The sequence below is a fragment of the Meles meles genome, chromosome 9 (genome assembly GCF_922984935.1).
Source record: "Meles meles chromosome 9, mMelMel3.1 paternal haplotype, whole genome shotgun sequence".
Lineage (NCBI taxonomy): Eukaryota > Metazoa > Chordata > Mammalia > Carnivora > Mustelidae > Meles > Meles meles.
Genome location: NC_060074.1, coordinates 71,256,620 through 71,522,803, shown reverse-complemented (window position 1 = coordinate 71,522,803; position 266,184 = coordinate 71,256,620). Strand labels below are relative to the sequence as shown.

Here is a 266,184-nt window from a genome sequence, read left to right as displayed (position 1 = left end):
GAAAGGACAATTTCTTTAAGAAATGGTGTTGGGAGAACTGGAAGGTCACAAGCAAGACAATGAAACGACCACTATCTTAAACCATACACTAAAATTAACTCATAAAATTCTTAGAAGAAAATGTAGGCAGTAAGCTCTTCGACATCAGTGTTGATGAGTTTTTGGATTTGACATCAAAGGCAAAGTCAGCAAAAGTGAAAATAAACCAGTGTGCTGGGTTACCTAGGTGGCTCAGTTGGTTGGGCTACAGCCTCTCACTCAGGTCATGATTCTGGAGTCCTGGGATCGAGTCTGCATCAGGTTCCCTGCTCAGCAGGGAGTCTGCTTCTCCCTTTGATCCTCTCCCTTCTCATTCTGTCTCTCTCTCACTCCTTTAAAGAAATAAAATCTTAAAAAAATAAAATAATAAACCAGTGGGACTACATCAAACTGAAAGGTTTCTGCTCAGCAAAGAAAACCATCAACAAAATGAAAAGTCAATCTGTAGAATGGGAAAAAGATATTTGCAAATCAGATGTCTGATCAGGAGAAATACCCAAAATATGTCAGGAACTCATACAAAGTAAGTATAAGAACTCCTACTCAATAGCAAAAACCCAAAATCTGATAGAAAAATGGCAGAGGAACCAACTAGACATTTTTTCAAAGAAGACATAAAGACGGCCAGTATCACAAATCATCAAGGAAATGCAAATTAAAGCCACAATGAGATATCACTTTTGAACGGCTATCATCAGAAGGAAATAATGGGGATAATGTGGAGAAATGTGAGAATGTGGAGAAAAAGGGAACCCTTGTGCACTGTTGGCAATGTACATTGGTGTGGCCATTGTGGAGAACTATATCGGGGTTCCTCAAAAAAAAAAAAAAAATACCATATGATCCACAACTCTACTTCTGGGTATTTATCCAAAGAAAATTAAAACACTGACTTTAAAAAAATAGATGTACCCTTATGTTCATTACAGCATTACTTAGAGTAGCCAGTCTATGGAGATAGCCTCCGTGTTCTTAGATGGATGAATGTGTATACATCCAGTGTGTATATATACACACAATGGAGTACTATGAAAAGTGAAGAAAATCTTGCTATTTGTGACAACATGGATGAACCTTGAGGGCATTATGCTAAATGAAATAAGTCAGACCTAGACAAATACTGAACAATCTCACTTTTATGTGGAATCTTCATAAAATAAAAACATACCCTGAGCTCATAGACACAGAGAACAGATTGATAGTTACCAGACAGAGGGGTGTGGGGAGATGGTCAAAATGGGTGCAAGGGGTCAAAATGTACAAACTTGCAATCCACAATCCAGTGGGGATATAATGTACAGCATGGTGACTATTAGTTAATAATATTGCACTGCATATATGAAAGGTGCTAAGGAAATAAATATTAAAAGTTCTTATCCTAGGGGCGCCTGGATGGCTCAGTGGGTTAAAGCCTCTGCCTTTGGCTCAGGTCATGATCCTAGGGTCCTGGGATCGAGCCCCACATCGGGCTCTCTGCTCAGCAGGGAGCCTGCTTCCCTTCCTCTCTCTCTACCTGCCTCTCTGCCTACTTGTAATCTCTGTCTGTCAAATAAATAAAATCTTAAAAAAAAAAAGTTTTTATCCTAAGAAAAAGATGTGATAACTATGTATGGTGATGGATATTAACTAGACTTACTGTGGTGATCATTTTACAGTATGTACAAATATTAAATCGTTATGTTGTACACTGGAAACTAATTTCATGTTAAATGCCAATGATAACTCAATAAAACAAAAAGCACTGGGTAAAAGATGCATTCCTTTTCTATTTGTACAACAAGTTACCACAAACTTATCACCCTACAACAATACCTATTTATTATCTCGGTTTTTTTAGAAGTCTGGGCATGGCAGCGCTGGCTTCTGCTTTAAGTCTCACAGGCTGAAATCAAGCTGTTGGCTGGGCCTGTAATCCCACTCGAGGCTTCATATCCTCGTCCCAACTCACTGCTATTTACAGAATTCAGTTTCTTAGAGTTGTAGGGCTGAGGTTACTTAATCAGCATGACCAAATTCCTGTCCCCTTATGTTACTTCTCATGAGGCTATTCATAATCTTAAATAATTGCAAATATTTGTAGCAAGAGCAGATTTAGTTGACTACTATTTGAAATAAATGGCCAGGGATTTGATGCTCTAAAATGCCATTGTGGACCGGTTTCTCTAATGTTCATCATGCTTCTGAGATCCACTCTTTCATTTGAGTTAAATATAAATACTCCTTTGGACAGAGGAAAGGTATCAATCTAGCACTACATTGTACTCCTTCAAGACAAACCAAAATAGACCCAATTTAAGCAACTCCTCTCAAAGTATAGAAATTCTTTCTAAAACTTACAAGAATAACTGTTGTATCTTCCTAAATGGAAAGTCTACTACAAAAATTGTATTTAGAAGGAGACTCATAGGAATTTTTTAATAATTTCAAGATCTTAAGATCAGCTCTAACTGTAAATTAGATTATGTTCTACTTGATGGACAACACACAGAAGCTACTAAGAAATTCACTACAAAAGCATTGCCTGGAAACCAAGTGAATATTAAACAAGAATTAAAATCATTATTTATGTTCTGATTATAACCATGTAAAAAGATGCATAGGGTAAGATGAAATAAATATATTTTAAAAGAAAAGAAAACAGGTGCTTTCCCAATTAACTTTTTTTTTTTTTGAATTCTCTGTTTGTTATTGTTGGGGAGAACTTCAGGATAGCAGGTAGAGCTAACGTAGAACGAAACCCTATCTCTTCCCCATATGTAAAAGTGGATACATAATATGTGAATTTTTTTTTTAGAGAGTGTGCATTAGGGGTAAGGGTCAGAGGGAGAGAGAGAATCTCCAGCAGGTTCCACACCCGGCATGAGCCCAACATGGGGCTCAATCTCACAATCCTGAGATCATGACCTGAGCTGAAATCAAGAGTTGGACGCTTAACCGCTTAACCCACTGAGCCACCCAAGCACCCCAATATTTGAAATATTTTAATACCTAGTAGAGTTATAAAGAACAGTGCCATGAATAAAGCAGACTCCCATTCCCACAGCAGAGAGTTGGATTTGAAGTTAGATGTCCTTTGGAGCTCTCCTGACATTATATGGCAGACTTCCAGTATACCTGCCAGTCAGAAGGGCTGGTGTGGGGGAGTGCCCAGCCTGAGAATTCAGCCCTGCACAGCAGGCTGATGTGGCCAGTGACCATCAGAAAGTCCTTGTGGCCTCTTAGCTCTTGCTTTGTCTTGAGCTCTCTTTGGACCCTGTAACCAGATGCCATTGCCATAGGTATTCGGCTGGGCCGGCGTGCTCTGGGTCACCTAACATCACCTGCCATCACCCTCACCAAAGAGGCTCCAGGCCTAGGACCTTCTCACCAGCCCGCCTCCTGCTACAGGAGGAAGCGGCCCAGGCACAGTGTGCACAGCCCGGGTCTGGGGCTTCTCCAATAGACAGATTTTGGTTCGTTGCCCATCTGGGAAGCCAGGGGAGAAAGGTGATGTATTTAATGACTGATTTAGAAGAGCTCTTTCAACTGTGTAAAAGTAGGTTTGGGTACACTGGAGGGAAAGCCCCGTCCACCAAGCTGGAGCTTGGGATAGAGTCCTGGGGTAAACGTGTGGTTCTCAAAAGTCCTCAAAGTTGGTTTGTTTCTTGCCAGTGGCCCCAACCCTGCTCACTCCTCCAGTATCTGCTGTGGGGTCCCAGGGGCATCTTTGTCGGTGAGGTTAGGGGAGGAGTTAGCATAAATGTGGAATATATGGAGTGATTTCAGGACTTTGCTGAGCCTGTTTGTTTCCCCGAGGGTCATAAGATTAGGTGATTTTGTTTCATGGAAGTCTAGAAGGGACGGGGGAAAGCAGACTGAGCTGTCATGGGTGCTCCAATCTGAGAAACAGTAGATGCTGGGGAGTGGGGGAGTTGGATGACATGAGATGACAGAGAATGGGGCTCATTTGAAAGGGGAACAGGCTTTGGGTGGCAGTAAAGATGGCTGGAGTTGGGGGAAGTTATGGGGTCCCTGCCCATGTCACCCCCACTCCTCAGAAAAGTCAAAGAACATCACAAAATGGTGAAAGTGTTGGGAGTTCTTAGGACAATGGAGAAGGGATAGAGCCTCACCTGGGGATCTGATCTGCACCTGAACCAAGCAGAAGGGGGAAAGCAAATGAGAGAGCCTACACAGCTCCTCTATGTTATGTAGCATTTTCAAGCAGAATTATCACTGATTCTAAAAGAAAAAATGTGCTTGTACTTAATATCTGCTATTTATCAAGCATTCTGTACCAAAACCTTCCCAACATTTAAAAAAAAAAAATTTGTTCCCCCTAATGGTCTTGGGAGACAGATATTGGCGTTATGGGCAGAAGAGCCTCAGTTTAAGAGTGGGAGAGGCTTGTCCAAGGTCATGGAGCTGGTAATCAGCAGACTTCAGGTTCCATCCCAGGTTGGACACAGAGGGAAAGGAAGTCTTTGGGTTCTTACATAAAATCTTATTTTGCTATTTCTAATGAGAGAAAATGTATTTATTTTACCTAAATAGTTATTCTAGCTGGGAGTACTTTCATAAGAAATCCATAATGTTGGTTTCTAATAAAGTTAGGGGTTTGTTTGTTTGTTTGTTTTTCTAAGATTTATTTATTCGAGAGAGAGCTTGCACAGAGGTTGTGTGAAGGGGCAGAAAGAGATGGAGAGAGAGAATCCCAAGCAGACTCCATGCTGTGAGGAAAGCCAATGTGGGGCTCCCCCTCAGGGCTCTGAGACCATCACCTGAGCTGAAAGTAGGAGCAGAATGCTTAACTTACTAAGCCACCCAGGTGCCTGGTTTAATTAAGTAATGAATTTGTTGCAGACTTAGTATTACCTTAGTTTACCTTAGGAGTGGTAGGCACTTTTAAATAAGGAGGTTTTTTTTTTTTTTTTAAAGCACTTTTAAATAAGGAGGTAAAAAAAAAAACAGTCAATATTTTTCATTTAAAAGGGAATTTGATTTTTTTTTTTTAATTTTATTTAAGTTGACAGAGCACAAGCAGGGGGAACAGCAGGCAGAGGGAGAGGGAAAAGTAGGCTCCCCACAGATGTAGGACTCGATCCCCGGACTCTGGGATCATGACCTGAGCTGAAGGCAGACGCATAACTGACTAAGCTACTCGGGCACCCCAAAGGGATTTTGATGTTTTAAATATAAAATTTTCATTTTATAAGAAAGGTATAAGCATTGTAAACACAAAGTGGTCTCTCAGGCAACATTCATGCTTCTCTTCCTCAGAGGGCCTGCCTCCTACATCATGCCATTTCCTGGGTCCTTTAGAGGGGAGAAAAAAAGAGAGCTACTACTCATTTCCACTCTATTTAAAGACAGATGGAACAGTGTGCAACAGGGAAAGCACAGTTTTCATTTATACCATCACTAGTCTAGAAAATTGGAGTTAGTTGGAAAGTAAATATTAGGACTGAAATGCAGCTGGTATCATGTTTACTTTTCAGTATATTTTCCTTCTGAAAGGAATCAAGTGAAAATTTTACTTTTGAATTAATTGAACAAAACACCACCTAGTGGTAGATGGATATATTTTGAAAGTCGAGGGAACATCAGTTTCTTGTAGAAAATCTGGGATCCATTCACTCAGTCTGTTGTTGCTTTTTTTTTTTTTTTTAACCAGGTAACTTTAGTTTAATATTAAAACATTAAAGAGCTTATATAATTGGGGTTTGGGGAGGGCTTACGGCTGTAAAAACCTGGGTCAATAAAATCCTGTTGCGCCAAATGTCATGGAACACTCCTGTCTTTATGCATGTGTTCCAATGTAGTGCTTATAGCCAGGGGGATAAATACAGTCTCCACTGTGAAGCCCCCCAAAATATCCTTCCCACACTTCAAGTGTTTCATTTTCAAAGCAGCATGTGATGATAGTTTGCCTTCTCAGATAGATCAGTGAGCCCCGCAGTGCACCTTCTCCGCGGGCACCCAACCACCCGCCCCGTTTCGCCTCCACCCTTCTCCAGCCCTTTGTACACATCCCGTCTCTCTGAGGGAGACGGCCCTGTCTATGACTTCACGGAAGAGAATCCAGCAGCTGGGAATGCAGCCAGCTTCCCGCCACCAGTCTACACACTTACGAACAACCGCACCCACTCTGTCTCCTTCCCTCTTGCTGTCCGAGCTCCAGCCTAATGCTCCCATCTGAATCTGGGCGTCTCTCCTCAGGCCGCCTCAAGATGGTCTCCCCTCTGCCCTCTCTAGTTCCTTCCCCATCGACTCCTCAGACTGCGGCTCTGTGAGGATGGGATGTTTCTCCCACTCTAAGAGCAGACAAACCTCAGACTTACTCAGTGACCACCTCTGTCTTTAGCCTCTTTTCCTTCTTTACAGGCTGTCAGCACTTGTGGCCCCCAATGCTTCACCTGCCTTCACTCCTCAGCCAGGGGGAATGCGGGCCCGGAAGGCCTCTCTGGAGCATTTGCTCAAGGGGTCATTCCTTCCTTACTGGAGGGATCTCGTGCTTTGACTGCTCTGATGTCACACTCCCCTGCCTTCCCTCACCCCGGTCATCTCAAAGGTTACTCTTCGTTTTGCTCCCCCTACGAACACTGCTGTGCCTTGGAGATGGCCTTCAACTCTTCGAGCACATTTTCCTGGGTGTTGAATCCACTCCCATGGCCTAATTGGTGGAGTGAAGGAGTCTGCAACCTGTTAGTACTTGTCACGGAGACAAACCCCTCGTCGTCATTCCACATCTGTAGTATGTCCCCTTCATTGTTCATTGACACTATGCCTTCTGACAAAATGGAACTGAGGGGTAAGTACGTGTGTGTGTGTGTGTGTGTGCACGCACACTACGTGTTACACCAAGCACTTTATTTTTTTTTAAGGTTTTATTTATTTATTTGACAGAGATCACAAGTAGGCAGAAAGGCAGGCAGAGAGAGAGGAAGGGAAGCAGGCTCCCCGCTGAGCAGAGAGCCCGATGCGATGAGGGGCTCAATCCCAGGACCCTGGGATCATGACCTGAGCTGAAGGGAGAGGCTTTAACCCACTGAGCCACCCAGGTGCCCCTACACCGAGCACATTAAATGAATGATCTCATTTCATCCTCACCACAAATTCATGAATAAAGCCCTATTCCTTTTCTCTATATTGCAAATTATAACCAAGTCTCTAGGCAGATAAATAATTTTCCCAAGGTCACACAGTTAGAAAGGAACAGAGCTAGAATTTGGTGATGGGGTAATGTTTAATAATAAATCACATGCTTTTCATTTCTTTCCCCTAGCCCTCTCCCCCAACCGTCAAGCAGCATAGTTTTCTAAGTGCCCTACAGAGGGATGATGGATCCAGTTTAGAGCAAAGAAGTTCTAGCTCAATTTTGACTTCCAAAGAGACATTTTAGAGCCTGATGGAGAAAAGGTAGTAGTGAGAGGCCTGGCTTTCCACTGCAAGAATGAAGCACTTGAATGAGACAGGGATTCTCACGATGCCTCCAAACACTGAGAATTACACAGAGAAAATTAATTATAGAGCGAAGAGCCGCTGAGAAGAGCAACTGCAGGATGGGACATACAGTCATGCTTTCCGGGTTAGGAAGGGGCTTGGAGAGATTTGGGGGCTAGTGAGTACCCAGCACGTGTGAGGGTCTGTTCCTTGACCCCCACTTTGGGGCCAACATTCTGAGGTACAGGAGTGACGACGACCAGCAAATAGAAACTCAGAACACGTGCGCTTGCTTCCTGCTTTCCCAGGCAGGGCAAAGACAGCTGCAACCGTCCTAACGATGGCTGTGTTGAGGACGGTGCCAGAACAACACCATCTCTGGAAACGGCTCAGCAGCGGATGAGAGGACTGTTTGCATGCATGTGCCCTGGGGCAGCGTCACAGGGGCCCAGACCCTCCAGAATAGAACAAGGAATGCAGCGAGAAGGTCTTGGACTCCGAAGAAGGGGCAAAGAGGTGCTGAGAGACTCAAGAGCCTGAAAAAGTGGTTGGGTCAGGACAATGGAAGACAAGACTCACCAATGTCCATGGACACTGGCACAAGGTCAGGGAGCTCCAGCCCACAAGAGAGACAAGACCTCAGGGGATATCAACAAACACAGGATGACAGCTTAGGGACTGGGCCATCCTTCCTCATTGCTGTTATGAAATTTGAGGTTCACCCTGAGCCAAAGTGTCACTTGGGGAGAGCAAGAGGGAGGAAGGCAAATCCCTTGAAAGATGGAACACTCATGCCAAAGAAAACTAGAAACATAGCAGAGACTGGTGCTCAGGAGAGAGGAATTTAGGCGAGAGTGATATAAGAATTCTAGGCAGGGGGGTGCCTGGGTGGCTCCGTGGGTTAAAGCCTCTGCCTTCAGCTCGGGTCATGATCCCAGGGTCCTGGGATCGAGCCCCGCATCGGGCTCTCTGCTCAACAGGGAGCCCGCTTCCTTCCTCTCTCTCTGCCTGCCTCTCTGCCTACTTGTGATCTCTGTCAAATAAATAAATAAAATCTTTAAAAAAAAAAGAATTCTAGGCATGGAACTGTCAAAAGTCCCCCAGGTCACATGTCTTCTGGAGCTGTCTTTGTTCCTTGCAGTGACCATCACAGGAAGGCTGATGGCCAATGATCCTAGACAGTCGCTGGGGTGGGATTCTCAACCACTGCTGCTTGTATTAAATTTGCTTTTTCCTCATTTTATTCTTTGTTTGGAAGATTGGGGGTCAAGAATACTTTTGGGGTATTAAGAAATAAAATTTAAAAGCTAATTAATTTGGAACATGGGTTGTAAGAGTGTGTCTTTGTTGTTTCTGGATATAATCAAACAGCTCATGTGAAGGTCCAAGGAACTAGCTCCTCTTGGTATTCATTGAGTTCTTTCCTGAAGCCCTAAGTCTCTCTTCTAGCCTATGTTCTGGGGTATCCTTACTCAATTTTTCATCAGTGTAAGTAATTGTGTGTGTGTGTGTATGTTCCTCAAGACCCAAGGGAACGTCAGTGAGTAGAACAATACCAAACCCAGCACACTGAGCAAGTCCTAAGTAATAGAGTCTCAGGTAGGACAGCAGACATTATGGACGTCTGCCCACCAGCACGCACCCCTGTTCTCGGTCCATTGAATCCTGCCTTTGCTGGGGAATCAGCCTTCTGTGTGCTTCATGAAACTCTGGTCCCTACCCAAAGCAATCACTGCAATCCCAGGCCCTCTGGCAGTGATTATTTTAGTGATGGCCTCATTTCTGTTCAATAATATGTAAAGCAATGGCTGCTGGGGGACATGGAGGTCCTGGGAGAGTTTGGGGGATTCTGGGGAAAGGAGCCCAAGTCTCACAGAAGGAAGGAGTGTACAGCAAGCACTAAAGTGGCCAGAGGAGACTAGGAAGAGAAACTAGTCCTGACTAGTTAGATGACAAGTTCACACTCGGGCACAGCGCCCTGTTGTCCCAGTCGTCCCCTCATCTCTGCATTTTTGCTGAAGTCGCAGGTGGCAGCATCCGCTTGGCTGAGGCCAGGTCCCCAGCTTCTCATGCCAACTCGCAGGGGACTGGAGGGAGGGGTTCCCTGTCCACTTCAGGTTCTGTAGCGGGAGGGAGCCCATTCCCCACCAACACGTGAGACCACGAAAGAGTCACCCGACACAGAAAGAAAGTTTGGACGCTGGGTAGCCAACGGAACCCACAAGCATCCACCACAGTGAAACCAGAGCAATCGAAGCTTGAGAAACAAAACTGCTTGGGCGCTAGAGCCTGAAGGGCCTCGGCGACCTGCTTCCCAGGCTGAAATGCCCCGCGAAATAAAGGGAATTTAGATGCCACTGACTTTACATTTCTATCTATTTCAACCGGGCAAGGCTGGATTAAAAAATACCTTGTAGGGAGTTCTTGAATGCAAAAAGTTACGTTTGACGCAACTCAAGAGGCTCGGAAACAGATCGCGGGGGCAGAAGGCACGCGGGAGCACGGGCGCTGGCGGGGGTCCCCGGGCCGGCGGGGCGAGGCGCAGGCCGGGGGCCGCGCAGGAGCAGCATCGCTATGAGCAGCATCGCTGGCACTCTGGCTCCACCTGCTGGTGCAGTTTTTCCTCCCGGGTTGTTGTCGCGGGGCGTGCCCGGCGCGAGGCTCGCTCGTCGCAGCAGTGCGGGGATTAGCCCAGGTGCGCCCCCATGCAGCGTGGAGCGAGGATTCCCCGAGTAAGAATGGAGGAGGGGTGGCCAATCGAGAAGGCAGTGCTTGGTGGGACGGGATGGGGGCTGGGAGCAGGGTGTTTCGTTTCCATTTCAGGGCGCACGAGGAACCCAGGGCTGAGGCGGAGGATTTCTGCGGTTCTCGGGGTTCCGGGGGAGGTTGGGGGTGGAGTGCTCTGCGCCTCACTCTTACGGCGTGGACAGAGGGCGGATGCTCCCCTCCTCCTTTCTCAGCCCTTCGAGGGCTGTGCCAGCAGCAGAGGTTGCCTCGGCAGGTCTGTTCTCCTTGCGTGTGTGACTCATGGCCTTGGCTTCTCTCTTGCCCAAGACTTGTGCGTGTGGCCCAGATCCGCTGGGGTTTATCGCTGCTTCCTGGATTTCTCTCCTTTCTCTTCTGCAGCTCGAGGAACCGCTACTCTCCTCCTACCTGCTGCCAGGTGTCACACCAGGGCTTTCTGTGTTTGTGGTTCACGTCTGGGAGGCGGACCCGCTGTGCCACTGAACAAGCTGAGGCCACTGCCTGGGGACTAACTCACCGCTACATGACGTCAGTAACCCCCTGCGGGGCTGCTGCCCACAGACCTCCTTCGCTCCCAGTGCTGTGGAATGGCCCACCATGGCCAAGTTAGGGTACAGGGCCACTGTAGCCGAGGTTCCTGGCTCTGACGACCGCATTCACAGGGACAAGCCCAGCCCTAACCAGCTTTCTTAGAAATACAGTTTGTGGTTTTGTTTTGTTTTTAATTGAGGTTTGATTAAATCAAATAAAATGGATAGATCTTCAGTGTAGAGGTTAGAGAGTTTTTATGGATTATGGTCACCACAACACTGGTCCAGATACACACATGATTGGAGTTGAGTATGTTGAGTCAATTAGAGCAAATTCCTCACCGTGCCGGGACGGGGTGGGGGATGGAAGTGGGGGGCGGAACCTAAGGCCGAGTATCTCAAATGTTATCAGCATCAGAATCACCTGCAGAGCTTGTTAAAACTCAGATTACTGGGCCTCACCCCAGAGTTTCTGATTCAGTAGGTGTGGCGTGGGCTGAGAAGTTGCAGTTCTGACAAGTTCCCAGGTGATGCCAGTGATGCTTTCCTTCGGGGCCACACTTCGAGAACTCCTGGGCTCAGGAATTGCCAATAAAAGTTAGTTAAGCTGCCTGGTATTTATAGCCATACAAAGAAGGAAAGGTCGTTAGCAGAACATCTTTAATTAAAATGTGTCAGCCAGGTATTTGATGATCTTTGGGGGCTGACCTTCTCTTGCCTGCCCTAGAGCTCATTGGTGATCCTGTCCGCTTCTAGGAAAGAGGTCCACAAAGTTTCAAGCATGGATTGGATTGGGTCAGTGCAAACTCAACGAGCTCAAAAGGATCCGTATGCTTTTAAAAACTAGAAGACCCATTTTACCTTTTTAGAGCCAGAGGACTAGTATTTGTAGATTGTTTCGAGATCCTCAGAAGTAGGTTAATCAGTCTGCACCTATTGCTAGGTCATTTTAAACATTTTTAAAAGGAGGACTAATGAGTATATATTTGGTTTTTGTTCCCGGTTTCTGACACACACCTCCTAAAACCCTTAGAATCTCTAAAGAACGGTAAGTGTCTTGTGTATGCTCATGAGATGTCTGCTATGGGGGGTGGGGCGTGGCTAGACAGCTTCAGGATATGTGAAGGTTGAACCAAGACAGAATTCAGGGGTGAGAACGTGTAGCTCCAACAGCCCACCCCCATCCCTGACCTCCTAGAAGGGGAGACGGATTGGAGATTGAGTTCAGTCACTAAAGGCCCATGATTGCATCAATCATGCCTACATACTTAAACCTCCATGAAACTTCCTAAATCATGGGGGTTCAGAGAGCTTTCAGGTTGGTGAACACATCAAGGTGCTGGGAGGGTAGCCTTCCAGAGAAGCCATGGAAGCCCCTGTCCACATATCTTTCCGTGTACATCTCTTCTAGCTGGCTAGCCTTGAAGTGTGTCCTTTATGATAAACCAGTAATAGTAAGCGAAGTGCTTTTCTGAGTTCTGTGAGCCACTCTACCAAATTATTGAAACTGAGGAGGAAGGGATCATGGGAACCCCCAATTTACAGCCGGTTGGTTGGTCAGAAAGTATGGGTGACCATCTCGGACTTTTGGCTGGGCCGTCCTGCAAGGTCCTGCTAACTCCTGGAAGTCCGCGTCAGAGCTGAACTGTAGAACATCTAGATGTTGTCTAGAGAGTTGGAGGACCAATTGATGTGGGAAGAAACATAACACCTTCGGTGTCAGAAGTGTTACGAGTAAAAACAGCTCAGGCGCTTTAATAATTGTAAAATCAACCACCTAAAATGTGCACTTTTAACTTTTATATTCACTTTCTGAATCCAGAAACTTTTTTCATAACTTTCTTTCCAAATATTCTGGATTTTTAAATAAGGATTATATATTACTTTAATCAGAAGAATCAGAAAAAAAAACAAGCACTAAAGCAAAAAAATTTCTAAGAAAAGCAATAATAGAGGTCTGAGAAGTTGAAACTGTTACCTCTATTTGGATAAACAGCTGTGTTTAATTAAGAATTTCTGTATTGCAGGGTGCCCGGGTGGCTCAGTGAGTTAAAGCCTCTGCCTTTGCTCCGGTCATGATCCCGGGGTCTTGGGATCGAGCCCCCGCATTGGGCTCTCTGCTCAGCAGTGAGCCTGCTTCCTCCTCTCTCTCTCTCTCTGCCTGCCTCTCTGCCTACTTGTGATCTCTGTCAAATAAATAAATCTTTTTTAAAAAAAGAATTTCTGTATTGCAAGATACTTGCTTTTCTCTATTTATCTATATCTATCTATCTATCTCAAAGTGTCCGTGGACTATCTCAAAGGACCCAAAGGTTATAATCTTCTTTTACTGACATTATTGTTAGCAGCTCAGTCTAATCTTTGGAAGTTTTATGATAACGTTGCCTTTCACTCGCTCTACGTGAACCAGCAGTCAGCTAACCTGCCACTCCCCGAACTCAGGAGCCTTATTACATGAACTTCTGTTCAACCACCTTATGTTCAATTATTTGAGCCAGAACATGGGTCTTTATATGCGCTTGGCTGTTTCTCACTGCTATTTGGTCAATAATTTACAAGAAGTAGATTCCTTTAAAAAATATATACTTTCAAACAAGAGTTTTAATATACTACCTTCCTTTTTTTTCTTTTTTTAAAAGCCGCATAGAGAGGTTGGACCAGTGTTTGGAGAGGAAGGATAGGAAGGAAGGTTTTTTAAAAGAAAAAGTAAACCACTTTCACTGTGGAGCAAATGGAATAATTCTGGTCCTCCTCAATTTATTTTAATTCCTTTATGTTTACTTAGTGTGGTCTCCACTAGCCAGTGGTTGTTCTGTGAGCAAACATTCTGGAAATTCTTTCTGCGGAAAGGAATGTACTTGCAGACAAGACTTGAACATCAGCCCTGTCTTCTGTGCTTCCAGGGCGGAAAGGGAAGGGACCAAAATGAAAAACTACCATTAGATAGAGTCACAAGGCTTCATCTCAGCATCATATCAGGACAGAACCAGTGTTTGCGCTCTTCCGAGGCCATGGCCACAGGTGAAAGCAATAGTGAAAGTAGGCTCAACTCTAACCCCTTGGGCACAAGCCCAAAGACGGACAGGCAGGGGACAATCTGCCCTGGGGGGAGGGGGAGTGGCAGCCATGGCTCTTCCACTCTGATGGGGCCTTTCAGGCAAAAGCCAATGAATATATGTAGCTGTTGCTACTTTCCAAAAGTGGCAGCTCATTGATCAAGTATTTGATTGACCCCTTTTGAATCTAAAAAAACAAACCCAAAACTCAAAACAGAGTCATGTATCTTTATTTTTTTAATTTTTAAAAAGATTTTATTATTTGTTAGAGAGAGCGCCCACAAGCAGGGGGAACAGCAGGCAGAGGGAGAGGGACTAGCAGGCTCCCTGCTGAACAAGGAGCCTATACAGGACTCGATCCCAGGACCCTGGGATCGTAACCTGAGCCAAAGGCAGCAGCTTAACTGACTGAGCCACCCAGGCATCCCGAGAATCCTATCTTTTCAGAATATGAAATGAAACCGAGAAGTCCTGGGTGATCCATCCTTCCCACAATTTTTTGCTAATGGGTCCCTAAACTCATATTCACCCTGTTCCTCTCGGGGGCCTTGTGGCTTTGAAGGGCAGCCCTCGCCACCACCAGACCGCTCTGCTCTGCGGGCAAAGAGAACATCCTCCTGCTGAGCTGGGGTCTGCCCCCTGCAGCCTTCCACGCTGGGCTTCTGGAGCATGTCAGATGTCCTCCACGGGCTGGTATCTGAAGTATCTGAAGTGTCTGAAGTCTGCAATGTCATCTTCTCTGAGTCTCCTGTCATTCAGAGCAAGCATTCTGAAGGCTCTCATCTGTTCTTCAAATTACAGGTTTGCCATCTTCCTCCCTCTCCCTCTCCAGGAGGCTCTCCAGCCTGACCAAGCGCTAAATATGTGGTCTCTATGGGATGAGCACTGAGCGGAGGACGCAAGGGTTATAATCTTCTTTAATTGACACTATTGCTAGCAACTCAGTCTAATCTTTGGAATTTTATGATAACCTTGCCTTTCTGCTCATGCCACATGAACCAGCAGTCAGCTAACCTGCCACTCCCCGACTCCGGAGCCTTATTACATGAACTTCTGTTAAACCACCTTATGTTCAATTATTTGAGCCAGAACATGGGTCTTTATACACACTTGGCTAAAGAGTGAAAACCTGATTCTCAGGGAAAGTTGGCATTTCGTCAAAGATCCCATGACTAGTAACTAAGGTTTTAGTATATCATTCCTTGATAGCACACATCCAAGTCTTTTTCAGTCTTGACCTTTTTTTTTTTAAAGATTTTATATATTTATTTGACAAAAAGCGAATGAACACAAGCAGGGGGAGTGGGAGAGGAAGAAGCAGGCTTCCCGTTGAGCAGGGAGCCCAATGCGGGGCTCGGTCTCAGGACCCGGGTATCATGACCTAAGTCCAACGCAGATGTTTAACGACTGAGCCACCCAGGCGCCCCTCAGTCTTGACTCTTTCATCCAAAAAAGTATCTGCATCACCAAACAAAACAAAAATTAAAAAAAGAAAAAACTTTTATGTACCAGGCATTATTTAAGTGCTTTTTTTGTAAATTAATTAATCCTCATCACTTTTTGGGCTAGGTCCTATTATCATCTACATCTTAGGGTTTCAGAAGATGACACACAGAGAAATGAATAAATTGCCCAAGGTCACAGAGTGGATAACATGGCAGAGCTGGGATCACACTTCAGCAGTCTGGCTCCAGTCTGCTTACCCATGATGCCTCTCAAAGCAACCTTGCCAGTTTCCTGTTATTTACAGCTTCATAAAAAGTGTCTCTGATTTTAAGATCTGCTCGTTTATTTACTCAGCACTTGCTGATTTCCTCATGGTTGGCTCTGGGTGCCCATGCACAGGACAGACAGGGGACGGTGGGGCACAGGGAGATTTCTGTCTTTTTAAGTGACAGAAACCTGACTCCAAACTAGATTAAGCTTAAAAAGGGAGTTTATTGGCTCATGTATCCAAAATCTAAGAACAATAGATCTTGGTTTGGAGGTAGTAGGATCTAGAGACAGGATCTAGACCCTGTAGTTAGGGCATGGGTGGGGTTTGTTGCCAGAAGACGGTGAAGGAAAGCCTGCCAAGCAGAGCCGCCTGTAGACAAGGAAGACCTTCAGTTACAAGCAACAGAGGCCTGTTCTGGTACCTTGAAAGTACATATATTAGAAGGCATAGGGGTGGCTTTTAGCATCATAAAATCAGCTGAAGATCCAGACTCACCAGGATCAATAAGTAAGGCAGCTTGGGGGGACCCAAGTAGTATGAGATGAACTGACAGGCATCTTTCCAGAAATGAATTCACACCAGTCTTCCACCCCACCCCCATCATGTCTCTTCACTCAAAATTAGTAAGTTACCCAGGCATACCTACTAGAATGGCTAAAATTTAGAAAGACTGATCATATCAAGTGTTGATGAGCATGTGGAGAAATAGGAGCTCTCCTAGGTTGTTGGTTGGAATGTAGAATCGCACAAACTCTTTCCAAAGCAGTTCAGTTATTTCTCAAAAAGCTAAACTTACATTTATCATCCGACCCAATTATTTCCCTAAGAGAAGTGGAAGCATGTATGTATGCTAAGATTTGTACACAAACGTCCATGGCACTTTGTTCATTATAGCCCCCCCAGGGGGAAACAACCCTGATGCCCATCAAAAGGGGAATGGATAGACAAACTGCTATCTCCATGCATTAGAATGCTAGTCAGCAATAAAAAGGAATGAACTGTTGCTGAGCACAAAGGCATGGATGAATCTAAACTAATTCTGCCGAATGAAACAAGCCAGTCAAAAGAGGTTACGTAGTTTGTGATTCAATTTATATAAAATTCTAAAACAATGCAAACTAATCTCTAGTGACAGAAAGGAGATCAGTGGTTTTCTGGGGAGAACAGCTAGAAGAAGAAATTAGAAAGGAGAACAAGAAAACTTTTTGAGGTGATGGATTTCTTTATTATCTTGACCACGATGATTTCGTGGGTATGTACTTAGGTCTCTGTGTCGGCATATAAATATATGCATAGAATTTGTTCTATGTTAGTTATACCTCAAAAAAGCTATTGAAAATGTTCTTTGCAAAGTCTACCCTAAAGATTTAAAGAGAGGTAATAATTCTCCTCTCCCAGTCACCACTATCGGAGAAATTATTAAATGTATACTAATTTCTTTTTTTAAAGATTTTATTTATTTATTTACTTGACAGAGACATACCGAGAGAGGGAACACAAGCTGGGGAGTGGGAGAGGGAGAAGCAGGCTTCCTGATGAGCAGGGAGCCCGATGTGGGGCTCAATCTCAGGACCCTGGGATCAGGACTTGAGCTGAAGGCTGACGCTTAACCGACTGAGCCACCCAGGCACCTGGTGTACACTAATTTAACGTGTCACTGGTAGGTTAGTCTTTGGAGTCTTAGCTCTAGTGAGTGTGGAGTGCCTTGGGGGAAGACGGCATTGAGCTTGTAGTTTCATACAGCCCCACACACTTCTACATAGAAAACTAGGAAATTAGTAAACCAGGATTTTTACATTTGTAGAAACATTAGAAATAATCTCATTCAACTGTGACATTTAATAAGTGAAAAAAATAAGAATCAAAGAAGTAATTTGCTAACATTTGTTTTGCCAGTAAAAGAAAATCATGGTATAATTACTTAATTAAAATATTATCTTCCTGAGCAAATGACAAAATAATTACTAACAACAATCTGGACAGATATTTTTGGTGGGTTGGTTGGTTGGTTTCTGCCTCTTCAGTAATCTCTGTGACTTATCTAGTCTAGAGGCGCTCCTTCCGCATAGGAAAAAGGGCTGGGAAAGAAGTGGAGTCACTTGGCTTGATCACGTCTTTCTGAATTCAGCTATTTCTCCACCAAGGTCTGGACAAAGATTCCTCAAACATGGTGGCCTCGTGGTGGTGCCCATCTTCCTTGTGTCAGTAAGCCATAAAGTAGAGGAATCATGTTTGCTGATTCTATCATTTTTATTTATTTATTATTAACATATAATGAATTATTTGTTTCAGGGGTACAGGTCTGTGAATCATCAGTCTTACACAATTCACGTGCTCACCATGGCACATACCCTCCCCAATGTCCATCCCCCAGCCACCCCATCCCTTCCACCCCACCTTCCAGCAACCCTTAGTTTGTTTCCTGAGATTAAGAGTCTCTTATGGTTTGTCTCCTTCCCTGGTCCCATCTTGTTTCATTTTTCCCTCCCTTGCCCCCCACAACCCCTCCACCCTGCCTCTCAAATTCCTCATATCAGAGAGATCATATAATAATTGTCTTTTTCTGATGGACTTCGCTTAGCATAATACCCTCTAGTTCCAACCATCATTGCAAATGGCAAGATTTTGGGTTTTTTGATGGCTGCAGAGTATCCCATTGTACATGGTACCGCATCTTCTTTATCCATTCATCCATTGATGGACATCTAGGTTCTTTCCATAGTTTGGCTATTGTGGACTTTGCTCCTATAAACATTGGGGTGCAGGTGCCCCTTTGGATACCGACATTTGTATCTTTAGGGTAAATGACCAGTACTGCAATTGCTGCATCGTAGGGTAGCTCTATTTTCAACTTTTTGAGGAACCTCCATACTGTTTTCCAGAGTGGCTTCCCAGCTTGCATTCCCACCAACTGTGTAGGAGGGTTCCCCTTTCTCCACATCCTCACCAACATCTGTTGTTTCCTGACTTGGTAATTTTGGTGTGAGGTGGTATCTCACTGTGGTTTTGATTTGTATTTCCCTGATGCTGAGTGATATGGAACACATTTTCACGTGTCTGTTGGCCATCTGGATGTCTTCTTTGTAGAAACGTCTGTTCAAGTCTTCTGCCTATTTATTGATTGGATTATTTGTGCTTTGAGTTTGGTTGAGTTGAGTTTGGTAAATTCTTTATAGATTTTGGATACTAGCCCTTTATCTGATATGTCGTTTGCAAATATCTTCTCCCATTCTGTCAGTTGTTTTTTGGTTTTGTTGACTGTTTCCTTTGCTGTGCAAAAGCTTTTGATCTTGAAGTCCCAATAGTTCATTTTTGCCCTTGCTTCCCTTGCTTTTGGCAATGTTTCTAGGAAGAAGTTGCTGTGGCTGAGGTCAAAGAGGTTGCTGCCTGTGTTCTCCTCAAGGATCTCAATGGATTCCTGTCTCACATTGAGGTCTTTTACATTTTCTTTATCTGAGTATAGTGGACACACAGTATTACATTAGTTTCAGGTGTACAACATAGTGATTCAACCTCTCTATACATTATGCTACACTTTCTACAGGAGTGGCTACCATCTGTCACCATACAACACCATTACATTATCATTGACATAATTCCCATGCTGTACCCTTTATTCTCCTGACCTATTTATTCCATTACTGGAAGCCTGTGTCTCCTGCTGGCCTTCACTCATTATGCCTACCCCCTACCACTCCTTTCTCTCTGGCAACCATGAGCTTGTCTTCTATATTTATTCAGCTTTTTGTTTGTTTTTTCATTTGTTTTTTTAGATTCCACATTTAAATGGAATCGTATGGTATTTGTCTTTCTCAGTTGGACTTATTTTGCTTTGCATAATACCCGTTAGGGCCATCCATGTTGTCACAAATGGTAAGATCCCATCCTTTCTTATGGCTAATATTCCATTGTATGTGTGTATGTATGTATGATATACAGAGATACAGATATAGGTATAGATATATATCTCACATCTTCTTTATCCATTCATATGTTGACGGACACTAGTTTGCTTCCATATCTTGGTCTTTGTAAATAATGCTGCAATAAACACAAGGATGCATATATCTTTTCAAAATAGTGTTTTCATTTCCTTTGGGTAAATACCTAGTAGTAGAATTATCATAGGGTAACTCTATTTTTAATTTTTTTAGCAACCTCCACGCTGTTTTCCAGAGTGGCTGCACCAGTTTGCATTCCCAACAGTGCACGAGGGTTCCTTTTTCTCTACATCATTGCCAACACTTATTTCTTGTCTTTTGTATTTTAGCTATCTGACAGGAGTGGGATGATATCTCATTGTTATTTGGATTTGTCTTTCCTTGACAATCAGTGATACTGAACATTTTTTCATGTGTCTGCCGTATGCATTTCTTCTTTAGAAAAATGTCTATTCAGGTCCTCTGCCCATTTTTATTTTTATTTTTTAAAAGATTTTATTTATTTGACAGAGAGAGGCACAGTGAGAGAGGAAACACAAGCCGGGTGAGTGGGAGAGGGAGAAGCAGGCTTCCTGCTGATCAGGGAGCTTGATGCGGAGCTCTATCCCAGGACCCTGGGATCATGATGTGAACTGAAGGCAGATGCTTAACGACTGAGCCACCCAGGTGCCTCCTCTGCCCATTTTTAGATCAGACTGTTTAGTGTGTGTGTGTGTGTGTGTGTGTGTGTGTGTGATCCTTTGGCATGTGTTTTAATCAGTAAAGAAGAACAATAACAACAAAACATATACCCAAGAGGCGTTTCCAACAATTAGATCACTATTTAAATAGTGGGACTCCTCAAATACTTTAAACAACCTGAGATATAAGACATCCGATTCATTTCAATAGCAATTTTGGCACAAGTTTGTCTTTTTTTCTATCACATTTTGGGGACAGGTGGCTAACCTTTTGCAATATAAAATAAAAACAAAATGATACTTCTAAAGCATACCTTACACAAAAATTGATTTCAGAAGTATGGAAAATTTAAAGCCCTAGAAGTACTAGAATAAAATATCGATGAATGTGGATTACACTTGTTTTATGGTAAATGCTCAGGGCACATTTCCTATTCCCTTTGAGAACTGCGCTTTCTCCACATGCCCCTCCCCAGATGAGCCCCTTAGAGTTTGTGACTCCAACATTCCCTGGATGCCATTTAAGTATTTGGATTGGAGAGAAGGGCGCAGAATAGGCCAATTTACTGGGTGGACTGTGTGAGTTAGCTTCTCTTTCCCGTGAGTTAAAACTGAGGCAAAGAAATGCCAGTCCGCTCATCACGGTGCCGGAAGTGGGGTGGCCACAGTATGGAGAAAAGAAGAGGGAAGAGTGATGTGAATGCTCAGAGAGAAGCAGAGAGGAGAGGTGAAGAGAGCGAAGCAGGTAAACTCAGAGAAATGGGAAAGACGCTTTGGTTCCAGGTAAGGTTTTTAGTTCAGAATCTGAAGTGGCCACGTTGACTCTCTTACCTCCAGGTTACAGTTTAGATCCCAAGTATTATGATGAATTTCCCTTTAGTTACACCAGCTTCTGCGGCTTGCAAATAAAAAAGCCTAAACGGAAGCAATGGTCTTGTCAAAATCCTAGGTGTGCTATCACAAGCAGAATCCGTAACAGAAAAATTCTTTGAAAAAAATCTGTCCTCATAAAAATTAAAAATTTCTTTATCTAAAAGAGTCACAGGACTAAATTAGAAGAGCACTTGGGGACAGAGGACTACCTAGGTGACTAAGAGCTATGTTCTTACTATCGCTGAAAATCTATAGCGAAAGGTAAATACGTTAATGACAACACAACATCAGCACAGATCTCAAAATAGGCCATTTCCAATAGGAGAAATACAAACAACCGATTTATATGTAAAATGTTCAAGTGCAAAAAAAGAAGAAAAAACTGATAAAATACTATTTTTGGTATATCGGGGTGGGTAGGCAGTCTCCAAAGTGTCCTCCCACTTCCAAGTTTGCCTTCACTATGGTTTTTTTAAGCACAGCTGCCAGGGGGCGCCTCTTGAATCGGAAGTGAGAACAAGTCACGCCTTTATCCTAATTCCGCTTCTGGTTCCGGTCTTGTCTGGAGAAACCCTTCGCCCCCAGGACCCCAGAGCAGCCCCCATTCCCTCACTCACCACACCCACTCTCGCCCTTGCCGCGTGCACTCCGGCGTCCTGCCGGGTTGTTGTTCTTTGAACACAGGAGGGGTGATTCAGCCTCCAGAGCCTCTGTTCCCTCTGACCAAAACGCTCTTCCTCCATCTCCTCACGCCCTGTTCCTTTCTCTCCTTCAGGGCTTTGCTGAAAAGTCACCGTCCCTGCGAGGGGTTCTCTGTCCCCTGTACTTACAGAGGACACCCCTCTCCCCCTGCACTCCCACTCCCTCCCCTGTTTGATATGTCTCTGTAGCGCTTAACCACCTTCTGGTACACAAAGTAACTTACTGTTTCATTAATTGCCTGTCTCTTCCTACCTAGAGCGAAAGCTCCACAAGGGCAGGGATTTACCCCGAGCTCTTAGCACACAGCCAAGCCCATAACAGACGCTCAAAAAGCATTTGCTGAACGAACAAATGAACTTTAAAAGCATAGTATCAGGGTTGTGCCAAGTCTGGGAAGTGGTTACTTTCATACACTATGGATGAGAATGTAAACTAGTGGGGTGTTTCTTTTCTTTCTTTCTTTCTTTCTTTTTTTTTTTTTTTTTAAGATTTTATTTGTTTATTTGACAGAGAGAAAGAGATCACAGATCGGCAGAGAGACAGGCAGAGAGAGAGGGGGCAACAGGCTCCCCGCTGAGCAGAGAGCCCGATGCAGGGCTCGATGCAGGGCTCGATCCCGGTACCCTGAGACCATGACCTGAGCCAAAGGCAGAGGCTTAACCCACTGAGCCACCCAGGTGCCCCTGGTGGGGTGTTTCTGAAGGATAATGTGGCAATAGGGATCAAAATTCTTAAAGCTGTATATCTCTTGTAGAACATTAATTTTACTTCTAGAAAGTTCTCATAAGGAAATAATGTATTAGAGCATTTTTGAGGGGGTCACCAGGGTGGCTCAGTCAGTTAAGTGTCTGTCGTCGGCTCAGGTCATCATCCCAGGGTCCTGGGATGGAGCCCAGCATTGAGCTCCCCATTCAGTGGAAGTCTGCTTCTCCCTCTGCCCCTCACCCCACTCGTGCTCTCTCTTTCTCTCCCAAATAAATAAGTAAAATTAAAAAAAAAAAAAAAAGGACCATTTTGGTTACAAAAAACAAGAAGCTGCTCAGGGTAGTTTAAGTAATAATTGTGAAGTGATTTATTACAAAGGATTTATTACATTATTAGCCATATTACAAAGAAAGAAAGGGAGAATGCATCATGTGACACATTTAGACATCTCTGCCACCCCCACCCGCTTAGGGGAGGCTCCCCAGGAAACAGTCAGAGACTCAGATTTGCATGCAGAAAGCTTAGTGGGCAGTGCTCTTGGAGTCAGTACTTGAAAGCTAGTGAGGAAAGGAGGACTGGGCAGAGGGCAAAACTGAACTGTGATCCATTGTGATCAATGCTGTAGTCAGTGGCACGGGGAGCTCTAGAGTTGTCCCACACTGAGGTAAGGAGCCAGGCTTTTACACCCACATATCAAACAATCTTTGGATGCAGGTTGCCCCTGCAGAGGATATGTGACCGTGGTCCAAGCAACTCCTTCAGCCCAAGGGCAAGGCCTGGGAAGTGACTCAGCTGGGAGCCATCAGCAGCAGACATTCCTGGCATCTGGGAGAACGGCTACCTCCATCCTGGAGGGAGGATCTGGACAGTACCAGTACCCAGCAGCATGTACTCTACCTACAGAACTTAGGGAAAGTTTTCAGTCTTCCAAGCCTTTGAATGACTGGAATCAGACACTTGGATGCCGACAGGGCTCTCTCTCATCTTCATTGTTTTTGATGCATCTCTTTCACTCTGGACTGTTTTCTGTTCCTTATTGAACATGGTCAAAGATTGTTTCCAGCAGCCCCCAATTTAAACATTACAGTTTCATCCTCAGAGAGCGGGCAACTCAGAATGGGCCAGCTGGGGTCGGTGTCCATTCGCTGACCTACCAATGACACAGTGGAGGGGTAAGGCACACGGTACAAACATGTTGTAACCACCTGGACTTGAGGAGGCAGGAAAATGGTCAGCATGTGCCATATCTATAGAGTTGGGGAAAAAGTCTCAAATAATATAAACTAAAATATAAACAGTGGTTACTTTTTAGTGGTGCTGGTGGAATTAACAATGGTTTCCCTTTCCTCCTTTTCTTTTTGCATGGCTATGTTTGTAACTCTTATGTGTAGAGAAATAATATTTTTGTAACTGAAAATAGTTTTGGTGGGTGCCTGGGTGTGTTCAGTCAGTTAAGTGTCTGACTCTTGATTTCGGCTCAGGTCATGAAATCAGGGTCCTGGGACCGAGCCCCACATCAGGCTCCACACTCAGCACAGAGTCTGTTTGTCCCTCTCCCTGTGCTCCGCCATGTTCTCTCTCTCAAATAAACAAATTTTAAAAAAATATTTTTAAAAAAAGGAAATATTTTTTAAAAAGAATAAGTAGGTACCCATCTCTGGTCCTTTGGATAAAAATGGCCACTAGTCATAGGGTATAGAAAGACTATTCATATAAAGCAAGATTTTCTAGGAACTGGGATGAAAAAACAATCTGGCTTGACTTTGCAAAGCTTATTCCACTGAACTGTAAACAAACTGAACATGGAAAAGCCAAATACTCGGCACTTATAATTAACCTTCTTACATCTCCTCACTCCTTAATCGTCCAACACGTAAGCACCAACTTTAAACAAAACACCTTCCATTTGCTTTTGCCAGAATGTAAACCATTGATGAGAATGTTATCAATATCTTAGCATGCTGCCCCCCAGAAGGTCCAGGACACAGAAAGCCGACTTGGAATCACTATATTAGCTTTTATACTTACATGAATGTATTCAGCTATGTTTGCTGAGTATCTGTGTGCAGCAAAATATGAAGAAAAACACAGGGCGCCTGCGTGGCTCTGTTGCTTAAGCGTCCAACTCTTGGTTTCAGCTCAGGTCATGATATCAGGGTCGTGAGATCGCGCCCCACTTTAGTTCCATGTTCAGCACAGTCTACTTGTCTCTCTCTTTTTCATAAATAAAATCCTTGAAAAAGGAAAAACACAACAGAACCCTACTCTTAATCAGCTAAGGATCCAGTAGGTAGAAAGTGTGTGTGTATATGTGTGTGTGTGTGTGTTATTCACAAATATATATGTTATATGTGGGTGTATATACACACTCAGAAAACTATAACAAAATGTAAAATGTATTGAGACCCATAGCTGGACTCAAAGGACAGAGTTTAAAAGGATTGGTTACTTCTGGGAGGGTGGCTTCACGGAGAATTTCAGTTTAAATGATTGTTTGGGGAATTTCAGGTGGACAATATCATTATACCTTTACTTTTTGGACAGTTTTGTTTGTTTTAACCAAGCATCCTTATTAGCGTATCCCTCTACTGACATGGTCTCCACACAAGCTTGAAAACTAAGAAGAGGCCATAAAGAAAAACTAACACTAAATATTTTCAGTTACATGACATTCCTAACTCCAGTTTTAGGGGAGGGAAAAAAGGGTGGGGCCTTAAAGCCCCATATCCCCCGGGTGGGGGAGGGGTCCAGGGATTGGAAAAGACTGCAGAATGTGGATGCTGTCAAGCCTGACTTTCTCACTCTGAGAGATGCCTGGATCTGACCCCGATTACTGGAAGACAGGCAAACGCCAGTTCTTCCCTGAAAGAGACTGTACTATTTAAAAAAAAAAAAAAATGCTGGAGAAATGAATTAGCTGTTTCATTCCATTAAGTAATGGGATAAAAATGCATGCGGAATGGTAGAAAGCCTAATGTTTCCCATCATGGCTGGGGAGGAGGAGGAAAAAAAAAGGCTTTTAAGATTAAAAAGTGACTTTACTTCAATTTGCAGGGAAAAACGAAATGCACAAATACTTCGGGGCTGGAAGGGGTGGGGGAGCAGGCATGGCCATGCTGAGTGAAGACCGGATAGGAGTGTTTTCTCATTCTGGGTGTTTTCTCCTTTTTGTTAGGACACGTGCCCTACTTCACCCCGTCTGTCTCTAGAGGCTATCTTTCTCCACTTGCATTGTTCTTCAGAAGAAACACAGGAAACACAGGAAGACATACCCTAAGACAGCTGGTTTCCCTTCACAGCTCCAGAAGTACTAGGCACTTAGAACATTTTTAAAGCCTAGGAATCGGACTAACCCAGAAAATAAGGAGCATCGATGAGGTCACTCATGGATACAGTAAACACTCAACAGGGAGTTATTTACTCTACCTCAGATTAAAAATTTGAAATCTTACTTGCCAGTTAAATAAATTTCACCCTGACACTCATCTGCTCCTGAACCCATTCTCTTTTGACTGCTTGTATTTCTGGGGTGAGCAACATCTGGGCCTTATGGGGGCCCTTTCCTTCTTCCTCTTCTTCTCTCTGCTGCTGAGCCAGCTGCCTCCCACTGGTCACCATCACCCACAGAGATTTCAGGGCAGGCTAGCCCCCTCCCTGCATTTAAAAAATTTAAACCCCTCCAATTATATGGTGTTTCTTTCATTTGGTCTGTCCAAAACATATATGAAAAATTTCTATCAAAGCCCTTTGCAAAACATTGAGTTCATAATAGGTGTTTCAAATATATGCGTGGTTTGCTTTATTAACTGGACTCTGTCTCTTTGTATATCTGAGCTCCTGGCATGTTATCATCATCAATAAATGAAAACGTGTAATTCCTAAACTGGATTAAAACTGGAACATCAACTCTAAACTCCATTTTTTAAACAGCAAAATATTTGTTTATGGTATTAGGCTAACTTTTATAATAAAGGGTCCTCAAAAAGTCAACTGTACTAATGTATATGAATATGTTAATGATCAAAATGTATCTGTGGCTAGACCTTTTTATAGAGAACGGTGGTATGCTCTAGTTAACCAAGCATCAGAGCTCTGAGGTGGAAATCCTAGACCCTAAGATCCCCCTTTCCCCATAAGGTTGCTGTGAGGTTCAAATGAGAAAATGTATGCAAAGCATTTCACACAGTTAGTTGCCTGCACTGATTTTAAGCTAAATTCTAATGAGTTTTGTCTTGACCATCTTTCTCACCATCTCTTTCTTTCTTTTTTTTTTTTTAAAGATTTTATTTATTTATTTGACAGAGAGAGATCACAAGTAGACAGAGAGGCAGGCAGAGAGAGAGAGAGGGAAGCAGGCTCGCCGCTGAGCAGAGAGCCTGATACGGGACTCGATCCCAGGACCCTGAGATCATGAACTGAGCCAAAGGCAGCGGCTTAACCCACTGAGCCACCCAGGCACCCCACCATCTTTCTTTCTAATGAAAGGCCAGATTTCTCAGCTTTTTTTGGTGTGTGTGTGTGTGTGTGTGTGTGTGTGTGTGTGTGTTTAAGAATCAAGGTAAACGGATAGAGAAAGACTTGCATTGAGAGGCAGGAGGACAGGGAGCAAGATTCTTGCTTGCTGGGCCAGTTCCTGGATCTTCCGAATAATGAGGAATTTAGGTCCCAGGCAAAGGTTAAGGAGAGTAAACAGAAGCAGAGAGACCAGTCTGCCAAAGGGAATAGGGATGGGGGGAATGTAGGGAGGCCCTAGACTGAGGCCTGGGAGACAGTTTCAGAGACTTGAGACAGAGAGTGCTCTGCCCCAAAACAGTTCCAGGGTATGATGAAAAAGAGGAAAGGGGGTTTCAAAAAGTGTTCCTGGGAGGGACAAGGTGGATACCCTATAATGTTCTTTGCGAAATGCGAATAAAGAACTACAGCTCCTTTTTAGTTACTTTGCCAGACAGATTCTTTTTTTTTTTTGAGTTTATTTATTTATTTATTTATTTGACAGACAGAGATCACAAGTAGGCAGAGAGGCAGGCAGAGAGAGAGAGAGAAAGGGAAGCAGGCTCCCCGTTGAGCAGAGAGCCTGATGCGGGGCTTGATCCCAGGACCCTGGGATCACGACCTAAGCTGAAGGCAGAGGCTTTAACCCACTGAGTCACCCAGGCGCCCCTGCCAGACAATTTCTTGCTTGGAATGTAACTGTAGGCCATTTGGGGTCCTGGAGTAGATTCGTCTTATGATTAGCTCTATCGTTTTTAGCCAATTATTAACATAAATGAATACTTACCCACCGCTCAATGTTGTTTCTACAAATATAAGGCCTACTGATTCATCACATATGACCAAACTTGGAATCCCAGTTGAGGCTCAGCTGGAAATGCTAAAACATATAGAAAACAATTTTCCTGATGTTGAATCAATTGTATATTTTGAAAGAGATTTAAATTATTTTAAGGCAGGGAAATTGATGACAAAACAGGTGTTTTGTTTTAATGAAAAAAAAAAAAAAACCCAACAGTTTAGTTGGCACTGTGTAATAGACAAGCACATTTTGCAAAATAATTGATCACAATGTTTTCCCCCCACAGGTTATATCAGTGATGCCACCCAGATAGTGTGGAGAGCAAGTATATATGAGGTTCAAAAGTTGGGCATTGTTTTTAAATGTGGGAGAAGATGGCTTAGGGAGGAGAGGTCTTGTTCGCAGAAGACTCGGGTGCTTTTAGAGAAAATTGGGCTTTTGCTGAATATTGAGGAAGATAATCCTCATAGAGAGAGGAAGAGAAACCATTATTTATTACATGTCCCCTTAGTGCTTTATTTATCCTCAGAATGACCCTAAAAGGCAGACATGTGTGAACCTCCTGCCCAGCCCCTTCTCTCTCCTCCAAGCTCTGTACTGGGTTTTCTTTAAGGGATTCACCTCAGCCATGAGGTTTGGAAGTGTTAATGCACTCAGATTTGGGGTAGCCTGTGATTGGCCTGCACTCACCCCTTCTCCCTGGCCACAGCAATGATTCATGCCTGGGCACTTATTCCAACTCAAGCCAAGGAGAGTGAGAGATTCCAGGACTCTCTTCCCTTGGATGGAGAGGTGGGAATCTGTAATGCCTAGAATCTCTGGAGCCATTTTGCTACCACAGGGGAGATTCTGGGAGATGCCATGAACAGGAGACTCTGCATTATATAAAGACTAGGAATAGAGAGGTTGGGTCTTTGGGGACATTTTTTGCACTGCTGGATCAGTCTTCCCTGAAACTCATCCTGACTCTGGGTTTGTCCATATCAGGGCCAGTAAATTTCCTTCGTTTGTTTAGCCAATTTGAATGAGGTTTTCTGTCAATTGCAATCAAAACATTGCAAACCAAGTGATAGAGCAAGTACCTCTATTTTGCAGAGGGGAAACTGAAGTCCTAAAAGATTTAAAGCTACCTCCGGTCACATAGATACTGAGAGGTGAAGTCAACATTTGAAGCCAGATCTTCCTTTTTTTTTTTTTTTTAAGATTTTTAAAATTTATTTATTTTGGAGAGAGAGAGCATGCAAGCAGGGGGAGGTGGGGGGAGAGAGAGAGAGAGAGAATCCCAAGCCGACTCTGCGCTGACCCAGAGCCTGATGGGGGTTGGATCTCATGGCTCTGATATCAGGACTTGAGCCGAAATCAAGAGTTGGACGTTTAACCAACTGAGCCACCCAGGTGCCCCTGAAGTCAGATCTTTCTGACCAGTGTTTCTCAAGATGCACTGTGGCACTGGAGAAGTCTAGCAGGTAGCAGATAACAACTTTCCACTCTCACCCCCAGGTTCAATCAAATGCAGTGTTTTATAAGCTATGTGTTTTATGGGCTGTTTCCACTCAGTATTAAGAAGAAACAAAATGTTCAGAAAACTCCTTTCATCATGCCTGGTTTCTGAGTTGTAGAACATTCTACTGTAGTGCTCGGCCTTTCTTCTCTTTATGGCTAGTCTTCTTTATTCCTAACTCTCTAAAAGTTGCCTCATTTTCCCCAGGAGTGTTGGGTGACATTTCCTGTAACTATTTAAAGTCTAGGCGCTCTCAAAGTTCAGACCAGAATTCTTAGTCCTTGGGAACAATTGCAATAATAGGTGGGTAGGGCTTGAAGTAAGAGACACTGTGATTGTTTTTCTCCCTTCAACCTCCTACACAAAGATAATCAGATTCACCTTTCAGAAGGTCAGCCCTGACCATACTACTTCACAAGTATTTTCCCCGGTTTCCTGTCCATACCAGCAACCTCCAAAGTAGAGTGTACATACACCCAAGACTTTCATTGTCTTATGGAAAGAAAAAGTAGGACTTCTATGTAGAGTTATTCATTATTTTTATAAGTGAGGAGAAAATTAAGCTTTATTAGTATTTTATGTACAAATTGACAGAGATTTGCTCACTCACTTTGTATGTTGGAAAATCCCTCATCACATACATCATGTAGGAGTTATCCTGGGGGAACAAAGGGAGTTTCACGCTGGGGTGGGGTTGACTGCCATTGACTCATCTCTTCCCATTTGGCTCTTTGCAACTTACTGTAATTTACATGCCCAAGTTAGTTGGACTTATGGGTTATAGTATATGCTTCTTAACTAAACTGAAACTTACCAAATGAAGATATGCCTTTAAAAGATCCTTTCAGGGACCCCTGGGTGGCTCAGTGGGTTAAGTCTCTTCCTCCGGCTCAGGTCATGATCTCAGGGTCCTTGGGATCGAGCCCTGCATCGGGCTCTCTGCTCAGCGGGAAACTGCTTCTCCCTCTCTCTCTGCCTGCTGCTCTGCCTACTTGTGATCTCTCTCTCTGTCAAATAAATAAAAAAAATCTTTTTTAAAAAAAGATCCTTTCAAAGAAATCCTGCATTGAAAATCATACTAATACTACAAAGACAAGTAACTGGAGAAGAAATGGCAGTGACATGACTCCTATACTTGAGGCAAGCTCTTTATCAGTGAGGTTATGAAGTAAAATAATGATGTTATAATAAGTTGTGATTAGAAGTTGACTAAAAATTCAGAAATTATCAGGGAGACTTTAAAATGTGGATTTACATTATTAATGATAAACTTCACCTTAAGTGTATACTGTGCCTTGAGTTATTAGCTCATAACAATAGACCTGTGTGTGTGTGTGTGTGTGTGTGTGTGTGTGTGTGTGTGTATTCATATATTGGTGGGTAGTAAAAAATTTGTTACTGGAAAATCGGGCTCAAAAATTTTGAGACCAGACTTTTGCATAATGAATCCAAATTCCCAGTTACCTCAAGTACTTGTAGAAAACCTGCAGGGTTCAGATAACATAATAAGTTTTGAGGCAATAGGCTGGCCTTCTATATATGTCCCTGACTTATATGTCTAACCTCTCCTCCCGGAAGTCCTAGCCACAGTCAAACTGTCCTACCTGCAATTCTTCTGTCATAATTTCCCACCTCTCTACCCTAGAGTTTTGTCATGTTCTTTTCTCTTACCTAAGCCCTACTTCTCCTTTTCCCTATTCTGTTTGCCTCATTTCTGTCAGTACTTCAAAGCATAGCCTCATCCTTCATGAAACTGCCATCCATTTTATCAGCAGGAAATAATTTTTCTCTGCTCTGAACTTCCACAATATTTAATCTGTACCCCTCTTATGGTCTATCCATTGTCCCATCTATAAGGATTATCTCCAAGGAACTACAAATTTTTAAATATCTGAATACACGTTTGGGTCATCTTTGACTCCTTTGCTAGATTCTAGCATCATGCCTGATATATCATAGGTCCTTAGTAAATATTTGTTGAGTGAATGAAGGAAGGAAGGATGGATTCCAACTGGTGCATTGTCTTAAATGTCTGTTATAAGTTCTATTTCACAAAAGTATACAAAAGAGCTTTATGAAAAATCCATCACAGGAGTAGACAAGATTTGAGCCCAGATTGTGATTTTAATCATGGAAATACACTTCTCTCTTTTTTAGCTCTGTTATTTAATTAGAGATTGTGTAATACTCATTCAGAGTTCATAGCTATTTAGCTGATTTATAACTCACAATGTAATCAACTTGAATAAGTCATCTTATTGTGGACACCCACGTTAACCAGAAGAACCATGGCCATATTAGGGAGATTTGATTTGCAGCCAAAACTCCTTATACCCTCTTGAAAACAAAATCTGGCAGAAATCCAACTGCTCAAGTCAAATAGACATTTAGCTTACACTGTGCGTTAGATATGCCTGGTGACCTCAGAAAAACACACACAAATGGAAATGCTGGCTTAAAGTACTATAATATGATTACAGTTCAGGCAAAAACTTTTACTTGAGGGCTGCCATAATTGCTGTACGTTTAGCTAATGTGCACTTGAAAATGTATTTGCTTTTAAGCCTGTAAAAATTTCCAAAAGATCTGCATACTATTTACCAGGAAATAAGTATTTTCTTAAACATGTATTGAAAACAGACCTCTTATACCCTTTCTTTTCTCTTGGTTACTTCTGACCAGCGGTCATTTTGACATTTCAAGGAAATCTTATCACTAAGTTAAAAAAACTAGGACCTGTGGCATTTTGAAGATTCAAACCTAGAGCTCATAGTAATACTTATGGTCCCATCACCTATTGGACTAAAATTTCCTCTTCAAGCTGAGCATGAACCAGAAATCTATTACCTTAGGTCAGGGATAGAAGACCTCAATGGACTGCTTTTGAATTCCAGCTTCCCTTCTCTTCATACCAACACACACAGACATATACACACCAGCTCTTCTACAAACACTTTATTTTACTTTGGAAGTAATATAATGAGGACTGAACAAACACTGCTCAGTGATTTACAGTTCCCCCGAATCTGTGTCTAGTGAGCCAAAAGCCACCTCCCCTTTTAGCATAATTTTGGTGGGATTATTTTCTGCTACTTCATAAGAAACACTGCAGGGGAACTGAGAAAATTTTCAATTTTTAAGGATTCTTATGTATTTTTCAAATTTTACTTCCTTTCTAAGATCCACAGTTGTTCCCATGGATTTAATTTAGGCACCCTCTGGTGGTCAGTGGAACACAACTAATTCTCCTAAACATTACTTTGAATTATTTAAGCTGAAAGGTCAGATTTATCATTTATGACATAAATTTTTCTTTCTTGAATTGTTTTGTCATCTAAATCTTCACATTCAAAGCCAATACTGCTTCCATTACTTGTATGTATATGCCTTTGCCCTGTGAAAGTGCTATTTATAAGTATGAAATGCCATGCAAATATTAGGTAAGATATTAATTCAGAAGGATAAAGATTACTTTATCTTCAGAAAGATAAAAGTGGAGGACTCATCTGGATTCGGGGAAACACTACTAAAACATTATTAAAAACATTAAGGAAAACATTATTAGGAACATTATTAAACATTAGTATTATTATCATTATTATTAACATTATTATTCAACTTTATTAAAAACAGACCAAATCCACTCTACGCACATTCACACTATGGCAATAAATATTCTGACTGGTAACATAAATATAGGATAGAGAGATTGTCATAGATTGTGATTATTTTAAATAAATAATTTAAACCTTAATCAGTATAACTGAGGAATAAAAAATGTTTCTATCACATTAGCAGAAATATGCTCTGTGAGTTTTTCTTCAACAGCAAACTTCGGCACTATTTTGGGAACAGTGCTAATAGCACTGGTATTCCTAGTGTTTAAAGCTGTGTTGACATGATAAAGTGCTATAATTTCAACTTGTTATGGTGAAGCAGAAACCGCCTCATTAATTTCTACTTCATTCAAAACTGAGGAACAAATCAATGTTTACCAGTGGGAACAAAGCTAAATGAGTAACAAAAAGAAAACCCCAAACACTTGCAATACGTCATTAGTTTAAAATGTAGAAAAGAATTTTAAAGGGCTGCCTAAATTCTGTTTAGTCCACAACACTTACATTAAAATGAGAAACTGTTACAATACATTTGACATGGATTGTTCAGTGCATACCTTTAATTTTAATCCTGTTAAACCTGAGAAAGAGAATATGATAATAATATTAGTAACATACTGCAGATGAAATCACAGTATTGATATATTTTTTAAAAAGATTTTGTTTATTCTTTGAGAGAGAGCATGAGCACAGGCACAAGTGGGGTTGGGGGGTGGGGCAGAGGAAGAGGGAGAAACAGACTCCCCGCTGAGCAGGGAGCTCGACCTGGGGCTCCATCCCAGGACCTGGATATCATGACCTGAACTGAAGGCACATGCTTAACCATCTGAGCCACCCATGCACTCAATACAGTATCAATATTTTAATAAAATATGACTTCTTTACTGTACTTTATGAAAATGTAACCTATGACTCTTATACTTACCAGATATACCAGCATCTTAAATATACTGAACACGTAGATAAATGATATATTGAATATTCAAATAAAAAATATCTTCTGTTTATCCATAATCCAGTTAATTTAAATACTTTAAAATATCGCAGAATGACAGCTAAGCCTAAAAAGGACATTAGATAGAACTTAGCTCCATCCCATCCCTTCATTTTATAAATGAGGAAGAACCAGAAAGAGTTAAACATTCATCTAAAAATCTAATGTAAGTAACAGAGCAAACAAATCCTGCCATTCTAGGTGCTTTTTTATTAAGCACAAAATTAAGTGTTTGAATGAAAACATAAATGTTTTAAAAGCCAACTCATTCTTTGCCCTTTTAAATAAACAATCTAAGATACCACCCCTAATAATCATCCCCAAGTGGTTAACGCCCTTCCTTACATTGAATCTGTGGCTGAAAGTCTATTGCTTTATTTCCAGCTAGGTGAGAAAAGCAACACTCTCTATTCCTCATTAGATAATACAATTAGAAAAACGAGCATTATTTTCAAGACATAGCACTTCAATCAAGTAAATAAAGAAAGCATTTTGTTATTAGGAAGTCAGTTGATTCACTTGTGGAAAGCTATATGTTTAAAAAGGGAAACATAGTAACATTGAGTCGTATTGTTTTAAATAGTACCCTAAAAACCTCTCTTGGAAGGGGTGTGTGTGTGTGTGTGTGTGTGTGTGTGTGTGTGTGTGTGCATGTGGGAGTGCCCAGACTTGTACAGAAAAGAGGAAGGGGAGGAAAGAAATGTCCCCACCTGAGCCTAAGCTGGGTCTATGACTAAGATTCAGCTGTGTGCAGCCACAACTAGCAGTACAAAGCTGGTCTGTTAACCAAAGCTTGGTTGTATAATGGGAGTGTGAGCCGGCCCACAGGATTGTTAATTTCCTTCACAGGCGCAAGATAAGCCCCCAGGGGGGCAGAGAGAATTACCAGCAAACTGAGAGGTACCAGCAAAACCCTGATGCTCTGGTACCTTAGAGAGTTTCACAAAGAGAAGAGAAAAACACTTTTTCTCTCAACCCGATTGGACACATAGTTCTGAATTGAAGAGCATGTGAATAAAGACGGTTTGAGACAAATTCAGCTGCCTGAACTGCGAGAAGACCCAAACATGCAAAATGACTGAGGACAAAATACTCCCCATACCACTCTGCTTCTAATACTAAACCGATTTTTCTTTTTAAATTCAAACCATATATACTCTAAATTGGTGGGGGATGGAGAGTTGAGGAGGTGGTCAGGGAGAACACCAGATGCCTTAGATTTTCCTGTTAATTCTGCCGCTAAAAGGTGTACGCATTTGGGAAAATCTTTTGACCACTGAGCCCTCAATTTCTTTATCTTTAAGTTAGTGGAGCTTGGTACCTTCCTGTTCAAAATTCCATGCTTCCAGGTGAAAGGTGAAAAATTTTAATTTTAAATATAAAACTTTCCAAGATTACAAAAGATCTCTGGGTCCCTGAATAGGCCATAATCCCCCTGGAATTCTGGGAAACAATTTTGGTGAGTGTATATATGCACTTACGCATTTCCCAGGAAGGGGGACAGTATTTTCATCAGAGACCTACAGGGAAATTAAGTTCCAAAAAAAGGTTGAAAATCACTGGTTGAGGCAGCAAATGTTGTCTTTAGTTTCTGATTTATCTGATTGCTGAACAGATCAGCAGCAATCTACATGGTTATAAAATCTGTCCCACAAAGCCTTCTGGAGTATCTCATTTATCTTCATGAGCTGTGTGTTTGTAATTTTTCATGAGCAGAAAGTACGCTCAAAATCAAGAGTCCTTTTCATTAAAGATTTAAAATTGTGGGCATTTCAAGATTCATTTTGTTATTAGTAGCTAAAGGAGAATCATTTTAGTACATTGGACAATTTCAAGCATACAGCATCTTACACATTTGCTTGTTCATGTTGAATTATTCTACTGTTTCTTTTTTCTTGAGTTAACTGACATGAAACAAAAGGCTTGGCTCCTCCTTCCAACTGGCTTTTCTTTTTCTTCTGATGTTATGTCTGATGTGAAATGATGATGAATTAACTGTGGCTCTATTTGTAGTACTAATTTTCATTTTTGTAACGATTTGATCCTCAAGATATAGTAAGTAGAAGATATTTATATAATATTTTAAAAAGAATTAGTTGAAAATTAGAGAGAAGCAGAAAATGCCATTAGGGAATCTGGGGAAATGTAAGAGGAAAGATGCACGAAGGAAGACATGAGAACCGAAGAGAAAATCTACATGATTAGATGCTGCAACAGTATCCAATGCCTAAGGGGAAGAAGAAAAAGGGGGATTTTTTCTTTCTTTCTTTCTTTTTTTTTTTTACAGAGGGAACATGGCAACTAAAGAATACTGAATTTTTGAATATATTAAATGAAAACGACATAAACATCATAACCGAGCTTTTCAAGAACATCTTTTGGCTGATAATCTTGAGGCGTTCTATGGCTTTTCGTTAATTAAGGCAAAGACAGAGGCGAGCAGGGAACATCACAGAAAGAAGGATGTTGCCAGTGATTATCAGATAAATGCAAAAAGCTCAGGGGAGCAATCTTTTGTGGTATAGGAGAAGTGCCAAACAGTGTGAAACGCTGATTTTTCCCGAGACGATATCAAAGAGGTGTAAAGCAAAAGGAAGAAATTAGGTTTAAGCATTGGCCTTGTATCAAATTATTTTAGGTAATCCTAACGACTCCTGATTCCTCAGATATGACAGTCTGATCCGTACTCCCAGCGGCTCCCAAGTCCAAGTGGAAAGGAAGCCAAGAGTCAGGGTCTCTGCTCGACTCCAGGCTCCCTTTCCGAGTCCCGTAGCTTCAGGTCACCGGCTCCAGACTCCGTTAACCCCGAGGGCCCCGGGCGGGAGATTTATCCTCAAACGAACCCCATCCCCGGGTGACCCTGCTTGGGGACTTGGATTCACGGAGCATCCTCCTGTGACTCTTCCTCTTTCGAGTAACAGCTCAGTTTTTCTCCTCTCCGCGCCTCCTCAAATCCCATTCAAGAAAAATCTCAGCGATTTCAGCTAAAACGCACACCAACCCCGCCCCCGCCGGGCTCCGGGAGGCAGTCTCCCGGGCGGCTGGGGCGGCTCCTCCCGGCCGGGGGCAGGAGGGGCGCGCGCCCCCGACCCCCGCGCGCGCCCGTTGCTATGGGAACGCAAGGGGCTCCGGCGCCCGAGGCGGGAGGCACGAGGAAGCGCAGGGGCAGATCCAGTGGGAGACGCTATCGCAAGATGGCGTCTGCGAGGCCGCGGGATGCGGAGTGAGCGCGCCCCGCCGGGGGCCCCGCGAGGCTGCTCCTCTCCCCGCCGCCGCCGCCACCACTGCGGCGCCGCCTCTCCGCCTGCCATTGCGCCGCGGCCAAGCCTCCCGCCTCGCAGGTACCGCCGCCCGCGCGCGCGCTCCGAGTAGTGCGCAGATGGCAGCGACAAGTGCCGGCTCGCCTAGGGCTAGCGGGTCTCCCCCGGTGCGGGTGCGCCTGACAATAACGCATAAATAACTTTTTCTTGCAGCGGCCCCCTGTAGCCCCGGCCTGCAGCCTCCCCGCGCGCCCGCGCCGCACCACGCCCCTCCGACTGCCCGCTCCCTCAGAGGTGAGAGCGCTTCAGGCCGATGCGGTGATCTCCGGCCGGCCTGGGAGGAGCGCGTGGACCGGCGGGCGGCGGCGAGCAGCTGGCGAACGCCTTTACAATGGCCCTGACCCTGTTTGGTAAGTACAGCCCTTTGCCCGCGCCCCTGCAGGTGGGCCGCGCCCCGGGGACCGGAGCCCCGGGCGCCAGGGGAGGGGTCGTAGCGCGCGGTATCGGGCGCGGGCCGGAGCCGGGGAGCTGGGGCGTCTGGGGCGCCGGGCTCGGTCCCTCGCGCCTCTCCCATTGTTTCCTCTCCAGGCAGGGCCGATGGGCGTGTGCTCCCTGGCCAATTCTGGGCTGGGAGTCTGTGAGGTCCGGGGTGTTTTGTAAACGGAGGATTCTTTAAGATGCCAACTTGTGAGCGAAGTTAGCTGGTTGTTTCCAAACCCGTGTTTCTCCAGTCAGTTAATAAAGATCCTGGAAAGTTTATTTATTTTGTACAAGATGTCTGTGCGTCCCCACCTCCCCGGAATTGCCAAATGCATGTGTTGAGTCTTGTTGGATTTTGGGGCGGATTTTTTGGAGACGGTGTATTTCGTTGGAAACAAGAATAAGTGGTGAACTGAATATTTGTTAAAATACAAAATGTTTGCTCTAACAAATACAAGAGCAGACAGAAGAAAGTTGGTTCCTGGAAGATAAGTGATCTCGGGAGAATAACTTTGAGTATTTTAGGAAAGAAATGTTATTTCTGTGATGTAATTACTGCAACACTATTGTTTCAGCCTTTAAGACTCAAGGTTTTGTCCCCCCCCCCCCCCCCCCCCGAGTCTGTAATGACAATAGGTTGGGAAGAAGGGCTGAAAAGATACCGTGTTTCCTATTGCCAAAGCGGACTATAGTACACATGTACCTCCCTTTAAGAAAACTCAGTTTGTGAAAATTTAGATGTTCAAAGTAGTATGGTATGTACTGGTAGGAAACTGATAGCTACAAGGACGCTCTTGGTAAGTTACTCATAATATCAAGTTTCCAGTTACGTTTTAAGTGCATCATTTGATCAAGCAAGTTACAGGCATTACATACCATAAATGCTTTTTCATATAAGTTAGAATGAATTAATTTGGAATCAAAGAGTTACATTTATTTAATCATCTTATTTTATAAATTAAATTCAGATGCAGGGAGGTTATTTTCCAAGGTCACATGGACCCTCTGTGGCCAAACTGAGCCTAGAACACAATTTGCCAGTCTGCAGTCTGGGGTGTGTTTATTTTGCTGGAATACCCACAGTATTAGAAATGACATTTGGTGTTGGTTCTTCATAGGTGCTTTAAAAATGTTTCATCTTTCTCTGAAAGAAATAAAAATCTCATCATTGCTTTTCAGTACCTTATGTTTAATCTGCATCAAGTAGAGCATTTTTTCTTAAGTGTGGACTTTTTTTTGGTACAAAAGTTAAAAATGGTGGAAGACTTAGTTGGTGTTTTCTTGGGAAGAAGCATTTCTTATACTGTAGTAGCTAATACATAGCACTAATATTTCCCCAGAAAAATTTCCCCTTAAACTAGTTTTTTTGTAGTAAGTTCATTTTCCGTTCTAAGGAGAGAGTCTGCATTTCCAGGTTTGTTTTCAAAGGTAAGGTTCATGAATCAGCCACTTCTCGAATGTTGACGTTCTCAGTGAATCAACAGATAAATTGGAGAGAAGCAGAGTAAGGAATAAGATACTTTTAAAAGGATTCCTAAATTATTACATCTTTACTGAAGTAGAGATGAGGAAAGGAAGGGCACGGATTTGACCTCTAGATGAAGATAAAAGAAACCACTCCCTCTGCTCAGAATGAATAAAGTGTCTTTAAAATTTAGGTCAACTTGTGGGGAAATAGAATGTAATTTACAAAATCCAATTTGGTTACAATTTTTAAGAATATTTCCCTGTTATAAAGGAAAGTACACCTGTGTGCAGAGGCTATTTTTCGGTCATGATAGAGCAGTAGCTGTCGTTGAACACCGCCCATCAGTCCTCTTTGTTGAAAATAAATATTCCTTTGCCCCTAGATCCACGGATTCTGCAGTTCTATGCGAAGGGGAATTTAAAGGAATTCCCCTGTGATTCTGTCATCCTCAAGTTTGAGAACCGTTGTATTAAAGATCAATACGAGATTGCTCAAATTTGCCGAATTCAAAATGGCCTTTGTATATATTAAGAGCAGTCCCCAACGGTTAGAAGAAATGGATTTTATTTTAGATGCAACAGTTGACCCATCAACAACATGAGGATTAAGGGTGCTGATCCCCTATGTAGTCCAAAATCTGTGTTAACTTTTCACTCCCCCCAAACCAAATAACCTGCTGTTGATCAGACTTACCAATGGTATAAACAGTTGATTACCATCTATTTTTTATGTTATATGTATTATACACTGTATTCTTACAATAAACTAGTGAAAAATGTTAAGTCATAAGGAAGAGAAAATACATTTATAAGTACTGTACTGGTTTTATTGAGAAAGATCCATGTATAAGTACACCCATGCAGTTCAAATCCGTTTTTTCAAGAGTCAACTATACTACCTTTTTTAAAAAAAAGATTTATTTATTTATTATTTGAGAGAGACCACATGCGCACAACAGGGGAATGAGGGAGCAAAGGGTGAGAGAGAATCTCAAGCAGATTCTCTGCTGAGCATGGAGCCCCACACGGGACTCGATCTCACAACCTTGAGATCATGACCTGAGCGGAAATCAAGAGTCATGCTTAACTGACTGAGCCACCCAGGTGCCCCAACTGTACTACTTTTAACTAGTTTAATCTAATGAGAAGTACCTCATATCCCTTTATATTTCCTCTTAATAACCAACTTAGAGCAGAGGAGCAGTGAGATGATAAAGTTCTGTGAGATGGTAGTGAAGAGAAGATCGGAATATAAGAAACTGGATGAACCTAACTAAACAGTCATCAAAGTCAGAGCTCAATAGAGTTTCTCCCAAAGCCTTCCCAAGGCAACCAGTGCTAGGACCTTGTATATCATGGGTATGTTAGTTGGTAAGGTTAGTGTCTTAAATCTACTTGAACTCCTGTAGTGGAAATACCATAGACTTACACAACAGACATTTATTTCCTGAAGTTTTGAAGACTGGGAATTCTAAGCCAGCAAGCCAGCAGATTCATTTCCTCCTGAAATGACCTCTTTCTGGATTGTGGACATCCATCTTTTTGCTGTATCCTCTGGTGGTGGAGAGATGGGAAACCTAGGTCTTTGGTCTCCTGTACTACCACTGATCTCATCATGAGAACCCCACCCTCACAGTGTCATCTAACCTAATTTCCCTTCAAAGGCCTCATCTCCGCAGATACCATCACGTTGAGGGTTAGGGCTTCAATAAAGGAATTTATTGGAGAACACAGTTCCATGCATAGGAGCCTGCAATAGAGTCTAGGTTTTTAAAAATTTAATTTAATTTAGAGAGAGAGCCCAAGTGTGGGTAGGGGAAGATAAGGGCAGAGAGAGAATCCTAAGCAGGCTCCACGTGCAGTATGGAGGCCAACTCGGGGCTCGATCTCACAACCCTTGAGATCATGACCAGAGCTGCAGTCAAGAAGTGGGTGTTCAACTGAACGAACTACCCAGACACCCCTATGTTCTTTTTCTCCCCCTATATGTTTTACACTTCCATCCAGGCTTTGTTTTTATCATTGTAAAGAATGTTCTTTTTATAGGACATTGGTGAAAGTGAGCTTCATTTAAAAAAAAATGAGCCTCTGAAATTGCTCAGTACAATTTCACATTGATAGACTTTTAACTTTTTGTCAGTTGAGTGTTAACTTTTTGTTTCTTGAGGGTAGCAACTCAAAATATTTGTCGACTTAAGCTGAAGAGTGAAACTCTTATCTCTTATCTTCACCATTATTCACCTTTGCTACTTAAAAAGATATTTTTAATGCAAATTTCTGTTTGTCTGTGACAGAAGAACTAGACCCCAATCCTTCCTGATTTTATAGTCCCATTTGGGAGTTGAAAACGCACATTTTTGAAGCGTCAGGACTCTGCCAGCATTTTTCTCAGCCTTGTAGATGAATATACCTTTCAGTCATCTGCATCAAAATGAATAATTTTTAAATCCTCAAATCCTAAAAATTATCCAAATGTAGTTCATACTCTGCTCACTCACCTTGCTCATCTGTTCAACATACATCTGTAGCAGTGTGCAAGAGACATGGTCCCTGTCTCCTTAGAGCTTATATTCCAGAACATAGTGCAGGTACCTAACTACTTATTTCCAATAGGACTTGTTAGAACTTCCCTGAAAAAGAAGCACATGTTCTCTAATAACTGCTGGGCTAGAAGGAAAGTCTCGAGTCATCTAATTTAGGACTTTTTAGTTCGTGTACCTAACAGAATGCCCTGAGTGGCCATACCAATAAAACCCTATTTGACAGAGCTGGATGAAAAAGCATCCTGCCAGGTTATCCTTTGGCAGAAATGTCTGTCATTTATAGCTAAATGGGGCTGTGGTTTACAGCTCAGACAAATGCTGAGACTGGGAACTCAGTTCCTATCCAGCTGGGCTGGCTGAACCCTGAGTAACTCTCTTCTCTGTCGGGGTAGAACTAGCTCTGGCATGGCCCCTCTCCCTTTTTTGCTTTTTCCTTTCATTTACCGGTCACTATCATCACTGCCATTGATCTGTGATCTCATAGCTAGGATGCCGTGGAAACCTTTTCATTACACCGGCCACCTGATGCACCTGCCTTTGGGCATCTTTATAGAGATCCTTTGGAGCAGTTAAATGGTAATGGTGCATTCTTTGTAATGCAGTTAGGAAAATTTCGGATTTCCTATTACTGTCTTGACATTAAAATTTGTTTTTTTTTCTTTCTTAAGTTATCTCTGTACCCATGATGGTGCTCGAACTCGCAGCTCCGAGATCACGAGTTGCATGCTCTACCGACTGAGTCAGCCAAGTGCCTCTAAATTTTTTTTTTAAGATTTTATTTATTTATTTGACAGACAGAGATCACAAGTAGGCAGAGAGGCAGGCAGAGAGAGAGAGAGGAGGAAGCAGGCTCCTGCGGAGCAGAGAGCCCGATGCAGGGCTCGATCCCAAGATCCTGGGATCATGACCTGAGCTGAAGGCAGAGCCTTAACCCACTGAGCCACCCAGGTGCCCCATAAAATTTGTTTTTAAAAAGACAAATCAGTTGCATTTTCAGTATGACTTATTTGACCAAAAGCCAATTTTATAGGAAACTCCACTTGAATACGGTCTCTGCTCACTTTTTTATCTTTCAGATGTTGCTCATCAAAAAATATGAAAGGGACTTACCTAATAAACAGCAGGTGGTCCAGTGGTGAGAACTCAGCTACTTTTCTTAGAATGTTTCATCTTTTCAGCTTCATTAAAATCACCATCCTTATTTAAATACTTGTGCATATTCTCTCACCTGTATCAAAAACTTATTATTTCAACTTTAAAATTTTTCTTTTTCTTTTTTTTTAATATTTTATTTATTTATTTGACAGATAGAGATCAGGAGTAGGCAGAGAGGCAGGCAGAAAGAGAGAAGGGGAAGCAGGTTCCCTGCTGTGCAGAAAGCAGGATGCTGAGCAGAAAGCAGGATGTGGGGCTCGATCCCAGGACCCTGGGATCATGACCCAAGCCAAAGAGGCTTTAACCCACTGAGCCACCCGGGCGCCCCTAAAATTTTTCTTTTAATGTGTGGAGATTTAGTACTATGTAAGACAGAGAAAAGAATTATAGTTGCTATAACTCTGATAGTTACCATCTGTGTATAGTGGAAAAGATATTGGTGATGCAATCTTTCCAGTGACATCTGTCCCTGCAAGTAACAATCCTACTAGCATCCTAATCTTTGAAGATAGAGTGATATGCATAATTATAAAAATTTGACACATTTGTCATTAAGAGTTTCAGTTTCTTTATGTCTGGATTTGTTTACCTTTTAAAAAAAATCACTCTTCATAAGATTTTTAGGCATTTTTTTTTTTTTAAGATTTTTAAAATTGATTCATTTGAGAGAACAAGACACACACACACACACTTACACATAGAGGATGAATGGGGGTGGGGCAGAGGGAGAGAGGAATCAGACTCCCGGCTGGGAGCCTGTGAGGGTGGGGGGGCTTGATCCCAGGACCTCAGGTCAAGACCTGAGCCAAAGTCAGACGCTTAGCTTAAAGGACTGCATGACACAGGTGCCCCTAGGCATTTTTTCTTTTGTTCTTTTTTTTTTTTTTAAGATTTTATTTATTTATTTGACAGAGACAGAGATCACAAGTAGGCAGAGAGGCAGGCAGAGAGAGAGGGGAAGCAGGCTCTCTGCTGAGCAGAGAGCCGGATGCGGGGCTCCATCCCAGGACCCTGGGATCATGACCTGAGCCCAAGGCAGAGGCTTTAACACATTGAGCCACCCAGGCGCCCCTAGGCATTTTTTTCTCATTTTCCCTGTGAAACTTTAATAACAGATACACCGTCGTTACACGTGTGTCTATCTGCTTTATGCACAAAAAGAGTAAGGTCTTTGACCACCATAAGCTAATTTTTGCTCACTTGAAGGCAATATTACCTTCAATGAGAATACATGTTTTAGACTAATCTAAAACAATCATAAGAAAAATAGGCAGAAAAATACTGTTTGATTATGCTTTGTATGCCATCTAATAGTTATGAAGGAATGGCATTAGTAGAAGTTACACATTTTTCATCAGATTGGATTAACCTAAGAATTAAGTTTACTGTCATCTTGAGCACCATAACAGGGATTTCCTTGCCAGGCTGGGGTTTGTGTAGCTTTTCTCAAAGTGCCTCTAGTAATAATAATATCCTATGATATGGGTAATTGATGTTTTCTCAGTCTTATGTAAAGTATCAGTAACAGCACCTTTAAAAACACTTTATTATTTGTCTGGCATGTATAAACTAAATGAAGTCACTGAACTTTCTGTGCAAATCCAACTCAGGACAAAGCGTTGAGCCCAGCCTTACCAGTCATAAGTCATTCTTACAGAGAAAATGATTCCCATAAGCTTTGATTTTTATTTATTAATGTAATCCTACTATCCTTACACAAAATAAGGAGGGGTGTCTGGGTGGTTTAGCTGTTAAGTGACTGACTCTTGATTTCAGCTCAGGTCATGATCTCAGGGTCGTGGGATTAGCCCTGCATCAGACTCCATGCTGGGTATGGATTCTGCTTAAGAGTCTCTCTTAAAAAAAAAAAAGAAAGAAAGAAAAGAAAAATAGGGAGAAACTAAGAAGCAGAATGGTGTGACTGTATTCTACACTGAAAAGTGGTATTGGGGGAAAAAGTCTCATAAAATAGTTATAAATATACTTTCTTAATTTGTCTCTGTATTTCTAAAAACCATAATGGATACTTTGTGAATATACTAATACCCACCTCCTTGTATATGTTAAAAGGTTGAATTTTATGGTGTGTGAATTCTATCTCAATCAAGTTGTTATTAATTTAAAAATTACTTACTTGGAGTGGGGATGACCAGATTGAATAGAAGAAAGATTTACTTCACTTAAACTGTAAAAAACAGAAATTACTATTTTTAAAGTAATGGTTTTATATCCAGGAATCTTTTAGAACTTTTTACATTTTTAGAAAGTTTTTGTTTCTTTTTGTTCTCCAAGAAACAAAAACAAAATAAAAAATCAATAACTAGAAATGTCCTTGCCTGTTTTGAATAGTTGTTTTAAATTTAGAAAAGTAAGCACTTCTTGGAAAGAATGCAGACAGTTGAATTGGTGGGGGAGAAGGGAAGATGAGTCAGGTACCCCCCCCCCACCCCCCAGTGTGGCCCGCTGCTTAGTAGCCTGGCAGGGGGCCACCTCATTGTGTTTCCTCTAGCTGCACTGAAGGTTGTCCTTACCCTTTCCACTCTGACTTTTTAACCTTCGGATTTCATTGGACCACGTCTATTTCCTGGTGTAAAACAAGTTAGAAGAAAAGATGTAGTCCAAGAAAAGTATCTCTGCATGAATAGATTTTCATGACCCACAGACCTGATGTTTTAAAAACTGAGCTGTTCCTTTTCTTTAAACTGCTAGTCTCTTTTTTTTTTTAAGGCCTGTTTATTTATTAGTGTGTGCTCCTGCATGTGCACACTGGTGTGGTGGGGAGGGACAGAGGGAGCGGGAGAGAGAAACCCAAGCTAACTTGGCACTGAGCACAGAGCCTGCTGTTGGGCTTGAACTCATGTCCCTGAGATCAGGGCCTGAGCCCAGTAGGTAAGTGGTGTAAATATGTAAATATCTGCCTGACTGAAGTATTTCCCCTGCAGACCTTCCACAGTAAATGAATTTAATACTATTATACTATAATTAAAGCATGGATACTTAACATGTTACCTATGAGGAATAACATGGTAAATATAGATATCTTCACATAGCGAGAGAGTGATTTTAATTTATGGACTGAAGATCTTCAAGTAGACAGAGCAAGCCTTTTGACTGAGGGAGCTGCACTGTAAGAGAAAGGAAAGTAGTGTTCTTTTGTTTTTGTTTTTTTAAAGATTTATTTATTTATTTATTTGACAGACAGAGATCACAAGTAGGCAGAGAGGCAGGCAGAGAGAGAGAGAGAAAGGGAAGCAGGCTCCCTGCTGAGCAGAGAGCCTGATGCGGGGCTTGATTCCAGGACCCTGGGATCATGACCTGAGCCGAAGGCAGAGGCTTAACCCACTGAGCCACCCAGGCGCCCCAAAAGTGGCGGTTTTTATGTAGAGCATGAGACATTACTGAGAAGGACCTAAAGGGGGCTGGAGTAATAATAAGAAGAACAGTGTAAAAACCCTGGATATTTGGGATTTGGGCGGGAATGGATAGTACCATAGGGTGAGAGAAGGAAGCAGGAACAGGAGGTGTTTCCTACTTATTCTGAGAATAACTCTGAGGTTTGGGATGGGTGGTCTTCTGTGATTTGTTTACTCATCTGTTCAACGAATTGAGGACCTAAAATGTGCCAGGTATGTCTTAGTTCCTGTCCTCAAGGAACTTATGTTTGCAGTGGAGGGAGACAGACAATAAAACATGTACAGTGTGGGGTGCCTGGGTGGTGCAGTTAGTTAAGCACCCGACTCTTGGTTTTGGCTCAGGTCGTGATCTCGGGGTCATGACCTGGAGCCCTGCATCGACTCATGCTCAGCATGGAGTCTGCTTGAGATTCTCCCTTTCCCTCTCCCTCTGCCCCTCTTGCACGCCCATGCATGCACATGCTCTTTTCCTCTCTCTCTAAAATAAATAAATCTTTTAAAAAATGTATAGTGTGCCCGGTGGCTAGTGCTATGAAGTATAAAGCAGGGTGAGGAGATGGGGCTAGCGAGGTGGCAGCATGGTCAGGGAAGGCTTCAGAGTTGAGATGGATTTTGAGGAGAAACGTGAAGGACATGAGGGAATGAGTCCTGTGAAGTGGGGGCATCGCCTCATGAAACAGGCTGTGAGGTGGGGGTGTGCTTGACAGTTTGGAGGAACAGAAAGAAGGGCAACGTGGCCGGAACAGAGTAAGCCAGGGGAAATGGTGGCAGAGGAGACAGGGAGGTCCCGGGGAATGGAGGAGTGTTGGGGTCACAGATTATGTAGGGCCTTATAAACCATGGAAAGGATTAGATTTTACTCTGTGAGATGGGGAGCTTGTGGAGGACACTTCAAGAGTGTGTAGTATAGAGGAAAGGGCTTAGATTTTGATGTACAAGGGCTATGTTTAATCCTTTCTCTGCCAATCCTTTCTCTGTCTGCTATGTGTCCTAGTCTCATTTTCCTTATATATAAACATGAACTATTAATTCCCTTCTTCCATCTGTGCAGAAATAGATGAGATCATGTGTGCAAGGTTCCTAATGCAGTGGTGAAGATACATAGTAGCTACTATTGTCACTGATACTGTTATTGTTGATATTAACAAAGATCCAAGATAGCAATTGTTTTCTTTCTTTCTTTTTTTTAAAGATTTTATTGTTGGAGAGAGAGAGTGCACGCTCAAGAGAGAGCATGAGTGGGGTGAGGGGCAGAGGGAGAAGCAGGCTTCCCGCTGAGTAGGGAGCCTGATGTGGGGCTCCGTCCCACTGGGATCATGACCAAAGCTGAAGGCAGACGCTTAATCAACTGAACCTCCCAGGCGCCGCAGCAGTTGTTTTCACAAGTCTGTTGACCCACATGAGAAAGTGGTTCTGCAGTATTACTGCTTATGTGTGTGGTTAAATATACGGCACATGCCATTTTAGTATTTGTCTGAGGATGCTCTGGTAGAGACCTAGTTCAGGATTATACATTGAATACCAGATAGACTTTGGGGTCCCTGGGCGGCTCAGTCGGTTGAGTGTCTGCCTTTGGCTCAAGTCATGATCTCAGGGTTGTGGAATCAAGCCCCATGTTGGGCTCCCTGCTCAGTGGGGAGTCTGCTTCTCCCTCTCCTGCCCTTTCCCTTACTTGTGTGCGAGCCCACTTGCATATGTGCTCTTTCTGCTTTCTCTCTCTCTCTCTCTCCCTCCCTCTTAAATAAATAAATAAAATCTTAAAAAAAAAAATACCAGATAGAATTCCAATAGTGCTGGACAATTGATACTTTCTACTGTACTTTGAAATGTGAAATATACTGACCAGTAAACAATGCTTCTTCTTTGGGTGGTAATCCAGACCACAATCAGATCTAGCACCTGCCCTCTTAGTGCTTGAAATATATTAAGGGATGGGGCGCCTGGGTGGCTCAGTGGGTGAAGTGGCTGCCTTCAGCTCAGGTCATGATCCCAGGGTCATGGGATAGAGTCCTGCATCGGGCTCCCTGTTCAGCGGGGAGCTTGCTTCTCCCTCACCCTCTGCCTTGTGTTTGCTCTCTTTCTCTCTCGTGCTCTCTCTCTCAAGTAAACAAATAAAATCTTTAAAAAATATGTACTAAGGCCTGTAAGCTCAATGTTTGTTATGTCATAGGTACTCAGTCCAGGTTTACTGAGCGAATAAGTGAATGAAAGAGGAATAAGTATATAATGATGGCCTTCATCTGTATACTTATCCTGTGAACAACCTTGAATCAGTTTGTTTATTTTTTTAAAAGATTTATTTATTTTTTGGAGGAAGAGGGAAAGAGAATCTTGAGCAGACTCCCTGCTGAGTGCAGAGCCTGATGCGGGGCTTGATCCCATGACCCTGAGATCAGGACCTGAGCTTCAGTGACTCAGCTTAACCAACTGAGCCACCCAGGTACCCCACCTTGAATCAGTTGGAACATTTGCTTTTGTTTATCTTTTTTTCTTCCTTTATTGTTTTGGATTATTCTTAATATGTTAGAGTCTGTACTTGGGGATTTAAACTTGCCTCTTAGAATTTGGTTAGTCTAACAGTTAGACTAGGAGCTTCTTACTCCTCCAGCCCCATCACCATTAAGATTAAGTCCAAATTCCCCAGTTTGCATATAAGGCTTTTAGGATAGGACTCCTGCTTATATCTCTTACTGTCTCCTCCTCAGAGGCTGTGCTTCAGCCGTACTGAACTACTTGATGTTTCCAGAAGGGACTGCACTCAGTGTGCCTTTAGCACAGTCATTTCCCAAGCCCTTCTTTGCGCTCACTCTCCTCTGCACATCTTGCAAAACTCACTAGAATAGTCTCTTCTAAGTAGTCTTCCTTTGTTTTACACCTTTTCTGCGTCCATTGTACCCCAAACACCTGTTTTAGTGGTGATCCTGTGGTTAGTGGATGTCTTCTCTTGTCTTCCCTTTTGGATGAAGTTCCCTCACATGAAAGCGATGGATTTCTTGTTTGTATCCTTAACTGCCACAGTGTCTGATGCAGCCCAGCTACTCAATAAATGCTCAAATGAATGTTGCATATTACAGTAGTCTGCTGTGTGTCTTCAATTTGGGAGTTAATTTTAATGCCTAAATCCATACGATATGCACCCTCTGCTGTTCGTTTCTTTGGGAGTTAATTTTAAGGCCTAAATGCATGTGATACACACCCTCTACTGTTCGTTTCTTTGTTCATTTGCTAAATTTTTTTAACGGTGTAAAAGTGCCATTATGTCATCCTTTGGTTCCATACTCTGGTATGGATTTCCCAAGTGGAAGCTCACAAGGGCTTGAGTAAAATGGAAATCTCTCTGGGAGCAGATTCTTTGAGGTTTAACGATATTATTACTAACCATCGGCAGATGTTTCTGAATTATTTGGCATAATTAGATAACAAATTCCTGTTCATTAAACTATTGTTCCTTTTCATTTCAATAGTACAAAGGAATTGCACATAAATTAGCTTGGTTTGTTCACGTTTTACCCTCACAGTAGGGAACATAATCAAATTGAATAGGAATTCAGTATGAAAATGACTAACTTAACTTTTTAAAAAGGTCTGAAAATGAAAACGTATACTCTTTCTCCCATAAAAATAAATCTGCATCCTACATAAGCATTCCTATTAATTGTCACATGTTTATTAGAAGAGTAGATACAACAGTCCAAACATTCATATTTTTAAATGGATAAAAGGAAAATTTTATTTGTCATTTATGAACACCTCTCATTGTTCCAGAAAGAAATGAGGTGGTTCACAAAAAAGCATAATGCAAGAGGGTTGAAAACAGTAAACATAGGAATTCATTTTTCTCTGTCTTGTCTCATTAGTTTCCTCCTCTCCCCTGTATCAGCTCCCTTACGTTACAACCGTGCTCTCCTAGTCAGTGTGAGGAAGAAGCCTTTCCTCGACTGTGGGACCCAGCACGAGTGTTAGCGCCCCACCCTTTAGCAGAGTGTTATAGAAAGAACATTCTGTATGCCCCACCGCCTCTTCCTGCACGGCTGCTTCCTCCTTAACCCTGTCTGCACCGTCGCTTGTAATAGTTGTAATAGTTCGGTGTTTGGGAATGGCATTCGACCCTGGTGAAAAGAAAGGTGGGCAACTCTGAAGGCACAGCAATTTCTGATGCTTGTTTAAAGAACAAGGAAGACTTAGGACTGTCGTGATAGGTGTCGAGAGATGGGCCTTACCTCTGAATCTGAGAACAGGGGAGGATTTGTAGCCAAGGAGCAGGTTCCAAGGGTGTCAGGGGATGGAAAACGACTAAGAGGAGACAAGGTAGGGGGAATTCTTGCTATACTGACCCAACAGGATTCTCAGGGAGGGCAGACGGGGGTGATGAGATATCAGGGGTCAGGGGCAAGGAATTTGATCAGGTATCAAAGAGACGAGGATTCTCTCTCAACTGAGTTAGCAGATGTCTTGCCCAAATGGCTTTGCAGGGCTGGCGAGGCCTGGGCACAAGGCTGAGGCTAGTCAAGAAGAGGGCTTGGAGGAGCCTGACTCAGGTTTGGTCAAGGAGAGCCTCCTGTCACAGCTGCCGCCTCATGTTCAGCTTCTGTCTGCCCGAAGTGTTTTTATCAGTGAGCAGCCAGTAATCCGTGGCTTCTCCTCAGGCCTCATCTTTGATCTTTCTGAGCTCTTTATGATTTTGACTACCTCTTTCTTCCTGAGAACTTTTTCTGTTGTCCTTCAAGAGACTTTGTTCTCCTGCTACTCCTTTTCTTCCCTTTCACTCTTCCTCAGTTTCCTCTGTTTGCCGCCTGAAATGTCTGCTTTGCAAGAACTGGCCTCCCTTTCTCACTAGGGAGTCTTCAGGCTTCAACCGTGTGCTCTGGGTGCGTGATTCCCAAGTCTCCTGGCACCCCGCCTCCAAATCTCTTGTGCGCTCCAGACGGCACATTCCCGGTGCCAGAGCCTTAGCTTTCCTTCTTCTGTCCTTCCTCCCTCACCTCCATACCCAGTCAGCTGCCAGCTTGTGCCCATTCTGCTTTGCTCTGTCTTCCAAGTCTCTTCCCTTGTCTCTGTTTCCAGTGCTTGCTCTGTCCTTCCTTCAGTACTGCAGTCAGGACCCCCTTCCTGCTGCCACCCATTCCAAAGGAATCCCTGGTCTTCTGAATTCCTCGTCATTTTTTTTAAGATTACATTTATTTATTTGATAGATCACAAGTAGGCAGAGAGGCAGGCAGAGAGAGAGGAGGAAGCAGGCTCCCCACTGAGCAGACAGCCCCATGCGGGGCTTGAGCCCAGGACCCTGAGATCATGACCTGAGCTGAAGGCGGAGGCTTTAACCCACTGAGCCACCCAGGTGCCCCAGGAATTCCTTATCATTTTATCTGCATATCTCCTTTGACATTTGCCAGTGTGTTCCTTTCATAGTAGTTATGTATCCTTCTATCTTTCTAGGCTGCTCATGTCTGTAAGGTAAAATCCATTCTTTCTTACTTTGTACTCACAATGCTTAGCATAGTGCTTCACACGTAGTAGGTGCTCAAGAAATAATTAAGTGAATAAAGTAGTTCTTAAACCATGGTACTTCTGTAGTTTACTTTTAGTTTTTTTTTAGAAGCGTTTATTTTTAAGTTCTCTCTATACCCACCATGGCGCTTGAAACTACCGTCCGGGCAGAGATCAAGAGTCGCCTGTTCTATGGACTGAGCCAGCCAGGCGACCCAGTCCCTCTGGAGTTTAACAATTCCAGAATAGAAACATAGAGCACTCATTAATTTTTCCTATAACTTAACAACATGCCAATCAAGTTAGCCGTAGTAAACATATCTCAAAATCTCTCCTATTGTTTTTGTTGTCTAATTATCTTCAGTCTTTAAAGGAAGAAATATGTGTATATTTCTGCAATATTGTTGCATGTCAACATGCAGGACATATCATTTGCTTAGGGATTGGTTGCTTTTGTCAGCCTAACTTTTTTGAAAAGTTTTGGGAAATTCTGGTTGGACTTATACTGCTTTACATTCTGTAACCCCCCCCCCCAAAAAAAAGTCTCTTCATTCTTCTTCCAACTTTCAAAGCAGAGGAGAAGGAACACCAAACAGGATCTGCAAACACAGGGCTTCTTAATCCAGGTTTGTTGTTCGTCCTTTTAGTGTTGCTGGGTGTCCAGTATCACCTGGAAACCAATCCTCCTCCTGGACAGACCAGACTAAATGTGAGGGGAATGTTGGGTACCTCTGGTTTGATATCTCTTCTCTGTTCATTTAGATATTTTCAGGCTCTTAGCAAGGAAGTGGTGAAGGGATGCCCTTCTTTGTTCCAGCCTCCCTTAGACCTTGGTGGGTTAACCAGGTTCATAGGACATCTGCATATTAGTCCTCTGTTTACAGAATGGCTCATGAAGTGTCTTTAAGTTGCTGGACAGAAGGCACGAAGCAGTGGATTAAAAAAGCTCATGAGAGTGACTGTTTTTTAGAATGTGCTGGAACCCAGAAAGAAAGATGAAGTCAGTGGTCTATGGTACATTTCACATATTGCTAATAATATTTTATTTAATTGTGAAAAAAAAGTGGGCAAAATTGACTTTGCCACTCCCAGAAGTTGTTTTTGGTGATACTACCTATTTAAGGCTTTGGATGGCATTTGTTAATATTCTTAGGTTTGGATGTTGTTAAGGATGCTCATTATATATGTTTGCAAAATATGCAGTTCAACATAAAAGCCACAAAAACAAGTCATTTTTTTTTAGTCCATCACAATATTTAGAAGTTGACTAGACACTTACAGTTATTTCCTTGAATGACAAGTTATTCTCAGCTTGTCCATTCACTCTTTTAGTCAAAATTAAAAGGATAAATTATTTCAAAGGAACAAGGAGGATTAATAATACAGTAATAGAAGGAATCAGAGATTGCTATACAATAGAGAGACTTGAAGAATACTTAGAGGCCTGTCATCCTGCATTTTTCAGACAGATGGCTCTGCAGTTCTCTGGAGGGGCCCAAGCCTCTTTCCTGGGCCGCCTCCTCCCCTGCTGTTCTTGGTCTCTCCAGACAGGGGAGCTCTTGCTCTCCTCTCTCTTTTACGGTCCCTCAATTCCTCCCTCCCTGCCTTCTCTCTCTCTCTCCACGGAAAGGAGGGAGCCGAGACAGCACACAGTTCTTAAGACTTATTCTTTTGGGGCGAAACCTCATTCAGCTCAATTCCACTCTTCTAATCAAACTTCATTCTTTTCATCTTGTTTTTCAAGTATAATAATTGACATTAGGAAAACAGGCATTTCAAAATTAGAAAACAATTTTTAGAAATAATTTTGACTTAATTAAAAGTTAATGAAAGTCTCAATAGAAAATAGCCAATATTTTCAGCTTATAATAAGCTATTTTCTGTTACCAAGGGAAGAAGGGAAATTAAAGTATGTTAAGTATATTAATATAAGAATGTTCCAAGGTAGTTTTTTCACTAGTAAAATTACATTTAAAATAAGCATACAGTTTTAATATGTTGCTTACTGTATATTTTCAGCTGCTATTATTAGATGGCAAGGTATAATTTTTTATAAGTTGACATTTATTTTAAAATTTAAACAGAAGGCTTATGGAAATATAATTAAACTGCATTTAAGTAACAATTCCTAAATTAAGACACTAAGAATTTATAGTAGGTGAGTTTCATCTAAATTTTTTAATTGAGAAAATGCAGCCGCTTTTAATAATAAATACCATCAAGTAGCACTTTTTAAAAACTTTGATTTTAAGGCAGACTTAGAAATGGTAATATAAATTGATGTGAAGGAAGTCTGTCACTTTAAACTCTCATGTTTTATATTTCAAATTTATTTTCTTAGGTTACATCTATCTCAGACTTTTCCTAATTAAAAAAATCTCAAATGTATATTTAACAGTGTATTATCACTTTACATACTTTCTCTTTTCTAAAGAATTCAAACCAAAGAGGAAGTTTAATAAGCTTCACATTTTATTTTCCCGTGCCTTATTATAAAAAGATTCACAGCCCCTGAGAAAGCCTCTATGGAAATATTATCTAGCATATTGCCACAAGGCAACTAAATATATTATGGTGGTTACGTTATAAAAAAAATCACTTGTAAAACTCGAATAAGAAAAAAAATCATTAGCAACACTAGCAAAATGGTATGCTGTGGGCTAATTTTATTAAAGCAGATGTGGGAGGCTGTAAAAATTAAAAATGCTATCAAATCTCAAATCAACCCAGACTTTACCAAAGTAATGTTCTCCCCTATCTTCCCCAAGTATTAAGTCTTTTTCCCCTCCCATAAAGAAAATGTCGAACCATAACACAGATCTCCCTAGTTCTTCCTACCACTAGTAGGCTTGGGTTTCCCTTTGCAAAGCAGAAAACCCTCTCAAAGCTTTGCATCTCAGAGCTTTGTTAAAAAAAAAAATGAGTAGGGGCGCCTAGGTCGCTCAGTGGGTTAAGCCTCCTCCTTCAGCTCAGGTCATGATCTCCAGGTCCTGGGATCGAGCTCCACATTGGGCTCTCTGCTTACCGGCAGGGAGCCTGTTTCCCCCCATCTCTCTGCCTGCCTCTCTGCCTACTTGTGATCTCTTTCTCTGTCAAATAAATAAATAAATAAATAAATCTATCTTTAAAAAAAAAAAAAAAGATGAATAATCTGCAGACCTCCAGGCATTGCTGCCTCATCAACCAACAGCAGAGCTGGAATTAAGCACCTTTCACCTAGAAAACTGGGGGAGAGTCTTTAAGCGGATAGCATTGCTCCATAACATGAGCTTGAATGTCATTATGCACCCCCCCCCAAAAAAAAGAGTACCAGGAAAAATCCTGAAGGAAAAATGAAGGAAGCCAGAAAGAAAAAATATAAATGTAAGAAAAAACGTAAACCAAGGCCTACAACTCAGATACCTCAGTGGGCATAGGTAGCAGACAAGAGGAGATATTGAGGAATTTCCTAATTTTAAATGTTGGTATTTCATTTGGGCCTTAAAAAAAAAAAGCACTGGGAGACAAAAAAAACACATTTGTGGGCTTGTGGTGAGGCAACTCCACACTCCTTGAAAATGTAGAATATTAATATTTCTTCATCAATAATATATAAAATAATAAAATCATACTATTTCTGAAGTCTAAAGAGAATCATGTAAACATGACTTCAGGGGCATTTCCTTTCCTATGTGTCTTATTTATTTATTTATTTATTTTTCATATACTGTGAACCTCAACTCCTTACTTGATTTGTAAACTTTTACTTATAAGGCACACGTACATGCATGCACACACACACACACAGTAGATTTATTAGTTCCACTGAATTTTCAAATTCCTGCTAACTTTTTTGATTTAGCCCTTACTAACAACCAAAGGCCTCTATTTTGTGAGGCACTGTTCTATGACTTGGCTACATTACAAAATGAGAAAACTCATTCTAATGTCTCTATTGCCTAGATGCTTTTATAATTCCTTTGGTGTATAGATTCCCAAGCTTCATTATTGTATAATATATCTCTGTAGCCTTAACTCCTGAGGATGTTGTAAAGATAAAATGTGATGGTTTGGCGTTCAATATATCAAGTGCTTTAGAAGAAAGCACTTACCCAACTCTACAAATACACTTTATTACAGTTAACTGGTATTTGGACCCCAGTTAGTTGGTATTAATACTTTGATTTAAATTAAAGTAACAAAAAATTATTAAATTAAAGTAACATTTTGAATATAGAGAATATTGTATTGAGTAAGTATAAAAATTTGCTTCTGTAACTGAATTGATGAATATAGTAAAAATGTTTCCTAGGAAGTCCACGAGATGGCGCTTGCTAGCCCGTTTCCTCTGTTTTTCCTTAGCTTAAGGAAATTCGGCAGTAATAATAGGAAGGAACATCTAACTATTTAACTGTTAGTTAAACTAATAGTTAGTTAACTAATAGTTAGTTAAATAACTAACTATTAGTTATTTAACTATTTAACTGTTAGAGTTTAGGTTTACAGAAAGCTTGACTCCAAAATTGATGAGCTTCAGTTTAACGTTTTGAAAGGTGTTCATTTATATTACAGCAGTTAAAAGTCTTTGTTGAAGATTTTAAGGCTATTTCGAAAACACTGGGATCTGTGTAATACATAGGACAGTCTTCATTCATTCCATTTGCCTTGGAACACTTATTTTTAAAGAACATACATGATTGGGGTGCCTGGGTGGCTCAGTCGGTTACATGTCTACCTTAGGCTTAGGTCCTAATCCCAGGGTCCTGGGATCAAGCCCTGCCTCAGGTTCCCTGCTCAGCAGAGAGCCTGCTTCTCCCTCTTTCCCTCCTCTCTTGTGCTCTCTCTCTCTCAAATAAATAAAGTCTTCAAAAAAAAAAAAATATATATATATGGTTAATGAGATGTAGTTTTTATGTGTAGCCCCTAAACATTTAAAGTACTGACATTTATAAGGACCTGGCCATTAGTAATTGTTCTAAAATAATTGCTCTGTTGTTTGTTTCAAATCAGGAAGGTATACTTGGAATATAGTTTAGAATTTCTAATCAAGAATGAGATTTAATAAGTAGAACAGTAATGAAGGGCAACAGAAATCCACCCAATCATAATATGGATTACATAAGGCTTCCTTTTTACCCGTGTATATTTAACATTTAGTTAACACTATTTTACATGACTACTGTTCACTTTAACATCGTTGTTCGAGAAGGGAATGATAGTGAAATTATGTTGAGGTTGCTAAGGGAGGTTTTATATGTTTTTATTGTTTTCTGAAATCCTGATCATAATTTCAATGAAAAGTGCTATATTCATAAAAGAATAAGACAGGGAAGTATATCCAGTAAAGTTTAGAGCTAATTAGGTTTAGGACTATAGCATTCCATAGACCTGATATTTCTCAGTCTCATGGTAAAAGTGAGCAAGCAATAGAGTCCAAGGGGTATTATGGAATAAGAACAATAAAAGGAACTTTCTGTTGAAAATGAAGTCATGCTTTTTGAAAATTAAATTGAAACTTAAAGCCAAATATTTTAGATGGTTGTGAAAGTAGTCATTTCTTTCACCATTCTTAGGAAGGTTTGGGAAGAAGGAATCTATTATATATGAAGAAAGAATCACTAAAGTTTTCTTTTTTTAAGCAATTACTGTATGTGCTGGCTGTTCAGCTTGCATAATAAATACATTCCGTGGGTAGGCTGCACACTGAACCTGCTCCTTTGTTAGCTTGCCCTTTTCTGTATCAAGGGTGTAGTGTTCAGTTTCTTATTGCCATCATTTCCATCATGCTGTTTGGCACGGGGTCTGCTTTAAATGGGCTTATAAAACACCATCTCTTTAAAGTCAGTAATTTGCATTGAATTTATGTGAGCATTGAATTTAAGCTCACTTAGTCTCCGAGCAAAGGAACTTCTTGAGAAACATGGGTCAGAGCAATGTAATAGAGAAGCAGATGAACCCCCAGCGCACAGTGCTGATTCATTCATCTGCTGGCATCTCTGAATCCTGAGATCTCAAGATTTTATTTTTAAAGTACTTTGATTTTCCATGGATAAAATGAAAATGGCACTTTCAAATGTGCCCCTTTCCGGTGTTAAGAAAACAAAATTCAGCTGAGTAAGTTTGAAGACCTACTTGGTTTTATTCAAAGATTCATGAATCAGTATCCCATCTAACAAATACAAAGGAGCGCCAAAGGGCTGCAGGAGAGAGAAGATTTTTTAAGGCAGAAAGGGATAGGAAAAGGAAGTTATAAATGGAGAAAAAAAAGAGGATTGTTTTGGGCAAGGTTACCTCTCTGGGGGGCATAGGGGCTCTCAGATGGGTTACCTCACTTGTGCTGACCAGGTTATTCCGGACTGATAACCCATCAAGATATTCTGCGGGAAGGTTGAAACTGCAGTTATGTTAGGCATAAAGCCTCAATTTGGTGACGTGGACTTAGCACAAGCAACTCCATTTTTGGGCCTGTTGGGTTTTTTAAAAAAATCAGATTTTTTAGAATCCCCCTAGAATTCTAAAAAAATTTCTGAAAATGAAAAAAAAAAAAAACCAGTAGAATTCTTTTCTTCTGTCTTTAGAGTCCTAGTACATGTTTGAGAACAGAAGAAATTTAAATAGCTTAAGCTGAAATATGTTCTTTGTGGGTCTTTTCCATCATTTTCAGAAATTGTAGACATGTATGTAATTGTCAAGGATTGGCCTTTTCAGCTGCTCACCTGATTGCCTAGTTTCTTCTGAATGCATGAGTTCTGAAGTTGGATTTAGACTTAGATATATTTTAGTTATTTCTTCTTCTTTCCTTAAACTGTGGAATGCTCAATTTACCTCCCTGCGATTTTTTGGCATATAACAAGCACTATTTGAGATAATTATTGCACCTTCCTCAGACTTGATAATTAGAATTACTGATATTATAGGAAGAACAGTGGCATTGTGAGGAGCCATATTTATTTATTCCTCAAGGAATTTTTTTTCATTTTTAAAGTGTAATATATAGACAGAAAAAGGCAAAATACATAGGCATGTTTAAATAAAATACACAAGTAAACAAAAAAGTGAAATACAGAAGTCCTAAGCTTGATCATTTACCACAAAATGAACACATCCATGTAACTAGTGCTCTGGTCAAGAAATGAACATTACTAAGCATCCTAGGTAGACTCCCCTCCCCACCCTCCAGCTCCTCCCAGTCTGACTTGATTCGTCCTACCTCCCCAGAGTTTATCACTTTCCTGACATCTAACAGTAGAGACTGGCTTTGCCCACATTTTTTTAAGGTGTTTTTTTTTTTTTCCTGCCTCTTTCTGGTGGTGGTGATGAAATGCTTTTTTATATTGAAGTCTTTAGTTGAATGCACTTCAACCAAGGAAAACGCTTCTGAATCTTATGGGAGGGGATGTGTATATGTAAGAGAACATTGTATTCTTAAAATACTTATTTAGTGATAATTTAAGACAATTTTCTGGTATAAAACTATTTTAAACTCTTGAGAGATCGCAGTAACAGGCGAAGTTATGTGCTGTTGCCTACAGGAAAAGTGACGCACAGCAAGGAACATAATCTTACACTTGTTTTCACGCTTGCCACTAAGGGCAGAGGAGAATACATATGTGGGACTAGAGAATGCTGGCGGACATTTCTGTGTCATAAACCGATATAACTGTAAGCATGGTATTTCTTCTAGCTAAATGTTATCTTAAAAATTAGGGACTTTTGGGGGGCGCCTGGGTGGCTCAGTGGGTTAGGCCTCTGCCTTCAGTCATGATCTCAGAGTCCTGGGATTGAGCCCGGCATTGGGCTCTCTGCTCAGCAGGGAGCCTGCTTCCTCCTCTTTCTCTCTGCCTGCCTCTCTGCCTACTTGTGATCTCTCTCTCTGTCAAATAAAAATTAGGGTCTTTTTATGTTTTCCTTAATTTATCCATTTTAAATGTTCTTCCATATTAGAAAAGAAGTATTTACTATTGCTTTCCTTAGTTAATAGACAAAATGCTGATGCATTGTTCCTTTTGGATAACTGCATTGAATGAAAGAGTGTTCAGATTCATATACATGTGTTCAAATGGGATGAATTTTTTATATTTTTATTGCTTTGTATGGGGTGTTCAGGCTATTGCTTTGTATGGGGTGTTTAGGCAGTCCTCGGGAAGGATGCTGACTAGCTTGGGCATTGCTTTTGTCCTTCACTTAGAGTTACAATGATGCATCATCTGAGAAGCTGAACTGCTTTGTTGTATGGAAAACTGAAAGTCATTTATTCATAGGTTAACATCTTTTGTTCTCTCAAAAATAATTGTTAAGGGAATACTTTCCGTGACAAAGATTATGGCTTTGTGTAAGGTACAATGGCTTCTGGGGCGGTGGGTGGCCTTGCTGCTTACAACCGTCCACAGTGTTGTCTGTCCTTTTCAGCCCAATATCTGGATAGATGCCCACAAATTTTTCAGTTGATCTCAAAACTCTTGTTCTGTCATCAAGCACTTTGCAAAATGACATGTCTATGTAGATGTTATTATTATAAGTAAATGAACAAAGACCAAATTATTAAAATTCTTTTCCAGCTTGAAGTTAGAGAGCCAGATGAGCTTCCTCAGTTGGCTGCTTAAGTAGATAGTTGAGCACATTAAAAGATATCATTTGATGAGGGAACCTTTCTCTAATTTGGTTTTTGTCCTTTTGCCAAATGTGGATTCAGCTTTAGCCAAAACAAAATTTGGCCAAATCATTCAATGTGATTCTTACTGACATTTATGGAAACTTTGAGTAGTTTTAAAATTGGCAAATTAGCTTGAGGTCGAGCTTCTTACTTTATTGTTCCTTGCTAAAATGTATTTATTTACTGGTTAGTTGCAAAATATCTTTGTGGTTTTTCCTTCCAAATTTGCATGATTGCAAACCACCTGTTGCATTGCTGTATTTCTTATCCAGATCTTCCTCAACTTAGGATGAGATTATGTTCCCAGTAAACCCATCACAAGTTGAAAATAGCCAAGGTTGACAATTCAATTAGTACACCTCACCTACTTAACCTTAAATGTGCTCAGTACACTTAGATTCCCTTCCAGTGAGGTAGAATCCTCTAACACAAAGCCTGTTTTATGATAAAGCATTGAGTATCTCCTGAACTTCATTGACTCCTGTACGGAAAGTGAGAAACAGAATGGCTGTAAGCACATCGATTTTTTGCCCTTCGTGATCGCTGGCTGGTCAGGAAAAGATCCAAATTCGAAACTGAAAGTATGGTTCTACTGAATGCATATTGCTTTCCCATGACCATAAAGTTGAAAAGTTGTAAGTGGAACCATCTTAAGTCAAGAACTGTCAGTATATAAAAAATATGAAGGTTCAGGTTCATTTGTTCACAATAATGTATCTATTTAAAAAATCATTTTCTTAGTACTTCTTATGCCTTTTAGATGACTGCAAACTCTGGCTGGTTTATTAGATGTGGTTGAGGAAAAACGTAGCTTCCTAATCACCATAAAAACCAGGTGTGTACCTCATCTGAATTTCCTTTGTACTTCCAAATGCACTGGAAGCGTAATTATGCACGGTTTTTTTAAAAAAATCATGCTCCTATTTGAAAACAGTCCTCAAATCATAATAAATACTGTACAGTTTCACCAGCAGAAACAGAGCTTCAGGTATTTTTCTGTTCCAGGAACTCAAACTGCCGGAGAAGTGGGGCTACACGCAGTGTCTGTAAACCTGATCGCATGCAGTAGCAGCAGGACATTGCGCTGATGTTCGTGAGGGTTTCCGTTTGTTTGTTTCAAGTAAATAAGCAAACAAAACAAACATGGATTCCTAGGGTGAAAGCTTTTTTTTCCTTCTAAATCTTGCTGTTGGGTCCTGCTCCCTTGGTGCACTGAACATAGCAGAGGTGGTGTTGGTCAGTGTTACCAGCCTGTCTTTTTCTCAGAGCACTAGCTTTCATGGTTCACTTACACTTGACAGCAAGAATAATATAATAACATAAAAGTGCTGGTGGTCCCAGTTATGTTTTTGTACAAGAAGCATTTCCATTCTTATGTAACCTCCCTTTTCCCCAGAGAACAGGAAGAATCCTCCGGGAATACAAAAATTCCAAAATTATAAACCTTGGCATAAAATTACTTTTTTTTTTTTTTTTTTTTCCCTTTTTATTAATTTTTTCAGCGTAACAGTATTCATTCTTTTTGCACAACACCCAGTGCTCTATGCAAAACGTGCCCTCCCCATCACCCACCACCTGTTCCCCCAACCTCCCACCCCTGACCCTTCAAAACCCTCAGGTTGTTTTTCAGAGTCCATAGTCTCTTATGGTTCGCCTCCCCTCCCCAATGTCCATAGCCCACTCCCCCTCCCCCAATCCCACCTCCCCCCAGCAACCCCCAGTTTGTTTTGTGAGATTAAGAGTCATTTATGGTTTGTCTCCCTCCCAATCCCATCTTGTTTCATTTATTCTTCTCCTATCCCCCTACCCCCCCATGTTGCTTCTCCATGTCCTCATATCAGGGAGATCATATGATAGTTGTCTTTCTCCGATTGACTTATTTCACTAAGCATGATACGCTCTAGTTCCATCCACGTCGTCGCAAATGGCAAGATTTCATTTCTTTTGATGGCTGCATAGTATTCCATTGTGTATATATACCACATCTTCTTTATCCATTCATCTGTTGATGGACATCTAGGTTCTTTCCATAGTCTGGCTATTGTAGACATTGCTGCTATAAACATTCGGGTACACGTGCCCCTTCGGATCACTATGTTTGTATTTTTAGGGTAAATACCCAGTAGTGCAATTGCTGGGTCATAGGGTAGTTCTATTTTCAACATTTTGAGGAACCTCCATGCTGTTTTCCAGAGTGGTTGGACCAGCTTGCATTCCCACCAACAGTGGAGGAGGGTTCCCCTTTCTCCACATCCTCTCCAGCATCTGTCATTTCCTGACTTGTTAATTTTAGCCATTCTGACTGGTGTGAGGTGATATCTCATTGTGGTTTTGATTTGTATTTCCCTGATGCCGAGTGACGTGGAGCACTTTTTCATGTGTCTGTTGGCCATCTGGATGTCTTCTTTGCAGAAATGTCTGTTCATGTCCTCTGCCCATTTCTTGATTGGATTGTTTGTTCTTTGGGTGTTGAGTTTGCTAAGTTCCTTATAGATTTTGGATACTAGCCCTTTATCTGATATGTCGTTTGCAAATATCTTCTCCCATTCTGTCAGCTGTCTTTTGGTTTTGTTAACTGTTTCCTTTGCTGTGCAAAAGCTTTTGATCTTGATGAAATCCCAATAGTTCATTTTCGCCCTTGCTTCCCTTGCCTTTGCCGTTGTTCCTAGGAAGATGTTGCTGCGGCTGAGGTCGAAGAGGTTGCTGCCTGCGTTCTCCTCAAGGATTTTGATGGATTCCTTTCTCACATTGAGGTCCTTCATCCATTTGGAGTCTATTTTCGTGTGTGGTGTAAGGAAGTGGTCCAATTTCATTTTTCTGCATGTGGCTGTCCAATTTTCCCAGCACCATTTATTGAAGAGGCTGTCTTTTTTCCATTGGACATTCTTTCCTGCTTTGTCGAAGATTAGTTGACCATAGAGTTGAGGGTCGATTTCTGGGCTCTCTATTCTGTTCCACTGGTCTATGTGTCTGTTTTTGTGCCAGTACCATGCTGTCTTGATGATGACAGCTTTGTAATAGAGCTTGAAGTCCGGAATTGTGATGCCACCCACTTTGGCTTTCTTTTTCAATATTCCTTTGGCTATTCGAGGTCTTTTCTGGTTCCATATAAATTTTAGGATTATTTGTTCCATTTCTTTGAAAAAAATGGATGGTATTTTGATAGGGATTGCATTAAATGTGTAGATTGCTTTAGGTAGCATAGACATTTTCACAATATTTATTCTTCCAATCCAGGAGCATGGAACATTTTTCCATTTTTTTGTGTCTTCCTCAATTTCTTTCATGAGTACTTTATAATTTTCTGTGTATAGATTCTTAGTCTCTTTGGTTAGGTTTATTCCTAGGTATCTTATAGTTTTGGGTACAATTGTGAATGGGATTGACTCCTTAATTTCTCTTTCTTCAGTCTTGTTGTTGGTGTACAGAAATGCAACTGATTTCTGTGCATTGATTTTATATCCTGACACTTTACTGAATTCCTGGACAAGTTCTAGCAGTTTTGGAGTGGAGTCTTTTGGGTTTTCCACATATAGTATCATATCATCTGCGAAGAGTGATAGTTTGACTTCTTCTTTACCAATTTGGATGCCTTTAATTTCTTTTTGTTGTCTGATTGCTGAGGCTAGGACTTCTAATACTATGTTGAATAGCAGTGGTGATAATGGACATCCCTGCCGTGTTCCTGACCTTAATGGAAAAGCTTTCAGTTTTTCTCCATTGAGAATGATATTTGCGGTGGGTTTTTCATAGATGGCTTTGATGATATTGAGGTATGTGCCCTCTATCCCTACACTTTGAAGAGTTTTGATCAGGAAGGGATGCTGTACTTTGTCAAATGCTTTTTCAGCATCTATTGAGAGTATCATATGGTTCTTGTTCTTTCTTTTATTAATGTGTTCTATCACATTGATTGATTTGCGGATGTTGAACCAACCCTGCAGCCCTGGAATAAATCCCACTTGATCGTGGTGAATAATCCTTTTAATGTACTGTTGAATCCTATTGGCTAGTATTTTGGCGAGAATTTTTGCGTCTGTGTTCATCAAGGATATTGGTCTGTAGTTCTCTTTTTTGGTGGGATCCTTGTCTGGTTTTGGGATCAAGGTGATGCTGGCCTCATAGAATGAGTTTGGAAGTTTTCCTTCCATTTCTATTTTTTGGAACAGTTTCAGGAGAATAGGAATGAGTTCTTCTTTAAATGTTTGGTAGAATTCCCCTGGGAAGCCGTCTGGCCCTGGGCTTTTGTTTGTTTGGAGATTTTTGATGACTGTTTCAATCTCCTTACTGGTTATGGGCCTGTTCAGGTTGTCTATTTCTTCCTGGTTCAGTTGTGGTAGTTTATATGTCTCTAGGAATGCATCCATTTCTTCCAGATTGGCCAATTTGTTGGCGTAGAGTTGCTCATAGTATGTTCTTATAATTGTCTGTATTTCTTTGGTGTTAGTTGTGATCTCTCCTCTTTCATTCATGATTTTATTGATTTGGGTCCTTTCTCTTTTCTTTTTGATGAGTCTGGCCAGGGGTTTATCAATCCTATTGATTCTTTCAAAGAACCAGCTCCTAGTTTCATTGATTTTTTCTATTGTTTTTTTGGTTTCTATTTCGTTGATTTCTGCTCTGATCTTTATGATTTCTCTTCTCCTGCTGGGTTTAGGGTTTCTTTCTTGTTCTTTCTCCAGCTCCTTTACGCGTAGGGTTAGGTTGTGTACTTGAGACCTTTCTTGTTTCTTGAGAAAGGCTTGTACCGCTATATATTTTCCTCTCAGGACTGCCTTTGCTGTGTCCCACAGATTTTGAACTGTTGTGTTTTCATTATCATTTGTTTCCATGAATTTTTTCAATTCTTCTTTAATTTCCTGGTTGACCCATTCATTCTTTAGAAGGATACTGTTTAGTCTCCATGTATTTGGGTTCTTTCCAGCTTTCGTCTTGTGATTGAGTTCTAGCTTCAGAGCATTGTGGTCTGAAAATATGCAGGGAATAATCCTAATCTTTTGATACCGGTTGAGACCTGATTTGTGACCCAGGATGTGATCTATTCTGGAGAAGGTTCCATGTGCACTAGAGAAGAATGTGTATTCTGTTGCTTTGGGATGAAATGTTCTGAATATATCTGTGATGTCCATCTGGTCCAGTGTGTCATTTAAGGCCTTTATTTCCTTGTTGATCTTTTGCTTGGATGATCTGTCCATTTCAGTGAGGGGAGTGTTAAAGTCCCCTACTATTATTGTATTATTATTGATGTGTTTCTTTGATTTTGTTATTAATTGGTTTATATAGTTGGCTGCTCCCACGTTAGGGGCATAGATATTTAAAATTGTTAGATCTTCTTGTTGGACAGACCCTTTGAGTAGGATATAGTGTCCTTTCTCATCTCTTATTATAGTCTTTGGCTTAAAATCTAATTGATCTGATATAAGGATTGCCACCCCAGCTTTCTTCTGATGCCCATTAGCATGGTAAATTGTTTTCCACCCCCTCACTTTAAATCTGGAGGTGTCTTCGCGTCTAAAATGAGTTTCTTGTAGGCAACATACTGATGGGTTCTGTTTTTTTATCCATTCTGATACCCTGTGTCTTTTGATTGGGGCATTTAGCCCATTAACATTCAGGGTAACTATTGAGAGATATGAATTTAGTGCCATTAGTAGCCTGTAAAGTGACTGTTACTGTATATTGTCTCTGTACCTTTCTGATCTACTACTTTTAGGCTCTCTCTTTGCTTAGAGGACCCCTTTCAATATTTCCTGGAGAGCTGGTTTGGTGTTTGCAAATTCTTTCAGTTTTTGTTTGTCCTGGAAGCTTTTGATCTCTCCTTCTATTTTCAATGATAGCCTAGCTGGATAGAGTATTCTTGGCTGCATGTTTTTCTCGTTGAGTGCTCTGAATATATCATGCCAGCTCTTTCTGGCCTGCCAGGTCTCTGTGGATAAGTCTGCCGCCAATCTAATATTTTTACCATTGTATGTTACTGATTTCTTTTCTCGGACTGCTTTCAGGATTTTCTCTTTGTCACTAAGACTTGTAAATTTTACTATTAGGTGACGGGGTGTGGACCTATTCTTGTTGACTTTGAGGGGGGTTCTCTGCATCTCCTGGATTTTAATGCTTGTTCCCTTTGCCATATTAGGGAAATTCTCTCCAATGATTTTCTCCAATAGACCCTCTGCTCCCCTCTCTGTTTCTTCTTCTTCTGGAATCCCAATTATTCTAATGTTGTTTCGTCTTATGGTGTCACTTATCTCTCGAATTCTCCCCTCATGGTCCAGTAGCTGTTTGTCCCTCTTTTGCTCGGCTTCCTTATTCTCTGTCATTTGGTCTTCTATATCACTAATTCTTTCTTCTGCCTCATTGATCCTAGCAGTGAGAGCCTCCATTTTTGATTGCACCTCATTAATAGCTTTTTTGATTTCAACTTGGTTAGACTTTAGTTCTTTAATTTCTCCAGAAAGGGCTTTAATATCTCCAGAGAGGGTTTCTCTAATATCTTCCATGCCTTTTTCGAGCCCGGCTAGAATGTTCAGAATCGTCATTCTGAACTCTTGATCTGACATAGTACCAATGTCTGTGTTGATTAGGTCCCTAGCCTTCGGTACTGTCTCTTGTTCTTTTGTTTGTGGTGATTTTTTCCGCCTTGTCATTTTGTCCAGATAAGAGGATATGAAGGAGCAAATAAACTACTAATAGGGTGGCAAAGACCCCGGAAAAATGCGCTGTAACCAAATCAGAAGAGACCCCAAATTGTGGGGGGGGGGGAAGGGGATAAAAAACAGGTTCTGAAAAAAAAAAGGAAAAAAAAAAAAAAAAGAAAAAAATTTAAGAAATAAAACAAATAAAAAAATATAAAAAAGAAAGAAAAAATATATATATTTAGATGAACTAGTCAAAAAACGTTAAAAAAGAAAAGGGTAAAAGTTTTTAAAAAAATTTAGCAGAAGAAGAAAAAAGAAAAAAGAAAAAAAAATTGAAAAAAGAAAAAAAGAAAAAAAAAATTGAAGTAGCCGCAAGACTAAAGAATCATGGGGAGAAAGCCATGAGTTCTGTGCTTTGCTTTCTCCTCCTCTGGAATTGCTCTGCTGTCTTAGGAATTGAATCTGCTTTCTCCTTGATAGATGAACTTCGTCCTGGCTGGATATTTTGTTGATCTTCTGGGGGAGGGGCCTGTTGTAGTGACTCTCAAGTGTCTTTGCCCGAGGCGGGATTGCACCGCCCTTACCGGCGGCCGGACTAAGTAATCGGCTCGGGTTCGCTTTTGGGAGCTTCTGTTCCCTGAACGCTTTCCGTAGAGTTCCGGAGGACGGGAATGAAAATGGCGGCCTCCTAGTCTCCGGCCCGGAGGAGCCGAGAGCCTGGGGCCCCACTCCTCAGTGCGCCCCCAGAGGACAGCACCCAATCACTCCCGTATCCCCAGCCTCTAGCCGCGCTCCGAGCTCACCCAGCCCGCGACCAGTTCAAGGTAACCCCGAGCTGAGAGTTCAGTCCTCGGCTCTGTCTTTGCAGCCGGTTTCTCCGTTCTAATACCTGCGAGCTCTCCGACACTCCGACACCCCCGATCCTTCTGTGACCCTGCGGGGCCTGGGGCCACGCTGGCCCCGCGTGGGCTTCACCCCGGTTTAGCCCCTGGAGCAATGTCCCTCAGTGGAACAGACTTTTAAAAGTCCTGAATTTGTGCTCCGTTCCTCCGCCGCTTGCCGGGAGCCGGCCCCTCCCCCCGCGGTCTATCTTCCCGTCGTTTTAGATTCACTTCTCCGCCAGTCCTACCTTTCAGAAAGTGGTTGATTTTCTGTTTCTAGAGTTGCTGTTCTTCTTCTCTTCGCTCTCCCGTTGGATTTGTAGGTGTTTGCTATGTTTAGATAAGCTATCGAGCTGATCTCCTGTTACCTGATGTAGTCTCAGGCTGCTACTTCTCCGCCATCTTGACTCCTCTCCCATAAAATTACTTTTTAAAAAAGGTGCCTTTTTAACCCTGTGTACAGCCTAAATATTGCTTCGTACCCCTTAAGGTACAGGTGACCAGAGCCTGCCAGTAGGCATGTTTCCTGGGCTAACTGTAGAGAAAGAAGAATGGAGAAGACTATGATTTTAGCTTGAGTGACATTAGGTTGGTCTAGCTTTCTTTTAAAATACTTAGCCTGTTGTCTAGAACACTTCCTATTGCTCATGAGTATTTCTTCAAATGAAGTAATGACTCTGTGTATCAAGAACAAGTTCTTGGGCCACCTGAGTGCCTCAGTCAGTTAAGCATCTGCCTTTGGCTCAGATGATGGTCCTCAGGGTCCTGGGATCAGGTCCTGTGTCGGTCTCTCTGCTCCGTGGGGAGTCTGCTTCTCCCTCTGCCCCTCCCTTCACTCATTTTCTCTCTCTCCAATAAATAAATAAAATCTTAAAAAAAAAACAAGTTTTTATGGTTGATAATGATAATACCTCTCATTTTTTGTTCCCAAAGCTCTTCCTTTTTCATTATAAGCCCACTGAATTCTCTGAAAAATATACTGAGTGTTCATAACATTTAGTAAATGGCAAAGTCTGGGCTTGAAACTGGCTCTCCTGGTATCCATTAGCAACTCTATGGTAACATTTCTCACACTGCATTGTGATTATATAATATCTTTTTTTCAGCCCTTAACTACAGAATTCTCAAGTATAGGACTGTGTTCTAGTCACCTTCCTTTCTAATTTAGCCCTAGATCTCATCCTTGCTACGTGTTTGATGGGTAGAGGAATGAGATTTTATCTGATTGAAAGTGTTGCAGATTTTCTTCTTTTGAGTCACTAAAGGTTTGGCTATCATTTTGATTTCCAGGGTATTTTGAAACCATTTTATTATATTTTATTATTATATATTATGTTATATTTTATATATGTATAATATATATTATGTTATATATATTATATTATATTTTATGAATTTATTATTATTCCAGTCAGTAGGGAAGGGTAAGAGATAGTATGCTGGGAACAATTTAAAATTAATGACTACATTTCACACTAGCATCATCATTGACTACATTTCACACAAGCTAGAATTTTATCAGCTGTTATTGAAATCTGGAATCCGTTGTTACTGCATTTTGACAAATGCCCGTGTAAGAAAAAGAACCAGAAGTAATGTTAACTAGAACTGATTAGACATGTAGTTGAAGCCTGGAATTAATATTTACAAAATGGCTGTGTCTCCTGATGTGTTGCTGTGGGGAGAGCGAATCACCATCTCTGCAGTAATAGGCTTGCAGAAATGCTTACCCTGGATCCTGGCTGCCCTCGTGGGTGTGGAGGATCTGTGCCGTCGCACGTGGCCCTGCGCTCAGAAGAACTTTGCTTTCAGTTTAATGCCCATCTTGAAATTCTCAATACATTTTGAACAAGGGATTTGGAAATTAGGTAACAGGTCCTGCTCTGAGTCATAGGGAAATAATCACGGAAATACAGACTGTGGACAGTTTACAAGACAAGTGGTATAGCTTTTTTACAAATGTCCTGAAAGGGTCTTTAAAAAGGTAGAGAGCAGGAAATGTTCTTGCCTAAAGAGCGCTGAGAACACATGTCAACCAAGTGCAATGGGTGAACCTTGATTGGATCTTGTATCAAAAAAACAAAAAAAGGACTTTTTTTCCCTCTGTTAATTTTTGAGTTTCTTTTTTGAGAAGATCTAGCTCTTTGCTAGGGGCTTTCTAAAGAACAAAGGAAACTTTACCTTTAAAAAAAAAAAACAGAATAAATCTTGCAATTACCATGTAGGGTTTCTTTATAAATCTCAGATACATTAAGGGATTTTTATGATCTTATTTTTCCTGCATCTTGAAACATGTTGCCACTTTATCATTTTAGGAATTATTTCATCTTTACTTATCAATTGTTCTCAATTATGCTAAAAAAAAAAAAAGACCTAAAATAATAAGAAATCAGAATAGCACTGTGGTTGTGGAATAAATGCTCAGTATTTTATCATTGTCTGGTTTTCTTACTTTGCTGTCCAAATTATTATATCATCTTCTAGGAAGGTACGAAAGAAGCTTGGAGACATTATCTTTGTAGTGGTGTTTTGTTAAAATTTCATTGAATACACCCCAATGACTTTCTCATTTTGTGCCCCCTACAATAAAGAATGGGTAAATCCCCCTAAAAAAACAATTTCATTGAATACACTTCACTGAACACAATTAGAATTTAGAACTTTTTACTTCCTGCCCATAATGACAAAGGAAAATATTTTGACAGAGGAAGACATTTCACAATAGATAAATTGGAAGGAAGATGAACAGGTAACAGTACCCTAAACTGTAATGATAATGGTTAAATTTATCATACAGTAGAAATCTCAGAATATATATTATCAAGTGATGATATTCAGGGTCCAGGGTCAGCAAAGCAGCTTACCATCTGCTTTTATAAGTAAATTTTTATTGGGAAAGCCATGCCCATTTGTTTACATATTGTCTCGGGGTAATTTCCCACTCAGGCAAGGTTACATAGTTGAGACAGAGGTGGTTTGGCTTGCAAAGCTAGAAATATTTGGCTCCTTTCCTGGCTTCTTATAGAAAAAATTGCCAACAATTGGGTAAATTTTTTCAAATTCAAGAATGATGATGAACAGTATGTGTCTGAGGAAAAGGAAATAAGATATTCGTTCAGGTTCAACAGGAAGAATTTCATTGCATCATATTTTGTAGCAAGAATCTGGCCCATCCCATTTTGCTAATAGGACAGTAGACATTATTTTTTCATCTTTCCTGAGGCTTGTTTACCAATATATACCTGATAGAGTTCTTAAGTGGACAAATGCCCAAGGTAGGTGTTGTGCAGAAGTGACAGGAAGGAAATAGATGATGTAGAGATGACAGATTTATTGGCGTGGTCATTTTAATTAGTTTTTATAAATCTAAGTATTGCAATTATTGAGCAAAGTAGATGACTCTCCTCTCTTTGACAAAATTTTAAGCCATCTGAGTTTTCAAAAGTGTTATGTGTTGAAGATAAAAGTGCAAGAAAACCAGAAATAGTTACAAGCTAGAACATTAAGAAGATGTTCTTAGAATACGAAATACTGCATTTTGACAGTGCAAGTGCGAGAAAAAGAACCAGTGCAATGATAAGCCAAATTCTATTAGAGATGTACTTGAGACCAGGTCTCTGTATTTATAACATGGATATGTAGGTTCTTGAATGGCTGTTGGTGAACAGTTAATTGCATTCAACAGTGATGTCTGTTTGAGGTGTGTTCAAAACAGAAAAATATGGAATAAAATTTGGGTTTGTATGATTAAATTTTCATTAAATTTCTCATATGTTGTTTCCGACTATCCTTTTTTTTTTTTAAAGATTTTATTATTTATTTATTTGACAGAGATCACAAGTAGGCAGAGAGGCAGGCAGAGAGAGAGGAGGAAGCAGGCTCCCTGCTGAGCAGAGACGTGGGGCTCCATCCAGGATCCTGGGATCATGACCCAAGTCGAAGGCAGAGGCTTTAACCTTCGGAGCCACCCAGGCGCCTCCATGCTGGACTATTTATGAGTGAAGTTTTACTACTCTGAAATTGTTTTGGGGATATATAGAGAGAAGGGGGAGGAAGTAACAAAAGGGCAAATGGTTAGCAATAAATGAATTTAGATGAAAGATGCACCAAAGAATGTACTATTCTTTCAATTTTTTGTAGGCTTGTATATTTTCAAAGTAAAAAAATTTGAGAAAAAATTCACAGAATTGAAAACGGGTTCTCAAATGTATGAAAAAAGAACCATTTCCTCTGCCTCCCCGCCCTTTTCTTTTAGAGGAAAAACTTGTATTTATACTAGAAACATATATATTTTCAATTATTAATTTAGCTTGCTTCTGATTCTATGAGCATTTTACTGCTGAACAGTAGAGGAATAAAATGGTGAGGTTAATAATATGCTTTTGTTTGCCACCAGGAGTTTTCTTAGAACTTCTTGTGCTTTCAGAAAATACTACATTTACCAGTAAAACGCAGAAATTATCTTCCTTATCTATGATGCAGGTTTGTTAGAATAGTTAATGCCTAGTGCGCATGTTGGCCTCTCTTAATGTGTTACCTGTCATTTTTACCATTTTTTTTTAATGGCCTGTTTACATAGAAAATCAAAGAGAATTTTCCTTAAAATTACAGGCACATTTTTTTATATTGAGAACTCAAATTTTCTGAAATTGTTTGTTTCGTGTGTGTGTGTGTGTGTGTGTAAAATACACATGAAAAAATCTAGCCGCACATGTGTATTAATGATATGAATAAAATTATATTACTTTACCTTTATTTTTAACATTTCATTGTTGAGAAAACATTTACTAATAGCATATTTGTGTTGACTTTCAAAGGTACACCAAATATTTTAGAATTATGAGAAAAGAGAATTTGATTTGTCTTTTGTGAACTATAAAAATTCATTTATTTTGTTATGATATATTACAAGAGTTTTAAGTCTTATTAGAGATAAATAATTTTCCCTTGCAGACTGATAAAGGCACATGAAAATGTTTTTCCACTGCTGTCATTTCTCTGTGCTTGATATTGGTTTGAATCAGATAAGTCTTTTTTCATTTCCCAGTGACAATGACCTTTTCTTTTCCAATTCGTGGTATTCACCATCCTTGAGGGCATTCTAACAGTGTGAGTGCAGTAAAGCCTGCAGAAAGTATTTCAAACAAAATGCTTGTTCACAACCGCATGACATAAATCATGCAGTCTGCTTTTTAAAGTAACAAACAATATTGCTTATTAGAAAGCTGCATCAGGTCTGGGGTTAAATAGAGTAAGACGCTATTTAGATTTATTTATTTATTTATTATTTATTTTTTAAGCAGGGGCGGGATGGGAGAGGGAGAAGCAGGTTTCCCTGCTGAGCATGGAGCCTGATGCGGGGCTGGATCCAGCACCCTGGGATCATGAGCTGAAGGCAGACACTTAACAACTGAGCCATCCAGGCGCCCCTAGGTATTTTTAAAATGAATTATCTAGCTTTTCATTTTAGTAAAGCTATTGGGCTGTAACATTTCATGTATGAAGTGTGTTGGGCATTGGCACAATATTCTTTCTGAGACCTGAGGGAGAAGCGAGGAGAAAAAAACAAGTGATTTTTTAAAATTATTTATTTTTATTAATATATAATGTTTTATTAGCCCCAGGGGTGCAGGTCTGTGAATTGTCAGACTGCCATGTGTCACAGCACTCACCACAGCACATACCCTCCCCAATGTCCATAACCCAACCACCCTCTCCATAACCCCCGCCAAGCAACCCTCAGTTAGTTTGTGAGATTAAGAGTCTCATGGTTTGTCTCCCTTCCAATCCCAACTTGTTTCATTTTTTCCTTCCTATCCCCTACAACCCCCCAATCTGCCTCTCAGATTCCTCATATCAGGGAGATCATATGATAATTGTCTTTCTCTGATTGACTTATTTCTCTCAGCATAATACCCTCTAGTTCCATCCACATTGTTGCAAATGGCAAGATTTCATTTCTTTTGATGGCTGCATAGTATTCCATTGTGTGTGTGTGTGTGTGTGTGTGTGTGTGTGTGTGTGTGTGTACCACATCTTCTTTATCCATTCATCTGTTGATGGACATCTAGGTTCTTTCCATAGTTTGGCTATTGTGGACATTGCTGCTATAAACATTGGGGTCCAGGTGCCCTTTTGGATCTCTACATTTGTATCTTTAGGGTAAATACCCAGTAGTGCGATTGCTGGGTCATAGGGTAGCTCTCTATTCAACTTTCTGAGGAACTTTTACATAAGGACAGTTGAAGTATGGTACCTTGAGAGACTTCCAGGTATTCAGTTTACATCGTCGCAGTCCTCACTTCCCATCAGAGTTTGTAGGAATTCCCTGAGTTCTAGTTGTGTTTGTATAAGGGATCCCCTCGACTGCTTTAACTCATATGTTTCTCTGTACACTTTTAACCTGGTTTTCCACTGTGCCCCATGCTTGATTTTATATACTTGGATATTACCATCATTATATACATGTATATTGGCGTATATGTCGTATATTGTCATGTATATAATTGTCATGTGCACGGGGGTTGAAATCTCACCAGATAAATGTTGGCTGGAACTGAATTAGACAATTTGGACTTCAAGTCAGAGAGTCACTTTATATTAAACTCTTTGCTACTTATGCTACAGAAGATGCTCAGTAGCTTTGGAAATGCTGGTTGCAGAGGGACAGAAAGGAATGCTATTGTGTGGTGGCTTCCGTTACAGCATCTTACACGTTTTTCAAGACCATCTACGAAAGTCTTACTTGTGACATCCACATTTCTTTCCCTAGAAATATCTTTAATGTCGGTTACCTCAGGAATCAGGTTACAAATTTATTGTTAATAATAACAGCTAGTATTCATCCGCCCAGGGTGGGGATCCACAATTTGAAAGTACTAGTAGAAGAGGCAGGTTTCCAAGCACCTAGAGCCCACACTTGTAACCAGTACTGCCAAAGCTAGTAGCACAGTGAGGCAGGTCCTCATTTTTCCTTCTGAAATTTAACACCTGCCTTGCAGATATCATACCAACTCCACTTCTTCCTGATTACCCAAGGGTGAAGAGCGCAGCCATCCTGGTTCTTTAGAATGTTCTAGGTATTTTAGAGGGATATCCTGCAACTTTGTTTCAATCATCAATTTTCCAGACACTGGTGAATATATTGTCAGCTTCTACTCCTGGTTTCTGCTCTTCCTAAGAAAACTGTGTTTTGGGACTCGGCTTTGACAGCCTTGCTGTCATGCAGCAAGACCACATTGCTCTGTGGAATCTAAAATACTAATAACTGTGTTTCATATACATATTTTTTGTTTTATGATCCAGCAAAATGTTGAATCACTACAGTTCTGCATACCATATGTTGAAGCACAGGCTGTGGTAGAAGGAGGCATGATCATTGGACAGCATCCCACTCAACTATGGAAAATACCCGTGAGCATAATCACTGTTTTCCAGTATTCTCTTTCTGACCTTAGACTTTCAGTCTGATGGTCCCACGTATAGGAATTTGTGACTCAGGAACTGAAGGGTTCTAGTGTTAGGATAATCCTAGATCACCCGTGAAGCTGTGGAAGCCCTCTTAATGTTCTTTTTATAGTCACCAAAATAAAATGAAGATAGACTAGAGAGAGAGAATATCAGTTATTATTATACTCTAACATCCTAGGAATGTTTCAGGACCTCCCAAAATGTTGAGAATTTGCTTGCAAGTTCATTTTTTCCCATTGTTGTACATATTGTTCATAGTAAGAGGTTCTCCTTTATGTCAGGTCTTGCATGTGCATAGCCGAGTCAAAATTTTTCAAACCTTCTCTCTGATAGGGCTCCATAGCTTAATTCCCCATGGTCTCAACACTGAACATGTCAACGCATAGATGAACATCCTGACCTGACTTTACAACGTTCCTTGCAATGGAGCGAGGAGAACAGGTCCAAGCTTTCACTCTGTTTTCTTTGTTCTAACTCCCACTATTGGTCTGAATGTTGCATTGCTCAACCATGACTACTGCTATACCACCCCCCACTTCATCTTCTGTTTTCCTGCCCAATCCTAGATCACTCATTTTTTTAATCATCCCTAGCAAAAGTGATTCATGGTTTAAATATTACAGGAAGTATAAATTTCAAACTTGTAGAAAGTATATCTTCATATCCTACTAGAAGTTTTACCTTAGGAAAATTCGAAGCTGGAAAAGAATTACTGTTCTCGACCTTATCAGACACCTCCATAAAACAGACATTAGGTGCCCTTTTTGTCACTAATCCAGTCAAGATAATGGAACTTAGAATATCACCCAACTGTAGGCCTAAGAGGAGGCACTTCTTGGAGTTGACAGATTTAACTTTTTTTTTTCAAAGATTTTATTTTTAATTATCTCCACACCAAACATGGTCTTGAACCTACAACTCTGAGATCAAGAGTCCCAGGCTCCACCTACCGAGCCTGCCAAGAGCCCCAGTTTAACTCTCTTTGATAGATGGAACCCAAAGTTGATAGATGAAAACTCTCTTTGGATGTGGCAACCAAAGAACAACTTTAACATTTCACAGAAGGTTATACTCAAGCTTGAGCTGCAGGGAAACCCGCAGCGTAAAAGGACTTTAATGCGTCGGAAATGAATCTGACCATAAGCGATTTATTACCTTTGGAAGCTGGTCTTGAAGCTAAATAGACATCTCAGCATTTTTATTGTTCATTCCTCAGCTTGTGATAGCTGTTGTGCCCTTGTAGGCTACAATTGAAACATTTGCCTTCTGCCTCTGAGAAATTGTCCTGGCTTTTCTTCTGCCCACAGGAACCTCCTTAGATTGTCTCCCTTCAATCCCCGGTGCATTTCGCTCTTTTTTCCTTTTGGCTCGTGGTCTTGGTATTTTTAAGTGCAGCACCTGGCTTTGCACTGTTGGTTTTTTGTTTTTGTTTTGTTTTGTTTTTTAAACATAGCAGGGGTTTATTATAGTGACAGTAGTGGCTAGGAGTATACGGTCCAGAGTCAGATAATCCCAGCTCAAGTGCTGGCTCTACCACTTGCAACTTTAAGCAAATGCCCTCATCTCTCTCAGGTACTGGTTTTCTTACTATAAAATGGTGATAGTAACAATACTTTATGAAGTTGTTTTTGAGTCATAAGCAAAATAAGTGTCAAAACATTTTAACAGGCGCGGAACACATTGTAAGGGTTCAGTGCAACAAAATTTACATTATCTAGTAGTATGTCTAGGCCAGTGGTTCTCAAGCTTTTTAATCTCAGGGACCATTTACCCTCTTATTATTGAGGAACCTAAAAAGCATTTGTTTATGTGCGTTACATGTATGCTTTTTACTGTATTTGAAAATAAAATTGAGAAAAAAAATCAGTTGATTTAAAACTGATAATAAACCTGTTACACGTTAACATAAATAATGTATTTTATGAAATAGCTTTTTAAAGCAGAAGAGTGGCATTCTTTTACATTTTACAAACTCTTTAATGTCTAACTTAAAAGAGGAAAGCTCATATCTGCACTCATTTGTTGTGATGTATTATTTTGATTGGAGTGTATGGAGAAAATCTAGCTTTATATAAGTGTATAGTTGGAAAAGAGGGAGGTATTTTAGTAATCTTTTAAAATAGTTGTGATTATTCTTTGATACTACACTAAAACTTGACAAGTGGTATTTTTTTTTTTTTTTCAAGTGGTATTTTTTTCAAGGTCAGTTGCAATGCAGACTCTGAAACTGTATCAGTGAACATTTCATGCTATTACATTAAAATCCATTGGTCTACCTTGTACTTTGACTGGATCTTTGACCCATGCACAATTTTGTGTTATAATGCCTTTGTCATTTCAGAAGTATTAGCTCACTGAGTTATACAGATCCTACAGATGTTAGCACATTTCACTGTACAGAGTATTAATAAATTATAGTCTTTAGTATCAGTCTTATCAGAAAGGTCTTTAAATATTAACAAACTGTCAAGCTCATGATAGTGGTTGCAGTTTTCTCCAAATTCTAATGTTCACTCGAAAGCTTGGATTTATGGCTGGCAATAAATATTGTCAGTTATTGTCCTTGAAGTGACAAGGTAACTTTATTTTCAGGAAAATATCTACCAGCTAGCCAAGTCTGAATAGCCATAGTTTGTCAGTCATTCTTCCCAGGGAGACAATGTTTATGAAGATTGCACCTAGTTCAGCTCACGGTTTGAGTGATCGCCCATATTTGTCCCCAAGATAGCATCATACTGTAGATATGCCTTATGCACACTTCCCGTTTTATCACTCAGACTATTAAAAAGACACATACTCAAGGGTCAAGATTTAATAAAGTTAATGCTTTTTAAAACTGCTTCATCAAGGGCATTTTTAAATGAAAGTGCTTTTGTTTTTAAGCCATGAGCATGTGTGGTGGTGAAGAATACAGTGACAACTAGTATAGTTTGGTGGCCCTGTATGGTTGGGGGCTTCAGCCCATACAGGGTTTTACCCACCACAGATTTTGCACTGGTAGTGAGAAAAGCAACTAACTTCTCAGTATAATTATGAAAATAGTTTTGGTCTTGGGCTTCCCTTGAAAGAGTCTGAGTGATCCGTAGGGGTCCACAGACCAACCTGAGAATTGCTGTTCCAAGCAGTGTGAGACAGAGAAGAATCTTGGCCCTCATGAAGCTTACATTTAATGGGAAGAGACGAACAAAACCCAACATAATTTGGTAAAATGCTCGTATTTTGGATAGTGATAGGTATTAAAAGGAAAAACTATGACAACTCAGGAAAACAGAAGAATATGAATTGCCAGGGGATTTTGAACATTTGAGATGCAGTGACAGAGAAGGCCTCATTTGGAAGATGACTTCTGACTAAAGAACTGAAACAGGTGAGGAGCAAGTCAGGAGAGATGCCTGCAGGGAGAACATGTCAGTCCGAGGGAGCAGCTAGCTGGAAGTGTTTCTTGTATGTTTGATACATGGCAAGGGAACCAGAGACTGGAGAGCAGTGGGTGAGGGGAGAGAAGTAGGGGGTGAACCCTGCAAGATAAGGACAGGTCCTCTAGGATGTTGGATCTAGGATCCCCTAGGATTCGTGCTTCCGCATCACGGGCATGCACATCAGTCAGGGGGCTTGTGACAGTGTGGTTTCTGATTCACAGAAGGGAATCCGGTCTTACAGTTCTGCGTTTCTAACAGACGACCCGCCGACGCCAATGTTGTGGTTCTCTTTGAGCAGCAGTCTTGTAGGCTGTTGCAGAGAGTTCGGCTTTTAGTCTGAGTGACACAGGAAGCTGTGGAGAAAATCGAGTAGATCAGTGTCATGCTCTGACCTGTGCATTCACATGGTCAGCTGTAAATATTAACGACCCCGGTGGATCTGTGATACCTTACCCTAACCCTCTGGTTACAGATGTGCATTAGGATGTACAATCTTTCAGATTTTAGAAAGGCAATACATTTCATATATATATGTAGTCTATTTTACAACACCCCAGCATTGTCTAAGAGCACACTCTGTAGTCACACGTGGATATTTCTGCAGTGAAACGAAGGAGCAGTCACACTCAATGGAGTAAGTAAGGACTGTAAATATTTTTATATCCATGCAGGTGAGGCTTTCTTTTCTATTGAATGAGTTATAAGGAATTATGAAAATACTTTTAGGTTTAGGTCAGACCAGTGTGTGTTGCCAAATGAGTTATAAAAACACTCACTTTTCAGAGCATTTGGATTTGAGAATTGAGAAAAGGTGAGCCTTTATTGCTGTTACACTTTCAGTAGTTCTTCATCTGCCCACACTGCAGGAAATTTTAAGACGAATAAGGCCAGCATATGTTCCTTTTAGGCCTCATTGGATGCAGCCACCGACCAGAGACAGCTTTCATAGCCTGGGCCCTGCTCTCAAAGGAAGAAAAATAGGTACCTACCAATTTGGAACCCAGGTTCTCATTTCCAAAGAGTTTTTTGCTCTACCATCATGTGTGCAGTTGGAACACATTTAATTAAAACATGCTGAGCATTTTATTATACCGTGGGACGGTTAGCATGCGCTCAGAGTGATCCACTCTGCTCTTTTGTGGCTAACACAGTATTACTTCCGTATCTCACTCAGCTTTCTTTCCCACAGCTTTGAGCTGCCTTATTCCCACATTTGGATCCACATCTTGTAATCTAAAGCAAACTTCTCTGTTCTTTGCAATCCACTTTTTTTTTTTTTTTAAGTGACTGATTGCTTTCTCCAGAGAAGCCCAGTTTAAAAGAAGTGCGTTAGGAAGTTATCAGTGATAAGATGAGATATGTTGTGATATTTTCCTATCCCAGTTATCTGTGATGTTAAAGTATTAATAATGGAAGCATTCTCTCTCTTTTCCCCATAGAGCTTCACTGAAGGGTTAGTGTATCCTCTGTTCTGAGTACCTGTCCTCTTGATGAAGCTTGAAAACACTGATGTACGGCGAGACTTTGAGAGCTGGCTCTTCTAGTGCTTGCTGGCAGACTGACGTGTTGACGCTCATCATTGGGGAATGCTAACTACTGTATGAATCTGTGTCCCCAAAAAATGCACATTTTATTTTTATTTATTTATTTTTTTACGATTTTATTTACTTGACAGCTCGCATAGCACCGGAGCGACAGGCAGAGGGAGAGGGAGCAGAGGGAGAGGGAGCAGAAGGAGAGGGAGACGGAGGGAAAGGGAGAGGGGGCTCAGAGGGAGATTGAGACAGAGGGAGAGGGAGAAGCAGGCTCTCCCCACTGAGCAGACAGCCTAATGTGGGGCTCGATCCCAGGATCCTGGGATCATGACCTGAGCCAAAGGCAGATGCTGAACCAACTGAGCCACCTAGGTGTCACCCAAAATAATGCACATTTTAATAAACACTTTCTAGGGCAACTCCTAAGCCTGAGAATATAGTGATAGATTCCTTTGCTGCAAAACTATGTTGGTTTATGGGAAATGTGTGGGTTAGGAGTAATTGTCTCAGGATGAATAACAACAAAGGGAAAAATACTGTTTGCAACTTTTCCTTTAAGAAAAGAACAAGGAGGAGGGGCGCCTGGGTAGCTCAGTGGGTTAAGCCTCTGCCTTCGGCTCAGGTCATGATCCCAGGGTCCTGGGATTGAGCCCCGAATGGGGCTCTCTGCTCAGCAGGGAGCCTGCTTCCTCTTCTCTCTCTGCCTGCCTCTCTGCCTACTTGTGATCTCTGTCAAATAAATAAATAAAATCTTTAAAAAAAAGAAAGAAAAGAACAAGGAGGATACACAGTGGACTCTTAGACGTTGCAGGGATGGGGTGTCCACCTCCCCACACAGTTGATAATCTGAGTGTGACTTTTTAAAAGATTTTATTTATTTATTTGACAGAGAGAGGGAGAGCACAACCAGGGGCAGGAGCAAAAGGAGAGGGAGAAGCAGACTTCCTGCTGAGCAGGGAGCCCGATGCGGGGCTCGACCCCAGGACCCTGGGATCATGACCTGAACTGAAGGTAGACGCTTAACCGACTGAGCCACCCAGGCATCCCCGAATGTAACTTTTGATTCCTCCAAAACTTAGCTACAAAGCCTTACAATAATATAGTCGACTAACAAATATTTTTATATATTATATGTATTATATAATCTTATAAAACAGTAAACTTGAGAAAATAAAATGTCATTGAGAAAATCATAAGGAAGACAAAATACATTTACAATTCTCTACCGCATTTATAAAAAAAGAAATCCACATATGCATGGACCTGCGCAGCTGAAGGGTCAACTGTACACTGTTTCTACTTAAGGAAATGAGTGCATTTGAGACAAGAGAGTTACGATTCTTAGATCACTATTTAGGAAGCTCCCCACTAAAAGTAGAATTTTTTAGTTGGTTATTTTCCAGATCTTATAAAAAGCAAAAATTATCCTGAGAGTGTTCATGTGATTACATTTTTAATATCTGTAACTTCACGTGCCCTGGGTGATTAAAAGTCTAAGTTGTTGGATTTGGAAAAGTGTTAATCAGGTATATTCTTTTTGTGTGTGTAGTGAAATGTCTATACCACATGGTAAGATGAATTACAAGGACTTCATGAAGAGTTAACTCATTGCAGTCTGATTTTAGAAGTGTGAGCTATAGAAAAATCAAGTAGAAGGATATACTTTTTTTTTTTTTTTAGCTGTTGTTGAGTTTTGTGTATTCTGTTTTTTGTGGTAAAGGGTTAGGAAATGTCATGATATTAGAGGTAGACTTTTTTACTTACCTAATAAAATCCAAATGAAAGCCATTTGGGAATGTTTAGATGTTATTGGGAGGCTTGGCAGGAGTTAAATCTCCTCTTGAACTTCTCTTGTTAAAAACCTGTGGTTAAGTAGGCCTATCTGAGGACTTTTCTGTGATTGTGCCAACGTACTAGGATTAACAGTATCAGAAATGATCAGATTCTTTAAAGAGAAAACCTTAGAGAGCTAGGACTTGCCATCTAGAAGAAGGAATAGTAGGTTGGAAAATGACAACCCTTATCTTTGAATTGAGTTGAACGACCCAGTTCCTGTGTATAGCTTTTTGTTTCTTAGCGTATAGTGAAAAGTTTGAGTCAGCAGAAAGACTTTGTTTGTGTAGTCTGTTTGCGAGGTCTGCCAAGCTGGTTAGAGGAAACATTGCTTAGGTCTTTAATAAAAGGCCAAACTTGAGTTTTAAAAAGGAGAGGGTTTCCAAGTTTGGTTCACATTTCATTCAGGAGGCTTTGTTGGCCCAAGCTCTGGGTCCATGGTGAAGAGATGAACACTGCATTGATAAATTGTTTGTTTTTTGGAGATCTTTGGTGAAGCCACATGTGAGCACTGTAGGTGTAGTCAGAAATTTTCTTCCATGTATTAGTGGTTCTGGGTTATTATTCTCTGAAGAATTAAAAACAATTATCTTTGGTTTTAAAAATAGTTTATTTCTGTCAGAATTGTATCATGACACATCAGTTTTCAACTTGGAACAATTTTAAATGACTTTTCTTCTAAGGGTGAATTTAACTGACCTGATTCGGCCATGACTTTGCAGAGTGAATTTTAATTATCTTAGCTGAAGTGCTTACTTCCCATGTTTTGAAACATTTTCAAGGAAAGAAGTTTTAGTCAGGATATAAGATACCTAGAAACATAGTGAAGCACTTTTTTGTTTTCTCTTTTGTTTAAAATTGCTCATGTTATTATGAGCCTTTTAATTTTTACTCTGAATTTTTGTACGCCAAGAAATATTTTTCTTTTTTTATTTTTATTTTCCCCCCAAATATATTTCTTTCAGAGTAGGAAGTTTCATTGTTTTCTTTTGTGAGACTCTCAAATATTAACAATAGAATTATTTGTTATTTATTGTGAATTTTACGCCCTTGTTCTTTTAAAAAGATCACTTTATAGTAAAATAGAGTTTTGTGATCACAAGCATCTTATTATTTATTATGCCAAAAACTGGTACAGAAACAGAATAGCAACATGTTATTAATGCCTTTCATTTTCTGATTAAAGCAGGACAGGGAATCTCCTGCCAGTTGGCTGAAAGGTGAGTCTTCATTTGAAGGGAAGAAAAGCTCTTTTTCTTGTCAATAAGTGTCATTCTTTTTACAGAAATCAAAATTGTTAATTTTCAAACCAAAGGCAGTCTGAAACAAATGCTCTTTAAAACATTAATCATAGTTTTTGAGGGTTCATGCCTCATTAGTCTAAACCTCATTCAAATGCAACATAGTCCTATTTGAGAAAAAGCCATCATATCATTAAAAAATTGCAAAAGCGTTTTTGGTTTGAGCCTTGAAACAATAAACATCTTAAATTTAACATTCTAGTCTGTTCTACAGTGAACTGTTTATTTTTTAAACTAAAAAGCTAAGCAGATTTAAACTTAACCAGAAGAATGTTGTTGTTCTAAACCAAAGAATTCATATAACTATATAATGATACACAAACTATGTGATAAAAAGAATGAAATCTTTTGTTTTGTTTTCTAAAGTCAGTCATTTTCTTTTTTTTTTTAAGATTTTATTTATTTGACAGATGGAGATCACAAGTAGGCAGAGAGGCAGGCAGAGAGAAAGGAAAAAGCAGTCTCCCCCCCAAGCAGAGAGCCCGATGTGGGGTTCGATCCCAGGACCCTGAGATCATGATCTGAGCTGAAAGCAGAGGCTTGACCCACTGAGCCACCCAGGCGCCCTGAAAGTCAGTCATTTTCAACAACATCCATAGATGTGCTGGATGTAAATAGGATCCAAGTGGAGACAGCACAGAGATTTACTCAATACAAGATGATTTGGGTTTAATATAAAAATGAAGAATACTAGGGTGTTTATAAATAAATTTAATCTTGTCAGTCAATAAATGAACACTTTGAGTACCTCCCAAATAGCCCTAATATTGTGAGTTATAATATAGCCTATCAAAGATACTATCTAGGTATATTTCACCAAGATATTGAAATCATTGCATAAAGATAAATATGAGCATTTTGAAATTTTTAATATTAAAGAAAAAAGTGAATGTCCTGAAAATACTAATATTTAGGGAAAAAAGGCAGCACAGATGAAAATTTTAGGCAAAAAGCAAGTTTAACACTAGAATTTGCTTTAAATCTGAACCTTTGAGTTTTGAAAAGCGAGAGGAGTCGGAATAATTTTTCATAGATATGATAAAATATGTAAAAGTAAGATCTCCTTGACTCACAATTTTAGTAGCTAACCAAAAGTAAAAGAAAACTTCATTATGAAACTGTTCTCTTTTCCTTAATGAATGTTTGCTGTTCCAAGATTCAATTAGAACAGGGAGAGGAGATAAATGAAGACCTGCATAGAGATTCTGAGGGGAATTCAAAGACTCTTTAGGATGGTGCCCTATGATGTGTGAAGTTGCCACAAAACTTGTCTCTGATTTCCAGGCCTCTCAGACTGGGAATCTGATTTCTCAGGTAGTGTATTCAAGAGCCCACTCAAAAAATTAGCCTGTGGAGTTTGTCAAATGGGACTTTTCTCTGAATCAGTTTCCCTGTTTTCTATTCTTACAGATCGTTAACTTTTGCTTTTTGTTTTTAGTAGTTTTTTTCCCTCCTTAGTACAAATATAGCATATTCATTGTATAATTTTTTAAAAACCGTATAGACGTATAAGACAAGTAAAGTCACCATCCTGATTCTGGGGAAAAAAATAATGCCCAATGGCCTAGGGCATCCATTGTGTATAGTAAGTTAACTTCTCTTCTGTGCTCCTAGAGAGACATCCATCCATGGGAGAAGTGAGAAAATAGTCACTCACAGCATTTTCTGTGCTCTGTGGGTTGCATGAGGAACCTGGATGAGAAAGGCTGATCTAGAGATCACAACTGTTATTTAAACGAGTGTATGCTTCTCTCTCTTTGGCCCTCTGCTCCCATATATACACACACAAACATCTTTTTTTCATTTCTAAAAGTGCAGTCAAACTGTACATACTAATCAACTAGGTCTTCATTTTCCATACAGTTTACAGGTCTCTTTTCTCCCTCGTTTTCCTGCATTTATTTGCTTAGATTTTGCTTACAGTCACCGAGGAGAACGTCTCTAACAGTACCTGTCTTTTTACTATCCCACTTGCTTAGACAGTGCGCCGTCATCCGCCTTCTCAGACCTTGCCCGCCACCTGTGATTTCTGGGCTCTTTACTCCCCACATCCTCCAGGTCTTTGCCCCATCTGTTTTCTTGGCTGTTTCTTCTACCTTTGGCCTTCCTGCTGCTTGGCTTGTTTTCTCCAGCTCATGAGAATTGGTCTGGGCCTGGCTACAGAACCCCTCTCTCTGGAGACATCAGAGTATTTAGTGGGAAGTCAGGACCAGCAGAAGAAAACACATGTCATTACTTATAGATGCTTCCTGGACAGCTCAGCCCAGGATCCTCCAGTGCCCGAGTCTCAAGCTTTCCTCAACGTGTCTTCTATTTCAACCAGTCTGCATTATTTGTGGTTCCTCAAACACTACCTGAACTCTCTTGTTTCTGTGCCTTTACTCGCTGTGTTCCTTTGTTCAGAATGCTGTTCTCCCTCTTACTTCCAGTCTCCTTCGTTCAGGCCCTTGACTTTAAAAATCATCTGTCTCTCAAAGCCCTCATCAGAGGATACCACCTCTGTTTTTTCTTTTTTGGCACTCTGGCTAAAAATAACTCCTTGGGGCACCTGGGTGGCTCAGTCAATTAAACCTCTGCCTTCAGCTCAGGTCATGATCCCAGGGTCCTGGAATCCAGCCCCACGCAGGGCTCCCTGCTCTGAAGGGAGACTGCATCTCCCTGTGCCTGCTCCTCTGCCTGCTTGTGCTCCCGCTCTCTCTGTCAAATGAATAGAGAAAAAAAAAGTAAAAGTGATCCCTTCTTTCCTTCTATTCTTTCATCAGTTCAGCAAATACTGGGGACCTGTTCTTGCCAGTCATTTTGACCAAATGATGGTTTGTAAAACTCCTCTTATGTTAAAGAGTATTCTGTACTGTTCTTATTATACTCTTGTATATTACTTGTATTATATTACCTTGTTTGTATAATAATACTCATTTATTTTCCTTACTTCCCTTGAAGGCATAAATTATATCTGGACCCACCTCGTAACTGACATTTTTACCCATAGAAATGTTTAGTACATATTTATTGAATGAATGAAACTTTCTGATTATTTTAACATGAGTATGCCAACATTACTTTTTTTTTTTTTAATAAAATTATCTTTTGAGTAGATACACAGTATTACTGACACAGGCAAGCAAGAAAATCTTTTAATGGATTTTTTGTAGGTAGGTACCTGATTTAAACACTCATCCATATCATGCTAAGGTTATTTTAAGCAGCTGTCCCTGGGTTTTTAAAGATGGTTTTAAGGTGAGCTGTCCTGGGTTCATAGGCTGTCTGGCTGTCATTCTCGGTCGTGCTCTAGTGATGGAAGTCTCTCATGTTTATATGCTTGGCGTAGATGGTTTTTCTGACAGAATCAAAACAAGGTGAGGGGAGCCCTTAAAACTTTCAGCTGTAGGGGCACCTGGGTGGCTCAGTGGGTTAAAGCCTCTGCCTTCGGCTCAGGTTTTGATCTCAGGGTCCTGGGATCGAGCCCCACATTGGGCTCTCTGCTCGGCGGGGACCCGGCTTTCCCCTCCCTCTCTCTCTGCCTGCCTGTTGGCCTGCTTGTGATCTCTGTCTGTCAAATAAATAAATAAAATCTTAAAAAAAAAAACAAAAACTTTCAGCTGTAGGCAGATCACAGACATTTGGTACTTATTGGCCCATGACTTCCTTTGAACAAGCTGAAAGGACTGTGGACTGCTAAAAGACCACATGATTTCTTCTCTTTTCTCTTTTCTCTTGTTAACTTTTTGTATTTCTCTATTAGATGAAATGTATCTTAGCCCACCATACCCTATATCCTAGATATGCCAAAGAAATCATGGTTTTCTCATTCTCTCACAAGTGTCTAGTTGAATCTTCCAGAAGATATATGGCAAGTGGTATCACAATATATTAAATACAGAGGCAGGTATGAGCATCTGTCTTCAATTAGAGCAAACATTAAAGATATTTGCAAAATATAAAAGAAGTTTGTTTTGAAAAATAAAGTTATCTTTTATAAAAGTGTTAAAATACAATTTTTATATTATTTAACAAATGAACAAATAACAATTTAACAAATTAACATATAAACATTTGTTAAAACAAATGAAAATAGGGGCGCCTGGGTGGCTCAGTGGGTTAAAGCCTCTGTCTTCGGCTCAGGTCATGATCCCAGCGTCCTGGGATTGAGCCCAATGCTCTGCGGGGAGCCTGCTTCCTCCTCGCTCTCTGCCTGCGTCTCTGCCTATTTGTGATCTCCTCTGTCAAATAAATAAATAAAATCTTTTTAAAAAATGAAAATAAATTAAAAGTGTCAATTTTAATTTGTAATAAGGTTAATAGCAGTAGATATTAAAACCTCTTTAGAATTCAGATTTTTGAAACCAAATGTTTGAGAACCACTGGTTTAAAAGATGTAAAATATTTAATGAGAACAGCCTTTTAATGGATTTCAAGATGAAGTCCTTTTGATGCAGTCAAGGCATCTTCAAACTGGAATATGTAATAATTGATCATATTGGTTTTTAGTTGTTGGGTGTTTAGGTTGAATACATAGTTTTTTAGTCTTTTTTTTTTTTTAAGATTTATTCACTTATTTTAGAAAGAGAGAGAGTGAGCATGAGCAGGAAGGGCAAAGGGAGAGAAGAGAGACTCTCAAGCAGACTCTGTGCCAAGTGGCCCAATGTGAGGCTCAATCTTATGACCCTGAGATCACAACCTAAGCCAAAACCAACAGTTTGAGGCTTAACAGCCTGTGCCTCCCAGTTTTTTAGTCTTAAAAGTAGTATCACTACTTTTGGGTGGTGCAGTTCATTGAGGGATGACTTTTGATTTTGGCTCAAGTCATGATCTCAGGATCAAGAGATCAAGCCCCATGTCAGGATCTGCCCTCAGTGCGGAGTCTGCCTGGGATTCTCTGCCTTTCCCTCTGCTCCTCCCTCCACTTGTACTCTATCTCTCTCTAATAGAATAAACAAAATCTTTTAAAAAAGAAGTAATATTATAGTGATATTCTTTTATATTGTGATTTTCTAAATATCCTTAATTGTTTTACAATAAATTCCTAGAAAGAGAACAGAACTGCTGGGTCAGAAGGTACACAGAAGGAACTAGCATGACTTTTTATATAAATTTAGGGGCCAGATATACTCCTGTGGTGGTGGTGGTAGTGGTTGGTGGTGGTGGTGGTTAATCAGCTCCCCAGGTATAGGAAGTTCAGTGTCTTCCTCTTTAAGCAGCCTCCTCCTCCTGCAAGTTTGAGCCCCAGCAGTCTTACTCAGTCCCACAGTGGTCCCATCCTTTTCCAAAGGCCAGAAAGTGAGGTGCACTATAATAGTACACCATCTATCTTCCTTATCTTTATCACTTTCTGTTAGTGTTAAAGACCAGCCCCAAATTGTTTGTTGATAGTTGCTTGCCTAACTGCTGCTAGGATACTTTTTCTGGTCAGACTTGGCCCACGTCATAGTAGTGACCCCACTTGGAGGTCCAGATGGCAGTTCATTAGTTTGTGTTCTTACCCTCAGTGATTCAGTGCTGGGGAGGTTGAAGACACTTCTCTCATCAGCCCCATGCTGGGTCAGAATAAGCCCATAAGCCATTTGGGTGGCTCTTCATCATCAGTTTCCGTTAATCCATTTCCAAGGTCATTTTATTTCAGGAGTGTCCTCGTCTTTTCTTGCCAGTGGATTTGGTGTGAGCTATGAGCTTCTTCTGTAACAGAATGCCTTAACTTTGAGTTTGAGGAATCAAAGAGTGGGATCTTGTTTCTTCCCTTCCAGAAGAATGAAGGATCCTGAAAAATCAGTCTCCCCAACTCTAGCAACTGATGCTGCTCACCAAGAGGCTGGGGCAGGTTTTTCTAAACCATCCAGCCATGTCCCCTCCATGGGCTCCTTTCCCCTGACTTCTGAGGACAGTGGTGCTTACCCGTTGCCTAACTTTGTCAATAAAAAGACCAAGGTGACCTAAGATTGCCAGCCTTAAAATAAGAAAGATTGTCATAATTTTTAAGTGTTTTCTTTTAAAGAGCATCTTATTCGAGCTCTGCGGCAACAGATACCTATTAAACACTTCTAAAGGCTTTGGACTTGTGTTGCTAATTGCACTACAGAGAGGTCAAGCCAGTCTGCACTCCCATCAGCAAAAAATAGATTGCTAGGAAAAGACTTCTAAAACCCAAACTTGACTCTTAAAAGTCACTAATCATTAGAATTGTTTAAGTATTACGGGAAACAACAAACTTTCCTCCCACTAGTTCTTGGTTACTTGTTAAATGCTCATTTTATTTGGCCCAAAGTCATGATCTGTAGCATCTTGAATCGTGTCTTCTATAATACAGTAGGTATACAGGGAAGAAAAAATAAGAAGAAAATGCACAGGTGAAATCACTGACAATGGCCTGAAGCTGATATTGTAACATCACTGTGTTTTTAAATTCACTTTTGGTGAGGGCAGGTGAGGGAGCTCATTGACTAAAAGTCTCCTAAGTGCATGACACCTGGTTTGGACCTCACAACAAACCTGTGTTGTTACTGTTCCCATTTTAGACGATGATGTTACTCCATAGATGATAAGATTCATAGAGGTAGTAAATTTCCTAAAGTCACACAGCTTTAAGTAAAAGTTGATGCTCCCTAAGAAAGCCCTATTTAGGACTAGATACACAATTCCCCAGGGGCATGATTTTGAGAATTAGCCTCTTTCTCACCTCCAAAGTCAAAGGAATTTACAGAAGGCTCTTACTGCTTCGGTACGGGCTTTGCACAGGGTTTGTAAGGAATTAGAGCCAACTACACAGTTAGAGGGCACAGTCCCAAGGCTTCCCTGAATTCTGACACCAACTTGCAAGTTGGAGGGGGTTCCCTCAAACTCCCCTCAAGCTTGATAATTCACTGAAAGGACTCCTAGAACTCAGTGATCACTGTTAATACAGTCATTATTTATTACAGAGAAAGTGCAAATTGAAATCAAGGGAAGAAGCACATAAGGTAGGATCCAGAAGAAGTGTAAAACGTGGAGCTTCCCTTGTCCTCTCTGTTTAAAATGGCCTCCACACATTGTGATGTCTGGGGTTGCTAAGCTCGAGAAGGCTGTGATGTATCTTATGGAGAAAGATAGAAGTGTTAGATGAGCTTCCCTGAGTCAGGAGTTAAAGTGCTGTTGGCCATGAGTTCAGTATTAATGAATCACAATATTTATTAAATAAGGTGTCTTTAAACAGAAGCACAAATAAAACAAGGTTATGTACTGATGGGCTGAAGAGAATGTTGTGACCAGAGGCATACAGGAACCTAATCTTGTGTTTTCTGCTAGGAGCAATCGTTCAGCGTTCACTTATATGCGGTGTTCAGGGTGGCCTCTGTAGAATATAACTAGGACAAATAGTGAGAGCCAACTGTATTTTGCTGCGTTACTTCGGTACTCATTTATTCATGTAATCTTTTATTCATTAAAAAACATATTTGAGCACTCCTTCTGAGTGCCAAGCAATTTCTACATGGCTTAGAATTTCCTTTTTTGTGTTTTTATGCCTATCATTAGTAGTCTTGCTGTAGCCCTCTGGCTCCAAATATTTGTGTGGTTTATTAGTGAAGTGTTAGTATTTTAAGGGCTGAGGGGAATGATCAGTTTATTATCATTTTTACTTAACCTACGTATGCTAGATCCAGCCTTCACAATAAACTTTCCAGGAATTTTCTTGCCTCCTTGGAGACCAGGATCTTTTGGACCTGACTCCTTAATGGGTTTATATGGGGTGCCAGCAGAACCAAGTGACGTAGCCGGCCAGATTTCCACGTTGCTGTGTCTGCCAGTTTAGCTACGTGGTCTTGCAGGCAGAACTTCAGACCAACAGAATTAATACTGAGCTGCACTTTACCAATGAGAGGCCAGACCACACTGGTGCCTCTCCTTTTTCTAATTCCACCCCCTCCCCATCATGTGTTTGTATTTCCATCCCTTTCCACTTCTTTACACTCCTAAGTCCTCATTCAGGCAGAGTGAGGAGAGATGGACTGAAGAGCAGATGTTCCCCTCATGTCCTTTGTGGGTCCCTGGATGCACTGTCTTCCGATGGAATGTTTCTCATTTCTTGATTGTGATTGTCCATGATGAACAAAGAAGTACCTTGCTGCTCTTCTCTCCTGATGTTCATAAAACCATTTATACTGGAATCCCCCAAATGTGATGGGGGAGGTACATCTCCGAGGATTAAGTGTTACCTGGTCAGTATTACTGAAAAAGAAAAATTCCAGTGATTTAAGGGATCTTTCAGTGAAATTGTTACAGGATTACGCCCGAAGATGCAAAGACTTTATTGACTATTAGTGACTGTGAGAAATGAGTTGCAAAAATTAACCTTGGTGTTGTTATGTGATAACCAGTTGGATAAATACAGTAACTTTCTTTGAACATCTTTGTGAAACTGTACTCCAAGAAAGTAAGGCCCAAGACTAAAAAACCCGTGAATGCCCTTTAGAGTCTAACACAATGCCTAGGACACATAGACCTCAACAAATATATTTTAAATATATGTTTAAATATATACTGATATAGCTTAATTTAATTATATTAAATATATGCAATTAAATATAAATATTCAATAATGTTAATTTTGTGTTTATTTTTCCAGATACAGATGAATATAGACCTCCTGTTTGGAAATCTTACTGTAAGTATAAAAATAATTTTGAATTGGGTGGGTTATAGTGCTTTATAAGTGATAGAGAAATAATAAGATTATTAGATAGGAAGATTCATTTCATTTTATACCCATTATTGAAAAATTAATTTACAGCAGGATTTGAGAATAGCCCAGAAATAATTGTGGGAAAACAGAGGAGTGTTTCCATAAGGTCTGTCTATGGTTTGCATGTCTGGAATGCATCTCATCCCTCTGAGTTTGCGTGGAATTCCATATTGAACTTGAGGCCACTTGTTTTCAGTGGCTGATAAAAACTAGTGCCAAGAAAAGCTAAGAATTCAAGCAATATAATTATTCTCAAATCCTAATTCTTTGTATGAGAAAGTACTGTATAAGTGATAAGTCAGGAGGCTATCTTGACAGAATGAGTGGGTGAAAAGAGGCAAAAGAAAAGAGGGTTTTTGCATGTGTTTGTTTTTTATAGGAATTGCTTTCCCAAACACAAAATAGAGGCATTTGAATTTGAATTCTATATTACTCTTTAAACTTTGCATTAGAATAAAAATCGTTTCCAAAGAGTCTAGGTTCTTAGTCCTTTATTTTCCCTTCCTTTCTCCCTAGAGAATATTATTTCTTCAAGTAAAAGGTATTTCAGATTTTTAAAAAGTGGAAAGAAGATTCGTATAATCAGAGTAGTTTTAAAAAGAAATCCATGAATGCACTATTGCAGACACCAGTACTGGAAGGTTTTGTTTATCTATAAAGTTGGATAAGCAACCTAAGAAACCTGTACTTTAAATACCCATTTTTAACATCTTTATAAATGTTGAGTTATCCTCAATTTGGTATCGGAATGTTGCTGGAATTTGCTGACTGAAGGAGCAGCGATTCAGATTCTTGGTTTTATGTTCCCAGAACAACAGATAGCTTTATTTTAATAGGTTGCTACTTTGGGCTAATTATAGTAAGTAAAATATGAACAGTCTCTAAAAATACTGCCATAGAGGCTTTTTCCCTCATCCCTGCTGGTGCCTTTTTATTTTGGGGGAGTATAGTTCAAAGAATGTATAAAAATGACTAATGTTCTTTACTTCTTAGAGATTTTATCTCGTTCTTTCATTGGCTAGAAGCCTGTTTAAGATTCTTGTCTGCATTTTCCAGTTTTCAATTTACCTTTGTTCCCTTTGCTCTGACTTGTACCTTGCACATTTTTTTTTGTGTGTGTAAGAGTATCCGTGAAGCCTCACACAGTTATTAAATCATGGTGGTAATTTTTTTTCCCCTTGGAGAATATTGAGCACTAAATGCATAGGTGATTTGTATTTTCTGTATCTCTAAATGTCTTACAGTAGCTACCATGTTTTGGTGACAATTCTGCTACTGAATTTTAGTTTCCTTTAGTAATCTCAATGCTTGATCTCCACCCAATGTAATTCTATAAACTTAAAAATATGAACCAGTAGGAAAATAAAACCAGCAAGATGCCTAAGTTGAGGACTTTTTTTTTTTTTAAATAAGATTTTATTTATTTATTTGACAGCAAGAGAGGGAACACAAGCAGGAGGAGTGGGAGAGGGAGGAGCAGGCTTCCACTGAGCAGGGAGCCCCATGTGGGGCTCGATCCCAGAACCCTGGGATCATGACCTGAGCCCAAGATAGACGCTTAAGGACTGAGCCACCCAGGTGCCCCAGGACTCTTTTTAAATAAATATAGTTTTCTTGCCTTTTTAAAAAAGATTTTATTTATTTATTTAGAGAGCATGAGCAGTGGGGAGAGGCCTAGGGGAAGAATCCTCCAGCAGAGTCCCTGTGAGTGCAGAGCCCCATGCAGGGCTGGATCTCAGGGCTATGAGATCGTAAACTGAGTGGAAATCAAGAATCAGACCCTTAACTGACAGCCACCCAGGCACCCCAGTTCTGTTGCTTTTTGATACAAATTGCTTGACTTAAACCAGGGCCCTAGCCTGTAATAAAGGAGGCGAGTGAGCTGTGAGCCAAGTGGCCCAGAGAGGAAGTGGAGCATGAATGCTCTGTTTGCAGGGAGTGGGTCATAATGAGCTCCCCTTTATTGAGCACTTGCTCGGATCTTGTCACATTTCCTGATTTTTTGGAAGTGGAGTTCTCTTTTACCTTTGTTGTTACTGTTAAATCTCTTAATTTTTGAGTGTTAAAAACAAATTCAGGGCACCTGGGTGCCTCAGTTGGTTAAATGTCTACCTTGGGCTCAGGTCAAGGTCCCAGGATCCTGGGATTGAGTCCCACATTCAACTCCCTCTTCAGCAGGAAGCTTGCTTCTCCCTCCCTCTTTTTGCCGCTCCTCTTCCTTCTGCTGTCTGTTTCTCTCTCTGACAAATAAATAAAATCTTTAAAAACAAACAAATAAACAAAAGTTTAAATTTAGAAAACAGCCAGCCAAACATGTGAGCCTGTTTTGACCTCAAGAAACCCATTTGTGATCGCTGAACTTAACAATTTTGTTACTGTCTCTAGGTTCTGAGAAATTCACTAATGACAATATAAGCATTGACATTTCTAAGGCGATTGAAAAATGTTAAGTACTCTAATCATATGTCTTCTCATCTTGAATTCAGCAATTAATCTTTGGTGAATCATTTAATGATTGTGCAATTTAAATTTCACCTGAGTTCCAGTTTGAATTACCAAGAATTCTAAATTGAGAAAAGCCTAAATTAGTCAGTCTTTATTATGGTGACCTTTTCAATGGTCTTTCTGATAGGTATTCCTTGAATCCATACGTTACATTCAGTTCTACAATAACTGAGGTCCCCCTTCTATGCTAGTTGTTAAAGATGGGTCTTAAAGGTAAACCAATCATTGGTCGCAAATGAGGAAACATTTGTGTAAAAATTACTCCTCTCCATGAAGCTCAGCTATACCCTTTGAAATGCTGATTAAAACAAAGGCTACAATTCTCATGTAAGGATATTATCACTCCTTTTTTTTTCAAATTGGTTTATCTTAGTGTGTGCTTAGTGAATGGGTAAATCCATAGCCAGCGATAACCATATACATCAGTATTTGTGCTTTGAATCAAAATCGATGTTTTATATTCTCTAGTAACTTTTAATGTCCTTCTTGACTACCATTCAGTTCTCTTAATTGAGTTTCCATAGGTGACGGTATTTCCCAAGCATTTTCTTGATAAAAACTGATCTTTTGAGGATTACTAAGAGTGGAAATGTGCATTGACTTTTCACATGGACTAGTTAGCCTTATGGAGGAGTGGACCTGAAGAATCCTCCCTTGGTGCAAATCATGTGTTGGCTTCTGTTAGGAGGATGGAGATTTATCTGGGTGTGTCTGGGTGCTGTGTGTGTTTTGTCAGTCCCGGGACTGGACAGACTTGGTCTCTGCTCTTTCTAACATTCTCCGAGAGCTCAGAACTATTCCTTCCATATCATCTCTATCTTTAACAATGTATTCACAGGAATATTTTTGAAAAATCGACTTGCACAATAAAATATGGATATCTAAAACTATTTTTAATATGTGAAATGTCAGGCATTTTTGCAACCAGGAGGAAAAGACAAAGGAATTCATTTCTATCAGTAGAATTTCATATATTATGAGGGAGTGGGTTTTGTTTGTTTGGATTTTGGTTTTTAAGTAGGAAAGCTATGTCATCTTGGTACCTTTTAAATTACAACATTTACCTGGTTTTGGTGGTGAATTCAAGAAACATCCTGGCAACCAAATATTAATGTAAATAATTGTACGTATTAGTATCGGTCACCTATGTATATTAATAATCTTTATTGAATGTTTTCTAGGTGTTAGCAACTATTTTACATCTCCCACATATAATAACTTACTTAATTCTTTCAGTAATCTGTGAAGTAGAAACTATTATTATCTCCATTTTACAAATGAGGGAAACCGAGGTAAAGTATGCAGGGTTGGTGGCAAAGCTCCAGTGTTCAAGCCACAAGTGATGTGTTTCGAGAGTTAAGATTCTTAACTGCCATAGTATATATTCCCTTTACAAAGCAATACAGAACAGTGAAGTGTGTCTGTATATGTGCTTGGTGTATATTTTGTGTATATACATACATATATACATGTATATAGTCTAATTATATATGTGTGTATATATGTATAGTGTAATTCAGTGTATTTCCGTATGTCCCTATCATAAATATAAAAAGTATCAGAAGTGGAGTCTATATAATGATGTCCAGTTGAAATTTTTTTTTAAAGATTTTATTTATTTATTTGACAGAGAGAGAGAGAGTACAAGTAGGCGAGCAACAGGCAGAGAGAGAGGGAGAAGCAGGCTTCCCCCTGAGCAGGGAGCCCCATGTGGGGCTTGATCTCGGGACCCTGGGACCATGACCTGAGCTGAAGGCAGATGCTTAACTGACTGAGCCACCCAGGAGCCCCTGTCCTGCTGAAATTTTTAAAAAAATTTATTTTATTTATTTATTTGATAGACACACAGCGAGAGAGGCAACACAAGCAGGGGGAGTGGGAGAGGGAGAAGTAGGCTTCCCGCTGAGCAGGGAGCCAGATGAGGGCAGGATCCCAAGACCCCAGGACCACAACCTGAGCTAAAGGCAGATACTTAACGACTGAGCCACCCAGGGGCCCCTGTCCAATTGAAATTTAAGTCATTCATTATCGGACAATTGCAGAAACTGGTTAGTTTAATGTTATGGTGACAAAATGTTTAAGTATTTAAATACAGTATTAACTTACATTCAGTTATATGTGATTATGTATGTAGAAATAGAAGAAAAAAAATACCTCCAAGAAATAAACTTAGATAAACATAAGCATACTCTCTCTGATGACTACCGCTTTCTGTTCTTTATTTCTTCATTACAAATCAGAAAGCCTGAAGCGAGGGTAGAATATCATAGTATTGGTATCATTTTCATGTACTCTAAAAATTACCCTCCTCAGTAGTTAACAAAGTTTCTTCAGTACCTGAATTCTATCTTGTGCTGCACTTGCTCTAGTGGAAGAAACGGTGGTAATTTTGGCTCAGAAATTTTGTTTTAAGGGGAGATTATCTTTGAAGATAGACATTTGCAGTATAAATAGGGGAGAAAAGCAGCACATCTGTTACTTCTAACATAAATCCTAATTTTAGTTTCAAGTTTGACATGTAATAATGTGCTTTAAGAATATATAACCATTATTGGCTTATATGAGAGACATGATTTATGCAATACATCCACCAAGAATTGGAGAAAATAAAAGACCAGATTATGGAGAACACAGCCAAATACCCAGTACTGATTTGTTACGAGGTAAAAAGACAGTTGTATGGATTTTGATTTTTCTGTTTATGCTTGCTTTTGGGCTTTCATTAAGTTTAGATTGTTTTGCTTTCTTTGCATTGCTCTTAACAAATTTTAATTTAATAGCAAATAGGACTGTACCACAGTTTTCTTGGGAATGTAAAAAAGCAGCCGATTTGTGATTCCTAATATAGTCAAACTTTCTACAAAAGGGACATTTAGGATTATTTGTATAGCAGAATATTAGAAAAAACCTGAATGTTTGTCCATAGGAGACTAATTGAATAAACTCAAACACTTAAAAGAATAAGGACGATTTCTATGAGCTCATGTGGAATGATTTACTTTCTGTTTTTACAGTGTATCAGTTGCAACAGGAAGCCCCTCATCCTCGAAGAATTACCTGTACTAACGAGGTGGGTGTGATGAAACTGTAAACAGCAAAATGTCTCTCCGGTGCCTGTTTCCTGAACTTTGACCTTCCTCAGCGGCAGGGTTATTTGCTGGGTTAGCCAATTATGTTTGTAACTCCAAGAAATTGTACTTGAATGCATTTTTCTTAACATTCAACTGCCACTTTTTAATGGACTATTCAGAACACAGTGTGGAATGGGACAGTATAGTTTCAAATGATATTTAGTGTTCTTCTCAGTCAAGTCATATATTCTTCCAATTTTAATTTTTTATTCTTTTGAAACCAAGTTTGAAGGCATTATTTTTTTTTGAAGGCATTATTGAAGTAACTTTTCCATTAAGAAAAGATTTAAATTGTGGCTTTAAAAATGCGCAGAAGACACAGTTCACCAAAAAAGATATGACTTATCAAAATATGTGAAATGATATTCAGCTTCATGAACAATAAGAGAAATGCAAATTAAAATACACGGAGCGACCACTGTCACCTTTTCAAATTGGCAACAGTTCAAAAGATTTGAATATGCTTAGCTATCACGTCTGTGAAGAAAATAACACTCTCATACATGGCCAGTACGAATGTGAAGTGCTAGGATCTTAGGAGGGTTTTATGACAGCTCACAAGACTGGGCCTGCATTTACCTCCCAGTCCAAGTTCTGGTGGTTTACCCTCATGAATTTCCTGTACAAATAGGGAATTATATATGCCCAAAGTTGTTTATTATAGGATTAATTGTAACAGCACCATATTAGAAAACACATAAACTCTGTCCATAGGACACTGATCAAATAAACTGGGATATTAGGAAGAATAAGGAAGATTTCTATGAGTTGATCTGGAATGATATCCAGATAGAAAATATATATAGAAAAAAATATATATATAGACATTGGAGATATGATCATTTCGGTTAGACCCACTGCAATAAAGAGAGTCCAAGGAGTTTCTTTGTTTTCTAGTGCATATAAAATTACACTACACTGGAGTCTGTTAAGCATGCGATAGCATTATGTCCAAAAACACAACGTACATGCCTTAATTTAAAAATACTTCATTGGGGCGCCTGGGTGGCTCAGTGGGTTAAAGCCTCTTCCTTCGGCTCAGGTCATGATCCCAGGATCCTGGGATCGAGCCCCGCATCGGGCTCTCTGCTCAGCAGGAGCCTGCTTCCTCCTCTCTCTGCCTGCCTTTCTGCCTACTTGTGATCTCTGGCTGTCAAATAAATAAAATCTTTAAAAAAAATAAAATAAAATAAAAAAATAAATAAAAATACTTCATTGCTGCAAATGCTGTCATGGGAGCTTTCAGTGAGGGGTGAATCTCTTTGCTGGTGGATGTCCATGCCTCAGTGCTGATGGCTGTGCCTGATCGGGGAGCTGGTTGCTGAAGGTGCAGGTGGCTGTAGCAATGTCTTAACATAAGACACGGGGAAATTTGCCACATTGGTGGACTCTTCCTTTCATGAACAGTTTCTTGGCAGCATGCAACGCTGTTCAATAGCGTTTTACCCACAGCAGAACTTCTTTCGAAATCGGGGATCAGTCCTCTCAAACCCTGCTGCCTCTCTGTCAGCTAGGTTTATGTAACACTCAAAATCCTTTGTCATTTCCACAGTCTTCACAGCCTCTTTATCAGGAGTAGATTCTGTTTCAGGAAACCACTTTACTTTGTTCATTCCTGGAGTCAACTCCTTATCTGCTCAGGCGGCAGCATGAGATCGCCTCAGTGCCGTCACATCTTCGGGTTCCACTGCGAGTTCTTTTACTGTTTCCACCACAGCGGGAGTGCTTCCTCCACTGAAGGCTTGAACCCCCTCAGAGTTATCCGTGAGGGTTGAAATCCACTTCTTCCAGACTCCTGTATTTAATGTTGTTATTTTGACCTCTTTTGAATCATGACTATTTTAGTGACATCTAGAATGGCGAAGCCTTTCCTGAAGGTTTTCAGTTGTCCATCAGAGGAATCCCTATCTGTGGCAGCTATAACCTATGAAATGTATTCCTTAAATAGTAAGATTTGAAAGTCAGAATTGCTCCTTGATCCATGGGCTGCAGAAGAGATGGTGTGTTAGCCGGCATGAGAACATCATCAGTCTCATGGCACCTCTCCATCAGGGCTCTTAGGGAACCCAGTGCATTGTCACTGAGCAGTCATATTTTGAAAGGAATCTTTTTTTTCTCTGGGCAGTAGGTCTCAACAGTGCACTTAAAATATTCAGTAATTCAAGTTGTAAACCAATGTCCTGTCATCTAGACTTTATGGTTCCAGTCATAGAGTGCAGGCAGGATAGATTGAGCATAACTCTTTTTTAAAAAAAATATTTTATTTATTTATGTGACAGACAGAGATCACAAGTAGGCAGAGAGGCAGGCAGAGAGAGAGAGGAGGAAGCAGGCTCCCTGCCGAGCAGAAAGCCCAATGTAGGGCTGTATCCCAGGACCCTGGGATCATGACCTGAGCCGAAGGCAGAGGCTTTAACCCACTGAGCCACCCAGGCACCCCGACTGAGCATAATTCTTAAACCCTAGGATTTTGGAGTGGCCAATGAGCATTGGCTTTAACTTAAAGTTACCAGCTGTATTAGCTCTTAACAAGAATCAGCTTGTTTTTTGAAGCTTTGAAACCAGGCATTGACTTGTATCTAGCTCCGAAAGTCCTAGATGGCATCTTCTTTTAATACAAGTCTGTTTGATCTACATTGAAAATCATTTGTTTATTGTAGCCACCTTCATTAATAATCCTGGCTTGAGGGGGCGCCTGGGTGGCTCAGTGGATTAAGCCGCTGCCTTCGGCTCGGGTCATGATCTCAGAGTCCTGGGATCGAGCCCCGCATCGGGCTCTCTGCTCCGCAGGGAGCCTGCTTCCTCCTCTCTCTCTGCCTGCCTCTCTGCCTACTTGTGATCTCTCTCTCTGTCAAATAAATAAACAAATAAATAAATAAAAATAATCCTGGCTTGATCCTTCTGGAGAACTGGCCTGCAGCTTCTACATCGGCACCTGCTGCTTCCCCTTGCACCTTGATGCTGTGGAGACGGCTTCTTTCTTTCAACCTCACAAACCAGCCTCTGCTAGCTTCCAGCTTGTCTTCTGCAGCCTCCTCACCTCTCTCAGCCTTCAGAGACTTGAGAGCTAGAGCCTTGCTCTGGATTAGGCTTTGGCTTAAGGGAATGTTGTAGCTGTTTGATCTTTTATCCAGACCACTAAAACTTTCTCCATTATCAACAATAAGGTTATTTTGCTTATTCATGTGTTCACTGGAGTAGCACTTTTTAAAACATGATTCTAATTCTTTTTATTGTGGCAAAATATACATGGCACAAACTTTACTATTATAATCATTTTTTATTTAAATTCAGTTAGCCAAGGTATAGTACATCATTAGTTTTTGATGTAATGTTCAGTCATTCATTAGTTGAGTGTATCACCCAGCGCCCATCCTAGCATGTGCCCACTTTAATGCCCATCACCCACTTACCCCATCCCCAACCCACGTCCCTTTCTACAACCCTCAGTTTATTTCTTGGAGTCAAGAGTCTCATATGGTTTGTCTCCCTCTCTGATTTCTTCCAATTCAGTACCCCCCCCCCATTGTCCTTTTAATTTCTTTCAAGAATTTTTCCTTTGCTTTCACAGCTCGGCTAACTGGTACAAGAGGCCTAGCTTTTGGCCTGTCTCTACTTTTGACATGCCTTCCTCACTAAGCTTAATCATTTCTAACTTTTGATTTAAAAAGAGAGATATGTGACTCTTCCCCTTGAACACTTAGAGGCCACTATAGGGTTATTAGTTGACCTAATTTCAATATCGTCGTGTCTCAGGGAATAGATCTGGGGGGAATAGAATAGGAGGGAGATAGAGGAATGTCCAGTTGGTGGAGAAGTCTGAATACAGAATATGTCACGATTAAGTTTGCTGTCTTATATGGGTGCAGTCTGTGGTGCTCCAAAACAGTTAACAGTAGTGACATCGAAGATCACTGATCACAGATCATCACGTGAAAAAGTTTGAATATTGTGGGAATTACCAAGTGGCGACACAGAGACACAAAGTGAACAAATGCTGTTGGAAAAAATGGCACAAATAGCCTTGTTTGATGCAGGGTTGCGAGAAACCTACAACTTGTTACAAAAAAACACAGTATCTGTGAAGCACAGTAAGTGAAGCACAATGAAACGAGGTGTGCCTCTATGCTACTTACGGTCCATTGTTGGTGATAAAGAAGGGAAGAAAATAAGGCTTATTTTGCAAAAGAGAAACATAGGAAGAATTAAGCCAGAAACCAATGAAATAATGATCTGTAAGGAGTGCTTTGTGGGGCAGTGTGGGGAAGATAAGGCTGGGAGGATGTGTTTTTATTTAGTTGTGACTTTAGAATTATGCAACTATTTCACATATTCAAAGAACAAAATTAAGTAAAAAATAAAAAAGCAAACCCTAAACTTGAATACAAATAGAAATAAATGACTCTAACAAATTCATAACATACCCCCAAATTAATTTAAGTAGCTTATAAATATTTTGACTATACAGACTTGGAGGGGAAGTATTCTAAGAATCATAACCTACAAAGAGATCTTTATACTTAGCCATTTGTTGTTATTAGTGGTACTTGTGTAGTAATTCTGAAATTATTTTGTGTGTAATATAGGACAGAATAAATGAGTAACTATATTGGATTTTGGGGAACCAGTGTTTTGAGGGGATATAAATATGGAGTAGAAGGAAACTGAGAAGTGCAGCATGGTTTTGAATTTGAATTGGAGGTATATATATGACTTCACAGATTTGTAAAAATTCATTTTCTGTCACAGTCCATGGAAGGCTTTAGAAGCAGTGATGCCCTAGTAAGAATGAAAATACTCAGCACCCAAAGTTTGATTTCCAAATACTATTTCCTACTAAAAGGAGCCAATTCTCCTTAGAGAAATTCCTGATTCTGGAACATGGGGCAGGCAATGAGATCCTAGAACATTTTATTTTTTTTTTTTTTTTTTTTTTTTTTTTTAAAGATTTTATTTATTTATTTGACAGAGAGAGATCACAAGTAGACAGAGAGGCAGGCAGAGAGAGAGAGAGGGAAGCAGGCTCCCTGCTGAGCAGAGAGCCCGATGCGGGACTCGATCCCAGGAACCCGAGATCATGACCTGAGCCGAAGGCAGCGGCTTAACCCACTGAGCCACCCAGGCGCCCCTAGAACATTTTAAATCAGAAAGAAACAAGAGCTCAGAACATGTCAAAAGATCTAGCAGCCCACTTGAATGAAGGGTTCTCACATGCTAGATTTGGGATAATTTGATATCAAAAAGAAAAATGATAGTAATGAATTATAACATTGAATGAAAAGATAATGTTAGTCCATAATGATACTTACCAAAAAACCCTACCTCAGTGCAAAGAAAAAATGGGGGAGAGGGGCAGAATGTAAAGTTGTCCTTTACAGCAGAAAGGTGGCTAAACATGTGGAGTGATAATGCTTTGTGCTGGTAATTGAGTCAGGCAAGAATCATCATTGGACATTAAAACCACTGAGTGAAAGACTGTAGATGAGGAGGACATTTACATGGTCTCAAGGTGTTACCCTACCTATTTTTTTATGAATTGGAAAGAGAAAGATATGTTTTCATAGTGGAGAGATCTGGCAGTCACACCTTTATCCATGGATCAAATTTAGCCTTACCTGTAATGGGTCAAACTGATGTGTCTCCAGAAGTGATGTAATGAGGCACGCATAGCACCATCAATGCAGTATTTCTGCCAGAATGCTTAACTTCTGTCTTTTTATGAAGTATGAATCAGACACATCCAAAATGTGTACATTCAATAAGACATCTGTCCTGCAAATGTCATTTTCATAAAGAAATAACAGTGGTGGGACCATTCTAAAATGAAGGAGACTAAATGCTCCCCAAATGCAGTACGGGTACCTTGATAGGGTCCCAGAGATCAAGATCTCTCTCTCTTTGTCTGTCTCTCTTTCAAGCTACATATTTTGGGTATAATTAGATAAATTTGAATAAAAACCGTATATTAGGTAATATGGAATCATAATAACTTTCTTGGATGATATACTATTTAAAAGAATTGCTTCTCCATTGTTCAAAACATGTTGAAATGGATGTTGTTATTGGGGAAAACTGGCTAAAAAACACTGAATAACTCTGAGAATACAGAGTCTGAGAGCACAGAGTCATAAAAAGTATACATTTATCAAACTAGTTAGGGATTTCATGAGATTGTCTTTTAAATGTCCTATTGCAGTTTAAGTATTTGTAGATGTCCAGTCTGCATGTATGTATGTATGGAATGAGTAGATAGTGTGTAATGGTTGCATTTTATTGCTCCTGTGCCAGGATCAAGGATGATGAAATAATTTTATATGTAGTGAGAAATTTTTTTTAAATGCTGTTTAAAAAAAATGTTTCATTTTGTTTCATAACTCTGACCAGACACAACTTTTTAAACTTTTAACAGAAAGTGAGATTTGGACCGTAGTTCTGTGAAAAGTCTGGAAGTACTAGTAACACAGTTATCTTTATTGAGAAATATCTATACTTGCCCTTCTCAAAAGAATTTGAGGTCACACAAATGAAGACGTAATAAAAGGAATTAAAAAAGGAACGTTAAGGCAGGTAAAAAAGAAACAACAATGACATCATTTGATTGCAGTGCTCGTTGAGGATCAGTAACATTGTGTGAAAAGGGAACCACAGGAATAAAGTACATAACTCTTGAGGATCAGAAAAGCTAATAAGATCCAGTTTTTACCTGAGCTAAATTCTTTTCAAAAAATCATGTGGCTTCTTATATAAAGTGCATTTATTGATGTTACAGTGACCAACTGTCGTTTCACAGCCCATGCGAAAGTAGACTTAGGGTCCTTTCTCACAGCATCACTGAAGCTAATTCTTAAAAGGGCTAAACTGTTGGGGCCCAAGTCTGTAGGCTTCTGGAGAATCACTGTGATTCAAACATGGGATCCTAGAGACTGGCTCACTCTTAGAGTCTCTGAAAATAATTTTCTTGGTTTAGTTTTGTGATGTGGTTGACTGAATAGTGCCATCCACTAAAAAAACAAGAGTGTCACATGCAATACTGTTGGTTAAAGGAAGGCATAGAAGCACCGGGAAACAAAGAGTATACAACTGAGATTTTCTTATTTATTGTTTTCACTCTGCTTAGTTTTCTTTCATAAGAAATTAGTAATCCTGTTCTAAGGGCAAGTTGGTGGGCATGGAATGCCACTCTGTGGACAGAAAGGTTTATCATGGACTGGCTCTCTTATCCCATTGTAACTACCCTCTCGTGTTGTTCAAAACTAATAATCTATTGGCTACTCAACTTTGACAGCTTAGTAAAGGTTAATTATGCATGCAGGAGGATGTATATTTAATTAGCAAATTAGTAATGATAACAGCTTGTTTCTGTAATTTACCAATCTCTGTAATTCTCAATAATGTCTTTCTGTTTTTATCTGGTCATAACTGAAGGGCGATTAGTGAAGAGCAGGAAATGGTCTCATTTTAAAGAAATGACATCCCTATTCAATATTGGTCTAATGATTAAGTTTATAAATATAGATATTGAGAGTGTTTATGTCACTAATGCTGCTAATCTTATTTTGAGCAATATTCAGTCTCATGGAATTCCTGTAAAACAATCAAATAACTTAGATAGCTATTTAAAGTGAAAGTAATTTTAAATGAAAGTAAATTTAAATTTTAAAATGAAAGTAAAGCATTAATCAGAATAAACTTATTGAATAAAGAAAGTTTTAGTCTTAGTCTTGATTAAATGATAAATAGCGGCTTGGGAGAATTAAAGGTTCTTGGGAGTGAGGAGCACTAAAAATAAAACCGTACTGAGTAACTAGTTGCTGTTTAACCTCAAATATTTAACTGAGGAATTGGATTTGGGACATTAAGCACTAAGTGGCCACTGTGTTTAAGGGGGAAATGGCAACAGGATTTAATTACCACTGAAACATGGAGAGAAAAAGAAAAGTTAATGCGGTAGATAAACTGATGGCTCTTTTAAACAAAGGTTAGTAAGTTCTCTGGGTGCTAATTGTAATTATAAAAATGGTCCAATGACATTGTCTTGAAGGACATTTCTCTACTACAATTGTAAGAAAGGGAGAGCTGACCCTGTTCATGAGGACATGCACATTTCCACACCTTTTCCTTCTAACCCCATAGCAGTGTATCGCAGATTAGAAATGCAGAGGCTGGGGAATTACGGACACCCAGAGGGAATATATATTTATTTACCAGTCATGTGTGATGACCTCCTCTCGTGATCTAAACCCTTAGTTCCAGTGTTGAACTCCATGTCCTGCTCTTCCTCAGCTGAATTTCTGTTAGCATTCATGAGAGCGAGATTTGTAGCACCTTATTTTAAAACCTGAATTATTCAACTGTTAAATCGTAAATTATTGAAGACAAAACTCTAAAACAATATACCTAATAGTAAGAAGTAACATAATTTGACAGAAAATACAACAGTAACTAATATACTTTTTTTGATTTCAGGAGATCTTACCAATTGCCATTGTGAATGTTTAAAATACAGAACATTTTTTAAAAAGATTTTATTTATTTATTTGATAGAGAGAGACACAGAAAAAGAAGGAACACACGTATGAGGAGTGGGAGAGGGAGAAGCAGGCTTCCCACCGGGCAGGGAGCCCAATGTGGGGGCCGGGGAGGTGCTCAATCCCAGAATCCTGGGCTCATGACCTGACCTGAAAGCAACCACTTAATAGCTGAGCCACCCATCTCCCCCAGAACATTTTTTTTTTATTAGAGGCTATTTTTAGGAAAAAATTTTGAAATTTAAATATGAAAATAGATCTTTTTAAAGGGAAAGATGTCCAGGTCCACAACTAAGTACTTTATGCATGCCTTAGAGACTAAGCAAATGGGTAAAAGCTTGGAAATGATTCTTAGTAATATTGTCACAGTGCAGTTTTATCTTATGGTGGAGTTATTCTGAATTTAGCACATGAAGTAGAAGTCTTACATAATCAGAATTACCTTGGAAATCCCTTATCACCTATGAAGTAATGGTACATATATTTGTGTATACAACTCTGGGTCAATAAGGGAATGCATAAATATATAATTCAATGAAATATAGTTTATAATAAATATAAAATGTATACTTATGTGATTTTCAATTATGTAAAAAGTGATTTTGTTATTTTATGTCAACTACCTGGTTGAATTAAAATAAATGTGTATGTGTGTGTGTGTGTGTGTGTGTGTGTGCATGTACATATATGTGTACATAGGGAGGCAGACACAGGTTTAAATTGCATAGATATACAATATATGTTTTTAAGTAGAGATATCAAAGAACTTCCATATCTTTAGTTGATTCATACTAATATGGTATAAATCAAACTAGTTTAATATTTGAGCACCCTTAAACATAGAACCTTAAAATGGATACACTTTTTTTTTCTTTTCTGGCAGCCAAATAGTGGGAATGTAGTTATGATTTTTAAATGCATAAAACTAAATCTCTGCTCTCTGTGAAATGTTTTTGGAGCTAATGTTGCAGGGAGCTGGATGATATTTTAGAGGAAGCTTCTTATTGTTATAACAACCACAGTTGTGTTTTTCTAGGGTAAGTGGGGAAAGCAGACTGAGACTGGACAGAATGCACCAAAGTCAAGTTCAGTGCTGTTAATGTAATGAGAAATACAGAGAAAGTTACACCTTTCATGCTGTATTCTAATTCTAGTCACAACACCAGTTAGATGTATATTTGATATACATTTTGCTAACACATGTTTTAAAACTTAGTCTCTCTTCAAGTCTGGTCATAGAAGTAGGAAATTGACTATAATCATTTCTTTTTTTTTTTTTAAGATACTATTTTATTTATTTATTTGACAGAGATCACAAGTAGGCAGAGAGGCAGGTAGAGAGAGAAAGGGAAGCAGGCTCCCCGTTAGCAGAGAGCCCAATGTGGGGCTCAATCCCAGGACCCCAAGATCATGACCTGAGCCGAAGGCAGGGGCTTAACCCACTGAGCCACCCAAGCGCCCTTGTAATCATTTCTTTACTTACTGCCTCAACCCAATAGATTCTATTCAGCACCTGGCTATGATGATTTGTATATAATAAGGACTCTTAAATGTTTATTGAATGAATGAATGAATGAATAAATAAATGAATATTGTTGTACAACTTATTTGGCAAAATAACGCTCTTATTATATGGTTTACCAAAACGTGTATTAGTGTCCGTAGCCCTTAGGCTCCAGTCCTTTCTGTGGCCTGTGTGTATTCGTTGAGTCCATATTCTCTGAGGGTCTTCTACCTGCCAGGTCCTCAGGATTCGAGGCAAATAAAGCAAGTCCCTTCTGCTCGAGGATCTCCCTTTCTAGGTGGCGGAGGGAGTGGTGAATCCGACATTATAGCAGATGTTTCCTCGTTACATGTGGCACTTCCCGTGGGCAAGTGCAGAGTACCTGTGGGTGCACTTGTGGGCGCATGGCAGATGCAGCCCCAGAGCCAAGAAGGCATCACTAATAAAAGCTTCTGTGCTCTAAGCGTGGACCTTTGGACTTTATCCTGATAGCTATGGGAGGGGAAAGTGTTAATGGGATCAGATTTAGGCATAGAAAGCACATTCTATCTGCAGCGTGGAAGACGGTCGAGGGGAAAGGGAGATAGGAGATGGAGATTTTAGAGACAAGAAGAATGGTTTAGGAGGAATTGCGGTAATCCTAGTGAAGAGTGGTGAAGGCATATAAACTGTTTCTGAGAATAACTAGTGGGGGCAGGAGATGGGAAAACACAAAGGGAAGAATTCACAGAACTTGAGTGAGTTAAGTAGTCATGGGGATGACGGAGAGAGGGAAGTCTGGTAGCTATGGATGAACCAGTCCGCTTCCCTCTCACGATCTTCTCTAATGTCATACTGGCTTGGCAAAACCACAGCCCTGTTTAAATCTGCTCTTGCGTACTTTGCACGTACTCCCAAGAAACCGAGTATGGCTGGAGAAAATGAAGTGCTGAAGGCTTCACGTTAAATTTATGAACCTTGAGTCGGTACTTACTGTTCCCCCGTGGGCATACTGTGCTTTCCCTCAAACTTTTACTACCTTACTCCTCACCTCCTCTCAGCTCATAATTTATATCCTACTTTAATCCTGATTGAAGCAATTAGAAGAGAACTTCCCACAAACTTTCAGTGCCACATCACCTCAGCCTTAAGCATTCGGGGCCCCGTATTCTGCGTTCTTGCCTGTTACCATAGATCGTGGCCAGCTCTCCACTACCCCTGTTTTCCTCTCGTCTACTTAAGGACCTGATCCTAGCAGTTCCTCAGGCTCCTTCATCATCAACAGTTTTCTCTTTTTACATCAGCCCACAGACATCCTATTATTTCTCCCATCTTAAAAAATTGTCTTGACCCTATTTTATCCGGCCTTGCCCAATTTCTTCCTTCCCCTTTGTAGAAAACTCTTGAAAGTACTGTCAGTGCTTGCTCTTCCCAGCCCTGCTCCTCCTGTTTTCTCTTAAACCTGCTTCTGCCAGGCTGTCACCCACTACCACTCCATGAGAACTGCATAGGCAAGGTCCCCGGGGACTTCCACCTTGTTCGATCTCATGGTCGGTTTTTCTGCTTAGCCTCTCAGCAGCATGGGGCACAGAGGATGACTCGCACCGTGATACACTTTCCTCCCTTCATTTCTAGGACATTGCAGTCTTTTGGTCTTTCTCCTGCCTTCACAGCCCCCTTTGCTGGTTCCTCTTCTGTCTGACCTCGGTGTTCAGATGCTCCAGGGCTCAGTCCTTGATCTTCATGTCTTCTCTGCTTATATTTATTCCCTGACAATGTTGCCAGTTTCAGGTTTTAATACAACTTATATTTCCAGTCCAGTCCTCTTTGCCCAGATTCCAGACCATGTAATCAATTGCTTACTCTATGTCCTCCATTGATGCCATCTCAAATATAACACATTCAAAGAAACTGACATTTATCTTCCTCCCAAAACCTGCTCTTACCAAAAAAAGGTTTCCACATGTCGGTTAATGGCAGTTCCTTCCAGTTGCTAGATCAAAAACCATGCATCATACTTGGGTCTTCTTTTTTTTTCTTTTTTTTCTCTCACCATCCCATGATTAATTCATCAGGAAATCATACAGGGTCTATTTCCAGAATATGTGCACAATATGTTAACAATCCTACCACTTCTTACTATTTCCATGGCTACCGTTTGGGTATGAACTGTGGGAACTGCTAGATACCCACCCAAATCCATTCTTCCTTTTTTGAGAAACCTGGTTAGTATAATTTCCCCATCTTCATTTATATAGTTATGTCCATATGATGGTTTTTTCTTGTGGAATAGAAGTGAACTTGAATGCTGGACCCATTAAAACTTCCCATCTAAGTTCCTCCATATTATATTCCCTCCTGCTTGGATTCAGATTAAAAACAAGGGACCTCGAAAAGACGGGGCAGAGCTAAAAGATGGAAGCTGTCTAGATGTAGGACAGTTGTCTTCCTGATTTGAATACTTATCCAGGCATGTTACACAAGCAAGACATAAACTCCTGTTATGTCCAGTTAGTATATATTTAAATTGATTTGTCATAGTAAATTATTCTATCCCAACATTCAGTAATCTCTCAGCTGTGTAATGAAATAGTTCTTAACTGATATTTCCCTTTAGTCTGTTGTCTTCACAGAATGTTCCTTTTAAAATTTTAGTCAGATCTGGTCACTCTTCTACTCAGAACTGTGCATTGGCTCCCCGTTACTCAGAGTAAAAGCCAAGTCCTTACAAGGACTTCCAAGGTCCTACAAAATCTCCCCATCACTTTAGTTTTCTGTGCTTATCTCCCATATCCTGCTTTGACCATACCAACCTTCTTGTTTTTCATACATTCTAGCTGTGCTCCTTTCTCCAAGCCATTGCACCAGCTCCTCTTTCTGGAACGTTCTCTCTAATATCCAAATGGCTACTTCTTCATATCCTTCAAGTCTTCTCAAGTCTTCCATTCTTAATGAGGCCCATCCTGACCACTGTATTTAAAATTCTATTTTATCACTCCCCTAGCATTTATAATTCTTAATTAATTCTACTTTGTTTTTATAACACTTTTAATTTTGTAACATTCTATAACATATAGTTTACTTATTTTTTATGTTTATTGTGATCTTCCCTTCCTTGAATACAAGCTCCATGAGGGTAGGATCTTGATCTATTTTGTTCATCAGTATGTCCCAGGTGCCTTGAACAGTGCTTGACACATTAAGTAAAGTGCTTAAATAAAGACTTGTTAATTGAGTGAAAGGGAGGTTTAAAGCATTTGTTTTATGTTTACTTTATTTTAGAGGACATATTTTGCCAGGTGGGAGTACAAGAGTTTATTTCAGAAGTGAGAGGAAAGTACCTTAATTGAAATCATAGCTTCACTGCTGATTGCTGCTTTATGCTGACAGCTTATAGCTCAGTTTTGAGTCTATAAAAATAAAGATTATCCTGCTCAGAGATCTCTTAGATGTTGCGACGATCTGTTACTGAACACTTACTATGTACTTTCCAGCTAGAAAGTGTTTTTTTATGAATGCTGAGTAATAACATTGAATTATTAAAACCAACTATTTATTTTAAATTCAGCATATCATTCAAAAGTCTGTTTTCATCTTATTTTACTTTTGAAATGTGCCCCCTCCTTTTATGGGTCATCTTTTGCTCTTGTTTAAAATTCAGTGTTCAATAAGCAGTTGTGGGTAGTAAGGTATGCTTTGATGTCAAAATCTATACTTTAATGTAGAAGTATATTTATAAAATTGGAGATCACAACTACAATTCTAAAAAGGACCCCTTTACCAGTTACATAAACAGATTGGTGGTTTCTACATCTTTATTCATTCAACTTAAAAGTTACTTGAATCTAAAATGGGAAAATAGTGAATACAAAGACTAGTGAATACAAAGAAAAAATAACTGATATCAAGAAACTGAACTGGTTTTTAGCAAGTCACTAGGTAGTAATTACAGAGCTTAACCTCCATAAATACATATTCTTTTTTTTTTTAAGATTATTTATTTATTAGAGAGAGAGAGCAGAATGAGTGAGAAAAATGAGTTGGGGGAGAAGCAGAGGGAGAGGGAGAAGCAGGCTTCCCCCTGAGCAGGGAGAACCCGATATGGGACTTGATTGTAGGACCCCAGGATCATGACCTGAGCCGAAGGCAGATGTGTAATGACTGAGCCACCCAGGCATCCCTGTAAATGCATATTCTTTATTGAATTTGTGAAATCTGACAGTAATAGAGAGCTAGCCTATTTGGCATGCTGAAGGTTAATGGTTTTCTTGGGTAAGCCTAAAATATAGTGGAAAACAATTTGCATTCTTAGCACTTGTAACTTTGGTCTAAATATCATCAAGAAGGCTACAGAATTGAGGAGGAAAGCAGGTACCTAGAAGTTTACCTTACTATTAAGGGGGATAAAAAATTAAACAATCTTTTTAAGTTCCATAACATTTCTGATCTCTTTTTTGTCACCTCTTCCCTACAAATCATTTCCAGCTGTGTAGCTCTTTGATGAGTACTTACTCTTCCACGATGCCGGCTCTGCTCTGTTTTTGGTTTTTCTGTTGTTGTTTTTGAGGTTTTTTTTAAGTTTAAATTTTTTTGACTTGTTGAAGCTTAACTGTTATCCATGTTGATATTTTCTATGGTGTAAAATGCAGTGAAAAAAAAAAAACCCCAGTAATTTAGAAAATGTGTAAAAATTTGTGCTTCCATGGAAAGCTGCATTGTCTATATGTAGGAGAGTAGCACCTCCTTCCTGGTTATCCAATTCCAGTCTTCCATTGTTTTTGAGCGGTTATAAAATCCCCCCTCCTCTTCTTTCTACCCTCTTGCTCCCCTCCTCCCTAACTCTAATACAGGAAACTAAAATAGATCCAAAGGTGAGAACTGAGGTACTTGCTAGTGTTTAATTGAGAATCTACTGCAAATACCAATGTGCATTTTTCCCCCTTTTCCACGTTCCATGCCTCCAAACTGAGCCACTTTGAAAAACAATGCAAAACAAAATCTTGACACTTGAGAATACTTTTCTTTTGTGTGCTTTTATGTACATGTTCTAGACTGCTGCCTGGAAAAAAAAAGAAATGTCCAGGGTTCTGTTATTTCTTACAATTTCATGTGTATGTACCCTAACTTTTATAAGACTCATGTAGACTTCCAGACTAGGTTTTAAAGTACCTGGCTCCAAGTACTGTTTTTAATGGGAACAAGAAAGAGATAATTTGTGTGACTTCTGACCAAGTCAATACCACTGTTGGAAAAGAGCAATATTAAGCATTTTGGAAATTTCCTGAATGTTCTGCTTCATTGTTCTAGTGGCATTACCTCTAGAAATATATATTCCTTAAATTTGAATTTAAATTAGAAAAATTTGGTGATGGGGGGAAACAACTGTTCTGAACTCTAGCCATGAGAGAGTAAAAAAAGAATCTGAGAGCTGAATCTATAACATTGTGTGTGAGGAGGGAAAGGAATTAACATTTATAATCCTTTTATTTATCCCTGCTGTTTTCAGATTTCCTTTGCAGAGCAAGAAACTTATATATTAAACAAGCTCTTCTTGTTTTTGTAGAAAATAAGATATGAAATAAGACTTCTTTAATTGAAAGTGTGGTTGGTGAATTTGATTAAGTTGTTTTATGTATGAAGAAAATAATTTATAACAATATGTTAAAAATAACAATAAACGAAAAATATTTCGTTAGTTACAAAACTATAGTAAATGTTAACAAATTCAGTTGATATTTAAAGTATTATAAAATGGTTACTACTTATTGAATTCCTGTGTTTACTGTTCACTTAATATAATATTCAGTAATGATTGACTTAGTTCTTTCTCTGCTGGCACGACCTACATTATAGCAATCAAATTACAACACCTTTTATTTCTAATTGGAATCTGTATTATTGCCCTCATTTTCCATTTTTCCTACCCACGATATGGTATCATGGAAAAAATGTTAACTATTATACACAGAAAATTAGAGAAAGCTAAAGCATGTAATTCAACGTTAAGTACTAATTTAAAATCCCTTCTCACTTAGTCACATTGACTTTAGCCAGTTTTAGTCTGTTTTGTTTTTTTTGTTTTTTTTTTTTCCATTTTATTTATTTTTTCAGCGTAACAGTATTCATTCTTTTTGCATAACACCCAGTGCTCCATGCAAAACGTGCCCTCCCCATTACCCACCACCTGTTCCCCCAACCTCCCACCCCTGATCCTCCTAAACCCTCAGGTTGTTTCTCAGAGTCCACAGTCTCTTATGGTTCGCCTCCCCTCCCCAATGTCCATAGCCCGCTCCCCCTCTCCCAATCCCACCTCCCCCCAGCAACCCCCAGTTTGTTTTGTGAGATTAAGAGTCATTTATGGTTTGTCTCCAACTTTATTTTTATTTTTTGAAACTTAGAAACAAGCACATAAATGTTTATATAAGCACAAATATATTTTTATTATTCCATGTAACATTTAAATTCCCAGGTGGATGTATTTGCAAGTAAATGAATTGGAATCAATAATCATTGTATATATTACCCTTTTTTATTTGATTATATGTCAGAGTAATGCTGTCCTAGGAGTCTGAAAAGTCTATTGCAGATCACTACTTAAATAATGATATCTGACACATCAGCAAAAATCTAAATGCTATTGTAGGGGAGGAAAATTTTTTTATCCTCTTAGGTGCAGTGTCTGGGGCTTGCAAATTGAACTGACCGAAAGAGAGATTAACAGTAGAAAAGGTCTATTTCATATGCACACGGGAGGAGGGGCCCACAGCAGATAAATGAAAACCTCAAAGAGGCAGTTTCATCCAGTGGCATACCACTTTAACAAAGACTAATCAAGTGTGCTGAAGAGCTCAGACAGAGCAAAAGGGGTTTGGGCTTCAGAATGGTTAGGGTGAGTTGTGGAAAGGTGATTAGGAACTGTTCAGTAAGTAAGGGGTTTGGTAAAGTGTATTATGCAGGCTCCAGCCATCTCAGTTGATAAGAATTGTCCCTGGAGTCATTGTGTTCTCTCTCTGTTATGTGAGGGGACACGTTTACAAAGGGAAATTTATGCCCGCTTTCAGGTGAAAGAGGGAGGCCTCATTGTTCCTTCTGTGTTTGGGGTTTCTTAATCGCATTCAGCTCAAAATAATCCTTATGCTGAAGTGACATATTCTGATCTCCTTCATTATCTAGGTAAAAGAGAGAGAAAAAAAAAGTTAGTTTAAACTTCTTTTATTTCAGAGTGCCTGGGTGGCTTGGTTGGTTAAGCATCTGCCTTAGGCTTAAGTCATGATCCCAGAGCCCTGGGATGGATCCCCAAGTCAGGCTCCCTGCTACTTCTCTCTCTCTTCCTCCTCCTGCTTGTGTTCCCTCTCTCACTGTGTCTCTCTCTCTCAAATAAATAAAAGCCTTAAAAATTTTTTAAAAAATTGTTTTATTTTATATTCCCATTATAGAAAAGCAGAAAAGAGGCAGTTGATTTGTCAGTTTATCTTGGACTTGATTATTATAACAGTACTGTATTAAGTATCCAGTGTTTACCTAATTTCCTTTAATTCAAAGTTCTTTTGGGTAAAACAAAATAATTACTCAGCAGTATAAGACCTAATCAGTTCTGTTATGAAGATGACTACTTAGGCAATCGGTGGAAGCGTGTTACGCATCTAATGCAGGACTTTGACCTAATCGTTACTGTCTTGGGTTGTAACACTGTTGGACTGCTGCACCATTTAAAGCCACCAGGATCTCAGCCACACCACTTCTTTGTACTGATCTAGAATTGTCATCATTGAGTAGAGTGTATTTAAGAACTTTCCTTTTGTTTCATTCCCATAGACTTGATAAAGTGCTTTTTACCTTCAGCCACCTGCAAAGATCTTATGATTTGAGGGACCCCATTGAGGGGAATATATCCTAATGTGTTTGAGACTCTAATATTAAATTACACAAAAGTTAATCTCAATTTCTGTTTTTTTAAGGTAATATCAGCTATATCAGCAATGCATTAATGCATTCTTTATTTTCAAAATTCTATTACAGATAATACTGTAGTCTCTCTTTTGCCTTCCCAGTGGGCCCATTAGTTCAGTTCTCCCCAACCTTCCTGGAAGGAAACATTTAAATTTGGTGTATATTTTCCCAGATATTGCTCTAGTCTATAAATAGATATTAAAGTGTTCGTGTACATGGGCTTTTCCTGATTGGTGTCATACTGTATAATTATTCCATAACTATGTTTGTATTCAGTGGTTTGTTTTGGTGATTTCTTCATGTTAGTCCCTGTAGATCTACATCATTCCTCCAAACTGCATTTACCGTAAATCAGCTTACTTAGTCCCCTGTTGGTATATATTGGTGTAAATATACATATTTTCATTTAAAAATTTATTAATTTAAAATATTTTAAAATCTGTCATAATTTTATTTTTAATTTTTAAATTATTGATGTATAATTTTTATACATTGTTATATTAGTTCACGTATACAACATATTGATTCAACAAGTCTGTAGGTTACTCAGTGCTCACCACCATAGGTGTAGTCACCGTCTGTCACTGTCTGTACAACGTTATTGCCGCATTATTGACTATATTCTCTATATGTGCTTTTTATCTCCGTGACTTATTTTATAACTAGAATTTTGTACCTCTTAATCCCCTTTATCTACTTCCCTTATCCCCCCCTCTTCCTCCCTGGCAACCAGGAATTTGTTCTCTGTATTTTAATAGTCTGTTCATTTTGTTTTTTAGATCCCACTTATAAGTGAAATCATACGGTATTTGTCTTTCTCTATCCAACTTATTTCATGTTGCCTAATATCTCCATGTAATTGCAAATGTCAAGGTCTCATTCATTTTTATGGCTGAGTAGTAGTCCTGTGTGTGTGTGTGTTTTTGTGTGTGTATGTCTGTGTCTGTATGCAAACATCTTCTTTATCCTCATTTTCTTTATCCTTATCTTCTTTATCTATTCATCAATCAGTGGACATGTGGACTCCCTCTATAATTTGGCTATTATAAATATAACACTGCAATAAGCATGGGGTGCAAATACCTTTTCAAATTAGTGTTTTTCTTTTTCTTTGGGTAAATAGCTGGTAGGGAATTACTGGATCTTATGGTATTTCTATTTTTTAAAGATTTTATTTATTTATTTGACAGAGAGAGAGATCACAAGTAGGCAGAGAGGCAGGCAGAGAGAGAGGAGGAAGCAGGCTCCCTGCAGAGCAGAGAGCCCGATGTGGGGCTCGATCCCAGGACCCTGAGATCATGACCCGAGCCGAAGGCAGCGGCTTAATCCACTGAGCCACCCAGGCGCCCCTAATTTTTTTTTTAAAGTAAACTCTACACCCAACATGGGGCTTGAACTCACGACCCCAACCAAGATCAAGAGTCATGTGCTCTACTGACTGGGCCAGCCAGGTACCCCTCTGTTTTTAATTTTTTGAGGACCCTCCATGCTGTTTCCCACAGTGGCTGCACCACTTTGCATTCCCACCAACAGTGCACGAGGGTTCAAGTTTCAAACAAAACTTGTTGTTGTGTTTCTTAGTCTAGTCATTCTGACAGGTATAAGGTGATAAATCTTATTGTGGTTCTGATTTGCATTTCCCTGATAATTAGTGATGTCACACATCTTTTTGTGGGTCTGTTTGCCATCTGCATGTCTTCTTGAAAATGTCTATTCAGGTCATTCAGAACACTATTAAAATGTCACCTTCTCACAGAGGCCTTTCCTGACCACCCAGCTTGAATACCTCATCAGCCCATCCTTTTACATTACCCATGCTTATTTTTATTATAGCACTTATTACTAATTTCTATTTTCCCATTTTTTTCCTTGAAACTTCTTGTCTGTTTCTAAGTTTCAAAAGAGTAAGGATAGTTTTTGTCTTATTACAGCGGTAGGTCCCCTTCTATGCAGGACAGTGCATATCACACCATTGGCATTCAGTAAATATTTCTTAAATGAATGGGCCAAATACTCTCTCTCAGTCTACCCTAGTACAGATTCCTTAGTTGATTTCCTGCAGGGCCTTTCTTTATGCATGGAATGCAGGGAGGAGGAGAGGGATAAACTCTGATGAGGGAAGAGCTGATGGGAGGGGAAAAGGGCAAGATTAAACTGAGGTGTGAATGGGATGGGAAATGTGGAGTAACAGGAAGGAAGTGGAAGGGTGAGAAAGCCACAGTCTGTTCGACACAATTGTGGCACTAGGAGATTGATGTTTTACTTTACTTTTTGGATTAAGTGATGTAAATATTTTATCAGATTCATAAAATCCTAGAAATGAAAGATCAAATTTAATCCAACTCTTTTACATACACAGCCCTTTTTAGATAAGAAATTGATGTGAGAGATGACGTGACAAGTTCAAATGGCTCAATTAACCTGCTGATAGACTTGGGACTCCAGACTCTGATTTTTGGAGTTTTATTCTAATTCTTTATCTCAATATATGCCTTAATTTGCCACATATACAAAATGTTGAGTTAGGTTCTGAACATTTGCATTTTCACAAATATCTTTTTTTTTCTTCCCAAATAGGTAGAAAACAGACCAAAGTATTATGGAAGAGAGTAAGTATGGATTACGACAAAACATTTTATAGATTGGAATATGTAAGAGAGACAGGTAAATGGATGCATTGCTAAAAATACAAGCAAGATGAAAGAGGTATTCAAGTTTGAATGAGTTAAATTGTTTTTCTGATTACAAATATAGTTATTCTGGGGCACCTGGGTGGCTCAGTGGGTTAAAGCCTCTGCCTTCTGCTCAGGTCATGATTCCAGGGTCCTGGAATCGAGCCCCACATTGGGCTCTCTGCTCAGTGGGGAGCCTGCTTCCCCCTCTCTCTCTGCCTGCATCTCTGCCTACTTGTGATCTCTGTCTGTGAAATAAATAAATTAAATCTTTAAAAAATATATATATAGTTATTCTATTGGTGAAAATATGGAAAATAAAGACAAATATAGAGAAGAAAAGAGCATGGAAAAATGTGTATGTGGAATGATGTTAAAAGAAAGATGCAATTCATATGAATAAATAATCCTAGACATGTATGAGGAAAATGTATGTATCTGTGTGTATATGTATATACTAAGCATATCAATATATATTCACATAGGTACATACAGCAGGGTAGGGGTGGTTCATTGTATTTTTACAGTTTTCTTTATTTTCCAGATTTTCTATAAGTAAATTTATGCTATACAGCAATAGCTAGTATTAACAATCTGAAGTATTACCTTTTGAAAATCTATTTTCCTAATGGTTTTACAAAATTGAGATATTACAATTTTATAGACTGAATTTTTCCACTTAATAATGAACATTTTTCTATTTTCTGAAAAATGTTGTAAAAAATTTTTAAATGCTTAATTTTTCTGATTATTGAAAGAAAGAAATAAAGGCCTTTGGAAAAAAGAATAAAAATCACCTATAATCCCATCATTCCTTGAATAAAATCATTTATTTTTCAAGACTTAGGATCATATCAGGTACACAATGACATATATAGCAAGTATTTTAAATTTTTAAAAATTCTCTTTAAGTTTCCAAGACTTTTGTGACTAGAACATGGACACTTAAGAGTTGGCAGGGAGCCACTGATGTTTCTTATGGTTGTACCATAATTTAGTCACTTTGCTGCTTTTGGCATTTAGTTTGCTTCTAAACTGTATTATTAAAAATAATACCATCAGAGACATCTTGGTGCATAAAGCTTTTTAACTGGGATAGAAATTTTGGTTCAAATGGTATGAACAGATTTACAGTGCTTTAAATATCCTTGTCAAATTCTGTTCCTAAGTTTGTATCCTTGAATGTGATTTTCTTCTAAATTAGTAGAGTTTTTAAAAATAAATAAATATTAAATTTTACCAACTTTGCTAACTGATGTCATGTAAACTTAAAACAGTATGCCAATATGCTAATCTAATGGTATGCGCTACCGCCAGTGGTAGGTTACTATCTTCTTGCCTCCAGCAGAGTCTGATGGATCTGGTTCCGAACTCATTATTGAGAAATATATGGAGATAAGAAATTCCCAGAGTCCATTTTGAACCTAGATGCTCTGATTGTCATGATTTGGACATACGTACCATGAACTGTTTTAACGATTTACATTGAGAAAGACTGAACCATCCTCATGAGGAAACACTAAAAACTTGCCACTTGCTCCCTAGTAAAGTCCTTAAATTATTACGTTGCCACTTTGGGGCCTTTTAAATCTATCATTCTGAAATCAAGTGACTGCTGTTTTTTCACACCAGTAAAAACCACAAAGTTTTCCTCGAGCTGTCCCTCAGTTCAGTTATCCTTGAATTACTGAAAGAACATAATGTATGTGTAAGTTCTTTGTAAATCACCATACAGATATAAGGTGGTTTTCTCTTTTTAATAGTAATCATCAGTCACCACTGACATTTTTTTTCTTTTTCAGTGTTTCATGTCAAAATGCTATAGATGAATCTGCTGTCTGTGTTAAGAATGTGTTGTGTTTTTTTCTTTTTCATCCCTTTTTCCTGTTAATGAAAAATAGGGTTTTAGCAGGGAGTGAAAGCAAGTTATTACTGTTGTTTGCTTTTGGCTTGAGTATCCAGTGATGCAGATTATGCACATTATTGGGCAATCATGCCAATTAAGGGCAACCCAGGGTCCTGGAAAATTGCCAACTTAGACTGTGAGCCAGAATTCTGGAGCAGCGCCACTAGTGTGAAGGAAGGAGAGGGGACACATTGCTGTATATTTTTTAGTACGTCCATATGGTCAGACAGCTACATTAAGAAGGGAATTGTCCTCTTGAGAGAGGTGGTTGATCTTCCCTTAGATGGATGTGAATTTTGATTTCACAATTATTAAATGGATTGGGAAGCTACTTCGGTGTGGTTCTTGTTACCACAGAGAAGCTGGCCAGGGGCCAGGCCCAGAGAAACACAGGCAGAGTTAAACCCAACTGCTCCCCTTCGATTATATGGCAGTACTTTGTCTAGAAAACAACAGGAGAGGGTAGAGGGTTTTGTTTTATCTTGCTTTACTGAAAAAGGTGGAAAGCATTCAGTTTCTGAATGACTTTTTTCTTAGGTTTCACGGCATGATCTCCCGAGAAGAAGCAGACCAACTCTTGAGTGTGGCTGAGGGGAGTTACCTGATTCGTGAGAGCCAGCGTCAGCCAGGAACCTACACTTTGGCTTTAAGGTTGGTCATGGACCTGTAATTAGAACTGTGCTTCATTTAAAACCCTCTTAATAGAGGGCTTTAAATTTTAAAAGCATCCAGCATGTAATTGAATTGGTTCTTGTTTTCTTGGGACCTAATTACCATTTTAATAGCTTTGAGACCCTTAAAAATTCCTCATGAATGGTAGCACTCAGTAATTAAGAATTGAAAAACTTTTAAAGCATTTTTATTGTAGCTGCTTTCTTCTATTTCATCTTACCCGTTCTCTTCCATCTGTCCTGCTGTGTTAGCTCCCATCTATTTCTTGAATAAGGAAAGAAACTAAGAGAAAAGATCTTTGTAACTCATAAGATTAAAGCCAATATCATTTCTCTTAGGTTGGCTTTTGATGGAAGCAGCTTTTCCTGGGAGATCTTGGCTCTTCCCTGTCAACTGAACTTTGCCTAGTATTTTGGCTGTTCTTAGCTTCTAATGCAGTGCCCAGAAAACAAATATTTCCATTAGCCCTGCAATAATAACAGAGCAGTAATACAACAGCATGCTTGTCTATTGGGCTTACTTCATGCCAAGCCCTGACCTTATTTAATCTTCTCAGCAACTCGAGGATGGATGTACGCTTACTATCTCTGCTTAACAGAGAGGGAAACTGAGGACCTAGAGGTTGAGTAACTTGGCCAAGATCATACATTTAATAATTCGTGTAGCTGATATTTGAATGCAGATAATCTGGCTTCAGATTCTGTGTTCTTAGTCACTCTCCATTGCTCCCTCTCCAAAGGCTTGAGATAATTATCCATTGTCTTTGTGTATTTATTCATCTTTGGAAATGACTCAAGTGTGGAAACTTCCTAAGATGGAGGCCAAAGGCGTGGCAATTTCTTTTGGTAGCCACAATGAGAGAACAGAAAGATGATGTTGTTGCTCTAATATGACCAGGTCGAACCCTTCTCCAATCACCTATGCCTCTTTGGGTGAGCAGGGACTGCTCTTAGTCCTATCCACAAGACTTAAACTTCTTGACAAAAAGAATGATATAATCCAGTACTGCTTTCTACTGAATTCTGAATCAGTGTGTACTTGGAGAATAAAGCTTGTTGCAGTCATGGAAATTTGCTTTTTACGGCAAATTAAAAAGTGTAAATCCCCCTTCAGTTATTTGATTGTATTGTTTTTTAGGTTTAAATTATGGTATGTAGGAAAAAAAAAAATCTGGGCTGGGAATTCAGATGCTCATTTTACCACCAAATAAACTAAAGACATTTGGCGTAAATCACAGAATTCCCTCAAGTCAGTTTTTTCCTCTTTTTATGCCAAACATTTTGTAATTTTAGGATTCTGCAACACCCCATTTCCAAATAGTCTGGTCTTCTCTGTGTCTGGGGTAAACGAGTGTACATGTGAAGACTTAAGGGCCAGAATAACGAAGAGGGAAGTGGGGTGAGGGAGAGACAGATGTCTACACAACACTCTCTTCCTTTTCCCTTTATTACCTTCCGCCCTAAATCCCTCCGGATCACACAGTAAGTTACAGAACTGAATTTGAGCTCAATGTCACCTTGTTGCAAGGTTCAGGTACTCCATCATACCATAATGCCACTCATCTTCTAATGTGGCTGTCACTCAGTTTTCACTGAGTGACATCAGGGAACACCCTAGGGTCAAGGGTTTAGTGTGGAGAGAAGTAGGACCCAGAGCCCCAAGCTCTTCCTCCTTCCCACCCACAGGGACTGTAGGGATACAGTGACCATATTCCTACACTGTAATTTTATGATTACTTCCCATCCACTTCAGTGCAGGAAATCTGACAATAGAAATTGGAGAATAGATGAACATGAGATTGATGGGAATGTTTTTAGTTCATATGTCTGGAGGAAACATGCAGCCTTCCTTTTGTTATTGAAATGACCATAAAATTGTACAGGGAAAAGAAATAGTAATGACTAAGAGGGGCTGTAGGGGATTTGTGAATATACACTGTGAGGAATTTATATGCTGAAATATGATCTTCCTTGTTTTGAACTAGGTGTGTGGCAGGGAAGTGTTAAGGAGAAAATAAAAAGTTGTATTGATATATCTGATATTCCCCATTTCACCTGAAAATTCTTCCAATTCACATCAGTTTGTTTTGTTTTCAACATAATGCCTGACCTGTTTGGGGGAGCCAGTTTCATAATTTTTGGCTGTCAATGTTCATTATGCATTTACTCTGATAACCACAGGCCCTATAGTTAAAAACAACAAGTCCCTGATGTCAGCTTGCTCCATTGGCACCTCAGCCTCATGATGTCCAAGACTGAACTCATCAGTTTTCCTCCCAAATATGCTGTAGCATCTATATTCCCTTTATTAGCTGATGACACTATCATTTAGTCAGTCCACACGACTGAAACCAAGACCTCACTCTTCTTTTTCCTCTTAGTTCTATTTTAAGGTGTTTGTAGGCCCTGGCACTGCCGCATTTAGAGGACTTCACTTCGCATCGTATCAGACACTACATCACATAACAAATATTCTTTTCATGTTAATTTTTTACAAAAACAGAAGTTGCTTTTGAGCATGGGAGGTTGTCTGTAGTTATCAGTTTTCTCTTAGTTTTCTCTTGAGCACCATCTTCTCCCATTCCAGACCTCAGCCTGAATTTCAGGCCAGGTTTTTCTGGCTTTTCTGCCTTTGCTCATATTGACTCCTCGGTTCAAGAAAAATGATTGTTGCTCAAAGAAAGTTTTTTATACAATGAAAGTCTATGGACAGGCTTCCACATGGTTGGAATGTGTAGTTGAAGATAAAATGCTAGCCCAAGCACTAGATTATACCTCAGGAAGCATGAAGTTGTTCAGTGACTTTGGGATTTTCTGTGTATTGATATTGACAACATTTGGATTAGTTGTAGTTTAATGATATATTGTAACTATCAGTTATAAAAAAGACTAAGATAATCTAAGGAGTTTGCTTTTGAAAACACTTTTAATGATTTTCATAGTTTAGAACTAATTCTTTAAAAATATCTTATCTCACCATTCTCACTAGAAGAAAGAAATTAGGTTCAGTGTCATAGAATGACAAATGAAAAGGGTAGGACTAGTGCATGTTTTATATTGTTATATAAAACATATACTTTTTATTGAATGTTAAGAACATACAAAGGAATACTTATAAGAAATATAAAAATTATATTTATATTATAGTTATTTAAAAATTATTAAATAACATGTTACTATAACTCTTATGTACCCAACTTGTATTTTAAGAAACAGCTATTGCTTTTGGAGTCTCATTTGTACTGTATATATCTGCCCCAATCCTTCCTTCTTCCTCCTGTCCCTCACACTGGCTAACCTATCCTGATTATCATTCTCTCACTTTTCTTTACTAGCTTATAACATATGTTTGTATCCCTACGCAATGCATTGTTTTGATTTGTTCATTTTTGAGCTTTAAATAAATAGGACATGTAGAATGTATTCTTCAGTTTTTTCATTATATTCCTCAGATTTTTTTCCTTATTTTAGAACATGGCTATAATTCATTTATTTACGCTGTTATATATCCACTAAATAAATATACTATGATTTATTTACCCATCCTATTGATGGACATGTGGGTGGTTTCTAGTTTGATGCTGTTAAAAACAGTCCTGCCATGTATAATAATCACAACACTGTATAAGAATTCCTATTGTTTTCACTTAATACTGTCAGATATTATGGCAGGCTGATGGTGTCTGCTGATTAATTTGAATGTCTCTGATTTCCAAGTGAGGTTGAGCATCTTTTTGTGTTTATTTACTATTCACATTTTTTCTTCTGTGAAATTTGCATTCAGATCCCTTACCCTGGCATTTTCTTATTGATTCATAAAGTCATTTATTCTGGCTACTCATCATTTGGTTATATATATATTGAATTGTCTCCTTCAAGTTTGTGACTTATCCTTTATTTCTGTTTATGGTGTTAAAGGTTTTTAATTTCAGCTAAAAATATGAATCCATTTACATTTAATGTAATTGCTGATATATTTTGATTTAAATACTATCTTATTTTCTATGTAACTCTCCTGTTCTATGTTTCTTTTTCTTTGTTGACTTATTTTACAAGTCAAATTTTTTGTTTATTTATTTTTTATTTAAATATTTTATTTATTTATTTGACAGACATCACAAGTAGGCAGAAAGGCAGGCAGAGAGAGAGAGAGGAGGAAGCAGGCTCTCTGCTTGGCAGGGAGCCTGATGCGGGACTCGATCCCAGGACCCTGAGATCATGACCTGAGCCGAAGGCAGAGGCTTAACCCACTGAGCCACCCAGGCGCCCACAAGTCAAATTTTTTAAAAAAGGTTTTATTTATTTACTTGACTGAGTGAGAGCAGGAACACGAGCAGGGGAAATGGGAGAGGGTAAGCAGGCTTCCTGCCAAACATGGAGCCCGATGTGGGGCTTGATTCCACGACCCTGGGATCATGACCCAAGCTGAAGACAGATGCTTCCCGACTGAGCCACACAGGCACCCCTACAAGTCAATTTTTTATTGCATTTTTTCCTCCCACTTAACTTGAGTTATACATTCTTCTACTCTTCTTTTAATGGTTAATCTAGAGGTTAAAACATATGGCCTTGACTCATTTATATTTAATATAAATGATTGTTTCTATCGTTTTCCTAGTAATGCTAGAATCTTAGAATACTCTAATTTCCATTTCCCTCCCTCCTACCTTTTATCTTGTTATTTTGAGATGTTTTATTTCCATATACCATAAACTCCACAATACCTAATTGTTATTATTTAAACAGAAAGGTCAGTATTTGTCTCTGTTTACTCCTATATTAACCCCTTCATTGTTCTTCGTTTTTTCCTGTAATTTTGCATTTTCTTGGAATTATCTTCCCTTAGCTTGAAAAACTCCATTAGTATTTCTCTAACTACAGATTAATTCAGAATAAATTATTTTCTTACTTTTCTAAATTTTTTTCCCTCTGGACTAACTTTCTGACTTTTATCTCTCTGAACTTTAGTTTGGACATTTTCTATTGACCCATCTTTCCGTTCAGTAGTCCTATATCCTACTATTTTTAACCTACTGTTAAACCAGTCCACTGAGTTCCTAGTTTCATATTTTGTGTTACTTAGGTACAGAATTTTCTTCCTCTCTTTCTTTCTTTTTTTTTGATTCTAATTCTCTGATGAAATTCTCCATCTTTTCCTGTATTTTCTTGAATAATGACCGATTAAAACAATTATTCACTGTAAATATCTGATAGAGTTACATAAGTACTGCACCATGAATTCTTGGAAATAATGAAATAAGGTGAAAAGACCAGTGAAGAGCTAATATTAGTGTTCATATGAAATGATCTTTTAGGTATTTGCTATTTTCTCACTGCCACTGCTATACCAGATAGGAGTCTAACCAGTTTCTGCATGTAGGTCTAATCACAACACATTCACAACTCGTTTTTTCACTATGTTTATCTGAAATTTTCATGGAATTGATATGAATGCAAAAAAGACCTTTAGTGTCTGAACAAATGTGTAAATAACATTCTGATCTTCAAGAACTGTTTACTTTTTCTGTCTTTAGTGTGCTAATAGGTGGAATCATGGCTCAAATCTAGGATTTCACTATTATTTTCCTAAGCCATTCATTTAATGTAGGGCATACTTACTTGGATTCCATCCAAGAATTTCCTTGGAAATATTAAAACACCTCTTTATATTGATGTTGCACATTTAATATGGTGTCAGGACTAAAGTTATACATTACTTTGATGTATTGTGCTCTTTGATAACACTGGTTCCCTTTGATATAAAGACATCCCTTTTTCTCAGTGGCCTGATATGCTAAATTTGTTCATTTTTACTGACAAGAAAAATATAAGTATGCATTTTACTGAAACTGAAAAGAAAGCTGAAAGAAGAAACATTTTTTTAAAGATTTATTTATTTATTTATTTATTTATTTATTTATTTGAGAGAGAGAGCACGCAAGCACATGAGCAAGCAGAGGGAGGGGCAGAGGGAGAATCCCAAGCAGACTCCTTGCTGAGTATGGAGCCTAATGCGGGGCTCGATCTCAAAACGCTGAGATCAGGACTTAAGCTGTAACCAAGAGTCAGATGCTTAACTGACTGCACCACCCAGGTATCCCTAAAAGAAGAAACATTTACTGACCTAAACAGGAGAACTTTGAGTAAACATATAGGTCGAAAGAGAAGAAGAATCAGGAATTGAGATTTTAAAACATCTGTCACAAAATACAATTTCAATTACCTGCTCTCACTGTAGAACTTTGGAAATAGCTGTAGTAGCTGAGAGCCTGACAAACATGAGTTGGAGTTGCCTAATCTTATTATATATATTTAACCTCTTTGAGCTTTAGATTCTTATGTGTAAAGTGGGATTATAATCCCATTAGTTTGTAAAAGAGACCTTTTAAAAGTCTGTAATTAGCGGCAGCCTTTTTATTTTTTTAAGATTTTATTTCTTTATTTGTCAGAGAGAGAGATAGAGAGCGAGCGAGCACGCACAGGCAGGCAGAGTGGCAGGCAGAGGGAGAAGCAGGCTTCCCGCTGAGCAAGGAGCCCGATGTGGGGCTCGATCCCAGGACTCTGGGATCATGATTCAAGCGGAAGGTAGCCACTTAGCCGACTGAGCCACCCAGGCGTCCCAGTAGCAGCCTTTCTAAAAGAATCAAATTCTCTGTCAATTGAGATTCGTTCAACTGCAAGTATTATCTAATATCTAAAACAAGCAAACTCTGTTGGCTCAAATAATAAATTACTTAAGGAAATACCTAATGAGAAATTTGGAAATGCAGTAACATGGATGATCAGAGCCCTAGTGATGTTATCAAGAACTTGTAACCTCATTTCTACCCATGGCCTCTCACAGCATCAGCTCTGGTCTAAGAGTGGCTTTTCTTGTAGTCAGAAAGTGGCTGCCAAGGGCAATCCTTCTTTATGCCTGGCGATAGAGTATAAGGGAACTTCTCCTTTCTCATGCCTCCTTCCCTTCAAGTGGACTAGGCCTCTGCAGCTCTCCCTTTCCCACCCCTGAGCCAATATCAGTCTGCAAGGAAATGCATGTACTGATTGTTGCTTGTCCAACCAGCACATGGTTCTAGAGCTGGGAGATGGGATCAGTTTCTTCTGGAAGGTAAGGCTTGAGAGGGAATCTGGACGAACAAACAAAATCTAGTTTTCTTTTCCTGTTTTAAAGAAGGAAGCAGGTTGAGTGAGGAGAGAAAATGGATACCAGGTACATAGTATGTAACATAGTAGGTATTCATTAAAGTAGTTTCCTTGTTTGACAGTGAGGATCCATCTGTGGTATAATTATTCAAATCTTTTAGTCCTGATCAACCTCTGATTAAAGTAGTATATCCAATTTTAGCTTTGGTAAATAAGCGAGAGAATCTGGTATTAGCTCCAAACAAAGTTGTATATGAGGCTAGAGCTTTGTAAATTCTGTTTTGATGTTCTTTTGCCTATAATTTTTTTTCAAAACTTGACTTAAAATATTTTCCAAACTGACTTTAAAGTAATTCAATATTTTAAAGATGATTGGAAAACCTAATTATATACCTTAAAATATTTATCCCTGGTGTGTCATAAAAGTGTCCATGGCTTTTGTCGAAGTCAGGAGCTTGGTCTTCACTGTTAAACTGGGTAATTAAAATAATCTCTCAGATAACTGCCTCATCAAAAATAGTAGTGTTTTTTGAGCTTTGGTGTTTTGACAGTACTACCAACGTGGGTCAAGAAAGAAGACATTTAAGTTGGCTCTTTTTTTTTTTTAATTTATTTGACAGAGAGAAACCACAACTAGGCAGAGAAGCAGGCAGAGAGAGAGGAGGAAGCAGGCTCCCCGCGGAGCAGAGAGCCCAATGCGGGGCTCGATCCCAGGACCCTGAGATCATGACCTGAGCTGAAGGCAGAGGCTTTAACCCACTGAGCCACCCAGGCGCCCCTTAAGTTGGCTCTTAAATGTACACTAGAGGTGTGCCAGGTAGAAGAATAGAGTATGTTGAAAAACAAGCATTTGGGGAAGAAACAGCCAAGGAAGGAAGATATAGAACAGAGTGGAACATTCGGTGCATGGCAGGCTGCTGGGGCTTGGGGGTACAGGAAGTGTTGGCAGTCAGAGTGCCAGGAAAACCTGGTATTTCATCCTTAAAAATTTGGACTTTATCTGTAGGAAATGGGAGTCACTGAAAACTTTTAATAGAAGGGGATGATGATTACATTTGTAATTTGGAAGGATCATTGTGAAAGCAGAAAGAATAATGAGTGGAAAACTTAGTGGAACCCAAGTTTTACCAGAATTATTTAGGTAATTAATTTAGTAGGTGGTTTTCCTTTGGCTACTGAAAAATAAACTTTAAAAGGGTTTTACATATCTTAATAGATTTTGAAGGGCTCATGATGAGGAGAAATGTTAACTACAGATTTGGCAATTCCAAAGACATTTCTTTTGAGTCTGACTCATTTTAGCTTCTCTAAATTGGGAGAAGAGCAAGATGACGTATGTGCAAGAGTTTTGATAATCCCTAAATTCTGTGTCTGGATATTCCAGAGAATGCTTTATACCCACAGTGCTTAGCACTTTCCTGTTAGTTTTTTGCTGACCACTAAGATAAGAATTATTTAGGAAAATTTTATTTACTTATTTTTTAAAGATTTTATTTATTTATTTGACAGAAATCACAAGTAGGCAGAGAGAGGGAGAAGCAGGCTCCACGCTGACCAGAGAGCCTGATGCGGGGCTCGATCCCAGGACTCTGGGATCATGACCTGAGCTGAAGGCAGAGGCTTAACCCTCTGAGCCACCCACGCGCCCCTAGGAAAATTTTTAGATAATGGAGAACGAATGAAAATTTAAAGATTGAGAAAGAATATTGTTAATATGTTTAGATATATTTATTATATGTATTTTTAAAAATAGACCTTATTGGGGCACCTGACTGGCTCCATTCAAAGAGCATGCAACTCTTGATCTTGGGGTCATAAGTTCAAGCCCCACATTCAGGGGAAGAGATTACTTAAATAAAATTTTTTTTAAAGAATTAAAAAAAATGTCTTCTTATTCAGTAAATTTTGAAATATGTATTGGTCCGTGTTAATCTGAAAAATAAAATTCATTATATAGAACAGTATGTATGGTATTATACTACTAAGGTAAGATTATGTATCTATTGGGTATATATGTAAGCAAAGAAATGTCTAAAAGAATCTTTATGAGTTGCCTGATTTTTTTTTTATAGCGCATGTGTATCATTTTTATAATCACACACAAAAAATTCAGTAGTGTGATTTTCATTTTGGGAAGAATCAAAGAAACTAATTTGCAACCTTGGGTCAAAATGGAAGGTAATAACTTCCAAAACTCTGAAGATTTAACTCTAAATGGAATGTATCAACTTATTTAAATAATTGGTTAGGAGAAGCATTGGTCAGTGCTGGGGGCAATAGAAAGGGAAGTCAGAGAGGACAGTGTTCTTGAGTTCAGGGTCTGTGGAACAGGGGATTCTTGGCCAACATTGGCAGCATTATCTGTAGTAGAGAGGTGAATTTGAGGAGCCCCATGAGTGCCCCATTGGTTGGACTTCTTTCCTACAGTAGTTCTCAGAGCCTGTGAGTATTGTTTAAAAACCATACTGCCTTTCCCAAACTCATTTGATTATGAGACCCTCTTCATGAAATCTCTCTGTGAAGCAGTCTTTGAGAGATATTCCATTAAACATTTGATTTACTCACTTTCTGTAGTTCTGGAATCCAATCTCACCAAGCATTCTGCTTAATGGCTTTTCAAGTGAACTGTCCACAGGGAGAGAAAACTTTATATAGGTTGAGTATAAGAGCCTTTGATATATTTCTCATTTTCAGTCAACAAATTAGAATTAAATGCTGGAAGCAGAGGAGGGGAAAGAAGGGAAAAAATCTACCAGATTTCTTCTGTTTGCGAAGTTCAGATACCTTCCCCACTTTTTTTCTCTTTTTCTCACCCCCCCCATTTTTAAAGACTTTATTTAGTTATTTGTCTGAGAGAGAGAGAAAGAGTGAGTGTGCGTAGGCAGGGGGAGTGCTAGGCAGAGGGAGAAGCAAGCGCCCCGCTAATCAAGGAGCCCGATGCAGGAATTGGTCCCAGGACCCCAGATCATGACCCAAGACAAAGACGCTTAAGCGACTGAGTGATACAGGCATCCCTTTCACACCCCTTTTTTGTTAAACAAACCTAAAAGACTTCTTGCTGAAGTATTAGAGAAAAAAAGTTAAGGGCTCATTGACTAACTGATTTGTTTTCTTCCTGTTTCCTGGGATATTATTTTTTTTTTCCCTTGGACTGAAAAAGATTTCCCTTTTATCCAGAGTATTCTGTAACTTCAACCTATAGCAAACACTTAGTTTCTATATATTACAAAATTCCAACTTTTCTCCCTAACTTTATTCACAAGCTTGCCTTTTGCATGTTATTTTATCTTACTCTTTAAAAAAAATTTTTAAAAATTATAATTAACATACAAATTCACCCATTTAAATTGTTCGTAGGTTTTGATGCAGTCACAAAGTTATGCAACATAATCAATTTTAGAACATTTTATCACCCTAAAAAAGAAACTCCATACCCATCCGTAGTCACTTCTCTCTTATTCCCAACCCTTCCAGCCTCGGGGAACCATTGACATGTTTTTGTCTATAGATTCATACCTCAAAGACATTTCATAAAAATGGAATCATACATAATATGTGTTTTTTTTTTACTTCTTTCTCTTAGCATGTTTTCAGTGTTCATCTGTGTTGTCACATGTATCACTATTTTATTCCTTTTTATTAATGTATAGTATTTTTTTTTTTTCCATTTTATTTATTTTTTCAGCGTAACAGTATTCATTCTTTTTGCACAACACCCAGTGCTCCATGCAAAACGTGCCCTCCCCATTACCCACCACCTGTTCCCCCAACCTCCCACCCCTGACCCTTCAAAACCCTCAGGTTGTTTTTCAGAGTCCATAGTCTCTTATGGTTCGCCTCCCCTCCCCAATGTCCATAGCCCGCTCCCCCTCTCCCAATCCCACCTCCCCCCAGCAACCCCCAGTTTGTTTTGTGAGATTAAGAGTCATTTATGGTTTGTCTCCCTCCCAATCCCATCTTGTTTCATTTATTCTTCTCCTATCCCCCTACCCCCCCATGTTGCTTCTCCATGTCCTCATATCAGGGAGATCATATGATAGTTGTCTTTCTCCGATTGACTTATTTCACTAAGCATGATACGCTCTAGTTCCATCCACGTCGTCGCAAATGGCAAGATTTCATTTCTTTTGATGGCTGCATAGTATTCCATTGTGTATATATACCACATAATGTATAGTATTTGAATAATACTTTGATGTATAGGTATATACTTCGTTTTGTTTCCCCACTCATCAGTTCATGAACATTTGAGTTGTTTCCACTTTGGGGCTATTATGAATAACATTGCCATAAATATGCTAGTATGGATAATGCTCTCTACAAGTCTTTGTGTAGACATATGTTTTCATTTCTCTTGGGTACACACCTAGGAGTGAAATTGCTGGATCATATTGTGGCTCTAGGTTTAACATTTTGAAGAACTGCCACATTTTTTTCCAAAATAGTTTTGCCATTTTACAGTCCCACCAGTGATGTATGAGGGTTCCAATTTCTCCAGTCCTTGCCAACACTTGTTATTATGTCTTTGATTTAAACAGTAAGCGTGGGGTGCCTGGGTGGCTCAGTGGGTTAAAGCCTCTGTCTTCAGCTCAGGTCATGATCTCAGGGTCCTGGGATCGAGCCCCGCATCCGGCTCTCTGCTCAGCAGGGAGCCTGCTTCCTCCTCTCTCTCTGCCTGCTTCTCTGCCTACTTGTGATCTTTGTCAAATAAATAAATAAAATCTTAAAAAAAAAAAAAAATAAACAGTAAGTGTGACGCCCTAGTGGGGGTAAAGTGGGTACCGCACTGTGGTTTTGATGTGCACTCTTGAATGGTACTACATTTGTCGTGTTTTTATGGTCTTATATTCACTCATATACTGTCTGTTTAAGCTTCAGTTCCATCTTGAAAGTATGCATACATTGCAATGGATTTAAAACCAAGACAGAGAAATAAAAAAAGCTGACTTCAAGATATTTTTGGTTTTTGTATTCTTAAGGCACAACATAAGGCAAATTCAACAGAGCATTGAGGATGGAGTTGAATTTCTTTCTTTTTTTTTTTTAAGATTTTATTTATTTATTTGACAGAGATCACAAATAGGCAGAGGCAGGCAGAGAGAGAGGAAGGGAAGCAGGCTCCCTGCTGAACAGAGAGCCCGATGCGGGGCTCGATCCCAGGACCCTGGGATCATGACCTGAACCGAAGGCAGAGGCTTTAACCCACTGAGCCACCCAGGCGCCCCTGGAGTTGAATTTCAAGTACATTTTAGGGTGTGTTGACAGGAACTTTGATGCGAGAGAGGTAACTCTCACTCTGATTATCTGCTTTATAAAGGGAAACTGGAATCTGACTTACGTATCTACTCTAAGGTGCAGTGGAAAGCCTACCAGGTTCTCTTAATTTAAGATCTGTTTCTTGGTAACAGATACTGCCCCAGAATGTGTTGATAACATGCCTCCTTTCCTATGAATGATTTGGCATACATAAATATCTTACTAATGGACTTAACAGTTTTATAAATATAGTAAGAGTTAGCATTTACTGAATATTTCCTGAGTCAGGCAGACACTATGGTAAATACTTTATGTGCATTATCTTTAAGTATTTTCCAATACTTTTTCGTATTGTGGCACCCATTGAAAATTATGATGTTCTATGGTACACTAAAGTAAATGTACTGTATTTACCTTAGTGTGGCCCAATGTGACCAGCCCAAGGACTTCAGCTGCATCAGACCTTCCTGGTCTTTAAAAAGACTGGACACTCTTGATATCTTTTTACCTGCAACCTCTTTTCAAGGCATACAGGTTGGAAAACTGAGTTTGATCTATGAAATAAGTCTATGTGGTATATACTGTATTTTCTGCATTTTATAGTTAAGGAATCCAAGGCTTAACTTGCTAAAGAACAAAAAGCTAAGAAATAGAGGATAAAGGGGCACCTGGATGGCTCAGTGGGTTAAGCCTCTGCCTTTGGCTCACGGCATGATCTCAGGGTCCTGGGATCGAGCCCCGCATTGGGCTTGGCAGGGAGCCCTTTTTCCCCCCTCTCTCTGCCTACTTGTGATCTCTCTGTCAAATAAATAAATAAATAAAATCTTTAAAAAAAGATAGAGGATATAACTTATTAAAAACAATATCCAAAACAACAATAAATCATGCAGTACTTCTCTAAGTTGACAAGGAGTGTGGCAGAAAAGTAAACTCTTAGCTTTTGAATTTTTTAATAAAGACTTTTAAGTTAATACATTATCATTTTTATAAAGCCTACTGACCCTCTCTAAAGACTTTTAGGATAGGACTTACTCTAACTAATCCTTAAGGGTTAACTTTTCACCCCCACGCCCCCAAAAAGAGAAAAGCTAAATCAAGTATATATAAGTTTAATTATTTAAACTAAAATTTCATGATAAAATCATTTGGTGATCATTTGTACTTACAAAAATAGTTTTGTAGTGAGCTTGGGTAAAGAAAATAGTCATCTATAAAAATAATCGCATATCTGCAATTATGTAATTTACTACATCTATTACGATTATGAAATCAACATGTGGATGTGGTTAAATTTTTTTTCCAAATAATGCCAAATAACCTTTCTTTTCTACCACATACTTATTCTAGTTCCATTTCTTAGAAACAATGTCATTCACAATTAGGTGTCTATCCGTTCAGAAATTCGTTGTGAATAAAATATATGTATTTTTTAATGGCATATTTGCATTTTATTTTGTGGCACATTACATATGCATATATATTTTTTTGTCTTTGAATTACAGAACAAGATATTGCTGCTGTTTCTTTTTGTCTTTTGATATATACAAGATTTTGTAGGCTCTGCCCTTCAATGTGAAAGCAGGAGATTAAAAAAAAAAATTGACACTGACACCCAAATTTTGGGGACCATGTATATCTTAACTGTGAAAGCAAACAGATCTATACCTCCTCCTTCCTACAACCAAACACCTCACAAAAATAAAAAAACTAAAACAATCCAAACATGATTAATTTTGAAAGTCCTTGGAAGTATTAAACATTTTTTAGAGGAAAGAAAAGAAAGAAAGGAGGACGAACAAGAACAAGAAGGAGGGGAGAATGTAAGACGGGGGAAAAAATCAATTTTTTTGATTTTATTTGGCCTCTCTTTTATTTGGCGACAAGCAAGTGCAAGAAAGTTCATTTCTAATTTGTTCAGTTGTCTGTCTTTTGCACATCTGCATTCTGTCCAGAAGGGACTTTGAGGTTTTTCTGCAACACATGAGCATTTGCGGGCTCTATCCTCTTATAGTAGTTCTTCTTTGTCTCAATAATCTCAAAGCCAAACTTCCTGTAGAAGTCAATTGCTGAGTCATTGCTGATCTGGACATATGCATATATTTTTATATAAAAGAAAAAAATTTTATATTAAGTGATCACTATTAGAGAGTGGCTAACCATAGCAGTAAAGATAATCTTTAGTCTTTATGGAGGCTTGTCCTATTGTGTCTCTGGCTACATAGTTACATAATAAACAATGCCTGACAAAAGCCATCAATACGTTGTTTATTTCATTTTAGCTGATGGTTGGTAGTTTAAGAACATGTTGAGCTAGATTCTGTGGATTTAGCTTCAGTTCCTAGGATGGAGTTGATGATTGGTGACAGAATGGGCAAGAGGACAAAATGGGGCTCTTCTGTGTTATGTGCAGTTATGATTTAATTTACTGTGTCTTTGAGTTTGGAATGCTGGTAAGATTCTATTAAGGAAGAAATTCCTGTGAGGATATGTTTTTATCTTTACAGTGCTGAAGATTTAGTATGAAGAAACTATTGCTCCTGTATTAAAAAAATTATAAAATTCATTGAAGTAAAAAATGTAATTTGCTAATAATTGGGGGGGAAAAAAAACCTACAGGAATTCTTAATTGAATCTCAGAGCATGAGATTGACTCTTAAAGGTAAACTCAGCCAGAGTTCCTGGATAAAGTCAGAGAATTACAGTAGATACTGGTAAAGGGGCTTTCACATTTTTAAAAGATAAAAACTGGTTGAAGGCTTTTTTCATGTATAGGAAGAAGGATCAAAAAGAACCGGGGAAAGATTATGCTGGTGGTAGGCGTTGACGTGTAATGTACTGTGTGTTCTTTTGATCTGATAGCTCATGATAGGTTTAGTTGGTTACCATGGTTTCATTTCATTTCCTGCAAACCTTGTGCTGTTTGGAATAAGTGGAAAATAATGTTCTGCAGAATAATTTTTCAAAAATGTTTTTCGGCTTCTCTTAGTTAAGATTATGATGACTTTTTGGGAAGCTTTATGGATGTAAGGGTAGGTGATGACTCACATGACAACAATAGAATCTAGAAGGCTTGCAGTATCAGAAAATTGATATTGATAATTTGTAATACCATATTATCAGTGCCGTGAACTTGTTAAAAAGATTGGTATAATAAGTTTATGTGAAGTACCTTCGGGTCAAGTATGCTTTAATAAAACAAACTATAGAAAATAATCAGTATGATACAGTAAGAAGTAGGTAGGTAGTTTACTGTAAGGCATTTCTTACTTGAAAAAAATAGGTGTATTCCTAAAAATGGGCTGCAAATTGAACCAAAATGTAAATGCAAAAAAAGAGATTAGTTTTTTCCTAACATGTATACAAACGGAAAACATTAAAAATGTAGAAAAGCAAATGATCTTGTAGAAAAAAAAAAGACCTTTTAGTTTCACTACCCAGAGGTCATCACATTTAAAGGTTGTAGTGTATGAAATTCTAGTACTTGCCAAGGTTTCATAAATCATAAAATAATCATATAATGGTTATATGGCTTATATAACTATAAAATGGTTTCATATCAGGTACACTATTTTATGGTATATTTTTTCAGTTAGCTCTACATCAGGAACATTTTCCTTTTCAATAAATATGTGCTAAGTTTTCTATTTGAATTAATTCTGCATAAGATCAAGTTTCACCACCTCAATTTTTTAAAAAGTCTGATTTTCACTTATTATATTTATTTACTTAGATATGGGTCCATCATAAACTTCTGTTTTTATTAACATGCGTCATAGAAAATAAATGTAAAATCCTGAAAAGTAGGAAAAGAAAAGTATTACCCATAGTCTCACTGTCCTAAAAATAAATAGTATCTTTATCCTTTTTCAGAAGTATTTTTTGTTGTTGCTTTGCTTTTTAAAAATTGTTATGATACTCTTGTGAGTGCTAGGGGTACAAAGATGAACAAAACAGTCATGGTCCCTGGCCTTGTGGAGTTTATCAGGTAGTCGGAGGATTCAACTTTAATGCAATTGTCCCACACTCCTATCATTAAAACCGGAGATGAGCTCTGTGAAGGGAAAGGGCAGGGTGCCAAGACTATTGAAAGGAGAGTCTGATCTAAGTCCACGGAACCACAGTAGAAGAAGGCTCTTCTAAGAAAGTAGAGTCTGAACTGAAAGTCAGAACTGAAGGCTATGTGCAAGTGAACTGAGATAAATAAGTGGGGTGATGGGGAGAGAATGTCCTGGGAGAAAGACCGTGGTTCTTGGCTGGGGGCCAGGGGGAGTGGGAGGCAGAGAGGAAGCTGGAGAGTAAAGGCATAAGGCTGTCCAGTTCACTTCCTGTTGGACATGTTAAGGAGTTTGCATTTTATCCTAAGAGCCATGGGCAAGTGGACTAAGTTTTAAGTTAGGCTGTCATATCACCCCAGTTTGAATTTTGTTTGTTTGTTTATTTGTTTCAGTGGGAAAAACAGTCAAAAGGGGTCACTAGTGCAGGCACATAGGCAAGTTACTTGTTATATTTTCTCTTAGTTAACTGTTCATGTCCATTGTCCTATAAATTCTTTAATGCATTATATATGCAACTGTTTATCATATTTATTGTGCATACTTTCTCTTTTGTTGTTGGTTTTGACTTAAAAATATTTTTTCATGGTCACATTTTCAGTGAATCTTTTTCTTAATGACTTACTCCATTTTTCTTTAGCCAAGAGAGTACTAACTCTGCAAGAGATTTGTTAAATCTCTTTAAATTGGTCCCCTTCTAGATTTTATGATGTTTCTTGTATATTTAACTTTTTAAATCTCCAGCTAATTTATTTTGATATCATATGAAGTAAATTTTTCCCAAACTATATTGTATCTATTTATTTTATCTATTTATCTATTATTGTATCTATTTATTTGAGATATTAATAGGTATCAGAGAAGTAAAGTAAAATAAATTTAGGAACTAGTGTATACCATATCCCTGTCTAGGAGATTTTTTTAAGGCTCTGAGAAGTCTTAGAGTAAATCAAAATGAACATGCATATACACATACAAAACAATACTTTGTTCAACTTTCTATAAGTATTTTCCTAATTTTTGACCACAAATAACACTTATTAACATCTCTCCAAGTATCATAAGATATAATTCTAAGTAAATTTATTTGCCAGTTGTTAACCAGTGGTTCAAATTCTAAGTAGGCCTTTCTTTTCCAACTGTGGAGACTTTTCTTTTTTTTTTGTTAAAGATTGATCGATTGATTGATTGATTGATTTACCTGAGAGAGAAAGACCATACAATTGGAGGGAGAGGGTGAGAGAGAATCTCTAGCAGACTCCCCACTGAGGGCGGAGCCCACCACAGGGCTCCATCCCACAACCCATGATATCACAATCTGAGCTGAAATCTTGAGTTGGATGCTTAACCGACTAAGCCACCCAGGCACCCCTGTGGGGATTATTCTTTAATATCATACTGACTATAGTCAGTATATATACCACAGTACTATAGTACTTCACAAGTTTCTCAAATTTGAATTTATTTGTCTTGTCCTTAAGTATTAGTCAGAAAGACATGATTAATCGTGTAGATCAAGCACTGGCAATTTAGGATCGAGTAGTAAATATTAAAGTCTTTGCAGGCCAATTGGGAGTATTTTGTTATGTGAGTACTTATATAGTTATGTAAAACATAACCATTTTAGCTTATTAGCCATACAAAAACAGGTAGTGGCCTGGATTTGGCCAGTGAGCTATATTGCTGGAAGCTGTGTAGACTACTCTCTATGTAACTGCTACTGCATTTGGCCAATTTTTGACCTCGTTATGCATTCTAGAGTTGACACATATACTGGGTCATGGCCACAAGGAAAAGATATTTATAGGACGTTAATGTTTTTACTTTCACTTTGCTTTTGTTGTTCAAATATAATTTCTATTATTTTTATCAGTGTTTTAAAACCATTATCACTGATTTGAAAATTCATCCATACCATGACGCTAATTTGCCTTTCTAATTTGTGTACCATGTCTTTTCTGTCCTGTGGGCCTACCTTTTCAGTTACCAAAATTCTTCTGCTGCTAGGCCTCCTTTAACATGTTTTCATTCAGAAAGATCCAAGGTACCTGGGTGGCTTGACTCTTGATCTCAGCTCAGGTCTTGTCTCAGGGTCATGAGTTTTAAGTACCACCCCCTCCTCATAAATAAATAAATAAATAAATAATCAATCCTATCGGCTTAAAATGCACATTTAGAAAGAAATGAGAAAATGGCAGTCACACACACTGTGGGAGCCTAGAAGGCAAAGGAGCCTGTCTCACTGGCAAACCAAGAAGCTTAAAGGTCTGACTCCCCTGGAATTTTCTGGGAATTGAACAAGCAAATTCAGTCCCCAGTAAAATGAATTATTATGCAGTTGTTTTTTACTATATTACTCTAACAGACAAGAGAAAGCATATTTTGGGGTGGTAATGCTCAGGTAGCGGAAAATATTTTAAGGACTTCCTGTTTACAGGTTATTTTCGCTCTTATTTTGTTACTTTTGTAGAATTCTTAGATAAGGCTCACTAGTGGCAGCTGTTGAAAGAAAGTTGTTCATAGTATTACTTTTTAAAAAAATATATTATGCTCAGGAAAACATGACCTCAAAAGAGAGAATCCCCAAGTAACAGAAACAAACGTAGACTGTTCTGTGCGGTGGGGAATGAGTGAGACTTGGGATCAGGTTTGCGTGTTAAGTAACTGAATAAGAAGTGACAGTTCCTTATACAGAATAGATGGTTCTTTTTCTCCCACACTCAAGAAATCTGGAGGCATTTCAAGGCTGGTATGGCCCTTTTGAACAAGGTGAAAGAGCCAGACAAGTTCCATCTGTTGCTTTCCTGTGTGAGGCTTCCCGGTTTATCTCATGTTGGAACAAGACTTCATATCCACATTCCAGCTGATAAGGCAGAAGGGGTGAAGATTCATGCCGTTTTCCCTTAATTCTCATTGGTTGCTCCTGAAAGTAAGGCCAGGTTCACTCCTGAAGGTCAAAGGGCCTGTTGTGGAGGAAGATACTGGAAGACTATCAGTCTCTGATGCAGAAGTGTAAGATGAGTTTTCGGTCAGATTTTGTCTTAGAGGCAGGTTGTCCCTTTTGAAAAATAGTAAAAGCTGGGTTTTCTTACCGACCCCCCCCCCACCAACCCCACCTGCTTCACTACACCTCTCCTTTTGTTGATAGTCCCGGAAGAGAATACTTCCGGTATTTTTTGTGAATAAAAATACCCATTTTGTGATGGGTTCAGAGGAGCCTGTTCTCTCTAAGTTGCTAGAGCTATCTCATCTAGTAAGGATTCAGTTCCACCGCAGTTATGTTTGTGTGGTTTTTTTCTAATCAAGTTTTGTGGGTTTTTTTCTTTCCAAAATAGAAGTACATAACACTTCTAGATAGTCACTGGATTGGTCAATGAAACATTTCATTGATTTTATAAACTACTGTGGGAGAGGAGAAATATTTTTGATTTCATGGAGCTGAACTTTGGATTGTTCTAAATTTTTTTAATTCTCCAGCCAATAGAACTAACATATCTTAGAAATGTCTGTAAAAAATTCATTTATACACACACACACACACACACACACACACACACACACACACACTAGCAACCCCACAACCCCTCCCAGGCACACACACACATCTTTCTTTCTTTAAAGATAATTTTGTCATGATCCTAAGAAAATACCAGTCTTCTGTCATTTATCCTGCCCGTTGTTTCAGTAGTACACTTCTGCCCTGCCCAAATACAAAAGAACGAATGCGTGTTCTCTCAGATTATAATGTAAAAAATAATAAAAATTCAGTAAGTATACAAAGTGATTATTCCAAGAAAAACTATCTTTCCATTCTCCAAATTTCAGTGGATTTCAGAAATTGGAATATCCATTTTGAGTAAGAAAGATTCTTTGAAAAAGCACAAATTTCCAAATAATTACCCAACTTTGTGTAGTCAGATTTTGCCAGATCACAGATTTCAGAATTTCATAACACACCAATTTTAGAATTTGCCAGAATATATTGATAGAAAATGGGAAAAGAAAATGTCTTTCTTTCCTTCCTTTTTCCCTCTGTATTTTCAGATTTACATTTTATTAAAGTATATATGATTTGAATGTTGATATGATATTTATAGTGTAGATAAAGTATGATTTATACCATTATGCGATATGATATATGTGGTTGGTGATCTACATTAAAATTTATCTAGTTGAGCCTGACAGCTATCAGCGAATATGAGTTTTGAAAATTTATTGATAAACAGAATTAGGTATAATGATGTTAAAAGTAGATAAATGTTAAATTCCTGCACTTCCCTAATTAAACTGCCCTCCCTGCCCCAACCAAATGTCACCTTCCAACAGTGTTTAGAAAGAGATGGTAATTTGGTAACAATGTATCTTGAAAACAGAAGGAAATCAAGTATGTACTTACGATTGGGAAGAGGGAAGAGAACACAGATGAAGATGTGAAGAAAATTTTGTGTTTTTTTTCTTTTATAAACTTAATCTTTGTTATTTTCAATGCAGAGGGAAGTCAGTGAGTTCTGTAGCAGTATCTAATTCTGTCTCAGGAATATAAACCAGGTTCTTTATACTCTCCTGGGGCAGGCAGACATTAATTAATTAATCAGTAATTAATCAATTTAAAAATCATATATAAAGGGGTATGGTTGGTTTTTTTTTTTCATTTTAGTTTTGGCTTTAGTGACTTTTAAATTTTTAACTTAATTTTTAATTTTCCAACTTATATGTGTAAAAAATAGTGAAGCCCCAAAATAGTTAAGGACTCTATAAATGTTATGTAAACATTCACGGATGTGTCTTTAGAGTCTAGTATAGGTGTTGTTTTTAATTAATTGGTAAAGCCTTTCATTTTCCCCTTGCATCAGAAATGTTTCAATATCAAGATTTTAGTCACATTCATTTCTAGCCTCTGTTGACTGAAAACGTAACACCTTCAGCTTTCCACTGTCAATAAAAATAAACAATTTCCATGAGTTGCTCAGAGGGGAAAATGGAAACTTTTCATATATACTTACTAATTATAGTAGAATCTTTCAGATTTCAGAAACCTCCTCTATCATGGATAGGGATGAGTGTTTTCAAATAGCCACATGTACAATATACAGATTAAGAATAATAATAAAAAAAAAGAATAATAACTTCCATTGTCTTGTATGAAGAACTATATTTGGATTTACTCGGGAAAGAATAGTTATTAATTTGTCTCAGTGGATTGTCTTTTTGGTACTCCTAATCTATACCCTCATTTTCCTGAATTACATTTATATACACATACATGTCTTTTTTTTAACCCTCTTAATTTTCAAGTATAGATTAAGTTATTGCTTACTTTGTGCACATTGTTGTACATCAGATCTCTAAACTCTCATATCACATGACAGAACTTTGTACCTGTTTAACGGTGACTCTCCCTTTCTCCCCATCCCCCTGCTGCTGGCAACCACCAATCTCTTTTCTGTCTTTATGAGTTTGATTACTTTAAATACTTCCTGTAAGTAAGATTATGCAGTATTTGCCTTTTTATATTTGGCTTAGATTTTTATTTTTTTATCCATTCATCCTTTGATGGACCTTGAGGTTGCCTTCACATCTTGCCTATTGTGAATAATGCTGTAGTGTTCATGGATATGCAAATATCTCTTGGAAGTCTGTTTTCAGTTCTTTTGAATATATACTCCAAAGTGGATTGCTGGGTCAAATGGTAGTTGTATTTTTAATTTCTCGAGGAGTCTCCAGACTGTTTTCCATAGTGGTTGCACCATATATAGTCCCACCAACATCGCGCAAGGGTTCCAACTTCTCCATATCCTCATCAACACTTGTCATTTTATTTTACTGATAGTGGCCATCCTAACAGGTATAAGGTGATACTTCATTGTGGTTTTGATTTGTATCTCGCTGATTACTGAAGTCGAGCATCTTTTCATACCCTTGTTGGCCATTTGCATATATTCTTTGGAGAACTATTTATTGAAGTCCTTTGTTTAATCAGGTTATTATTTTTTGAATTGCGCTGTATGGGTTCTTTTTATAGTCTGGATATTAACCCCTTATTTGATAATCAGTTTGCAGATATTTTCTCCCCTTCCATTGGTTGCCTTTTCACTCTTTTGTTTCCTTTGCTGTGCAGAAGTTTTTAAGTTTGATGGTGCACCTGGGTGGCTCAGTCATTAAGCGGCTGCCTTCGGGTCAGGTCATGATCCCAGGGTCCTGAGAGATCCAGCCCCATATCTGGCTCCCTGCTTATTAGCAGGAAGCCTGCTTCTCCCTCTCCAGGTCCCCCTGCTTATGTTCCCTCTCTCACTATCTCTCTCTGCCATAAATAAATAAAATCTTCAAAAAAAAATTTTTTTTAAGTTTGATGTAGTCCCCTTTTTCTCTCTTTGTTTTTGTTACCTGTGCTTTTGGTGTTAAAACCAAGAAATCATTGTCTGTTCCACTGTATGAAGCTTTCCACTATATTTTCTTCAGGAGTTGTATAGTTTCAGGTCTTACATTAAGTCTTTAATTCATTTTATGTATATGGTGGTATAAGATAAATGTCCATCTTCATTCTTCTGCATGTGTATATCCAGTTTTTCCAGCACCATTTGTTGAAAAGACTATTCTTGCTCCATTGTGACACCCTTGTCCAAGATCATTCGACATACATGAGGGCTTATTTCTGGGCTCTTCATTCTGTTCCATTTGCCTATATGTCTGTCTTTAGGGTGGTTACTGCTTATTTATTTTGTTGATATTTTCAAAACAACTCTTAGTTTCACTGATTGTTTTTCAGTTGTTTTTAATTATTTTGTTTATCTTTGTTTTAGTCTTCATTTCTTTGATTTTAGTTTGGATTTGTTTGTTTGTTTTTTTCACCTAGTTCTTCGAGGTATAAAGTCAGGTTGTTGATTTGAGATCTTCTTTTTCAGTGTAGGTGTTTATTACTATAAACTTCCCTCTTAATACTTTGTGGTTTTGTTTTTATTTATTTCAAAATACTTTTTAATTTCCCTTGTGATTTCTTCTTTGGCCCATTGGTTATTCAAGAGTAAGTTGTTTCATTTCTAACTATTTGTGAATTTTCCAATTTTCCTACTGCTGTTGACTTCTAGTTTCATTCCATTGTGATTGGAAAAAATACTTGGTATGATTCCATCTTCTTAAATTTGTCAAGATTTCTTTAGTGCACTAATATGTAATATATCCTGGAAAATATTCTCTGTGTTTGAGAAGAACATGTATTCTGCTTCTGTTGAGTGGGTGTTCTGTATATATCTGTTAGGTCCTTTTGATCTGTAGTGTTGTTCAGGTCCTCCCTTTCCTTATTGCTGTCTGGTTGTTTTATCCATTGAAATCTTTTACTAACATGGTATTACCGTCTGTTTCTTCCTTCAGTTCTGTGAATGTTGGCCTCATATATTTGGGTGCTCTGGTATTTGGAACATACATACTTATAATTTTTATATCTTACTGGTGAATTGACTCTTTTATCATTACGTAATTTTGTTTCTTGTGGCCATTTAAAAAAAAAAATATTTATGTGACAGAGATCTCTCTCTGTCTCTGCTTGGCAGGGTGCCTGCTTCCTTACTGGATCCCAGAACCCTGAGATCATGACCTGAGCCAAAGGCAGAGGCTTAACCCACTGAGCCACCCAGGCACCCCTTGCCCATTTTGACTTAAAGGCTGTCTGATAGAAGTATGGTCAACTTGTTCTTCAGATTACTATTTGGATAGAAAATCTTTTTCCATCCTTTCATTTTCACCTTATGTAAAGTGTCTTTTAGCACTCATTGTCTTTTGATTGGGGAGTTTAATCCATTTATATTTTAAGCAATTAGTGATAGGGAAGGACTTAACCATTGCCATGTTAATTGTTTTCTCTGTCTTACAACTGTTTTGTTTCTCTTTTTCTCTCTTGCTGCCTTTGTTTCATTGATGTTTTTGTGTAGACATGCTTTGATTCCTTTTTCATTTTCTTTTTTTTTTTTTTTAAGATTTTATTTACTTATTTGACAGGAGGAGAGAGAGCACAAGTTGGGGAAGCAGCAGGCAGAGGGAGAGGGAGAAGCAGGCTTCCTGCTGAGCAGGGGGCACGATGATGGGGCTTGATTCCAGGACCCTGTGATCCTGACCTGAGCTGAAGGTAGATGCTTAACTGAGCCACCCGGGCACCCCTCCTTTTCCATTGTCTTTTATATGTTTGGGTTCTTGTGGTGACCATGAGACTTCCATGAAACATCTTATAGTTATAACATAAAGCTGATTAAACTTAACTTCAGTTATATACGAAAGCTCTCTTATATCTCATCACCTACACTGACGTTACTGATTTCACAAATTACAACTTTACATGTTGTGTATCCGTTAACATAGTGTCATAATTATTTTTATGCTTTTGTCTTTTAAGTTCTATATCAGGATTAATAGTACTGTACGCATTACTGTTGCGGGGTTACAGCATTCTGTAGCTGTCTCTGTAGTCACATCTACCAGCAAGCTCCACGTGTGTACATGGTTTCATGCTGCTCTCCGGTGTACTCCTGCTTCAACTTGAGGTCTTCAACATTTATTATTTAGAACAGGTCCAGTGACGGTGAACTCCCCCAGCTTTTGTGTAGCTGGGAAAGATAAAGCTTTTGTTTATTTCTTTCATTTTTGAGGGACATTTTTACCAGATATAATATTCTTAGTGGCAGTATTTTCTTTGTTTTCTTCCAGCGATTTGAATATATCATGCAGTTCCCACTGGCCTGTAAGGTTTCTGCTGAGAAAGCCATGGAGAGGATCATGGAGGCTCTCGTATACATGACGAGCTTTTTTTCTTGTGCTGCTTTTAATAGTCTGTTTTTGACTTTTGACACTTGGATTATAATGTGTCTTGGCATGAACCACTTTTAGGTTCATCCTGGTTGGAGTTCTTTGAATTTCTTCAATTTGAATATCCATTTCCTTTCTCTGATTTCTACCATTTTCAGTCACTGTTTATTCAGATAAGCTTTTTGTCCTTTTCTCTTTCTCTTTTCCTTCTGACCCGAGTCATGCATATCTTGGTCCATTTGATGATCTGGTGATGATTTTAGGAGATTCACTTTTCTTCATTCTTTTTGTCTTTGTTCCTCTGTCTCAATAATTTCAAATGACTTGTCTTCAATTTTGCTGACTCTTCTGCTTGATCAACTCTGATGCTGAACCTTTTTTGGAATTGAAAAAATTTGACATGTAAATTGTGTAAATTTAAGGTGTATAGTGTATTACTTTGTTAAACTTATATATTACAGTATAATTGCCATGATAGTGATATGTATCACATTACATCAGGACAGTACAGTGCAGTAGATCTGTATGGCTTATTTACTACTCACTATAAACCGTATCCTTAAACATGGTCAGTCTTACCCCTTGCTCTTTATCTCATGGTAACCACTATTTTACTCTGTTTTTTACAGGTTTGAATTGTTTAGATTCTGCATATAAATGATATCATGCAGCATTTGTCTTTCTCTGGTTTATCTCACTTAGTGCAATGTGCTCAAGGTTTGTCTGTGTTGTTGCAAATGGCAGGATATCCTCCTTTATCGTGGCTGAATAATATTCCGTCCTGTATGTGTACCACATCTTTTTTATCCATGTATCTATTGATGGGCATTTGGGTTGTTTCCATATTTGGGCTACTGTGAATAACGCTGTGGTCAACATGAAAGAGCATGTATCCTGTTAACATCCTGTTTTCATTTCCTTTGGATATATATCCAGAAACCGAATTGCTGGATTGTATAGTAGATCTATTTTTAATCTTTGAGGAAACTGTATTGTTTTCTGTAGTGGTTGGACCATGTACATTCTCACAACCAGTGTGTAAGAGTTCCCTTTTCATCACGTTCTCACCAGTACCTGTTGTCTCTTGTCTGCTTGATGGCAGCCAAGTGATACCTCATCGTGGTTTTTTGCTTTTCTCTGATAGTGATATTGAACATCTTTTCATCTGTCTGTTGGCCATTTTGATGTCTTTTTTGGAAATACTTCTTTTTAGATCTCTGCTCATTTTTAAGTTGGATTGTTTGGGGTGGTTTGTTGTTGTTGTTAAGTTTTATGAGTTCTTTATATATTTTGGATATTAACCCCTTATTAGATAGTTGGTTTGGAAAAAATTTCTCCTGTAGGTTGTCTTTTTATTCTGTTAATTGTTTTTTGCTGTACAGAAGCTTTTGATTTTGATGTAGTCCCATTTGTCATTTTTGCTTTTGTGGTTTATGCATTTGGTGTCATGTCTGAAAAGTCATTGCCAAAACTAGTATCAATGAGCTTCTTCCCTATGTTTTTTTCCTAGGAGTTTATGGTATTCGTTCTTATGTTCAAGTGTCTGATCCATTTTGAGTTAAGTTTTATTAGTTGTGTGAGATGGGGCTCCAATTTCATTGTTCTGCATGTATTTCTCTAGTTTTCCCAGCATCATTTGTTGAAAAGACTGCCCTTTCCTCCACTGGGTATTCTTAGATTCCTTGTTGAATATTTGTTGACCAAACTTTTCTAATTATTCTTTAGCTCCAAAATTTCTGTTTGGTTGTTTTTAAGGGTTTCTGTGTCTCTGTTGATATTCTCATTTTGTTCATGCATCATTTTACTGATTTTATTACATTTAATTGTCTAACTGTGTTCTCTTTTAGATCATTGAGCTCTTTAAGAAAATTATTTATATTCTTTGTCATATAATTAATAGAACTCTGTTCCTTGGGGTTGGTTTCTGGGAATTTATTTTGTTCCATTGATTGAAACATGTTTCACTTGTTCTTTATGTGGTTTGTTTTTGTTTTGGTTTGTTTTTTTCCTGAGTTTTTTGCATTTGTAAATGCACCCACTTCTTCCAGTCTTTATGGACTGCTTCATACACAGGACGACTTCACCAGTCAGCACAAGTACAGATTTTAGAGGCCTCTGACACCTTTGGAGGGGGGAGGTGTGTGACTTCTCAAGGCCATATACATGATTTTTCAGTTAAAGAGGTTTTCAGTTTTGTTTTCAGGACCTTGTAGTCTTTTGTACCATCTGGTATCTGTCTATGGCACTGCAGGTTCTCGGGAGCCATAGGAGCAGGCTGCCCTGTTCTCCTTGTTCTCACTAGCCTCCAGGCATCTGAAGCATCCTGGCTCCCCAGAAGCTTCCCAAATCAGGCAAGATAGATACCATTCCCTTGGGAAACTCGCTGAAAAGCCAGAACATTGGATATATGCCCCTTCTCCCTTCTGAGAGAGAAGCAACAAGTTGGGCACCTTCTCCCAATTGCTGCAGGCCATGCCAGCCCATCTGTGGTCCTGCGGGCTCTCGGATGCTGTGGCAAGCTGTCCTGTTCTCCCTTGCTTTCGGAACCTCCAGGCATCCAGACCGTGCCAGTCACTTTAGCACCTGAATCACACGAGATAGTAACCAGTCCCTGGGGCAGCCCTCCAAATCGTCAGAATGTTCCACTCTTTTCCCTCCACATCCACTCTTAGGGGAGCAGCCACAAGCCAGGCTGAGACTGTTGTCTTGGGGAAGGGGCGGTCATAGATAACATGAAATGGCCCTTCTCACCTGTTCCAGTGAGGCTTTCCTGGGCTTTGCTGGCGGTCCTTCAGGTTCTTAAATTGGTTCTGGAGTTTTCGTAACAGAATTTTTGTTTGTATGTTGTTAATTCAGTGGTTCTATGGAGGAAGCGGGGCTGGGACTTCCTTTTCATCCATCTTGCTCTTATCTGTTTTTTCTATACATTACCCTGATTAAGTATATACTGAATGTTTCTTCTGGTGTCTCATTCCATCCCTACCCCCTTGAATCTTCCTGTCCTCCCTGAGGCTAGTAACAGATCGCCTGTGAATATCTCCTGATGTTCTTAGGCTAAAATAACTGCCCTATGGCTCTTGTCATTGTTCTGAGTGAGTGTTTCTCCGTCCTTCTGCTCCTCATCTGCTCATTTCAGGCAGTTGTGTTAGCTTTTGGCCCTGCTCCTGTTCTCAATTGTGGTCATTTTCCAGGCTACAGATTGACTCATCCTGCTAGGCCTTTCAAATTTTTTTTTTTTATTTCTTTCTTTTATTTTTTAAAAGATTTTATTTATTTATTTGACACAGAGAGAGAGAGAGAGAGAGAGTCAGAGAGCACAAGCGGGGGAACAGGAGGAGGAGGAAGCAGGATCCCCACTGAGCAGGGAAATCGATGAAGGGCTAGATCTCAGGACCCTGGGATCATGACATGAGCTGAAGGCAGATGCTTAATGGACTGAGCCACCCAGGTGCCCCTCAGAATTTTTCTGAAGGGTTCCATTAGATGTTTGCTGCCAGGTTTTTAGGAACACTTAGAAATCTATTCATGACTCAGGTCTTTTTATTTTTAGGGATGGTACCTAATGTGCAAGACGATATTTGAGTTTCTACTGAATACATTTATGCCTGGTACTGTTGATCACATGGTTATTCATTTATTTTGGGAAAAGCTCTTCACATGTTCCCAGAGTATAGCTAAAAACAAGTTACCACCTACAGTTATAATCTATTTACATGTCTGACTTCTTTACAAATGAATTGACATCCTCCAGGGCAGGAACTAAGTCTTCTTGGTTTCCTTGAACCTCCTGCACTGCTTGGTGTATACTGGCTTATTTTTCTACTATTATTATTTTAATTTTTTATTAAGATTTTATTTGACAGATCACAAGCAGGGGAAGTGGCAGGCAGAGGAAGAGGGAAAGGAAAAAAAAGCAGGCCTCCTGCCAAGCAAAGAGCCCAATGTGGGGCTCCATCCCAGGACCCTGGGACCATGACCTGAGCCAAAGGCAGATAGTCAACCAATTGAGCCACTCAGGCACCCCAATATACTGGCTTATTTAATAGAATTGCATTGGAGAATTATCAGATTGCCTGCCTGTGATACAGTTCTTCGTGTAAGTAGGAACTAAAGGACCACTTTACATTCTCTTTACTGCTCTTATCTAAGGACCTCTTAACTGGGTACGTATTTGTGATTCTTTTGCCATGTCGCTCTAAAAGAAAAATAACTCAATTATTGGGCTTCTAATGATCTTTTTGACCCTGTGATTTTAAATCAATATATATGATCTGTGGTTCAGAACGTGCCTTTACAGTCAGACTGTTCTAGATATATTCAGACTCTGATTCCAGCATTTTCTGTAAAACTTTGGGCAAATTACTTAACCTCCCTTAAATCTCAGTTTCCTTATCAGTAAAATGAGGTTGTAACAATACCTTATACTATTGGAAGGATTATTTGGGAGTAGGCGTGCATAATGCCTAGCACAGAACACTCAAAATTATTAAACAGTATTGTGAAAATGAACATACATAGGGGTGCTTGGTTGGTACGGTCAGTTAAACGTGCAACTCTTGGTTTCTGCTCAGGTTGTGATCTCAGGGTCATGATACTGAGTCCCGAGTAAGGCTCCATGCGGAGGCTGCTTAAGATTCTTTCTCCCTCTGCCCCTGCCCCCATTTGTGTGTGTATATGTGTGCGCTCTCTCTCTTTCAAATAAATAAATAAATCTTTTTTAAAAATGTACATATAGTGTATTACATTTTAAGCCTTTTGCTTATTAGCCATTAAAAGTCAATGATTTGCAACCAGGGCTATGTTGATAATTCTTTGTTTCCAACTAACAGGTTGATTATATTTGATGTTTATATCTTAATTAGATGTAATTGGCTCTTTAAGAACAACCCTAGAAACAAGAAAGCAATTATAGATTTCATTTATTGCTCTTGTGCAGCCTGAAGTCCTGGCCTAGTTGCAGTTAAAGTCCAATGAGAACAGTATCCATTAGTTTAAAAATGGTGGTTTAGAAAAATGGAGACATCCAAACACAAAAAGAATATATGTTATATGATTCCATTTACATAAAATAGTAGAAAATTATAGTTCAAGAAAGGAGGTAAGTGGTTGAATAGGACAAGAGAAAAAAGGATAGGCCACAAAAGGACATGCGGATACTTTGGGGATGTTGGAAATGTTCTGAATCTGTGTAGAATTTGCACATTGAAATGTGCACTTCAAATGGATGTGGTTTCTTGCATATAAATTATATATGAATAAATTGATTTTTTAGAGTGAGGCATTTTTATGATCCATTTTATTTAGTAATTTCTGCTTCTTAATCACCACTAGATAATAAAGCTTTATATTTAGTCAAATTTAGACTTACCTCTGCGGGGGCGCCTGGGTGGCTCAGTGGGTTAAAGCCTCTGCCTTCAGCTCAGGTCATGATCCCAGGGTCCTGGGATCGAGCCCCACATCGGGCTCTCTGCTCCGTGGGGAGCCTGCTTCCTCCTCTCTCTCTGCCTGCCTCTCTACCTAGTTGTGATTTCTCTCTGTCAAATAAAATATTAAAAAAAAAGAACTACGCTTTAGACTTACCTCTGCTACGGTAACATCCTACTTGTCTGAAAGTCAGATTGTTGGCAACCTCATGTCTCTAACACACAGCCAGAAGGCTGGAAATCAGGGAAAATGTCTTTGAGTGGCTACATAGCTGCCACGCAGCCCATGTGTTGATTGCAAAGGAATGATCAGTAATCCCCATTAGAGTCTGTTTAATGTAATTTTATATAAAATATTAATAAATCCTATCTTTTCCCCAAGCTTACAGCCAAGACAAAGTAACAAATTAGAAGGTGAACACAGGTGGTAATGTGCAAAGAAGATTTAAAAATATAAAACTGGATTTAAGAACTTCAAGTTCAATGACTGGGGGCAATGTAGATCCAGGGAAAGGCTGACTCAATACACTACAATAGGCTGTGAGATATTTCTGTATTCAGACACTAGAATTTTAGATGTATATTCATGACAGTGAACTTTAATAGTTAAGAAAATATTAAAGTGTATTATTAATTATTAATAACTTTAATATTTAAAATATTTACAGTCCCTATGTGATACTTAGAATTGCATAGTTTATACAGAAACAATTAAATAAAACATTTTGTTGTTTAAGAGAAATAGTAAGAGTCTGTAAAACCTCTGTATGAGGGGCACCTGGGTGGCTCAGTGGGTTCAGCTTCTGCCTTTGGCTCAGGTCATGATCTCAGGGTCTTGGGATCGAGCCCCACATCGGGTTCTCTGCTCAGCAGGGAGCCTGCTTCCCCCTCTGTGGCGTCTCTGCCTACTTGTGATCTCTGTCAAATAAATAAATAAAATCTTAAAAAAAACTAAACAACCTATATATGAACATGTGGGTGTGGGTGTGTTTATGTGCTTATGTGTACGTATACAAGCACGCACACATGTATAGAACTCCATGCTCTTGTAAACTTCTATCATGGTGTGACTTTTTTATCCTGAACTAGTAGACTCATGGAAACAAGATTTTAGTAAGCTGTTAGTGAGACTAATTACCAGCTCTTGAAGAAGCCAAATCTGTTGTTAATTATACTAATATACTGATCATTTCTGGACCTATTCTTGTTTTAAAAAGATTAAAATGTGTCTATAATACTTTTCTGTAAGTAAGCACATCCACTTATTTATTGACTAGAGACACTATCCTTTCTCTGATAGTAAAATGAAAACAAGGTAGAAGAAATCATTATAATTGGTTCACTGCATGAGAAGTTATTTTTTCATTTATTTACTCTCAGTTATCAATATAGAAAACATTAGAGCTCTATACACGACAAGCACTTTATTTCAATAATTATAACAAAATTAGTAATCTGCTTATATTTGGGCAATTCTATGTTACATGTATTTTTTAGAGCAGTTATTTTTTATTTTGGGGATTTTTGTTGTTGTTACATTCAGCTGGCCAACTTAAGGGGAAGTTTTTTGTTTTTTTAAAGATTTTATTTATTTGATATATAGAGAGAGAGATCATAAGTAGGTAGAGAGGCAAGCAGAGAGAGGGGGGAAGCAGGCTCCCCGCTGAGCAGAGAGCCCGATGCGGGGCTCGATCCCAGGACCCTGAGATCATGACCTGAGCCGAAGGCAGAGGCTTAACCCACTGAGCCACCCAGGCGCTCCAAGGGGAAGTATTAATGGACCCTTTACTAATTCTGTTCAGTAGCCACTTAGTTAGGGTCTACTATGTGCCAACACTATGCCAATCTCCTTTGCTTTCAAAGTAAAACTAATAACTGATTCTCAAGGTCCTAGGACTTGATAAAGCGTGGACTTTTTCTTATAAGCATTAATGAACCATTAACAATTTTCAAAAGGAAAAATAGTATGATAATATCTTTCTCGGAACAAACGCTCATGGCTGTAGGCAGAATGGGCAGAGTCTGCATAGATTCAGAAAGATCAATCAATACAAGTTTAAATGTAGAGGGAGACTGAAGAATCCCAGAGAATTATGAAAGTTTCGTCAGGGTGGACTGTGTGGGTGGCTGTTCCATTAAAGGATGTTGGAGAAGGAGTGGTTTTCTGAAGAGATGACAGGATGGACTAGTTTGGTTGGGGACCTGCTGATCTGGCAGTGCGCAGAAATACTGGGGAGCACAGTACACTTGGACTCATGTTGGGCTAGGAGGCTTTCCAGAAAGAAACTAAAAAGCAACTGGTACTAATGCAGAAAAAGAACCATTTTATTTTAAATAGCGGGTTAAATTTTATTTATTTATTTTTTAGTTTTGTATTGTTTGGAGCTTTGGGGTTGTTTTTGTTGGCCTCTCTGTTTTACTGTTCAGGAATTTGAATGTCTTCATTGCTGCACTAATAGTGTGAGGAGGTTGAATTAGACTAGTGTTTCCCAGACTTCCGGCCCTATAGGAATTACCCCAGGATCGTGTTACCAATGCAGATTCTGAATCTGATGATTGGGTGGAGGCTGGGAGCCTGGATTTCCAACAAGCAGTAACAAAGATCATCACAAAGGAGGAAAGACCTCTTTCCTCCTCAGGGTCTCATCTTTCAGACTTAACACTTTTGTAAAACAAGAGAAGACAGAATTATTGTACTTCACTCATTCAACATACAGTTTTACTTCATGATTGGTAGATGAGCCGGTAGCTATAGGTAAAGTTCACCAAAACACATTATTAATAGCTCTGCCAGGCATTGTAGTTCAGAAAATTGAGCCATTCTGTCTTCTTCCATATAGGTTTGATTGGGCCATATGCATTTTATTATCTTAACATACTCTCATTTTTAAAATCTTTTATTATGATTTAGTTAGCTGTTAAATTGAACAGTACACTGAAATATGAGGTGTGTTTTTGTGGTGACACAACATACCTTTTTTGGAATGACAATGACATATACTTGCTCAAATAAATGATCTTTCTTAACCTTACTGAATCACTGGTCAGATTAAACAGTATTAGTGACTATGTTATAAGTACAATATAGTGGTGAGTTTTTGACTATGACATCCATTAACTTATCCTTGACATTCCGTATAACCATTGTTGTTTAAGAGATCGTGATAGAATTGAGGAAGGCTATAGGTTAGGGGTTGGCAAGAATGAGTAAGTATGGGAAGAAGGCATGAATAGGAGAGATTTTATAAATTCCAAGATACAAGGTACTCTTATTAAAATTGTTAACAAAAGAGATTTTACCAGCGAATAAGCTGTTCCCTGAATTTAAGACACCTTTAAGGCTTGATCATTTTGGGCTTTATGAAGACTGTTTAGTGCAATGGAACAGGTCATCAAGACTGGTTCACTCACCAGGCTTTCACTCGAATTGGGTTTCATCACAACAGTTCTGTGAATTGTATACAAAGATACACTCACCAGCGCATGATCAAGAAAGAGTCATGGCATTTCATGGAAGTGAAATTCTAATAACTATAGTTCTTTTGTAAAGAATAGTCATTTATTAGCTTAAGTAAGATTCTAAGCATTTCCTAAAGGCATCAGTATTCTAAAATGTTAAATTGCTGCTGCTAAGTGCAGTATTGCTTTTATAAAAAAAAAAAAAATAGGGCACCAAAAACCTGAAATCATCATTCATTGGCCTCTAAAGACTTGGGGAGCTATAACTTTATAACAAGAATGTGTCTCTATTGTCTTTAATTTAAACAACAGTTTGTTTGAATAGAATATCCTCAGTGTATTTTTTCCTACCCTCAACACTTGATGGTAATCCGCTGTCTCTTGGCATTTATTGTGAGTGTCGAGAAGTCTGAGAACAATCTTGCGTTCCACCCCTTATATGAAAGTGACAGTTTCCTGCCTGGTTATCTGAAAAATTCTTGTTTATTCTTCAAATTTAGTAATTTAAACCAGGATTTGTTTTAATGTTGATAGTTTTTTTATAAGCTCATCCATGAAACAGTGTATTCTCTCAGTCTTGAGACTCAGTTCCTTTTTCCCTTGCTGGAGCATTGCCCAAATTCTATTTCTGAACAATTTTTCTGTTCCATGTGTTGGCATATCAAGTTGAGGCACAATTTTTATGTTGGATTGTCTTAGTCTTCTATGTTTACCATGTACATTGCAATTGATTTCCCCCTTTATTTTTCCTTAGCCATGCATTTGATTATTTGAGCCTTATCTCCACATCCTTGATTTGCCTTTCAGTGCTGTTGATCCTGTTTCCTGTCATTTCTAGTTATTTATTAGATTTGTAGTAATTATATCGGTACTCAATTTTTTTTCTTAGCTCTGTAATCTCACCTCATTCTTTTAAAAACTCATCATTGAATTCTGTTATTAAATTTATATTCTTTTTTTAAAAACAGACTTTTTAAAGATTTTATTTATTTGACAGAGATCACAAGTAGGCAGAGAGGCAGGCAGAGAGAGGAAGGGAAGCAGGCTCCCTGCTGAGCAGAGAGCCCCATGCGGGGCTCGATCCCAGGACCCTGGGATCATGACCTGAGCCGAAGGCAGAGGCTTTAACCCACTGAGCCACCCATGCGCCCTTAAATTTATATTCTTACGGGACTCCTGGGTGGCTCAGTTGATTGAGTGTCCAACTCTTGGTTTCGGCTTAGGTCATAATCTCAGGGTCAGGAGATCAGGGCCCATCTGGGCACCGCACTCAGCACAATGAGCTTGAGAGTCTCTCCCTCTCTCCCTTCCCCCACTCATGCACACACTTTCTCTCTAAGATAAAATTTTAAAAATCTTTAAATTTATATTCTTAAAGATTTTTTTTTTTATGTATTTATTTGACAGAGAGAGAGATCACAAGTAGGCAGAGAGGCAGGCAGAGAGAGAGAGAGGGAAGCAGGTTCGCCGTTGAGCAGAGAGCCCGACACGGGACTCGATCCCAGGACCCTGAGATCATGACCTGAGCCGAAGGCAGCGGCTTAAACCACTGAGCCACCCAGGCGCCCCTAAATTTATATTCTTAAGTTCTGTAGTGTAATGCACTTAGAGGGAATCTGTTTCTGATGGCTTTTTCTTCTAGATTAAATCTTTGTCATTTAGATGCTATATTTTCTAAAACAAATTTATTATACAATAAAACATATGGGAAAGTGTGTAAAATTCAAATACAATTTAAAAATCAATTACACATAAATATGTGTAAATGTATAATCCCTGCCACATCAAGATACATTCATGGTGGTCCAGAAATTCCCTGTATTTCTCTTGCTTGTCATTATCCCCCACTTCTACACAAGAGTTAACGACTGCAGTTACTTTATAGTTATCTCTTTCGTGCTCTCCTTTATGGTCTTACCACCCGTGTATACATATTTTTGTATAATACATTTGAATTTTGCCTGACTGTGGACTTTATATAATCAGACCATATGTGTGTATTCTTCTGTGACTTGTTCTTTTTTCCCACCATTATATTTGTAAAATTCATCCATGTTCTTGCATGTATCTGTGTGTTTTCCTTCCTATATAGTATTTCATTATTAATCAAGGTTCTCCAAAGATACAGAGTAAACAGGATGTGTGTGTCTATACACATACAGAGAGGAGGAGATTTATCAGAAGCCATTGTGTTACGTGGTTATGGGGACTGGCAAGTCTGTATCTGCACTGTGGGCTGGTAGGCCTGAGACATAGGAGGATCGGTGTTGCAGGTAAATGCAAAAGCGGTCTGTTGGAGAATCCCCTCTTGCTCAACGAGGCCAACCTGTTGTTCTATTCAGGCCTTGAACTGATTGGATGAGCCCACCTAGTTGCGGAGATCATTCTCTTTATGCAAAATGCATTGACTTAAAGGTTAATCTCATCTGAAAACACCCATCAAGCTGGCATATAAAATTAACCATCACAGTATGTGTACTACATTTTTTTCTGTTTTACTGGGGATATGTAGGTTTTAGGTTTAGGCATTTAAGAACATTACGGTTTGAGTGTGAGTGTGCATGTGTATGTCTCCTAGTCCATATAATCATATTGTCTGGGACATTCTCTAGGAATAGGATTGCTGTGTCATAGGGAATGCATATATTCAATGTACTAGATAATATAAAACCCTTTCATTAAGCAGTATGCCAGGTGCTGGTTATATTAGGTGCTCTGTATCCTTGCTGGTACATGGTATGGTCAGACTTGTTAGATTTTACCATTCTGAAGATTTAATTTGCATTTGCTGGACGCACAAAATACCTTTTCATGTTTACCTTCTGGGTGTGAGCCCATTTTAATTGTCCATTGTATAGACTTGTATCCTTCAACTTAGATGATTTAAATTATCTTTTTGGACTTCTTCCCCTTCTATTTCCTCTGTCTCTGTTTTTAGAGCTCTTATTATTTAGATGTTGGACTTCTTGGATTGATCATCTGTCTTATTTCTTTTCTCTATTTTCCATCTTACTGCTCTTCTTGAAAATTTTCTCAACTTCATCTTTCATTTCTTCCTTTGAAGTCCTCATCTGTGCTTTCTTCATTTTTTCTATGCATTCCATATTTATTCCTCCTTCAGAGCATCCTAGTGTTTCTCCTTCAATTTTCTCTCATTCTGTTTGTCTATCTTTGTTCTTCCTGAGACAGTCTTTCCTCAGATGTCAGGTGGTCCTTGGCTCTCTGTTCACATTGAAGTTTACTTGGCACTAAAAAGCTGACTGGTAGTTCTGAGAGCTTGAAAGAAAGCAGCCAAGTAGAGGGTGATGTTTCTATTCTTGAGTCTTTTCAGTTGGGCGGATCAGATTCCCAGAGCAGAATCTTCCAGTCTCCTATCGTGAAAAGTGCAAGCCTTTTGAGACTCCCGCAGCAAAGAAAGCCTGGGGATTCAATCTTCAACATGTAAAACTTGCACTTAATTTTCAGGATAGCACGTCTCCCTTCAGCTCTTGTCTGGTGTCCCTCAGTTCACAACGTCCTTGTTTCACTCTATCCAGAAAACAAGACTTAAGTCTTCCACCAGTTTGGGGGGAGGGGTGGCACTGGACACAGGATTGGAGACGGTGGGGGAATAACTCGCTGCTTCTTAAGCAGACCTTCAGCTCATTCTCGTCTATCAGTTCCACCTTCCAGAGCTTGACTGGTACAGCCTTTGGAGGATTAGATAGGCACATTGGCTTGCCTTGTTCACTGAAGATGATTTACTGTGCCAAGGAAATATATTCATGAGGTCATGTATTTTAATTCTTGTCTCCCATTCCGCCATCCAAAATTATAGGACCAGATAGACAACTGAAGTATCCTGACAAGGGTTTCCAATGGAAAAAATATTTTTAAATTGTATGTGGCTATGTTCTCTCTTTCTAAGCCTTTCAGTTTTTAGTATTTAACCCAATGCCTCATCATATTCTTGTCTCTCTTTTAACGTTCCTTAACATAAACGTGTATTTACGATTAAATTTATGAGATTCTTGTATTTCATCATTAGATTAGCTTCTATGACTTTGGTAAACAGTACACAGATAGGTATTTATGACAAATAAAATTGTTCTTACATGTTGGTTTCTGGAAATAGTTCTAACATTTTATTGTTAACTTAGACAAGTGTGTTGTGTATGTTTCTTTGTTAAGAGAAAACATCTGTTAGCTTGGAGCTTTCCTTTGAAGAGGTATTTTCAAATACTTTGACCTCAAATCAGAACTAATTCTTGGTCTTAGGAGAAGTAAAGTAAAATCCCAAAGGCTATTCCTTATACATATTTTCATCACTTTGTACCTCTAGACTGAATTTTTTTAGTACAATTTACTTCTAAAAAAAATACAAAGGTTGCTATTAAGGGTTTTGTTCACTGTTTAAAGCTAGATGTTGGAATTATATATTTTGAAATTCATTTGAATACAACTGGGCATAGCATTAAACAGCTTTTTAAAACATGAAAACCCAAACCTGAAATCACTGGAGAAAAAGACATTTCTAGAAAGGGGTAATTATCTGCTACAACAGTAGCAGTTCAAAGCAGATTATCCCAGTCTCTCTTTTCTCTTTGTTAACTACAGTACCACTTTGAAAAAAATGAATTTTGTTGAACTCTAACTGGGTCTAAGAGTTGGTCCTATACAGCTTCAAACATGTTCACCAAAGAGGGAACAGCTATAAAAAAGCAAGGGCAGATGCAAGTAATAAATATAAGAAAAGAGGAAAAGCAAGATTTTCCTGTAAAAATGGAGGAAAATGGTTTAGTTTTAACAGTTTTTACAAATCGCTGTCAAGGGGCGCCTGGGTGGCTCAGTGGGTTAGGCTTCTGCCTTCGGCTCAGGTCATGATCTCAGGGTCCAGGGGTCGAGTCCCGCATCGGGCTCTCTGCTCAGCAGGGAGCCTGCTTCCCTCTCTCTCTCTGCATGCCTCTCTGTCTACTTGTGATCTCTCTCTGTCAAATAAATAAATAAAATCTTAAAAAAAAAAAAAAAGACAAATCGCTGTCAAATAGTGTGGAATTCAGCCCATGTCACCAGATCAATTTCACATGTCCTGCCTTCAGTATGGCTGCGTTGACTGACCTTTCGCCTTTAAATTCAGAGACGTGACTCACAGGCCACCGTGCAAAGACTCCTTGCTTCTCCCTTCCTCCCCTCTTTGCTTTCTGCTGTAGTTCCACTCTGTTCAACCAGGTGGTATAAGCTTATTCAGGGACATAGAAGAAATTCACAGAGCGCTCGTCCTTGCCTTGTGTTGACTGTGAAATCAGGCAGCACAGAGATGGTCCTGGACGAGTCATTTGTATTTGCAGTTAGTTATTCAGCCCCCTCCAGTGCATAGTCATTCTCTCTTCTCTTTTACGTCATTGTTTGATACATGTTCTGTCATTCCCTGCAGAGGCCTAACAGGGAAGGAGAAAGGGAACTACCCACTTCATTCAACCTGGGTGTACTTAGCTTTCACTTAAGTATGCTTATGTAATCCTCACAGCCATGTGTTTGAGAAAGGTGATGCTATTCCTGTTCTCTAGAGGCAGAATCTGAAGAACGAGTTCCTCAAATCACTCAGCTAAAATGTGGCAGTCCCAGGATTTAAATTTATTTTGTCTGATCCCCAAACATAAGGTTTTCCATTAAAAACACAGGGCCCCACATTTGCCTTTCCCAGGTCAGACCCTATTTCAAGATGCAAAGTGCTTTTGTACTTGGATGTAAGTAGTAGCTCTGAGACCTTCTAAGCACTGAGGACCTTCGTTTTCATGGTGTGAGAGAGACGTTGGATTCCCGTGCTTTCATGAATCACTCCACAGAGATGTAACTCTTCCATATAAGACCAAGGCTATATACATTTTTATGATCATTTTTTAGAAACCAAACTAAAGTTGAACTCTTTAAAATTCAGCATTTTGGGGTACCTGCCTGGCTCAATTGGTAGAACATGTGACTTGGGGTCATGAGTTTGAGGGTAGAGTTTACTTTAAAAAAATAATAATAAAATAGACTCTTAAATAAATAAAATTCAGTGTTTCATCTTGTGTTTGTATTGACTCATTTTTAGGTATATCTATTTCCTATTAAGGTAATCAAGGGAACAGGAACTTTATTATGAACCACCTCATATTTACCAGAGTTCTTGGGTGTGTTGTTAAATGTTGCATAAATGACAATCTGTAAGTGATAAATTTTTACAAGAATGGATTCTTTCTTTGCCCTTAGATTTGTCATCTCTCCTTTTATGGTTCTTTTTCTGTTAAAGAAACACATCCATTCCCCATCCTCCTCAAAGATTTTCTATCATGCCTTTCAAGTCACAGGAGAGAAGAGGATTCTGTCGGTCTGTGCTGTGATGCTGTCTTTATGTAACTTCCAAAATGAAAGGAGGTACAGGGTAGACAAAGAAAGCGTGCAGTTCCGGTAGTAAAAATAATACAGCTTTCTTAAAAAGTCAATCACAATTCCAAAATGGAAATTCATTTTCTTGTCCTTTGAGGTCAAGTTTTAAGTCAACTTATTATGAGTTATTTTCATTATCTGATCACCTCCCTTAAGACTTGAAGTTTGATTGGACTGGAAGCCCAGAGTTGAAGTGCAGGCTCAGGAGGAATTGCGAATTGTGCATAGGGTCTCTTGAAGTTGCTACGATAAGAGAAAAGGACAAACTGATTTAGTCTCTTTTGCCCACTACCTAGAGGTAGCCAGGAATTCCTCTCCTTGGCTGGATTAGGAATAGGCCCATTTTGAAGCCCCCTAAACTTCTCTGCTCTATCGGTCTAACCATCCCTACCCAAGTGAGGCCAAGCCTGCCATCTTCCCTTCTGCCTGATAGTCCCATCCTGCTCAGATTTTAGAAGAAATTCGAGTGACAAATGCCTGCCGCCACCGCTTGGGTTGTCTTTAGTTTGTCATATGCACTGTAAAATCAGAAACCCCTGAAGGAGTAAAATGGTCTAATCTTTCATTGAACTGACCCTGAATACAATTGAAATATAAAAGGACTTCATGTTAAACAGTATTATGAGTGATTATTGTTTTAAGAATCTTCAAGAAATTATAAAGTGGCTTTCCATATTCATTTTACAAAACCAGATAGTATGTAGCAAAAAAGAAATTATAAAAGCAGCATATTAAACTGAAAAATACTTTCATATTTAATTTTGGTGTAGAAATTTTACCTTCTAATTTTTTAGACTTATAGTGAAAGTTTACTCAGGAAAAATATGTCTGTAACATTACAGTAAAATGGAGAATGGGAAATTGGAATTATATGGATCATTCACTTGAATATAAATCAAAATATAATTGCTTTTAAAGAACCAAAAAGTGGATACATTTTATTTTAGTAGAAGGACCATCATGGATAGAATGTTGGGTTCTAGATTAAATAATTGTTAAAATTCAATTTGAACTACAGAAACAAAGATACCTCAGACCATTATAAAAAATGTTTCCTTTTTTAAGGATACATTAAAAGTAGATTCTTAAGTTGCTAAATCCTGTCCTTCTGGAATATAACCAATACCAGAATAATATTGTTACATAGGTTTGCAGTCCTAATTAAGCACTTTATTTTATTTTTATTTATTTTTTTAAGCACTTTTAATATTAAACAGGGTATTATTTTACTATTTTAGTTCACCTCTGTTCTGTTTTTGTTGTTGTTCTGTGTGTTTTATTTTTTTTAAAGATTTTATTTATTTACATGACAAAGAGAGAGAGATCACAAGTAGGCAGAGAGGCAGGCAGAGAGAGAGGGGGAAGCAGGCTCCCTGCCAAGCAGAGAGCCCAACGCAGGGCTCGATCCCAGGACCCCGAGATCATGACCCGAGCCGAAGGCAGAGGCTTAACCCACTGAGCCATGCAGGCGCCCCTTCTGTGTGTTTTAAACAATGAAATTAAATATACTCTTTCTGATTTGTTCAGTTTTTAATTATGCTCACTTGGGACTGCCTTTGGGAGACCATAATACTGGCTCTTGGTGCCTTGTGGCATCAGCTTTCATAAAGTCAGGAAACAAAGTATTGAAATTATCATAAAACTAAACCATTATTCTCTAGTTTTTAAAGTATGTCACCAAAACATGACCCAAAACTGAGAACAGAATTTCTAGAGTCCAACAGTGTATGACTTCTGTGCCCTATATATACACTTCAAATATTTCTTGCTTAGACTCAAAAAAGAGACACAGAAAAATGACTACATAATAGGGAAGAGCAAGTGATTGACCCGTGGCTAGAAATCACAAAAGTATGTTTCTTTCTTTTTTATTAACATATAACGTATTTTTTGCTTCAGGGATACAGGTCTGTGAATCATCAGTCTTACAGAATTGCCCTTCTGCCCTACTGTATGGCTCAGGGTCTGGAATTCGTTCTACTTTAAATGGTTACTGGCATCATACCTAGCTGAGCCCTGAGTGAAGCTTTCCCATTGAAAGAAACAAACGCTGGGATCTGTAGTATGTTGAATATTTTTATTGATCAACTTGAGAACATGTTAATATAGAAATTTCATCTGTGATGGAACTGACCAATTGAATAAAGAAGTGTTCTAATAGGATATGAGCTTTTCCTACAGGACAATGAAGTGGTTTAAAAAGATAAACAAGAACATTTTTTTTCCTTCTAGAGGAGACATGCTTCTGGCTAGTTAACCCTAGTTGTTGCAAATTCATTCTTTGTGTGCAAGTGTTTTATTTTCTATATTCCAGACAATTCATAGAGATATAGCCACAGTTTATTTAACAGAGAAGACACACATAAACAAAGCAATAGTGGGGGTTTTTTTGTTCTTTTATTTTTTTTATTTTTTTCAGAAAGAATTCACTTGCTTACTTTTCTTAAAAACATCTTTCCCATTTCATTGAGGCAGATTTGGAAGTCAAACCAGAAACTTCAGGCTGTACTACGATGGAAAGCACTTCGTTGGGGAGAAGCGCTTTGAGTCCATCCACGATCTGGTGACTGATGGATTGATTACTCTCTATATTGAAACCAAGGCAGCAGAATACATTGCCAAGATGACGATAAACCCAATTTATGAGCACATAGGATACACAACCTTAAACAGAGAGCCAGCATACCAAAAACATATGCCAGTCCTGAAAGAGACACATGATGAGAGAGATTCTACAGGCCAGGATGGGGTGTCAGAGAAAAGGGTAAGCTACCATGAAACCACACTTGATCTTCTTCCGTTCGGGGTCTGTATGAACAAGCCATGACCGCCAGAAGAGGCTGGCTCCCCAGAGCTTTGAAAAAGATGTGCATTTTCCCTACTGTCTGGTTTTGGTGGTGCTGAGCTTTGCATATATCTAATTCTTGTTCAGTTATATCAGGTTTATGTTTGTGTTCCATGTTACTTCTTATTTCATCAGTTTCACGGCTTCAAAACTATGTTGAAAAAACGTCCCCTGATAAGAAGAAAAAAGTTCAGGGCTTTGAGTCAGAAGCATAACTGTGATCCGGAAAAGACAGCTGTATTACACGAGAAGTTGAGGAGGTCGCATAATTATCAAAACTACTTTTTTGTTCCCTTTATACATAGTTCTGTTCTTTAGCAAAATGATATATATCCATATTTTAAAATACCAGGATTAAATTTAGTCTATCCATAACTATTACACTGTTTCGAGAATCAGTCAGTCCTGAGTAACAGGAGCGTTTATCTCCTCCTGGACTCTTAAGAAGTAATTGAATCAGAAAGATTTATTTTAATTTTAAAAGATAATTTAAGTTTTTCATTGGGCATATCTTGTAGTATATTTAAAGTTAACAGTAAGTTTCAGTTCCTTGGCATTAATATTATTTTACTTTGAAAATTGTTCCTAGCTGCTTACTTATCCCTAAGAAAAAGAGTGAGAGAATTTCCTGATGTTTTATATTGTGTGGGATGTAGGTGGGAGAATTTTATGTATTCTAATTGGAATTGCATTAATCCATTCTTATATTTTCGAGACTCTCCAGTTGCCATGTTTAAGAAATGCAGTGTTACATGGCGATTTGAGCTTGGATTATGTCACCAAATAGATTTGTATGCAAATTCTGCCATTTTACCTGTTGCGTGAACTACTTCATGTCACTTAACTTTTCTATGCTTTGATGTTCTTCTTTGCAAAATTGTAGTAATAATCAAGTTGTTGTGAGAATTGACTGAAGGAGATAATACGTGTGAAAGAATTAAACAGTGGTTGGCACATAGTAAACACTCCAGTTTGGTGGTGATGTTATTTTAACAGCCATATTACCTCAAGGTGGTATCCTAAAATACTTCCAGTTGTCTTAAAGTACTTAGGTAGAGTATGGGAATCTAAAATGTTCTCATCTAGCCTCAATTTTAGTTTTTGGCCAGTCTAACTCAAAGTGACACTTTGTGGCTACAGAGAAACCAACATTTGAAATTAGAGATTGTAGAAAATGGTTTTCATATATTCCCATTTGTTAGGAACCCAGATCATTTTGGGAAGTAACCAGGATTTAGAATCCTAAAAGTTGTGCTGTATCTAATATTGTTCTTTTCACTCTCTAATTCCCATTTTCTCACTTTTGGTTATTTTCCATTCATGGCCTTTTTCAATAATGGTTGTATTTAAATATCTCTAACACTGAAAATATATTTTATGCAACTGTGATAGAATAATCTAAGTCAACATTTGTGAAATATTTTTACAGTGTGTGCATGTGGGTTTTTTAGAGTTGATCAGCCTAATGATAACCTTTGCTAGTGCGTTCTGGATATACTTTTCAACATTAAGAGACTTCGGCTATTCCCCGTGGGGCTAATCATTTAACCCCTTAAGGTCTTGGTTGTCCCTCCTACAACGAGCAAATAGCATTCACAAAGGAAAGACACTCAGGCAGCTAATGCCTGGAGGACCCTTTCAGCTCTAGGATCCATGAGTCCCCCTGTGTTCTGGCAACAACCCTTGTTGCCCAGACTGTCTTGTGCTGATGACCAGTGATAGCCACGTAGAGTGAAAGAGCTGGGCCTGGAAACTAGTTCTCACCAGCAGTACATAATTATGAATCACTTTAAAAATTATCCTTTGTTTTAAACTGCATGCATCTTAAGTCTAGTTGGCTTAAAATCTACTCACTCAAAAATAGATTTATTTTATTTATAGGTGTCATCCAACAGGACAGGGATGATGACCTGTTCAAGAGCTTGACACATTGATTCCCTGTCACAGTTGATGACATTTGTAAGTAAAGACAATCATGTTTAATTGATTTAAAATATCTCTTGCCACAAGTATCGTTTAGTAAATATATTATTGGGTCCTGAATAGCTAACCCCCCTCTTGTCCGTGAGGGGTTTGCCTTTTCCTCAGAGGCAAAAAGCGTTGATGTTGTAGGAGTTAGTATGCTGCCGTGGAAAGGTGCCCGGTGTTGGAATTAAGAGCTAGGTTCCAGTTCTCCTACGGGAATTGATTTCATGGGTCACTTTGGACAAACTGCTTCGCTTCTCTGAGACTGTATTTCTCCACCTTTAATAAGAGGGCTTTGGACTAGATAGTCTCAAGATGTGGCTCTTGTTATAGTCTGTGATGCTTCAGGGAGTGTAGGTGTTGTACGAGAGAGAGAACATGGTACTAGAAATAGCACTAGAAATGGATCCTAAAACGGGAGCTCTCTTTTCAGCTTATCCACCAACTAATCGAATCTTTTCAGGGCAATCCCCTAGCCTTTTTGGACTTCAGATTCTTCACAGATAAGGGGTTTTCTATAAGGCAGTATAATTTTACAAGAGTTTCATTATAAATACTTGCTGCAAAAAGGGCTCTGTGCTCAAATAGGTTTGATTAAAAAACCAAGTCTCTCTTTTTTTTAAACTTACCTATTTCTTTTCTTTGGACTTCCGAGTTTCGCTATAACCTATTATATATTATGACTCTCCAAGAGTGTTCCCAAACTCATCTGGATCACCCCACCACTATTCAGAAAATTATTTAGGAAAATCATGTTTCATGAAATCCACTTGGGGAAATTCTAGACCAGATAATCTCTTAAGGCCTTCCGTTGTTCTAAAACTGAAGGATAAAAATTCTATGTGTATTTTTTTTTCCCCAGTCCTTAAGGTGTAAGTTGAGCATCCGTGCTTTGTGGAAGGTTGTCAGGATGGTTTTATGGCCATAAAGTTGTTGCCGCAGGAAGTGAATCCTGAGCTGTCCCTCAGAAATTTCATGGCTGTTGTGAGGGGGGAAAATTGTTCTTTCAAGTGACATCTATGTCATTTTTTCATTAACTGTTTAAGTTGCTTCTCCAGCTTGAAATATCAATAAGAAAGTTAAATTTTTTTTTCAAAAAACATTGAGAGAAATTTAATCATGAAGTTGTAGCATGTTGAAAAGCCAAACTTCTTCTCTTCTAAAATGGCTTAACTTTAGTGTCCAGACTGGCCATAGCCCAGCTTTTATTAGTGGCTTTTTAAAAATTTATCTTGGAACTATATTTAAATAATTTCTTTCTCCAAGGAGTAAATATAGTATGTTCGCTTCAACAGATACCGAACCAATGGCTGAATGCAACAATTTTTGTGATGATTTTTACTTATTATTAATGTAATTTTAAAATTCTCCAAAGCCATGTTATAAAAATGCCTCATAACTGTTAATAATATAAGCTGTCAAATATATAATTTGCATTTCAGAAACTGTTCTATGAGTCAGAATTCTGAATCTTGCCAGAACCTCTTTACTTGGATTTAATCTTCTAAGCCCCGAAATTTTCTCACGTGTTAGAATGACCTGCGATGGCAAGGGTATGCAGAATCCATTTATTGGTTTTATGGAACTGCACCGGGCCAAATAACCTCTGTGTGTGTGTGTGTGTGTGTGTGTGTGTGTGTGTGTGTGTGTGTGTGTGCGTGTGCGTGCTTTTCTTCCATTGGAAGTTTGGGATGGATGCGATGCTTGGCATACTGTCATATTACTTTATTCTTAAGGAATTTCTTTCACATTTAAATTCTATTTTTTAAAGACTTTTTTGGGGATCACCACATTGTGTATGTATTGAAAAGTCTTGTGAAATTTGAAGTTGAAATGTAATCAGGGCCCTGCCAAAGAACCGCCGTAATTATTGGAATTCTTTGAGTACCTCCATAAAGTGATGGGGTTGTATGCTCCTGGGAATGCTGAATGGGGCACAGTTGTTCCGGTCTACTAATTGTCTTATTCTCCCATAAAGCAACTCTTCTAAATGTTTTTACTTTGCTTCAGATATACTTAGATATATAGTAAGCTGTTTCTGTCCATATAATCTGAATGTAGAAATCAGCAGGGAAGCCATACTTAAGTTTAATCATTACAAAAGCAGCAATACCATAGGAGTGGGTAGCATGAAGCAGTCTCTAGAAAACTGTTTGATTTCTTGATTTTGTGCTTTCCCACTTTTTAAGACCTGTCCTTTTCCTCGCCCTTCCTCATTCCTCCCGAACCTCTGCTCCTCCTGTTCATCTCCTTCCTAGTGCTGCCTTTATCCACATCTATCCCTCTCTCCCCTAGTCAAATTTACACGCTCACGTTGCCCCTGTGGCTCTTTCAAGGTTAGGACTGGTCATTCCAGGGATGAACAGGCCCTTGGAGAGCTGCCACATGTGCCCAGGGTCACCTATTTGTATCAAAAAGCCAATTTAGCAATTTATAAGGAAGACGGCAGTTGCCCTACAGAACTTCTAATCGTGAGTTTGTCCTCAGTAAATATCCTTCTAAAGAATCAAGTAGAGTTATGGGGCGCCCGGGCGGCGCAGTGGGTTGAGCGTCAGGTTGTGAATGCAGGGCCATGGGATTGAGCTCAGCACAGAATCTGCTTGGATTTCTCTTTCCCCCTTTTCCAACCCCCTGCACGCTCTCTCTCTCACTTAAATAAAGAAATCTTTTAAAAATTAAAAAAAAGTAGAGTTAAAAAAAATTCCTACATAGTCAGTATATTAGTATATATTAGTCTGTGTCCTCTTGAGCAAGTCCTAGATCTCCCTGGGTCCCAATTCATCTCAGTCTCTAAAATGAGGACAGTGGATTCCATTACATTGGTGGTTATGAGTATTCATGAAATTTTATAAAGTGGTCTTCTTTGTATGTGATACGTTACTGCCCTTTGTGATCAGAGCGATCGCCAACCAGATGCCCTTCGTGGGTCTGAGTACTGCTCCCCCAGCCCACGCTGGGAACAACATGTTCAGATTTCTCATCAAGATGCATGTTCTCATTGCTTGAAGTGCCCTCCAGGTTCACAGGATGACAGCTGGTGGCTCCTAATTCCTTCATCCAAGAGTGGCACTTCTCTTTTAGTAACGCTGTGACACCTCTAATTGTGTCTAATCAGGAGGCATGTGTCTTTGCCCAATAATGTCCTAAGGAATTTTAAGGCTAAAATGTTATTTTTCTGCGGTTATTTGTACTTTAGTATTGACCAGTATTTTAACTCTACTTTTCCCTGAATGTAAGACAAGGTACCAGATTCTTTGCCTGCCAGTGAACTTTTATTGAATGTGCATCCCATGGGAGCCCATTAGCATCTCTCAGATTTCCCTTGACTTCTAACAATCCCTTAACTCCAGCTAGGCAAGCCCTCTCCTTCCTTTGCCTTAACATCTTCACACTTCATTTTCTAAATAGTCTTCCATGAGCTGTCTGTATCAATAAACTCTTTTTGTTACTCAGGAGTTATCTTGGAACATAAACAGGTTAAAAGCATTGCAGCGCACCTGGGTGGCTCAGTCAGTTAAATGTCTGCCTTCTGCTCTGGTCAGGATCCCAGGGTCCTGGGATCAAGCCCCACATCGGGCTCCCAGCTCAGCAGGGAGTTTGCTCCCCTCTCTTCGTCTGCCCTGCTTGTACTCTCTCTCTCTCTTTCTCTCAAATAAGTAAATAAAACCTTTTAAAAAAAATTGCAGAAATATCCCCATTTTTTCTTTCATCTCCATGAACTAGCATCTTTCAAAATTAATTGCATTTAACTCAACATTTATTGCATACCTCCTGTTTGTAAGAAAACAGGCTAGGCTCTGGAAGGGATAAAAGATGGACAAGATGTAAGCCCTGCCTCAGAGAACTTCCATGTTAATGTTTTTATTGTTTCTGCCTTATTTAGGGATATTGCTAGTAGGAGGCAACCTGCCTATATAGTCTGTATAGTGTCACAGGTTAGTACGTACTAAGTTGGATTCACCAGATTTGAGTTTGCTTCTCTAATAGCCCAGCAGATGAGAGAAAACACTTTTGTTGACAAGCATACTAATTTTTCAGAATTGTGGATCAGAAATCAACTTGACATTCTGTCATTCCACCCCAGTTTCAAGGCGTAAGTCCCCTAGTATTGGTTCACCTCTGATTTGGCACCTTGGATTTTATATACATAGCTGTTGACTAACCAGATGAACAAACAAATGAGTACATTTTATGAATTCAGCCAAATCCAAGGCCCTAATATAATGTCCTCAGACTGAGAAAGGAAAGTAGAGTAATTGAAGTTGATTTCTTACTCTACATTTTTTCCTTTAAGACCTCAGAATCCTTAGAATGTTCCTAATTCCACAAAGCATCTGAGGTAAAGAAAAGTTGTCTTTGTGACATGAAATGATTTGTGAAAAGTGGTGGCCAGATGCACCTCTTCAGGGATATGTGCAAAGAAATCAATGATAGAGTGGCATCTCCCCAAACTTATAGTTATCAGGTTATGTGTTGGGGACAATCTAGACCCCACCAGAGAATCTCATAATGATTAAAGAAAACTCAAAGGGGGCCCAGGAAATTTTTTGCACAAATCTCATCTGCTCTTCCATCTTATCACCCACAAAAAGGATTAGTAACTGAAAGCCATTAGGGAAAACCAGATGGAAAGATGAAAATGGAAGATAAACATCAATTCCTCAGCTCCAAAAACCAGGCCAACAGAAAACCAAATTGTAATTTACCAAGCCAGCTGCAGTTTGGGAAGATTTGTGTATATGAGCCAATTAAACAAACAAAATCTTCAATTACTGGCTTGAGGGTTGGAAAAGGAAGCTATAAGAAATTCTTTCACAATTGATTTTCATAGTCTTGAGCATTTTGGTGGGGAAATAATCATTGGTGGCCCATCCATTTAACTTCGTGAAACAAATCGGCTCTCGTGGCTTTAAGAGTAATAGCATTCTGGGGTCCAAAACAAGTTGAGACGATCAAGCAATAATCTGGCTTTCCCATGTTGTCCACACACCAGTTCCATGGGCAATTCTAAAATAAAACTGTCCGGTTTCAACAAATCCTTATATTCGACCTCATGCTAAATGATTTGGATTTGTAATGTTCATTATGCTTTTGGCTTTTATATATAAAATTTTATATATTTTTATATATTTTTAAATATATATCATATATCTAGATGTTATTTTCCTTTATATCTGGGGTCATTCCTCTTTCTCTGACAATTAGACCACTCAGAGACTGGCAAATCAGAGTCATGTCCTGAGCCTTAACTTACTCAAGTTATGAGAACTTGTTTTCATACGGCCTTGTAAGTTAGTTCTTAACTCTTCTTGGGTCTCCTCTGAGTAACTACACGTGGTTAGAAATGCTCAAACCTGGGCATTATATTGCAAAAATAGATTCATTCAGTAAGAAATTCTAGACATCTGTAATGTCAACTTATCATGCCCTTATTCAGGTCTCCTTTTAAGTGTGTTGCTATATTAGTTCATTGTTTTGTTCAGTAACTCAAATGAATCAGCTTTGTTATCCTATTTCCCTAGCTTCTAAAACCATTCAGTGAAAATTTACTAGATGCTGTAGGCTTGCTGATGACCTAAATTTTACAACTTAAACATTATCTTTGATAATTTTTTTTTTCTGTTTTAGGAAGCTTTTTCTTTTTTTATTTTATTTTATTTTATTTATTTGTTTTTTTAATCTTTTTTTTTAAAGATTTTATTTATTAATTGACAGAGAAAGATCACAAATAGGCAGACAGGCAGGCAGAGAGAGAGAGAGAGAGAAGCAGGCTCTCAGCTGAGCAAAGAGCCTGATGTGGGCTCTATCCCAGGACCCTGAGATCATTTTTTTTTTTTTAAAGATTTTATTTATTTATTTGACAGCAAGAGAGAGAGAGAGAGAGAGAGAGATCACAAGTAGGCAGAGAGGCAGGCAGAGAGAGAGAGGGAAGCAGGCTCCCTGCCGAGCAGAGAGCCCGATGCGGGACTCGATCCCAGGACCCTGAGATCATGACCTGAGCCGAAGGCAGCGGCTTAACCCACTGAGCCACCCAGGCGCTCCCCTGAGATCATTTTTTAATGGAAGCCACCCAGGTGCCCCATTTTTTAAAAAATTTTAATTCCAGTATAGTTAACATATAGTGTTATATTTTGGGGTGTACAGTGTAGTAATTCAACAATTCTATACATTACTCAGTGCTCATCAAGATAAGTCTACCCTTGGGACACCTGGGTGACTCAGTTAAGCATCTGACTCTTGATTTCTGCTCATGTCATGATCCAGGGTCTTGAGATCAAGCCCTGAGTTGGACTCCGTCCTGAGCATGGAGCCTGTTTAAGAGTTTCTCTCTCCTTCTTCCTCTGCTTCTCCCCACTCACATGCTCACTAGCTCGCTCTAGCTCTCTCTCTCTCTCTCACAGAAACAGAGAAGTGTACCCTTAATCCCTTTACCTTTTCACTACCTTCCCCGACCTCTCCTCTGGTAAACATCTGTTTGTTGTCTGTAATTAGAGATAGTTTCTCTATTGTTTTTTGGTTTGTCTTTTTTTCTTTATTCATTTGTTTCTTAAATTCCACATGAGTGAAGTCATAAGGTATTTATCTTTCCCTGAATGACTTATTTCACCTAGGATTTTGTCCTCTCCATCTCTCCATGTTGTTGCAAATGGCAAGATTTCATTCTTTTTCATAGCTGTTATGCTATTACATATATATGTATGTATGTATAATGTTTTGTTATATATATACACATGTATGTATGTATGTATAACACATTTTATTCATCCACCGGTGAATATTTGGGCTGCTTCCATGATTTGGCTGTTGTAAATAATGCTGCAGTGAAGACAGAGGTACATATCTTTTCAAATTGGTATTCTCATATTGTTTGGGTAAATACCCAGTAGTGCAGTTACCAAATCATATGGTAATTCTGTTATTAATTTTCTGAGGAACCACTGTTTTCCACAGTGGCTGCACCAGTTTGCATTCCTACCAAGAGTGCATGAGGGGTTATCTTTGATTATTTCTAACACACTTCACAATAAGTTTGTACTTATTTCCCAGCAGTGTTTGATAGTTACCTTTAGTATAAAATTTCTTTTAAAAGCAAAGCTTCTATACAAGCTGCAGATTATGTAGCAGCATCTTAAGACATTTGCACCTTTCTTTCTTTCACCCACTCAACAGAAGGAGAGCCTGTTGTGGGTATAGTTCGCTTAATAACTTTAGAATGATCTTGGGCTGCTGTCCAAGTTTATAGGAAAAAAAAACCAAAAAACTGTAGTTCTCCTATCCCTTGAGAAAGTTCTGTTTTTCCTTGTGATGGGGAAACTCTGCAAATTAGCAAGCCCTATCTCTTTATAGGCTCATTTTCCAAGAATGTTTTATAAGTCAACTTTATGGAGGTATAATTCATACAGTAAAATGCACAGTTACATGTATAGTTTGATAAGCTTTGACAAATATACACACCTGTGTAACCACTGTAATCAAATATAGCACATTTCATTACTCCATGAAATTCCCTAGTGTCTCTTTGCAGAAAATCGCACCCCCATCCCCCTGTCCCAGGACAACCACGGATTAGATTTCTATCCCAACAAGATAGTTTTTTTGAGTGTTGCTATGACAGGTGGCATTCTATTTAATGTTTTAATGTTCCACATTTACAGTATTTTTTTTGCCTTCATTTTGTCTCTTTCTTATAAATACATCTTTTTATTTAAATACCTACCTTTCTTATCTTAATTTTAGGTGTAAAATTTCTCAAGTCATATTATTTTAGGGAAATATGGGCAACACAAGAATTATTGAGGTGTAGTGCTGATTGCAGGGCACTATCACTTGTTGACCGTTTCAATCCTGTCATGGGCTTTTCACTTTTTTTTTTTTTAAGATTTTATTTATTTATTTGACAGAGATCACAAGTAGGCAGAGAGGCAGGCAGAGAGAGAGGAGGAAGCAGGCTCTCTGCTGAGCAGAGATCCTGATGTGGGGATGGATCCCAGGACCCTGGGATCATGACCTGAGCTGAAGGCAGAGGCTTTAGCCCACTGAGCCACCCAGGCACCTGAGCTTTTCACTTTTTAACCAATAATAAGGACGGCAATAAATGTGGGTCCACAATGAGAGAGGATTCTTAGGGAAGAAGATCTGCTCTGCCCAATCTTGTACCTGAGCCAGAAGCTCTCAGCCAGCCCTCATTTAATCACTGGCTGTCTCTTGGCCATTCCTCTCTGGAGTAGGTCCCATGGCAGATGTTAGTCACAGTCACAGTTGGCGGGTGTCAACTCTCTGGATGTGAACTGTACCATGCAGAACCAAATATCACAGTGAGAAAAACTACCATTTCTGCTTTCCTCCTTTCCGTCTACCCAGAAGGAAAAGGCTTTGTTTGTAGAGTGGTATGATTTCAGAATTCCCTGTGGAATACCACTGAAACATATTTTTGCCCCAATTTTATTGAGACCACTCAAACATTTGGATATCTCTCCCTATAATCCTTTTTTTTTTTTTTTTTTTTCCTCCCTATAATCCTTAAAAGCTTGCAGGTACAACCCACTCGAGAATCCTGTAGACTAGAGTTCTCTGCCCAGTCCCAGCTGAAGACTGATACTCTCTTGTATAACAAGCTCCTGTGTGTGGACTGTGGGTTGTATATATTCCTGGAGAAATGGTTTTAAGTTGTCTCCTATCTTCCTCAGATCAAGCTATTGGTATATGAGTGAATGAGGGGAATGCTACTAGATGCAGAGCCTTGGCTTCACTCTATTTCTTAAAAATAGTTTTAACCATTTGCATATGAAATTTAGTAATCATTTTCAATGCAGTTTAATTAGAGTAGGCTCTCCAGTGATCTGGAATAGTCGCTAAGACAAACAGGTCTCAGGAGCACAAAAACTTCTTTCTTGTGACCCTCTTGGAATCCCACATGGTTTTTGGCCGCCTTGTGGGGGTCTAGTGTTTTTTCTTTTCTAATTTTCTTTAATTGTATTAACATGTAGTGTATTATTTGCCCCAGGGGTACAGGTCTGTGAATCATCAGTCTTACACACTTCACAGCACTCACCATAGAATATACCCTCCCCAATGTCCATCACCCAGCCACCCTATCCCTACCCCCCACCCCCAGCAACCCTCAGTTTGTTTCTTGAGATTAAGAATCTCTTATGGTTTGTCTTCCTCCCTGGTCCCATCTTGTTTCATTGTTTCATTTTTCCCCCTTCCTTCCCACCACAAACCCCAACCTCCCCCCACCTCCCTGCCTCTCAAATTCGTCATATCAGAGAGATCATATGATAATTGTCTTTCTCTGATTGACTTATTTTGCTCAGCGTAATACCCTCTAGTTCCATCCACGTTGTTGCAAATGGGAAGATTTCAGTTTTCTGATGGCTGCATAGTATTCCTTTGTATCTATATACCACATCTTCTTTATCCATTCATCTGTCAATGGACATCTAGATTCTCTCCATAGTTTGGCTGTTGTGGACATTGCTGCTATAAACATTTGGGTGCACGTGCCCCTTCGGATCATTACATTTGTATCTTTAGGGTAAATACCCAGTAGTGTGATTGCTGGGTCATAGGGTAGCTCTATTTTAAACTTTTTGAGGAATCTCCCTACTGTTTTCCAGAGTGGCTGCACCAGCTTGCATTCCCACCAACAGTGTAGGGAGGTCTGGTGCTTCTTAAGCCTAGGAGGACTGGGTATAATGGTCGAGAGAGGAGAGTACCAGAGTGTGAAAACAGTAGAAAATTGTAGAAATGTTTTATTTACACTGACTCTTTCACTGCGTTATGTCTATGTGAACAAGTCCAATCATGTTACCTGAAACTACTCTTTTTTTTTTTTATAAGATTTTATTATTTGAGAGAGCGAACTGAGAGAGGCGTGAAGTGGGAGTGGGGCACAGAGCGAGAGGGAAGAGCAGTTTCCCAATGAGCAGGGAGCCTGATAAAGGGCTCAATTCCAGGACCCTGGGATCACAACCTAAGCTAAAGGCAGACGCTTAACCAACTGAGCTACCTAGGTGCTCCCTAAAACCATTCTTAAATTTAAGAAAGGAATTTTGATGATATATCTAGTGAATTAGTTTAGGAGAGTTTTTTTTCCCTTAGTCTTAAAGAAATACATGTTCTTTATAAAAAACTTGAAAAATAGGAACTAAAAAAAAAAAGATTACCCTTAGCTTCACTATCCACAACTGTGTTAACATTTTAATGGATTTCGTTCTAGTTCTCCTATGCACAGATTATTTTAAACTTTTATGTTTTCATCATACAAGTAATTCCTGTTAATTTCCTACAAAAATAATAAAACATTGAAAAAACAGAGGAGTGTTAAAATCACACCAAATCCCACTATTGAGGGATAACATAACCAATAATATTCTGTTTATCCTTCTAGAACTTGTATGTGTGTGTGTCTGTCTGTCTGTGTGTGTGTGTGAGAGAGTGAAAAAGAGAAAGGAAAGAGAAAATATATTTCTTCTATATGAACTGCCTTATAATTTGCTTTATTGTTAGGAAAAATCTTTCCATGTGAATAAAATGTATTTCTGCTCATTTGTTTTAGATAGCTACATAACATTCCATTGTGTTTATATACAACAGTTGTTTAGCCAATCCCTTAATATATTTTTTCATTCATTCATTTTATAAATATTTATTGAGTAACTGATTAGGGCTACTGTGATTAGAATAAGGCAACCGTGGATCTTCTCATGAAGCTAATTTTCTGTCTTGTACACCAACAATATTAAAAAGAAACTTAAAGATTAGCCTCATGATTTGGGGCGCCTGGGTGGCTCGGTCGTTAAGCATCTGCCCTCGGCTCAGGTCGTGATCCCAGAGTCCTGGGATCAAGTCGTGCATCAGGTTCCCTGCCCAGCCCGGAGTTTGCTTCTCCCTCTGACCTTCACCCCACTTGTGCTCTCTCTCTGTCTCTCTCAAATAAATAAATAAAATCTTTTTTAAAAAATTGTCTTCATGATTTTAAATGATGGTGAGATGAGGGTACAGATAGAAAAACTCTTTTTGCCTAAAAATTTTGTTCTTAAGTGACTGATAACCATTGCTTTTATAATAAGTCTTCTTTAAGTAATCTTTTTTCAAAAACATTAAGTAATAATGTTTCCTTTGCTTATTCAGATTAGCATAATTTAGATTATACTAGTCATTTTGGTAGACTTTCTAAATTTAGAATTTTGTTTATTCTTGATAAATGGCTTTACCCTTTCAAATAAAAAAGTTTTTCCAGAATATTTAAGGCTCTAAAAATCAGTATTTCTTCAGAAATAATGATAATTAACCAAAAATTTCAATTTATAAGTTAATTAATTTGGGAGACAACTTAAAAGCATATAGTTTTTTCTTGGCATCATCTCTATCTTTAAAATGTATAAGACTTTCACATGAGAGAACCCTATTTCTGCATTTGTTGAATATAGAGAGTTGCACATTAACTTCACATGTGATCACAGCCAAGCTTGTCTACTCTTAAGCGTTACCTAGTTATAAATTAATGAAGCATTTTGAGGGAAAGGATTTCCATAATTTATATCTGTAGCGTGCTTTAGCGGTGGTGAGGAGGGTGGTCTTAGCTAAAACTATTATTTAAGCCAGAACTATTTTGATATCTTGTGTACATAACATTCTAATTACCACTTACTTCAATTTGGATAGTGAAATCTCTTTGTCCCTTATAGATAAAGACCCTAAAATGCCTTTGTCTAATTAATGAATGTGACAAATGCTTTTATTTGGAAGCAGCATTTATTGTTACTGAGGAGGGGGTAATTTTTTCCATATCTATTTTTTTAGTTCATAGTGATATTGGAGTTTAAACAAATGTTTTTATTTTTCACTTTTGGTCTCTTACAAAAATATTCTAAACTTTGAAGGTAAAAAAAATTTTTTTAAACAGAACCTAAATAGTAACAGATCTTTAACATTTGGTCTGGTGTTAAGACTCAGAAGATTTTCTGTAGCCATGTATGCTAGTGTTTGATCATAGCTTTGGAGCAGTCCACAGCTTATGGTTCAAATGTTCTTTTTATGCTATTTCTTTCTTTAATTCCTTATTTTTTGAGATTTGTTTTCCAGAAAGATCTACCTTTCCTTCTCAAAAACAAGTATGTCGAAAGGACCTTTGATTTTCATGTTATCTCTTATTTATCCAGCCATTCTAGCATACACCCAAAACATTTTTTTTTTTTAAATTGGGCATCCCCCTGGGATCGAATGTCTGCTTGTCTTATGACTTTAATGATGTCACCTTAAGCACAGGCCTGAGTTGAAGAACTCAGCCTCAGGATTGTTAAGTCTTTGAGCCAGTGACATATTTCTCTGTGCTTCAGAAAATTGAAGGTCTCTTCTAGCTTCCCAATTAACATGTCTGAGTGTTGTAAAACTAAAAATAATAATAGAAATAACTAACATTTATTGAGCCTCATTGCGTCAGAAAGTGTGCTGAGTATTTCACCAGACTATCTGCTTTAATCTTTCCAGCAATCCTTTTGAGGGTAGGTATTATGATAACATGGCTATCTTTGGGGATGATAGGTTTATGGAGAGTTACCAAGGGATTCTAGGGGTGTGTGTGTGTTTTAAGATTTTATTTATTTGACAGAGAGAGAATGAGAGAGAGTGGGGCAGGGAGGGTCAGAGGGAGTAGCAGACTCCCTGCTGAGCCCAATGTGGGACTTGATCCTGGGACTACAAGATCATGACCTGAGCTGAAGGCAGTCGCTTAACCAACTGAGCCACCCAGGCGGCCCTCTAGGGGTGTGTTTTAATAGTGCATACTTTATTTTTAACAATGAAATTACAAAGGACAACCAGACCCCTTCCACCAAATGCCCCTTGGTATCATCATAGAGATGAAACTAAATAGATCACAATTTTTTGAGTAATTAGATTATTCAAAAAGGAAGAAGTTAAGATACCTTGGAGGCTCCCCAAAGGCAGTCGAAGCTTCAGATGGGTCCTTCACCCACTGAAGCTTGTCACACTAGAACTGCAATGCTTAGGTTCAGCTTTTTTTTTTTTTATAAACTTATCAAATGTTAAAAGAATAAAAAGCTTCCCATTTATAGTACAAGAAAACCTAGAACTATTGAGTTTTTTGTATAAAAAAACGAAACATCTTGTTCCCTATGTTGTAGCTTAATTCTCTCTGTCAAACGCTACCCTCCTTTCTTTATCTTCACCACAAAAATGTACAAATCTAAATAGTCTTGTTCCTTTCATAGGAACAACAACAAAAATAAGTAAGAAAGATTTTATACTTACGTGATAGTGTAAATTATACATAAATGTGCAAAACTGTCAATAATTCAACGTGTAAACCAATATACTTAATAGAATGGAATCTATAAATTTCTTTAAAGTTTTTAATGATTGAACCAAATTAAATGATTAACATAGCTTATTTGTGTACTAATGAAATATACTTGCAACTAAGATTTATGATAAGCATGTTGCATTTATTATATTTAAGAAAAGTCAACATACATTTTTGTTTTTGGCAGTTGACTTGAATTCACTTTGACATCTCCAGGTTTTCATCATTTCAGTCTTCAAAATGCTTATTAGCATTTCCTTGTCAAAGTTAAAGCTCACTTAGCTCTTTGAAACTGACAACAGACCTCTGAGTTGACAGTCACCTCCTAAATAAATAAGATTGTGAAGGCTGCTGAAGTGTTTTTCAAATCAATACCCTAGGGACTGTACATAAAACTATAGAGAGTTTATTATAATTTAGAAGCAGACATAAAAGAAAAATGAAACAAACAAAAACCCTCTTGTCTTTTTAACACAGTTTGACAATGGTATCGTTTTCTGTGGTATCTCAGAAGCGGGGAAACCAGTAACAATAAATAAGGATTAGCATTCATAAGCATGGAAAGAAAAAAATTAAGGATATTACTACTAATGATAACATTTTTGAGAAATAAAGTAATGAAGAAAGTAAAAAATATAAAATAAACTTGGGAAGTTCTAAAATATGCAGTCATAAATAGTTTTTGATCAGAGTCAAATCAGATCAAAGTACTCACAAATAAAACTTTGTATACAATAGAGATGGCTGCAGAAATTTTGATTCAGTAGATTCAATACAGGGTCCAGACACCCATTAATATACGTGTCTTTCTTTCTTTTTTTTTTTTATTTATTTGAGAAAGAGAGTATGTGTGAGCAGGAGGTGGGGCTGGGGGAAAGACAGAGGGGGAGGGAGAGGGACAAGCAGACTTCCCACTGAGCACAGAACCCAATTCAGGGCTCCATCCCACAACCCTGAGATCATTACCTGAGTCAAAATGAAGAGTCGGATGCTTAACTGACAATCACCCAGGTGCCCCAATATACGTATCTTTCTATATATGAGAGAGAGCAAAAAAGAGATTGAGACTGAGTATAGCGTGTGTGAGATCCTGTTGCACAGTAAGGATTATAAGTAATGGATTAGTTTAGTGCTTCTCAAGCATTTTGGACTGAGGAGCTCTTTACACTTTGAAAATTGTTGAAAACCTCAACAATTTGGGTCATACCTATTAACATTTACTATATTGGAAATTAGAACAGATTTTTTTAAACATTTGGTAATTCATTTAAAAAACAGTAAGTCCAGGGACACCTGGGTCGCTCAGTTGGTTAAGCGGCTGCCTTCGGCTCAGGTCATGATCCCAGCGTACTGGGATTGAGTCCCACATAGGCTCCGTGCTCCGCAGGGAGCCTGCTTCTCCCTCTGCCTCTGACTGCCACTCTGTCTGTCTCTGCTCACTCTCTCTGACATAAATAAATAAAATCTTTAAAAAATAATAATAAAATAAAATAAACAATAAGTCCATTGCATGTTAATGTAATAATAACATTATTATTAAGATAATCATATTTTATTAAATTTACTTAGAAGAGTGGTATTTTTCACATTTCTCTTAATCTCTTTGATGTCTTAATACTGAGGAAATTATTGGATTCTCAGACGCTTCTGCATTCAAGCTGTGGTGATATGTTACTTTTTAAAAAAAAAATTTATTTTGAGAGAGAGAGCAAGAGGTCATGGGCAGTGGCAGAGAGAGAGAGAGAGAGAAACTTAAGGAGTTTCTATGCAGAGTGTGGAGCCCAATGCGGGGCTCGATGCCAGGGCCCTGAGATCACTAGCTGAGCCAAAACCAAGAGTCAGATGCCTAACCCACTGCACCACCCAGGCGCACCATGTTATTTTAGTTCAAGCATTATGAGGAGAATCTGACCTCATACAAATAATGTGCATTTGGGAAAATAAGGAGTATCTGAATAGCCTTTTCAGGTATTTGTGGATATTTGTCTTTGGTATCTCACCAAAACTACATAAATGGTAATGTGTTTTCCTATTGAAGTATAGTTAACATACAGTAACATTCATTTCAAGCACAATATAGTACTACATTTATTTACATTACAAAATGATCACCATGAAGTGTCTAGTCACCATCCTTCACTATACAAAATTACTGCAGTATTATTGACTGTATTCCCCGTGTCGTACTTTGACTTATAGATTTAGTAAATGGAAGTTTGTACCTCTGAATTCCTCTCACATATTTCGTCCATCTCTCCACCCTGTTACCCTCTGACAACCACCAGTTCTCTGTATTTATGAATCTATTTTCTGTTTCATTTGTTCACTTACTTTATTTTTCTTCTTTAGATTCCAAATATAAGGGAAATCTTTGTCTTTCTCTGACTTATTTGTCTTGAAGTATTTGTCTTTCTCTGACTTATTTTCACTTAGCATAATACTTTCCAGGTCCATCTATGTTGTTGCAAATAGCAAGATTTCATTCTTTTTTATGGCTGAGTAATATTCCAGTGTGTGTATATATTTATGTGCCTCTGTGTGTGTGTGTGTACATACACAGCTGAATAAGTGGTGTATATATATGCCACACTCACAGATGTGTGTCTGTGTATATGTATACCTGGATAAGTGGCAGTTTCTTAAAGGTTAACTTGCAGTGGTGTTAGCTAAAACCTTCACAGTAAGCATTTCTTCTTCTGGTACACTAAAATCCATGGATCTGTTGTGAACTCTGAATGGATCTTCTAGCTATGCATGATTCTGTAGTATCGTGCATTGGTCATTTAGAAAATGTCGGTTCACTGAGTCCTGCAGATCTAAACATTGACACATTTCTTCATACAATATCAAAAAATTGCATTTTTTAGGGCGCCTGGGTGGCTCAGTGGATTAAGCCGCTGCCTTCGGCTCAGGTCATGATCTCAGGGTCCTGGGATCGAGCCCCACATCGGGCTCTCTGCTCCGTGGGGGGCCCTGCTTCCTCCTCTCTCTCTGCCTGCCTCTCTGCCTACTTGTGACCTCTCTCTCTGTCAAATAAATAAATAAAATCTTTAAAAAAAAAATTGCATTTTTTGATATCACCATTGATCTCATCAGAAAACTTATTTAAGTGGCGGGAAGCAGCTTGTATGTTCAAGGTGACAGATACAAAATTTCCAAAATTCTTTTTTTTTTTTCCACTTCAAATTTTGAATTTTATCGAGAGGCTGTTGTTTTCCTTGATGTGGCTGGCTCACTTTGTTCATTTTTGAGAAGATGCCAAGTCAAAATAACGCATATTTATGTTAATTATTCTTCCAAGTTAAAAATGTTATTCCATGGAAAAAGCAATGACCTCAGCTTGCAAATCAAACAATACTTTTCCTCAAGAAAACCATTCTTACCAGGAACGCACATACCTTTTACATCATTTTGAATGACACTAACTCTCTTTTGAAGAGTTTTTTAAAATGTGGAGGTGTAAAACTCTAAACTTAATGTAATCTACAGCAGAAACAACAGAGGAGACAGAGTTAGGAGGAAAAAAGTCTAAATATGTGACCCACAATCAGTAATTTAACATGCTCTTTATTGTTTGTTAAAAGCTCTACCATTGGTAGAAAAGAATGCATTAAATGCTATACTTAGGATTTCAAAGACTGGGTTCTTTAAAAAATGGAAGCAGGGAAATATTATTCAACTGATGACATGGTTTGGTATTTCTAACAGTGAAAAAATGTAACAAAAGCATCCAAAGGAAAAAAAAATCTACAGCTGATCCTGCAGGAGGAGATATTTTAAGCAAGTTATTTTTTTAAACACCATACTTCTTATTTTAATGTCTTCCTTATTAAGAATACATTTGAAAATAGTTTCATCTTGCAGTTTTATAACAAGTTGTGGGTTTGAGTTCTTGGGAAGAAAATAATCGAACTTTAAACAAAACTCACTAATGGTAGATACTGTGCAAATTCCCTTTTCTTTCTAACATCATTACAGAGGGGGTTTATTCATCCATAAATTTCCACTGCACTTTGCCCTGTTCCCCAGTAATAGTTGCTCAGTCCTCCCTATTCGTTTAAACACAATGCTTCAACCATCGTTAGGATTGAAAACTGCAGGTCATGAATCCTGAGCTTCCTTTATGTTTCAGGTAGCACCTGTTCTCTTAACACAACAAATGTTTTTAATTGTCTCATTCTTTAGTCAGCTGTGTTGCTAAGATACCTATGTTGTCACAAATTTCCTAACATGTTTTCAGTTCATATTTGCATACATTTTGGCTGTCAAATGAGGAAACAGTATTTAAATTGCCCTTCTTCTTTGCACCCCTGGCCAACTGTTACTTTTTTAAAACCCATGATAAAAGATATTTTAAGGCATGATCATTATAAGAAAATAGCCATTTTCCTTGTATCAAATATACTCTGACAGTATCTCAAGGGCAGGAGGCTAGAGTCATCCAGACAAGCATTCGTTTATGAGTCCAAAGAATTCAGTGAGTCCTACAACTGTTGCATGAACTTTGTCTGCTCCTTCTTTCATCATTGATTTTTTTATTTTCATCTTTCAACATTTAGCCCCTACTTCAGTCCAAGTACTGTTAGGTGATAATCCTGATGACAACGATGATAATGGTACCAGCATCATCTCCGACACCTAGTCTGGGAGAGCTCTCTGCATGCTAGGTACTAAAAATGCATGTTTTACATACATTCCACATACATTATTTCATCTCATCCTCTCAACAACGCTATGAGGTAGGTACTATTATCATTTCAGTTTTACACATGAAGAAACTGGAACTTCCCCCCAAGGTCCCATAACTATAGTAAGTGGAGCAGAGAACTTTTATGGATAGTCTTTACTCAGGAGCCAAGCTTTTAACTGTATAACTGTAGATAACACTGAACTTCAGTTTTAGGGGCACCGAGGTGGCTCACTTGGTTGAGTTTGAGACCCTTAATACTGGCTCAGGTCATGATCTCAGGGTCATGAGATCAAGCTCTGTGTTTGGCTCATGCTCAGTGTGGAGTCAGCTTGTCCCATTCCCTCCCCCTCTGCCCTCTACTCCTCTACTTGCTATCTCTCTATATATATCTAAAATGAATAACTAAAATCTTAAAAAAAAACTTTTTAAATGAACTCTTTATGGATGGAATTATTAGGAAGATTGAGGAGGAACATTTATTATTATTTTTAAAGATTTTATTTATTAGAGAGAGAGAGCACAAGCAGGGAGAAAGGCAAAGGGAGAAGTGAACTCCCCGCTGAGCTGCAAGCACCATGCGGGGCCTGACCCCAGAACCCTGAGATCATGACCTGAGCCAGGGGTAGTCACTTAACCCAAGGTGCCCCAAGGAGGAATGTTTATAAACAGCAGCTCCCTGCTTGCATTATTTCTTCAAAGGACTGTATGAGGTGGTCACCAAATTGCCCTGTGGTTTCAGTGTTAGAGGCTGGTGAAGGCACTCCCAGATTGGGAGAAGAAAGAGATCTGGGACATAGAGATGTGTAGACGTCCCTTGAGAGAGTCTCAGAAGGATTGGTAGAAGAGGAAGCAGCTTGGAAGGAGGACATGGGCATAGATTTCATAAATAAATTCAACTTTTGTTAGAGAATGTGGTCATCAGGATTAAAACATGATGGAATAAATCCATTATCCATCCAGTACTAATTGATTCATTAAGTATGTATTTATTTGTTTAATACCAGGTCCTTGCAAAAATAGCTAGGGCTCTATTTTCCGGTATTCACCAGTTTCACTAATGCCTAGAACATAGATATTCAATAAAATATATTTTGAATGAAAGCTGTTTAGAACTTTGTATTGTACTTATATAATTTGGCCATTTCTATATTTTCTTTTAATGAATTAGTGGGCCCTATGAAGTATTTATACTTTCTTAGACCACATGTCCCACATTCTTAATTTTTTAGACTATATTCTTTTAAAGATAAAATGTACCTAATTGTGTAATCACTGCTTTGGCCAGTTTGGAATCTTTCTTACCAATATAAGACTTAGTTAATTGTTTACCCATGAGCTTGAAATGGCTTTCCACCTTGTAAATTATGTATGTCTTTTTGGTGAATTTTAATGGAAAGCTTAATTACCTCTTTCTAAAGACAGCTTAATTAGTTGCTCAGGAGACTAGTCTCTCAATCCATTGGTTTGAAGGGTAGTTTTGTTGATTTGTTTTTATCTAAGGAACACAAAAAGCCAGTGCAAAAACAAATATAAAAACAAACCAAAAAAAGCAAGCTGCTCCATAACTGTCCTTGAAGCCCTGATAGACATTTGTCAAATGGTCTGCATATGTCTAATTAAAAGCAACATAAAACTTTACTCACCACCATCTACATAATAAAGAAGGCTTTTGATTGCTAGAAATTAATCACCAAGGCTGACCATACTTCTCTATAAACCACTTGTCAGGCTTAGAACTGGATTGGGGGTGGTCATTTTCAGGTGTAAATACTTCTTGCTCTTGGTTCTGGGTCTTTGTAAACCTGGGTCTTCCTAAGGTGAGAGGCATTCTCATGCCATGTTGAGTGATCATATCCCTGGTGTCAGGGAAGCAGAGTGGATCAAAGAGAGAATAGAGTGTGAAGTCAGGAGGGCTGGGTTTCCATCATGGCTCCTTTGCTTACTGATTATCTGCAAATACCTTAGCAGCATAGAATTTTCCTTTTGATGAATAGGATTGGATACAATGCAGTGGTTTATGTGACAGAGCACTTTGTAGAACCTAAAGCTCTGTGTAAGTGTTACTGAGGGACAGCCTAAAAGCCAGACTTGGAATTTTTTTTTAATCAAAATATGCAGAAGAATACAGTAATGAAAGTTTTTATAAAGTAAGACTAGAACAGGATTATGAAGCCAGTTACCTCACAGATTTGTGCTATGTGACTTGGCCCTAGAACCAGGGATCTGCCTGGACTTCCCTCAGTCACCCAGGCCTGCTCTCCTGAAATCATCTTGTGTGCTTCCTGCTACAAGGCAGGGACATGCTAAGCTTAGGGAGAAATATGACACATCTTCCTAAACCATCACTTTTTGCCCAGTAGTAATTGAAAACATTTTTATATGGGTATGCTATTGGAGGACCTTAGAGGCCACCCCTGGGTCCCTGCATGTCCCTGTTCACTGTTGGTTGCTCTTGGGGACATTTTGGTGGGAAAGGTAGTAGAGCTCTAGCCCAAGCTAGCCAGAGAGCCTTAAATAACATTTGACCTTCTCAACCTAAGATCTTTGCTTGCTCCTTAAATTATCCTCCATTAACCTATCCTTTGTGGAGGTGGAAAGCAGCAGGGTAGATCCCTCTCAGTACAAGAAAATGTCACTGAAAGATGGAGGTTAAATTCTCCTTTAATCTTTTCTTCTTCCTCCTCGCAGGAAGTTGATTGCAGTCTTTCTGTCTTATTAACTAATGTACTAGTCGCTTCTGGGCCAGGTCCCCGTGCCTCAAATTAGTCTTCAGATGTCCAGCTCCATAGGGGACACTACACACATATACGTATACGTGTGTGTATGAATATATAGAGATGGATAAGGATACATACAACATGGGGCACTTGGGTGGCCCATTCGGTTAATCATCCGTCTTTGGCTCAGGTCGTGATCCCAGGCTCCTGAGATCGAGTATCACATCGGCCTGTCTGCTCAGTGGGGAGCCTGCTTCCCCCTCTGCCCCTTGCCCCCACCCATGTGCATGTTCTCTCTCTTTCTCTCAAGTAAATAAAATCTTAAAAAAAAAAAAAATACATAAGATATATGTGTGTGTGTGTGTGTGTATAGAATATCTTTTGTAAGTTAGAGGTTGTTAAAGTTCTCTCTTAATTTCATTAGGATCCTTTGAACTAGTAAGAATTTCAGAAAATGAAATACTATAGACATGATATGAAAGGTTGATTTTAGCAAGTGCCCAGAAAGAGGCTATTTTTACTTTTTTTAAACATCATTATCTTGATGTAAAACATGCCATATGGCAGTGTCATTACAAGAAAACACGTTAATGTCTAGCACTGAGGTGAACAATGAACACATCTATGAATTATGCTCATGCTTACAATTCTTCCCAGGGTAATTGTTAGGAAAGTTAAATTTTTGCCTTCAGGCCACTCTTGCAATGTTCAAATAATAAAAACAGGTTTTCAAGATAGGTATGTTTGAATGGTATAGGTTCACAAATATACCTCATACCATGTGTCAGAATTTATCTTTATTGAGGCTTTGAAATAGTAAAATAAATTATAATTAGAATATTTTAATTGGGCTATACATAAAGGAAATAAGCTTTTTGTACCTTAAGTTTAAGTAAGTTGGTACACGTCCTTTTTAAAATAACCAAAACGCAAGGACTTCATCCCAGCCTAGTCCATGGAAGTCACTGGAGGAAGGAGAAAACTAAATTTTTATTGTGATACACTGTTGATTATGAAATGTTTACTGGACTGCAATAGTTTGAAATAACTTCACGTGGCAGTTAAAATCTGAAAATACTCCTCATTATATAGGTCTGAGTTAGCATTTTAGTTGTAATTTCCAAATATGTAACTAAAAGCTTTCTGTAAATGTGTAATGTCTGCGATTCAAGAATTTTGCTGTGGTTGTTCGTAAGGTGTTTGTGCTCCTCTAATTTCATCTGTATTACTGAATAATAACAGTGTTTCTTTACGTCTTGCAGATAATGTACCAAAAATATGGGTAAAACAAAAATCAAGAAATCAATGATAACCTTTCCTACGTTAGGAAAAATTCATTGAGGTGGAAAAACTGAGAATTTCCCATGGAGGCCAATTGGAGCTTTTCATTAAGAACAACCAGAAAAGAATGTTGTTATGATCAGCAGCATCTAACCGGTCATTGCCAGTGGCTGAATATTGGAGGGTGTTAGACTAGAATGTGTAAAATGGGTAATTTTATGTATTTACATGTATATATTACTTTGTCATTACATAACTCAGGATAAGAAAACATCTTCCATTTATTTTATTTTTCCAAAGCACCTATTATATAAATTGTTATCAATACATCAGGGGTAAAATCTAGTATCCTTTAAGAACTTGTAAGTGAAAACTTGGGACTGTGGCTTAGGAACTGTCTTTAAAATAGCCATTTATGGGGGCGCCTGGGTGGCTCAGCGGGTTAAAGCCTCTGCATTCGGCTCAGGTCATGATCCCAGGGTCCTGGGATCGAGCCCCACATCGGGCTCTCTGCTTGGCTGGGAGCCTGCTTCCTCCTCTCTCTCTCTCTGCCTGCCTCTCTGCCTACTTGTAATCTCTATCTGTCAAAAAAATAAATCTTTAAAAAAAAATAGCCATTTATGATATTTGAACAGAAGTATGCAAATCCATCATAAAGAGACTCCTGGAAAAAGACTCAAAGAGTTGGAAGTTGCTTGGTCCATCTAAGCAGTGGTCTAAAATGAGGGAGCCGCCCCTAACTGGGCAGTGAGTGTTCTTGTGTATGAGCAGGGCTGTCCTGGCTGGATGGGGCTTACCTGCGCGTTCAGTACCAGCTCATCCAACCCACTTGATTTGCTCTGATTCCTTTGTCATCAGCGTCCTAATCATTTTTTGTTTCCAGTATAGGTATGTTACCAGAGGAAGAATGTTGGTCACCCAGTTTATGATAATTATATCTCATACCGTACTATAAACTAGACATGTCATTCTGCTTTTACCTTATCAGTTTTATGAGCTTGGTACTATAATGTCACTCTCTCTTGAGAAATAAATATGATCACCTTGAGTTTCTGAGCCTACAAGACCGGGTCCCAGAAAAAAACCCTGTAGTAAATTAGTCAGAGCTGCCTTGTAGGGAACTGGAGATGGCCAAGCTGGTCTTTCCCAGTAGACACACCCTATGTGCTGAATGAGTAGGAACCTTCCTTTCTCCTTTGAGTTTCTATTACAAAGACAGAGAACACCACAGAGTTCATTTAGTGGAGGACTTCGAAAAGTTCAGTGAGTTGGCTGCTCTCAGTCAGAGCCAGGCTTGGAAACCGGGCTGCACGCCATTCCACCCCCTCTCCGGGCCTGGTGCTCTTCGTGCAGAGTGCAAAACACTCCCGCCAAACTGTTGCTTGGAAAATTTGGTCTTTTCTGTCGTTTCTTGAAAGAATAAGGAACACAGGGCTGGACTTTTTTGTTTGCATTATGTTTTCATATGTCCTGTATTTAAAATTATTGCATACGAGTCTGTCGGGAACATGTGAGAGTATACAGAATTTGGTGGTGTCCGTGTTAGTGTAATTTAAATTTATTATACACTGAACTGAGTGCACTGATGTGCTTTATTATCTGTTTACATGGATATTATGTTAATGCTAGTGGAGCTATGTAATGAAGATCAAGTTAGGAATTACAATGTGACTGATGCCAGTAGCATAAAAATTTAGAGCCCTGGAAGAATGTCAGGTTTCCCATGCAACATAAAAAGTTATTTATCCTGGGGCGCCTGGGTGGCTCAGTGGGTTAAGCCGCTGCCTTCGGCTCAGGTCATGGTCTCAGGGTCCTGGGATCGAGCCCCGCATCGGGCTCTCTGCTCTGCGGGGAGCCTGCTTCCCCCTCTCTCTCTGCCTGCTGCTCTACTTGTGATCTCTCTCTCTCTCTGTCAAAATAAATAAATAAAATATTAAAAAAAAAAAAGAAAAAGTTATTTATCCTAACATAACTAAAGGAATTTATTAAGTTCTATATAGATGTTTTTACTGTTTGACTTAAAATGTATTTGAAAATTTTGATTAAGTGATGAATATGGTGGATACTCTAAATTCTAATGAAAGCAATACTAAAATAGAGAGGGATCTAAAGGTACCAGAATTTAAATGACCTAGAAATTTATTCAAATGATAACCTTTCAGAATTGCATGTTAACAGGGGCGCCTGGGTGGCTCAGTGGTTTAAGCCTCTGCATTCGGCTCAGGTCATGATCTCAGGGTCCTGGGATCGAGCCCCGCATCGGGCTCTCTGCTCAGTGGGGAGCCTGTTTCTCCCTCTCTCTGCCTGCCTCTCTGCCTACTTGTGACCTCTCTCTGTGTCAAATAAATAAAATATTTTAAAAAATTGCATGTTAACAAAAGATAATTTGAGAAGCAGGACAGTTCTAGAGGAAAGACACAGAATTTGAAGTCACATAGGCCTGGGTTCAAATTCTATTCCTCCCATATACCGAATGACCTCGGGCAAGGTACTTAACCTTCTTAAGCTTCTGTCTCACCATTTACAAAGTCAGAATTGTAATGTCTAGCTTATTGATTGTTTTAACAACTAACCTACATCATCTGTTTGATGATGTAAAAAAGCATTTCCTAGTATGGTAACATGCAGTTATCAGTTAATGTAATGTGACCTATTGTCACTAAGTACCTTGCAATATATTCTGTTCTTGGCTCTAATGGAGAGAAAAATTAGGTTATAAATTATAATTCAGGAGAAAAGGTGTGAATAATCTGTGTATCTAGGGTGAGCTTTGCTTGGATCCACAAATCTTCATGACGCAACGTGATATTGGGGGTTAGGAAAGCTGTTTTTAATTAAATTAGTTACTCAGTGTTACATTAGTTTAGGTATACAGCATAGTGATTGTACAATTGTGCACTTCTGTATGTTATGCTATGCTCACCACAAGTGTAACTACCATCTGTCACTATACTACGGTGACATATATACACTGTACTACAGTGACATATACTATGGTAGTATACTGACTGTATTTCCCTATGCTGTACATTTCATCCCTGTGACTTAGTCATTCCATAACTAGATACCTGTGTCTACCATTCCTCCTCACCCATTTTGCCTATCCCCTCCCTTTTGGGCAACCAACAGTTTGTTCTCTATGTAAGGTCTAATTCTGCTTTTGTTTGTTTTGTTTTGTTTTGTTTTTTGAGATTCCACATCTAAGTGAAATCATGTTATTTGTCTTTCTCTGTCTGACTCACTTTACCTAACATAATATCCTCTATGTTGTTGCAGATAGCAAGACCTCGTTCTTTTTTTTATGGCTGAGTAATACTCCATTGTGTGTGTGTGTGTGTGTGTGTGTGTGTGTGTGTGTGTATCGCATCTTTCTCCATTCATCTGTGGATGGATGCTTCCACATATTGGCTACTGTAAACAATGGTACAGTAAACATAGGGGTACAGGTATCTTTTCTAATTAGTGTTTTCAACTTTGGGGGATAAACACCCAGTAGTGGAATTTCTGGATCATATGGTATTTTCAATTTTTTGAGTAATCTTCATACTATTTTTCATAGTAGTTGCACCAAAAATTTACATTCCCACCAACAGAGCATGAGGGTTCCTTTTCTTCAACATCCTTACCAATGTTTGTTGTTTCTTGTCTTTTTGACTCTAGTTATTGTGACATGTGTGTCATGATATCTCACTGTGGTTTTTTTGATTTGCATTTCCCTGATGATGAGTGATATTGAACATCTTTTCATGTCTTTTGGCCATCTGCCTTCTTCAGAAAAATATCTGTTTAGGTCCTGTGCCCATTTTTAATAAGATTATTTGGCTTTTTGGTGTTGAGTTCTGTCAGTTCTTTATATATTTTGGATACTAACCCTTTATTGTATATGTCCGTTGCAAATTTTGTCTCCCATTCAGTAGGTTGCCTTTTTTTTTTTTTTTGATGGTTTCCTTTATTTTGGTGTAATCCCAATAGTTTATTTTTGTTTTTGTTTCCCTTGCCTGAGAAGACACATCTAGAAAATTATTGCTGAGGCATATCTTAGAGATATGTCAAAGAGATATTGTCAAATGTCAAAGAGATATTGCCTATGTTTTCTTTTAGTTTTGTGGTTTCAGATCTCACATTTAGAGTATACTTTACTCCATTTTGAGTTCATCTTTATATATGGTGTGAGAAAAGAGCCCATTCTTTTACATGTAGCTGTCCAGTTTTCCCAGCATCATTTATTGATGAGACTGTCTTTTCCCCATTGTATATTCTTGTCTCCTGTGTCATAGATTAATGGGCGATCTAAGCATGGGTTTATTTCTGGACTGTCTGTTCTGTTCCATTGATTTGTGTCTGTTTTTTTTGTCAGTCCCATACTCTTGATTACTACAGATATTTAGTATATCTTGAATTCTGGGGCTGTAATAACTCTAGCATTGTTCTTTCTCAAGAATGCTTTGGCTTTTGGGGTCTTTTGTGGTTCCATACAAATTTTAGGATTGTTTGTTCTAGTTCTGTGAAAAATGTTCTTCAATTTTGATAGGGATTGTATTGAATCCATAGATTGCTTTGGGAAGTATGGATATTTTAACAATATTAATTCTCCAATTTGTGAGCATGGAATATTATTCCATTTGTTTGTGTCATTCTCCATTTCTTTCATCAGTGTTTTTTAGTTTTTAGAGTATAGATTTTTCACCTCCTTGGTTAAGTTTATTCTGAGTTATCTTATTCTTTTTGGTACAATTATAAATGGAATTGTTTTCTTAATTTCTCTTTCTACTACCTCATTATTAGTATATGGAAATATAACCTTTTTCTGTATATTAATTTTGTATCCTGTGACTTCACTGAATTCATTTGTTACTTCTAATAGCTTTTTGGTGGATTCTTGGGTTTTTCTATGTATACTATCATGTCATCTGCAAACAGTGACAGTTCAATGTCTTCTTTATCAATTTGGATACCTTTTGTTTCTTTTCTTTGTCTGATTGCTGTGGCTAGGACTTCCACTACAGTGTTGAATGAAATGGGTGAGAGTGGATCTCCTTGTCTTTTTCCTAATCTTAGGGGAACTCAATTTTTCACATCTGAGTGTAGTGTTAGCTGTGTGTGTGGGTTTTTTTTTTAAAGATTTTATTTATTTATTTGACAGAGAGAGACCACAGGTAGGCAGAGAGGCAGGCAGAGAGAGAGAGGGAAGCTGGCCCCCCGCTGAGCAGAGAGCCCGATGCGGGACTCGATCCCAGGACCCCAAGATCATGACCTGAGCTGAAGGCAGCGGCTTAACCCACTGAGCCACCCAGGTGCCCCAACTGTGTGTTTTTTATATCCTTTATTATATTGAGGTATGTTCCCTCGACCTGTTTTGTTGAGGGTTTTTAATCATGAATGGATATTATACTTTATCAGATGATTTTTCTGCATCTTTTGAGATGATCATGATTTTTTCTTAAAGATTTTATTTATTTGAGAGAAAGACAGAGAGACAGAGCACTGGGAGGCAGAGCAACAGAGGGAAAGGTAAAAGCAGGCTTCCCGCTAAGGCGGGAGTCCAAGGCAGGGCTGGATCTCAGGACCCTGAGATCATGACCTGAGCCAAAGGCTTAGCTGACTGAGCCACCCAGGCAGCCCAGGAGGATCGTGATTTTTATCTTTCATTTTGTTGATGTGGTGTTTCATCCTGGTTGATTTGCAAATACTGAATCATCCTTGCATCCCCAGAATAAATTCCAGTTGATTGTGGTGACCAATCCTTTTAGTGTATTGTATAGTATGGTTTGCTAATATTTTGTTGAGGATTTTTGCCTTTATGTTCAAGGATATTTTGTATCAGGGATATTGGCTTATAGTTTTCTTTTTTCATGGTGTTTTTATCTGGGTTTGGTACATTCGCTGGACTCAACGAATGTATTTGGAAACTTTATCTTCTAATTTTTGGAATAGCTTATGGAGAAGAGGTGTTAATTCTTGTTTAAATGTTTGGTAAATTTACCTGTGAATCCATCTGGTCTTGGACTTTAATTTGTTGGGAGTTTTTTGATGACCAATTCTCTTTCATCATTAGTAATTAGTCTGTTCAGATTTGCTATTTCTTCATGTTTCAGTTTTATTTGTATGTTTCTAGAAATGTATCCATTTCTTCTAGGTTGTCCAATTTGTTGACATATAATTTTTTATAGTATTCTCCTAGAATTCTTTTTATTTCTTGGATGTTGGTTGTTTCTTCTTTTTCTTTTCTGATTTTACTTATGTGGGTCTTCTCCCTTTTATTCTTGATGAGTCTGCATGAAGGTTTATGAATTTTGTTTATCTTTTCAAAGACCCAGGTCTTGATTTCATTGACCTTTTCTGTTGTGTTTGAGGTTCTATTTCATTTATTTTTGCTTTGATCTTCATTATTTCCTTTCTTCCACTAACTGTGGTCTTTGTTCTTTCTTTTTCTACTTCCTTTAGGTATAAGTCTAGATAGTTTATTAGAGTTTTTTCTTTTTCTTGGTATAAATTTCCCTCTTAGAACTGCTTTCACTGTATCCCCAAAGGTTTTGGACCATTGTGTTTTTATTTTCATTTGTCTCCATGTATTTTTTTTTTTTTTATTTCTTTATTGACCCATTGGTCTTTTAGTAACATGTTCTTTAGCCTCTATATGTTTGTGGTTTTTCTCTAGTTTCGTTTTTTGCTTGTAATTGATTTCTAGTTTCATAGGTTTATAGTCAGAAAAGATGCATAATATGATTTCAGTATTCTTAAGTTTATTGAGACTTGTTTTTTGCCTAATATGTGATCTGTCTTGGAGAATGTTCCATGTGCACCTGAAAAGAATGTGTATTCTACTGTTTTTGGGTGGAAGGTTCTGTGTGTATCTGTTAAGTCCATCGTGTCTAATGTGTTATTCAGGGCACTGTTTCCTTATTGATTTTATGCCTGGATGATCTATCCATTGATGTACTTGGGGTACTAAACTCCCCTACTATTATTGTATTACTGTCAGTTTCTCCCTTTATGTCTTTTAATATTTGCTCTATGTGTTTAGGTGCTCCAATGCTGAGTGCATAAATGTTTACAGTTTATACATCTTCTTGTTGGCTTGATCCTTTTATCATTATGTAATGCCCTTGTCTCTTGTTACAGTCTTTAAAGTCTCTTTTGTCTAGATTTTGCTACTTCCGCTTTTTTTCGCACTTTCATTTGCAAGAAATATCTTTTTCCTTCCATTCACTTTCAGTCTCTATGTGTGTTTGGGTCTGAAATGAGTATCTTCTAGGCAGCCTATACATAGATCTTGTTTCTTTATCACTTCACCACCCTCACCACCCTATGTCTTTCAATTGGAGCATTTAGACAATTTACATTCAAAGTAATTATTACTAGCTAAATACTTGCTGCCATTTTATTCATTGCTTTCTGATTGTTTTTGTACCTCTTTGTTCTTCTCTTGTTCTCTTTATTTTTAGTTGATGCTTGACTGTTATTCTTACCTTTCCTTCTCTTTATTTTTTGTGTAGATACTGTGGGTTTGGGGTTCATATATAACATCCTTGGTATATATTAATCTATACCAAGTTGATAGTCACTTAAGTATAAAGTAAACACATTCTTTAAAAACTGCTTTATTTCTTCTGCCATATTTTATGTATATGTTGTCCTATTTTACATCTTTTCACTTATAATTTTTTTCTATTTATCACCTTTTCTTTTCCACTTAAAGCAGTTCCTTTAACACTTCTTATAAGGCCAGTTTAGTGGTGATGAACTCCTTTAACTTTTGTTTTTTGTGGGAAACTCTCCCTATCCTTCCATTGTGAATGATAACCTTGCTGTGTAGGGTATTCTTGGCTGTAGGTTTTTTTCTTTAAGTTCTTTGAATATATCATGCCACTCTCGTCTGGCCTGCAAAGTTTCTGCTGAAAAATCAGTTCATAGCTTCATGGGGTTCCCTTGTATGTAACTATTTATTTGTCTTTTGCTGCTTTTAAAATTCTCTTTACCATTAATCTTAAACATTTATTTATTTTTTTTTTTTTAAAGATTTTGTTTATTTGTTTGACAGACAGAGATCACAAGTAGACAGAGAGGCAGGCAGAGAGAGGGGGTAAGCAGGCTCCCTGCTGAGCAGAGAGCCTGACATGGGTCTTGATCCCAGGACCCTGAGATCATGACCTGAGCCGACGGCAGAGGTTTAACCCACTGAGCCACTCAGGTGCCCCAATCTTAAACATTTAAATGATTGTTTGTCGTGGTGTGGACATCATTGGATTCATCTTGTTTGGAATTCTGTTTGCTTCCTGAATCTGGGTGTAGGTTTCCTTCCCCAGGTTAGAGAAGTTTTCAGTCATCATTTGTTCAGACAAGTTTTCTGCCCCTTTATCTCTCTCTTCTTCTGGGACCTCTATAATGCAAATGTTTGTGACTTCATGTTTTCTAAGAGATCCCTTAACCTCCTTTTATAAATTCTTTTTTTCCTTTTTACTGTTCAGCTTGGTTGCTTTCCACTAACCCATATTTCAGATTATTGCTCTGTTCTTCTCCCTCTACTAATCTACTAGTGATTTCATCTAGTGTAGTTTTCATTTTAGCTATTGTATTCTTCAGCTCTGTTTCTTTTTAACATTTTGTCTCTTTCTGACATTCTCACTGGGTTCCTCCACTCTTTCCTCCAGTCGATGAGTATCTTGATGACTGTTACTTAAACTTTTTATCAGGCATATTGCTTATGTCTGTTTCATTTAATTCTTTTTCTGATATTTTGTCTTGTTCTTTCATTTGGACCATATTTCTCTGTATTCTCATTTTGCTTCACTTTCTGTGTTTGTTTCAATTAATCAGAACAGCTTCTTCTAAGCTTGCTGGAATAGTCTTGTATATGGTCATCCCCTATGTAGACTATGTGTGTCCTGTGGTTGGCTGGCATGTACTGGGGGTCCTCAGGCTGTCGTTATGGGATGGCTGGAACTGAAGAGGACACGAGGTGGGCCGTCCCATAGTTGTCAATGCCAAGGGCTCCCTGGTAGGACAGCTGAAGCTGAAATGGTTATAAGCCAGGGGGACCTGGGGCTCTTTGTGCAAAGGGCACCCTGGCAGAGCTGAAGTGCATGTAGATGGGGAGAGAGAAGGGTCCTGGGGCTATATGTGCAGAGGCGGCTCTGGCAGGACAGCTGAAATGGATGCAGTTGGGGCTGTCCTGGGGTGCTCGGCACAGGAGGTGCCCTGGTGGGCAGCTGGAGCTAAAGGAGGTGGGAGCCAGGATGCCCCAGAGCACTCTGCACAGGGATTGCTCTGGCAGTCATCTGGAGCTGAAGTGGTGTGGGCCTGGTGTGCTCCAGGGTGCTTTATGCTTGTGTCCCTTCAGTAAGACAGACGAAGCTGGAGCAAACACTGACTGGGGGGGCCTGGTGTATCCTGTGCCAGAGCCACCTAGGTGGCACAGCTTGGGTGGTATGGGCAGCTCGAGGCTTGCTGAGATGGCAAGCCAGCTGTGCTCCTGTCCATGCTGTCAGGTGGAGGGGGACGTAAACCATGGCCCTCACCAGCCCCATCAACTCAGAGAATTCCAGCAGCTCCCCTGCCATTTGGCAGAGTTCTAGGGCTGGATCTTTCATATTGTAGTTTTTTTAATTTTTTAATTTTTTTTATGAGTTTCAGGAGTAGAATTTAGTGATGTCATCAGCTGTGTGTGACACCTGGTGCTCATGACATCGTTGCCCGCCTTAATACCTGTCACCCTGTTATGCCATCCCCCCACCCATTTCCCCTCTTGTTTTTTTAACCATGGCCTGCTCACAGCCCCTCAGTACTATTCCTTCCCACTGCAGTTCGCAGTTTCAGGGGTAGCGGTTTCCTTTGTTACTGTCTGTCTGTTAGGCAGTTCTCTATGCTGTCTGGCTTTTGTTGTGCAGAAGCTGTGAAGTCAACCCTCTGTCCTTCAGGAGGGCTTTCTTCTATAAATAGGTGTAGATGTGCTTTGTCCAAAGATGAGGGGAGTTCAGGGTCTTCATCCTGGACCCCAAAAATCAAAGCTGTGTTCTTAATATCTGAATATTAATATTTTCTAGAAATTGCAGGATTTTGCTAAACCTGAACCAGGTTTACCCAATAGTTAATCCAGTTACTCTTCATCTGTCCAAGCTCTGGGCTATGACAGCTGGAACATTCCTTGATGGTGCTTTTCTGATGAAATGTTGACTTTACTTAGTTAACTGGAACATTATGTTCATGAGTCTGTGGTATCATCATGATATTCAAAGGAGGTGGCTGACTGTGTGAGGTCCTTTCAGTTTCCTAGAGAATACTCTTACTGTTAACAAGTTCTGACATTCATAGTTAGATTTATTCCTTTGGCATAAGTCTTTGGTCTTATATTAAAAACCAGATATTTGTGGAAAAGGAAGTATAATCAGTCATTTGTAACTTAGCATGGATAAATTGATAAGACCCTTCCCTGTAAGCAGGTTTTGAAGTGGGAAGGTGGACAGAACAAGGATTATTCAGAGTTTGAGCCTGGGGGTTCAGATTGCCAGGACAGGATAAGGTAAGGATTGCAGAACAGTGATGCCTGTGTTGTGTCCTTAAAGCACCTGATTACAGCTTGACCTGAAGCTTATACTGCTTAAGCCAGTGGTATTGGGCCTTCTCTGTGTCCCACAGTCCCACTATATTAACCCTGGTCTTGGAAATAGAAGTCCTTAGATATAAGGGAAGGAGGGAAACTTCTATTTACTGATTATTGTCTGTGCCAGGAATAATACAAAATGTTTTCCATATATTATCTCATCTAATTCTATAATGTAAGTACTTTTAATCAGTTATACACATAAGGAAACAAAGACTGAAAGAAATAAGTAACTTGACCAGGATGTGCCACAGCTAGTAGAAGACAGGGTTAAGATCAGCACTTTTGTCCGGCCCACAACCTGGTCCTGTCGTACTCCACTTGGTGAAAATGAGAAACTAGTTTTGCATAAATTCGGTATTATTACTAGACAAACAGGGTGGAGAGATCAGTGGTGGAAACTTCTTTATTTGAAAAACAGCACATTGTTCCCTTCCAGGGTCCCCTGTTTCCCCCTTCTGTTTCTTATTCCTCACACGACTGCCTCCTGCTGTACACACACCATTTTTGTAGTCCCCGTCTCTATATTACAGATGGTACAGACAGAGGTAGAAACTGAGAGGGTTGTAGACTCTGCCTGTTCTCCATTTCTTTTCCCAGGCTCGTCACCCTCATTTAGGTGAATGTACAAAAGTGCCATCAGTATCAAGGATGACCAGAGTTAGGTCTAGGGCAGGCCAAAGAGTTAGTCAAAATGAAACACTAAATACTCCTGGTAATACCACCATTTAGTGAGTGCTTACTACTAGGCAGTCTCTTCCCTTTGATACGTCATCTCTTTTAAACTGCTCTGTTTATGCGTGTAAATGAGGTAAGCAGGGCACCAAGCAAATCTCCCAAGGTCAGGATTCAAACCTAAGTGTCTCTGATTTCAAATCCCATCTTTTTTTATTATAATAATTTATTATATAACATATATATATATATAAATTATTATAATATATCACCCCCAATATAAATAGGTGCCTTCATTTGGTCTTGTTTTCTTACCCAGGTATTTCATGGACCTTTATTTGTGTAAGCTCCTGTGCTAAATTCAGGGTTTATACTAGGATGTGTGAAACTCAGTCTATACGAACAGCTACACAGGAACTGTGATATCGGGTGGAATGTGGTACATCTCATAATTAATGAACAAAGGAAGGGAGCAGAGGTTCCCGGATGGGTAAAGTCACACCGAATTGGTGCAGATCCTCAAAGGTCCCATTGGGGGAGGGCGTGCTAAATGGAGCCCTGCAGGCGCCACTGCCTGTTGCACATACTGGTGCTGAACTTGAGGTCTAGGGTTTTTAGCTACTACTCCTTTTCTCACCGTCCATTGTTCTTCACTGCTTCCTCTGTGTTACCATCTATTGCTGCTCTTTGAAACTGAAAGGGAAAAATAACTAGAGAAACCACCTTGAAGGGAATCAGAGAGGAAAACAACTACCCTCAGACTTCAAAATTCCCTCTCATTTTCCAATGTCAGTGTTTAAGCATAATGTTTTAAAAAGCCAACTCTTACCTACCACCAACTAGCTGTGGAATGCAGGAAGTTAACTTCTGTAGGCCTCTTTTCTTTCAGCTATCAAGTGAGGATAACATACGCCTCTCGGGCATCTTTCTGCGGATTTAATGGGATTCTGTACGTAAAGCGCTTAGCTAGGTGCCTGGAACATGCATACGTAATAATAAATGAATGCCATCATTAGTAGTTTCTATAGCTATCTAAATATGGCCAGATAAATACAAGGATGAGCGGTATATATCTGTCTAGAACATCAGAACATTGGTGTTAGTTCTGAACTTGAGAATTAGCAGTTCTTAGGACTTGAGAGCTGCTGCAGCAAAATTAATGCAGAACTTGCATTATCGCAAGTTATTAAAGGCATCATGCGACCAAAAAACCCCCAGCTCTTTGAGAGTAGCTAAGAACTTCTTCCTTCGCCATTGTTTTCTGTCTCCTGTTGCCCTGGGTAGCTGCCCGAATTACAGTTAATCTAGTATGTCTCGATTAGGTACCAAAATTATTTGGGAAGAAAAGGGACTGTGCAGAGTCTACAGCAGACTTGCCTCTCAAAGACAAAATGTGCACTTTTGCCCAGCCGTGAATTTTCTCTACCATCAGTCTTTCTATGCATTGGTTAAATTTTAGTTACTACAGCTGAAGAACTGAGGATGGTTTATAATAAAGGACCTTGATCAGAAATACTGGTTGGGGGGGGCGGGGAGAAGCTGCTTTGAGTTACATGGGTGATTGTTTTCTTTGACATAGTAATGTAAACATTGAGCGTTAAACTTGTAGAGAGAAAAAAAAATTACTGTGAAATTTGCCTTTGGAGTCTGTTTTTCTAGTGTCTACTGAGAATTGGATAAACTTCACCTTCGGTTGTACATGACTAAAGGGCTGTTTGGCATTTGTATTTTTAGTCATCACATGACAAACTAGGTCTAAACTAAAAAGTAATTTAGGTTAGGCAAGGGAAGTTCTTTCCCTTGTATTTTCTCTTAGAACAGAACTTTTTTTTTGGTCTTATTTAATGACAAAATGGTATGAATTTGTGAGAATGAAATACCTATAGATGTAAATATTAACTTCTGCCTTTTATTTGAAAATTTTTGAAAAAGCATTTTTGGTTTTTTTCTTAAGTTTATTTTTTTTAAGTAATTAAGATTTAAGAGACTAAAGTAATCTCTACACCCAGCATGGGGCTCAAATTCACAATCCTGAGAACAAGAGTCCCATGTTCTTCTAGCTGAACCAACCAGAGGCCCTCAGAATTTTTTTTAAAGGAGTAAGACATTTTAAAAGAAGGGACTATATACTCAAGTAAATAAAAAATTGGGAGATGTTTAGAAAATCAGTCATCAGTATTTCTAATATCTAGCGTGGTTTAAGAATAACTTCATGTCCTAATTAAATTAGAATCTGCACATACCCCTATAGATTGGGCACATTGGACACATACCCCTATAGATAATGAAATCTGAGATAAATTGTGCTCAACAAATGGACTGAATTCATTTAAAATAATTTTTGATTCTTTAAATACAATGTAACAATTAGAACCATAATGGGTTAAACTTAATTACCATAACATGAGGAAGCAAAGGGGAGATGTTTAGGGAACCAATATGGGAAAACTTCAGCTTCTTATAGTAGTTTAGCAAAAAGTATGGGTATTGCTCTTAAACTTAGCTGGATTTGTCTCTTACCCAGCACCCTTCCCCCTTTTTTATATCAGCAAACAAATACCCAAGGGTTCTACAAGCACAGGTACACTACATCTCTGACCTGTGTGCATGAGAAATTATTCTCCGCTGGCCTCAAGCTCTTTGAATTATTAATGTTGAGAATAATAGTAAAAATAAAGACTGGATCCATTTACTTGTAGAGTCGCAATAAAAACCCTCCTTATAGGGAGACAAAACTGACCACTGCAGGGTGTTAGCTGTGTTACATGCACACTGCTCGTTCTGCATGAAAATAGTGTGCTACCAGTTAAACGCCTTTTTTTTTTTTCATCAAAATACTTACCAGCTTTTGCTCATCTTAAATAAAATTGGGTTTTTGTTAGTTAACCTCAGTCCATAATGCACAAAGGAGGATAGAGATTAGCCTTTCATAATTTACCAGGCAGTGATGGGAAATTCTTTTGAAACCTGGTGCTGCCTGTTACTGTTCCTTTGCTTTTATTAGGTAAAAGAAATATTCCATTTTGTAATAAAGCATGACTCATTCATGCCTCATTGTCTTCCCACTGATTTTTTTTTCCTTGAGCCAGCAAGAAAATCTTACATGAGAGGAGGGAGGAAAAGAGACAGAGTTGAGGAATACAATACTTAAATACTGTTGCTTGATTCTCATTGGTTATCTCCTTTCTTACGGTGACCAGTGTAATCCAGCCTTCCCTGTCAAATCCCTTCCTTCCCCACCCTCCCTGCTAGGGGCTCCACAGGGTGCCTGCTGCTAGAAGCTGACTGCAGGCAGTATGTAGGCATCTTTCATCCAGAATGGACAGTAACATATTGAATAGAGAAGGAAGCTTTTAGAAATGTATCATATGTCAAAATTGCATGGCTTTTAAAGAGGGATGGAGAGATGCTGAATGTTTTGTATATTAGCATCGATTCTTTATGTCTGTTCAGACTCCTAAGTTTTCAGAAGCTTAAATATAGAGCCCTTTAAAAAAAAAAAAAGGAAGAAAGAAGAATTTTTCTGGTTAGTCGACCTCTTTCTAAGAAGTGCTTCATCATTCTCCTCCACCTCTCCGCGATGTTTCTCTGCAGCTCTCTGTAGATTAGGGTTCTGTGCTGGCTGGCAGAATGCTCATTTGTTAGCTGAACAGAGTTCACCGGCAGACAGATCAATATAGGTTTTATTTCTTTTCTGAATTCCAAAATGCCATCCAAAGAGTCTTGGTCCGGTAAGAAAACTAACAGAGCTGCAGTTCACAAATCAAAACCAGAGGGCCGTCAGCAAGATTTATTGATAGCAGCCTTGGGAATGAAACTGGGTTCTCAAAAGTCGTCTGTGACAATCTGGCAACCTCTGAAACTCTTTGCTTATTCGCAGTTGACATCACTTGTTAGAAGAGCAACTCTGAAAGAAAACGAGCAAATTCCAAAATATGAAAAGGTTCACAATTTCAAGGTAAGAATATTTGTTTTTAACCTTTTCTTACAAGAGAAAAAATGCCCATTGCTTGCAGTATACAGCGTTAAAGGAATTTCTTTTGCTGTCTTTTTTAAAACTACGATGACTGGACTAAAATGTTCTTGCTATTTAAGGAATGAAAATGTTTTAAGCATGGTTTTATTTAAGGGATAGCTGACTAAAGCTAATAGAACCCAACTCCATTTTCTCTAATGCTGATTTAGTATTCTGCGCAATCAATGTATATACTCCATGGTAAAAGTCTGGACTGACATTTGAAAGGTCTCATTTAATAATGATTTTGGCATTATTTTATTTGTGATGCAAATATGTCTAACTACCTTTGTTGGATATTTCATGAGAGGATTAGATCTTATCTCTGTTCCTTTCTGGTGAAAAGCTTTGGATGTAAGAGGCGTGCGTTGTTGCATCTGGATTGAGCAGATGGTCTGCATTTTCCCCAGTTTCTGTCTTTTCTCCTCTGTTAATGAATTGACCATGATGAAAGGAGGGTGGCTACCCCGGGACTGTTCCTGCAGATTCAAGCAGCCTCTCTTTACTTTTTTGAGTATTGCTTTCTGTATGTGTGTGTGAGTTTTTAATTAGTGTGTCACTGTGTTTTTCCAACTCTACTTTAATCATCTTTCATCAAGATGATGTGTGTGTTGGTTCAAGTTGCCTGCATGCCTAGCAGGATATAAGGCCTTGGAGTTGGGTCCCCTGTAGTGGGAAAACGTGCAGTGGGAGGCTGTGCAGAGGAACACCCAGTTACACTCGGCGGGTGGACGCACCGGTACGTCCACCGTCCCTTCCCAGGAGTTACCCAACTTCATTGTCAAGTTTTCTGTCTTTAGTTTAGTAATGTTGGAGGGCATATGGTTTCAAAGGAGGATAGGCTGGAACCCTGATCTTCTGTTTATTCAGCATTTATTCAGCAGATATATTCATTCAGGATGTACTTCTCGCTTTCCATTTGCAATTCGTCCTGATTGTTAACACTAGCATTTATTTTACTCAGATGCTAATCATCACACCCCTAATACGCTCTACTTTTTAAGTGAGGAATAGATTTTTATGATCTCCACATCATTTGGGGATAAAGGATAAATTCTAAACTGTTTGGACTATATGAAGAGTGCTAATATTTCAAGGGAAAACAAATACCATTTTATTCTCCCTCTTTAAATATATTGTTCAGGACCTTACCTTGCAGCTGGTATCTTTGATTTTAAATGAAATTGAGACCATTCAGTCTGTGCATCCAGACTCAACCACCTCTTCCATTTTTGAACCTGAACAGTACATGCAAGTTACTAGGCCTCAGTCTCCTCTTGCATGACAAATTGGTCATACAGGATTTTTATTAAGAGAATGACCCCAAGTATAAAGTTACATGCTTGCTCAGTTGAAAAATAGCCACTGAAGTTTCCAAGCAAGAAACTATGCATACTGTTTAGAAATGGCTGGGATTTAAAAATATATCTCTAAGGATGTCCCCTCTGCTGTGTTCAGCAGGAACAGACTGACCTATTAAGGATGCCATTTTAGGGGCGCCTGGTGGCTCAGTCATTGAGCGTCTGCCTTCGGCTCGGGTCGTGATCCCTGGGTCTTGGGATTGAGCCCCACATCAAGCTCCTACTCGGTGGGAAGCCTACTTCTCCCACTCCCACTCCACCTGCCTGTGTTCCCTCTCTCACTGTGTCTCTCTCTGTCAAATAAATAAAATCTTAAAAAAAAAAAAAAAAAAAAGGATGCCATTTTAGTGCTAAGTCAAGTTCATTGATCAAAAGCAAATAGTAAGTCTGTTCAGGGATTTGCATAAACAAGCACATTCTCTCCTCCCCCCCCCTTTTTTTGGTGGTGGTGTTGTATCTTCCAATAATTTTTCTATTTTAATTTAACACATGACTTTAATGAGCAAATTTTGAACAGCCAGAAAAGTGCTGACTCTGGGACCAGTTGTGACCCTTTACTTGGTACCCAAACTGTTATAAAGATGCTTGTGTTAAAAACAAAACAAAACAAAAAAACAGAGAGAAGGCACATTAAAAAGAAGTCTGCTTCCTTCACTGGAGCTAAACAAATTAAAATCAAGTGGGCTGTACTTTTTAAAAAGTATTTATGCTCAGGGAAGAGCTCATATTAGACAGGGACGTTCTGTTACATATTTTTTATAGTTGCTAATAAGGTCAGAAGTCTCAGAATTTGACTCCTTCCATTGAAATTATTCTTTGTTATTTAAAAAATGTTTCTGTGGGGTGGCATTATAAAAAAGAGAAAGGTAGGAGGGGTAGTCCTAGTCGACTTCAGAGAACATGCCCCCCGCCAAAGAATTCAGACTCTGTGGCAGGAGCACTTCTCTCCCACACAAATGTTCACTTAGAAGGTCACTGCTTGTGATATGTAAGTATGTACAGTTCAGAGATTTATGGTGGGAAGAACTCTGAGCATTTATATGACGATAATCATTCATATGGCCTTGCCCTTAACTATTTTCTCTGTTGGTAAAAGTGGATTTTGCTATCCACAGGCCCAAAAGCCTCATTTCAATGTGGTTTTCTTTTTTGCTTCTTGAACTGCCTTGTTATGTAACGTTGCTCTGTGGCATTGAACAGCTGCCAGATCTCATTTCAGAAGGTAAAGCCAAGAATGCCTTATACCTTTGGTGCAAGTACTTACCAAGCTGAGATCCAAAAAAGAAAAAAAATTAACCAGGCCTAACTGCAGACAGGTGTTTTGTTTTTTTTTATTTGATTTTTTTTAATAGAAAAAAATGAAAGCAGGAAGGCTTCCCATTTACTGTTATGTAACATGGCCTTTTAAATTTTTTCTAATGTTATTTATGAGAATTTGATTAAAAAAAAATCTATCTCAACAATTGTCTCTCTTAGGGAGATCATCGTTTAAAAAACAAATGTACCACATCCTTTAAAACTGATTATAATTTGTCAACATAACTTAGAGCGAAAATAATTTTAACTCTTTTCTGGATCAACCTCTCATTTTAAGAACTGCTCCTGTCCTAACACATCAGAGAAAGAGACTACAGGGTTAATTTCTTGAGCAAACTTAAAAACTGAACCAAAACCCCTCTGACATTAAGACACAGGCACTCCAGCAGCAATGATTATATCCTTAATATCCTACATTTGAAGTTCTCTGGATGGATTCATAACTGAGACCCAACCCTGGCCCTCAGGAGCTTGCTTAGCATTTATATGACCTTGGGCAGACTGCTTGATCTTTAAGCCACTGGTTCTACATCAGAACTGAGCTCCTGGTAGGTATAAGGTACTTGGTAACGGCTATTTTCCTTATAACAAATTACCCCTAGATGGTATTTTTCCTGAATCCATACCAAGGCTATTTCGTGCCCAGGTACAGAGGTAGTGATGCAATTGAGAGCCGAGGCATGATTGTGGGGTGAAAGGAAGCCCTTGCTTCTTTCTTAGCTCCCAGGCAGCGTTAGAGGTTATGCAAGAGCCATTGCATTTTCATGCACCAGAGAGTACAGTGAAATCCTCTGCATGTCTCTTACCCCTTCCAGGTTTAACTATTTGGTGTTTCATTCAGTATAATTTAGATAGCTCTATAAAATAAAATCAAGATTCCATATAGTGAAAACAACCATAGAAACCTGGGTACTTAGACAAATTAAGTCATTTAAAGAAAAGAACATTAAGAATTACAGTGAGAGAATACTTTAAAATCTGCCTTTAGTCTTTTTTTTAAGGTAGTCTTGCAGTGGCCACTGGTTCATGCTCGAGTCTCAGATACTTGCATTCTGCATATAAATGAAAGAAGTGACATTATATTAACAGCCTTAATGTTGCCAAGATAATATGCAAGCAGTGAATCCTGAAATGTGAATTGATACTGTAATTAAATAAGACTATAACATGAACCTTGTAATATTTACAAAAATTACTGAGTCGGGACCTACTCGGCTTAAAGTGATAATGGTGGACCTGCAATCCTGGCAGAGCAGGCGTGCTGCCGTCCCATAAACGGGAGGGTGGTAGTGGCCAGCTCTCCTGCTGAGAGGGGTCTTTCCTTTCCTCCGAAGGACACAGATAGATCCAACACCTGTGGTCCTTATTTGATTCCCATTTGAGAATAAACACAAAATGAACCAGCAAATAAAAACAGAGTTAGGATGAAACGTGGAGTTACCTACATGATCCATAAGTGACCTTACAGCTCTATAATTCTCTCGGAACAACTGGCTGGCTCAGTTGCTGGAGCATGCAACTCTTGATCTTGGGGTTGTGAGTTCGAGCCCTATAGGGGGTATAGAGACTGCTTAAAAATTAAAGTCCTCTTGAGTATATTGAGAAGCATTAGATTTGTTAAGATAATCAACATTTTCCACTTTTTAAAACTTTATTAAGGCCCATATGAGGACAAGATATTAGTGTTTATTTTTACACTCAATCTTAGCCAAAAGGCTGAGAAGCGATTGTTTATTTTTTAAAAAGAATTAAAATAACCTATATATGAAGGAATACTTTTTTTAAAACTTATTATATTAACAGTGAAATATCCTGTTCACCGACTGGGGTACCTGTGTACTCTCCCCACCAACCATCATACCACCACCATCCCCCACTTCTTTACTCATCTCCACTCTTCCTTCCCCTTTCCCTATATTTAGTAAAACGCAAAAGTTCAAGAAACATCTGCTGAATGACTAAATGAGCATACAATGTGACAGGAGGGAACTTTCTTTGTGGTGGTGGTAGTGATTGTTGTATTTGGAAATCACCTCTCCTGCAGGAGGAAATTTCAACATAAAAATACATTCTACCAATGATTTTAAGACATGTAATATCACAATTTTTAATCGAATTTACATGAGTTTTTTAAATGCAGTCAAACAATACCTTCTTGTTGTCTTATATTTTACTGGAGAATCTGTGTTCATGTTTTAAGTGCTCAGAAATTTCACTACTGTTTTGAATTAATAACATTATAAAAGAAGTTAAATGCAGTATGACTAATGGAAAAGGCAACCTGGAATGTCTCATTATTAGACATCATTGCTCTTCCTGGGGGTAAGAACATAGAGTGTCTGACCCCTATTTTAAAGGAATAAATGTTTTCCTTCAAATGGAAGATTAAATTATATATAATATTGTATTATACATTCTCTATATATCTATATAGAGAGAAATATATATATTACATATATATATTTCTAGGTTATACAAATATATATGTCTCTGTATATAGACACACAGACAAAATTCCCAATTCTTAATGTGGGTCACTTGCAAGAGAAGATAAAAATAACAAAGCTCAGTGCAGATCAGCGGTTTTTCTCTCCTTAGGGCAGTCATGGGGGGAAAGTGGGAGATTGGACAAGATCATCTGTAAGATTCCTATAGGCACTGTTGCTGTTACTGTTCAGTACAGTACTTATCAGATGCTACAGAAGTCAAAAATAATGAAAACATGCTACTCTGCTCTTTATCTCTATCCCTAATGGTGGTGAGGAGGACCACAAAGACTCACCATGCATTTTCATCCAGGCCTCTGCACTGCCCCTCAGCATCATGACATTCTCAGCCTCAGCCCTGTCTGTCCTTCTTAGGGGTTGGAGCATTGGTTGAGGAGCCGGTTATGATGCCTCAAGTACAGAGAAGGTTACTGCTTGCCATTCATAATCCAAAAAGAAACACTTCACAAGCTTTGCACATAGTTGCTTTTACTTCTGTGCAGCCATTTTATGGGGCTAGAGAATTTTAAATGTTAGACTTAACCCAAGAGAAACCCATGTTTTATGAATTGGAAGAATATTGCTAAAAGGTACATACTCCCCAAAGTGATCTTCAGAGCCAGTGCAATTCCGGGCGTAATCCCAATGGCATTCTTTATAGAACTAGAAAAAGTAATCCTAAGATTCACGTGGAACCACAAAAGACCGAAAGCAGTCTTGAGCAAGAACAAAGCTGGAGGCAACAGTACTTTCTGATTTCAAAATGTATAACAAAGCTACAATAATCAAAACAGGATAGCACTGGCATAAAAATAGACCTGTAGACTAATGAAACAAACAGAAAGCCCAGAAATTAATCCATGTGTCAGCTGATCTTCAACAAGGACACCAAGTACACTAAATAAGGACAGGCTGGTTTCTTCATTAAATGATGCTGGGAAAACTGACTATATGAAAAAAAGAAAAAGAAGACGAAAAAGAAATTCATCCCTTATTTCACATCATATACAACAATCAACTCAAAATGGGTTAAAGACTTAAATATTAGACTTGAGACTATAAAAGTACTAGTAAAAAACAAAGGGAAAAACATTGGTGTGGGCAGTGATTTTTTTCAGATAGGTCCCTAAAAACACAGGCAGCCAAACCAAAAATAGACAAGTGGCATTGCATCAAAGCAAAAGCTTCTGCACAGCAAAGAAAATAATTGATGGAATGAAAATGCAACCAATGGAATGGAAGAAAATATTTAAAAACCATATATCTGATAAGGGGTTAGTATCCCAAAATATGTAAGGAACTCATACAGCCCAATAGCAGAAGCAGCCTAGTTTAAAAACAGGAACAAAACCTGAGAATCGTCATTTCTCGAAAGATAAACAAACGGCCAATAGGTCTGTGGAAAGACGCTCAACATCACGTATCAGCAGGGAAATGGAAATCAAAGCCACAATGAGATATTACCTCATACCTGTTAGAATGGCTGTTAGAAACAAGACAAAAGATGGCCAGTGTTGGTGATGGTGTGGAGAAAGAGGAACCCCTGTAGGTTGTTGCTGTGAATGTAAGTTGATATAGCCATTATGAAAAACAGTATGGAAGTTCCTCAAAAAATTAAAAATAAAACTGCCTTATGATCCAGCGGTAGGTTACCTTTCCACTCTGCTGATTGTTTCCTTTGCTATGCAAAAGATTTATCATTAAATGTAGTCCCAATTGTCTATTTTTGCTTATGCTATTTTAAATTTTAGAGGGATTCAGAAGTTTGTCTTTCTCACTAGGAGACTATCAACAGAACTTATTAAGTGTACCATTTGTTTTATTTAATTAAAAAGCAAATAGAACCACAGGCCAGCCTTGAAATTAAAATACATGGTTGTCACTTTTTTTTGAGAGAGAGACTGAGACATCAAGAAAGCACATGAGTGTGGGGAGGGGCAAAGGGGGAGAAAGAGAGAATTCCAAGCAGACTCTGTTGTCAGCATGGAGCCCCAGCATGGGGCTCTTTCCCTTTCATGAGCCTGAAATCATGACCTGAGCTGAAATCAAGAGTCAGACACCCAGCTGACTGAGCCCCCCAGGCGCCCCTAGGGTTGTCACTTTTAAACATCTGGGCTCTCTTACCAGAACCATTTCTGATTCTTATTCCCAACCATTATCTTTTATATATATATATATATTTGTTTGGGAGAGAGAGCGCACAAGCAGGGGAGGAGCAGTGGGAGAGGGAGAAGCAGGTTCCCCACCAAACAGGGAGACTGATATGGGGCTCGATCCCAGGACTGTGGGATCATGACGTGAGCTGAAGGCAGATGCCTAACAACTGAGCCACCCAGGTGTCCCCCCCAACCAGTATCTTAATGTGAGCCCCTTTGACAAACAACTACATCTAACACTGTATTGATTATTTCTAGCATTTATAACCATTCTCCTGATATGTTTTAGAAAATTTGGTATCAACTCACACCTGTCAGAATGGCTAGAATCAATAAGACAAAAAAACAAGATTTGGGAAGGACATGGAGAAAAAAGGAACCCCCATGCACTATTGGTGGGAATGTAAATTGGTGCGACTACTTTGGAAAACACTATGGAGTTTTCTCAAACGACTAAAAACAGAACCACCGTGCAAATATTTCCACTTCTAGGTACTTATCCAAAGAAAATGAACACACTAATTCAGAAAGACCTATTCACCCCTATGTTCTTCCAGCATTATTTATCATAGCGAAGATATTGGAAGCAACCTAAATATCTCTCAAAAGATAAATGGCTAAAGAAGGTGTGGGGTAGGGGCATCTGGGTGGCTCAGTGGGTTAAAGCCTCTGCCTTCAGCTCAGGTCATGATCCCAGGGTCCTGGGATCGAGCCCCGCATCGGGCTCTCTGCTCAGCAGGGAGCCTGCTTCCCCCTCTCTCTCTGCCTGCCTCTGCCTACTTGTGATCTCTCTCTCTGTCAAATAAATAAATTCTTAAGGAAAAAAAAAAAAAAAAAGAAGGTGTGGGGTAGGATATGTATGTGTGTAAAATAGAATATTAGCATAAAAAATGAAATCTTGCCATTGGCAACAACATGGGTGAACCTACAGGGTGTTATGCTAAGTCAGACAGAGAAACACAGGCTATAGGATTTCATTATATGTGGAATTTAAAATCAAAGCGGCTCTTTTCCCTGGCACCTCAGAGGCAGAGGCGGCTTTAGGATGAAGCTGAACATTTCTTTCCCAGTTACTGGCTGCCAGAAACTCATCAAAGTGGATGATGAACGCAAACTCCATACCTTTTATGAGAAGCACACGGCCACAGAAATTGCCGCAGGTGCTCCGGGTGAACAGTAGAAGGATCACACCATCCTAATGAGAGGTGGCGATGACAAACAAGCCTTCCCCATGAAGCAGGGTGTCTTGATCCATGGCCGTGCTCACCTGCTGCTGAGGAGGGGCCATTCCTGCTACAAACCAAGGAGGACTGGAGAAAGGGTTAATCTGTTCGCTGTTGCATTATGAATGCCAATCGCAGTGTTCTCGACTCAGTCATTGTTTAAAAAAAAAAAAATGGAGAAGGCTATTCCTGAACTCACCGATTCTACTGTGCCATGTTGCCCTAGGTGCAGAAGAGGCAGCCAAATCCACTTTTCCAGTCTCTCTAAAGGTGATGCCCGCCAGTATGTTGTGAGAAAGCCCATAAACAAAGAAGCTAAGAAACCAAGAGCCAGAGCACCCACAATCCCATGTCTTGTTACTCCATGTGTTCTGCCACACAAACGTTGGCATATTGCTCCGAGGAAACAGCGTACTAAGAAAGATAAGGAAGAGGCTGCAGAACTTTCTCAGCTTTTGGTCAAGGGAATGAAGGAGGCCAAAGAAAAACTCCAAGAACAGATTGCCAAGAGACAGAGGCTGTCCTGTCTGAGGCAGAAACCTCTAAGTCTGAGGCCAGTCATCAGTGAGATCTTCTAGAATTAACAAATAAGGTCAGACATCAAAAAGTGAATAAAAATCATATTTGAACAAATGAACAAAAGGAGCTGAAACAGATGCACAGATACAGAGAATAAGCCGATGATTGCTGTAGGGTAGAGCAGTGGCAGGGCTGAACCAATAAGCAAAGACAGTTAAGAGGTACAGTCTTCCAGTTGTAAATACATAAGACGTGGGGATGAACTGTGCAACACGGGAAATCTCACCAGTAGTCTTGCCACAGTAGTGTATAGGGGCAGATGGTAACTAGACACTGTGGTGACCCTGCTGTAATAGACACAAATAGCGAATCACTGTGTTTATACCTCCAACTAATACAACACCGCATGTCGGTTACTCTTCAGTTTAAAAATAATTAGCATCTCCAGAATTTATCTCAAAGGAGAAAAGCAGCCTGGCCTGTGACTCTCGTTGCAATAACAAGATAAGGATCTAAACCCATAGGAAGAATACACAATAAGAAGTCCCCTGTACCACAGTTCTTTTCTCTTCATACTCCGTGTGTCCACATAATCATCTACCCTTCAAGGATGAGTTTTTTGCACGTTTGGGACACAGTGGTATGTGAAAGGCAAGTTGTTGTAGTCACTTGTATCATCTCTCCTTTCTCACCTTCTAGATTTAACTAAGGATTCTGCTTATTTTGTAATCTAATAGGATACCTATGTAATAATTTAGATTTCTAATTTTTAAACATTGTTTAATTCACAAGTGATACTGTCCTACTTCATCTTCCTTGTGACCTACTGTGTCAGCATTCCTCAGAGGAAAGTCTTCCTTAGGAGGGATGTTTACCATGGCTTTAATGAGGTAGTGAAAGCCTGTGACTGAAGAATATGTACATGTCGTGACACCTTACCTGGTTGCTGTCTGTGCTGCCGGGTTCCCTATATCGCCATATACTTACCGTCATCATTAGGCAGCTTTCGTTATTCTTATGTAATAATACATAACACAGAAATACAATTGCCTTTGTCGAAGAGCCCAAGGGACACAGAGAAGAGATACATGCATAAGTGGATATAGGTCTAGGAAGGATTTTTTAAGTGAAGAGAAAACACAAAAAATTGATTTTTCTTTCTTAAATATTTTATCAAGTACTGCTGGTATCTGAGAAATGCTACAAATTATTTTTCTAATAAACACCGTGCCAATAGTGTTTTTGTCTTTTTAGGTTTCTTAACCCCTCTTCTTAAATTATCTTAACATTCTTCTGGTTACAAAATAGGAAAGCTAGAAAGGAAAGGGGAAATAGCCCGGTGATGTTACATTTCTAAGGAACATCATCAACTGCTTGTTTAAAAAATATTTGTATATTCTTTGGGGAACAAAAATAGAGCTGGGTGCATTTTTTAAGTATTATGCAGACATAAAAATTAAAAATATATTCATTTGTAGGTCATGGACGCCTGAGGACGCTTGTCATGTTAGGAGATAACCTTCAGTCTGTTGTGTTAGAAATGACAACGTTTTGGCTAGTTATGTGAGTGGATTTGCTCAAATCAGGCCTAAAATGTTATGTTCACTCTTTTTTCTAGAACTCCCTTTGTTTGGAGCTCTAGCCTTATATGTGCCACACAGCCAGCTCACTGCTCCTGGCTCTGCCTGATGAGCGCGAACAGTACACTTGTTCATAATGAGAAGGGCCGTCTCTAGGAAGCAGGCGATTCTGTTTTGACCGTTGCTAGTATAGTGCATTACTCCACAGTTGAATGACATTGCTTCAGTGTCTTTTTAAAAAACTATTTGGAACCCATGATTGATACTTATCATTTGATGGAACAGTTGAAGACTTCCCATTGCAAGTGTTAGAAAGCCCAACTCTTTCTTGCTAAGGCAGAAAGGGAGCTTATGAGCTCACATAGGAAAAGTCTGCTGGTGGTTGGTATCCTTTGCCTAAGGGGCTTAAAATGGCACCAGAACCCTGTCTTCTAGCTCTTTCTTCATTTGTAGCCTTCCTCTGTTGACAAGATGGCCTGCAGAGGCTCCAGCTCTAAATCTTCTCTGATTCTAGTCAGCTCAAAATGAGACTGAACAAAAAAGTCTGGGCCTGGCAGGCATTTGCCCAATTATCTTATGTGCCCATCTCTGAACCAGTAACTCAGCCCCTAGGCAGGAGAATGGAATGTACTAATTGGCTTGGATCAAGGTCATATACTCTCTCTTGGAGCTGGGGATGGGGTCAGTTCCATACAATTCATATGTATTGAGAACTGGTGCCCAAAGAGAAGACATTTATTCTGTGTAGCTAAAAAAATAAATGCCCACAACATTAAATGACAAAATGATGTCACTACATCTAAGATCCTAGTATACAACCTACTGAACACAACAGTGTCAATGTGATACTTTGCTGGGAGAGACATGTTCATAGAGCGTGATGATATAAGAATCCTGAAGAAGCTGAGCCTCTAGAAGGGACACTGAGAATCACTGATGAAGTTAATTTTGCACGTGTAGAAACTGAAGCCCAGAAATCCCAGGTTCAAGCTCACATGAAAGATCAGTTTAGAAATAAAATATAATCTGAACTTCCACTTCCAGCCATGGCAGAACAACTAGATTTACCTTCCCATCTTAAAACAACAACAGACCAGGAAAAAACTATAAAACCACACTCAGATATTGAACAGGTAGTATAGTACTATGATACCTGAAAAAAGGAACACAATAAGAGGAGTCTTCAGATTGTTTTCATTTATTGCTTGGAGGCAGTTTCATGGCCACAACATATGGAGGGAGAATCTAAAGAGAATCCAGTGGTCTAGGTGAGTTAAAGATACAGAGATTGGAGTTTGAGGAGGCAAAGCAGCTAAAATTTGTAGAGCAGCGTCCCTGGGAGTGGGGGTAGTGTTCTGGCGATCTGCATCCAGGTCTTCTTGACTCTTAGACCAAGTACCTATCTACATATGCACGAAAGGAGCCTCTTAAAAGACACACACACACACACACACACACACCACCCCTGCCCCGGAAAGCATTAGGCTGAAAAATTACTGAAATTCACTCAGGGTTGAGAATATTTTTGCCCTCCAGTAGGTGTAGAAAAATGTGATAATATATGAGGCATTATTTAAAAGTACTCACAGGGGATCATCTCAGTAGCATGACTAAATTAGCAATAGACTGAAGGCTGCAGTGAGGAAAAGAATTGAAGCCATCTGAAAGAATCCAAGTCAAGGGTGCCCGGGTGGCTCAGTAGGTTAAGCCTTTGCCGTGGGCTCAGGTCATGGTCTCAGGGTCCTGGGATCCAGCCCCGCATCGGGCTCTCTGCTCAGCAGGAAGCCTGCTTCCCCTTCTCTCTCTGCCTGCTGCTCTGCCTACTTGTGATCTCTCTCTCTCTCTATCAAATAAATAAATAAAATCTTAAAAAAAAAAAAAAAAAAGAATCCAAGTCAAATCTCTAGAGATTGAAAATATATCTGAATTGGGGACATCTGGCTGTCTCAGTCAGTGGAGCATGCGACTCTTGATCTCAGGGTTGTGAGCCCCATGGTGGGTGTAGAGATTAAAAATAAAATCTTTAAAATCTTAAAAAGTAATGAAAAGTACATTGGATAATACTAATGGCATATTAGGCATCAAAGAAGAAAAGATTTGTGAGCCAGAAGACACAACTATAGAAAACATCCAAAATGAAGGACAGAAAGATTAAAAATAAATAAATAAAAATTAACATAACATCAGTGACCAATGGGGGACATTATCAAGCAATCTAATTTAAAAGTATAATTGGAGTCAGAAGTAGCAATGGCGAGGGGCCAGGGAACAGTACAATTATTTGAAGATCTAATGATCAAAAAATTTTTAATTTTGATGAAAACCCATAGATCTAAGAAGTAAAGTGAACTACAAATAAGGGGAAAAATATGAAGAAAACAACACCTTGGTATATCATAATCAAATTGCTAAAAACCAGTACTGAAGAGAAAAATCATAAGAGCAACCAGAGAGGAGAAAACCAGGTTATGGGAAAGAAAAATTATATTCCTTAAGTGGTACTTTATCTCAGCCTGGTAGGAAGTTGTCCCTCTCCCTTGTGACATCAGAATGTGTAGAGGACATATTTAAGATCTAGAAATTAAACATGTATTCAGCTTCTCTGCAATTTTATTTTCATATTCTAGCTTCAGAAAGTGTTTATAATTTTATGACTTTATAGGATCTGAAATCCTATAGGATCTTAAATATGCAAACTCATACTCATAAATTACAAAGTACATTTTTTAAAAGAGAATTGATTTTTACACTACTGTTTCCTTCATTAATATCTATAAAGTTTCAGAGCACCTGGGTGGCTCAGTCAGTCAAAGTGGCTGCCTTCGGCTCAGGTCCTGGGATGGAGCCCTGCATCATCAGGCTCTCTGCTCAGCAGGGAGCCTGCTTCTCCCTCTCCCTCTGCCTACAGCTCCCCCTGCTTGTGCACACACTCTCTCTGTCAAATAAATAAATAAAATCTTTTTTTAAAACTATAAAGCTTATTCCAGTGTAAGGAAAATACATCAAGGGAAGAAACAAATTATTTTTCTTTTCACTGATACACTTACATATTTTAGAAAGTTTTTTAAAAGGCAGAGGGGGAGAAGGGGAAGAGAATATATTTTACATAGAGATGAAAAATACTGACAACAGAGTTCTCATCAGAAACCATGCAAGACAACAGAGTGACATCTTCAAAGTACTCAATGACAACTAAAAAAAAGCCTTTCAAAAATGAAGACATAAAATATTTTTTTTAAACAAAGAAAAACTGAGTAAATTCATCCCCAGGAGACCTATACTACAAGAATGTTAAAGGAGGTTCTTCAGACAAAAGGAAAATAATACCAGATGGAAATTTAGATCTGTACAAAAGAATAAAGAATGCCAGAAATGGCAAATGTATGGATAAGTGTAAAAGATGTTTTTTTTCTTTTGTTTTAGTGATGTTAAGGATAACTGACTAAAGCAAAAAGCGATATTACATAGTTTATACAAGTATATGACAACATTAGCATAATGTACAGGGTGAAGGAAGCATAGTGTCGTAAGAGTCTTACACTATACGTGAAGTGGTATAAAATAGTTAAAAGCTAATAGAGACAAAGGGGATTCATAAAAAATATGCAATTTATTCAAAAGTATGGAAGAAGAGACAAAAAGGAACAAAAGAGCAAACAAAGTTATACAGAAAACAAAGCCAACATGGCAGATTTTAAACCCAATCATATCGATAGTTACATTAAAGGGGAGTGGCCCAAACACTCCACTAAAAGGCAGAAGTTGTCAAATTGGATAAACAAAAGCAAGATCCAACTACATGCTATCCATAGAAACCCACTTTATTTTTTTAAGATTTTATTTATTTATTTGACAGAGATCACAAGTAGGCAGAGAGGCAGGCAGATAGAGAGGAGGAAACAGGCTCCCCGCTGAGCAGAGAGCCTGATGTGGGCTCGATCCCAGGACCCTGGGACCATGACCAGAGCCGAAGGCAGAGGTCTTAACCCAGTGAGCCACCCAAATGCCCCAGAAACCCACATTAAATATAAAGACCCAGAAAGTTAAAAGAAAAAGCTACCATGGAGACAATAATTCAGAGAAAAATAGAGTGATTTTCAGAACAAGGAATATTAATGAGAGGAGAGAAGGTAAAATTCATCAAGAAAACAATTTAAAATTTATATTCACCTAATAGCAGAGGTTCAAAATACATAAAGCAACAACTAAAAAGTGAAAGAAACAGATCTACAATTGCAGACAGAGACTTCCACAGTTGCTTCTCAATGACCGAGCAGACAACTGGAACACTAATAATGAGACGGAAGATTTGAACTATAGTGTCAACCAGTTTGGCCTAATCGATATCTATAGAAGTATTCTACTCAGCAACAGAAGGTGTATACTGTTCAAAATAACACATACCTGAAAAATTTTCCACACGTTTAGAAATTAAACAACTTACTGCTAAATAACTCATGGATTAAAGAAGAAGTCACAAAAGACATTAGAAAATACTTTGAACTGAATTTTAAAAATACGACATATCAAAATTTGTGTAATACAGCTATGGTGAAATCTTTACCACTAAATGCTTATTTTAGGAAAGAAAGAAAGTCTTAAATCAATGAGTTAAGCTTCCACCTAAAACTTGAAAAAGACGTAATTAAACCAGGTCATGGAAGGACATATTAAAGGTAAGAGTAGCCATCAGTGAAGTAGAGGAAAGTAGAGAAAACCTGAATCTCTTCCACTAGAGCTTTAAAAAGGGTTTTAACAACATAGTTTAGTAATTTCTCGTGCATTATTGTCTAACCTTTTTCCTGGCATATTACAGGAATACTTCCATTCTTAATGTATGTTAACAGTAAACTTCAGATGACATTATTCCAACTAAACCAAAGAAATTGAAACCTGTTTATGTGGAACTATATACCAGTACAATATTGGCTTCAGGGAATTGTGGATCGTAGGATGATGTGGGTTGGGGCTCTTTGTCTCATAGTATTCAATTTCCTTGTCTGTAATGTGTGTGTAGAGATTATGGATTTTACCGTGGGTTTTATTGTACAACCAAGGATGAGTCATTCACTTTCCTATCATAGCTTCATAATACAACTTTAGGAGACTGACATTTTGAAATATTGACTGTGTTGATTTTTTACTGCTGATACTTAAATGCAAACTTATTAATCCAAGTAATAAAACTAAACTTTCAAAATAGAAGTGTTTTAGGTTATGCATTTGACAGTGTTAAACTTTAACCATGATTCAGTTTAGAGGTAAAGTTCTCATTAATGCTCCTGTGGCTGGGGTGGGGGTGGGGGGAGATTTGCTTTTGAAGCGTAAAAAAGTCTAAACATTAAAATCATGGGTTTTCTAACACTTTAAACTATCATATTTTGAAACAGTATTTTTAAATTATTGGTTGTATTTATTTTTTCCTATTTTTATGTCATTACACAGTCTATACCTTTTAACTTAATAAAAGTAAGTAAATAAATGGAATCCCTGGAAAACTTGGACAAACTTTGAAACTACGGCCTGATTGATAGCTGTGTGTCAGGAGCCACTCTGGCAGCTGAAAACAGAACACAGACACAAAAAACTGTGTGGGGCGCCTGGGTCGCTTAGTGGGTTGGGCCTCTGCCTTCGTCTCAGGTCATGATCTCAGGGTCTTGGGATGGAGCCCCGCATAGGGCTCGCTGCTCAGAGGGGAGCCTGCTCCTCCCCCCACCCCCCTGCTGCCTGGCTCTCTGCCTTCTTGTGATCTGTCAAATGAATAAATAAAATCTTTTTAAAAAAGAAAAGAAACTCTGTGTGTATTCGAGCATGAAGATGGTTGTGTGTGATTCTAAGTAAGCTCACTTGGTTTCCTCCACAGTTAACTCAGCTGTAGTTTTAGAGATTATTTCTCCCTCACTGAGACAGCGTTCATTTGGGAGGTGGGGTAGGAGAGGAGAATCATGCAAGCCACAAAGAAATGTAAACTCTCTGGAGAAGGCCTGCATAAAATTGAGGGAAGTAGACTGGATGAGTGGAACTGGTAAGAAGCCCTTATTTGTCTGGACATGTTTACTTAAGGTGTCATTTTAGATACCAATCAATAAGAAACCACTTTTTATAATCTTTTGTATGTGGAAGGACTGCCTTATTATATTACCCTAATAATTGTCCTACTAATTAAGACTAGTATTATAGTCTGACAGTTACTATACCAGCGTTTTCCTACTGTTATTTTTCATATTCAGGGGGACATCATTTATTGATGGTCTGGCCACTATATGCCTTGTAGATTTTTGTGGCATCCCCCTCAATTCTGAACAGTTTTCTAATTCTTGAAACCTTAGGTCACTCATTTTCTGCCATTTGTCATCCTCTCCAGAATGGTACTTCTGACTCTATTAAATATTGTGAGGTTGAGTGTCTGCCTCAGAGAGCCCCTTGGGAACTTTCCCCTGCACAGCCACCCTCTGCAGCAGCGAGCTGGAGAAGCCATTTGCACCTGGGCCCCCTCAGCCGTGGTCCCATGCCTCCATGCAGTGCCCCATTCTGCCTGCTGGGGGCACTGCACGGGGCCAATGGGTATGCCCCTCCAGTTCCTGGCCCCGTTTCCGTAAGTGTTTGGTGCACTCCTTCCACCTTCCCTGCTGTGGGTGCTACGTTACACAGCCATTCCGTCAGGACAAGAAGAGTAGGCGCGGCTAGCATGAGATCAGTGCTGGGGGCTTAACCGTGCCCGAACCTCACTGTTTGTTAGAGATCTTTCTTCAAGAATTTTGAAGCCACTAGTCATTTTGACTAGATTTAACTAGTAATAAGACAAGAAGGTATTGCCTTGATACTAAAGACACTCCTATTTTGAGTACCTGTTTCCTACTGCTTTTTGCAGGGAACCCCCACACAATTTTATATATTTCTTGCTAATGATCATAGCCAACGTAATGCATTCTCTGCTCATGACTTAATAGTGTAAATCAAAATACTTTAACTGAGGTGGCAAAATTTGAGGACCAAAATTCTACATTTCAAATATTTTGGATCAAAGTTAAGCCATCTTGGTGAAACTAAAATTGATTACATAAAAGAGTACATTCTGGTTGCCCAAAAGATAAAAATGGGGGAAAAAGGAGAAAAAGCCTTTCTTGCCCAGCTGCCTATCTACCTACATTGCTTCCCATTTTGATTTTGATCATCTGTTCTCTCCCTTCATCACCCAGTACCAGGCTGCAGAGATGACTCACCAGAGCCTCCCAAATGTCAGTCCTTTTACCCCAAAGCAAAATTTCATTTCCCCAAGAGTGTGTGTGTGTGTGTGTGTGTGTGTGTGTGTTTAAGTAGGACCCTTGCTGGGTGTGGAGCCCAACATGGGGCTTGAACTCACAACCCTGAAATCAAGACCTGAGCTGAGATCAAGAGCCAAATGCTTAACCGACCGAGCCATCCAGGCGCCCCTCCCCGAATGTTTTTCTTGCCTCCGACATAGTTTCCGTTTGCAGCAGGCTTTGCAGGCCAGCACCTTGGCTATTGGCGTTCATGCTTATTTCCAGAGGGAGTGTTACAGCTTGGGAGGGATAATGAAGATAGGCTGAAATTTTTTCTCTTCCTGTTGCATAGATTTCTTTTCCTCTCCTTTTATTACTGACATACAAACTGAGGATGAGAATGTCAGAAACCTGATGAAAAGGTGTTCTGGCTCCTTCCAGAACCCGGGGTTTGGGGCAGGGTCACAGTAGGCCCAGCGGAGAAGAGCTTCAGTTTCCCCAGGTCAGTGCCCAGGAAACAGCTGACCCTCAGGCTGTGCCATGGGGGCCCATCAGTGGCCCACTCACTTCCCTCCCTGTGTGTTCTCAGCCTGGTTCTGACCAGCGTCTTCTCTGGGATAGACGTTTGGGATCCGGTAATTAACTCCGTCTTTCGTCCCTGGTTCTCAGTGATGTTAACATGAAGGGAGTTGTTCACGGGTGAAAAGCAATCTCAAATGTCATGGTAATAAAGTTGTCTTCTTTCTAGTTATAGAAAAGGACCTTCAAACTAGTTGCAATGCCTTTTGTTCAGGAAGGTATAATTCATGCTGTGTACTCTGTCACTTTCATTTGTCAAGATGTACCAGAGGTTTGGAGGTGGCCTAGAAAAAACCTGTGGCCAATTTACAAGGTTGCTTTTCTCAGGACCATCCTTGTCCTCCCTGATAATGTTATACACTGAAGCTGAATGCACTCTTGGATTATCTCACCAAAACACCCTCCCCAAAGGGTTCCTTTTTTTTTTTTTTTTTTGGTAAATTAAGTGATTTGTTCAAATAACTCTAAGGAAGAAAATAGTGCTGGTCAGTTTCCCACCTTATAAAGCCAACTTACGTCATTAAGGTCACAGAATAAACAGCAGAAACAGATTGTAAGAAACACTAATTAAAGATCAGCAGAGGTCACAGAATAAAATAAGACACCACTTAACACCTTATTCACCTTAAGACCATGATTGGTCCCCACTGTCCATCAGCCTCGACTACAAGAAACACAGACAAGAAGCCAGGAGTTTGTGTTTTTCTTGTAAAAGGCCTTCAACAGGAATATAGATGACCTCGGTTCTTGATTTACATCCAGTGTTATCCAAGTCCTCTGAGATGACCTCATCTGCATCTAAGAATCAGTGAACGGGAAAAGGGGCAGGGGGTACGGAAGAAGGAGAAAGAGCTGACATGACAGTCCTGGAGCAGAAGAAAGAGGAAAACCAAAGCACAAACTTTTGAAAACAAAAAAAACCTGGAGCCATTTAGAATCAAAATCCTATGGAAAAGGTCACTAATGATTGTCCGCTGTTTCTGTTGTAAAGACGTCAGTAATTCTGAACCCCGCGTGCTGACCAGCAGCTGATCCCTAAGAAGGCATCTCCTGTGTTCCAGTGCGTTCCTGACAAAAGTTGCCTTCTGTTGCAATGCGAGGCTTCGGGCCGGGCCCCTGGACCCCTTGAGAACCACTCCACGCCTCCTTTCTCCCACATTCCGCCCCAGTTCTTTCTTAGCGTCCTCCTAAGCAGAAAAAAAATCCCCAAGGCACAACTTTTGACCTTTTAATTATTATATTTTGAATGCTCATTACATTCTGATTTAGTCATTTTTAAGACAGGTAATCAGAAAACAACCGTCTCTGTTAAACAGAATGAGATGCAGGGGTGCGGGCCCTAGGGCCTCGTGGGCAGGAACGGCACTCCGTTTCCATCGTGCTGGAAGGAGCAGCCCTCCAGCTGTCCTGCTCAAAGTTGTATGATTTGTGCAATTGAGTTTTAGAGATACCTTTTTCTGAATTGGCAAAGTATGTGATATAAACATCACGGATTATATAAAACTGCACATACAATAAAACATTTAGATAAGGCACTTTAACAAAGTATTTGTGACTTTTTCTTTAATGTGCTTGACATCTATTGTATGACTTTAGTGTCATCCAGGAAAGAAACTTGCTTTCAAGTCCAGCAGCCCTTCTCTGAATTTCTGGCCAGTTCCAGTCCCTATCCCCCATTTCAGCCAACTGAACTTCCATCTACTGCAGAGACTCTGGACAGTGAACTCCCTTAGCCTTCCAGACTCCAGGCTCCATGACTCCTGCACAGCCATCCACTCCCCTCCTTCCTTTTTCCCAACTCAGGGAATGGGGGAAATAATTCTCTTATTCAAAGCTAATCCCTCTGTCCTGGATCCTATCTCCACTTGCCACCTTCAGGAACTTTACTGCAGGAGTTTCTCCTCTTTCCCAGAAGTTTTCTTCCGTCTGCCATTCCCCACCCTCCTCCCTTCCAAACCTGTTCCCCTTCTGTTCCCCCTGTTTATGCCCTCTTCTCCTCTCCTGTGCCTCTGATTCTGTTGGTTACCAAGGCCTGCTCATTCTGCCTCCTACATAACTAGTTTACCCCTTCCTCCACCACCGCTGCCTGAGTTCAGCCCACACCATCTGTTACCTGGACTGCTGCCAGACATAGCCTCCTACCGAATTTGTCTTCTGCCAGCCTTGCCTGCCTGTGTCACTCACCTGGAAAATCCTCAGTGACCCTGCTTTGCTCACTGGGCAAAGTTAATCTATAGGCATGGAAAAGAGACACCTGTCTCTCTTGATTCTTGCCATGTGGTCATCCCCACCTGTGCCCATACTGAACATCCTTATGATTCTCTAAACCTCCCGTTGTTTGGCTCAAGCCATATACCTTTGATTCCTTGGAATAGTTAAGGAATTTTCCTAGTGCACCCCCTCCAACACATATACCCCAGTCGTGCCCTACAGGTCACCCAGCTGACCCACCTCTTGGGGTGCATCTTAAGCCTGCAGGGTGCCCATCACCTCCCCCCCTAAGCTTCCCATGCACTCTGTGGGGACTTTCTCTTGAGCATTTTCACACTGTATTTAATGGGAGAAACCTACGGTGAATTCCTTAAGCCAGGATCCTTTTTATCTTTGTGTGTCATTACTTTCAAAATGTTCATGAATGAATAAAAATGACTACTGAATGAAGTCTCTGTTTTGATGATCTCTAGGGGGAAAAAAAAAGACAAAAATGCTACGATGTTCCATTTTTACAGACAGAGTCCACTGTCGTAAAGCAGGGGTCACAAAACAAAATTTAAGAAATATGCACTATAGAGATAAAGATTCAGAAGGGAATCCAGTTAAACCCCGTTATACAAGTAGATGTTTAGTACGCTTCTGGTGCTTCAGTTTCCTTTCTAGAACCGTTTGCTGGAGAGCTGTAGAAGCTCCCTTCCGAGGGGTGTTAACAAAGGGAAAACAACAGCAGCCCCACACGGCTCAGGATGCCTTTATAAAACACCATCCAAGAGGGAAATGTATAAATTACAATTTCCTAGAGATTGCTTTCTGAGCTCACATGGGATCCTTCAGTCAGAGTGCCAGCCTGCTTGGACCAGTCAAACCCTTCCTTTGTCATATTTTGTCCTACTTGTCACGTGAAGAGACGTCCCAAGAACTCCCAGACGCCGCACTCACTACTGCTGTTTTGAAGGTGAGGAAGGGACTTGGTTCTGTCATAACCTCTCAGTACTCAGTGCTGTTTGCCATGAGCCCAGTTTAAGGTATTTCACATCATCTGCTCTGTTTTTGCTCTCCCAAATGTGACTTTAAGATCCTTTATAGCGAGATAACTGGCAGGTACAAGACGGACTTACTTCCTCTGTGCTTCTAGTCCATTTCTGTTCACCTCACCAAGTCAAGTGATACTGGAGTGTCCACCATCTTGCAACATCTAAGCCAGTGGGTATCCCAGAAACTCTCCCTGGAACTAAGGCCATCCTTCTATAGCTATTTCATGATTACGTAACTTTTTGAAATACAAGTCAGTGCTGTTTCACTCATTCTGCTCAAAGCAAAGCAAGGCTTCCTACTTTATCCAGTTTTATTCACTCCGGGGAACACAGACCAACAAAAAAGACTTCACAGATTATCTGAATGTTGATCTTGGGCTCTGCTTTAAAAACTCTAGGAAATGCTTTCCGTTACAGACACTGAGCATCAGTAACAATCTGGAAGCTACTGTGTCTGCATTCCTGATGCTTTTCCATAAAAGACACAGAAGGGATTATGGCCTTCTTTTCCAAAATCACACATTTTGTACTCAAGCTCACTTGGCAGTGACCAGAGTCACAAGCACATACCTACTTGGAAGGAACCAACACCAGGTTATCCATGACAGCCTTACCTAGCCAGTGTTAGTATTCTGACATACCTTTTCTCATTGATCTGAATAATATGGCTTTTTTTTTTTTTTCATTTTAACATCTCTGGAATTGGGATTTCTCTTATAATCAGTGGTTTGTCATAATTTACCTGGCTTGGTTTTTCTAAATGGAATATATGCCTTGTGTTCAATATAAGTCTTGTGTTCAATAGCATCTTAAGTTTGAAAGAATAAATTATATTATCTTAAAAATCATCTACCTATTTGATACATAAAAAGAACAGTAACAAAAATGACCATCTTAGCGGTGAATTTCATTATTTGTATTAGCTGTTCTGACGGATACTTATGTTGGAGTACAAAATCATCACATTTTATGATTTTCACTGTCTTTATATGACTGTTTTCTGCAGGAGAACATCATACATATAAGAAATTTTCTCATGTAAATGTACTTTGATACACAGATCAGACTTCCTGGTTCCCGCTCCCTTTTTCTTTTTTTCCTGGGTGGATTTTCAGCCAATATCTGCTCAGAACTTTTTTTTCCTCAGAAATCTCAAAGTGTTATGAGAATATTCCAGATTTTTTTCTTTTATTTTTTAATATTGGGGTTTGAATTCCTTGCCTCTCTTTTCTACCAATACTTTTTCATGAGTTAAGCTAGAGTGGCTTTTCTCTCCTATACAGAAAAGTCTAGGTATCTTAGCATTTGAATCCTTTCTTTGGGGATTCCTTTCTTAGGGATAAAGGAATCAAATGCAGTTAAATTTTTTTGAGGCTGAAATGATTCATGCGTAATTACTACACTCAAGTAGGGTTTCTGATTAACTCTCCCTTCTGCAGTTTCTAAAATATATTCATTCCCTTAACTAACCTAAGTATCAAATGGTTTTGAACAGAAATTGGCCATTTTTGCTGCTTCAGTTGTGACCAATCACTGAGTATCACCTTCGCCATCTGTGGTCACAGAAGGTAGGTCAACTGACAAAATCCTGACAGGACCCAGACATACCCTGCATCGCTCCTTCTCCTTTGTGTAACTCAGAGATGAGGCTTATGGCTGGAGGGAACCAGCTAGAGAGCCACTGTAGAAATTGTTTTGCAAAGTGAATCACAGAATAGTGGTTTGATGTATCACCATTTCTGAAACAAAGAGGAAATCGAGCTCTGAAAGAAATTTTAAATGCTTGTCGGTTCCACTCAGCTAAAGTTTTCCTAAATGCAGCCACAACACACCTCTTCGGTCCTATGGTTTGTATTTCCACACTTTGACAGAAAACCATCTCTTCGTCCGTGTGTCTTCCCCTCTGGCCACTCTGTCTCTCACTGCTCTTTTTCAGGTCCATACGTTCAGAGGGCCACACTGGTGTGAATACTGTGCCAACTTCATGTGGGGTCTTATTGCTCAGGGAGTGAAATGTGCAGGTAAGAGCCCTTCCCTTTTTGCTTTATTGAGTTACGAAGTTAGAAGGAATAAGTTATAAGGAGATTTGCTATTATGCACATACAGTGGGCTGGATCCCAGTTTGCTCTTAACACAGGCAGTAATCTAGATTTGCAGACAGCCACTTTGGAAACTCAGTTTATCCGCCCTTAACCTTCTGTACTGAAGGGGCAGCAGACTAGGGATCCAGTATTAGTCCATTAAAAAGAGAGAAGTTGGCCTGTTCAGAAAGTCTGATAAAAGGAGATAAAAGTAAGGCAGTTATATTTAACTCTTGCCTTTGATGTTACAGTAACTAAATTTATAAAAATGATTTTTTTAAAGCAGTGTACAGGGACCTATGATTGTTGCCTTGGAAACTGAATTTTAAAGATAACTTGTTAAGCTGGATTGTCCTTACTACATTTTTTTGCAAAATCAAACTGAAGTTTAAAAATCTGTGAATTTATCTTCAAAGATGATTACCAAATTCTGAAAAACCACTTAGTCAGTAATATTTTGTTTGTGACATTTTGAAATCTTGAATATGCCAAATCCTTTCTATAAAATATGACCACAGTAGTTTTAGATATACATTTTGAAGAAACTGTGAAGGTTTACGCATGAAGAAATAAGCAACTCTGGGATTCATTGAAATGCTTTATGAAAATAAGTTATTCACATCATGTGAAATTCCTTTGTATAAAACAACTATACCAAGAATTGACCATTTATTCAAACTACTCTAAATTCTGACATAGGCTTAGAAATAAATGTTTAAATTAGAGTGTTTGGTCATAGACATTTCTTTCTGCTATTTAAATTGTAAAAGTAAAAACTACATTCTTACATGTCTTTTAGCATGAAGCTTAGCACTTAAAACTGTATACTAAAAGTATTTCAAAATGGTAACTGTAATAATTCTAACAAGTTTATCACTAAAAGCCCATCTTTCGGGGCGCCTGGGTGGCTCCGTGGGCTAAAGCCTCTCCCTTCGGCTCAGGTCATGATCCCAGGGTCCTGGGATCGAGCCCCGCATCGGGCTCTCTGCTCCACGGGGAGCCTGCTTCCTCCTGTCTCTCTGCCTGCCTCTCTGCCTAGCTGTGATTTCTCTCTGTCAAATAAATAAAATAAAAAAAAAAACAAACCCATCTTTCTTTAGTGGCATGATCTTGTAAAAATTTTAATTCCAGTAGAAGGAGCATACTCGAGCTGTCTTAGTTTCAGGTGTACAGTAGTGACTCAGCAGCTCTGCTCCTGCCAGTGTGCTCATCGCAGTAAGTGTGCTAGGAGGCTCCTACTCTTCCATCTTCCCCGGAAGTCTCCTGCAGCATGATTTTTTTTCTTAAAGATTTTATTGATTTTTGAGAGGGGACGGCAGGTAGAGGGAGAGAGAATCTCAAGTAGACTCTCCACCCACCAAGTGCAGAGCCTGATGCAGGGCTCGATCTTAGGGTCCTGAGGCCATGACCTGAGCTGAAATCAAGAGTCAGACACTCAACGGTCAGAACCACCCAGGCAACCCCCGCAACTCTGTGGCATGATTTTTAGTGGAATATTTTTATTGCCCATTATGTACAGAAATCTCTAGGGTCTGATTTTTTCTTACTTCTAAACTGCATTTTTTTAATAGCAAGGTACAATATGCAACGCACATTAATGTTCCGAGTCCTTTTTTCAGTTATTATTCCCTTAGTGTCACTAAGGCATGGTAAGGTTCCAGGCATACATCATTAGCCAAATCCATTCAAGGACCTCCCTGCCACACACAGGGATAAAAATTTCCCACATGTTGACTTTGAACCGTGCAGAGGTATCTCCAAGAGAGTCTCGGCTCAGATTCAGTCTGACTCGTCCATCATCCTAGAGAGATGACAACCCCAACTGCAAATCTCTGCCCAGAGAATAAATGAGGATAATCTTGTCAGCCTTCCGACTGGTGGTTACCAGTCAGGGTGAGATTAGGCAGGCTGTGGGTAAGCCTTTGAACTGGAGGGGAACACATTGGAACCTCAAGTGATGTTAAGACCGTCTACAGTGTGGGAGTGCTTGTTCCTGAGCACAGATCACCTGCTTAAGGAATGTTGGTCTCAATCAGCATTAGGGATTAGATATAAATTTAGAAACTTTGACACAGCCGGACCAGCTAAGAACTTGCAACAGTTTCTTTTCTTTTTTTTTTTTAATTTTTTTATTTATTTGGCAGAGAGAAATTACAACTAGGCAGAGAGAGAGGAGGAAGCAGGCTCCCCGCGGAGCAGAGAGCCCAATTTGGTGCTCGATCCCAGGACCCTGAGATCATGACCTGAGCCGAAGGCAGAGGCTTTAACCCACTGAGCCACCCAGGCGCCCCCTTGCAACAGTTTCTTGAACGCTTTGTGACTATCACTGATTTAAAAGTTTCTCTTTCACTGGAGTAATGATGTATATCATTTAAGTTTTGAAATATGAAGCCCATCTACATAAGAATTCTGAGTTTGCTATGTTAGCAGAGAATAGGTTCTTGTATGCATAACCCTTGACAATATGCTACAATCCCAAATCATGTTTGAAAGAAATGCTTTGGAACCTTTATGATAGTAATAATGGAGGGAAAAGGAAAGAGAAAGTGATTTGCCCCCTTCCACAGCTACCCACCTTAATAGTCTCCACAATTGTGTAGGAATTGAAAGAAAAGCCTTGAGGAGAATTTTCATTTTTATGCCTTGTCCGTAAAAGCATTCTGTTCTCTGTGATTTGAACCATATTAATGTATAAGAACAAGTCAACTCCTTTCTTTAAATGTGAAGGTTGGCATTTGAATTCGTTCTCTTTTCTATGACAATGAATTCTTAGATCTGAAGTGGCTGATCCTGACCTTTGAGCCATCCACTTTAAAACAGAATGCAAAGAATTAAGAATATTTATAGAGAGAATTATGATAAGTTAAACAATATCTCCCTAAAGAAGTCCACTCTCTAATCCCTGGAACCTGTGAGTATGTTACCTTTAATGGCAAAAGAGACTGATTCAAGCTAAGGTCTTGAAATGGGGAGATGACCTTCCATGGTTGGGGTGGGCCCAGGATAATCACAGTCACGGGGTCCCTACAAGAAAGAGGCAAAGTCTGAAAAACGGACAGAAGCAGACATCAGAAAAGGGAGAAGATGCTAGTCTGTTGGCTTTGCAGAGGGAGGAAGTGGGCCAGGAGCTAAGGAATGTGGGCAGCCTCTAGAAACGCTGTCTCCCCGGAGCCTCCCAAAGGAGGACAGGCCTACTGACACCTTGATATCCACCTAGGGAAACTTGTGGCCTTGGGGCATCTGACCCCCAGAACTAGGACATGAACTCTAACGTTTTAAGCCACTGAGTTCATGGTAATTTGTTACAGCAGCAATGGGAAACTCATACACTAGCCACTGAACATTTAAGACATTACTTCTGAAGGAAGAGGGCATGGTTAACTGCCTATCCGAAAAGAGACGTATTTATCAGCTTTTGATCCTAAGACAGCTTGCTTTGTGTTCTGGTATCTTTTTTTGAAATCCACCAAGGCAGAATAGAGCGTGTCAGGAATTTTTCAGGGAGCATTGGCCAAAAGCATCAGTTTGTATCTCCCCACCCCCCTCTATTTTTTTTTGTTAAATATCATGTGAATTGTCGGGTGGCGTTCCAGGCACCAGGCTGGCAGAGTTACCACCAGAATCGGACTGAATCCAGCTAGTGAGAGGCAAGCTGTCCCTTCCGACCCACACACTCTAGACTGGCTAAGAGGCAGGCTGTGGCTGAAGAGGGCAGCGGAGGGCCAGGCAGTGCAGACACGGCCTTTCCTACGCCTGCCCCCGAGATCCCAGAGTAGGCACCAAACATCCTCTTGATTTACCAACATCTCCCTCCCTCTAGCTTGCTTGAAAGACTACAAGGACGGGGCAAGGGAGCATGGAACGGCAGCTCGGGAGCCGAGACTGAAATATTTATGAGCACAACAGGTAGTTTGTAACAGCAGAGTTCAAAGGATCCTCGTTCAGACAAAAAAGAGTTTCCCCAAACCATTTTTCCTTTCTCTATGAAAGGGAAGCTTCTAAGTTTAAAATAATCTGTTGTTATATAATCACTGATTGCCAAACACCCCTCCCATCAAAAAGACCATGATTCCACCAGCATTCCTGAGTTGTTTTCACTTCAGCCTTGCCACAATAGTCTGAGAATTAAGCCAGATAATAATTGTAAATCACACATCAACTTAGTATTGGTTATTTAAAGTGATTCTGTGTTTCCAGTGTGTCATTCACATTGCTGTCATCACACACACACACACACACACACACACACACACACACACACACACACCACAACAGGAAATGGGAGTTCTTTCCTAGTAATAAAATATATTCATTGCTTAAAGTATACAAGGGCTTAGCTTTTAGGTTGAAGAAAAGAAGTGGAAGTAATTTATTTTAATTACTGCTTTGATTGACTGGACCTAAAAGTTATGTTTATCCTTTTTTTAAAAAATCGTATCCATTTATTTGAGAGAGAGAGGGAGAGAGCGTGCGCGTGCATGGGGGGAAGAGAGGGAAAGAGAGTCTCAAGCAGACCGGATGCTGAGCACAGAGCCCCACAGAGGGCTCGCTCTCACTACCCTGAGATCATGATCTGAACCAAAACCAAGAGCCACACACTTAACCAACTGAGCCACCCAGCTCCTATGTTTGTCCTTATAAATTACCAGTGAGAAGTTGATTAGACTTGTTTAGAAGTTTCGTATAGCAGTATTTTCACAAATATCCAAAGAATAAATTATTCTTTACAGTTTTGCTTATGAAAGTAATGACTTCTGATACATATGAGAATTGGGCTATCCCCATTTTCCCTGGATGGAGATTCAGGGAGGGGGCTATCTAAGAGACACATTTTAGAATAAAAATTTGATTTGCGGTTATTTGAAATATGAACACACATGGGGCACCTGGCCGGCTTGGTTGGAAGAGCGTGTGACTCTTGATCTCGGAGTTGAGTCAAGCCTCGCATGGGGTAGAGAGTACTTTACAAAAAATCTTTTTAAGAAATGAATAAAATATGAACACTCAAAGAATGAACAATTATCTTTCCTTTCAAAACACACATTACCTTTTAATGTTAGCAATATAATGTGAATAATAATCAGCTTTTTTTTTTTCAAAAGATAGATTTTTGTGCTTTCTAGATATGAAACATCCATTTTTTAGAGAAATCAAACCCCAGGAATCCTGAAATCTGAGAATAGCTTAAAGTTAGTGTCTACGTAATAGAAACATTAATAAAGAAAGGACAGAATAAAATGTGAGTTGAGTTTTTTCATTTTTCCTTTCATATGGTTTAGTCCATGCTTATTAACTTGAAGGATTAGGAGGGGGAAATGTTTCACTGTAGCATAAAAATAACCTACTAACCAAGAGATGTAACAAATGAAATGATCTTTTACAGACTTTTGTTGTTGTTTATAGTGTAGAGCTTCCTTGGGAGAAATGGAACGATAGAGGAGTTATATGACTTTAATAAATAAGGATGAAAACCAAATAAAGTCTTAATGGCAAACTGAAATATGATGTATGGCTAGTTCCTGCAGGAGCGATTTTCAGAGCGAGCTCAGAGCTGGTATATTGCACCGTGAACTTAAGGGTATAAAGATGCTTTATTTTCAAGACTTTGCCCTATCCTTTGTTCGTCCGAAGGACTTCATAGCTAATCCTGCCAAAAATTTGGCTTTTGAAATTTATTTCTAAACTCGAGTAGAATATGTTGTCCCATAGTTTTTGTTTTGTTTTTTTTTTTTTTTTAAAGATTTTATTTATTTATTTGACAGACAGAGATCACAAGTAGGGAGAGAGGCAGGCAGAGAGAGAGAGAGGAGGAAGCAGGCTCCCCACCAAGCAGAGAGCCCGATGCGGGGCTCGATCCCAGGACTCTGGGATCATGACCCGAGCGAAAGGCAGAGGCTTTAACACACTGAGCTACCCAGGCGCCCCCCATAGTTTTTTTTTTATATATGTTTTTTAAAGATTTTATTTGACAGACCGAGATCACAAGTAGGCAGAAAGGCAGCGGGTGGGGGAGCAGGCTCCCTGCTGAGCAGAGATCCCGATGTGGGGCTCAATCCCAGGACCCTGGGATCATGACCTGAGCTGAAGGCAGAGGCTTTAACCCACTGAGCCACTTGGGCGCCCCCCATAGTTTATTCTTATTCAAATGGAAGAAAGAGATCAGTTTAGAAAACATTTTCCTCTTCCTTAATTCCTAAATCTGAGCTCAGTCATCACTCTACCCACTTGTCACTGAGTCACAAATAATCTAGGAGTCTAATGTTTAAAGTGGTAGATGACTCCAATTATTGAATGGAAAAAAGTTAGCATTTACATCAGACCACTAGTGCTATTCACATGTTTTGATAATGTGTCAAAATTTTACTGGTTTGCTTTGTAGTGGTTTTCCATATGGAATTTATACCGAAGGAAAGAAAGGACAAAACAAGAATATAATGGGTAGCTGCTTCTATCACTGCTTTTTAAAAGTCCTTACCACGGGCGCTTTTTAAAAGTCAGTTGATTGAGTGTCTGCCTTTCACTCGGGTCGTGATCCCCAGGGTCCTGGGACCAAGCCCCGTGTGTTGGGCTCTCTGCTCAGTGAAGAGCCTGCTTCTCCCTCTCCCTATGTCTCTGCCTCCTGCTCTCACTGCTTGTGCTCTGTGTGTCAACGGAATAAAATCTTAAAAAAAAAAAAAAAGTCCTTACCAATGATTTCACTCATATGTGGAATTTAGGAAATAAACGAGCAAAGGGGGAAAAAGAGAGAGAGAGAGAAACCAAGAAAACAGATTGTTAACAATAAAGAATAAACTGATGGTCACCAGAGGGAAAGTGGGTGGAGAGATGGGTGAAGTAGGTGATGGGGATTAGGGAGGACACTTGTGATGAGCCCAGGGTCACGTATGGAAATGCTGAATCACTATATTGTACACCTGGAACTCATATTACACTGTCTTAACTGGAATTAAAATAACTTAAAAAAATAAAAGTATACTGATTTAAAAAAAGTCCTTGCCAAATCATTTATATAGATAGATAGATAGATATGAAACAGTAAAATATAACAATCTTTTAAACTCAAATCTATACAACAAACAATGGGTACAATAAACATTACCAAGTAAGAGGTTGAAACTAGCAAATTCATCTTCAGAGCTGGAAACCATAACTCTGAGTGTGTGATACACAGCTAGTGAAGGGGTGGGAAGAGCACAGGCTGGGAATCCAGAGGCCAAGGCACTTTCTGGCTGGAACAAGTCATTTGGCCTCTTGGAGCTTTATTGCCTCTATAATGTAAAGGCACTGGGATAGGCTGTTACCAAAAGCCCTTTCCAACTGGATCTGTTGCTTCTTTGTACACACTTCAAGTATGAGGCACATCAACATTAATATGAAATTATGAAGCTTTGCTGACTTTTACACATTTAAATACTATGGAGGAGTTCTTTCGGTTCTGGATGAGATGAATAAATAGGTTTCATTTTATTAGTCACAATATTAATAACAAAAGACCCTGTACCAAACCTCTACATCAGCTATGAGAATACTATGAAAGTGGAGAAAAGCGGGCAGGCCACCCCCAGAAACCCTGCAGCAAGTTGCCTGGTGGTTGGGATTGGCTTTTTTCCTCCCTCCCATGTTGTATCCCCAGCCTTAGGCACAGGAGAAGCCCACAACCCAGCAGTGCCAATAAGCACAGACCAAAGATAATCCAAAGAAAAGCCTTCTCTTCCTAGCCAAAGCCCTGGGAAAGGGTAGCCAGCCGAACCCTTCCTGCCCTTCCTGCTGTCCTCCAGGCGAGCATCAGGAACAAGGCACAATGTGGCAGTGGCCTGTAGTAGTCTATGGGCAGAACCCGGTTTCGCCCTGCCCTGCAGTCGACAGGGTGCACCTCGCCCCCTGGGAGTGAGTGGAGCCCTGTATTTCATCACTGCCTGGCAGGAAGGACGCGGTACCCCTCCTGGCTGAGCCTGTGGGTGACACCTGGACTTCCGTCCTGCCATGTAGTAGGAGCAGCACCTTCTCAGCCCAAGTCTGTGGGGGGAGCCCTGTCTTCACCCTGACCTGCAGTGATGAGGCAGCTGAGACAGGACATTAACCTGTCTTCCACGTGTACCCTGTGGTTCCACATGGCACGGCATTCCTTCTCAACCAGGCTTCTGGGCAAACCCTGTCTTCCATCCCCACCCTGCAGTAACAAGGATGTGGCCATCTCCCTCCCCAGAATGTGGGATACAGTCCTGCTATTTGGGTACCGTACAGGTAGGGTGGGCAAAATAGCACTGCAGTAATGTTACAAAGGCTTTGCAAACTAGGGAGGTATTTGAACCTTGGCCTACAAAAGCAAGCCAGGACACGCATTCTGAATCTCAACAGGTTAACTCTCTGCTAAAAGAGAAATGTTCAGTAGGAACCAGAGTCTTCTTGTAACAGTCAAAAATATCCAGGCTTCAGTTCAAAATTACACTTCATACTGAGAAGCAGGAAAATCTCACCTCAGATGAGAAAAGAATCAACAGATGCCAATACCGAAATGACCTAGGCGCTAGAATGATTAGACCAGGAAAACGGCCACCACGATAATGCTCCAGCAAGAAATTATAAACACTCTGGAGACAAAATGAAATATAAGAAATAGAAAATGAAGACAAAAAATAAATGGAGGGGCGCCTGGGTGGGTCAGTGGGTTAAAGCCTCTGCCTTCGGCTCAGGTCATGATCTCAGGCTCTCTCAGGCTTGGGCTCTCTGCTCAGCAGGGAGCCTGCTTCCCTTCCCCTCTCTTTCTGCCTGACTCTCTGCCTACTTATGATCTCTGTCTGTCAAATAAATAAATAAATTCTTTTAAAAAATTTTTTAATAAATAAATAATAAATGGAAACTTTATAACTGAAAATTGCATTAACAATAAACTCACCGGATAGATGGGCTCAATAGCAGAACGGAGGGGACAGAGGAAGGAACTGGTGAACCTGAATACAGATCAATAGAACTTCTCCAACTCAAACAAGAGAAAGAAAATAGACTTCGAAAAATGACCTCAGCCTCAGAGACCTATAGCAGAATAGTAAAAGATTTAACATTTGCGTTGTTGGTGTCCCAGAAGAGGAGAGAGGCTGAAAAAATACTTGAAAAATGAGTGGCTGAAAACTCAGATTTGGTAAAAGCCAAGAAAAATTAAGTACTTATTTGGAGACACTTTTGTGTAAATGAAATGTATTCGAACAGTAAAGAGGAAGAAGCAGCCATAACCCCAGGCATCCACGTCCTGTCGCATTCACATGGGTCGGACGGAGCTGGCCCAGAATTCCACTTAGCTTCAGACCGCAGGCTGATTGGGACAATGCCATGTAATGGACCCTCGGCTGCCGCGTAGAAAAGGCCTCTCAAAAGATTCTTCTCAATAATGACAGCCACATAGTCCTGGTAAACACCTCTAACCTACTATGCCTAAGAAATTGCATATGTTAATATTAAAGGAACCTATAGTGGATAGATAATAATAATAATAAATACTATTATGATTCCTATTTTACATAACTGAGGCACAGGAAAGGCACTCAAAATCGCACAGCTAATAGATGAGAGAGCTGATTCTAACTCAGAGAAGTTACAGAAAACATTAAAATATTCAGGGGAAACAAGGACTTTTAAGTGGACATTTGCCATTGATTTGCCTTAGGATTGAATCAGAAATCTTACCAGTAACTAAGAGAGATATAAAGAGGAACTGGGGGTCTGGGTGATGTAATCACTTGGACATTGTCTAAGTATTACAGAATGTTGTCAAGCCATGTCCTCCAGTAATACAGATCCAGCTCAGTGCTCTGGAGGCCCATTTCTGTCTTCAAAGAAGCAGCTGCTATTCTTTAGCAATGGGCATTGTTGGCATTGGCTGTGCCTTCTCCAGTGCTGTTCTCTACACACATATGCAAAGACCCAGTGTCCCTCTGCACCTAGCTTGTCTTTGCACACAGGAGGTGCTCGTTACAGTGGAATTCCTCCCTTTGAGTCACACGGGCCTTACGTACGCCTTACAAGTTGGCAGTGTCTACATATTTAACGAAAGAATGATTCCATTTATAAATTTTGGCAAATGTTCCTCATCTCTGTTTATTGTTACTGCCCTATAGAACTAGACTGCAGCTTTACCAAGTCATTATTAGAATGATAATCACCAATATTTGCTGAAAGAGCAAGCAAAACTAAAGCTTGCCCAGTGACCACAGGCAGTGGCCGTGGCCTTGTAGGATTTTCAGATTGTTTCATTAAGACCTGGATATCACTGAATCAGATTTACAAGGGGTCAACATCAAGTCCTTGTGAAAAACATCAAATGGGTTAGGTTTTTAGAAACATAAAGATGACATTTATTTTAGATAAATTATTCAGTGATGGTTTATCACTCTTTAATAGAGCAAAATATTTGAATGCTTCTCTGTCCCTTCTAAAATTCCATTGCTCTCTTCTTGTTGAAAATGAAATATCTCCCAACATTAACTAGAAGATGTTTGAGTTCTGGCATCTTAGAAGTTACAACTCAGTAAAATTACAAAGCAAAGGACAAGCTTCAGGAGAGGCACGATGGTATAGGTGTTAAAATCGTAGACCCTAGAAACATCTGTAGGCTTAAATCTCAGGTCCACTGCAAACTCAGGGCATGACTTTGGGTAAACCACTAACATGTGCTCGGTTTCGTCAGATTTATGAAATGAGAAGAAAAATAGTACCTATTTTATAAAGTTTTATGAGTTAACGGAAATAATGTAAAGCACTTGGACTAGTGCTTGGCATCAGTAAGCCAGTGCTAATAGTAAATCATACTAGGGCTATTTTTAGCCACTAAATTTATTGTTTTATATATCTGTATATCAAGGCTTATGAAGACATATGAATATGAGTGGCATGATTTTAAGAAGACCCTGGGATACTTTTACTTTTGGAGATCTAATTCCTCTTCATATCAAATATATTAAAGTATAATTCTATATCCCACATCAAATATAATTTTTAGGTCACTTTGAAGAAATGGACAATTTTACATTGCCTCTTTGGCATAATATTACATTTTTTAGACATTTAAACACTAATTTTATTTGATCTGGGTTGAATTTCTCATAAGATCACACAGCAAGTAAGAAATGAAGCATGAGCTAGAATTCTCATCTGCTGACTTGAAACCAAAATTTTCCAAGAGAAAAGATGGGAAGAATGTTTTTACACTCTGCAGAAACTGCTGGAAGCTAGTCCCCTTTTAAGCCTCACTGAAGCTGGACGGACTGTCTTTTGCTAAAATAAACACTCCAGAATGCTCAAAACTCTGCTCAAAACATTGATGAAATTTTCCTTTCTGTATTTTTCTTTTAGATTGTGGTTTGAATGTTCATAAGCAGTGTTCCAAGATGGTCCCAAATGACTGTAAGCCAGACTTGAAACATGTCAAGAAGGTGTACAGTTGTGACCTTACAACACTCGTGAAAGCCCATATCACCAAGCGACCAATGGTGGTGGACATGTGCATCAGGGAAATTGAATCTAGAGGTGAGGCATTTCCGGTGTGGTTCAGCAGTTGTAATGCACCATTAATGCAAGTTCTCATGCCCTTCTGGGTGCCTCTCATTGCATAGTCCAGTTGTCTTCTTCTGTAAGTTTAGGGGGGAATGATTTCAGATGTCCAATGATCTGAAAGCCTGAAATGAGTTAGTGTAGCATCTAATGAACTAGCTTGATTTTAAGGTACATTGAACTAGTTACAGGAAATATACTTAAATATTTTTATGGATGATGATGCTTCTAGTCTATAAAAGTTGACATGTAGATAGCAATTTGTTTTTCACTTTTTACATTTTCTAGGTCCAAGAAGCAAAGGTGTAAATGCTCCATTAAAACTAACCTAAGCCAAAAACAGCGCTGCATCCCAATTCTTATTTCCCATTTGGGAAACACTGGTATGGGCCTATTAATATGGTTATCTTAGTCTTCGGTTATGTAAAGAATTATGGTATAATTGGAGTGATGAATTATTTCCCTTAAGACTCAACATATTTGATCTAATTAGACTAAGTGGTGAGCCAAATTACAAATACTCAGGTAACAGCAGGTCAGAGTTTAAAAACTGTAAGTGCAGTGGTTTTATTTTAGGAGAAAATGTGAAGAGGTTTCTAAACAAAGGTATTTAATCACTCTTTCATGCACATTACTTCCCCAGCCTGAAGTATGGGAAGAAATTAAAATTTGGAGAAAAGGCATAATTCCAAAGAAAACTAATTAGCTCCCTTGCTTTATTTTTACAGGTCTTAATTCTGAAGGACTGTATCGAGTATCAGGATTTAGTGACTTAATCGAAGATGTCAAGATGGCTTTTGACAGAGGTATGTTCTTCAGCATGTTCATTAACTTAGGACAACAATGCCCTCTGCCAAGAAGGCACAGTTTATGTTATTCTTTATATTACTTGTCTAAGTCATTGATTATTATTCCAAATTAAAAGCTTGTAATTTTACTTTTTATTAGTATATTAAAGTGTTTCATTTCAAGGTGAGGAAGAAACTGTATAAAATGTAACTATATTACCAGTACCTGAGCACCCAAGGCTGGTCCCTGTTCATAAAAATATACACAGAACAGTTAAATTTACCAGAAATCACGGAGAAGATAGGGCAGGGTGTTTGGGAGAATCTAAGTCATTACAGATCTCAGATTTCCCATCAAACCGCCTGTCATCCATGTATCCCATCACTATATTTGACAGAGTGGAGACCCAGTCTAATGACTTAGATGCCCCTACCACAGAATCGTTACTGATTTTATTTGAATTTATGCCATAAAGGAAAATATTAATAACTTTGGAATATAACCTAGTTTGTTGGGGTTGGGGGGATGCCAGAGATCAGAAGAGGCTTTTCCAGAGAAGAACAGAGGTTGACCATAGAATATGTAAAGACCTTGGCAAGAGAAGAGTCTGTGCAAAAGCCCTGAGGCTGTCCTTGTCAAGGCCCTGAAAAGTGCTATGGCTTAGAGAGTAAGAAGTGAAGGGAGAGTGGATGAAGATGCAATGAATGCAGTATCTTACTATAGAAAGAATTAGATGAATTGGTAGAAGGGTTCTCAGATCCATGTCTAAGTTCAATTCGATTTAACTTGTCATAGAACCGAACTATAAGGTGGTAATTTTATTTTCCAAACTAAAAATTGGATGTGTAACCCATGAGACAGAATATTTGACATCCGGATTCTCATAGAAAAATAACTAATAGATGGCAGAAACAGGAACCATGTGGCAGGAGAGAATACCAGTTTTCTTTCTTTTTTCCTGAGTAAAAACATTGATAGAGGTGATACTTGCCTTTGCAATTCTTCTACCTTCCATTTGTGCTCTCCCATCCCTTTTTCCAAATCTTTGGGCCTCTAGCACCTGCCCACTTGCTCAGGGTTCCCCAGGGAAGCAGTCTACATTGCTTTCTCCTCCCAGAAAGTGGTCAGTCCCAGTTTGTACCACCACAGCCCGCGATTTCAACCCAAGAGTGAAAGACACATACCGGTGATCTAATTCACACTTGAATGTGAATGTATGATACGCCATGACATTTTGCATTTAAAAGAGGCTTCTTTAAAGAAAAAGTAGTAGTAGTTTTAGATTTACAGTTCTAGGTTGACAGTAGCTTTAGCTTACAAAATTTCACAGAAAGTACAGAGATTTCCCATATGACCTCTCCTCTCATGCCCCCCCAACCCAGTTTCCCATTGTTAACATCTTGCATTAGTATAGTACATTTGTTACAATTGATGAACCAACATGGGTACGTTCTTAATAACTAAAGTGAGTAGCTCACATTGAAATTCACTCTTTATGTTACAGAGTTCTATGGGTTTGGCAAATGCATAATGTCATATATCCACATTACCGTGGCACATAGAACTTTCACTACCATGAAAATCATCTGTGCTTTACCTGTTCTTCCTTCCCCTTCTCCCCTTGCACCCCTGATAACCACAGTTCTTTCTCCTGACTCCATAGTTAAGCCTTTCCCAGAATGTATATAGCCGGAATCAGAGTATGTAGCCTTTTTCGACTGATTTCCTTTACTTAGCAGTATGCATTTAAAGTTCTCCCATTGCTTTTCATGGCTTGATAGCTCTTTTCTTGCTGTTGCTCAATAACATTCTTTGTCTAGATATATCGGTTTATTCACCTATTGAAGGACATCTCAATTGCTTCCAGTTTTTTGGCAATTATGAATGAGAGTGGCTATAAATATTTGTGAGCACATTTTTGTGTAGACATAAGTAGTTTTCACCTCTTCTGGGTAAATACCCAGGAGTGTGATTGCTGGATTATATGGTGAGAGTATGTTTATCTTTGTAGGAAACCGCCTACCCCCAAGTGGCTGTACCCTTTTGTGTTCCCACCAGCAGCAATGTACAGTTCTGTGGTTCCTTGTCCTCCCAGCATTCATTGTCAGGGTTCTGGATTGTAGCCATTCTAATATCAGGGTAGGGAACAGGCTGCTTTTTAATTGGCAGAAATCATTCGTAAGCCAAACGGAATAAAAGAAACCTAGGATAAGGTCATTTCAGAGTAGGCACTACTTGAATCTTTTGTAGATGAAAATTCAGGTATTTTTTTTTAATATTTTATTTATTTGACAGAGAGAGAGGTCACAAGTAGGCAGAGAGGCAGGCAGAGAGAGAGGGGGATGCAGGCTCCCCGCTGAGCAGAGAGCCCAATGCGGGGCTCGATCCCAGGACCCTGAGATCATGACCTGAGCTGAAGGCAGAGACTTAAACCACTGAGCCACCCAGGCGCCCCAAATTCAGGTATTTTAACCAGTGACTAAATGCAGGGGAGTAAAGGAAGGCCAGCTTCACTCAAGAGTCTTAAGACCCAGCTCCTCTGAAATACTCCTCTATTGTATAACTTCTTTTCTTGTTATTTCAACACTCTAAAGTTTTGTTTCATTTTACTCTCGTGCTTCTCACTATCTGCCTACCTCCAGGGCTTAGACAGCAACCCAACGTCATGGTCATGTGTCAGAGCCTGGGGTGAGTCAGAGGTGGCCTTTTGTAAGTTAGGAGTGACTTTCTTGTTATTTTTCACATTCTCTAGGTTTGTTTAAAAAAGAAAGAAATCAATTCCACTCATTCCCCTAGGAATTCTCAAGTACTCCTGGAATTTACAAATATTGCTGTTGACTTCTGTCCTCTTGTACTCCCCCCTCATTAAAACTGGAAAAAATAAGTAACTTCAGAATAGAAAATTTAAAAAAAAAAAGATTTCGCTTTCCACAGAAAATTGATCATTTATATACATCAGCACACAGAATTTGATACTAAAAACTGATACATTGCCAATCTCTAAAGACTGTATACAAAAACACGTTATGAAAACAGTGCTCTGCATTCAGACACTTACTCTTATTTTTTTAACCTCCTTCCAAGATGGGGAGAAGGCAGATATTTCTGTGAACATGTATGAAGACATCAACATCATCACTGGCGCGCTGAAACTTTACTTCAGGGATCTCCCAATCCCACTCATCACGTACGACGCCTACCCGAAGTTTATCGAGTCCGCCAGTAAGTATGAAGCCACACATTCCGAATGACCCCACAGACTGCCTCCCCCTGGTAATCATTTCTCTGGTTTTTCCTGAGTTTCTTGAATGCGTACTAAGTATTTCCTCTTCGCCTCTCTTCACGGCTAATATGCTCACAAGAATTTTGATCTCCTCTCTAACATCGGTTATTTATGACTTCTGCCGTCAGAAGCTTCTTTGTAATGGGCTAACCCTCATTTTCCAAAGTAAGGCTTAATCCAGTGTTCCTTAGGTAAGGACCAACACTTCCAGAAAGTAAAAATGAATAACTAGAAAAATAAAATTGAAAAACAGGATCAAACTATTTTGTTACTAGATTTAGCAAGGCATAAAAGTTGCTCGATCAGATACCATAAAAGTTTCTAAATTCTTACTTTCAATTTCTGTCCTTATCCTGTGACAGACCATTAACAGACAGTTTGTGAACTGGCACCGGTCGGTGGATCATACTTTAGGGAACACGATTTTAGATCAAGAAGTATTTTTTTTTAAGTTCTAGTTGAGATGCAAATGAGAAAAAGCAAAGGCTCATATGCCAAATTGTATTTATGGTGCAAAACTCATACCTGTAATTCACAGTACATTTTTTTAAAGAAGGGAATTTTTAACAGATTTTAAGTGTTGGCATTGCCATTTTTTAGAAAAGATAAGCTATTTCTGTCATTTTCTTTTCTCTCTTAAAAACCATATGTTGTCTTGATCTTTAAATAATAACATCACTTTCTTAGTAACACTGATTTGCTTTTTGACTTGGAAATTTCGTGAAGTACAGACTTGCTTTGTTCTCATTTTTAGTTTCCCCTTCAGTGCTTTTGTTGAGAATTTCTGTGGTTAGTTCCCTGGAGCCCTGTTTTCTTGCGGGTCAGCCCAACTCTCATGTAGAGAACAGCCAAGAGAACGACACTGATTTGTACAAATGTCCATGTTAGGAGCCCGAAAGCCTTTAGGTCTCTTCCATGGGAATTTAACTCCTCTTATTTTGGGATGGATTTGGTGCTGATCATGAAAATTGTCTGCGGGAGCTTCTGGGTTCCTCTTTTGTGGCCCAGACATTTCCGCCCCAGAAGAGAAGCCTCGTGGCAATGAACATGGGCAGCACTTGACACATCCATCACGAAGGGCTGCTCAGTCCACAGTCTGCCCTGATCCCCAGGACAACACTGAGGGCCCAAGTGGACAGTGTTCCTGTCCCCAGTGTCACTTTGAGGTAAAACTGGAAGTTGGCTTCTGCGCCGAAGCCAAGGGCACCCCATTAGCAGGGGACAAAGCAGTTCTTCAGACCCAGGTTCTGAACTCAACACAATCACCTCATGGATGCAGAAGAAAACTCCAAGCCTTCCTTAATGGGGTTCAAGGCCTTTGCCCCCCACACTCCCACACTGTTTCACCTTCATCCTCCCACGCCCACTTCAGCTACCTCGGTTAACCTTCCAAACAATCTGTCAGGGTTCAGGGTTTGTATCAGGAACAGGCCTCCCGTCTCCCATCAGTGAACCCCCCGTTGAACCTCAGAGAGCTCTTCAGAGCCCATCACAGGATAGAAACGTCCTAAATCACGGTAGAGTCCTTCTCATAAGTTCAGCTATTTTGAGGTGTGATTTCCCTGACACCAAAACCATGGCTTAATACTTAAATATGATATCAGTGTTTATTGTATGTGTTTGCTGTTGATCTGATTGTCTGTGAAATATAGTGTCCTTGTCTACGTCTCTTCGCATTCGCATCGCTTTCATCTTTGGACACAATAGATGCAGCCTTTCTCTTATCTTCACAGGCACAGAAGGGAGACAAGAGAAGCTAAGATTTGTGCAGCATATACTAGGTACCAGGAATCATATTAGGCACTTTACAGCCACAATTTCATTTCAGTTGGGTTTTTTTTTTTTTTTTCATTTTAGTTTAGTTTAGTTTAGTAATCTCTACACGCAACGTGAGGCTCGAACTCATGACCCTGAGATGAAGAGTTGCATGCCCTTCCGACCGAGGCAGCCAGGCGCTCCGCCAGGATAGCATTTTAGGAGGGAGATATTATAGGGTGTAAGTAAATTGTCTGAGGTCCTACTGGTGGAGGAGAGGCCCTGGCATTCTGACTCACATGTGTCTAATGTCCCAGCCCCTCTCTCTCCACTCAGCCCACTGCCTGGCTCCCTGGAGGAGCAGAAGACTTACCCACGGGAGGAAGACAGAAGGGCAGGAAGTCCTCCCAAAGATGGTCAGGGCTGGCCGACCCTTCCTGATGCAGGGGCTCTTGAACCTTTTTCTCACTCAGCCCCTAGGGAACGGCGGGGAGGGGGGCTCTTCTTGAAGGCTTGGGTTTCTCTGGCATTTATTAGCATTTCTTGCCAACAGAAACTCAAAGTTCACATTAAAGCTTTCTCCTGCCAAAGCTGTCTGAGCTCTGCTGCGGCAGCCTCCCGCAGACATGCACAGCTTGGGAGCTGGAGGGGAGTGGCTACAGGAAATGAAGAGGGACACACAGGTGGTGGAGGCCAGGGCATCTCATCGAAGGGCTTGAAGGTCTTCGTAATCCCTTGGCAAGTGCCCTGGAACCACCTGGAAGTCTCAGACTACCTTTTTCCTCACTGCCTCCCCTTCCCCTCCAGGGAAGAAATTGCTGCTGCCCCCCACCACACACACACACCAGGTGCAAAGGCCTGGAAGACAGGTGCCTCTTGAAGGCATGCTCTGTAAGCCCGCACTCGGGCGCTTCTGACCACGATGACAGTGGTGCTGCTGGGACTGAATGTGGAAATCTTTCTGGCCAAGCACTCTAAGAGCTGTGCTCCCAGATGATCTTAGAAAATGTGATTCAGTGTGTAATCCTGAGTGAGTCAGATAAACTCAGAAATAAAACCCAGGGTTCTTCGTCCTAAACAACTTAGAATGTCCTGAAGCCTGGGATGAGAACTTGCAAGTTTTTCCCTCAACTCTGCCACTGAGTCACCCCTTATCCTTGGCTAAGTCTTTTTTCTTCTTCTATTTGAATTTCTATTTCTCTCTTTGAGTTGGCAGCACATACCTTAAAAAGGGCTTTTAACTAGATGTTGATACAGGTTCAGGTGCTTATTTCCTGCCCCCACCATGTTCACATTTCCACATCCTTCCAGACCTTCCGCAGATGCCATCTTTCTCTCCTCTGTTCCGCTCAGCCTCCGAGCCATCTTTCTCCTCCGTCTCCCTGTCACACTTTGCCTGGACCTCTGTTATGGCCTCCTTCCCTCACGCTGAAAGGTTGCCTTCATGTCTTGCCTTCCTTGTTAGACTGACCCCTTTACAAGCGGAAGTACTCTTGCTCATGTTTATTTTCCCACAGCCCCTGCAAGAGTCCCTCACTTACCTAATAGGTGCTCAATAAATACTTGTCGAATGCGTAAGCATAATTTTATATTGAGAACCACAGACTCTTAGAGTTCTTAGATCTTCTAATGGGTCATGTTAACAAGACTTCCTTCTACGACACATTCTTTTTTAAATACCCGGTAATTGCAAGATCGCCACTTCTCTCAGCAGACAGCTGCCAGTGGACAGACTTAACGGTCAGAAGGCCCTATTGTGCACAGCAGAGAGCCACCTGCCTTCAACTCCCTCCCATTGGCAATGGTCCTAACATCCCCCTCTTCCGCATACAAGCCTTTCACATACTCGAAACAACTGATGGTGGTTGTTCATCTCTAAATACATTCCATTTTGTCTTTGCTTAAATTATGCCATGGTCTTCTTAGGACAAAAGATTGCTGTTCTCTAAAAAGAATATGGTTACTAGTCCTTTAAGTAGGAAAAAAAAATAGAGAAAAATTAATTCCAGGGAAAAGTCTCTGTCAATTTGATGTCAGAGTATTCAAATGCAGTTTATCGTATGCCCCCAAATTGCTATCTCTGGCCTCACCCTGAGCACCAGATTCACCAGCACCAGCATGATCATTTGGAGGTCTGATAGACATCTTGAGCAGAACCCTGGCCTTTCCCACGAAACCTCTTCTACCCGTATCCTTTATGGAGGCTCCATCCTCCCAGTCCCCTATGGCCAAAACTTAGCTCATTCTTGAATCTTCTCCTTCTCACACATCCCTTATCAGGAAATCCCACGGACTCTACCTTTAAGATATAACCAGAATCCAGCAACTTCTCGTCACCATCACTGCCGCCATCTGGTCTAAGCTAGAGTCATTCCTCACCTGGTCTTTTTTTTTTAAGATTTATGTATTTCAGAGAGAGCAAGAGAGCATATACTAGCCTGGAGGAAGGGGCAGAGGGAGAGGGAGCGAATCTTAAGCCAACTTCCCGCTGAGCACGGAACCCGTTGTGCGGCTCAATCCCACGACACTGAGATCATGACCTGAACTGAAACCAAGAGTCAGATGCTTAACCGACTGCACTGCCCAGGCGCCCTCCTCACCTGGATTTTTGTAATAGTTACTAGAATAGTCTGTTTCTACTTTGGCCTTTCCATACTCTGAGATACTGTGAGCAACATCTGTCACATCAAGTCCTTGTTCAGCACCTTCCCATTTCTCTCTAGAATAGCCTACAATCCCCGGCATAGCCCACAGCACCTAACACAACAGTGTTCTATGACCTTTTTGACCTCCGTCCCTCCCCCTCTTGCTGACTCCAGTGCAGCCACCTCTGGCTTCTCACGTGTCCTCAGACATCACAGGTCTATTTGCCCCTCAGCATCCTTACACGGCTGCTCCTTTGCTTGGAAGCCCTTCCCCTCGATCTCCATGTGGGTCATCCCCCCACGCCCTCAGAGTCTTCGCTCAAGACCTGCCTTCTCACTGAAGTCTGTGACAACCACCCCATTTAAAATTATACCCCCTCGCACTTGCAGTGTTTCTTACCCTGCTGTTCTTTTCCGAAGCACTGGCCTCAACCTAATATAGTACAGACTGGAAAGTCCATGTTCATTGTGGATTGTCAGTCACCCTCCGAGAGAGAGAAGCAGCTCTCTGTGAGCAGGGAATTTTACTTGCTAGCCCACCAACACCATCCCTAATTTCACACCATCTCAAGAGTCTCTCTGCAAAGATTAAATATGAAAATTAAAAGGAAACTACATTACTCTTCTTTTCAATTTCCAAAACAATATAGTTTCAAATTAATTAGTCCCATGTTAAAATTATAAGTAATAGTTTTCTATAGTAAATAGAGTTTTAATTCTAGAAATTAAATGATTAAATTTCAGTATCCGAAATGGTATTGCTGTTATGAACTGACATTCTTTTTTTTTTTTTTTTTTTTAAGATTGTTTTTATTTATTTGTGTGACAGAGAGATCACAAGCAGGCAGAGAGAGAGGAAGGGAAGCAGGCTCTCTGCTCAGCAGAGAGCCCGATGTGGGGCTCGATCCCAGGACCCTGGGATCATGACCTGAGCCGAAGGCGGAGGCTTAACCCAGGCGCCCCATGAACTGACATTCTTTAAAGACCTGAAGTTTCAAAGACAATGTATCAGTTATCATGGCAAATAATACATCCTTTAATACTGAGAAACGAACCAGGAACCCTGAGTGAGCTTTGGGCAGAAATCCTAATGGCTAAAGTTTCTTTTTTCTTTTAATATTTATTTGAGAGATACAGAGATAGAGCATGAGCAGGAAGGAGAGGGAGAAGCAGGCTCCCTGCCAATCAGGGAGCCTGATGCAGGTCTCGATCCCAATACCTGAGCCAAAGGCAGACGCTTAATCAACTTAGCCAGCCGGGCCCCCCCCCTGAAGTTTCCTTGAATTAAAAAGCTTCACTCTTCCTATTCTGACATGTATCAGATCTGCACTGCCAAATGCTAGGAACGCTCACATTCATTTTTATGTCAGCTTTACTTGACTCTGATGCATGGCCTGGGAGTCGGTTTGTCTTAGACGTTAGAAAACCAGGATTCCCGGGCGCCTGGGTGGCTCAGTGGTTTAAGCCGCTGCCTTCGGCTCAGGTCATGATCTCAGGGTCCTGGGAGCGAGTCCTACGTCAGGCTCTCTGCTCTGAAGGGAGCCTACTTCCCTCTCACTCTCTCTGCCTGTCTCTCTGCCTACTTGTGATCTCTCTCTGATAAATAAATAAAATCTTAAAAAAAAAAAATAAGAGTACCTAGGGTCGGATGAAAATCATTACTAAAAAAAAAAAAAAAAAGAAAGAAAACCAGCATTCTTAGTCTTGTGTCTTAAATGATACATTGTGGTCAGCTATGGCCTTCCAGTATTTCAAGGCTGCTCTTCTGATTAAGACTCAGCACTTTGAGGTCCCCTTGCACCTGCCCTGCACCCTGATATTCAAAGGCTCCCTATCTTCCTGACATCTGAGGAGAAGCAGGAATGTGCTAGGGTGCTCTGAGAGCACGGCATTCCACAGACGTCTACTGCTTCTGATTATGGAAATAATTGATGAACTAAATGCAATCTGTGACCTCAAAGGAACGTGCTGGGTATTTTGGCCAACACAGAATGAAAATGTCCAAATGAAGATGGTTCCCTTTGAAGTTTCTACCTTCAGAAGAGCCGCATTTATTTCAGGGGCCCTGCTGTCACCCCCAACGTTTAGAATTGCCTTCACTGGCTCGTTACATTCTCCTGTTGTCCTATGTAGTAGAATATTTTTGTGCTCTGAGGATAGGTTTGACTTTTTTCTATAACAAAGAGTAAATTAAAACCAAGGAAGTAGAGGTGCCTGGGTGGCTCAGTGGGTTAAAGCCTCTGCCTTCGGCTCAGGTCATGATCCCAGGGTCCTGGGATCGAGCCCCGCATCTGGCTCTCTGCTTGGCAGGGGGCCTGCTTCCTCCTCTCTCTCTGCCTGCCTCTCTGCCTACTTGTGATTTCTGTGAAATAAATAAAATCTTTTAAAAAAAGAAAAAACAACCAAGGAAGTAAATACTGGATGATACCTCTCTTGGTTTACAAAGAAAATAGCATGAATATCAACGAAGCCTCTGGCAGGGGTCACCTCGGCAGAACTGGGATGTTCAGAAGACCTGGAAGGAATTAACCTCCCTTCAGTATGTCTGTAATGTAAGATGATCTCATTTGAATGTCTCAGTTTTTACTCTGTGCATACATGTGTCTGAACTCTTTGGCGTGACAGCCTATCTACCCAGTGTCCAAGGTCCCCAGTGACCAGACTCTCAGGCACTCAAGTGAAGCAAGTGGGGGCTGTCCCCCAAAGTCTGAGTAAACGGTATCGCCGTGCCGAAACCAAGCCTTGCAGAAACTGGAGACTTGGACCTTAAAATACTTTCCATAGCTGGGCGGGGGGAGGGGGGTGGCAAGGATCTGCAAGAAAGTATTTTGGACCAGCCCTAGGTGATCACTGCAAGAACAGAATTCAGTGAAGCATTTATACGAGGTGTTAAAGTTCTTTCCCTTGGTGTTCGACTTGCTGTTTTAGAAATTATGGATCCGGATGAGCAATTAGAAGCGCTGCACGAGGCCCTGAGGCTGCTGCCCCCCGCCCACTGCGAGACCCTGCGGTACCTCATGGCACATCTCAAGAGGCAAGTCACGGGCCGGATATTGCTCCTTGTGCTGCAGCCCAGGGTTAAGAATGAGATGAAACCAAAGGTGCAAGAAAGGACAGGTCGCTGAGGGAGGAACTACAGACACGCGCACACGTAGAAGGAAGGCTAAATAGTGCGCACCTGTGCCGGGCACAGGCTGGATGCGGCCGCGTTGGCCGTTGGGGTCTGTGGGTGCAGATATGTGAGAGCGCCCTGCGTCCTGCCACCAGAACCGGGTTCTGGCGGAAAGAGGAAAGGTGGTAGCTGTCGGGGCAGGAGCATTAGCATAAGAAAGAGCAAAGCAACTCTCCAGAAGGCTCGCTTTTCTGACTTCTTGCTCCAAAACGGGCACTTCACCCTGGGTGACAGGATTTTAGATTATTGCCGTAATGTCTCCCACACTGAAAACTGCTATAAAAAGTGGAGTAAAATAAGAGGTAGAGGGAGGAATAGAAAATAAAATATTCCGGCTACTTCTGGTTTAATGTCTTAAGTAGATTAATGGTGGTGTAACTTCGTTTCCCTGCTCGGTCGCTCTCACTCTCTACCAGTTGAAGCAAATGGTTTTAAATTGTAGGATCGAGTTTAGTGGTTTTAGGATTTCAAAATATAAAGCCAATTAGAAACAAAAGAGACAGAACTTGACATCTATTTCGTATGCCTCTCGGCAAGAGCTACCCAGAAATGAATATTTAACTGGTGGCACATTTAACATTTACACGGTTTCCCTCCTTAAAAGCAGTGGGAGCTAAAACTTGTATTTAATATGCTTACAAATTCACTTGCAAATTCAAGTTTGCTTCATATATGGAGGCAATTAAGTCCTTAGCACTAACGCAAAGGAATGGCTCTCCAGCCCTAGTCCGGGCCTTTGCTACCTAGCAGGAGAGCTAACACGGACGGACACTCAGCCTCCCTCAGTCTCCCTCAGTCTTCCTGACCACAGCCCAGTCTGTGCCTCCGCCACCCCCCTCCCCAGATACTCTGTAAAAATCCCAGGAACCAGGCAGCCAAGTGGAAGGAGGGCTGATGGAGACGACCCAGCCTCCCGTCCGCTACAGGCAGACACCCCGCACACTCCAGCAATGAGCTCGGCCAGGAGCTTCGGTGATACCAGAAGTTTAATTTATTGATATGATTTACTTTGAGGTGAAGAGGGGGACACAGAAGGAGCGTAGCCGAAGAGCTACGGGCGGGAATAAGTAGGCGGCAGCCTTGACCGTGAGCCTGGTTTTGGTTATAGCGCTCCAGCACCGTGCAGAATGCCGGACTTATGCAATGCCACGTCCCTGTGCTTCTGTTTTCCAGAGTGACCCTCCACGAGAAGGAGAACCTTATGAATGCCGAGAACCTTGGCATCGTGTTCGGCCCGACCCTGATGAGATCTCCAGAGCTAGACGCCATGGCCGCCCTGAACGATATCCGATACCAGAGACTGGTGGTGGAGCTGCTTATCAAAAATGAAGACATTTTATTTTAAACGTTAGTTTGCAGGGGAAAAAAATGTTTTACAGATGAAGGAATGTTTTATAGTAATTTAATTGGCTCTTATAGCTGCATCATTTCTTGGTTAGAAGTTCGGGCAGATAGCCAGGTTAAAATGAAGGAACTTTCCATTGTTTCCGTAGCACCGCTCCGCCGTCCTTGTAAAACAGTGAACACGCACTCCAGTTCTAGTGCCCCTGGGTGTTATCATGTTACGAGAAACTCAAGCTATTGCATGATTAGCCCCCTCTCTGGCAAGGGAACCCCACACAAAGGAGACAACAAGCCTGCACCGCCTCTCCGTCCCGGGTAGTCTGTGGTTGTAATTCAGCATGTTTCGCAGAGTCGATCTGTCGTGACTTCGCTTTTGGGTTCTATGTCATTGGTTTCTGACGCTTCTGTAAACGCGCACATGAATGGATGAACCGGTCCCCCCGGCTGCTGCGTTGCCATAGACTAGAACATACGCCAACTTTTCTCAGACGCTTCATTTCTGGTTTCTCTTAGTTCTTCGCTAACATAGTCTTTTCTTTCCAGCAAAAGCAAACTGTGTTTTCAGATTTGTTACTTTAGTAAATTATCCACCAATAAAAAAGTACAATGCGGAACATTTTCTGTTATGTTATTATTGAGTTCCTGTTGCAATTTTGTGTTTTTGTCTGGCATGCATTCATTAATTTATTAAACTTGGCTTTTAGAAATCAAAAATATTGATAGCTTACTTTTTTCCCCCATGATTGAAAATATTTGGGAAAATGCATTTGGCTATTTATTTAATACTGAGTAAAGTTTTGTGTTGAGTTCCTAAAATAATTTAAAGCTGCTTAGAATTAAAATATCCATTCGTTGGATTTTTCTTCTGGCTCACTTTGGCAGAAAGCTAGACTATTTTTTCAACTTTGGGTGGGGGGTGGGGGGGGTGGCAGTTGTTCCTTCTTGAGCCTTCAGAAGAAAAACTAAAAAGAGTGACTTCTTCAATGTTTGATTTGTCAGAAATGCTGGTGTTCGCCTGTGGTGGGGCTGCTCAGGCTGCTGGACAGGAGTTGGTGCACGTACTTCCAGATCCCAGGACACCTGCAGTGGGCCTGATACTGTCACTAACTACCCATGTGCCTGTGCGTAAGGGCCCTCCGGGGTCTGTCAAATGAGCATCCTTCTAGAACTCAAGTTATATCCTGCTCTAAAAAGTATAATAATAATAATAACACAATGCACATTTTTGTGTTTTCACCACTTCAGTCCTTGATACCATGAAGACTATCTCAAAGATAATGGTAACTGACAGAAATGAGGATTTTTTCCTATTTTGTTCCCTAGGCTTTAGTAGGAGGTTGATAGAACTAATGTATGTGTTCAGAAAAGTATAGTTGTTCAAGAGTTAGTCCCTCACCGTGGCCTTCTCAACCATGGTTTCCCACGGAAAATGTCATGGTGCTAAACATGGGAAGCGTGGATTAAGAGGATACAGAGATTTGTTTTGTATAACACAGAAACTTCTTTAAAATGGAGGCTACTAAAAGGCACTGTACACGTAAATCTATGCTCTTGACTCATGAAATACATCTGTCAGAGAAATCTGATCACATACGTCTGTCCCAGATCAGGTAAGGCTACATTATGTCATGGCTAATGTTCATTTTGTACAAAGTCCTTTTAAAGGAGAAATCCACTTACGGAGAAAGATGCTTTATTAGAATATAATCACCCTGTTCTTTTCCTAAAAGGAATAGATCTCTATATATTTATATATAGCTATGGCTGACTCTCAAGTAGGCACTTTTTCTTTTCTAAGGGAAAACTCATTTATTATTGTTCTGATTTACTGAAACTTGAAATATTCCATAAAATTACCCAGGAAAATCCAGGTAGCAGAAATATTTAACACTGTGCCTTCCTTCAAGAGATTCCAAACATGTTTTAAAAGGCCACAGAATGGGGGGGCCTGGGTGTCTCAGTGGGTTAAAGCCTCTGCTTTCGGCTCAGGTCATGATCCCAGGGTCCTGGGATTGAGCCCCGCATCGGGCTCTCTGCTCCGTGGAGAGCCTGCTTCCTCCTCTCTCTCTGACTGTCTCCCTGCCTACTTGTGATTTCTGTCTGTCAAATAAATAAATAAAAAATCTTTTAAAAAAATAATAAAATAAATAAATAAAAGGCCACAGAATGATACACACACACACACACACACACACTATGCCACTTAAATCACTTCTGTCTTCCATAGGTGTAGACGTAAGCTCTGTGATCCCAAGGTAATACTGCAGCCTTCCCCTGGCAGGACTGCACAGACATTCAGGGTTAAGTGTGAATACAACCGTGGAGGCTCCAAGTCACCTGATGAATGAGTCCCATTTCAATGCCAGGCCAAAGGCAGCGTAGGAGACAGGCACCTGGAGGGAACAGCTTCCGTGTGTGCGCAGGGGAATCGGGGAGGCACTTGCTAAAATTAGAGATCTACCTGGAGCAGAAGCAATTCCGGATCACAGTAAACACTCAGCAGATGTTTAGATAAACCTCCAAGTCTTCAGACCAGATCCTTGTTTACCAGCTCGGTGAACAAGCACAGTTGGTGTGTTTTTAAAGACCCGGATGTGTAGTTCATCCCCTCAGGACAAGCAGATCGGAATTACAGCTACATCATCTGTGAGCATTCTTGGACCGTAGGGGTGACACTCCTTGAAATGAAGGAACAATCCCCTGTTGGCTCAGAGGCTCTTAATAACTACCAGAAGGTTTTACACGTAGCCTTCTGTGACTAATGGGAGATTTCTGAAATCATGACCTTTTACGATAAGGCAAAAATTTCTACTGATCTCCACTGCAGGAGTGAAGGAGGGACACATAAGCCTCCCCGTGATTATCCGCGGGTTTGGCAAGCACCGTAGGTCCTCTGCCCCGAATGTCACGTCCATTTCTTCTCAATTTTCCATAGATAGTTTTAGAGAAATTATTGAGAAAGCAATCTCCCTTCTCTATACTTTGTTAGTTTTTAATGCCAGTTCGTCACACCAGCTGGCCAAAGGAAGTCGTTCTCCACTGAACTGATATTTTAAATGTTTGTAAGTGGAAGAACGGATGTTTATCACAATCTTTCTGGTTACTTGATGAGCTCAAATGGAGTGCCTCTGAATAAATCAGGTTCGGGGTTCCAACACTATTCATTTTCAACAAAATATTTTAGTGTGTATAGCCTCAGAGCTGATTAGCTATTATTAGTAATTCCATTTAAAAAGCAAAAAGGGTTTTGGGGGTTGGGTTTGGTTTTGTTTTTAAATGCACATTGAAAAAGCAGGATACCCAAAATTATTCTCCCAATTATATGTTTTACTCATCGGGAAGGTCACTTCTTATAGAACTCTCTGAGGGTCTTTATAACCAGATCGGCCTGTAACAACTGTGTGGCACTCACATTTGTCCATTAGTGTTACGTGAACGGCACGCCCTTGTCTGAGTTGAAGCGATCGTGGTCTTCACGTATACCTCATCACCACACCTCACACTCCCACCGAACACCTGGGCCATTTGGACCCTTGTCTGGCTCGCAGCGTGGTGGAATGTAGGGGAAAGCTAAGAAGAGAACATTGCCAGGGATCTGTCAGCCTCTCTAAGTTTTAGAGATGGAGTTTTTACTTGCACTCTCTGTCCAAATGCAGCCCAGTCAGGCATTCCCCTGCTGGGGGACTCCCCGTTCCACTCCCATTTCCTGCCTGCTCCCCGTGGGCCCCGGCACTGTGCTAGGCCTGGGAACAGGGTCACTTCCAGTTCTCAAGAAACTTAATGGGTCATCGTGGCCTAGTCAAACTTGGATTTTGTCCTTTCTCACTGAGTGTCTTATTTCCTATGAGCCTCAGCCACTAGACGTCAGGAGAAAGCTAAAACAAGACGGCATGGATGTATCTGCCTTTCTTGGGGGAAAGTGGGGGTTCACAAGCCACACTCTTACAGTTCCATCGATACTCTCAAGTTGACTGTAAACATTCATTTGACCAAGAAGAAAAGAAAATATGAAAATGACTTCACACGTACTCAGTACGAGCATATTTGGAGACATACAGAGCATAAGGTTTCAGCTGCCTGTCCCCATGGGCAAGTTTTTTTCTGGAATGGGACGACAGAGCACGAAGGAGCCCCATCATGTTCTCTGCTGGGGCTCCACTCGCCCCTGACTTCCCTGCATCGCTCGACTCGTCATTGCCGCTAGCAGCCCTTTGGGCTTATTTTGGCCAATTCTGTGCCTAGTTGGTGGTCTTTCTGGAAAAAGAGATGGTCTCAACCTGACAGCTCAGAGTCACCGTTCATCTAAAACGGACTGACAATCTTCCACATTTACCGAATGTAGTGAAGGGAAAAACTGAACTTGTTCTTTTCACTTGGTTCTGTCCAGTCAAGGAATTAGGTCATAACACATACACCAAATCCCACTTCAGACCAACTAGCAATATTACTAATAAAGGTTATATTAATACTTTTATCATAGTTCCAAACATTTGTTTCTCAGCGCATTCTCCTACCTTATTAAAGGCAGCAGGGCCTCTCGGCAAATGCTTAAAAATTTTTTAAAGTAAAATTATTTCACTGGTCCAGCATTTACACAAGGACCTCACATCAGTTGATATGTCACATGGGGAACCAAAAATCAAGGAAAAGTTAAGCTAAAAATGATTCATTCATCGCCAAATAGCAGAAGGAAAGCCCTGATTGATGAGTCGCGTCGTTTCTCTGCTAAAGAGATATGTTAATACTCCTGTAGTCATAATATGTTTCACGAGGACAACGTTTTCCTTTTTGTTTATCCCACCCAATTGCACAAAACATCACAAGCAATACAAGCACCATGTTGCTGCTAGTTTGTGGCGCTCTCCCGAACACTTGGAAGTGTTGTGGTTTTACTGTTACTCGCGTACAGTCACAATTATGACTGGGGCAGGTAACATCAGCAGGCAAAGCCACGAATCCTAGGAGTGTTTTTTCTAGTTCTGAAACGACTACTTAGCTGCCCATGTCACTATGGTAACACAAAAAAGCAGAGGAGGTGATGTTTAAAGATTAAAATGATTCACTGAAGGAAACTGGCAAAAAGGACCTCCTAGAGGTAAAATGTTATAAACCGGAATGTTCCAAAAACATAGAAATCTCTTGGTTTTCATTGGGTCAATCTTAGACCATAATTTTCCTTTGATATTGTCTGTGAGTGCAACTTGGGCACGAGCCAAGGCTTGTCAGTGCAAAAAAAAAAAAAAAATCAAGGCCTGGGCTGATCATTTGGATGCCTCTTCCTATGTGGACATTTTCCTAAGACAGTTTTTATTTTTGCCAAAGAAAATTCATAATATTGAGCAATAATTGATTGTTTCTTTTTAAAAGTTGTATCCAAACTATGTGAGAAAGGAGATGGTTCAAACATACAAAGGTTAAGTTCAAGTACATCCGCTCTCCATCCCCAGATCCTAGGAACACGGCAACATCATAATGTGGAGGAAGGGAGAGTAAAAATGTAGAGCTTTGGAGTGCATCCAAATTAAGTCGTTACAATCTTTAAACAGGCTATTATAAATATGAGTTGTTCTATGGAAGCTCAGGGTAACCACAAAGCAAAAACCTATAGTAGACATACAAAAGAGAAAGATTAAGAAATGTAAGCAGACTACCAAGAAAGTCCTCAAATCATAAAGGGAGAGAGCAAAGGAAAGGAACAGAGAGGAATTAAAAAACAGTCAGAAGCCAATTAACAAGATGGCAATAAGTACATACCTATCAACAATTACTTTAAATGTAAATGGACTACACATTCCAATCAAAAGACACAAGAGTGACTGAAAGGATTAAAAAAAACAAAAAACAAAACCAGAGCCATCTCTGTGTGGCCTACAAGAGACTCCCCTAAGATGTAAGGACACACACAGGCTGGAAATGAAGAGATGGAAAAAAGATATTTTGTGCAGATGGAGAGACAGAGAAGGCTGGAACAGCTATATTTACATCAAACAAAACAGACTCAAGCAGACTGTGATATGAGACAAAGAAGGGCACCACATAACGATAAAGGGGTTAATCCAACAGGAGGATATAACATCCGTAAATGTTTACGCACACAGCCTAGGAACACCGAACCGTATAAAGCAAATATTAACAAAGCTAAAGGGAGAAACAGCGACACAGTAATCCTCCAGGACTTTAATACCCCACTTTCCCCAATGGGTACACCATCTAGACCAAAACTCAGGAAGGAAACCTCAGCCTTACATGATACAGAACCAGAAGGACTTCACAGATGCACAGAACATCCCCCCAAAACCAGCAGCCTATACCTTCTTCTCAAGCAGGGTGGAACGTTCTCCAGGAAGGAGTGTATGTCAGGCCACAAAACAACTCCTAATAAACTTAAAAAGACTGAAATCACATCAAGCCTCTTTTCTCACCAGGATGACATAAAACTAGAAATCAACTACAAGAAAACTAGAAAATTCACAAATATGCAGGGATTAAATCGCACGGTACTGTACAACCAGGGGATCTACGAAGAAATTAAAAAAAAAAAATCAAAAAATACCTCGGGACAAATGAAAACAGAGATGCAGCTTACCAAAATCTGCGGACTGCAGCAAGATTCTAGGAGCGGGCACCACGGCGCCGAGCGGAGCCCCAGCCTCAGGACTCCGGCCTGCCTCTCTCGCTCCCCGCTGCCTCACCCGGTGCAAACCTGAGCCTCTTCCAGGATCACCTGGAGATCTAGTTCAAGGCCCAGCCTGCACTTTCTGAATTGGGAGACCTGGGGTGAGGCCCCAACGTTTGCAATTCTAACAAGCTCCCAGGTGGTGCTGCTGTTTCCGCGGGGGGGTGGCGGGGGGGAGGGGGGTCATACTTTGCGAACTACCTGGAACCACTGAGAATCCACTGGGAATACCGAGAATCTACTGGGAACCACTGGCTCCGTCTTTCTCACCCTGGCTGCCCCGGATGCTCCCGGGAGGCCCCGCGGGGAGCCGATTAGACCGAATGCTTCCAGGTGATTCTCATGTGTCCCCGTTGTGCTAAAGGAACTCAGCTCCATTTTTTGTCAGCGTGTTAAACGTCCTCGGGCCTTGTTTTAAGCAGGTTATGGTGAGACTGGTGGACATGGGCACGATTGTCAGAAGTAGAAAGGTTATACTCCCAGAATCCAGAAACAGGAGGCAGAACCACCCGTCATGCCAAACAAAAAACCTCGCATTAAACAATGGCTCCCTATCACCCTGCCTCTGCCCGAGGATGCTGAGACTGCTTGGTCCAGAAGTTTCTGCGGAGGGGGAGAGGGCAGAGTGAGGCCCGGAAGAGGTTCTCTTGGGAAGGAATGGGGAGACAGGGAAGGTTCCCTGGGTCAGTTTGGTATTGGATTGCTGGAAGAATTTCAGCAGGCTCTGGGCTCTGGGGGCGTCCCTAGTTGTCTGGGACCCGGCCCTGGGCTGACATTAGCGGGGGATTCGGGCTTGGTGTGTGAGAGTCTGATAAAAGAGGTTGGGGACGTGGGCTCCTCGGGCTGGTTGGTTTGTACAGCACCGGTGCACCTGCGGGGAGTCCTTTGCCTCTAGGAATAGCTACTCCTGAGAGGGGCAGTCTTCCTGATTCAAACCCCCAAATGCCATAGCATCGAGATTACAAAAAATACGAAAATACAGTCCGTAGCTGGCTACCTCTGCCTCCTTTCAGAGTCCCACCCTCCTCGTTTATGACCTAAGCCTGACTGTGTCCTCAATACTTCCTTTGACTACTCAGATATTATTCTACGTCGCATCGCTTAACCTGAATTAGATGTCAAGGCAGAGCGAGGAGATGGGCTCTAACATGAACTGTGTTGAATCACTTCAAGGATTTCAGTTTCTGGCCTGCACCTGATGAGACCAGCCTTTGCAGAAAATGTAAGAAATGGAGATTGTTCTGAGAACTTTGACACACCCTGCCTCAGCCTAACCTGGCCAGAAGGTCTGAGAGTTGCGACCACTTGTGTCAACACGGCTCAGCTGTTTGTTCCAGGAGACCTCTGCCCAAGGAAGCGGAGACTGCTTGGTCCAGAAGTTTCTGCAGATCAATTAACCTGAGACAAACAGCCAGCTTATCAGACAGCAGCTTACCCATCGAGACCCCCTACCAGATCCTTGCTGTGTTCACCAGCCTTGCACTGCCATATGTCTCCCACCTTGAAAGACACATGGTAACCACTGAATCCAGAGCCTCCAAACCCTCCAAACCCCAAACCCTCCTCTGACTCCCCAGCTCTGCGAGCCTGCTACCGCCGATCTGCTCTGCTACCACCTGGAGTTCCAATGACCTTGGTTTTGCATTAGTCACAGGCAGGCAGATAGTATCAGGAAGCTGAACAGAGATTTCAAGAGCCCAGCGCTCTACAGTAGTCAAGTAAGTTTGGGAAATCCTATACACCGGTTCCACCTTCATGACGATTGCGATCAGGTGAGGATAATAACGTTTCCGAAAATTTCGCATTAAAAAAAATTTTTAGGATATTAAGCAAACAAGCAACTTGTGCATAGGAAGCCTTGGCTTTTCTGCAAACTTACTAACTCCTCTAAGAACATTTCCTCCCTTAACATCAGCTTTTAAAACGTTGATTTGGGCGTGAATGATTTAAGAGAAATTAAGGAGTACTAAGTAGATGAAGTATAACCCTGAAGCTAAAGGTGAGTGATAGGCACCCAGGCGTCCCCCTCCTGGAAGTGTCTTCCCCCCCACATCAGGGCCTCTGTCCTGGACCGGATGCACTGGGGAGGGGAGTTTCCACATCATGAATCATTTCTGCATGATCAGTGATGAAAAGTTTATTAGAATCCACTGGTCTGTGTGGAGGGCATCTATTCCCTTTGTCAGAGCGGGAGGAGTCAGGACACCCTCCTGCCTGGGATTCCCAAAGCCACTGGAGCAGGTGCACACAGCCTAGCATGAGCCTCAGTGAGTGCTTGCCAGAGAACAGTTCCTGTTCCTGGTGACGTCACTGAAGGAGCAGAGGAAATCCCCAGCTGGTCCCTTCACAGCCCTCTCAGAGGCAGGAGGAGACATCAGTTGGGGAGCCTAACTTCCTTGCTATTTCCTCTCTGGAAAAACCTTGCTTTTGTCCCAGATCCGGGAGAAGAAACTAATAAATTATCAGAGGATTCCAGGAGACAAGGCATTATCTGTGAAACAGGTGGCCAAGCCAAGAGGGTGACTGGCCTCACAAAATTCAAATTACCAGTGGACATTTTGCCAGCATGCTCCTTGATATGTCCTCATTAAAAATTAATCACCATTAATATTAATTATAGTGATTAAGAGGAAACACCTGAAGACAGACTTGAATCCTTATAGCTCTAGCTGGGCAGATCAAGATAACACAGAGCTACTAAGGGGAAGAAGCTTCATCTTACTTAAAAAAAAAAAAGAAAAGTGAAGACAAGCCAGACCTTACCTAACACTTGGGCTAGGGTCTGGGTTCCCGGGACATTGCTTCCTCCCGCCCCCCCATCCCTGCCCCCATGTGATCGCCCCTATATCACAGCTCGCTTCTCAGATTACATAGCTGTCTCTCTGCAGAGGGAAGTCAGAGGTTTTCACCCACAATGTCCATCCCACTCCAATTTGGATTATGCCAAAGTTTTGTGTTTTTTTTTTTCTTGCCTACACCCCCACGAACCACTGTTCTTTCTTCTTTTTCCAACTTTATGACAGTGGGAGACTAAGTGTTCGGTAGAAGGTCATTCTGAGGGGGAGCTGAGGGTTTCTCACAAGGAATGAATGCCAAAGGCCCCTGCACTGCTGGACAGTGGGGCTCTGAGAAGCCTGGGGGTGGCCCGGCAGAGACCTGGCCCAGGCCAGCTTTAGCCCAAGATGCAGGGAAACTCAGTCAGGAAGCCCGTCCTCCCACCGCCACAGTGTAGAGCAGCTCAAAGTCAAGGAAAAGTGGTGAAGGGCAGAAAACCCATGCGGTCCACTGACAACAAAGCTAGCTGCTTGCTTTCATGTGTGTTTTCCTTGTGCCAAAAGCCTGGCCCAATACGATCCAAAGTACAAACACACTGAATCGGCTCTTGGAGCGGGCACGGCTTTCTACAGGGTTGGGGGGGGGGGGGTGATGGTCCTCAGGCCTGGAACCTAAAAGCAGAACTTGCTGATTATAAACCATATTGCAGGAGAGAAGAGAATGTGGTCAGCCAGGGGCAGGGGGCCCCGAGATGTCAGAACTGTGGGCTTTCTTTTCTACCCAACCCTCCTGTCCTCCGGTAAGACTTCCCTTGTGTGTGCAGCAGGGGAGGGCCACTGCAGGGGAGAGACACCTCCAGCCGGTCCCCAAGGGAGGGGACCATGGGTTCATCGCGGGTCAGCCATCCTAAAACCGCTCTCTGAAATGACACTCAGAAAATGCACCGAAGGAAGTCCTTGTTCTGAAAGATCACAAGCGAAGATGATGGAAACTCTGTGTTCGAGGGAATAAAGCATTAGGGTCTACTTGTCACCTGAGTTTCTACTGAGAGCAGGACCTGGGTTCTTGTGATTAACCAGGGGCAGATTTTCTGGTCAGCAGCACAGACGGATTCTGAATTCCATCCACTCCTCCCAGGGCTCTGACCCTGGAGTCAGCCACAGGCACACATTGCCCCAGAGTCCCCCACTGCCCTGGGTTAGATGGGTCTCTGGGAAGGTCCCTCGCAGATGAGAACAGAGCCCCCAGCCAGCAGTCTGGGGCCGTGGGAGGACTGCAGGGCATGGGATCATCTGGGGCCCACGTGTTTCCCCGAGTGGTTGAGGAGCTCAGGCAGACGAGTGGGGCGGGGGGGCGCAGTAACCTGGCAGAGATGCATGGTCATGGTGAAATCTGGTTGCCATGGGGATAGGAGGTTTTCTGTTCAAGCTGAGTAAGAGCAAATTTTCCATTGTGTATATGTAAACATACTGCGGCATCTTCGTTTTTTAAATTTTTTTAAAGATTTTTTATTTATTTATTTGACAGAGAGAGATCACAAGTAGATAGAGAGGCAGTCAGAGAGAAAGAGAGAGAGGGAAGCAGGCTCCCTGCCGAGCAGAGAGCCCGATGCGGGACTCGATCCCAGGACCCTGAGATCATGACCTGAGCCGAAGGCAGCGGCTTAACCCACTGAGCCACCCAGGCGCCCCTCGTTTTTTAAACTCCTTTTCTTTCTCAGATCGCACCCAGGGTGGGCTCCCACATCCCAAGAAGCGTTATGGAAAGTAATTTTCCAGGGGACAGCTCCTTGGACGGAATTCGGGGTTCTACTGTTGTTTAGGCATGAAGGTGGGAACGAGGACACGGGGCTCCTTTTCAGGAAGAGCCAGGTCTGCCTGGGTTCTTAAGGGTTCCCGGGGGCGTTTCCAAGGTTGCATGCCGGAGAGTGGGAGCAGCTCTAGGGATAGGCCAGGGAAGCACTTTTCCTCTCCTGCGGTCTTCAGTGAGAAACTTTCACGTTGTTTTCCACCTTCCCTGCTATTCAGTAAAAGACTCCACAGCCCTGGCTCTCTCCTCTAGTTCAACATGCAGGAACAATTTTGTGAGCCGGTCTTAGTGGGTTTAGATCCCTGAAACAAAGTGCCATCGACTGGGTGGCTGACACAACAAACATTACTTCCTCGCCCTTCTGGACGCTGGGGGTCCAGGATCGAGATGCCGACGGATCCGGCGTCTGGGCAGCGCCTGCTTCTGGGTATACAGATGATGGTCTTCTTGGATCCTCACATGGAAGAGAGAAGAAGTAAGTTCTCTGGTCTCATCTGAATAGAGCACTAATGCCATTCGGAAAGGCTCTGTTCTCATGACCTAATTATCTTCCACAGGTCCTACCTCATAATGCCATTACAGTGGGGCTAGGATTTCAGCATAGGAATTTGGGGGGACACATTCCATCCATAATAGCCCCTGTGAATTTTTTTCTGGCAGATGGTAAAATACACATAAAATGTATCCTGTTCCCCATCTTAAATATATAATTCTGTGGCATTAAGTACACTCACAAGGTTGTGCAACCTTCACCACTATTTCCACAACTTTTTTGTCATGCCAAACAAAAACCGCCCACCACCGAACAATGGCTCCCTATCCCCCTGCCTCCCCCAGTCCCAGACAACCACCTTTCCAATTTCTGTCTCTAGGAATTTGCCAATGTGAGGTGCTTCAGTAAGTGGACGCATGCAAGAGTTGTCATTTTATGCCTGGCTTATCTCGTTTAGTAGAATGTCCTCAAGGGTCATGCACACTGAATCCTGTACCAACGTTCCGGTCCTTTTTAGGGCTGGATAATATTGCTTTTACGTACATACCACATTTTATTTATCCATTCATCTGCTGACAGACTTGGCTTGTTTTCACCTTGGACTATTGTGAATAACGCTCCTGCGAACACAGATGTGCAGATACATGCTTGGGTCCCTAGCTTCGGTTTTGTAGGTACCTACCCAAAAGTGGACTTGCGGGAGCACATGGCAATCCTGTGTTCAAGTTTTTGGAGGAGTGTCATGCTATTTTCCACAGTGAGCCTTCATAGACTTAGGATCAGTGTCTTTCCTGGGGCAGCTGTGGATGGTTTTCCAAGGAAGCTTGGCCGTGAGCATCACGGTCTTTCCTAATTCTCTCACACTCACTCATCTACGTTTCTCCAAGGCTTTCTGCAGGTCTTCCTTAATTCAATTCTCTTCTGTTGACTCTTTAGACTTTAATGTGTCTGGGGTGGCAGACTGATGATCTACTGATTGACTGACGGATTAGCAACAAGGTGGGGTGGGGAAAAACCTCATCTTCCTGGTCTTCCAAACCCTCCTGAGCCACCCTGTCAATCCCACAATACTTGGCTTCCACTGGCCACCCTCGGGGACCTGGGTATCTAGGCAAGCAGACAGGCCCTCATCAGCCTCCTTGATACGCCGTGATTTCCCACCACCTTCACAACATCCTTTCCTTTATCTGGACACCCTCCTTGGCTCTCCCTTCACAGAGCACCTTCTCCTAAGGACTTTCCCGGCACTTCGAGTCTATAGCTTGCTCTAGTGTTTTCCACCATTATTTCCAATGATTTGTCCTCTCAGAGGCAGCACAGGTCCCACCCTGACCCTCGCCAGGATCTGGTTCCAGACTAAGCTCAAAGTAGACGTTGGTAAATGAGGGCCTACTGATTTCTGACCCTGGTCACAGACTTGGGCAAAGAGGCTACCTCGGGTCGCTGAAATAAAGGAAGCTTCTGGGTAACAGAAGAGGCCATTTCTAGATGTGGAGGCTGGAAGAGCCCTTTGCTACGTTTTGCTTTTTGTCTTTTTAACACTTTTGTTGTGAAACAGAACATGCTCAGAGAAGCATATGAAATGTAAGTGAACGGTTTAATCAATAATTATAAAGCAAACATCCTTGCCACCTCCCCCTAAGAGGGAGAACACTGAACGGCACCTCAAGGACCCCTCCCACTCTGGAACCCAGGCTAATTCTGACTCCTCTCTTTCCCCGCAACCCCGGGGCAAGCCTATCCTGAATTTAGTAATAGCTTTTTTCTTGATTTTTTTCATATGTTTACCACTTTCCTACACAGCCCTAAAAAGCATGATTTAGTTTGAACTGCACACGGGTGAAATAACGCCGCACTCATTCTTTTAGGATTTGCCTCACGTGACTGTGTCACTTACACCCATGTCCTTGCACCAAGCGGGCGTTGGCCCATCTGTACAGACTCTAGCGTCTCCGTGTGCCGCACAGCTCAGTTTATTTAGGGCATGTGTGCTATAAATGCTGAGGGACGGTGTGTGGTTTCCAGTTAGGGGCTATTAGGATGAAGATACTTATGCTCGTTCTTCTACGTCTCTGAAAGCCTAGCACGTGCATAGGGGCCGGATTGCTAGGTCGCTGTGTCCGTAGATCTTGACCTCTACCAGCTGACAAATGACCTGTTTTCCTAGGTGGCCGTATCATCCTCATTTTCCCCCCAAGTGACAAAGTGTGTCTGCGTCCCAGCTCTGCAACATTCAGCAAATGCTCTGCAAATTCACGGGCAAGGAGGACCTCCTAGTCATCTTCTACTAGAGTTAAAACTGTTCAAAAGACATCTTTGAATGTAACAACCTTCAACCTCCAAGGGGGCCCTTGGAGGTGTTTCCACAGGAGCCCCTACCCCAGTTCGGGGGTGTTTAGGGGTAGGAGAGACACAGAGCATGAGTAAGAATCCCAGAGGTGGGGGAAGCCCCCAGGCGCTTGTTGTCCCCCCTAGAACCGTGAACCACGGAGCCCTAGGCAGCCTCAGACCCAGCCAGCCTGTCATAAAACATACATTAAAGGCTCAGGATGCCACTGCCTGTGAGTTTAG

General features: G+C 39.8%; 1 protein-coding gene and 1 pseudogene across 4 annotated transcripts; both read left to right on the top strand.

Moving 5' to 3' along the window:
- The first annotated feature begins 37,009 nt into the window (after window positions 1–37,009).
- Window positions 37,010–252,474, top strand: CHN1 (chimerin 1). Of its 4 annotated transcripts, XM_046019506.1 has the most exons (14): window positions 37,010–37,156; window positions 37,289–37,485; window positions 91,920–91,958; window positions 97,556–97,611; window positions 118,211–118,242; window positions 120,749–120,862; window positions 163,892–164,180; window positions 203,400–203,477; window positions 227,184–227,268; window positions 238,675–238,848; window positions 239,601–239,678; window positions 242,746–242,883; window positions 250,273–250,378; window positions 251,690–252,474. In XM_046019506.1, exons 2-14 carry the CDS (start codon window positions 37,467–37,469, stop codon window positions 251,859–251,861), a joined length of 1,380 nt encoding a protein of 459 aa, XP_045875462.1. In that variant the 5' UTR covers window positions 37,010–37,156; window positions 37,289–37,466; the 3' UTR covers window positions 251,862–252,474. The 4 variants fall into 4 exon arrangements, with proteins under 4 accessions (XP_045875462.1, XP_045875463.1, XP_045875464.1 ...); XM_046019507.1 differs by lacking the exon at window positions 118,211–118,242 and having other exon boundaries at window positions 37,012–37,156; XM_046019508.1 differs by lacking the exons at window positions 37,010–37,156; window positions 118,211–118,242; window positions 120,749–120,862; window positions 163,892–164,180 and having other exon boundaries at window positions 37,298–37,485.
- Window positions 211,900–212,645, top strand: LOC123950978 (annotated as a pseudogene).
- Window positions 252,475–266,184: the final 13,710 nt, after the last annotated feature.

Excerpts from the sequence above, each read along its gene's own strand:
- CHN1 (XM_046019506.1), top strand. Across the intron at positions 118,243-120,748 it reads CCAAAGTATTATGGAAGAGA|GTTTCACGGCATGATCTCCC; the intron begins GTAAGTATGGAT and ends CTTTTTTCTTAG. Across the intron at positions 239,679-242,745 it reads CAAGATGGCTTTTGACAGAG|ATGGGGAGAAGGCAGATATT; the intron begins GTATGTTCTTCA and ends CCTCCTTCCAAG.